This window comes from Eutrigla gurnardus (genome assembly GCF_963514095.1).
Source record: "Eutrigla gurnardus genome assembly, chromosome: 4".
NCBI classification, from domain to species: Eukaryota; Metazoa; Chordata; class Actinopteri; order Perciformes; family Triglidae; genus Eutrigla; species Eutrigla gurnardus.
In genome coordinates this window covers 12,776,719-13,065,076 of record NC_139918.1, presented here as the reverse complement: position 1 = coordinate 13,065,076, position 288,358 = coordinate 12,776,719, and the positions used below count along the sequence as shown (strand labels likewise).

The 288,358-nt window shown below is 41.5% G+C and overlaps 6 protein-coding genes and 4 long non-coding RNA genes across 20 annotated transcripts; 3 read left to right on the top strand and 7 right to left on the bottom strand.

Annotated features, from left to right (window-relative positions):
- Window positions 1-46,768: 46,768 nt before the first annotated feature.
- pitrm1 (pitrilysin metallopeptidase 1) lies at window positions 46,769-64,755 on the top strand. Its single transcript, XM_084008799.1, has 27 exons — window positions 46,769-47,003; window positions 47,773-47,878; window positions 48,134-48,240; window positions 48,598-48,749; window positions 49,074-49,188; window positions 49,341-49,437; window positions 50,300-50,460; window positions 50,757-50,883; window positions 51,064-51,152; window positions 51,278-51,406; window positions 52,951-53,064; window positions 53,403-53,499; window positions 53,903-54,037; window positions 54,308-54,446; window positions 54,783-54,899; window positions 55,029-55,158; window positions 55,504-55,624; window positions 55,901-55,977; window positions 56,113-56,278; window positions 57,113-57,213; window positions 57,404-57,524; window positions 57,647-57,697; window positions 63,234-63,346; window positions 63,479-63,601; window positions 63,755-63,900; window positions 64,204-64,306; window positions 64,421-64,755. The coding sequence occupies exons 1-27, from the start codon at window positions 46,957-46,959 to the stop codon at window positions 64,512-64,514; spliced, it is 3,078 nt and encodes a 1,025-aa protein (XP_083864925.1). The 5' UTR covers window positions 46,769-46,956; the 3' UTR covers window positions 64,515-64,755.
- A 2,534-nt stretch (window positions 64,756-67,289) lies between these two features.
- Window positions 67,290-215,917, bottom strand: LOC311012356 (ATP-dependent 6-phosphofructokinase, platelet type-like). Of its 9 annotated transcripts, none has more exons than XM_084007787.1 (23): window positions 215,704-215,917; window positions 212,143-212,216; window positions 211,513-211,590; window positions 210,894-211,083; window positions 210,295-210,460; window positions 210,086-210,130; window positions 209,709-209,817; window positions 206,465-206,560; window positions 205,745-205,837; window positions 205,435-205,560; window positions 202,940-203,004; window positions 202,600-202,669; window positions 202,357-202,392; window positions 200,492-200,638; window positions 199,070-199,140; window positions 198,647-198,734; window positions 194,888-195,040; window positions 193,366-193,530; window positions 192,327-192,388; window positions 191,538-191,649; window positions 190,964-191,063; window positions 148,172-148,277; window positions 67,290-67,447 (listed from the first exon to the last, which is right to left on the bottom strand). In XM_084007787.1, exons 1-23 carry the CDS (start codon window positions 215,804-215,806, stop codon window positions 67,291-67,293), a joined length of 2,412 nt encoding a protein of 803 aa, XP_083863913.1. In that variant the 5' UTR covers window positions 215,807-215,917; the 3' UTR covers window position 67,290. The 9 variants fall into 9 exon arrangements, with proteins under 9 accessions (XP_083863913.1, XP_083863912.1, XP_083863918.1 ...); XM_084007786.1 differs by lacking the exon at window positions 67,290-67,447 and adding an exon at window positions 146,095-147,092; XM_084007792.1 differs by lacking the exons at window positions 67,290-67,447; window positions 148,172-148,277; window positions 202,357-202,392; window positions 206,465-206,560 and adding exons at window positions 189,508-189,665; window positions 190,767-190,872; window positions 197,045-197,197; window positions 207,502-207,597 and having other exon boundaries at window positions 215,704-215,916.
- On the top strand, window positions 135,566-144,104 carry LOC311012011 (presequence protease, mitochondrial-like). Its single transcript, XM_084007274.1, has 9 exons — window positions 135,566-135,665; window positions 136,261-136,361; window positions 136,552-136,672; window positions 136,794-136,844; window positions 142,652-142,764; window positions 142,897-143,019; window positions 143,173-143,318; window positions 143,620-143,722; window positions 143,838-144,104. The coding sequence occupies exons 1-9, from the start codon at window positions 135,597-135,599 to the stop codon at window positions 143,929-143,931; spliced, it is 921 nt and encodes a 306-aa protein (XP_083863400.1). The 5' UTR covers window positions 135,566-135,596; the 3' UTR covers window positions 143,932-144,104.
- On the bottom strand, window positions 151,462-152,901 carry LOC311012358. Its single transcript, XR_014597034.1, has 3 exons — window positions 152,750-152,901; window positions 151,904-152,032; window positions 151,462-151,673 (listed from the first exon to the last, which is right to left on the bottom strand). It is a non-coding gene; the product is annotated as an uncharacterized lncRNA (long non-coding RNA).
- On the bottom strand, window positions 155,172-155,979 carry LOC311012361. Its single transcript, XR_014597037.1, has 3 exons — window positions 155,643-155,979; window positions 155,456-155,549; window positions 155,172-155,261 (listed from the first exon to the last, which is right to left on the bottom strand). It is a non-coding gene; the product is annotated as an uncharacterized lncRNA (long non-coding RNA).
- Window positions 156,513-159,459, bottom strand: LOC311012360. The gene is made up of 3 exons (XR_014597036.1): window positions 159,405-159,459; window positions 156,648-157,156; window positions 156,513-156,553 (listed from the first exon to the last, which is right to left on the bottom strand). It is a non-coding gene; the product is annotated as an uncharacterized lncRNA (long non-coding RNA).
- Window positions 168,101-169,961, bottom strand: LOC311012359. Its single transcript, XR_014597035.1, has 3 exons — window positions 169,827-169,961; window positions 169,146-169,231; window positions 168,101-168,518 (listed from the first exon to the last, which is right to left on the bottom strand). It is a non-coding gene; the product is annotated as an uncharacterized lncRNA (long non-coding RNA).
- On the top strand, window positions 175,080-177,661 carry LOC311012357 (presequence protease, mitochondrial-like). The gene is made up of 7 exons (XM_084007793.1): window positions 175,080-175,128; window positions 175,626-175,746; window positions 175,897-175,973; window positions 176,109-176,274; window positions 177,080-177,180; window positions 177,367-177,487; window positions 177,610-177,661. The coding sequence occupies exons 2-5, from the start codon at window positions 175,627-175,629 to the stop codon at window positions 177,173-177,175; spliced, it is 459 nt and encodes a 152-aa protein (XP_083863919.1). The 5' UTR covers window positions 175,080-175,128; window position 175,626; the 3' UTR covers window positions 177,176-177,180; window positions 177,367-177,487; window positions 177,610-177,661.
- A 3,913-nt stretch (window positions 215,918-219,830) lies between the features above and the next one.
- LOC311012646 (nuclear receptor coactivator 2-like) lies at window positions 219,831-271,943 on the bottom strand. 3 transcript variants are annotated; one of them, XM_084008222.1, is made up of 23 exons: window positions 271,805-271,943; window positions 261,954-262,002; window positions 248,116-248,229; window positions 245,928-246,100; window positions 242,503-242,606; window positions 240,556-240,733; window positions 239,621-239,809; window positions 238,037-238,138; window positions 237,751-237,891; window positions 236,841-236,988; window positions 233,622-234,828; window positions 230,781-231,003; window positions 230,416-230,640; window positions 230,141-230,329; window positions 229,955-230,063; window positions 229,665-229,833; window positions 229,122-229,424; window positions 227,243-227,320; window positions 226,329-226,773; window positions 225,047-225,281; window positions 224,766-224,919; window positions 224,213-224,287; window positions 219,831-223,816 (listed from the first exon to the last, which is right to left on the bottom strand). In XM_084008222.1, exons 3-23 carry the CDS (start codon window positions 248,208-248,210, stop codon window positions 223,805-223,807), a joined length of 4,554 nt encoding a protein of 1,517 aa, XP_083864348.1. In that variant the 5' UTR covers window positions 248,211-248,229; window positions 261,954-262,002; window positions 271,805-271,943; the 3' UTR covers window positions 219,831-223,804. The 3 variants fall into 3 exon arrangements, with proteins under 3 accessions (XP_083864348.1, XP_083864347.1, XP_083864349.1); XM_084008221.1 differs by lacking the exons at window positions 261,954-262,002; window positions 271,805-271,943 and adding an exon at window positions 259,487-259,706; XM_084008223.1 differs by lacking the exons at window positions 261,954-262,002; window positions 271,805-271,943 and adding an exon at window positions 259,487-259,706 and having other exon boundaries at window positions 226,515-226,773.
- Window positions 271,944-272,759: 816 nt separating this feature from the next.
- On the bottom strand, window positions 272,760-277,967 carry lactb2 (lactamase, beta 2). Its single transcript, XM_084008868.1, has 7 exons — window positions 277,759-277,967; window positions 276,551-276,711; window positions 276,251-276,371; window positions 275,955-276,133; window positions 275,422-275,570; window positions 274,316-274,403; window positions 272,760-273,865 (listed from the first exon to the last, which is right to left on the bottom strand). Exons 1-7 carry the CDS (start codon window positions 277,878-277,880, stop codon window positions 273,822-273,824), a joined length of 864 nt encoding a protein of 287 aa, XP_083864994.1. The 5' UTR covers window positions 277,881-277,967; the 3' UTR covers window positions 272,760-273,821.
- Window positions 277,968-288,358: the final 10,391 nt, after the last annotated feature.

Here is a 288,358-nt window from a genome sequence, read left to right as displayed (position 1 = left end):
GCATTCAAAATCCACCAAGCCCTCCCCCCATTCCCCAAGCCATTCTCGCCGAAACTTCTGTTTCTATTATAAGACTCTGTTTCTCACAATGAGCGAGAGGTAATCACCTATCATATTTCCTGCTTGCATTCTTCACCCCCAGTGTATTTTAAGCTGCATTGCCTGCTGCTGACTCCCTTCTCATTTCCACTTTTCCATTACCTTGTTGATGTGACTGATAAACCGAAACACTCAAACCACTTTGGAAGATGTTTTAAAAAAATTATTAAAAAAAACAAACAACAGCATTCAGGGAAATTATGTTTAATAGATGATTAGTTATGTGTTCCAAACTGCAGAAACAAGCTTCAACAGAATATCTTGTGCATGTGCCAATGAACACATATTCTCTTTTTTTATTATAATTTAACACGCCTGGGGTGTCAAAAGTACATACATTCTATTTTCAAGTAGAAGAACAGATACTTCAAAAAGACTGGTAGAAGTACTGATTCAATTTCTCTACTCAAGTAAAACTGAAACAAAAGCATGACTTTGAAGAATAAACATTTAATCAAAGTATCCCTATGAAGGACATTTCTACTGACTGCACACCGCTGATGTGCATGAGAAAGCCAGTCCCATTTTAAATGAGTGTTGTTTTACATTAGATGCTGCATGAATTAGATATCATGCTTTTACAAATAGGACATGAGAAGACGGGCTCACAGTGCCTGAGAAGATGAGGCAAAGTTTGAAGAAAAGAGAGTCTTCATCAGTAGAACTTTTATACAGCTGCAGTTGATGACTGACGAGCCGAAAAATAAGATGCAGATGTGGTTTCTGAAAACATAAAAGACAAAAGCAATTCAGCAATTTAACACTGTGAGACCGATGTACACAAGACAATAAAAGGATAAAAAAAATGTATAATATAGAATTATCAGTAGACCAGCATGAAAAACAAGATTGAAACAATAGAATAAAATATATTCTTGTTTGGTCTACAATTAAAATGCAATAACACAAGTGATAATTACAATAAAATAGGATAAAGAAAATGTCAACTTAAATCCATTAATGAATACAAGTATGTGAAGAAATGTCTTTGAACCGTTCTTAATCAAAGGCCTGGTTAAATAGGTTGGTTTTGGCTCTCAGATCATCAGGCAGACTGTTTCAGACGCTGCAGGAGCATAATAGCTCAAAGCTGATTCAGCAAAAGGTATTAATGCTGCACTTTAGAACAACTTGTGCCAGAGAACCGGAGGGGCCGTACCGCCTCGTACATCATAACTGCGTGAGACATACAAGCAGATGCAAGACCGTGAGGCGCTTTTAAAATGTTAAAATGAAGTGGATCAAGTTGATTCAAAGTGCATGAAAGTTTTGGCAGAAAGCTGCAGTGAAAATCGGGACTTCTTTCAGATTTGGCAGAAACAATTGCTTGGAGTAAAAAAAAAACACCAGCCAGCAGGTAGATCTTTGGTTGAAATAAAAACCTTCAGACTATATTGACTCTTCATGGCACAGTCGTTCCACCAGTGACTCAAGCAAAGTTGACAAATTAAATGAAGGTACTAGTCAGAAAATTTATCAAATTCCTTTTTTTGAAAGAAATATACATCTTCATGCTGAAAATGCAATCATGCACAAAAGACGATCGCTTATTAAATCAGTGTCTCTGTCTTCCCAGCGCTCCCCCCTCCCACACCTGATGAAGCTGTTGCTGCTCGCCCTAATGACCCCCAAGCCTTTTTTCGGAGCATGTTTCATGGATGAGCTCACTGGCTCTTGGTTGAGAAGGAGCCTCTTTGGGCTGTTGCGGCATGCCACCAAAGACACACATCAAATGAGAGATGCACACAATGCAGTCAACGATAAACTGAAGCCAATTATTATCTTTGTTTCTCCCGCCCCAGGGACCCCAGTGGGCCTGCTCGACCCAGGCGCTGGGGTGGGCGAGGGGTGGAAAGTGGGTATATGGTGATGTGTATGTGTTGGGAGTGCACAGCGCAGCGAATCAAACGCCCCTGGGAAAAAGCCGCCCGGCACTCCAGTCACCATAAAAACATCATGGAGCGAGGCCTTGGCTACTCTCTTTCTTTTTTTCTATTTCCATAAGAGCAAGCTGGCTATTAACTATTAAGAAGCCAATCTGCCGAGCTGACTGTTGCCATAGAAACGAGCAATAAAGGAGTCTGGGAGAATGAGTCCTCTGGGGGGGGAGTGCAAGCGAGGTTGCGCTCAAGGTCATGTTTGCGCTGACCCCCGCGGCCTTGTTACAATATATATGACCCATTTATGTCTCCATCCACTGTTGCGGCCGACCTTGGTGTTTACGAGGCCGCCGCAGTAGAAAAGGCCATCATGCAATTGGCCTGATTCATGTGACATGTCGGCTAAACAACAGGGTTGTTACCCCCGACACCCCCACCGCGCTAGCTCGTAGCGGTTGCTATATATATGCTCGCTAAGATATATTAGATCTGAGCTCAAGGCGTTATTTTGACAGGTAGATTTAGTTACCTGTTAGGATCGATACAAGCGCCTGTACCGGTTAACGGATGCAGCGCCTCTAACATGTTGGTGACATTTTCCAAAACGACATTATAGATTTTGTGGAGCCCGAGCTCCATTATGAAAGATTTTCATATCAAAAGGCTATTAAATGAATGGAAAATACCATAAATCATCCCTCACTGTTATCTGTGACCCTTTCTTTTGATGCCTGCATCTAATCTTTTCCTTTTTCGTCGGCTCTTCGGTGATAGCGGAGATGTTTTCTGTTGTATCAACCACTTCCTGTGACTTGCAGTAATCTGGCTGTGCACCAAGGAAGCAGGAGATGAAAGGCCGGTAATGCCAAATGTTCAAAACCAGTAAACATCAGCGTTGCCCTTTGTTATGGCAGATTGTCAGGGTTCCGCTCCTGCTTCCTCGACGCCTGTGGAGGTTCTGTGGATGCTGGTTACCTCAGCCTCAGGCAGGTTGACAGCTCATCAAGATGACTGACAAGTGTGGGACTAACGATACACTCCAAATCTGGAGCTGGAAAGCTTGAATTTTGTCATTTTAAGAGCAAGAGACACTTCAGACTGGTGTGGAGGAGTGACTTTGCAACGTTTTTTGGCTTAATTAAAAGAGTTGAACAGCTATGATCAACCTTTGTGCCTGGGAGAAGTAGGCGTCAGTAGGCAAATATTCATTCTCTCACTTATTAAAAATGTACTTCAAGAGAAGGCCTTTTCTTTGCACCACTGAAGCGGCACCTGTTGGAGAACGTTAGAAAGTTCCTTTGATGACATAAATTACAGAAAACAAAGGTGATTTCTGCAGAGTGGTTAAGGGTTTTGTCAATGAATCTCCAGCTAAAAACAAGAACGGCTTAGGTTCCCATGTGACTAAATATCACACCCACATCAGTTAGATTTTAAATTTGTCTGTTTGTTTGACAATTGCAGTTCAGTATATTACAATGTGGAAGTGTCAATTTCAGTTCGGTTTGATTGTATCAGATTGGTCCAATTTCTTTTTATAGATATCATTTCAGGTTTTAGATTTTTTGCATTCAATCAAGATTGTTGTTCCTCTTTACCCTGCACTGCATTCTTCAGACATCAGCTGTCAAACAGGCGGTGCGGCTGCTCCTGTGACATCTACACACTTTGTCAGATGAGCTGCAGGATAATAAGCATCAATGTCATGTGAGACTGAGAGTTTACATAAAGTTCATCGGCTCCTAAACTAAGATGGAACGGTGGACAGCATCCTTTAACCGTAAGGTTGGTGGTTCCTTCTGTCTCAAAGTGTCCTTGATCGAGACTCTGAACCCCATGTTGCTCCCCGTTCGCTTCACAGCAGCTCACTGCTCCTCAGGCCTAAGAGGTTAAATGCAGAGGTCAAGTTTCATGTACCTGTAGGCGGATGACAATTGAAACAAAGATATTTAAAAAACGTCCAATATGAGAGCAATGCTTTCCAAAATATTCAAAAAAGACATATTGATTAATTTTACTAGTTCCACCGTTATTCCAGCAACTCGGTGCCAGTTAAACTTTCTATTGCTAATAGCAATTGCTGGCCCAGAACTAAAGCAGGTAACTGATGTCATTTTATCTACTCCCTAAATCTTTAGGTAAAGTCTAGTGAAGCCATGCTGAAGTGACTTAAACTTGCATTTCCTCTACTGGCCATCAGGGGGCGACTCCTGGTTGGAAAAATGTAGTCTGATTGTATGTGAGAGAAAATTACTGCTGACTAAACTAATATTGGCATGATACAAGTGTTAATTTTTGGGTCAGGCCAAACTAATCTGTGATGTAATCACAACATAGCACAGCATGTGGTGAGCTTCTGCTTTTATAAACAATCACAAGTGTGGCATTATCAAAGTAATAGACACATTTAAATCTGCAAAATTGCTGCCTTTATCTGTAAGCTGGAGGCGTGTTGCTTGGCGTGGCGAGAATGCTCCACTTTCTCCGGTACTCGTGGCCACTTAGAGCCAGAATCTAGTTCTAGTGGTTTGCGTATTCTCTGCAACATTGCCGCAAGATGATCGACACCCACTGACTGTCAAGTGAACCTATAACAAACAGCAAGTAACTTTTTACATTTAAGCTGTAGCTTACATTCGGTATAGGCGACTACATCGTTATATGGATTTTTAAAATAACTCCTACTTATTAAACATTATCAACACTGCAAATCACTTTTCCTTTTGGGCGATGACAGAATGCTGGTGTGTCCGAGAGGCTTTCCATTGAAGGCCACTGTTGTGCTTCAGCCCAATTTCCTCTCTTGAGATGGTGAATGATGTGGGATTGAGCACAAACACAGGAGACACCAGGACCAACTGAGCTCTGGGTCATTAATTGATGTTTTAAGTCATTGTTGCTCAGACCGTACAGCTCTCCTTGACCAACAGTAACATAATAATCACTTACATTTTCTCTGACTCACTCCTTTGAGACTTAAGGTCTGAAACTTCATATTTATCCACGTGTCATTCAAAGCATTTCACTGACCATTTCATTATCTTATCAAGTTTTTGTTCATTTTGGGTTATTTTTTCTGTTGTTGAAGCTCCACTTTAACCAGCAAAAGTGCATTTTTGGTGGATATTTTGTTAGATTCAAACATTTTGAAAAACATTTTTGAATTAATTACATCTATCTTTTTTCAAGGACTGAGACAACGGCACGCACAGCAGAGGGGTTCACTGTACTCTGGGGTTTTTAATAATGAATAAACAGAATAAGCTCACAGATGATGCATTCATAAGGGAATGGAGAGGACACCATGCGGTCACTTTTCATGTCAACACACATCAACAGATGAATTTGTTTTTATCTGCCTCGGACAGATGATTTCTCATAGCGTTAGTTGTGTTCTGAAGGCTGAACCCACACTCTGCTGTCACACTGGAAACTGGACTTACCAGACCCCATGAACGTGGGGTTTCCCGATGTTACAAGCACCTGCGTCACCGGGAGAGAACCCGCACTCCTTCTGCACACCAGCACCGCTCTGTGACCCGTAGCGGTCGCCGCTCCCCGGTGGGCCGTTCCTCTCAGGCCGCTCAGAAATGTTAGTCCAGAAACATCTATAGTTTGATGATAGGGCCACTGACCAAGCATCAGTATTTGATGAATTGACGTGGAATAAACAGACCATAATACATACAACTACTATGTTCCATTCAACACTATTTAACACTAAACATATATAGATCACTTGCGGATGCGTTCTGAGGTTCATATGAACAATTTTAATATCCTCAAAAAATGATTTTAGGAGCAGAAGTATCCCCTCCAATATGAGACTCTTCATATTGGAGGAATATTTCTGCCACTGATGTGGGAAGTGTAGTTTACTGTGCTGCATTTGGTGATAAAACTGCTAGAGAAAAAAAAAAGAATTGCCCTGAACTTTGCCGTAAAGCAGTCTTCATTCAGTGTTTTCTTGACAGGTTTTAGAAGCTCCTTCCTCAGTAGCTTGGCGCATAAATTCTCTCTCCTCCATCCTTATATGTCTCTTCTTTGAACAAAAACACACACTTTCTCCCACTCGCGTCCACACACTTCCCTGACTTCATTTTCTCCATTCACATACTTTAATTTGCTTTATTTCCAATCGATTTTCTTCCATCCGTTGCTTCCTTTTGGTTTTTCTTTGTATACAGGATGCATCCGTAATTATTTACTTAATAAACCCCAAAACGAATTTCAAGATGCATCCTAATGCTAAGTCTTGACAGCTGATTTAACGCCATAAATCCCCAGTTTGCCTCTCCACCCCACCCCCCACCCCTGACCCTGCACTCCACTTTCCCAGCATTCCCCCTGAGGTTGCAGCACAGCACGGGTCCCAGCTGCATGGAAGCAAGCCTGAGTGCATCTCGCCGTTGCCATCGCAACCTCATAAGCCGAGCATGAGGATATATGTTGTGTTTACACAGAGAAAGAGCAATGGGGTGATTAAAAAAAAAGAGCCGGAAACACACACTCATATACACACGGACAGACGGCACAGAAAATGACAACGCTTCATTTGGAAATTCAAAAGCCGCATTCAGAGCAGGGAGATGTCGAGCCCGGGTGTCATTTTGTATGAATAATTCCTTTTATTTGATTATGCACTTTCAAAAGTTGGCTCTTTTGATCAAAACGGTGTCAGGCTGCTCACAGGTGTGGCTGCGTCCTTGTAGGCGCCGTATTTCAGAGGATGCTGTATTTGAAGAGTTCTGTTCCAAAATGCTTTAAATTCACTCTGGGGAAACACACAGAAAAGTTATTATTCCGTATTTTCTGAAACACAGAGAATGTAGTTTGTAGAACTCGAAAACTGTTAGGGTCATAAACATCTGGTTTGTTTTTGTTTTTCCCTTCAAGTGCCTCTAATCATTTCATCTGAGCTCATGGAAATGTGTGTGAATAGCACATTTACTAAATTTACAGCATTTTTCACGATGACACATTTTAGGCTTTTTGCAAGTCAGTTTATGCTGCTTTTCACAACGCTGGTCCAAGTATCTGATACGTCATTTGATTTTCCTTTCAGAAATGGCTATTAAAAAACAAACAGTGACTAGTTTTCATGATCCAAAAAATTGCTTTGATTTTGATTTTCTTTTGTGTAAAATTCAAATGAAAAGCGACCAAAAAAAGGCTTTTTCATATCGTGAATGTGGTCAGAAAAAGGCGCCGATACGGAAAGTATACGTGGCCAAGGAGAGAGAAAAATAAAGGCCACAATTTACTAATTTGTGTGCTCAACATATAATTTACAATTTATTTATCCCATATTTTGGTGCGCAAAAGATAAGTGTGTATAGAGGTAGCCGGCACAGCTCACCCTGCTGCAGTCTCTATCTGGAGTGATGCTGCGTGCCGTCAAGCCCCAATTCCACATGGCAGATGTGCTGGTTACATTTTGTGCAAACACTATCAGACTGCTGTAAGATAACAGAGCCCCCTGTGCTCATGTGCACATCAAACGTGTCTTTTTGGATTAATTATTCCACACGCTTCCTGCTGCTCATCAACAGGCGTGTTGGAGACTGACACATTGAAAAGAGTTCACACAGCTCGGGGTGTGAAATGGTGAAAAACTTTCAACATCTCGCTCCATTTATAACTGTTTCTTTTGCCTGTATTGTATTTTCTTATTCTTTATATTCATTTTTTGTATTTGTTTTTTCATTGTTTCATCTATTGTACTGCTTTATCTGTGTTTATATTTCACCTTGTATTTTCTTACTTTTCTTTACTTTGTTTGCTTTTATTTGGCCTCATCGTGCTTCATAAATAAAGCTATTATTATTTTTATTATTTTACCTTTACTGGTTGAAATGTAACGACAAATCAGCACACGTCAAGTGAAAAACAAACACTGTCCTCGCAAGCTGTCAAAGTGGCCTTGAGAAAAACATAGAGGAGCTGCTCATTGTCAAGCCTCATCATACTCCTGTAATTGCATGAATGTGAAGAAAAGCTTTGCTGGCCCCAAAAAACGAGCACCTTTGTGCACCTTGCAAAACTTTTTCTCAATTAAAAGTGCAATTCTACGCCTTTATTTTCTTGTCAATGGCCCGCTTTTCTTTTTGGAATTGATGCAACTCAGAGTCTCTGAATCCTTATCGACACAAACTGAAGAAAATAAGTGAAACACGCTGCAATTATCAGACGATGAACATGTTGATGATAAGCTACTTAGCAATCAGGGCCTCTTAATAAGTATTTATTGGAAGCTAATAGGCTTCAGGCTCATGACTATGCAACCATTAGCAGGTAATTGCTAATTAATTAGCTTTGCACACTCATACAATTAGCGAAATATGAGGCCATTAAGGAATAACCTATCGGTCGTTAGTGTCAAGTATGCAAATAAATGTTTGCTCATTAGGGAGAAATCTATCCGAGGAAAGTGTTGGGAGTTTTTATCCAACGAAGCGGGGTGAATGAAAGACTTGATTGCTTTCAAGCCAAAACAAAGTTGTAAGTATCCATTTCTTTAAGATTTCGCTTTCTGAATTCAAGGGTTTCAAAAGATGATTCAGGCCTCAAAGGAAATATCTTCAGAGTGAATTGTTAAATTTCCTCCTGACTTGGATATTCATCAATCTGCTTAAATTTCATATCAGTTTTTTTGTTTGTTTGTTTGTTTTTTTGTCTTGTTTTGTTTTCTTCCAGCTTTAGAAATCTTAATTTACAGCACAACTCTCCTCCTGCTCTCACAGGCAGCTGCGTGGTGGGTTTCTGTGCAACACGGCACTGAACATTTAACAAAACCTGAATAGTAAGGGCTCTTTTATTCTGCACAAAAGAGGACAAAAATACTACTGAGCGCTGGCTGCCGGAGGAGAGACAGAAGACGCAGTGAGGAAAGAGTCAAAGCAGATCTCGGTTCAGTGGAACTGTGACGAGGCGCTGGCAGAAGGAAAAAGTTCTTGTTTGAGTGAACTATACTTCCATACAGTTTTCAGGCTCTGCAGCTGCACTGTATGTCATGTTGTCTGTATTAGAAACAGGAAGAAACAGACAATTGTGTTATTTACATCCCATACTAATATAGTGCAATAAGAAAATCGCAGTGCACTGCAGTAGAATTGAATCAAATAATCAATAACATAACATTTTAGTATAGTTTGAATACAGAAGTTTAAAAAAAGGTAATTGATTTCTTGTGCGAAGGACACATCAGCCATAAACAATAGACTAATAAGTATGGATGAACTAATAGCTTTGACATGTTGCATGTAGTGATCTTCCGAAATCTGGATCTGGTTCCTTTAAACTTTGTCTTCATTTTAAATCTTTTCGTTTGATCATTTTGTTGGTTTTTCGTTGACTTTGAGTAGAAGTTGGTGTTCACGTTGAGGTTCTTCACTGCTTGCTGGTTGCGCTCATGAATGTGCAAACAGGAATGGGCAATCCGGACTGCACCAAGAGGGATTTGATAGAGGGATGAAGCAATGTGTTCTCATCTTTGCATTCTGTGTTTTCTATTGCTTGTCCAGATTATCTCAGCGTTCTCTGTGTTCAAACCCATGACATGCCAGCTTTTTTCTGCCCTTTCTAATAACTTCTATCATCCAAAACATTTTTGTGTTTTCTTTGTTCAATTATGGCTTTGGACATTTAAAAAAACCTAAAATATTCTTTACAAATACAGCCTTCTGAACCAAGTTTCAAAACAGTTTGAATTACCTTTGCTGCTGGCTCCATCCAGATCAGCAACTTCCACTCTACATTGGATATTTGTGACAACATGAACAGATCGTTGTGTTGTGTTTTAGTAGTGCCTTGCATTCTCTCTTCTGGCCACCAGGGGTAGACTATTCAGTTTGCAAAATGAAGTCTGATTTTATAGAAATATATGAGAAAATGACTTCTCACTTGATTGATTATCTCAGTATCATTGTAAACGTGAGTTTGTGGTCTCAACCTCTAGTTTCAAGTCTTCTTCAACACAACATGATGTTCATTTAGTCAATTGTGGTCCATTTAGAATCAAACCAGAAAGCAGGGGATGCTTCAGTGCAAGGCTACCTTGTGATTGACAGGTTACTACCTTGACATCGTCCAGTCTGGGAGTTCACCTTAGAATTTTAAACCTTTCATAGTGTGTTTTCACTTCATGAATGTTAATTGTAACATTTTGGTCACATGTTGGGAATTGAACATGGATTCTGAATAAATGAATGTAAATGTTTGAAGTCATCCCAATCATAACACACTTAACCAAAACCCTTTTCATTGGACAAAATGTTCTTCTTTGTGTTAGCTTTTAAAAGTTTCATTAAATTGCAAAAGGGCAGGCTCTACTGCACAGCCAGTAAAGTGATTCAAATATTGTTTATCGTATAGTTCAAGTTGAGAATTAACAATGTTGTCTCTAAATGAAGGTCAGTGAAATGGTGTGTAAAATGAATGACAATGAAAGTTTTGAGTCCCAAGGCGAAGCTCCTCATAGAAACGGTTTTACAACCGCAATTCATGTTTACACAGTTGAAAGGCAAAGGGACATTGACAGACTCTTCTAAAGAAGGCCATGTGTGTGTGTGTGTGTGTGTGTGTGTGTGTGTGTGTGTGTGTGTGTGTGTGTGTGTGTGTGTGTGTGTGTATGTGTTTGTGTGTGTGTGTGTGTGTGTGTGTGTGTGTGTGTGTGTGTGTGTCTGTGTGTGTGTGTGTGTGTGTGTGTGTGTGTGATAGAGACAGAGATTGATTTATTCACTCGTGAACATTAATTAAAATCACAGGCTGCGCAAAAAATAATAATAAGATTGTTTTTAAAAGGAGAATCCTGATTTTTAGGTTGGATAACACACGATGGTGATTGTGATCTCATTGTTTTATTCATGCCACCTTTGTGAATAAACAAATTAATATCCAGCTAAATGCTTTACATGTGACAATGATGTGAGCAAACAGGAATTAAACAAGAGTCCCAACTTAATGTCCTATCATTCACCGCTTGTGCAAGGCTGGATGTGATGAATCCTGAAGTTTGATTCTTTCTAAATTAAATTAAAATGATGAAATTGATGTAAAAAGAAAAAATATAAGTAGCGATGCCCAAGATGGTCATTAATTTAGGCTTCAGCAGTGGAATGTGTTTTAAAATCCATCAGTGCTTTGGCCAAAGAGAAAGGAAAAATGTTTTCTTTCTCATTTCTCTCAAACAGATGGATGAAGCCAGTAATGTCACGTAATCCGCATCCGAAAAGGGCTTAATTGTACTAAAGATTTCCCTCCTTTTCATTTGATGGGATTGCTAGTTGGTTAGGCAGTAATTCCCAATGAGCAGAGCAGGGATTTCCAGCCCAGTGTAACCTACTTCCAAGGTGCAAGGAGATGGGAAAAATGTGGCTGTCTGTCGGCGTACTAGTTCTGACACTCACCCAATGTGATCCGGATCTGGCCCAGTTTTTGCAAGCTTTTAGGTTTGCTTTAGCAACATTCTGACATCTAACCATCGTATTTGATTTACTTTTGGGTTAAGCCATTCTGGATAGTTTAGTATTTGCTACGGGCGCACTCAGAAGTACAAGTTGTCCTGTAGCGTTCCAAAGCACGATTGTTCTCTCCAATCAAAATCACGAAAGCATATAAAACTTCATCCCTAAACAGAAAGTCACTATTGATGTTCAGCTCCATCTGACAACTGCAGCCAGTTAAAATATCACTGACAAAAGAACAAGAGGCTGAGCTCTGATATAGAAATATATCCAGACTGATCACAGTAGTTTGCACTGAACCACGAAACACCTTCAGCAACCTGCACCTCCTTACAAAGAGAGTTTGCACCTTTAAATTAACCCCGGCAGTTCAGTGTGACCTGAAAATAAAACTTACATTTTCCCTTCAGTTTTTGGGGAGGGAAAGGAAGAATGAGAAGGAGGAATAAAGACTCTCTTGTCCCACTGCTGCAAATAAAAACCAAATAAATGTATTCTTTCATCAAAGCAATATGTAAATGACGGCACTCTCAGGATAGGGTTCCTTGAGGACTTGCTACAGTAGCACATCTCGCTGAGGGTTCGCTGTTTATTTATTTCTTTGTTTCATCACTGTCTTCACGGAGGCTCAGCTGAGGCGAACGAAACGAACGCCCCTCAGTTCTGTCGTAGAAAAGAAGCGGGAGGAGAAATTTATGCCTTTAATTAAGAAAGTTGGCTGGCCTTGGAGGGATGTTACTCCATTCGAGTCACCCCGGGAGCAAGTCGTGCTCCGGTTGTGTGTGCGCTGATGTGTGTTGGTGGTGGAGTCGAGTGCAGTCATTTGTGGTCTTGGGTGTTTTTCTGGGGGAAGGAGGCTGATAGAGAACGACAAATGTCCTAAACTGTCTTGGAAATGTTGTTTCTCAAAAGCGATGATTTCAAATCAATAAAACAAAAGTGGGAGCAAGACCAGCAGACAAGAGATATGGAAGAAAAAAATGTACAAGAAAGACAAGACAGTGTAATAGCAAGAAAAACATGTAAAGTACATGTGAATGTCCAGCCCAATGAAATAGTCACAAATGCAATCTAGTGTAGGTTTTTTGAACCCAACTATGAGTTTTTATTCCAAAACCTCACCTTCATTTTGTTGCGTAATATCGGCCAAATTGACAAAAACGTTGTGTATGCCGACCAATACTTCCAGCTTAAATCCGTTATATTTAATGCAGCAACACGGAAATAATTGATCTGTGAAATGTACACGAATATGTAAATTTAAATGTAGATACTATGTATCAGATATTAGACCTAATATGCCGAATTAAAGTAATAATATTGACACATGTAGTTCCCAGTCTCTAACTGTTACTATTCAGCCTACAGCCAGAATATATTTTTGTTGTTGGTCTAATCAGTTTATTGTTGACCAAAAATTAAATAACTCGGTTGCGTTCCAGATTCTCAGATTTCATAGTATTTTTGGCACTTCAACTCCTCCATCAACCTGGAAACACCTCATGCTGATGTGCCAAGTAGTTGGTTTGTTAATGGCTAGCAAACCGTTTCCTAGCTACCAGGGCTGTGATGGCCAATACAAGAACCCTTAAAGTGATACCGATATCAGAGTACTTCAATCAATACCCAACTGTTGTCAGAACTGTTGCCGTTTTTAGCGTTGTTTGCAATGTTAACACCGTTAGCTGCTAGCTACCAGCTCAGACATCTGTGTTTAGAGTTGTTGGTCCTGGATGATCCTGGTATGGGTTGTAGCTGCTGTGGTAGTAGGCCTATCACACGTTGCATAAAATCAAAGAACACTGACTGTGATTGGCTGCTGGCAAAACCGTACAAAAAGGTTTTTTTATTTAGGTATCTACATCCAGCAGGTGAAAAGCAATATCAAGCATTCATTGAGAGTTAAGTTTGTCTGATTATTACTAATATTTTGTCTCCGGTCTGAGCTCTGGTTGTGTTTGCAACAATGTTTAGCTGCAACCCCATCCCCGACAGAATTACATTCCCATACACCTGAACTGAATTCTGAATTACATCTGTTTTTGTCCCCCCCCCCCCCTGATTACGGTGACAGTTTGAAACACACAGCTAATGTTGTAGATTGAACCTATGAGAACGTAATTTATAGGAGACCAGGCTGTTGAGTGCCAGATCTTCTACTTGTCCATCTGCGGTTTGATGCTTGGCAGATACTGCATGGTTTGTTTTTGTGCTCTATGATCATTCTTAGTACATTCTCACTTCGTCACTGCCACTTTCACGAAGTCATTTGACATAACTGTGATTAAAAAAGTATTAATTAGCGCAGCTTTAGAAAGTATATATCTAGTCAAATGAATAATAAATCATTTGCCCTTTCTTGGGTTCCTACAACCTCACACGCTCACAAATACACAGCTGAATCATCTGCCTCAGCCTTTCCACACTGAAAAGATTTTAATTAATAAATAACAGCAAAAAAGACTCCAAGACGGTGCCTTTCATCATTGCTGTTATATTATGTTGTATCTGACATCAACGTGCAATAGAGTGGCTCTTGTAGTAAGAAAAACCCTTAAAATTTAAAGAGCTGTTTGAACTGAAGCGACATGGTGAGAATATGAGCATGAATATGCCATTTCATTATCTTTTATGTATGCGTTTTATTGTTATTTAATCATAAATGTTGTTACTTTGTTATATCTTAAAATGATGTCTGTTGTGCCAAAGAAATATTGAAAGAGAGACAAAGAGAGAAACTAAGAATATAATAAATATGATTGCTTCATTTAATTTTGGGGTTTGTTTATTATTAAATTTACGAGGCCCATTTATTTTTGCATGTGACATCTTAAGTGTTATATTACCTTTGTTCTTACAGTGATGTATGTTATGTGAAAGAAATGTGGAGAGATGGTGAGCAAGAGATGATGATCTCATCAGGAATGAGCTCATCGGTGTGTATCCGTGGAGACTCCATGTGTGTGTGTGTGTGTCAGACTGACTGGGTGACTCTTGAGGGGTGGTGGTGGGGGGGGGGGGGGGGGGGGGGGCGGTTGCCCTCGCTCTTGTCTCTCCCTCTGCAGCTCTGCCCCCCCACACTGAGCTTTTGTGTTCCACTTTGATCCGGCACTGTTGCCAACATCAAAAAGTCCTCTGTCACTGGGAGCAACGCAGCGTACAGTCAAAGAAGTGTGTGTGTGTGTGTGTGTGTGTGTGTGTGTGTGTGTGTGTGTGTGTGTGTGTGTGTGTGTTACAGCACTAGTGTTTAAAGCAGGACAGGTGGGGGTGGTACGGTTATTTCAAGCTGCAGGAATTAATGATTTGATCTTTGTAAAAATAATGAATGTGATGAATATAATAGGACAGTAAATGTATAAACAGTGTTGTGGTGCAGCGGACTAAAAAGGGGAGAGAATCCTCATTTTCACACAATGCGCTGACATGAAAAATTCAATATTTAAATCAGAAGGTGTCGACTGATACACTTACTGAAACTACTCTAAAACAGTAAGAGTGAATATGAAAATACATGGGATAAAGGATTATCCCATTTTATTACAAGTTTACAATGTTTTTAGCTGTTCTTTCATTAGTTTGCTGCTGAGATTTGGTAACGTGGCAGGGAAAGAAGACTGAACATCCAGGACAAACGACAAATGCCTAAAAGCAATGTTTATGTTCAAGTTCAAGTAGCTGAAGATATTTTGACTCTGCTTCGTGAACAAAGGAAGATATATCATGTTGTCATAGTCTCCAAAGGAAGGAGGTCAGGGTGGCTGGGTCAACATGAATGTTGAACTTTGTTACCAAACATTGGTTTCTTTTTTTTTTAAAGACCATGTACTATCCCTAACCTTCGCCAATCCAGGCAGATTTCTCCTTTCTTCTGTTTTCATTAAACTTATGAAACTGTCTCAATTTAATAGTGCCTTTACATGACCTAAAAAGGCAAATAAAACTATCAGAAGATTGGCTATTTCATCGGCGCCACCAGGTCAGAGTTCATACAGAATCAGACAAACTCACGTTGGTCATGGGCCTCTCCAACAGGATTGAACGGGGCAGACTAAAATGAATGATTTTCTAAAGGGACACTAGTGCATGGATACACTACCACTTTGTTCATGCAGACCACCAAAATCAACACGTAAAGTACTTCACAGCAATTTTTAAGTTAAATTAAAAAATTACCAAAAGCTTCCCCAGTCTCCTCAATGACTGCATGGTCTCTGTATTATTGTAACAAATTATTGTTCCATAGCTTCTTACACTGTAGTAATGAAACATACAAATAAAAAAACTGTGGAGAGACAGTAAATTTAGTTTATGAGCAAATGATTTGATCGTTTTTATTATCACCCCATAATTCTAAGATGGAAATGTGTGCGTTCCAGTGCTGATGTAGAGTAGGAGGGCAAACTCCTTTAACTAAAAAAAAAAAAAAATGTCAAGGCAGAAATGCCATAATTGCATGCTTTTATTGATTCTTCACAACACATGAGCTATAATAAAACCAAGACTTAATGGCGTGATACTGTTGTAGACACAGGAGCCAAGAAACCAAACTTCACTGAGATTGTCTAGCTTTTTAAAGCCATGAAACAATTATGAATTTATTGCCTTTACGCAATGCAATGAGACAGAATCTCCAGTCACTCATGTGATGCCAGCAGAGCCGCCAACTACGCAGAAACAATCTGTTTTTTGTTTGGAGCTGTGGTGTTAGGACGACGGTGGATGCAACTAAACAGAAGTCTCTGTTTACAAGCTCATTTTGTCATCACAAGAGAGATTCTTCGCTTGTTCTTTCCATCAATGCAGAATGGTGCAGCCAAAAAAAAAAAAAAAAATCAAGGACGTTTCTCAAAACCCTTCTTTTATTTGTATGAATAGTTGAAGCTGAATCACATCGTCACAGAAACATAAGACTCTTCAAACCTTCACGGCTGAAGAAGAAGAAGAGTGAAGGCCGATGAAATAGTGAGAAAATGAGGCGCAGCATAAACCGTTCATCATCTTGGAATTGGCTGTACTCAAATACGTGCGGGAAGGTGATCAATAGATATGATTAGAGATGTGATTATCATTTGTACAGTGGATCAAGGCTTCACATATGTCTTGATTAGTTGTTTTGCAAATGATTTATGATGTTTAACTGGTTGCCAGACATGACATGTAATGAGTGACTTTGACTCCACAAAGATGCGCTGAACAAATGAGCCTGCACCATGTCAGAAATGAACATCCATCAATAAACTGCAGTGTTAATGTCAGAGAACTGATGAGGACTATTATAAGGCACAATTTGCGCCTCAAGACCAACTAAGAGAGCTAGTAAACCTAGCTTTAGAACATTATTCAATTGAAAGCCTTCACTGATTGTTACATGTTACATGCACTGTTGTAACCTCGCTAGTAAAAACCTGTTTTAAAGTGTATTCTTAAACAGTTCAAGTCCAACTTTGAATCAAATAGAGCCTTTTAGAGTTCATAAACACTGAAGACGTATATTAATATGCACAAGCAGTTCGGCAACGGAAGTACGGTGGAGTGCAACAGCTTGTCAAGCTATGCAAGAACATTAACCAACAAAGATGGTGAATGTAAGCTTAACAGATGGTCTTACCAGATGTGTGTGCTATTCCTGGGTGGGTAGTGAATATTAGCAAGTGGTCCAATATTTAGAGGCCAGATATTTACATCAGTATGTTCACAACTATGTAATCTGTGGTCGTGTGCAGGATGTCAAATACCATGACATAAACAAGTTAGAACGGGGTCTATGAACATGAGCATTTTGTCTCAGTCGAGTGGTATTCCACACATTAATTTGATTTAACACATGACTGTGTTAAGTGGCTGGTGGCTGGCAGCTGTTGACATGAACAGAACATGAAGGTGTCCTACAATCAATTTTTAAATACATACTCATCTGCGTTTATTATCCATAACAAACATTTTTCCGTAAGTTACTTTGAGCAACAGTGGAAAACCGTTAAACCGAAACACCTGTAGCTCTGAAACGGTCCTGATCCTGTCAGAATTCTGTAGAACATCCGTCGCTGTTGGAATATCAATTCTCACAACTGACATGGAACAAGATGCATACATATTTTTGATGGCGTCTATAGAGTGCTGCAGGAATGAGTCCTGTTGACTTCTTGGGTTTGGCCGACAAAGATATGTCATCCCTGAATCATTATTATCATTTTGGATGAGGTGGTCTGCACTGCCATGTTGTTTTCTTGCTCATGCACTCTTCTAAAATTAGAAACTGAATATATTACATGGTCAAGAAATCTTGTTTCTCCAGGAAATGTATGCAAATTATGTTTCTAAAATGACTTCACATGTACAATTACCCAAACTGCTCCCTGGGCACAGTGAAGCTGCTGCCCACTGCTCCAAATACTAGGGTGGGTTAAATGCAGGTGCTAAATGTCACTGTGTACAATATAATGTGGAGTACTAATCTTTTTCCATATGAAATACTGTCACTCTGACCGTTCCATAGTCAGTTGTTTAATTCATAAGTCCACCAGTCAAAAGGATCCTAATTGACTTTCCATTGGCATTGTTTCCATGTTCAGCAACACAAAAAACTTGACCATTTGTGTCTCTGTACAGACGACAATAAATTAAATTTCATGACAATTTCATGACCTGCCATGACACTCAGCTGCAATTTCAGTGTCAGGTGTCTTTGTGTTGACATGGTGTATCTCTCATAGAATGAGTTTCCCGTGTTTCACGCAGATTTCATGTATTTCTTCATCTAGTATTTGGCAGTTCCTAAAATGATTTAAGAAATGTGGTGGCAATACTGACATCTACATCTTTCAACTTTTTTGTTATTGCCTTCTCGTGAATATATGGGATTCTTTGATTCCTAATGTGATGCTTCAAGGTGAGAAAAATATTGGTAAAAGCAAATACTGAGCCGGCCGTATATGAAGAAAAACAGCCAGAAGGCAAGTCGAGGCAGGGTACGTTTATTTGAATGGCATCTTTCAACAAGGCAATTTAAAGTGCTTTACATAAGGCATAAAAGCCATTAATGTGAGATGAAAAAGAAATACAGGAAAATGTAAAAAGACATAAATTGGATTGATATAGTAAAATGAAATTACATTGCGGTGGCGTTCAAGTTGACTGTGATCCCGACTTCTCAAGGTACTGTAAGTGTATCATTGAAAACATGACGTCACAAAAGAAGAAAAAAGTAACTTACGCAAAAGTTGTGTAAGTGACGTCTCTCTGTTAGTTAGCTATTCTAGTCAGAAAATTGTCCTAAGTTTGTTATATCATTTTGTTTTGTATCAAACCGCTCAGTGAACTACATCTCTTGTCTTGCACAATTTACATCACCAACACGGCTAACTTTAGCTTGCTCGCTAGCTAGCTTACTGAGTTGTGTTCCATCAGAAATGTGACGTTATATTACCTAATGTATTTTACCCAGTGACTCTTTTTATCAGCCGGGAAGAGAACGAATGACCCAGACCTGTTGTTAGTGTGCGTAACGTTACATCCTGGTACAAAACACAAACATCGTAGCTTCAGTGACTTTTGGTTGTGTAGTTTTTGTAATTATGCATTTTCAGACCTTTACACTTACTCACTTTCTTGCAGTGCAATATTATATTTCAAATTAACGAACATCTTGTGTAATTGATGGCACAATTCAAAATTCACCATGTACATGTTTTTTTCTGAAATAAGATCCCATGGGGAACGCTGGAAGGGGCAGGACTTAGCCACTGATAGCCAATATACTCCAACAAAAATGTTCCTGACAATCAGATCAAAAAAGGGGAATATGTCCTCCGGATTAAGTTTGCATTGCACTTTCCATGTGCTTTTTCAGTGAAACATTAGGCATTTTATATATCATTTAGGCAGTGTGGTGCACAGGGTGATGGCAGATGTATAAGAGGAAAGAAGGTGATTTGTCGGTCCAGCCATGCTTTGCAGCAGTGCATCATGGGATATGTACACAGATCTAGTATTATTAACTTATAACTGCAGAGCCTGGGAGACTGTTCCTCCTGGTGTGCACCCTCGTGTCACTTCTCATCCTAACACTTGTCTCTTTACCCCCACATGGCCTCAGGCTGGAGACTTCAGACTGAGCAGACACAGCCCTGTGTGTGTGTGTGTGTGTGTGTGTGTGTGTGTGTGTGTGTGTGTGTGTGTGTGTGTCTGCGTGTGTGTGTGTGTGTGTGTGTGTGTGTGTGTGTGTGTGTTATTAGAATAGTAAATTAGGCCAATAGTGGTGCACACCTGACCTCCCTACAGCTGAGCCTTGTATAATATCATGGTACCCTGTTCTGTTACATAATGCAGAATGACTGACTGCAGCTATTACATCAGTCCACCAGGGACATACAGGACTGCTATTTTTCTCTGGGTCTGATGTTTATTTGGTGTTTGTTGGTGACCATCATCAGAAACAAGGTGATTTTATGGACTACAAAATATTAAAATATATACGGAGCAAAATACATTCATGAAAATGGAAAGAATATATGAAAAAGTTGTACCTGCAGGCGACCTTGGAATGCAACGCATCATGAAGCTAGAGACGACTAGAAAAAACTCTCTCAAAAAAGTTACAATATTGTTGATGGAGGCATATTATTATAGTATTGATTGAAATGTTTTGGTTCTAGCTTACATAAGCGCATGTCATATTTTGTTTTACAGAAACAAAAGCTGTTTCTGTAAATTGGAAAATACAGGAGATTTGAGATATAGATACAACATAAATATTGTTAATAGGTGCACTATGATTAGGGGTGTGATCTAAAATTCTTGAAATGGAACATTATAGTTCTGCTGAACCACTGAAAGGATAATTTCGTTTTTATGTAAGAAGAGTTTTTTTTCAGTGTTGAATGTAGTAAAATGTAAAATGTAAAAAGTAAAATTAACTGCTGACATCTGGGAACATGATACCAGCAGTCATACTGCCAGATTTCTCAAACACTTTCATTTTCAGTTCAAACTGAAAGTAAGAGCACTTGAAATGTCTATAATAACCCTCATGGCACAGGAATAAGTGTGGTTTTGGCGGTATGGTGAGTACATTTGGCCAAAGTTGTAGCAGGAAGTGAGTCTGTATAGCCTACTATGATGGATGTTTCCAGTAAACAGGGGAATCATTTTACCGTAGGCTTTCATTTTCTATTCAAAATAATTCTGTCTGTCTTGATTGTGGTTTGAAATATGTCCGATCTTCTAACTGATTTGAACACAAATCTCAATTTTGTTCTCCTGCTAAGTAGCCGTGGTGCACAATACTGCAAGTCCTGATATTAATAATGTACACAGTGGATAAGGATTCAACAAATACACCTCTTCTATTATTTTCTCAAAATGGGACCCTTCATCGTATTATTGGAAACTTACTCTGAAAAAATATAAGTCACTGTTGAGCAGCAGTGGGAATTATACATCACTGATCAAATCATTTCAGTTCAGGACTAAACATAGTCATCTCTGGCTATAGAGTTTGTTTATTTTTTCTTAAAAACATCTGTTAACTGTAAACTTGTTCAAATAACTTACAAACTCAAGCTAGAATTACCAGCTTGTAGTTGTATGCCTCTACCATCCGGTCATGTTGTAGTTTAAATCCATGTCTGTCCAAAATGTCATCACTTCATCATTTTATCCTGTTTGGAATCCATATGAAATGAACATCATTAACATATGAGTTATTGAGGAATGGACTAAAATGCGACAGTGACTCTGACCTTTGACTTTAGACCACCAAATTCTAATCAGTTCTTGAGTCCTGGTGCACGTTTGTACCAAATTTGAGGAAATTCCCTCCAGTTGTTCCCGAGACATCACATTCATGAGAATGGCACGGACATGAGGTCAAAGTGATCTTTGACTTCCAAAATGTAATCAGGTCATCCTTCAGTACAAGTAGATGTTTGTGCCAGATCACTAATTAAATTCCCTCCAGGCATTCCTGAGATATTGTGTACACTCAGACAACCCAAGAACATAATGCCTGCCTGATGTAAAATATAGAAATGCATTTTAATTTCAATACAAAACCAGGCCTATAAAAGTTACAAACTCAGCAACCAATCATAGTTTCTGTGGATTCTGCTGTCCGTCAATTCGCTTTTAACTGTGATGTATAGTAACATATTCTACATCACAGCAGAGCTGAACATTGCAGTTTCTTCCTTTTTCATCCCCACTGAGAAAAACTCTAAAGCAGGAAGCTAAAGATTTGATCAGTTACACTGAAGATCCTCTGTACATTTCAGCTTAAAGGGTCAGCACTGGACACCTGTGGTGATGCTAAACTATATGTTACTTATTTTTCAAATTACTCTCCACCTATTAAGGACCTTAAACCTTGAATTTTAAAACATAGAAATGCCTTTTCCCCCCATCAGCATTCCTGCTGTGAGTCATGTCCGGCACCGTCTCTTCATCTTGCTGTTCTCGCTTGGGTCACCTTGGGTTACCAATGATGCCAACACACGATGTTGTTCATTTCTCTACACCTTTTGTGTCTGCTGACTGAATTCAAATCTGACATGAGATCAGATCACTGGAGATATCGCATCACTTTCATCTCAGGCTCAGTAAAGAGGCGATTCCCACTTGTATTCACCAACCAAGAGCCAAGTACATGTTGGGCTAATAACCCTGTGAAAGAAAGTGTGAGGAAACCCTAATTTGAAGTGAAAAAAAGTGGGGGAGGAAGGGCAGATGGACTTCAAGGCTGTCTTGGCTTCCCCATTCACTCCCGTTGGCAGCTAACAGGCTGGCGTAATTGGGATGTGGATAAGACAGTGATCAAACGAAACCTTCACACCTCCATCAAACTTAATGAAAGCTCAACAAGCAAATACAGAGCTGCCAAGTGCTTTGTAGTCCCTCGCCTGCAAGTGTATATGTGTTTGAATGTGTGTCTGAGTGTCTGAGTGTGTGGCTGTGCATATCTGCTGTGTTTTGCTTATGTTATTTTTAAGGCAATTATTTTGTTTTTTGGCCGCATCAGTCAATCCGGCATTATCCGGTTTGACACGAAGTGCATTCAGATAAGTCGTCTAATGGCACAGATATAATAAGTCAACACTGAGACAAATTTTTAGATTTCTCCCTGTGTGCTTGCTCAGTTTTCTTGTTCTTTTTTTTTCAGGCAATATAATGCCTCTGGGGTATTGAATTCAATTATCTAAAAAATTACAGAAGAAAACAAAATTCACAATGTGTGGATTTCATGGAAAAGTAATTATTTTTGTCTCTCGGGAGTGTAGACAAAGAACAGATTCCTCTGCACCGTTCTAACACTGTTACTGCTGCTGTGTGCCTGGAGAGATTGCAAGTAGATGTTGGAAATGGGGTTGAAAACGTTGTTGACAGTGGATTACCCAAGCTCCACTTTATGTCTGCCGTGTAATCATTGTTTTTACATTTGAGACATTTGTGTTGATTAGAGTTCCTTGCATGCAAGAGTCAAAATATGAGCCACTGTCTCCCCCCATTATATTGTGTAAGGTGCACTTTGACAACAGTTACAACACCAAACAGCAGACTAACATAGCAACTAGCTAACATCTAGGTACTAAGAGACAGATATTTTGAGCTAAAAACATTAAAGTCCCAGTCGGCAAGTCTGGCGGATCGAGGGCACTCTGTCACTTTTTGAATGTTTACAACTCTCACGCTCCTCCCCCACGACCACCGAGCTCCTCCCCCTTGACTCCGTGCCCTTTGAAATCCCTTAGATCACGCCACCTTTGAAACGCGGGTCCGATGTTGACTTTGTTTTTATCACGGGCACCGTCGCAATCTTTCCTTTTTCCTTTATTTTCCACCGGTGTTTTCTTTTCCATGCTTGTTTTGTACCTCCTCGTTCCGCTTTTTAACCGAGGAATTGGAAGCTTTTTGCTACTTCCCTCCGCCTCCCCCCTGTGATAATGGAACGACCCGAGGGGGGAGGTGCTCTGTGTGCACGAACACAGCCCTGCGTGCTGATTGGACAGGATGACCCGGGCTTTGTTGATATTTTGCAAAACAAACAGGCTCTACTTGCAGGTAGAGGTGCGCTTTTTTTTCTAAAACCGGATGATTTATGTTGTTCTATCGGAGCATAGTGTCGGCTCCCTGAATATGATCCAAAAAATTGTTGTCGACTGGGACTTTAAATACTGGATTGACATTCATCACAAAAAGAAAAATAATACTAATGTTTCTAGATATGTTACTGAGCCATAAAAAAAGTTATTTTGTCGGCCCCCAAAAAACGAAAAAATGAAATATTTCATTTGGTCAACAGTAAAAAGTTTTAAAGTCATTCCACAAGGTGCAACAGTATTCCATCAGCTAAAAGAAATGTGTGACATCTCCTTGCTTGTTTTGTCGAGGGCTTACTGTCAACATGTATGAAAATAGAAGGTAAAGGTGAAGGTACCATGAGGAACTTTCATGTTGTGTTGAGTTTGGTGGTCCCTGTGGACAAAAGCACCAGAATCTCTTGAGAAAACAACTAATTTTACTGCAGCAGGGTCTGATAGACTGCCCTGCTTAGTTCTGGTTCCCTGTGCCTCCCTTACCTCCAGCGGGCCAAGCAATAAGTCCTGGGCCTCCAGCAGCATGCTGGTGTTGACTCCCAGCGGGGACCGGTAGGGCAATGAGGCGAAGTTCTGCTCCTGGCTGGAGGAGGAGGTGTTTCCTTAAACTTGGACTTCAATTTAGTTTTGACAAACAGCTGCTTTTATCTGTGACTTGAATGTAAGAAACGGAAGAGGAGCAGCAAAGGGCCAGATTGTCTCTTGATCGCGTGTTTCATGCATTGTATCAGTTGACTCATTTGACCGTCGTCCCTCGACAACACAGCTCCATCAGCTCCTTCTCCTGAGGGAGTAAAGGCGGTAATAACCAGTGGGACGTTGCAGATGTCACACTGTATAAGTGTGCTTGTTTGTGTGTTTTCTGTATGTATTAATTTGGATGTTTGTCTCTGCATGCCTGATCTCACACTTGGGTGACCCGGAGAAACGCTTTCTGTCACACACAGTTCGGGCATTAAGTCTTTCCTGCTGCGCTGCACCGCCATCTGTTTCCCAACTCGCTCCCAGTGTCGACATGTGTGCAAGTGTCACATACTGTCGCGCCTGCAGTCACAATGTCTCCAACTCCCCAGTCTGTGAAGGAAGATATGACAATAATTGGATGAGTTGCTCTGAGATATCTAAAAGAAAAAAGGAAAAAAAAGTGACACCTGTTCGAATGATTGGTGGTATAAACATTTATGTTCAGTTATTTGTTTTTTTAAAGTATATATATATCATTTGTATGTATAATGTATGTAGACTATATCACAATAATCTGTTGCAATGAGGCATTCTGGACCATGTAAACACACTTGACTGGTTTATCATTTTAACTGATATGGTAGTTACCATGAATCACTGGTGACATGTTGGAGACATTCATGCCAGTAGTGCTATTGTTTCAACAACAAGACTACATTTCCCATAAGATCAATCACTTACTGTCTCCCTTCGCTCCCTAAGAGGGGGGCTGAAGTGAAAAGATGACATGTATGACTGATTTTAATTCAACAAAACGATAAATCAGCATCAGATGACAGCAGGTGGGTTCCCAGGTTGCATTTGGGCCAATGTGTTCTGCCTCTATTACTCTCGACACATACCGTTCACCTGCATTCAACCAAAGCCTGCTCAAACGTGATTGGTCAATACGACTTGGACTACAACTACGCTTCCAATACCAAAATCTTAATCCGTCGCCTCCAGATTCTGCATATGAATGCATATAAAAATGAATGCAGATTCTATTTATAGAGATGACTTTTGCAAATTTGCAGATTGCACCATGCTTTTCAATGAATGAAACGACAAGTAACGACAAATCACTGTGAACATGTATTTGATTTTTATTATGCATTAACTATGTTAAAGAAGTTTCACATTCACGAGTTGATGTTCCTCCAGCATACTGAAATGATCTGAAACCAGTGGGTGTCTGGATGGTTGTCAAAACTGGTTTTAAAAATAGAAAAAGGACAAACAAATGTTCATAACTTTGTGTAAAGCTTCTAGCATGACCACCAGTGTGGTCCCTTAAAGGAACATGCAAACATTAAAAAAAATCAGGCTGCTGTTCCGATTGTTCTACTGTACATGCAGTTTGATGCTATGGTGAAAGTGAAAGTAAAGGTGGAATAGTGAGGATGATGTGAAGGTGGTCCCCTTTAACTTAAACCAACACTAAACTATCCTGTTAAATTAATAAAGTTGGCACTTTTCACTCCTGTTTCTTATCGTTAGATAACAGAATGGGATCTACTTTTGAGTTAATGTGCAACAGCATTTCAGTCTTACTCTTCTCGATGGCGTCCAGCAAACTTTGTAATGTTAAAGTTGTCATTTTCGCGCACAGCAGTCACAGAGAGAGTTCACCGCTAAACGACTATAATGCTTAAAACTTCACAGGCTGGTCAGAGTGGATCAGATGCATAACGTTTCAATATTATCAGCTACAAGCTTTTAAACAGACAGAGCACTTGAGACATGTACTCTCACGCTGCGGCCATCTTGATGTAACAATATCGTTATTTAAAGGGAGCCATTTACTTATATACCTAAATATATTCACATTTCAGTTAACAGGTGTAACTGTTGCTTTGGTGGAATTCATGCTGAAAGCTTCACTGCATTGCCAAGAGGAACATATTGAGTGTTGGGGGGGGGGTCTCTTTTTATCCAAGTGAGTTTACAAAGAAAGAACTGGTATCTAGTAGGATGAGCTGACGGTAGAGTTTCCCCTTGATAAGATATCGGTATCACTTCCTGATAAGACGTTTGTACACTCTGTTGAAGCTGATTACCTAACAGTAGCTAATGCGGTGATATCCATCAGTTCTGCAATACATCGTACAATCAGGAAGGTTAAAACATTATAATGTTTAAGAGAGGTTTATGCAGCCATTAATGTTATGGTCATGTTGGAGCATGCCTTTTCTTGTATTGTTGGGTACAGAGGTATTGCTAATAGTTAGGCTACTCTCAATACAAATAGATATAAATAGATCAGTTAAGCCTTTTATAGAATCTTCTGTTGGGACGTCTTAAAAAGTCATTAAGTCTGTGGATACAAATGCTAATAAGTTATCAGGTATGAAGTGACAAATTGAGTGTTGTCCAGGTGTTCTGCAGCAGGCCTCCAGATGTGGACGTTCATCGGCCCATGGGAGGAGTTTTCCTCCGACAAGCAAACTGGCAACCCAAAAGTACCAGTTAATTACTTAGAAGTTGTGTAAAATGTAAGGTTAAGACGATTTAATCCCTTAAAAAACTATGAAAGATGTAGCCGGCCAGAATTCCTGCATAAAAGGTGCTTTATTAGAAAGTAGTACCAAAATATCAAATCCTTTCTAATGTAAAATGTTGAAGAAAGGACTGTACACAGGACTGATGCAGGATAAATACGTGAAGAATACGAGTGTGTGTGTGTGTGTGTGTGTGTGTGTGTGTGTGTGTGTGTGTGTGTGTGCCTCCTGGGACTTTCCCTCCCCACTCAGCAGTAATGAGCTGTGCAGGCAACATTTTGCTTATAGGCCCATAAACAACGTACTTATTAAGATGGAAGTCGCCGTGGGCAACCCAGGCTTATTCGGATACATATGCGTGGAGTGAGTGCTTTCGGAGGAGCGCGTGTGTGCGGAGGCGGGGGGGAGGGAGGCGGGGTTTAAGTCAATCAGGCTGTACACAGAGGGAGCAGGATGATGGACAGAAAAGGATGGAGAGGATTTGCGCCCTTATTCGGTGTGACTACTGAGTAAAGAGAGAGAGAGGGGAGAGATATTGAAAGGGGGGGGAGGTTTAGAGAGGGAGAGAAAGTGAGATGTTCAGAACGAAGAAAGGGAGACACAGAAGGAAAGCAACAAAAAAGAGACTGGTATGAGTCAGACTGATAGGAGGACAGAAACGGAGTGAAGGACACAGACAAACCGACCAAATTGGACATTGAGACAGAAAAAGAAAGTGAGAGAGTAGACTGGAGAGAGAGATTAAAATAGAGGGCAAGTGAGTCAGATATGGAAAGAGAGACAGAGGGAAAGACTGAGTCACAAAGACAAAGAGGAAAAAGAGTGAGGAGAAAGAGTCGTACAGAGAAGGAGAGAATAAGAAACATACTGAGGAGAGGGAGAAACGAGACATGAATCGAGAAACAGGGACTCCATTGTAGTGAGAGAGAAAGTGAAAGTGAGAGCAGGGAGGACGGGGAATGGACATGATTGTCGGGAAACCCGAGGTGAAAGAAAGACTGACGTGATTGAGTGATGTCTGGAGACAAAAGGGAGGATGTCAAAGAGGAAGAGGAGGAGGAAGAGAGGGAAACTGTGGTAAAGGAGGGAGAGTGTGGGATGTAGAGAAAATAAAAAGAGAGAAGTGATTGTGGCATAGATGGACAGGCCATTAGAAAGTGAATATTTAACATTGTATCCCGGTTGTGGCAAATCTGAATATGTTACTGTAGCTGGAGTAGCACAATAAAAACCAACCAATCAGATGGAGAACTTTCATCTGGCAGATTGGTGCAAAAAGCTAAGTTTAGGTAGCCGGAAAACCCAAAATGGATTCACCGTCGACCTGCGGATGAGACTCTGTTGGTACAGCAATGACAGATTTGGTTGAAGCAGAGGAGACAAAGACATAGAGAATGATTAGATATGAGGTTAACTAGTGCAGCGTTGTCAGGGTTCGTACCGGTCATGACGCTCAGCCATTTGGAGCCCGAACCCCTTCAGAGCAAGCCGATCATTGGATTGCTCAAGGACAAGTCAACAGATGCCTCAAACTCAACCCCAGTTTATTCAAAGATTATACATAGTGTATATGTCGTGTGTCCAAATCGGACCAAATTCAACGTAGCAGTCGATGGTGTTCCAAGCAAAACACTCACCGAGTGTGAAGTAGATCAGATGAGCCGTTCTTGAGATAAGCGAAGGACAAACACACTGACAGCCAGAGATTCCTTGCTTTATAGATAGATATTAGACAAGTGATGTAAACAAGGAGATGAATGACTCACTCATATATACAGAATATAATCAGAACCAGAATTGACTCAAAGCCGAGATGTAAATCTGCTAAATGAAAATAAGATGGAAGTGGGGAGAAAACAAAAATCCCTCTCTCTCTTTCATGGAGGGGAGAGGGACACACACACACACACACACACACACACAAAGTGAGAGTAGTGTTAAAGAGAAAGACGATAAGAGAGCGAGAGAAAAAGAGAGAAAGATGAGAGAGATGAGGTGAAAATGAAGGGACGTCACAAAGAGAGAGCAACAGAATGCCAATGAGAGTGAGAAAGCCGAAATGAAAGAATTTGAGGAAGAAAAAAACGACACGACAGGTTGTGTCTGTGTGTGCATGCATGAAGATGGAGTGGGCTTTGATAAATAATACCACCGAGATCAAAGCCAGCACAAATGGACATGTATGTAAAAGTCCTCCAACTCGCCTCAGGTTCCCATTAGCCTCTGTGTTGTTTTTTTTTTATTCTCTTTTCTTCTTTCCCTCAAGGCAGCACTCGACGGGAGTTATTAGTGTGTTAGGATGTGTGTTTGCATGTGTGCGTTGGTGGACTCTTCTAACGGCAGAGTCCAATTGGTGAAATGAAATTCTCGCTTTTTAAGCACCGAAATGTCACAGGAGGGTAATTTGCGTCTGCTGGGTGAGATAGTGCAGGATGCCGCCACCAAGCTGCTGACTGGTGACGACGCAACGCGGTGAAATGGGACTGTGTGTGTGTGTGTGTGTGTGTGTGTGTGTGTGTGTGTGTGTGTGTGTGTGTGTGTGTGTGTGTGTGTGTGTGTGTGTGGAAGGTGATCAGCAGCATTTCAGAAGAAGATCAACTGGACATCTTCGTTCCTCCTCAAGCTGGTTGTTTACTTTACTTCCTGGCTCGTTTAGCCATCACACTGCCACTACACACACACACACACACACACACACGCCTCCTATCATGCACCCAAAAAGTCATGCTCACAATTTGCGACCTTTGTCTCTCTTTCCACGCACACACACGGACAAGTCAGCAAGCAGCCACACATACTTATGTGAATAACAGTGGACAGGCAAAGTTGAACACAAACACACTCCGCTGCCGTTTTTACATTTGCTTACTTGCATAAACAGCAATCAATATGCAAATACACACAGACATACAAATGATTCAGCATCCGACCGTACACCGTGGCACGCATCAAGTGAACACATGCTCGTGTGCAGCACATGCATGACAGCGTGGCTTGTGCGGCCGCCTGCTGAACGTAGTCTCACACAGACTCAGTGACGCTGTGATGCACATAGCGCCATATGCTTTCCCTCTCTCACACACACACACACACATACACTCACAGAGTGAGAAGACAGACCTTCCTCTCTCCAACACATTCACGTGTGTGCAGTTGCCAAGCTTGTTTCCATGGAAACCGGAGGGGCAAGGTGTTAATGAAAGACTTTGTGATTGTGTAAGTGCCATGAAATGTTCACCTGTACCTGCATCCACAGCTGCACGGTGAATGCCAAAACACACGCTGTATGGAAGTAAGTGCATCAGCTGCTTCTCTCATGAGGAAGATCAACTACGGCTGAATCCGTGTTGGTGTTTAATAGATAAATCGGTATATGAGTGCTTCATAAACCGCTTCTGTGCAAATCTGGTAACGAGTTACAAACACGGGTACTCTCTTCAGGCCAGCTGCAGATCAGAACAAGTCCTTGTGATATTCTACTCAGTAGTTGGGTTTATGGTTTGGATTTGGAAAGTCAATAGTGTCTCATTAATTGAAGAAACAGGATTTATTATGATAGACGGCTGGGAGGTAAAGATTGAACTAATAGATATCACCATGAAACTTACCCTGTTGATTATGTTCAGTAAGACAATGATTTTTTGTGTTGCAAGTTTTCTTGAATTGACTTGATTTGGTTGTTGAATATGCAAATGATGCATTATCTTATGAAATATGTTCTAATTTGCGCAAATATATACTTTGAATAAAGCCAGGGGTTTAAAATTGTTGTTGGAGTCAAAGTTTTTCACAGAAAGAATGTTCTCTTTGTATCACTCCATAAACCAGAAAATACTGTTGACCGCCATTAAACAAATGTATTTTTTTGCTATATTTTTTGGAAATAAATATTATATAAATCAGGCTATGAAATATATATGAACAAATACCTCCCCAAACACCTTGAGAATATAGATGGGAATGAAACTGGAAAGTTTGATGGATGTACGTGCTACTGAAGTGGAGATTTGAGTCTGAGAAAAAACTCATGTTGAGAAAAATGTATTGTACAATTCCATACATCATAACACAGTGGGTTTCAGCTCATTGTTCATCCATCCGGCCCACAACTCTCACTGATGTCATAGTATCAGTGAAAAAAACGATTCTACACTACATGCTCAGCATCAAACAGCATTTAGTGACTAGCTGGTGAACATAATGGATCATTTAATAGCTAAAGTGTTTCCCTCGGGAGTGGGTAGGGACCAAAAACAGAGCTAAAAGAGATAAGAATATTGCATTACAGTTATCAGGTGGACACAAGCACGACTCCATAGGAATAAACATGTTGCTGTAACTGCTGGATGTGTAAATAAGCAACTGTTTGTTTTTTACCTTATCTACAACCTTTTTCTAGGTGTTTCTTTCTTACCCAAGTGTATTAGTTCCCTGACCTTGGCTAAACTGGTAGCCATGTGCAAGGTCACAAGAAATTAGTATTAAAGTGTATCTTCTGTATTTTTCAACATGAACCCTATATATATCCTTTATTTTCTGTTTCCAGGTGACTAATGGTGACAACAATTTCTGACTTTGGTCATGTTCCTTAACTATCAATGTACATCCACTAAAAACGCTTGTTTTTGCTACTTTGTTGTTATTAAGGACCATACAGAGAAATAAAACATGTTTCATTCCCTTTTCACTCTGTCTTATTCTGAAATCTTGCGCCATATCCACAATCTCGAAATCAGCTAAAATATTCAGGCATGGCATTGAAAATATTTGAGATAACATCAAGCTACACTTTCTGTACTCTAACACAACACAGGATCTCCTCTCTCCAACTCTCACTATGTTTCCACCGTTGTCTCCGGGCTACAAGTCACATGACAGAACATAAACAGAAAGCTAAAGGTAAAAAATAATCTTTATTTGTTTGTAGGGTCCTTGCCATAATGTTGTCAGACACTTCAAATAACAATCTGAGCTTTTCAGTTGCAAAAACAATCTCTTTTAGTGGACGGACATTAGCGGTGGAGAGCCATTAAATTGCAGCCTGTTTAGTGGCGACCATCTGCAGCATTCTGCCTCAATACTGGACTCCATTTAAAAGTTGTTGTCCCCATTAGTCACTAAACATGGGGAAACAGGGTCCACATTATATACAAGAATGTATATTTACAATTATTCAATCCCCATACACCAAACAAAAGTTGAATCTCCTGTTGCCAATGGCAAACAGGAAACTGAAGTAAAAAATACAGCCATGAAAACCTTTTAAAATTCCTCATTTAGGTATGTAGGAAAAAAAACACAAAAAAACGTGGTTGCCGTTTACGTTACATCATCGCTGCAAGTCAACAAGCAAGTCAACTGAACTTGAACTGGGGACTGAAACGGTTCATCCTCGGAAAAAAGGCCTTCTGCATCTTTCCTTTCAGTACTTTCTCAACAAGAGAGGGTATATATACATATATACAGTGTGTGTATATATATATATCTTGCCAGCCTTCCCTCACACCTAACACCTCTTAGTGAACAGACCTAATTCCTGATGAAATAAATCTTGAAATGGACATTTTCTTCCCAGTGTGGGTTTCAGCTCTGGAGGACGGTGCTCAATGAAGCTGCGAAACCCCTTCAGCCTCTCTTTTTTTTCTCTCCTCTTCCCTTTTTCCAGGTGAGTGAGTGTCAGGGGAGATAAGCCTGTCACCGTTTCCCTCCAGACTGAAGCACAGGGAGCACATCTCAAACAGCGGGACGACTGGCCAACAGCGATAGCCGGGCCAACATCTCCATGAGACGGGTGAGACGGGGGAGGTGGGGAGGCAGCGAGAGACGCATCAAAAACCTGGCACACTTTCACAGGAGCCGAGGCACTCGGCAGACCTATCTGTGACAGAGCCCGAGTAATTGTTTTGCTTCCAAACGAGATTCACTTTGTTGTCAGCGCACAGAGAGAAAAATCCGATGATTGATGGAACGATGGTGAATTTGAATGAGAGGTTTCAGCACAGAATGGAGGCTGAATTTCAATATTTACAAGCATTTGTACTCACTAAGGGCTTGTCACACACTGTAGTTTTCCTGTATCTCTTCACCAGCCACTCACTGGCTTCATAATAATACTAACAACATAAAAGGTAGAGTGACTTCTTTCATCTTATTCAGACACTTATCAAGCTTTATTTTGGAAGTAAATTTAGCTCATTGGATTCAATTTTATTTCAGGATATTCAGTTATATTGTTTCAAAATGTAATTATTTAATTTAATTATTATTATTAAAATTGTACTATTAGTTTAAGTGAAAACATGGACAGTAATCGACAGATTGATTTAAATTTGGTTTGTTTGTAAGTGTGGTTTCAAAGCAGTTACTTTGGTTTAGGATATGATTGGCATGCAGATTATTTATGGATATAAGGGGAAACAATTAGTGTCCAAAATGACCACCCTAATCAAAGAGATGCTGCTTTCTTTTTTCCATTTTCTCACTCTGCAAAAATGTCCACACTTTCTGAATATGTCCTCAATTTCCAGGTCTAACACTGAAATAGCTCCACAATAAAAAGGCAGTAGAAGGGCACATGCATGCCCCCTGCTTTCATTCTTACTCTCAAGCACACATCAAATGTCTCCCACACACACACAGACACACACACATAGACACGCACACACACACACAGACACACACACACAATTCCCCACACACCTCCACACTGTGAGCATGGTGCCGTCGGGGCTAATAAACATTCTCCGGGTTAATTATGCGTGCTGCCCATTAGATGGCCGTCCAGGTCACAGCCGACATGTGTAATTTCCCCGACGTTTATGAATGGAGGCCAACAGCCCACCAGAGACTCATGGGAAGCAGGTGGCTGCTGGACGTTGGCTCTCCAACAGGTAACAGGGGGCTTGTTCAGCCTCGGCAGCATTTTTTAAATGGTCAGCTGCTACGACCGGGAGTTTCATCTCCGATCAACACACCTGAAGTCTGAAAGAGAGCCGGGAACTTCCTCAAATGTGACTTTGTTGGAGGGCAAAAACGGGCAAAGTTGATTTAAAATATCAGTATTTTCTGACTTTGTGTTGTACGTTGTGAATTTTTATGACGTTTTCTCATATTACAGCTAGAAATACTGGTAACCACTTGTCATTCACATTACATTACTTTGTTCAGTAGTGTATGAACAGGGTCATTTTCTGCCTTGTATTTAAAACATGGTGTGTAATCTCCTCCTAGTTTACCCTGACCCACAGAATCCAGAAAGGGAAGAAAAGTCAGATATGTCAGTGTTGTAAATGTGAATGTTAATTGGAGTCAAACTGCAAAATTGTTCATCATTGTAGGTGATGGGATGTATGTACTACAACTCACTGCCCTAGTTCAACGTATATCTTTAGTGAAGAACAAAGTCTCGGCCTCAGAGCACTCATCAATTGTGTTTCCATCAGCAATAGGAAGCCATGTACAGCAAGCTAGCTCTGAAAAGCCAGTAGCTGCTTAAGCCAGATATTTCCCTCAAAAATAAAAAGGAGCAAAAAGGGAAACGTGTGGGGTTTTTTTTCAAATTTGTTTTTAAATTTGTCTTGTAGCCAGAAACACAACACATATTGCTCTGTGTCTGCTGGATGTGTAAATAGGCAACTGTTTGCTAACACATTAGCTAGAGCAGCTGAGGCTAATCGCCGGTGTCGGTGGAATCGGGTGTCAGCATCAAATAGGTTGGCTCTTTGTAAAGCTTTCCTTTCATCGACTGTCGCAGTAATGGAAACACGTGACCTACGCTGTTACCAAGGTCCAGGTTTTGGCAGGAAGCCCATTTTGTTCCATGGTGTGTTGTATGGTCTGGTCCACTAGCGCCTCTCCTGGCTACGTGGGAGCTCTATGTACTGAGTGTGACTCAAAACACTCATCGTGAAAACTGCAATATCTGTCCACAAGACAGAGTCCACAGCAACACAGAAACACTCGGCGTCTAGTCACAGCTCACTTAATGAAACAAAGGCTGGTACCAGCAGGTTTTGAACCACTCTGAGTCAGTAGGCCAACTCTCAGACCTAAAATCAACCAATCCCATAAACCACGGCGACTACTCAATTCTTGCCGACCGAGTGCTGCAATAATCCAATCCCATAATGCAAGGTTTTAGTGCAGTCAATGAAGCGGTGAATATGACTTTGTAATACATAAATCAACTTTATTTATATAGCACATTTAAAAACAACAGGAGCTCAGCTGCTATGAGGCTTAGAGTTGGACTGTTGGTGGGCAGAAGAGATGAGAAGCCGGTTTTATTCCATCTTCCGTTTAAGTACAGGAGGGAAGACAAACAAAAAACAAAGGGACTTTTCTTTCACATTGTCAGATCATTTGAAAGTGGACTCAGTTCTGTTTCTGATCCACTATAGCTCTGATGGGCCTCAGTCCATTTCCAGTTCACGCTATAGTTCCTACCTTTATCGCTCTGCTGGTCAATACTTTCCCTTCAATGATAGCTTTAGGGTTGCTTACACACAGAACACTGTGCCTTTTCTCATTCGTTACCTCTCTCACTCAATAACGTGTCAAAGACAATCTTCAGATCGCTTCTTTTGACTGAATCTCAGCTGATAACAATTGGCGGCTAATCAGACAGTGCATTCCTAACGGCAAGCCTAGAGGGCTAGAATGCAATGGCTAAGGGCAAAGCGAACCTGGAGCACATTGTGTTCACCATTCAAAGGTTAAGCGAACCACAACGTGGACATGAACTGTTCTCAGACCACCTCCCGATGGTGGTTTGAGTTCAGTTAAGCTCAAAGGGATCTGAGTTTGTTTGCAGTGTCCACACGTGTGAAAAAATGCTCTGAATTCATTTGGAGGGCTGGAAAGTGTGAAAACACCCAATTTTCCAACTTGTATCAAATAAGGCACAAATTAAGTGAGCCAAGAGGATCGCGTGTTCGTTCAAAGTTTATTAATATTGAATGTATCTTGTGTCCAAATGTTTACCAAACTTGACAAAGCACTCCATGGGGTCCCAAGCAAAACACACACCAGGATCAAAAGACAGTTCTCGAGATATGCTGATATGGGAAGGACCTACCCACATCTGCACACATAGGGACTGACAGACATTCCTTGCTTTATAGTTAGATGATTTATGCAGATGTGACACAGTGGGAGTCATAAATCTCTGCACCTGCACACTCAGTAACCTGTGTGTTACCTGTTGACTGAACCAGGCTAATGAATGATCTATGAGCTCAGCGGCTATGAGACCACCAGCACAATGAGCCTATATCACAACACACGACCTACTCACACACACTATTCTAAGGTGCAAATGCAAATGAGGCCGCCTGGTGTTTGGTTCTTCCCCTCACCACTCTTTTTTCATGGCCCCATTGGGGAAAGCCCCATGAGGGTTTACATCACCAGACCCAGCCTTCCTCAGTACCCCCACCAAACACCCCCACTCCCACCCTATCTTCACGTGTTTGTATTTTAACAGCTCTCCCGACGCTACTTCATTATTGAGCGCTTTCTCTGACATATTTTCTGATCGCTTCTTCTAAAAATCTGGGGACGCTGAGCTGCAATTAAAATTTTCCACAAGGGAAAGCCACAAAAACAGAGATAGAGGAAGTCTGTCTGCGTATTCCATTGTGCTATTTGATGAATATTTCTCTTCTGAGATTGAGTGTTTCAAGAGTTCAGGGGGGGAAAAGTAGTGAATAAAACCTCATGTGTGTTTTGTTTGTCACCTCTCTCTCCGAAGGGTTGTCGACAGGTTTAGAGGGAAGGGTGAAAACACACTATGGTGTGTTTAGAGACGCGACCAGACAGTACGGCTCACCCACGCATCCCTCCTTTGCACCCATCAGAAAGCAGAGATGGCAACAGTGAGGACTTGAGTGCTGTCGAGTACAAAGCGAAACCAGTGTAGGAATCTGGGAGGAGGGTGTGTGTTTGTGGTTGAGGGAAACTGTGGGCTTTGACTGTGGAAGCCATTTTTTTGGTTGTCGAACACCAGCCCAAGACTGTTTGGTCTTCCAAAGAGGTGCACAGTGGCAGAATTATTGCATATTGCCTATGACAGCGATAACGACTCGCCGCATATTGGGATTATACTGCTGTGTGAAGTCTTGGCACCCAGCCTATTAAATATGCATGAATGTTTGAAATGAATTTTGGAGGATTTTTTCCCCCCTCTTCATTGTCAAACTATATAATCATATTCCTGTCTATTAAAATTCGGATGAATAATTTAAACGTATGACAACAGCCAGGCTCTGAAAGAGAAGGTTTCTGTTCAGCAGCTGGCAGACAAGGTTGCTTTTGATGAGGGATGCATGCTAAATTGACATTGTTGTGGTGGTGGTGGTGGTGGGGGGAGAAAAGAAAGGCGAAGCAAAACAATAAAAGAAAAAACAATCTGCCAAAAATTTCACCCCTGTGAAATTTGACGCCACAACTTCAAAAGTGTGACACAGAAACATATTGAAAGATATGAAATATTCAGCAAGGTTACAGCGAGGCTGCAGCAGGTGGAAGCACACTGCTGTTTGCAAACACTTGTCAATCTGTGGTCGTTTCGTACAGTTTAATTCGAGTCAATGACTTTATCGGCATGACAGTTGTTCAGAAACCATTCCTGCCAAGTGCACAATGTAGGCTACATTTTAACAAACAGAAAAACAATTCCCAGCTTCAAACCAAACACTCACACTCGGCGTGTGCGCATGTGGAGTGACGGCAGATGAAATCATGTAGCACTGGATCAAACATGAAATTGAAAGCATCCTTGGTGTTCGTCCTCTCAGAAAACCTCACCAGAACAAAAAGGAAAATATTTCAACAAGAATAACATAAATGTAAATAAAGATAAAGAATGGAACATACACATTGAGAGTGAATGTGAAGAAAAGTGAGGGATAGAGAAAGAAAGTTGTTTCACAATAGATCTTTTTCGAGAACTGTCTATTCATTTTTAGGATGGTTTGTCGAATACATTTTGGACAAAATATTATTCCTACATGGATTGTGTTGACTATTTCAATCCTCAAATTGTTATTTTATTTGTATCATAAATTACGCTACATGCACACTACAAATCAGGAAGTTGGTTGGGGTGGGTTGTGGGTAAATGTGAAGGACTTTAAAGGGACAGTGCACCCTAAAATCAAAGATTTTCCCTTTTCCCTGTCAATCTAGATGGTTTTGGTGTGAATTGAAGAGATTTGGAAATACCGGCCAATGAGATGTCTTGAATAGGATACCTCCATACTCTTTTTACCTCTGGTAACAAGTGTATGACACGCTGCCCCAACATGTTGAATACTCAGGTTAGAGGAGAACTTATAGCTGCGAGTGAGGATGAACACCAGAGACTGTGTCCTGTGTTCCACGGGAGGTTAGCTTTAGGCAACAAAAATGTTCTCACTAAGTTTAAAGAGGTTTTGCTTTAATATTTAATTAATTGTAATATTTCCCGTTACCACGATGACAATGTGTTCTTATTACCTAAACAGAGAAAATAAAAAGGTTAATCAAGCTTCTTCTTACAAGGAGTGGACATTGTAGGTAGAGTAAACAGAAAAAGTTGTCATTGAACAATTTGTGACTGTTCCGAAAAGTTCATTAAAAATGCATGCTGTATGATAAATGTGCTTAAAATGCTAACCAAAAGAGACGAAAAACACTCAGTAGAGCTGCATAGTCGGGTGTTCATTCCTCTTGATTTTGGCACTGCCAACAATTCATTACACACATTACACATCTAATGTGATTCATTGTTATAAAAAAAAATGATCAGTGGAGCTTTAGAGAGCTTAGCCTTAAGATAGAAGCCTAATTTAATGATTTATGTCCTCTATTTCTTATAAAAAAACAACTAATTAATGATGTACCTTCGTTGAAATATAGTTGAACTAACAAGATAAAATAAAGTTGAAATACTTTCGATAAATTACTTTGCAGACTTGATATTTATTTGCTGTGAGAGCAGATGCAGAAGATAGGTTATACGTACTCCTGTGTAGGAACTGACTGAATCGTATACACACAGATATGGAGAACGAGACGGTCTGGATGTGCACACACGAAGATGTAGAGATAGACTGTATGTGTGCGAGAGACTCTGAGGGGCTGGGAGAGTGCAAGCTTGAAAGCAAATGCAGAAATTGGAGATATAGCTGTGGGTGGAGGGCAAACTAACTTTGAACATTCAATGCAGTAAAGTTATTATCTGTCCTCTCTAGAGGTCACAGCCAAGGCTGCTGGGAAGGCTTCTCAAACAGGAAAAAAAAATCCCACATATTGAACTCACAGAGCACGATATGAGTCTTCATTTATTCCCCAGACCTCAGAGAATGTCCTTTGTAACAGGTTTCCACCAAAATGAGCGGGAAAATCCGTTATTCCCATTGCCAGCAGATGTGGCACGTTTAAAGTGCCAAAAGCCGGACAACAGGTTGGTAAACATTGAAAATGTCGTTTAATCTGTTATTTATTCAGTCTCTTAAATCTGAGTTGGTGATTGTTGGGATCGTAGAAGATTACGGTACGGTTTTGATGAGCTTTATTTCCTTTCTCTGAACTTTAAATGAGTTCTGTTTCAATAATTAGCTGGAATGACTTTGTCTGACTGGAGTCTAGTGCAGAGACTTTCAACAGGGGTCCGCAGAGTTACTGTAGGGGCGCCCAAAACTATTTGATCCCAAAAATGTTTTCTTCCAAAAATTTAAATATGTCCAAAAATAAACCTTTACATGAATACAACCTATAATAAGCAAATATAATATATGTTGTGAAATTGTGATGTAAAGATGCCAAAATAGAATTGAAATCTGTCAACAATTATTATTTTAATGGCTTAGCATTGAATATATACATCATTACAAACTACTGTTATACATGGCACTAGGCACTACACATTATTATTAGCCCGGTTTAATAAGCAACACCATTTTATAAGATATGTAATAGGGGGTCCCTCCACCGTCTCACTATAAGCCACTGGGTCCTTGGCTTGGAAAACTTTGAAGACCTCTGGTCTAGTGGGATATTACAGGTTTCAGACTGTCACATTTATTGTTGGACTGTTTTTTTCTTTTCTTTTTTTTTCTTTTTCTGCTGTTGCCATCTTCACCAAAACTTCACCAACGTTGCAATTAACATTCATGAACTGGTTGAGAAAGAGAACACAGGCAACTCCCAGACTGGACAATGCCATAGTAGCAACCTGTCAATCACAAGGTAGCCCCGCCCTAAAGCACCATAATGTACTAAATGAACATCATGCTGTATTGAAGAAGGCTTGAAACTAGAGATTGAGACCATAAACTAATGTTTACAATCTCTGCTGAGCTTATAAATCAAGTGAGAAGTAGGGTCTGAATTCAAAGTATTTTAAAGTCAGAATTCGGACACATTTGGCCCTAATCCTCTTCTGTATAGGATGAATCTAAAAAAATTACCAAAAACATTTGATTAAAATAAAGGATTTCTACAGCAACGACCACTGCGATGCCTTTCCAACTATCGCACCTTTCAGTGTACAAAACCCTCTCTCTGTTGACTTTAACTTAATCATTTACATTATCCAGTAACAGCAACACGACATACTGTCTAAACTCAGTCAACACATTTTCATGATTTTGCTCTTTAAAACAATGTATTACACGGCCTGAAGCAAAATGTTGTGCTGTTATATTGAATTATTCATTTCTTTTGGGAGTAAAAAATAAATCAGACTTTTTCAACAACTCCCCAAGTTTCTTTTGTAGATAATCTGGCATCAGAATGGGAATCAATCCCATTCCAAATTAGCACGGTGGACTCCCACCCACCGAGGGGCTATTAGTAGCCAGAAAGCAGCTCAATACTGAACCCACAACACCCGGACAAGAGAATCCACAGCCAATAATGTTTGGAAGCCGGTGGCCTCACGTCTCATCGAGTCCCCCTTCCATGTAGTAACAATGCGTGGTTCATCGGTGCTCAGATGGCAACAGTGTGTGTGTGAGACTTTTTAAAAATGTGGCCACAGTCCAAAACAAAAAAGGGTGGAGCCCGAGGCTGTGTGTCAGGAGAGCCATCTGGGTCTGAGGGACGAGGGCGACCGTCCATCCGGGCGATCCGTCCAGATCAGTGTCAAACACTGGATGGACGCTCCGGAAGGAACCAGGCAGACAGGTGACTGTCTGTCTGCGGTGTGGGTGTATCGAGGGAACGTGTACGTCTAGTGAACTCATAAGCTGCTATTGCTGTGTGTATGTCTCTACTTTTTTTTACTTCTGTCTTAGCATGGACATGTTTAAGTTGTAGACCTTGAGAGTGAGGACATTTTGTCTTTCCTGAGGTACGACAGTGTCAGCGGAGCAAACATCATCGACTGAGTGAGGTGCTTTTGAAAGCTCAGAATAAGCTGGGAAGTGGACCTTGAGATTTATTTATTTTTAGCTGTTTCCGTGGTCATGAATGAACATTCAAGTCCCATTTAAACAGAAGTTAGAGCGCCTTTAGAGACTCTGATTGGACCGCTAAAAAAAATGTAACATGAATCGAATTCACAGAAGACTATGGTTCCACACACACCTCGTACATCGCTAAAAGTTGAAGGTTGATTGATGGATGTTGAGATATTATTGGTTGAAATTGCTTCTTACTAGCTTACGTAATCACACCTCATATTTTAGTTTTCATAAAGAAAAGATTACTGAATTTTGATACAAATAGAACTGGATTCTGCTGCAGGATGTTTCATGTTTTGTTCATGACTCATGGTCAGGGGAATCCATTGTAACTTTTGTGAATGTAAGTTGAATGTCGCTGCTGTATTCCAGCAGCTAAAATACAAACTTTTCCTAGTATTTAAAGCCTTTAGGAGTGTCAATAAATGCTCTTTGAAGGAGATTTTTGATTGAGGATTATTAGGATTATTATGGTTTTGCACCCATTTTGCTATACGTGTCTCTTTGAATTCACCCTTTGTGTAGTTGACTACAAGGTGCCTTGTCTTTTAGGGCACTACTGTTGTTTGAAGTAAAGGGAGTGGACAGATAGCAGATTTGTGTTTCGCTGTTAGACTGTCTGCACTGTGCATGCACTTTATTTGCATGTGCATGTGTACACCCCATGAATCAACACATTCAGCACTGACTAGTCCTCTGGAGTCTCCACTCAATAAGTTGGCAACAAATGCAGAACCTGCGCGATCAAAGAGAATATCACCCCGCTAATTCAACTTCAGATCAGAGAGAGATCTTCAAATTAAGTGCGAGGGTTTTGAAGTAAACGCTGTTTTGCCACTGCGTTTCATTTATTTTCAGCTCCAGTGCTAATTGGCCCCAGAGGTGAGGAGGAAAGTGGATGGGATGGGGGCGCAGACCCACGGCCAACTATCCATCTAAAATGTGCGCTAATGAAACGGTCTGGGGAGAAATTGACATTTCTGTGCAAAAAGAGCAAAGACGTGTCAGACCTGCTAGTGGCCAAGCAAAGAGCCCTGTGGGACATGCACTCGGAGAGCAAGTCAATATTTCATATCACACAGGTATTAATTAGACTCTGCATAACAGATCTTTATACTTTTTATCACAAAATATGTCCAGACACAGAATTTGACCTCATCCAGCCTAAGCACCGACATAAGCAACCGTGATTAGGACACATCCTGATAACCGGAGACAGGTTGGACATTTAAATTCCTCATTGCCGTTTTCTTTGTTCTTTTTCTTTACAAAAGCGACACACTCATATCTGACATCAAATGGATTCATACTTTAATTCATGTCGCCTGAAACGGCTTTGTTCCAAAACACATTTCACAAATCAAATCCAATTTCAGCGAGACTAAACTGTTGCTATAAATACTGTTCCTCAAAATTGCAGCTCATTCCATTTTAATACAAGATTTTGAATACAAACATCCCCACCCCGCTCACTTCTATTGCCCAGTGTGCAGCTATATAACACCAAATCCTTATTCAGGGAGAATGCATAGCTCTCCAAGATGGACCGGGTAAACAGCCCATGATAATATATTTTATCAAATACCCAACCTTTATTTGCCCTTTGTGAGGGGAGTGATAAAGGCCCGGCGAGGGCGTTGTATGTGATAAACCTTAGCACTGATACGGCAGGTGGCTGACCTGCGCCAGCCAAAATGCCACCACGTACGATTGTGGTTGCATTGTGTGCATCGAACGTGTTTACTGCACGACTCATGATGTCAAACAAAGACATGACTGAATGAAATATTTCAATAATAAAGCATTGAGATTCATATCAGCAAGCAGCTGACGCTGCTCTGGGTCAATAGGAGCCTCGTCGGCCGTCTGCCTGCATGAATCTATTTAAACCTTTGAATGAAAAAGTGTTGCAACTGTTGCAAATTTGCATCGCTGTCGGTATGAATAGTTTTGATGCGAAATATTTGCAAGCAAGTGTTTTGCATATTAATGTTGTTTATTCGTCACACCAACTTTGTGTAAAGGCCTCTAGTCATTTCTGGGTATCACATCCTCATCGGTTGGGTCAGCATTCACACCAAGAAATATGATCCGATAATTGAAATATATGAAATTTGGTGGTCAATACATGGAAAGAATAAGATTTGATAAGGAGTTAGAGGAAGACTAATTGAAAGAATAATTGCTTTATTAATTTAAATTTAATTAATGAAAACGAATTACTGCATTATTATTTTACACACACACACACACACGCACACACACATACACACACATATACACACACACATACACACACACGCACACACACATACACACACACACACACAGGGGATTTATAGACATACCGCTGTTGTGGAGAGAGTGATTAGGCTGCCTGTGTTCGGGCTCCCCCAGCAGTTAGGGGCCTTGCTCAGGTGAAAGGTACTTCAGCTACCAGCCCACAATCCATACTGACTGACTGGAACATGCTGGACTTGAACCAGCCATCCCCCGGTTTCCAAGCCAAGTCCCTATGGACCGGCTCAGGAAATGAATTAAGGGCTAAGATTAGACTCTACAGGCACTCATTTTAGATCCTTTATGTACTTGTTTGTATGTAGCTTTGTTCAGATGTGTCTGCCAAATAAATGAATGTTGATGTCAGCTTCAAGATGCAATGATTATTATTGTTTAAAAAAACATACACATTTTGACAATTGAAGATCCTCAACGGAATAGTGTTAGTTCTCCAGCCGCAGGTGAGTATGTCAACCATATGGACAAAACCCAGACATGTGAACGTTGACCATCTTTCATTCATCTGCTGCTGCCATAGCCAACACACTTCTGGTTTCAGGCTTCCCACCACATTGAGGTGCCTGGCTGCAGGGATATGCTCCCATTCAGACACAAGAGCATGAGTGAGGTTCAACGCTGAGTCGTGGCTCATCGTCCAATTCAACCTCAGAAATGCTGGGGTCATGGCTCTGGGACATCGGACTGGGAAAACCATCTCTTGGACCTATGGACCTGGATTTGACGGGGACACCAGAGCCACTTTCAACAAGAAAGGGACAAATGCAAAAATGTTCTTAACAAAGAAGCCAAGCTTAACTTGAAAAGCAGGGACAGTGGACAGTGTTTGTACCATTTGGTGTATATAACAGTGAGTGGTTGCTGGGGGAAGAAACATCCACACACTGCTGTCGCTGGATAGCAGAGCTGTACAAGAGAAGTGAGGAAGAGCTTGAGAAGCCAGGCTTTTGCTTTCCATCTGACACTGATTGATAACTTAATCCTGGATGAACCAGAGTCTGGACAGTCCAGACCTTTATGAAATCCTGTGGATTTACCTGGAGGAAAGAGCACCTCAACACTGACACCCACCAGTCCGTCACATCCCTGACAACACCATAAAGGAACCAATACTGTGTGATTCACTTTGCAATATTTAAGAATCTTCCAGTGTTCACATCAACTTTCTACAGGCTTTCAGATTCCTTGTTTGTATGACACAGCCTTGTTTATAGCTTAACCACCATGTATTTATTACTTTATTCAAATAAGGGATTTAAGAGCCGAGGGGTGTACGGTTTGTTCAACCTTAAAGTGGTGTATGTAATCCTTCAGTTGACCTTAAAGTCACCATGAAATGGAAAAATGACTTTTTCAAAGTTGTTTACAAATTTTTCCAAACCACCGTATACTCTTATATAAAAATAAGTGTCAAAATATGTATACGTTTTTCAAAAAACAAACAAAAAAAGAGTTCTCGGTCCTCTCCTTCCTGTAAAAACAGCAGGTGGAAGGTATGGAAATAAAACATGCAGCAAATAAATCTCTCTTTTATTTCTTTCAAATCACAAATGGAAAACTTTTGATTGATCAGCCGTGCATGATGCGCCACCATGATCCAACAGGAGCGCATCAAATTAACGAGGCACAATGCCAAGATGCTTTTTCACCCGTTGTAGAACGAAGGTATGTGGTTTGCACATGAAAAAGCATTATGTGAAGCCAGATAAAAAGTTAAATTCCACTGCAATTATGTCACAGGTTATATATATATATATATATATATATATATATATATATATATATATAAATATATTTGCAGTGTCTGTTTCCCGCTTTGTGTGATCAAGGTCTTCCCTGATAACAAACATGCAGTGGCAGACTGGAGCCAGCTACCATGTTGGAGGACGATCCTGCTCTGTCAAAAACCCTCAAGCCTCCTCACCAAGGCCGACTATTCATGCTGCTAGAAAATCTCCCACATACTGTCAGTGGAAACTCAAGGGATGACCGTGGGTGCCTCAAAGGAATATATAAAAAAGAAACAGAAAAGCAGTCTGTTGTTACTGTCAATACAGACCGAGTGATATTTGCAGGGAGAAGGAAGTTTCACACGATGCTGGGGAGTCCATAATGAGGACCAAGACAGTGTGCAGTTCCTTACAAACACGACTTATGCAGCTGAGCTTTGGTCAAAGTCTTTTAAAGTTATTTAAAATCCTTGTTGTTACTCTAAAGTTTCCAACCGCAACACATTGTCTACATTTAAATGTGAGGCAACACAATGATGCAAAAGACATGTAAATTGTTCCATTTGATTTAATAGCAGTGTAATAAATTAAGCACACATACAGGTTGTATGCATCTTATGTACTTTGGTGAAATTGTGGTACACATGAATTCTCTTTTCTTCTTATTTCTTCAGCTTAAAGACAACACATACTTGGATTAAAGAGCAAAAACTCTTAGCATGTCAATAATAGAAAGGTATTTAGACAACCCAAAAGGTTGTTATGTTGCTATAAATAAGTCTGGAAGTGGTAACAATAAAATGAAAAACTACCAATAATAATGATCAAACTAATACAAACTGTAGAAGTAAACGAAATGTTATTCAAAGTTTCAAACTACAGTAAATGCAATTAGCGATGGCATGGCATAATTAAAGTTGCTTAGCAACACATAAGTAGGCTGCATTAAGAAATGTAAATGACAAATAAGTTTTAAATAAATGTGGGGGACTATGCACCTTTTTTCCTAGCAATAAAATTGGTTCAGTTGTAGGTTTTTTTGTACTAAGTTTGCCCACTTTGTTCGTACTTTCGGACGCCACACTGGAAAAAAGTTACTCACCAAAGTAATCTGTGACTAACTGGGCTAAACTTGATCTTACATCGCCCTCTGCTGGAGGAGATACTGAAGTACAACACAATGAAACTAATAGAAGAAGAAATTCCTGAAACTGTTTTAAATAAATTCATCATTACAGATGAACTATCAAAATAAAGTGTAATGTAAGTCGTGTTGAATATCTGTTGCAATATTGCTGGCCTTTAAAAATGCCTCATCCCAGTCATGGTTTGATAATACTGGTGGTGTAACATGTAGCCAATCATATCGACTCTTCATTCCAGCTCCACCAACCGAACACAAGCATGTTTGTAGGTGGAGGTTCAGTTGGAGGGTGTCGAAACTTGCTCATTGAGTCTTTAGAGTTTCATTGCGGTTGGATAGGTACAAATGAGCTGAAAATGGCTGCGAGATCTGCGATCTGCGCAGGTGTAGCGGCTATTTTTAATGTGCGCAACGGAACCAATGTGTCAACTGTCCAACACACGGCATGAGAGGACACCGACACGGGATCCCCAACCGAAATAATGTGCAATTATTGACCACATTAAATTGAAATACTGTATTTTTACAGCCGAACACAGTGGACTCATTCGTACTTGAATCATTCAGCAGGCGACAAAGCCATGTTTCGACAAACGAAGGCGGTGCTCCAGAAACTTCGATGTCTCCGGTAAGTTAGCTAACGGTGATGTTGGAGCAAATGAGCGTGAACACACCTGGCGTTTTGCTCGTAAAGGAAATGCAACTTTTGTGTGCTGATGACTTCGTAGTGTCACGACAACCTTCACCAACCGTATGTGACCAGATACGGTGATATGGTAGAAGAAAGGGTGCTTTGACTTTGTCCTAACTGATGACAGCTGATGCAACCAAACATGAGCACGCGCATCCCTTTGGACGTATCTAACTAACGTTACTGTTTATATTGTTGTATTAACTAGTCCTTTAAAAGAGTAGTAGGTTCAGCCACGTGTGGCCTGTGGTCAGTATTGTTTGAGGTAGCGGAGAAGATAAAGGAAGAGAGAACTACTGAAGTTTGTTAGCTGTTTCCACACGAGCCTACATTAGTGTTGCACCACATGTAACCTATGTAACCCTATGTGAACTATGAATCTATGGCCTGTAGACATGTTAAAGTGTCTTAGTATTTTATGAAATAGTATTTGCATATGGTTTATAATGCATGCACACTCTGGAAAGTCATTATGTTTAATGAAAGATGATAAAATACACACAATTCTTCTTTTCTACTGCTACTGTGGTTGTGGGAGGAGAAACGTAGCATCTTTAAACCCAAGGTCCACATTGTCTTTGTCAGCGGTACCTGATGTGGGGATGTGTGAGCCGTTACACAAGATATTCAACACTGTAAAAATATTGTTTGTGCAAAAATTGGCGGATTATTCTTGGCACTACTGACTACTGTTTTCTTCTCCCAGTTTCAGTGGACCGCAGCATACATGGAAGCAGAAGAGCACTTCAGCTAAAGAGAGGGCCTGTCAGTACCAACCAGGAGAGAGAATCCATGGCTTCACAGTCAGAGAGGTACATTTAACTTGACTGAAAGTAGCACAGCATAGGGCTTGTTAAATAATGTTATATGAACAGTTGAGCTGTACATGTAAATGTGGTTGAATTTAAAAGGATGAACTGTAGTCTGATTTATGATTTTCCTCCTTTTTTTGACCTTGTTACAGTGTTTGATTTAGTGGCTGAGACCACGAGACCATTACCCTTATTGAAATTGTCTACTGCTATTAAATCAATTGTAATTTCAGTTTCCAACTCTGTTTTTCCCAGGTTGTTGTGGTTCCTGACTTGTTTCTCACAGCAGTGAAGTTGACCCATGATAAAACTGGAGCTCAGTACCTCCACGCAGCCAGAGATGACTCCAATAACCTCTTCAGGTAGGATGAAATCTGTTTCAGCAGTACTGTCTATTTATATTCCTGTTTGACAACATCACATAATAATAATAATAATAATAATAATAATAATAATAATAATAATAATAATAAATAAATAAAAGTTATATAGTGCCTTTCAAGGAACCCAAGGATGCTTTACATTATGGCATTATGGAAGGAGGGACAAACAACTAGACAGTCATACACACAGAGAACACAAAACAGTCTAGGGGCCAAAGGCCTTGGTGAAGAGAAACTGTGTGCTGTTTTGAATGTGACCAGGTGGGGGCGTTGCAGATGCTCCAGCTACAAAAAAAAGAAGCAATGAATCAGATGCCTCTTGTTTGTGTTTTTCAGTGTCCAGTTCAGAACGACCCCCATGGACAGCACAGGGGTCCCACACATCCTGGAGCACACGGTGCTTTGTGGATCTAAGAAGTATCCCTGCAGAGACCCTTTCTTCAAGATGCTCAACAGGTCCCTGTCCACCTTCATGAATGCTTTCACAGGTACAGAAAAGGCCATTTGGACATAAATGAGTGACCTCTTAGCGTGTGAGAAAGGTTGTTGTGAAAAGTGTTCTTATGTACGACAGCGTTTCATTAACCCCAAATAATTGCGATATATTCTGTTTTAATAATAATAATGAATACATTTTATTTATAGGTACTCAAATTCGCTTTACAGTTAAAATGGAATCAAACAGACAATAGATTTAAAAAAAACAGAATTAATATGTTTGGACTTCATGTTAAAGTGATGTTGAAAGTGTTGGAAGTGCGGGTTTACATGCACCAGTTCAGTACTAATTCTCCTCGCTTCCTCGTGAACAGCCAGTGACTACACCATGTATCCATTTTCAACCCAAAATGGGAAGGACTTCCAGAACCTTCTCTCTGTCTATCTGGATGCTGTGTTCTTTCCGTGTCTACGAGAGCAGGATTTCTGGTGAGTTTGGACTAATGCTGCACAATTCTTCATATTAGACTGCTCTAGCTGCTCAGTTTTATTTTGTAAACTAAGTAGCCAAATGTTATGTGATTCTGTGTGTTGATAGTCTATAACAGTCGAGTGTGATTCGGTGTGTCTTGATATTCCAGGCAGGAGGGCTGGAGGCTGGAGAATGAAAACCCCACAGATCTCAACTCCCCTCTGGTGTTTAAAGGAGTGGTGTTCAATGAAATGAAGGGAGCTTTTGTAAGTAAACACTTTCCCACTCACTAGATTTGTAGATTTATTTTTTAAATGGGACAATACATAGTATGTACATTTTCATGTAAATACATTAGATCATACCCAGGTGGCTAATTTCCATCTCTAGTCCCATCGGCAGGTTAGTGTTCAACACACAGGAAACAACATTGGAACATCAACTATCATCAACATTGTATATGCATAGCACTTACCTGTTGTATACATGCTTTTTATTTAACAAACAGGCCATTTATGTCCTTTCATGTTATAAACTCCCCAATAGTTTAAATATTTAACGCACAAATGTATTTTCCTGCTTATTATACTAATACACTGATGTATACTGTAGGGATATAACATACAAATAGTGAGCAAACATTTAGCTCAGTGCAGTTGTGCGTTTCTTGAAGTGAGGCTACACAGCAGAAAAAACATGACACCCATTGATTTAACCATGCAATAGCTTCAGAAAGGCCAAATAACACGTGCTAAGCCATTTAAATCCTAGTATTAATCGGAGCAATAAAGACATTTTTAATTCATGAATGATTCTCTGTCAAATCAGCAGTAGAAACAGCTATTTGTGTGTTTCTCTCTCACCGTCTGTCTCTCTGCAACCATGAAAAGCAAGTCACCAAACTAAGAAACTGATTGCCTTCGATTGTTCACCTCCACTCCGTTTTAGTACTACAGACAAGGCCGCACCTGCACACAACAAACAGTGCTGTCCATGGTCCTGAAACGTTGATAAACGATGCTTGTGAAAGGGTTGAAGACAAATAAATAATGCTTTTACCATAGCAGTAGTGGCAGAATCTGAAATAATAATCTACGAGTGTGTTTGTATGTTTGTGTATTCTTACAGTCAGAGAACGAGCGCGTCTATGCCCAGCACCTCCAGAACAAGCTGTATCCAGACCACACCTACTCTGTGGTGTCAGGAGGGGAGCCTCTAGCCATCCCCGACCTCACCTGGGAGCAACTCAAACAGTTCCACGCCACGCATTACCACCCCAGCAACGCCAGGTAGGGATGCATTTACACAGCCCAGTGCTTGCTTTAATCCCACAATTTACTAATTTTGGAATTTGATAGTAGTTTATATTAAGTTCCTGGTGCAGGCTAGTAGAAATTTGCATTGGCAGGACAAGTGTTTATGCTGTAAACTTCAAACATTTCAAACAAACTGTCAGTCTTGTTTGGTCGTTCTTAAAAACAAACTTGCATGTGTTGCTGTGATGGGAGAGAAATCATGCAGCTTTGTAAGTGTACAAATATGTATAACACGTTCCCTCTCAGAGTGTCTTGTGTATGTTCTTCAGGTTCTTCACCTATGGAGATCTGCCATTGGAGCAGCACCTGAAACAGATTGAGGAGGAAGCTCTGTCCATGTTTGAACCCATTAACCCCAACACGGAGGTCCCATCCCAGCCACACTGGAGCAGCCCTGTAAGTTCATAACACACATTACAGTCACCTCGAAGGGGGAAGGTTTGAGAAAACAAAAACGTAATCATCACTCATCATGTATTTAATTATCACTTTATGGTTCTGTTGTTTTATTTTTAGAAACAGAAATGCATTAGTAGTAGTCAAGTGTGATCTCACTGTGAGTCATCGGTTTCCCAGAGAGAAGACCATGTGACGTGCAGCCCTGATGCCATGGCTCCAGATCCAGCCAGACAGGACACGCTGTGTGTGAGCTACCTGCTGGGAGAGTAAGACGTCTCTTTCTACAGCCTGCTGTGTTTCACAGAGACATTTGTGCTTTAACGCATGTTAGTAGGATGGCATTTATGTTATTCAGTAACCTCTGACCTCTTGTGCTTGTTTCTCTGTGCAGCATCACTAATACGTTTGAAGGATTCACTCTCAGCCTGCTGTCGTCTCTAATGATCTCTGGACCAAACGCTCCCTTCTACAAGGCTCTCATTGAACCCAAGATAGGAACGGACTTCTCTTCTGTCGTGGGGTGTGTACATGGACTTTAGGATCACAGCAGCAAACCTGTAATGTACTAATGTGGGCTCAGTATGGTTTTACTGGTCTACCTACATATCCAGCCCATCTGTGGGATAAAACGGATCATCTTTTATGTAGATATTTAATCAGTGTTGATGGTTAAATTCCTCAGTGACTAATATATTGAGATAAGGGGTGTAACGATACATTTTTCAAATGATACAATATGTATCATTTTCTATGGTTCCGATATGATTCAAGGACGATATTTGGCTTTCTAGAACGATATGATGTGGTTCAATGAATTGAAATCGATACAGGAACTTTTTTTTTCTTCTTTTTTTTTTACAAAAATTCAACCAATGTTACTGTTACCGTTTGAAATACCTGAATGGATACTGGACAGTGCAGGTGAAGATTCCTAGAAGTATTTCTTGTCAGGGAATCAGCAGGGGTGAAATAATTATGGATATAAAACAAGTAAAAAGTGATTAATAGCAAATAAATTCACCTTTTTATTTTAAAATAATATGCTCTTTTTTATAATGAAAAAGGAGAACAGAACACCACATACCTGTCCCGGTACCTGTTGTGTTTCTGGTGCTTTTTGAAGCCCGCGGTGAACCGGAGACCAAATCCGAATCAGATGACCGGTTTTTAAAACTACGCCCGACTGGACCGCCCGGTTCGTGACACCGGCTCGGAAGGTGACACGTGAGACAGGACCTGAATCTTACGGTGTGAGGGGAGACAGGTGTTTAGGGCACAGCAACTTTCTGTACGAAAAATAAACGATAGACAGTTGTCTTCATTTCTGACGCTCACGTCACTCCGCCTGATTACTTTTCCTCACAAACATCCAGCGAAGAAGAGACTGGGGTCAGAGCCAATCAGAGACAAAGGCCCGCCCCTACTCGGCCTCTGATTGGCTCAGACCGTGGTGATTAATCTCTGTATGCTGTGGGGAAAAAACATTACGCTACACACATAAACAGACCCGCTGAATGTTTGGAGCACCGGTGCAACCAAGGAACATATTTAGTCACACTTCACTGATTTTTGGTCACATGTGCGCCCAAAATAGTCACACTCTGGAGCCCTGTTTAATATCGATACAATCAATTATTATGTTGTAAATCCATTTTATATTGATATTTGTCCCCAGTTAAGGACAACTTGCCAAGCACCTGTCGATGTAGTTGGATCGGAGAAATAAAAATCTATACATCGATATAGTAGATGAATCGTTACACCCCTAATTGAGATACATTGAGCACCTCCAAGCTGTAATTGCCTGCAGTTCTTCCTTGTGATCAACCACGACACCGTCACATCAATTGATGGCACTGGATGCAGGAAGAATGATATTTTGTGGCTGCAAACTCAGTTTTCTCTGTCTTTATAACATGCACAGAGGAAGTTAGTGCTTTAATCGACACATCTATCATGTAAACTGTGTGGTGAATTTACCCTTTCAGTATTTGACCACTTGCCTTTAATGCAGTGCTATTAAGCATCCTGGGTTTGTTAAGAGTGTGCTGAAATGTCCTGCAGATACGATGGCAGCACCAAAGAGGCGTCGTTCAGCATCGGACTGCAGGGAATGGCTGAGGAGGACACGGAGAGGGTGAAACAAATCATCAGCCAAACCATCGACGACATTATAGAGTAAGTACCACTGTCATAATGGGTCCTGTGGTTTTTATTTCACGACTTCATTTTAAATGTGCACTTCTTTATATGAGGAGTACAACTCAAAATTTGGAGACAGTATAATTTGACAGGTCAAACATGTTTTAATAAAGCCATAAAATATTTGATGAAACTGTCTTATCATTCAAGTTTGTGCTTGGTTTTATTTTTTTGGTTTAATGAAGTGGACTTTTCACATGATTTTCAAATGGAAGGTAGGAAATGCTTGATGGGAAGGAAGAATTAATTAGTTGGTAAATGAGCCAGTAGGTAGAACGTGCGTAAGATCAACTTCATTCCTTCATCGTTCACAGGGAAGGCTTCGAAGAGGAAAGAATCGAGGCTCTCCTCCATAAGATCGAGATCCAGATGAAACACCAGTCCACAAACTTTGGCTTGTCTCTGGCCTCGGTGAGTTCACCGCTGTGTGTCTGTAACCTTAATTTTGTTTCCACATTCATAAGGACACAACATGTTTTTATAAACCCCAATGAGGGACGTATGTTAGTTACCAAGGATGCTAGTTTTTGGCATGAAATCGTGTGTTTCTATTTGTTTCCCCTTTGTTACCATTAACATTTCTATACAAATCAAGATTGTCCAAAGTTATTATCCTGTGATGACCAGAGTAGTTTAGGACGTGTAACTCTAATTCTAGAAACCTTCCTTTTTGTCCAAAATGTGTAATCACCCAAAAAGTACAACGTTAACAGTAAGACCTGTACATATTAAACTATTTATCATTCGTACTTAAATGTTTTGAGCTGTTGTTTTTATGTGTTGATTTCCTTTGTCTCAACATATTGTTTGTTAGTATGTAGCATCATCGTGGAACCATGACGGCAACCCGGTGGAATTGCTGCAGATCAGCGACAGCGTTGCCAAGTTCAGACAAGCCCTGAAGGAAAACCCTCGCTTCCTGCAGGACAAAGTCAAGAGCTACTTTAAGGTGAATGAAACGGGCTCTTTCCAGTTAGTTTGCCAGTTGTTTGCAGAGGGAAAAGGGGGCAACATGTAGAAGTCTGGGTTCATATCATTTATTTGTTTAACTGGTGAAGGATTGTGTCCTAGATGCTGGACTGACTCCCAGTGGTTGGAATTTGGGAGGAGGGTGGGATTTCATAATTCAGAGAAAGCAGGAAAACATACATATTGAAATGATGTACTTTGACCAAATAGTTTCTAACATAACACCACGTCCTGTCCACCGGCCCTGCAGGAGAACACACACAGACTGACTCTGTCCATGAGCCCCGATGAGGCCTACCTGGAGAAGCAGGCCAAGGCTGAGGAGGAGAAGCTCCAGAAGAAGATCCAGGCTCTGTCTGACAGTGACAGGAAAGACATCTATGAGAACGGTAACAATAGTTTCACTGCTCAGTGAATGTGGTTGACTCTTTCTTTTTGTTTGCAAGGTCAGTTCACAGACAAGTTAATTCATTAAATTAATTAAAAAATGTTTTACAATGCTTTTTTTTTTTTTTTTAAACAAGTTACTGGATGTTGCTTGGATGAAAAATGAGACAGTGATGCCATGTGAATATACTCAGAATCCTGTTTAAGATGTTTCTTCAGGGAGATGTTGCTCAGTTTTTCCCTCAGTATGAGTAGGATTTCTGTTCCATTAAACAGAATCTGATCAAACTGTCTTGATCTTGCGTTTTGATATCACTGGTGTTTTTCTTCTTGGAAAGGTCTGGAGCTGCTGGCGGTTCAGAGTAAAACCCAGGATGCCTCCTGTCTGCCTGCACTCAAAGTGTCTGACATTGAGCCCAGGATACCCATCACTCCTGTTCAGATCAGCACTGCAGGTACAGCAACGTGTCCACGACATCACAGTGATTGCACAGTGATTGCAGCACGCTATGTTTGTCATCATCACCCAAGTCAAGAGTCTATTGAATGTCACTGTAAGGGGCTTTCCTCTCTGATCTCCACAGGAGGTGTACCAGTTCAGTACTGTGAGCAGCCCACCAATGGCTTGGTTTACCTCAGAGCCGTGTGCAGTCTCAACACCCTGCCAGAGGACCTCAGGCTCTACGTCCCTCTCTTCTGCAGTGTTATCACCAAGTGAGTTAACTGGTCAATCTATAGGATAACGGCATTTGTTCTTATGACACGTTCTGGAACATTAAAAACATCAGCAACCTGTGCAGACAGCATCACGGCACTAAATCCAGCTTGTTTTGCATTGGTAATTAGCAGCAATAATGATGAGTGATTGACATAATATTGTGTTTATTTATTAACGGAGTCGCCATGAGTGTCTGAGGTGGTCGGTGGTCGGTCGGTCGCATGAGGCCGCCGTTGTATCATCGACATGTATCTGATGCACAGCAACTTTGCTAGCGGTTGAAGAGTGAAGTGTCAATATGCAAGACGAGCAAGAGTTCACCTGTTTGTCTGTGTGATTAGGATGGGCTGTGGAGCTCTGGACTACAGGCAGCAGGCCCAGCAGATGGAGCTGAGGACAGGAGGCATGTCTGTCTCCACACATGTCACCCCTGACTCCACCCAGCTGGACATGTACGAGCAGGTCAGTGTAACTTTACATTTTCAGGTTGGTTTGACTTCCATCCCTACTAGTGCTCTGTGCGCTGATTACATGTATTGCTGCAAATCAGAAAATTAGAAATCTGCAAATCTTGCCATCAGTCCCGTTTGACTCACAGCCTAGTGCATGCTGGGATTAGCTCCAGCCCTCAGAAAAGGAATATGTGGTTGATTAAAATTCAGTCAGTGATGCCTTGATGACCAAGGATTAGTTCACTATGAGGAGGGTCTCTCACTGGCCCTGTGCTCTCTGTTTCAGGGCATCCTCCTGTCCTCCTCCTGCCTGGAGAGGAACCTTCCTCACCTGTTTCAGCTCTGGAGCGACATATTCAACAGGTATGTCCTCCAACACTTCATATCACCAGCAGCTAGAGACGATTCCTACACATGTTCAAGCCATACAAGCATAAACAAACAGCAGCTGATGTTGTTTTGTCTGAAAAGTAAACTGGCTGGTAAATGTTCATCTAGCCCCCACTTTGATGATGAGGAGCGTCTGAGAGTGCTGGTGATGATGTCGGCACAGGAGTTGGCCAATGGGATCTCCTACTCTGGTCACGTGTATGCGATGACCCGTGCAGGCCGACACCTGACTCCTGCGGGAGACCTCCATGAGACGTTTGGTGGAATGGAACAGGTACTGTTCAGGAAATGTAGTATTGAGTATCAGAAGTTGGAGCATGTTGCCATCTGCTGCTTAATGTAATTAAGCTTGTAATTGCTTAATTCCATTCCATTCCATTTTATATCTTGTCATATCACAACAGAAGTCCTCTCAGGACACTTAACACATTAAGCAGGTCTAGAATATACTCATGATTTTCAGAGTTAATACATTTTAAATCACATTTACAACAAAGTTAGTTGTTAAAGGTGCTGTTTGATACATATGAAGACGTTCAAGTGTTTGTTAAATCATTTGAACATGAATTTGATTATTTTCTGTGATTTCACACACATTTATATTATTGGGAAATGTGTCTCATTGTGATGTTGATTCTTATGGTTTGCGTTTAAACGATCAGTTGTTGTTGTCTGTTCCATTTACCCGCACAGAACTGGGAAAAAAGGCTTTTGTCTATTCTGCTCCTACCTGGAACATGCTGCAAAAAGATTGGAAATTAACTGAATTGATATCTTTGAATGCTTTTAAATCTAGGCTGAGAGCACTCGAGATGACCTCCTTTACTTGTAACTGTTTTTTATAATTTTATTTGTTGTCTGTATATTGTAACTTTGTAACTTTTGCTGCCTCTTGGCCAGGACTCCCTTGAAAAAGAGGTTTTTAATCTCAATGGGACTTTCCTGGTAAAATAAAAAAGTATTTTTTTTTAAATTTAAAAAATAGATTTGAGATGTTCTTTATGTGCAAGAGAGGTTTTAGTTTTTCCATTTTCTGTTTTACCTGCCGTTTCTCAGTGCCAACAGTTTGTGAAACAGCTGGTTTGTGTTTCGGTTGTTTGGACCTCAGGTGAAGTTTATGAAGAGGATAGCTGAGATGTCAGACCTCAGCCAAGTCATCCGAACACTACCCAGGATCAAAAAGCACCTTCTCAACCCTGACAACATGAGGTGGGTTGGTATCATGGGACACCTGCTGATTTCAGTTTTTGTGTCCAGTTTTAGGAGCATTATATTCTGTTTTGAAGCCTCTAGATTTACGCTGTTGAAATAGCAAAATTATTTTACAGTATGTTACTGTATATCATCTACTTGGCATACTTCTCTCACCTCAAATGAAATAGTCTGTTCCTTTTTACAGGTGTGCAATCAACGCAACTCCACAGAAAATGTCTGACACAGCAGCACAGTTGGAGAGTTTTATGAAGGGAGTCGCTGATAACAGAAAGTCACTCAAACCTGTCAGGAATAATATTATTGAGGTAAGAAATCAACAGGGAAAATGGACCAAATAAACCAGTCAGAACAATTTCTCATTTTGAGTTGTTGATCAAATGAAAAAACAATATTTTTGCTTTCTTCATTTTTTTTATTCCTTTATTAGAGGCCACTAGATCCCCTAGACAACCATGAACTGAGCAGGAAACTCATCTCTGTAAGTAGATTTCTTCACCATCACCATCTTTAAGTGTTATTTGACTTTTATCTCTCTCTATATATATAGAACTGCTTCATGCCTACATGTGCACACATTATAACACTTCACAACAAGACACATTGGCTTATCAGATTATTTAAAAAAAAAATACTTAATTTGTAGGAAATGAGCAAACCTTTTCAAATGTTGGATCCAGCAAATAGTCGGGTGCAAATATGACTTGACCCCGGCGAGCACTGCGTCCATTGATTTCTGGCACACTGACACAAGAAATGATATGTTGGAATGGTACCCAACAGGGGATCTGTCTTTGGTCCGATGGACCAAAAACATCACCATGTTCATCTGGACGTTCAACAATGTTTCCAATGAACCAGTCATCATCATCGATACAGGCAATGTATTTTCCTGGCTGGAAAATGTAGTTTTGTGGCTGATCTGACTGCGAGTGTTCTCCCTCCGGGTTCTGTATCCAAGTGTTCTGAATCTGATTGGTGTCCTGCATCGACATCTGTGAATATCGTATCCTGTGATATTCTTTTCATCCGTATCTTATTTTTGGAAATTGGTATAAAGCAATGATGCGATCGTGTTCCACTGATCGTTTTGGCTGAGGTGTAACGTCTCTCCAATTTGTACGTTTCCTCGTGTTTTTTAATATCTTCTGCACTAACAAAGAAGAATGTAATGTTCTTAATGTTTTCTTTTGCCCATTGAAACATCTCCATTGGTGTCAGAATATCGTTTGCATCAGTGGCCTGCAGACTTGCTCGTGCTGCAAGTCGCTTGTCACAGGTGTGTCTCTTTCATTGGGGATAAGGGGTTAATTTGTGATTTTCAGGAAATGACTGGCCATAAGTCTTAATATTTCATTGTTTGCAATCACTGAGCATAATACTAAGTTATTTCCACAATTTTCATGCTTTATCATCACTAAATTCTCACTGATCTACATTCCAGACTTCTGGAAAAAATGTCCAAAATGGTGCATTTTGACGAATAAAATTCATATGGAGCTTCATAGTCAAAGGTTTTATTACATTAGAAGAAAGAACAAATACGTATCTTTATCTGGTATGAATCCCATTAGGATCATCACGTGTCCACGTGGTCATTTGGGGGTCCAAATATGAGGTTCCAAAAGAGTCACCTCTGCCCGGGAGGGTTTTTGGACCCCCATGAAACCCCCACCAGTGGTACCATACCCTTCAAATTCATTTTGGCAAGAGCAAAGAGTATGCAGGCGTTGCCAAGCAACGTGGCTATAGCGACCCGACCGCAGTGGCAGCAGTTGATCAGTAATGGGAAGTGAGATGATGGCTTATCCTTACGTTACGTGATACAAAGTATCATTTCAGAAGGCCAGTGCACTACTTACCGCTTGTGTGTGTCCAGAGGATGATGCGAAATTTTGGTTCAAAGAATCGAAGTTCACAGATAGTTTCCTAAATCGTTTTTATGATGTGAGCCAGCACAATAATTTAGGACTGTCATCAGGCAATTTGACGGAACGTCTTTCCTAGGTGTACATTAACACTTTTTAACCTACACCCTCCAGCCAATCAGAATCGAGTATTCACCCAGACCATGGTATAAATTGAACTAACAGACCAATTTTCAGCCTCCTATCACTATTAGAGCAGAAGTTATGGGCCTCCAAAAATGCCAACAAATGAAATGCGAAATTCCAATGTGTCAAAAAGGGGTGTGGCACTTGAAATTCAAATGGACGCCGTGGGCAAACCGTTTGAGATATTGACCTGAAACTTAAGTAACATAAGGCATATTTTCACCGCTTTTCAGCAAAATCAGAGAGGTGTCATGTACATGGGTGGCTGAGTTGGCATGGATTGACCCTAATATATTTTCAAATATGTGAGGGGTGTACTCACCAGGAGAAGGAAGCAGTGGTGAGGTAGATGGATGAAGGGTGTTTTTTTTATATATACATAATATATATTTATATATTGTGGGCGAAACCTGAGCACCAGGCGAAAACCCTTTTACGTTGGAGGTGAGGAAGGACAGAGTGGAGGGAGATGGAGGTGAGGTGGAGGGTGTTTTTTTATATATATACATAATATATCTGTATATATTGTGGGCGAAACCTGAGCACCAGTAGAAAACCCTTTTATGTTGGAGGTGAGGAAGGACAGAGTGGAGGGAGATGAGGTAGATGGATGAAGGGTGTTTTTTTTTTTTATATATATACATAATATATATGTATATATTGTGGATGAAACCTGAGCACCAGGTTGGAGGTGAGGAAGGACAGAGGTGAAGTAGATGGATGAAGGGTGTTTTAGTATTCTGGTATATAGATTTCACAAGGATATACTGGAGAAAGTTGAACAATGAGAAGCCTCCAACTTTTCAAGGCTTTCATGCTTGTTTGTTCGGTGCATGAAGCTAAAGAAACCCTTTTTCTTTGGCTTCTCCTCACGTTCTTTCTCCTCCTTCTCCCGCTTGGCTTCCTCCTTCTTCTCCTTCTCATGCATCTTGTCCTTCATCTTCTGCAACTCTGCCTGCTCATCCTGGATCTCTGTCCTGAAGAAGAATTTTCCTCTCTTCTTCTTCATGTACAGACAGACCTTCTCCAGGACCCTGTTGTCCTCATAGACCCCTCGGACTCTTGTCTCACAGCTCTGTGCTTCGTTGGCCAGGGCCTTTTTGAACTTGTTCTTCAGTTCCCTTTTCTCGTCCTCCATCTGCTGGACTTTTGTCTCCAGCAGGTGGATGCTTGTCTCCGAGCTCTGCTGGGACACAGCCAGGTCCTTTTGGACCTTGTCCTCCAGTTCCCTTTTCTCGTCCTCCATCTGCTGGACTTTTGTCTCCAGCAGGTGGATGCTTGTCTCCGAGCTCTGCTGGGAAACAGCCAGGTCCTTTTGGAACTTGTCCTTCAGTTCCTTTTTCTCGTCCTCCATCTGCTGGACTTTTGTCTCCAGCAGGTGGATGCTTGTCTCCGAGCTCTGCTGGGACACAGCCAGGTCCTTTTGGACCTTGTCCTCCAGTTCTCTTTTCTCGTCCTCCATCTGCTGGACTTTTGTCTCCAGCAGGTGGATGCTTGTCTCCGAGCTCTGCTGGGAAACAGCCAGGTCCTTTTGGAACTTGTCCTTCAGTTCCTTTTTCTCGTCCTCCATCTGTTGGACTTTTGTCTCCAGCAGGCGGATGCTTGTCTCCGTGCTCTTTTGGAACTTGTCCTCCAGTTCCCTCCTCTGGTCTGTGAGCTGCTGAGAGAGATCCTCCTTGTCTTTCCTGAGTTGTAGGATTTCTTTGTCCCTCTGGTGGATCTGCGCCTCCTGCATCAGCAAATCTTTCTTCAGGCAGTCCACCTTGGACTCCTGCTTCTGCATGGTTTCATAGCTGCTCTCTGTCTTCTCCTCCTGGGTTTGAAGATGTTTATCTGGCTGGCCGAGCTTTGACTCCTGCTTCTGCATGGTTTGGGCGCTCTCCTCCTGGGTCTGAAAATGTTTCCTCACCTGGTTGACCTTGGAGTCCTCTTTCTGTATGGTTTTGTAGTTGATTGTTTCTGTATTAGATCCTATCTCTAGATTGGACTTTCCTGCAACACCTTGAATAATGGTTGTGTTTGTCCAGTACCTGCACTATATTTATAGACTCCACGGTGCTTTGATCAAAGCCACTGCTTTGATGTTACTGTGATGTCATCAGAATGGAATGGAATCACAGAAGGAAAAAAAAAAAAACAGTGATCAGTCATGAGAATGAAATGGAATCAATGAAATGGAATGCTCTCCCTAGACATCAAAGCCACCACTGTGTATTCTTTTAAAAAGGGCCTGAAAACACATCTTTATAGTCAATGGCATTTCCTGTATTCTGGTACATTTTAACATAGTTTGATACTTTTATCTGACTGTATCATGAGAAAGCAATATGGGTTCATGTTGTAAAGTGGTCGATCATACACACATATTTGATGAGACTGCAATATTCACACCTGGAAGCTGCTTATATAACCAAGTATCTGCTGTTGAGGAAGTATCATATAATCTATTGCACATCAGTAATGTTTGACAGTTATGCTGTATTAAATGTGTATCTGGGTTTTTTATGTCTGCCTCTGAAAGCACACCGTTGCTTGTTTTGATGAGGACTATATAAATATTGTCTTTGTTATGATTATTATTAATATCATCAACTACATGAGATATGTAACAGACTGAACTTTTATTGCACAACATGAGCCTAACATTCCACAACATAGCGTTAAATATTAACTCACATAGGAAATGTGCACTTTCTAATAAACGTGCTGTTTGTTGTCAAAACTAAGAGCCAATGGCTTTGGAGCCAGGTGTAACCCAGGTTACTACCATGAGAACAAAAAGAAAAAAAACAACAACCAAAAACTAAGGGTTAACTGTAGTTTTTTTAAATAGGAGCCATTAAACAAAATAGGTCACTGTGGTTCGATAAATTAGACAGAAGAGGCAACATTTTTGTGTTCATATTGTTCATTATCTCAAATCTAATGATGCAAGTGTTGTTGTTTCCATTTTGCAGACTTCCAGGTGACATTTGAGTGAAATAGCCCTTTTGTTCATGTGACATGCGCATGATAGCCAGATGATAGACCTAACCAGCCAATCAGAATTAAGCTTTGCAGCGTGACTCGGAAGAAAGTACAGTCATTTCACAAAATCATAAGTATGTGATCATGTCAGTGCAATTTAGACAAGAGCAATGGATTCATAGACACAAAAAACATGGGGTTAGATACCTAGATTACTTGACAAGGTCAAATATTGAAGGAGCTAGGCTATTTTAAGGGTTTCCTACACATCTTGGAACTATCTTGAAAATGACGCCTTTATAGTGGTCAGAATTTGGTAAACTTTTAGTATGTTATTAAGGACACCTAATACTACAAAAAAACATTTGAAAACATTTTGTTAGAATTATTTGAGGGTTAGGTGTGTTTTTTTTTTCATATATGCACCCGCCTAAAACATGATTAAGGACAAACTAGGAAACTTGCATGTAGGTTGATTGAATGTAATAGACTGTATGTATGTGGGTACTGCTGCTCCAACTTAAAATCCAGTTAATGTGCCACATGATTCAGATCCTTGGATGACAGCAGCATGTTCACAGCTGGAAGGCAGCTATTCTATGCTGCTTTCTGTACAAAATAATGCTGACATTTCAGCATTTTTCTTTTTCTCTTGTCTTTATTTGCATAGTTGGCATGCGATAATCCAACAGTAACAATAAGCAATCAAGTGACATTACTTGAATATTGTGACACTTGGATTACATTACTGACTATATGTTTTGATAGATAATTACTAATTGTATTGGAATACATTTTAAAGTAACCCTCCCAACCCTGGTTATGACGGAATATGCCATAATTGTCTATTACATATTGTATATAAATGCTAGACCCCACTTTATGTGAGCAGCTGTCCTGTGCCTGTATGGGCGAGTCTTCTTTGATGAAAGAGGAATAACCCAACTCTTATCAGAATTAAGCAGTGTGTGTTTTTATTCCCACTTCACGTTTCAGGAGCTGAATTTCCAGCCGTGTCAGATGAAAACTTTCTTCCAGATGCCCTTCCCTGTCCACTTTGTCAGTGAGAGTATTCGTACCGTACCGTTTTCCCACGAGGACAACGCCAGGTAACTACATCAGCGCACGGCAAAGATCCACGACGAAAGCTCCAGCTTGACCTGGCACTGAATCATTATTTCTAGTTGTGCTTACTTCGTCCACATTCTTACTCTCATGTCTGTATTTTCTCTCTTTGTCAGTTTGTGCATCTTGGCGAGGATGATGACGGCGAAATTTCTTCACGGAGAGATCCGGGAGAAGGGAGGAGCCTACGGAGGCGGGGCCAGGATGGGAGGAGGTCTTTTCTCATTTTACTCATACAGGTTAGAAGCAGTTCAACACACTTTTCATATTTACATGACATTAAATTGTTCTTTGGGACTTTTTGTTTTTCCAAACAATTAATTGAGAAAATAATCAATGGTAAAACATTAGACTTTCACAGTATGTTGACGTTTGTCTCATCTGTCTCTCAGGGACCCAAACTCCATGCAGACCTTGTCTGCGTTCCGTAAAGGAGTGGACTGGGCAAAGTCAGGACAGTTTACCCAGCAGGACATCGATGAAGCCAAACTGTCAGTGTTCTCAGCTGTAGACTCACCTGTGGCGCCCTCGAGCAAAGGTGAGACCTCCACTGTGTTGAATCAACAGAGTGATGCTGCAGTTACCTTTTAAAATCTGGTGTCAAACTCCTGTTAGACTGTTGTCTGTTTGAAATCACTGCAAATGAAATATCCTTTGGTTTTTGACTCTAAAGATGTCACTTTGTTTGGTTTAAAAAATGCCCACCGCTGTTGTTTGATCAAGAAAATAATACAAAGCTTTTTTGACAAGGAACATAATAGTTAGTTGCATCTGTCAATTGGATGCTTTGCCTCTAAAGTTCTGGTACTACGCCTGATATTCTTGATGTCTTTGTGTTCAGGAATGGGTCGCTTCCTCAGTGGAGTCACAGACGAGATGATGCAGAATCACAGAGAGCGACTCTTCGCTGTCACTCACAAAAGCCTGGTGGACGTGGCGGAAAGGTACGTTTTTAGAATAGTCAAGAAACACAATGGAGAGAAACTAAATCAGTAACAAGTCTGCATGTAGTAGAGTTGAAATAAAGTATAAAAGAAGTGTCTCTGGTTTTTCTGCAGATACCTCGGTGTTGGTCAGAGGACGTGTGGCGTTGCTATCCTGGGCCCAGAGAACGAGACGGTTAAAAAAGATCCCTCATGGATTGTAAAATAATCTCATAAGAGATCAACTGTACTTCCCATGTCACAATGACTGTAGTCGGAGAACCTGAGTAATGGTGTAGTCATAATCTGATTATTCCTGATCTTTTTATATATTATGTTATGTACATATTTATGAAGTATGATTATTACATTACAGTATAATACTGGAAAAACACAACTTGAGTCGGCTCTTGATTTTGTATTATTTTGTGATTATGTTTTTTCTGCAGTATAAAACAGATGATGTGGTGCCTCAGTGCTTCAGGAAATTCTTTCAACTTTTGCACAACTCTGAACAGAAGCTAAACAATACATTATTTGATGATATGATTCATGACTCAAACCCTGATATCATCCAAACTGCATGTTTTGTGATCCGATCCACCCCTGGTCTACATGGTAAATATGATATCTCATAACCTGCAACAGCCGTTACTCCTTGTTCGTTAATTTAATAGAATTCAATATTGAAAATACAATGTCAGCTCGTCTAGCTTGTTGAAACTTTAAGAGCTCTTTTTTTAAATTACCCATCCTCATCTAAAACCCCCCCAAAAGATCCCTTCTTAAAGTACCATGGCTTTACCATGCACTTAACCTTTTCAATTAAGCAATCTATGACATACTATACTATGATTTAATTATTACATGCTATATTATAACGTGTTTATGACTGTCGATACCATTACTTTTCATGAGATTCTATTGACATACTTTAGAATTGCTTTTTTCTGAGATACTATACGATTACTTTTTATGACATACCATATTATAACATTTTCATAACACGTACTATATTAAGACTTTTTTTAATTACTTTAATGACAGACTACTATGGTATTTTTATGACATAATATACCATGAGTTTTTAATTACACTTTTCTGACAAAGTGTATATAAAGCCTTTTTAATAACCTTATTACGACATTAAACATACTAGACTGACATTTTACTATGACATTTTATGAAATGTATATCATTACTGAATAATGGAATGACTTTAATGCCACTTCCTTAATATGACATTTTTATGAGATATTATACTTGGCATTAAGGGACAGAGGAGACTTTCCTTAGAGGGGACTCGGGTCTTTGGAGTACATGGAACACTCCTGAGGACCTTCTTTGACTCTGTTCTGGCGTCGGCCATCTTCTTCGGAGTCGTCTTTTGAGGCAGCAGCATCTCAACTACTGTCAGGAAGACACTTAATGGACTAAGAAGGCCACTCCTTCAAATAACAATATTAATGTGTACCGCTGTCTACCAACATTTTCAAATCTCCTGCTGTGGGACTTATAAAGGAATATCTTATGTCTCACTTTTTATGACTTTATTACACATTTTTGTAACATATATTATGACGATCTATTGCTTTTCCCTGACATTTTCTTCTATTCTTTGAGATACTGTAATATGACTTGTTTTTACATACTATACTGTGACTTATATAATCTACTATGACTTGTTATTGACTGTTGACATACTACATGACTTTTTTCAACATACTATACTATGACTTTTTTTCAACATACTGTATAATGACTTACTTTTTTACCAGATACTATACCACTACTACTACTAATGTACTGTGACTTATCTCTAAATACTATACTGTGACTTTTTATATATATATATATATATATATATATATATATATATGTCTGTGCAACAGAGCCTGGTGGTTCGGATCCAGGCTTGTTGATAGGGGTTTCCCCCCTATTTAAATCATTATGCCATGCTATCAACCTACTGCAGGTTTACCATACAGAATGGTATTAATCTTGAAAAGAAATCAATTTGTTCCCTATTTTTCAATGACATGAGCATCACAAAAAAAACATGCCACTCAAGGAAAGGAAATGTAGTACTTTCAAAGTGTAGATGAGGTGACCTCAGTCCCCTTTCTTAATGAAAAGAAGTTAGTGATCAAATCTCTTTCCACTTTCCACACAATAAATGCTTTATTACTCTGTGACAGGACACATACTTCACACTGCCAGCACATTAATTCATGTTGCGTACAAGTTTGAGACATTCTCCATTTCACTGCCAAACTACAGCAACAGCAGGACCGTACTTACAATACCACTTTAAAGATGTCCCTTACAAAGCCCAGGGTGGATACGAACGAATAAGACACCACAACACACACACACTCATGCACATTTAGCAGGTGATGGGACACACACAGCCAGCTCGGCTCACTAAACCTCCTGTAGGTCACATTTCCATTGTATCATCACTCCTGGTATATATTATCTCTTTAAAAGCAGCTTCATGGGATTACATTAATTATGGGGCTCAAAGTGCTGTAGAAAATAAAAATGACAAAATCACCCACCTCAGTCACGCTGCTTTACGCAACATGGGTGTTTGCTACAATTTCAGGACTAAAACGTGAATACTTATACAGTACATAATAAGGAGTGCTTACAGATACATTGATGTCTAGAATTGGGGATCATGAAAACACGATGTCATTTCTGCTAGCCTTTGGAAACTATGTGACGGGCCAAGCCACTTACCCTCAAATTTAACCATTAGTTATTATTTTATCTAAATTTACTGAGGTCAGTATTTAAAAAATAGAAGATTCCTTCTGCAAAGTTCCTTGACTTTACCATACAATATAACTTTTTAAAATGACCAACTATCTTTGAATATCTACTAGAATTTATTTGCAGTCAACCAGCGGTGGTTCAGTCATTGTGTGAGTGGCAGTCACTGTTCTGTGAAGCGGTCCTCTTGTTAGACCGACGCTCTCCTCTGGCATCAGTGGGACGGTTCAGATGGCCGCCGAGGTGTTGGTCTCTTTGGGTCTGATGCGGGTCACGTGTTCCAGCTGGCCGGAGTCGGACACGTCGTAGCTGGTCTTGTACTTGGCCAGGATCTTCATCAGAGGACGGAGCTTCAGCCACCACTGCTCCTTAGGAATCCTGTGACTGCAGACAAACACAAGGATGAGATGTTTTTATTAAACTGCATTCATCCTTTCTGAAATACCACACTATTACTTTATGACATTTTAGTACATATACTTATATATATTATATATTTTCTGACATACTATGTATTTTTTATGACATTACACTATGATTTTTATGATATTTTAATGACAAACTATACTAAAAAATGTTTCTTTATGAAATGTTTGTATAGCTTCCTATACTACTATTAACTTTTTATTACTTTCGATGACATACTTTACTATTACTTTTTAATGGCGATGTTGACTGTTGTTTTTATACACAGTTGGGTTGATAGGTGGCACCAGGCAACAGTTTCCTCATTTCAACTCTTTATGCTAAGCTAACAACCTGCTGCAGGTTAACCTACAATATATCATTCATAATGAACTGACATTTTATATTGTTTTTATAACCCTTTACTTTATCATTATACTTTTTAACTACTTTTTACATACTTTTTATGACATAGTGACTTTGTTAATGACACACCATGCTGACCTTTTTATGACATTGTGAGTTTAGTATGCCATTAAAAGTCATACTATGTAGTATGTTAAAGTCATAGTGCGTCTTAAAATGTCATATAACTGTCACTACTATATACATGCAGGTCCATTACTACTATGAATTTCTGTGACATTTTTAGTTTTTTTTCTTCAATTAATTACATTATTAATTCATAAATTTATTTCATTTTATTTCATAGATCAATGACATAAAAATCCATTGTAACCCCAGGTTGTCATTTTAATGTGTTTTAAATGACGTACAAAAGTAACAAAAATAAGTCATAGTCTGTCTTATTATGACGTTTTATGACACACTGTAATATGGATGTTTTTAATGACTTGTTTTGAGTTTATTTTTAATGACTCTTTCTTTCAAGATACATAAGATAAAAGTTTATAAGATTAAAGCTCATGTCACATTCAGGGACCAAACAAAATGTATCTGAGGGCCTCCAATGGTCCCTGGGCTGCATTTTCAGAAACTATGTTGTTTTCATTTTTGTTTTGTGAATCAAGGAGCTGTCTTGCTACAGAGGAAAACTGATAACTGGTCTTACACAAAGTCAGTCTCATCGAGCTCTGCGACGCATCCCTAGCAGGCAGGCGGTGTCCTCAGAGTTCGCAAACACTCGGCCTGCATTGAAGACAAGCAGCAGCCGTTATAACTGAACACATACAGTTTCCTCCAAGTTCAGACAAGCCCTGAAGGAAAACCCTCGCTTCCTGCAGGACAAAGTCAAGAGCTACTTTAAGGTGAATGAAACAGGCTCTTTCCAGTTAGTTTGCAAATTGATTGCGGAGGGAAAAAGGGGTAACATGTAGAAGTCTGGGTTCAAGTTGTTTATTTGTGTGGGGTTTTCTAAAAATAGGGTTTTCTAAAAATGTGTAAAAACATTCATTTTTATTTTACTGTTTTATAATATAAGTGATGGTAAAAATATGCAGCCTATCCCTTTATACTATTTTTCGAACGCGGAATGGAGTAGGACTTCATTTCCCAGAATCTCCTGTTTCCCGTTTTGCAATACTTTTGTTTAAATTAATACTGTTCATGTATTAACTCTGTAATTCATGTATTATATTGTTTAAAATTATTATATGGCCTTTAAAATTGATTAAGGTTTAGTTTTCCTGTTTTAGGAAAAACTATTGTTTATTTCCGCGGGAGGAAGTCTCTAGAAGTTCTCCGGGACAGAGCCGAGCGGCTGTGTTTTTTCCTCGGCAGAGAAAGAAGTCAATGTGTGGAGACTCGAACTTAATGTTGGCCCAGATATTGCACTGCCTGGAGAGACTTAATCGGTCAGAGGACTCCTTTCACATATCTCCATCGATTGTGTTTTAGTTTACACGACGGTGACGGGTTTTTCTTTTCTCGAGCCCGATAGCGTGGTCTCCGTCACTAGCTCCGACATTAGCGCTGTGCTGAGTTAGCTCGGTGGCAGAGAGCTAGCCTGCTTCACAACACGGACGCGAGGAACGACATTCGTGCGGGTCGTGAGGACGGAGTGGACGGCGGACGAGGTACAGCAGAGAACGAGGATGTGTTGCTGGGAGCCCGGGCTACGGGAGTCGTCGCGGAGCTGTCTGGACATCGCTCTACGGCCTGGCTGGCTAACGCCATATTGCATCTGCGACGGGAGGCTGCGTGAGTAGGGTAGAGCGAGTACGGTTGAGACACTTTTGGCTTTTTACACTACTGCACAAAAACTAGACACTGAAAATAAGTGATATTTGATATGCTGTTCCCTTTGATTGTATACTAAAATAGAATCAATCAATAATACCCCTAACCAATTTAATTTATTCATAATTTGCTCATATACATGAGGTGCGATTTTGTCTCAACCGTACCCACACTGTAAAAACTCTTGCATAGATCTAACTTAAAAAAAATAAGGTAACATTTTCCAATCACTTTTTGCAAGTTCAGTGAAATAATTATAGAGGCTATGAGAAACAGTCAAGAAATTCATTAAAGTGTAAGTTTGGCGGAAATTGAAAATAAAGCTATTTTCTGAATGAAAATACATCAACTAAGCCGTGGAGGAAGTAATTTTCGCTCATCACGCAGTTCAGAGCTAGCACGGGTGGGAGCTAGAGTCCAAAATCGCAAACAGTGGGTTAGCATGGGGCCAACAGCCACACGCTTTCAAAATCGCATTTTTAAACCACTAACATTGCTCAAAACAGCGCTAAACCTCGTCAGCAGCTTGCTCTGGGTGTCTACACATAAAACGAAGCACCAACAACTAGGGCTTTGTTCAAAAAATCGATCCGCGATCCGATATCGATTCACGCTCAAAAAGCACGATATCGATCCAAAAATGTCTGGATCGATCTTTTCCAGGTGACTAAAGGCACTATTTTCTTTGACGCGCAAGGCGCACTATAAAAAGCGAGTGCCGGCTAAACGAAACCGAAACTTAAGCTAGCGAGATGGCTGAAGCTAGCGAGATGGCTGAAGCTAGCGAGATGGCTGAAGCGGCACCACTAAAATCACCTTCTGGAATGAAGGCTCCGCTGACTCCGCTCCCGTGAAGCGGCGAAGTGTTTCCTCTGCGTCGGTCAAGTGCGCCGTCATTCATGCGGCGGCGGTGTTGACGCGCGGAGCCGGACTGAAGGTGCGTGTCCACAGGCAGCGGTGTTTCCCCGCGTCCCATTCATTGTCTATGTGAAAAGCTGTGCAATGCATTCTGGTAGCGTCGCGGCGAATGTCGAGAGACGGCGCGCGAGTTGGCCGCTTCTCATTTGCCTAAAGTTGAAGTCGAATCTACTTTATGCTATTCAGAGGCGCCGGGCTCGACTCGCCGCCTCGGGAACGCTCGCGAACGCTCGCAAAAAAGTGTTGTTTAAAGGAGAGCGCCTGTCAATCTTCCTCTCGTGGCAGCCTGCCAAGCGTGCAATACCGGGAAGCGGCGCGTCCACACGCGTTTAAAATCGCCCCTGTGGACACGCACCTTGAGCGGCTGCGCTCTGCCAGTCCGGGTCTAGGGACCGTCCACCAAAACTTGAGTTCAAGCGAAGAGAAAGTACCTCTCTCTCTCTCTCTCTCTCTCTCTCTCTCTCTCTCTCTCTCTCTCTCAACCTGTATGGCATTTCACAAGTCTCTGGTTGTCAAAGACTGGGTACAGGGGTTCTTGTAGTTTTCTAATATAGAGGGCCACTTAATTTTAATTTATTTATATTTTATTTGGTCATTTTTGTCTAAAATAAATACTTGATTCTTGACTCTTCTCTCTCTGTGTCCCTCTTACACGTACACAGATACAATCACAAACACATGGAGCTGTTTTGTCTATGGGACAGTATTTATTTGCATTATGTCTGTAAATAGATCGATATCGAATCGGATCGAATCGTGGATCGAATCGGATCGTGACCTTATGAATCGGAATCGGATCGATCCAGGAAATTCGGATCGATTCCCAGCCCTACCAACAACTCAGTTCATGAACCCGAAGTTTATAACAGAAGACAGTTAAGAACACTCACCAATTCTACCCCTGCCAGCTCCTCGCGAAGGATAGTCCGTAAGTGTCGATTACCGAACGCAGCTCTCGTGTTCCCGTGTGAGATCTCGCGTGACATGTATGTGCTTCAGATAAGGCTGCTGTCTTGAACTGATTGGAAGTGTATACAAACTATCCCAACGTTTTTACCCACCGTTATTAACTTATATTTGGCCAAACTGCCACTAATTTAAAAGTATACTCATTTTATTCTGGGCGAAATCTTCAGTTTCACTTTCACTTTTGCATTGCGTTCGGTAATCGACACTTACGGACTATCCTTCGCGAGGAGCTGGCAGGGGTAGAATTGGTGAGTGTTCTTAACTGTCTTCTGTTATAAACTTCGGGTTCATGAACTGAGTTGTTGGTGCTTCGTTTTATGTGTAGACACCCAGAGCAAGCTGCTGACGAGGTTTAGCGCTGTTTTGAGCAATGTTAGTGGTTTAAAAATGCGATTTTGAAAGCGTGTGGCTGTTGGCCCCATGCTAACCCACTGTTTGCGATTTTGGACTCTAGCTCCCACCCGTGCTAGCTCTGAACTGCGTGATGAGCGAGAATTACTTCCTCCACGGCTTAGTTGATGTATTTTCATTCAGAAAATAGCTTTATTTTCAATTTCCGCCAAACTTACACTTTAAATTAGTAAAATGAATGTCAAAAATGTTAGCATGTTAAACAAATCAAACTTAATTAAAATAGGTAACATCTGTGAAAAGCGCTATATAAATAAAATGTTTTATTATTATTATTTAAAAGGAAAAAATACAAATTTTGACTGTTAACTGCTTCAAATAATCAGTTACAATTACCATAAATTTAACAAATAGGGAAGCAATATCAATTTTCAAGATTTATTAAATCACTACATGAAAACATTACATGTGACATCTGACCACTCATAAAGTGCAGCTTTGCAGAACACGTTAAGAATAGTGTCTTTTTACACAATGACTTGAACACTTGTGTGTAAATAACATGAAAACAATTTACACACCAGAATTTATGCCTTGCAGCATTCTATAAAACTTTCATGGAACAAACAAGTAAAACATCATGACAAATGTGAGTGCTCAGGCTCTGATAAATGTCTAAAATTTATGAACAAACACAACAACACACAACAGCTCTTCATATGTGTAGGCATGACAGACATTTTTTAGTGCCTAGGCAAGAAGCATGTTTTTGAGAGTCATGAACCTGGAGGATGGTTTTGGACGCAGTGTGTCGAGTCCCACGAAAAAGTCTCTGAAAAACCTCAAAAGTTTTGACAAGTTTGGAAGGATACTGGAGATTAAGTGCGTATGTCAACCCGAGGAGTAGGCTGCATGCTCTGTCCAGATTGCCAAGATCAGTGAGTACTGGTATTCCCTCAAGGATGATGCCCACCCCATCTGGATCACGGCACACATAGATCCTCATAGTGTCCGTTTCCAGGTCCTCATGCACAGTGGTCTCAGCTGTTCCCTTTAAAACATACAAACACAGTAATTACTCTAAAACCAACTATATCACTTGTTGATAGGGGTGTAACGGTACACAAAAATCTCGGTTCGGTACGTACCTCGGTTTTGAGGTCACGGTTCGGTTCATTTTCGGTACAGTAAGAAAACAAAATGCAAAATATAAATGTGCTAGTTGTTTATTACTTTTGTGCTTTTAACAGTAGGAACATGCACTGGAGCTAGAATGCTGCTCAAAAATATGAATACAAGTATTTAAAATATTTATTTAAAAAATAAAAATAACAGACTGTTTCTTTAAAAAATATATTTTCTCCATCTGATGTGCAAAATTGAACAGTTGCAACACTAAACAGTTTCAAGTTGTTGCTCAGATTAAATAACATGTATAAGGCTCAGACTAAAAATAAATAAAAATAACAGACTGTTTCTTTAAAAACAAATATTTTCTCCATCTGATGGTGCAAAATTGAACAGGGCAGGGAGAGGCTGTTTAAACGCCGTGGGGAGCTATGTTTGCACTAACGTTACGCTCGTCTTTCTCCTCGTTATAGCGATGTTCACGTGGGGGTGGTGCCGTTTCAAATGCGTCAACAGGTTTGACGTGTTGCCAGAAATATACCCGACCTCACATGAACAATGTCGGCAAACCGCTTTGGTTTTATCAACCTCTCTTTGTCCCTGTTTGTATCTCACCGGGAAGCCGAAGTGTTCCCAAACGGGAGACCTTAATGTCGCGGGAGGGTCCTCCAACTCTGGCTTGTTGCCAACGCTAGCGGCATTAAGGTACGTGTCCACAGGGGCGATTTTAAACGCGAGTGGACGCGCCGCTTCCCAGTATTGCACGCTTGGCGGGCTGCCACTAGAGGATGATTGACAGGCGCTCTCCTTCAAACAACAGATTTTTGCGAGCGTTCGCGAGCGTTCCCGAGGCAGCGAGTCGAGCCCGGTGCCTCTGATTAGCATAAAGTAGCTGCATGTGCGGCTGCAGCATCCTCCACACATGCGGTCCTCTACTTAATATGTCCGTATGGAAACTCGTTCGGTACGCCTCCGTTCCGAACCGAGCACCCCGTACCGAAACGGTTCAATACAAATACATGTACCGTTACACCCCTACTTGTTGATGTAAGAAAAAAATACATTAAATAGATGTGTGATCAAATTCATATAGACAGCTTCTCTGAAAAGCTTATTTGAAAACCAGAAAATTCCAGAACAATCCTAATTTGACATCTTGTACATTAGACTTAATGGTGCATTTCTTTCCACTTCGGTATGTATATATGTTTTTTAAATGTGAGCTGCTGGACAACTGAATTTCCCTCCGGGGATAAAGTATATCCAATTAAGTCGGCGATGATTTGTGGTTATTATCGGTACAAGCAGAGCGAATCAAGACTTGAATAAGTTCGGTTCAGTTTGACATTATTGTCAGTCTGTTAGAAAAACATTTTATTTTGTTATAATCGAAAATTAATGGACTTAATTAGGCTATGACTGGCAGCAGGTGTCAAAGTCTGTTACCCCGTCAATATGTGTTCACTTACTTTAATCTGCACCCAACCTTATCCTTAACCCCAACAAGTCGTCCTTTAAGTTGCTTAACTTGACCCCAAGCTTATCTTAACCACAAACAGTTATCACTGTAAGGCTTTACCTTAAACTTGAATCCTAACCCCAACTGCAGAGGTGGTGCTTCGGAAAACACCATTCTAACATGAGGGGAACATCATTTGACAAGGGAACAGACTTCGACATAACACTGATGCTAGTGGAAAGCCCTGACATATTTTCCCCGGACAGAGGAGTTAAAAAATACCGGACTTCGGCAGATTTTACCAGTAAAAGTCCCGTAATTACCGGATAACAGAAAACCAGATCACAATATTGTTTCATCACTGCTTGTGGTCAGACTGAATACAGTTGTAGACTTCCAAACAGTGTAACGCTTGACCAGGCATGACCGCAAAACGCAGTAACTTACACTCTCACACAAAAATGAAATGCCTGCATACACATTAGACTACATTAATAACATATAGGCTAATGATTATTTTAACTCCATCTTAAATGTTTGGTTACTTGCAGGAACGGGACTTTTTCGTCTGGCCTGCTTGTCAGGCCTGTAACGTTATTGAAAAGAGCGGCAAATGTAGTAAAAATGTCGTACTCCTACACGATAAAGGGGTGACATAGTCTATGTTTATTATAAAAAGCATTAAAAATATAAACAGTAGGCCATTTAGCTAAAGTTGACGAGTGGTTTGAGATTTGAGCACATTTGGTAAGGCGTTTGTGGCGGTATGTTAAGGCCTAGTGACGCAACAGCTAAATTGGCAAATGGAGGAAAGAGAGACGTGTTTTTGCATGCAATCTTCGCTTAAAATCTAACCTTAAACAAAACAAGTAGTTACTTACATGTGTTGTAAAAAGTACCGTCACTCCTAAAATCCGTGTGTTGTCCGTTGGTCCTCTCCGTGGATGGTGTGGTCCAGAGTGAAAAGTTAACTGTTAACCGATAACGTGCCCGTAACATGCCCAGACTGGCCCAGACTCATGCTTCAAGTGCATGGGCGGGATCTTGCTCTGTTGAGTTTTACTTCTGATAGAAGCTGTTAAATTGAGTTTTGTAAAAGTCGATTTATAGTGTAGTCCAGTAAAATCAATTTTATGCTAGAAAAAAAAAATTCCCACTTTTAAGTTTCACATAACTTAGAAAACCAAAAAAAGAAGATTAATTAATTTATCGCAATAAAAATACTTTAAAAAGTAAAGTCATATGGACAGTACCACTGAAGGAGTTTTTACAGTGCATGGTGAGTACAGTTGAGACGGTACCCGGGTACAGTTGAGACACCCATTTAAACCCATTGATGGTGACTGACCAAGCATTGAAAAAACTTTATTATAAAAGAACTGGACAAAATATTTAAGCAAGAAATTCATTTATTTAATTCATTTATTTATTTACTTTATTATCTCACTCCTCACAGTGATGACAAACATACTGTTTGTCACCAGTGGTGCATTCAAAATGGGACCACAACCCACACCCGCAGCACGACACCCACTTCTCACCAGGCTTTGAGGCCGAAAACCATTCAGCACACACCAGACACTGAGTATCTGAATTTGTCTTCTTACTCCTTTTTCCTCCCTCCTTCGTTTCTATGATCTTCCGTTTTACTTTCAAAGAGGAGGCTTTCTTCTCCTCTTACTGGGGCTGCTTTTCCGGGGTGTCGGTTAAAATAGTGGAAGTCTTTTTCTTGCGTTGCTGCCGATTGGCCTTTCTCGGGGAAGCTTTCGGGTACGGCCGGACCGACTCTGGTGAAAACACTGCAGGCTCCTGGTTAAGATAAACACACAGAGATACACACACATGCACACACCCACACACACACACCCCCCCCCCCCAACCCACACACACACACACACAGAGACACACACATACCCGTTTTTACTACCCCACGGGGTCCAATGACTGGGAGCAGCCAGGTGGGATCCACCCTTTCTGAAGGGTCTAGAGACATGATTTTAACTGCTAAAATCATTATAATTTTTTGTAAACATGAAAATGACTTGAAACATCAAAAACTCCCTCAAAAATTTTAAACCTGAATTTTGCCCCCACTGGGGACCAGTCATGTTGTGTGTATTGGCAAACAATCATCTCCACTGTTAGGCACGGCACAATTCATGACAAGCATTTAAATAACTAATGTTGGATTGAAACCTTAATATTAGATTAAATAAACACTGGATTTAATGATCCAGACTGTCAGATGACAGATTTTTCTTCAAATATAGACCAGATTCTGATTCTAAAATATAATTGTTGGGCAAACACATGATTAAACAGTTGATAAACATGATGGATAATTTACCTGTCCTCTTTCAGAAATCAGGCTTGCTGCTCCACCTGGTCATATTGGTTCAATATTAAAGATGTTATCACCCCAGCACACTGTTACCCTGAACACCAATACATACTACAAACCATACTACAATTCATTGACACAACACACTACCATCCACATTTAAGATTCTTTCAATAGCCAAAAGTTGAGCAAGATGATTTCACTTATATATATTTGTTGCTCTTTGCCTTAGTATGATTGAACATGTTGAAAATTAAATAATTTAAAATTGAATACTGGTTTGTCAAATGATCTCCAACAGGTATGAAAAACAGCAGACCTGCCTTCATACTTTCATACTAGTCATACTTTTATTACCATTGCATTTATTATTGCTGCTACTATTCATTTTCCATCATTATCATTACCCTTATTATTGTTATTACTTATAGTTATTACTGTTGCTGTTATGCATGCTGTGTCTGTTTGTCTGTCTGTCTCTTTCTCTCTCTCTATCACCCCCAACCGGTCAAAGCAGACGGCCGCCCACCTAGAGCCCGGGTCTGCCCCAAGTTTCTGCCTGTTAAAAGGAAGTTTTTCCTGGCCACTGTCGCAAATGTGCTTGCTCATGGTGGGACTTGTTGGGGTCTCTGTAAATAATAATTTTATGAAGAGTTTGGTCTTTTACCTGCTCTATTTGTAAAGTGTCATGAGAGGACTTTTGTTGTGATTTGGCGCTATATAAATAAAATTGACTTGACTTGACTGCCTTACAAAAGAGGAGACAAAACATTATGACTTTCTACTGAATCTGAAATGCATCATCCAAAATGCATCTGGTGGGAAAAAACCTCGACTTACTGTACAAAAGGGAGAGACAAGGTTCTTATTTTTACAAAACTTTTATTTGGAACAGCCTTTGCATTTTTTTATAGCTGCAACGATTAATCAAATAGTTGTCAACTATGAAATTAATCTGCAACTCTCATGATGTTGTGAGAGTGATTTTAGTCCTCTATCTTTGGGTTGTGAACAAAACAAAACATTTGAGGACATCATGTTGTGCTTTGAGAAACACTGATCCACATTTTTCACCATTTTCTGGACCAAACAACTAATCAATTAATCGAGAATATAATCAACAGATTAATCGATAATGAAAATAATCGTCCCCAGTCACGTGTAAGGCTATGGTGCTGGTAAGTGCAAAGAGCATCACATGTAGCAACACAAATTGAGTAATCAAAACGTTTTAAGAACATGTAAGAAGTGCAAAGGGCATCACGTGTCAACACATTCAGTAAATTCTTCTTGCACTTTCACGCTGAATGGCAGTGATGCGATTTTTAACATAGAACTTGACCGCTGTCCAGCTTCTTTGTTTAAGTGCTCCTGGTGATGCCTTAATACAGGCAACACACTCCGACTTGCCAGGTACTTTACCAGAGTTTATGAAGTTCATTAGAGTCTTCTCAACAGCATGTACCTCCGCAAATGACCAACTCCTCCTCTTTGCGTTTTCTAAGACAGACAGAAAAAAGAAAAAGACAATCAGGGGTGTATAGCGATGTAAAAGATTATTCGGTGACCAATCAGCCTAATTAATTTGATCAAATGTGTAATTTCATCAAGCAATGTCCTGAAAGGTGATATTCTGACAAAAGTCAAAACCATTTTTTTTTTAAGAACAGTATGGTAACCTAATTTTTTTACAGCATCAGTTGTATTGACTGACCTGATATATATTTCACATTGTAGGAATAAACTGGAGATCTCAAGGATTAAAAGCTAGTGTCAAGCTGTCTACACTTAGTGGCTGGCAACAGAAAACAAATAGCACAAGCACAAGCACTGACTATATTCAGACATCACTTTAGTAACCAGGGCCCAGTATTTCAAAACTTGTAATCTGGATCAGAGTAATCCAGATAATGAAATCCTCCTTTTTCTTTAAAACAACCACAGCCGAAACAAAGTGCTGTACATAAACAGGTAAAACAACACAGAGACATTAAACAATTAAAAACAATAGATAAAATAAAATTAAATAAAACAGGTATAAGCACTAAAGTAATTGTTTTACTGTTTCTAAAACAAATTAAAAACAGTAAAACAATAACTAAAACAAACCAACCATCTCAGTCATGGATCATGGTGATCCTGCTGACTTTATCTGAGTATTTCAAAACACTGGCAGGGTGGATCACCGTGATCCCGACCTGGCCGGATACGGATTTCCAAATCTCAAGTCTCCGCCTCCGGGATCAGAAACATGGCGGACTACTTCACGAAAGGAGTAGCTGAGAGAGCGACTTTCACGTCAAAAGTGTAAGTTTACCGTCGTCTAGTGTGTAGCGGTTTTAAGACCATACGAACGCCAACCAACATATCATGCAAGCCAACTATTTGAATTGTCACCTTATTAAAACCAGGCCGTAGCGATCTCTAATTGAGCCGCGGCCGTGCTAACGGGAGCTAACCCGGCTCCATTGACTTGTGTGTTAAGCAGCTAGCGGGCTATCATTAGCGTGACGTCATTAGCGTCAGCAGACTTATAAATAGGCTACATGTGTACAGACCTGCTGCAGTACTTAGAAAATATAACGCTACACAGTATGAGTATTAACTATACGGTTTGTTCAGAAGTGTCAGAATGCTACAGTAATGCTGGTGATGATATCATGTTTTTGTGTACATAAACACAATTTGGGATTGTGGATTAAGATAAATACACCTTCTACTTTCAGAGTCCACTCACAGCCATGGACCACTCAGCTGCAACGGGGCGAGTGCTGGAAATCCTTGGAAATGCTTTAATTGTAATTGCAGATCAAACAAATTGAACTGGCAAAACGAACAAATAAAGCTGACGCTGCTTCAGCAAAGAAAAAACGGAATTGAAAATAAAGCTATTGGAGAAACAGCTCACTACTGACCTTTGAGATGGGTTAGGTCCTGTTTTAGTTCGTGGCTACATTATTTGAAATGTCTTTGTTTTGTTGAATTAAACTTTGTCTGCATTCCTGTTGTCTTTCTCTGATGTTTTGGTACATGCAAGTTACAATGTTTGGTGAACTAGAAATTGAGAAATAAGTCTGTAATTGTTACTTTTATTTACAGCAGTGTGGTCAAAAATATTTTACGATGCTTTAAATTTCTTACAATTACTTTAATTATTTGTTAAAAGTAAAACACTAACACGTTAGATTAAGTGTAATGAACATCTTGAGTAACAATATCTAGGATAAGTGGAGCTGAGACTTTGTCAATCCAAGTCAAATCCACCTCTGAGGTGGGATTCAAATGATCCTGAAATTTTGGTATCAAGTTGATCCAGATATCTGCCTTGCGTTTTGAAATACCCAAATCCAGCCTTTTATCTGGATTCAAGGGAGGATTGGATTACCAGAGCTGAATCCTGATCTTCAGGATCAGGATTCTCTGGATCTGTGTTGAAATACCCAGTTTTTAGATCAGATCTAGATTTAATCCAATCCGACCAGGATAATCCTGTCAGATCACTTTTGAAATACTGGGCCCAGGTTATCTCCTGCTGTGAGTACAGAGGTGTTATCTCTTACTGAGACTCTAAAAACCTGATGTTACCTGTAGTTAGTCAGGTTTTAGAGAGTCTCAGTCACGCCAGGTTCAGTCAGCAAACTGCTCTGCTCGTCAGCTGTTCTGTAGTCACACTTGGAGCTGTTTTTTCACCATAGGAAAGTAATTAACTGCATAAAATCACAACGCCATGTTTTCCTGCCAACTGTAAATGTATGTCCACTTCATAGTAATGAGTAGTTTTCTGTAAATCGGGGTGTTTAATTATCGAAACGTTTTATTTTGAAAATCGACAGGATTTCTTGTTGTTGCTTTGTTTGACAGTAACACATTATTCATTTAAGTCTACCCTTTTTGAAAAAACAGGCAACTAAACAATAGCAAGAAGTGCATTTAGTGTGAATTACCTGTTTTTAAGGTCTCCACTGTCAGACTCAACAGTTTCCTGTTTTCTCTTTGGTGTTGAGGGTCCTGTTAAAATAATGAATTATGAGTATATCAATAAAATAAATTGACAGCTAACAGGCAACAATTTACATATTAGCTGCTTTGTAACAGTTATTTGTATATTTATTTGAGCCAGTATGAAGACTGGTGGTGTATCATCACACTAACTACATATTTATAAAATTAAATCAAACAATTTTTAAAGTACTGCAAACATTTTTCACAAAAATTAAGTTAAACTAATGTGTACATATTCAACTGTATTTAGAAATACCTGTTTTAGGGTCACCACTGTCAGACTCAGGTCGCTGTCCTTAGATCTTGAGGATCCTGTTATAATAACAAATGATAAGTATATTAATACAATAAATTGAGAGCTAACTGGCAACACACCTTCACTGTTTGAATGAAAGCCATCTATAGCAAGACCTAAAAACAAAATCTAATCATTTTACAGTAGTGTATCATATTTTTTTATACAATTACATACATTTGGCAGTTGCTTTTATCCAAAATGACTAACACATCTGGAGGTACAATAGGCACATCTAGTGCTACTGAAGGAGGTTGGACCAGGAATCAAACCCCAGTCTCTCAGGGGGAAAGCAGAAATCTTAATCACTACACTATCACTTAATTGGGAGGGAAGCGCTGTACATCATCATCAATCGTTACATTTCTTAAAATTACTAAAAAACAATCAGTACATTTTTTATCTTGTTGGGCCATGTAGACACACAGTGTCTTTCTCAGATAATAAAAGTGATACTTAAATAAAAGCATCATATGAGGTGAGAAAGCTGCCAATCAGAGCTTGTTTTAATAGTGCCTGTTTAGCTGTTCTGTGTGAAACATGTAATAGACAAAGGCCTCAGTCTGATACCTGTGGCAGCAGGCTTAACACTGCCAGGCTCAGCAGAGGTCCGCTGTCCTCTTTTGGACCTTGGGGGTCCTATCAGAAGAATACATAGTTAATAAAATGAAAAAGACGTAGGTTGTCACTATAGAACACAAAGCAGGCCAACATGGGAAACAAGTGAAAAATGGTGATATCAATACAGTAACTGCCTAAAATATCTCGATACCGATACTGAAACAATACCACAGAGGAAAACTAAAACATCAAAAGTAATGGAATAAAATATTAGATGACAGAATGTGGAACTTAAAATGATTTATTTATTTTTATTAATTAAAACACTTAAACTTAAAAAGTCAAAATAAAAATATATATTTTTGTAAAAGCTGCTGAGCTTTATAGCTACTTAACCTGTTATAACAACAATGAAATGATTATGCAGCTGTTAAAAATAAAAAGATTTGTCACAGAACGAGGACATGAAAATCAGAACATGTTCGTTATTATCTGGACAGTTCTTTGGCCAATTTAAGGTTCTTGGCCAGGAAAACAAGCATGTAAAAAATAAAAATAAAAATATATATTTTTGTAAAAGCTGCTGAGCTTTATAGCTACTTAACCTGTTATAACAACATATATGATGCTATGATTATATTACTAGTACTGATTGACTTAAAATAGATAATTTATAAGTGGTGTTGTTGATCAGCATACTTGTGAACACCAGCGCATGTTATGGTAAAGTTCATGTTACCAGCATGAACGTTGCATTTGCATACAGAGATGTGTGGATCCACATCGGACTGTTAAACAGTTAGCTTCACCCCTGACTGCCTCGTGCAACTCTGATGGTGAAACATGTTCGCTTGTCACAAAAAAAAACTTGCTTGACTCCGGGGGGTATTTATGTTATCTATCGCTAACCTGCAGCTCTTTGAACAAGTCTGCATGTCTGTCAGCTAGATGTTTCGCCAAGTTGGACGTGTTGGCTCCCATGGTCATTCCGGATTTAAAGCATTGTTTACAGGCGGGCTTTGTGGTGTCCGTGGGCTTGCCCTTACTGTCGGCATCGTAAGTGAAATATTTCCATAGTTCGCTTCTATCTGCATCTGCTTTGTCAACAAGCCTAGGACGGTCGGCAGGAGCACTCATGCCACTGTCAGCCATGTCTGTCTCGCTCTGCTCTGTGGCTGTCTGTCACCGTGAAACCACGCCCACTCTGGCTGCAGGCAGTGAGGAAGCAGAGAGAAGCTGCACACACAGACACGCTGCCCCGCTGTCACACAAAGTTCATAAAGTACCGATACTAATAAAACGTGAAAAAGTATTGTTTTTAACAGCTGGGTACCGCGGTACCTTTCTAGTATCCGTTTACCGTGCAACACTAGTGTGTGGTCACTGTTACAAGTGTAAGTAGCAGACTTGACTCCATACTTACCAACTACCAAATGTGTGGCGCAGTTTTGATCTCAAGTGCACAATGCTGTGGGATCAATTACCTCTTCCCACAGCATTTATCTCATATATCTCATATGTCTCATATATCTTATTTTTCGGTGTTTGCATGAATTTCAGTTATCATTATAAATTAGCTTCATGCAATTATATGTTACTAATATTTTTCTGATAATGATAGTGGAATAGATTTAGAGCTGAATTTTGCTCTCTTAATTTATTCAGACACTAAGAAAATAAACAAAATTTTAAATTAGTGTTGAAAAAGCAAGATTTCAGCACTCAACACCTGAACTTAACTGCTGCACCACACATTTGGTAGTTGCTAAGTATGGAGTCCAGTCCACTACAGTCAGACATGTGTAATGGTGACCACACGTAACTAAAACCTGATCAAAGAACCACAAACCAGTAAGTAAGAATCAGTAATATATTAATTTATACTGGGAAACGTTAGATTAGCCTAAAGCTGATTTCTCAATTGATGTTTCATTCAGCCAGCTGAGGTAGAGCCCAGGTGACTGGCTCCACCCACAGATTTCTGGTTGAGGGCCGAATTTCAGTACAGTATTGTATTTATTCAATTCAAAAGCAGTTGGTGTACATTTGGTAGAATATTAGAACTACCTAGCACATTATTCTTTTAATCCCATCGTTTTTGTACAAGCAGGTAACTAACGAATAGCAAGGAGTGCATTTAGTGTGTGAATTACCTGTTTTAGGGTCATCACTGTCAGACTTTCTTCTCTTAGGTGTTGAGGATCCTGTAAAATAATGAAGAAAGACAGCATTAATCAGTAAATATATTTAAATTGAAGCTTTTCTAAAGTTTGCTAAAAGGTGAAGTTAAGACAGGTAACTTAACAAATAGCAAGGAGTGCATTTAGTGTGTGAATTACCTGTTTTAGGGTCATCACTGTCAGACTTTCTTCTCTTAGGTGTTGAGGATCCTGTAAAATAATGAAGAAAGACAGCATTAATCAGTAAATATATTTAAATTGAAGCTTCTCTAAAGTTTGCTAAAAGGTGAAGTTAAGACAGGTAACTTAACAAATAGCAAGGAGTGCATTTAGTGTGTAAAATTACTTGTTTCTGGGCCATGTGGGGTCTGTGGGATACCTATGGGTGCAATGTCATCAACAGAATCACCAGGGGTTGACTGTCTTCTTTTAGATCTTGAGGATCCTTTGACAAGAAAAAAGACAATTAATAAGTTAATAAATTGGCATATGGTTGATCTCAATGCTCTCTCAGCCTCCACGATAAGCAATGCCTATTGTGTTGGAAGTTAAAACAGTTAAACATGTAACCCACCTGATGACGAAGAGCAGAACGATGACTCTGCCTCTGTCTGTGAGAGGTCACTGTCCACAGCTTCCAGCACTTCCTCTGAAAAGCAGGGATAACAAATCCAAATATGAATATGACATGAAGAAAGACATTTACTCTGAAATATATGTGGATATATACATATATACATATACACACACATGTATATATATGTATATGTGTATTTCCTTTACCATTGGGGTCAATTTGGATTTGGTCCAGGCTCATTCCCTTGAAGTCTGACAGTCGACCTTGTTCTAGGGCAATCAGCACTTTGCTAACTTTAGCCAACTGCAGCGTTCCTTCAGGCAATCTATAGTACTGCCTATGCACCCGTATGTCATGACCAAGGAAATTTGCAAGTATGTCCATCTCATTGTCTCTCAGATTTAGGACTGTGGACAGTGTGGACACGTGTTTTCTCAATTTGGTTGAGGACAGAGTTTCAGGATGCTTGGCCCCACATTCCCTTGCAATCTGTCTGATGGCATCCGATCCCCTTAAGTGAGTCTCTGCTTCAGGTCTGGAGAAGAAGTAGGGATTTTCATCAGGCACACCACAGGCTCGCCGATGTTCAACCAAGGCTTCCATCGAGGAGAGCATGTCTGGCGTTAGAAGGATGGGAACTTTCCTGTTTCTTTTCCCTCTTATTTCAATGCGCTGAAAATGCTGGCAAAGCTTTTGCTCCATCTCAGAAAGTCCTAGTGCCAAATCTGAATGGACTCCTGAAGTGTCTCAAATTGGCCAGCTTGGACCAGTTCTTCTTATTTGGATCACTCTTAAGTCCACTTTGGTATTCTCCTCTGCATTTATCAAGATAAATGTGCATGTTCTTTACATCCTCAGTGAAAGGAAGGAGCTGAGGAGTGTTCCATGTCGCCTCTTTTAGAGTTTGTAAGGCACGTGATGACACACACACATCCCACTTTTTCTCATAAAGACCCCGGCTCCTCTCCAGATTCTTAAGAAATTCCTCATTGTCAGACTCTGCCATCTGCGCTTCACACTGAAGAATATCTGCAATCTTCTTGAGACTATGACCGAGTTTCAGAGCCAAGGATGGAGTTTTGTAGATGTTTTTGTCTTCATCAAAGCCAGCTACGTCCTTTACTGCTTTAACAACAAAGTTGAAGTTGGAAGGTACATAGAAGTCCTCAATTCGTTTCAGTCTGCCAGTCTGCCGTGCCTGTCGAATTAGTCTTCCTATTTCTCTCATTTTTTGTCTAATGTACTCATGTTTGGTCTTGTCATGTCCATGCTTTGCATACAAATGTTCTCCAAGTCTCAGGATGCTTCTCTCCTGTCTGATGATGTTTGTGACTTCATCTTGGTGCATAGCATTTACAAGCTCCCAAACTTTTCTGCTAACACCATCTGGGACGGGCTGTGCATAGGCACAGAGTGACTGGATCCGACTTTTGCCTGGTTTTGGTGCGCTGCATTTTGTTGAAAGCTTGCACCTGGACATGTGTCTCCATAATGATTTTCGTTTTAGCAAAGCCTCACAGTTTATGCAATGCATGTAGTCACTTGCTTTCACTGGTTTCCCAGCTAGCTGACTTGGGATTAGTGTTCCGCTACCAGTCTTTAGGACCTCATTATTATGAGCACGGTTTCCTTTGTTTCTAATTAGGTCAAAATGTAATTTTCTTTCCTTTGAGTTCAAAGGAAAAGAGTCTGCTTGTGCTACAGCTGTTTCACTGCTGTGTTTGCGTATTAAGTGCCTCGCCATTTTATGGCAGTGCACGGGACAGTACAGGCAATAATGCGTTTTACTGTAAACTCTGGCACCATCTTTCTTTTTTTGCAGCTTCATTACTGACACATTTCCCAGGTTTGTGTCATCAGCGTTTTCACTTTCTGCTCCCTTGTCTTCATCTGAAGTAGTACTGGACAATGTCTTTCTTTTAGAAGTCCTCTGTGATGTCTTCCGTTTCTTCACATGTCCCATGTTTGTGTTATCAGTGTTTTCACTTTCTGCTCTCCTCTTGTCTTTACCTGAAGAAGTACCGGGCCATGTCTTTCCTCGAGAAGTCCTCTGCGACGTCTTCTGTTTCTTCAGTTTCACCAATGGAACATTGCCCGTGAGATCATAAGAGCCCTCTGAACTGCTTCCACATGTTGAGTCTTTTGGCGGAGTATATTCATCATCACTGATTTCAATGCTGCTCATAGAGGATTCTGATCCATCAGACACCTTGGAGATCGATTCCAGGTATTCTTTGGTAAGCTGGAAATGAAATGTACAAGACGCTTATAACTACATTATCTGCAAGAAACATTAATGGTAACACTTAATTTAAAGGGGTGCTCATAAGACTGACATAACACTGTCATTAACATGACATGACAACTGTCATGAACATTAATGAATATTAATGATTGTTATTAAGTGTCAATCGGTCAATTATGTCACTTTCCCTTCAAAGTTGACATTGCCTGGAATGTCTTTGTTATGACAACGTGACATTAACCATTAGCTATCGTCATAAATGGTCCCTTATATCACTTTCAATTAAAGGTTGATGTTGTTTAGCATGTCAAAGTCATGACAAGTTTAGATTAGCCAAAGCAATATAACCTGACATAAGCATGACACAGCAGGCATAATAAAAAATGACTTGTTACTTGCTTGCCAGGTTTCTAATGTAACTCACCATTCTGTTATTTAAGCACTTGACAGTGTAATAACATTACATGTAAATGACCATTAATAAGTCCAATACCGTTGACAGTTTATTGTTTTCATGTTTATACATTTTACATTTCTCAAAAGGCTATATTCTTGAGTGACCCTCAATATTATTATTTTTTTTAGTGAAGACTCTTATTTTGAAGACGGCATACTGGAACCTACCAGAAACTGGGTTATTGTGTGGAATAACAAGCTGCCATTTTCTGACATTGTGTTGTTTTCATTACTTGTTTCTGCTTGTTTCACATGAGGACAAAACATCAGTTAATGCAGGTTTAATGTTGTGCGTCACTGTGCTCAGATATCAGTTGAGCTCAAATTAAAAAAGGGCTGTTTGATTGCAATCATTAGCCCCATTCACACTGCCCTGTTTCTGACGTGGAAAAGCCTCTGTCCTCCTGTCTGTCCGACCGACTCTTCATCACATTTCTGTCCGAAAAACAGCGTCTGTCCCCGGCAAAAAACTTTAACCCACCACGACAGTCAGCCCTCCACCGAGACTTCAGTGAACTTTCCCCCAGAAAACAGCCTCCCTCCCCGCAAGTGACAGAGTCAGACAGCGTCCAGTTTACTGATAGCGATTATGTAATTATGTAATTTAGAACGAAAAACGTAACTTTGTCACTTTTCAGGATGTTTGGTGGGTCAGGATCTCAATCACAACACATTATAACAGCATCATATGATTATAAACAGTCAGCGGGTAGGGTACATGTTTAGATTAACAGCTGGACACCGGGGAAACACTTTGAAAAAAACACACAAGTCATCATCATGACATGTACCGTCAGTCAAAATGAGTCCAGCTGACTTCTCTGCACTCAGCGCTGAAGCATGGAAACAGAAATAAGCTGTTTGTTTCCAATACAGCTTATTTTGCTCTCAGAGACAAGACTTTAACGTTTATAGTTGGTTATGCTGTTGTCCTGAAAACATGTGAAAGGATTCAGGTGTGTTTTCACTCAGCTGCAGCTACATGCAGGTTAAATACGGTTTGCTTAGCTTTAGCTACTAGCTGCTATCGTTACTACCTATAGGCATCCAAGTCAACCGGAGCTGCGACTTCAGTTTGTCATATTTCACCGATAAGGAGACACATTTCCCCGTTGTGGGACAATAAAGGAATTCTGATTCTGATTCTGAATTACTGAAAGACAGAGCAACAACTCCTGAGTGCTGGCATTACAAGTGTATTTAATTAAATCTGTCAAAAATCTACAAAACAGTTCAATATTGTTTGTTTTCAAGCGTCGGTTTGCAACGCAGGACAACAGCATGACAACTATTAGGGCTGTCACTTTTTATTCGAAATTAGAATATTCGTTCGAATGTGGGGGGAAAAGTTTGTATTCGAATGTAATGACCTGTTCGAATTCAATTAGAATTATTCGATTATTCGAATACATTCGAATAAATTGCGTGTCATTTCGAATTTGTTGTTATCTGAGAGCAAAACTAGCTGTATTGGGAACAAACGACTCATTTCTGTTTCCATGCTCCGGTGCTGACAGCAGAGAAGTCAGCTGGACTCATTTTGAACCAGACTGCGGTGCTGAAAGTTCAGTAAATGCAATGAAACAGTCTTTTTAAAACTTAGCTCAGCTGATATCTCTGAGCACAGTTACCCAAAACATTAAACCTGCATTAACTGATGTGAAAAAAGCAGAAACAAGTAATAAACACAACACAATGTCATTAAATGGTTATAGTAGTTGGTTATAATTTCTAAAAGCACATGGTGTTTCTTCAAATGTCATATTTTGTCTGTCCAAACAGTCCAAAATCCAAATATATTCAGTTTACTATCATGTATGACACAAAAAAAGCTTAAAATCATCATATTTGAGAAGCTGCAACAAAAACATTTTGGCATTTTTCCTTAAAAAAATATTATTAAAACGTGCGCAAACTCCTTGCACACGCAAAAAAATTTACAAACTGATTTACTAACAGTGCACAAAAAGGGTTGCGTCTGTCAAAGGTGCAAAATAGCGCGTCTGCATCCAGTTAGTACGTCTGCAGCAATGAATATGCAATATGGGGCGTTTACACGCAATTGTGCGTGTTCTGGGTGGAGAAAATGTAAATATATTAATTTAGCACACGCAAAGTTCGCCACTTTGAGGAAGAGAAAACTACACCGGACTTCTCATCAGCATGAGGGTGAGTCGATAATGACTGAATTTCGTTTTAGGGTGAACTATTCCTTTAAAAATATAGAAACATTTTATTCTGGAGCAGGCCCCTAGAGGGTCTGAGGTCCCCCCCCCAGTCTCACAAAATCCTGTGAGAAACACTGTTCAGACAAACCCAACTAAATCGCAGCACCACGCCTACATGGGTACGTTACCTGCTGACTATTTTATTTATCCAAGGATTACTTGGAATGAATGTTAAAGGATTTGGCCGGCAATTTTCTATTTTTTTTTTCTTGTCAACAAATCTCAATATGTTTTTGGACACCAACACAGGTCTAAGGCACAATAAAAGGAATAAGACATATCAACCTTTGGATACACACACACACAATACTTGTTAGTAGATCAGTTCATTGTTGGTTTGGATCCAAACATGAAGATTTGTTGAGAAGAAGAAAAATATAGAAAATCACCAGAATTATCTTTTATGTTTATTTTCTCTTGTAAAAGTTAAACTAGTTTTCATCATGCAAACTTACCCATATGCTGTCTGTTCTTCTCAGGGGTGGAACATCTGGGTCTTCAGCAACACTGGAGTGTGAACTTTCAGGGGTGCATATCTCTGTGTTGCTCTCAGAATCTTGGCTCATTTCCTATGGGGAAAACAAACAAACAGTATAAAGCACTGGCAGAAGTAGTTACTGTAATATATTGAAAAATAATATGAAACATGATTTATAACTTCCAGAGCATTTGTGGAAAGATGACCTATTTCCTACAATGCCAAATCATTCCCTACTTGCTTATGTTTTAAAGGGATAGTTCGGGTTTTTTGAAGTGGGTTGTATGAGGTACTGCAGTAGATGGCTGTCCGCACGTCTCCAGTATGAAGAAGCAGACAGTTGTACCGACTCAGACGCTGAGCGATGTACTGCTGTGGACAGGGCCTACAGCAAAACGTATTTTAGCCACCTAAATAAAGGCCCACCTAAAAAATGATATTGTAGTTTAAGTGTACGCTATATTAAGAACATTTTCACCGCTTTACTTTTCCCGTCAGACAGTCCTTTTCTTTGGCACTACATTTCTCAACTGCTGACTTTACGTATTACTACACGCACCTATGCCACGCACTGTATACGCCGCAGATCAGCTGCACTTAGTAATACATAAGTGTGTGTTGGAACAATGACAGCTTAACACACTCTGACACGAACCTGCACATTATGAAAAAGCTAAGGAGCTGCAGGCCAGAAGATATGAAGGACAGATAGAGTACATGCTTATAGTTCCAATTGCAGTAGATTTTCCTATTGGTAGCAATAGCAAAGTAAAATGTGAGGGACTGCACACTGGTAGACAGTGTTTGCCACATGTAGTTTTAGGTTTGGTGACAGCCTGCAGCTTGCACACAACAACTAATGAATTATTTTGTCTCAAACACCCACATCTCAAACATAGTGCAATCTCACTCACTACAGTAACTTCTAATTACCTGGGAGAATACTTGCATTATAACTGGCTAGTAACAATAACGGTGAAGTAAACTATTAGGGGGCATATATTCATATGGAACAACCTAAAAGTGCTTGTCTTACCAAACTCTTGGAATCTGGCAACAGCTCAGATGGAAGTTCTGGTAGCGATGAGATCTCCCCCTCTTGGTTTGGTCCTTCTGAGCGCTAAACACCACAGACAGACACATTCATTATCATTTCTCCAGAATATGAGGTTCACAAAGAGCTGAAGGGCCACAGCAGTACACTCCTACTAGCATCTTTTCTTTATTTAAAACTAAAACTTTTTTTATTTTTAAACATAATGTGTAAGAGGCCCATTTGAAAAGACAGATCAGAGTCTTTGTATAAAATCAGATTTTTGAATGTATGGATATTGAATCACATTTGAAAATCAGAGCCCCACCATCATTACCTGTGTTTGTTGTTTTTCTTGCTCCATGTGCCTGGATAAGCATTTATTGTGATGCTCCCTCAGGCGCTGTAAGCGTGCCCTCAGCCTGGTGGATCGTGCACACCGTCTACAAGAGGTTAAACACAACACAGTTATTATAAGTACCATCTGTATACCTAGAAATGCATCACTTTTAACCGTATAATAAAAATACCTATGATTTGAGGGGTGACCAGCTGCTCTACAGTTAACCTGGTTATATGTTAGTCAACAAAACAGCCAGTGTTTCTGCTATTTTGCAGCAGCAGCCAGGTTTCTCCTGCAGAACTCTGATGTGCTCACATGTGAACAGGTAACCCTGTGTCTTACATGTGAGCACGTGCAGACAACAGACAGACGGCACTGCCTGTAGAGGCAGGATGAAAGAGAGATCGTCCCAGGATTTACAATAACTGCAACCAAAGTCCGACTGAAACTAACACAAATCAGCCTGTAGAAGTCTGAATAAGTCGGTTTCCACCGCTGAATATTTGACTGTTTGTTGCATGCAGACACTTTCAGCGCTGAGAAGAAAATCTCCTCCGCTTCTGTGTCACTGCGCTGCTGCTCCGACACCCGGCACCAGATACAAACCAGTTAGGAAGCAGCAGCGTCTTTTATCATCAACATTTATAATAATTATCATAATAAAAACGAATGAGAAACCTGTTAGTGATCTGCAGCATGTACACACGGGTTTACAGTAACCGGGTTACTAAGGTGCGTGTAAACGCACTGAGAAGAACAGGAAGAGTAATTAATTATTTTCTTTGTTAAGATTTTAAAGCCTGTAGTTAAATGAAGTAATTATTCTAGTACGTTATTCAACACTGGAAGCTAACGCTAACGCTAGCTACTGTCGGCTGTAGCAGGTTAAATGCTCGTTAAACTTTCCCCTTTCCTCCCACACCCTGAATATTACAGTAACGTTAATAAAGTAAGCCAATTAAAAGTAACTTAAGTGGCAAAAAGACAAGTCCATAACTGTTAAAAGCTAGGTCATGTTAGCATTAGCAAACCATCTTAATATTGCTGCGTGTGAGCGTCTGGCTGCAAACACGTTAGCGACAATGATTAGTCTAATTAATAATTACTAAAACAGTTTCATGTACTTACTTAGTTTTCATTTGTTCTCCTTCTTCCATCCGTCGTCTCTATCGTCTCTGTCTGTCGTCTCCTTCTGTCTCCTTCTGTCTTCTGCTACTTCTGCTGTGTTTAAGTGCTGCCGACTCTTAATTGGGTTCAATTGAAGGTCAGAAATTGAAACTGCGCAATGGTCGGGGGGCGGCAGGACAGGACAGGTGGGGGATGGGCAGGTGGCTCAGGCAAAGATATTCTTTCTAAACCTTCTCTCACATAGGTATGGTGGGGTCCACAAATGTCAGGAAATGTGTTTCCTCCTTCACCTTTGATTCAGTGCAGAGATTTTATCATTGCATTGCCGAACTTGAGTTTCACCAAAATATTAGTGCATCCAACAGAAAAATATTTTAAAACTTTGTATAGATATATATTAAATTAAATTAAATTACTAGTACATGAGAATAGAACATGTATACTTGAACCAGTAATTCAAAAGCATTAATAATAATAATAATAATAATAATAATAATAATAATAATATAATATACTTACTATTTATAAAGCACCTTTCAAAACAAAGTTACAAAGTGCTTCACAAGACAAAGAGAAGATAGATAGATTTTTATTGTCATTGTACAATGTACAACGAAATTGAGATGCAACTCCATATGAGTGCAAAATATAAATAGAAAACACAAAAACATTGAACTAGGATAAAAATAAATAAAAAACATAAATACCAAGCACACACCTCACATACACCATGTCATACACATTATTGCACAGTCAGATTATTGCACAGCACCCATTCTTTTTATGTTTTGATTGCATTCAGCGACACTATTGCTCTCGGGTAAAAACTGTTCTTGAACCTGTTTGTCCGGCATTTTATTGTCCTGTATCTTCTGCCAGAGGGCAGCAGTTCAAAGAGTTTATGTCCAGGGTGTGATGGGTCCCTAATGATGTTTTGAGCTTTTTTAAGGCACCTTGCACTGTATAGTTCATCTAGGGAGGGGAGAGAGCAGCCAGTGATCTTTTTGGCAGTGTTGATGACCCTCTGGAGTGCTTTCCTCTCTGCTGCTGTGCAGCTGACACACCACACACACATGCAGTATGTCAACACACTCTATTGAGCAGCGATAAAAAGACACAAGCAGTTTTTGTGACAGGCGGTTCTTTCTGAGGAGTCTCAGAAAGTAAAGTCTCTGCTGTGCCTTCTTGATGGTCACTGAGGTGTTCGCACTCCACGACAGGTCCTCCTCAATCTGGATGCCCAGGAACCTGAAGTCAGAGACCCTCTCCACATAGTCTCGGCTGATGCACAGTGGTTGGATACTTTCCGTTTTCTTACTCCGGAAGTCCACAATCAGCTCCTTCGTCTTGGTGGTGTTAAGGACCAAATTATTTTCCCTGCACCACCCAGTCAGCTGCTCCACCTCAGTCCTGTAGGCAGACTCGTCCCCCTCAGAAATGAGTCCCACTACTGTGGTGTCGTCTGCAAACTTAATAGTGGTGTTGCTGGAGTGGGCAGGGGTGTAGTCATGAGTGTAGAGGGTGTAGAGTAGGGGGCTCAGCACACAGCCCTGTGGGGAGAAATTTGTGTCTAGTGTGAACAGAAGGGCCGTGGCTCGCTCGATAATTTCCGAGCGCGGCGCTTCGCAGCGCTTCGGTGTCCTGTCTGAACCTGGCTTTAGTGTGCGCCGCACCTCATGTTCCTCCAACATGAGGATATTGTCATGGGTTGAGGGGTGTGATGTGGCTGCATGCAGTTGCTCCGCCTCGAAGCGTCTCCGTCAGCCACTGCAAGGTTGTTGGATTTGTAGCCGGTGATATGCTGCACCCCCTGCTACACCTGCCTTGTGTTGTTGCTGCTGAGATGTTCCTCTATCCTCCTCTGGTATGCAGTCTTGGCTCAGGCTGGCTCTGGCAGCACTGTACTGTGCCCCATCACCACACCTGAAGGCCTTGTTTCTCTCCTTCAGCAGGGTCCTGACCTCTCCAGTCATCCAGGGCTTTTGATTTGGATAGACCCGGATGCGCTTCTCTGTGGTAACAGTATCCGTGCAGAACTTGATATAGCTCAGAACGGATGAAGTGTAGTCCTCCAGGTCCTGCTGTTCAAAGATGGCCCAGTTTGTTCTCTCAAAGCAATCCTGGAGCTGATGAGAGGTGTCCTCAGGCCAGATTTTTACAGTCTTAGTTGTAGGGGGAGCACTTTTCCTGAGGGGGGTGTATGCTGGGATTAACAGCAGGGACAGGTGGTCGGACTGGCCCAGGTGTGGTAGTGGCTTGGCCCTGTAGCTACTCTTGATATTAGAGTAAGCCTTGTCCAGAGTGTTTTTTCCCCTAGTTGCACACTTAATGTGCTGGTGGAATTTGGGGAGCACAGTTTTCAAATCTGCATGATTAAAGTCCCCAGCAATGATGTGCACAGCCTCAGGATACGTGCTTTGTTGACTGCTAATGGAATCATGTAACAGTCCGAGAGCCGAGCTAGCATTAGCCGCCGGTGGTATGTAAACAGCAGTTAGCATGACAACATTAAACTCCCGTGGAAGGTAGATGGGCCTGCATTTAACAGTAACGAACTCCAGGTCTAAAGAGCAGTGACTGGTAACAGTCTTGCAGAATGCAGCTGTCCCCGACGATCTTGTTTGACACAATCTGCAGCTTCAACTCGTCCAGCTTGTTGGCGAGGGATCTTGCATTTGATAGAAAAATGCTGGGAAGCGATGGTTTGAATGGCAGCCTGCGGAGCCTAGCTTAGCACGCTGGCTCTGCAGCCCTGTTTCTGCTTCCTGTCCCTGCGCCGCCTCCGCCTCCTTCCCCCGGGGAATGAAATCCACCGCGAGCCTGGCGTCCTGGCTATGTCCGCTGGTATCTCGTGTGAGCGAAGAAACTCAGCTATAACGTGCTCACTCCGTAATCCCAACTTTAGAAGTTCGGGTCGGCTGTAGATGTTATTCGCCCGGCTTAATGTGAACAAACACACATACCATACAAGCAAAAACATCAAAAACTTGCACCAAAAGAGAGAACTCTGAACCGCTGCGTCTGTGCGCGCCGCCATCTTGCTCCCGCCCTCTAGCTAAAATAATGGAGTAATGTGCTCTCTTTTTTGGTTTCAGTTAGGAGTCTGACTGCTGCATTTTGGACAAGCTGTAATTTATGTAGACTCTATCAGCTCAGATGTGTAGAGAGAGTAAGAATAGTCCAAACAAGAGGAAATAAAAGCATGTATGACAGTCTCTAGATTTCTACTGGATACAATTGAACTGATCTTGGAACAACAACACAACTGTGCTAACATGCTTTTTCAAGCTGAGGTGGTTATCAAAGGTGACACCAAGATTTTTGCAGTTTTGGGCTATATTTGAGACAGAGAGCGCAGATGTACCTCAGTCTTATCAATATTTAGCTGTGGGAAATTCTGGGACATCCAGCATTTCGAGTCAATGATGCAGTCGTTGAGTGTATTAATTTGATCAAAAAATGTTTTAAAAAAAATAATTCTTAGTAGTACTAGTACTCTAGTACAGGTATTAGCATTAGAAATAGCTATTTTCTATGAAATTTCTATTATATGCACCCACTGATTCCACTGGTTATCCTCAAAGATTTGTACAGGCTGGCACTACATACAGTCTGTGTGGTTGCTGCCAATTCTACTTCACAAAATACAATGCTACTGTGTACTGTGTCTTTGAGGAAATTAGTGGATCGTTCTTAGTTAGACCAAAACACAATCCAGATGTGCTTCTTCAGTCATTTTGGTCTACACTAACTGTAGACTCAGTTTGTATGAATATCAGACTCAGACTCAGACGACTTCAGTTTTGTCTCAGTTTAGTAGCAAAATTAAGACATGCTTGAAGTTTAGATAACTGAATGGTTTCACCTGGCTTCATTGATAAATATAATTGACAATGAAAATGTAACCCAGTAGAATCAAATATTCCTTATTTTCTATTTAGATAAATAATATAATATAAAATGTAATAATTTTATTTTCCTGCTACTTTCCGGTTCACCAAACTGTGCTTAATTGAAGTTATTTGGTTGATTTAGGTGCCTGTCAAGTTTATTTCATTGTTATTGGTCAAATCATGCAGTAATTAAGTGCTATAGGAGGGAGGAAGCAAGCCCCGCCCTCTGTCAGGTAGCAAGTGCGGTTGTACGCGCGGACGCACCGAAGCAGTGAGAGAAACACGCACATGCGAACGAGTGAGGAAGGACAGATAAGTCTCTGTTGGTTTTTATGCACACAATTTGGTTGTAACCATTTGTGTGTTTGAAAGTGATACCAGAGGTGACTGAGACGACCCGAAGCCTGTGGATGTGGGCTTTACTGTATGCAGACCGTCTTGGTGAGTCAGTGTTAGCGAAGCTAATGTTGCTAATGACGCTAACCTGTGTCGCTCCGTCATGCTGCGTAATAGTGTGTGTGTCGGCTGGGCTACATGTCAAACGTGATGGTTACTGCGTGATTTGTTAAAAGCTTTACTTTTCATTAAAGGGCTCATATTTCAGTGTTAATATGAAGGAAATTAAGTGAACCGCAGCTGTTTAAATTGTAAATGATTTGGTATTTTCGAGTACATTTAATATCTTTAATATCCTGTAAAACAAGGTTGGTTAGAAATAGAGTTTGTTAACAGTATGAGAAAAGGTTAAAATGTGTTAAAGGAGCAATAAGCGGAAATGCATTATTTAAGACTGAAGGAATTAAAAAATCGCTACATGGAGAACGAAAGGTGTAATTCCATCTGGAGTATAGGATGACGTCACACACCCGCTCTCTGTGTTGATCTCCAGCCTCATGTTTACAAGCCGGTCCGGCCGCGCGTTCATGTGCGTTCATGTGAAACTCCGCCTCCTCCCTCCTCTCCCCCTCCCTCCCTATAAAACGCGACAGCCAGTGAGTAGTGACAGCGGCAGCGGCAGCATTTTCGAACTGCAATGGCAGACAGCGGAACAAAACCTTCCAATGAAGACGAGCAGGAGCAGACTAAAAAAAAAAAGGTCATTGGCAAAGAAATTGTCCGATAAAGAAAGGGATAAAACCAGAATTAACATTGGCCTGGCGTTTCCGAGGTGGAGGGAGCTACAAGAGCTAAAGGGGCTACAGTCGGACTCGGAGCTGGCTCTTCTTCTTCTTGACAGGCAAGTAACACCATAAAGTCAAATGTCTGTTTTATTGTCTGTGTTACAGTAACTTTACACACTTGCCGCTATATTGCATGAGTATGTAGCATGGGTTAATGTCCGGAGCTGGAGTTGTTACCAGCTTGGTCCTCAGCAATGGGTCAGGCGTTACGGTTGTGTTTGGTGAGTAGCCCGACAGGCAGCTAACATTTCAATTAGCATTGTAAAATTTAGCCTGGCGGACAACCTGGGGGGCTCACGGGCTGTCACACCAGGCTGAAACATCGGTCTCACTCACGGAGAAGAGTAGGAACGTTAGCATTAGCTCCCGGTGCTAGCACTAGCCAGGATCCGGCCATGGCTCTAGCCCAATCAGCCGATAGCAGTCAGCTGCGATCGGCAACTGGAGCAACTCACAGCTATGCAGTGCTTCTACCAGCTCTAACAACTTCATCACTGAACCTCCAATCCAGCTGGGGGTTTGCTAAAAAGTCGTTGCTAAGAAGGAAATATTGTCATTGCAATATTGATCAGTGTGGGCACACTTTGTTTTGGTCTACAGGCAGTGCTCAACAGCAAACCTAGCGGTGAAATGATTTCGCTTTTTGCTCCTTTAAGGTAAAACTATGACCATAAGCAAGATTTAAAGGTTTTAGAAATGTTACAATTGAATTATATTTCGGTACATGATGTTAAAACAAGCACATAAAGAAATTCATGATTAACATTAGTAATAATAATTTCATGGTCAAAAGCTAAAAACAATTCATAATTCATATAATATGGATTAAAAACATTCCATAAAATGATGTGGGTTGAAGCTACTATTATCACAGAACTATATGATAAAGATAGTTACTACTGTGTTTTCTGACATTTTTGTGTTCTTAGATTTAAAGGAGCAAAAAGCGAAATCATTTCACCGCTAGGTTTGCTGTTGAGCACTGCCTGTAGACCAAAACAAAGTGTGCCAACACTGATCAATATTGCAATGACAATATTTCCTTCTTAGCAAACCCCCAGCTGGATTGGAGGTTCAGTGATCAAGTTGTTAGAGCTGGTAGAAGCACTGCATAGCTGTGAGTTGCTCCAGTTGCCGATCGCAGCTGACTGCTATCGGCTGATTGGGCTAGAGCCATGGCCGGATCCTGGCTAGTGCTAGCACCGGGAGCTAATGCTAACGTTCCTACTCTTCTCCGTGAGTGAGACCGATGTTTCAGCCTGGTGTGACAGCCCGTGAGCCCCCCAGGTTGTCCGCCAGGCTAAATTTTACAATGCTAATTGAAATGTTAGCTGCCTGTCGGGCTACTCACCAAACACAACCGTAACGCCTGACCCATTGCTGAGGACCGAGCTGGTAACAACTCCAGCTCCGGACATTAACCCATGCTACATACTCATGCAATATAGCGGCAAGTGTGTAAAGTTACTGTAACACAGACAATAAAACAGACATTTGACTTTATGGTGTTACTTGCCTGTCAAGAAGAAGAAGAGCCAGCTCCGAGTCCGACTGTAGCCCCTTTAGCTCTTGTAGCTCCCTCCACCTCGGAAACGCCAGGCCAATGTTAATTCTGGTTTTATCCCTTTCTTTATCGGACAATTTCTTTGCCAATTACCTTTTTTTTTTTAGTCTGCTCGTGCTCGTCTTCATTGGAAGGTTTTGTTCCGCTGTCTGCCATTGCAGTTCGAAAATGCTGCCGCTGCCGCTGTCACTACTCACTGGCTGTCGTGTTTTATAGGGAGGGAGGGGGAGAGGAGGGAGGAAGCGGAGTTTCACATGAACGCACATGAACGCGCGGCCGGACCGGCTTGTAAACATGAGGCTGGAGATCAACACAGAGAGCGGGTGTGTGACGTCATCCTATACTCCAGATGAAATTACACCTCTCGTTCTCCATGTAGCGATTTTTTAATTCCTTCAGTCTTAAATAATGCATTTCCGCTTGTTGCTCTTTTAATCTGAGATATGGCCATACGTGATTATAATTTTATAACTGTATACAATAAGAGTTTTATATTGTTATACAGGTTAGGTTTTTGATACCACTGGAAACTACCTTGGATTTTCTCCCTGACGAGGGAGATGGCGAGTTACTGGGAAATCTGACTGCTTTATCCATCAGAGAGGGGACCCATCCATTCCTGCTTCAAAGCACAAGTTCACCGGTGTGGTAGGATTTACTAGACTCAAACTGATGCTGACTTATTACAAATACGGTGCACCCAGAAGAACAAAAGACACTTACAGAAACTTTAATTGACTCTTTTACCAGGATGACTATAAGACTTGACTGAAAGACACTGCGCAGAACTATAAACTGTCTGAGTTGAAAATCGAACTTCTGTTAAAGAGAACTGATGAATGTATTAATTTTTATCCACCTTATTCCTAGCCCCCATGATGCGTTGTGTGAATTATGGGTGTGACTTCCGGTGAGAACCGGAAGTCGCATTTGTTTACATGGTAACGGTAGACGCTAATCCGGTTTTTATGAGGGTTAGAGAGATAAAATATGTGGGACCAGCTGTCATGACATGAAGAAGTGGCCTAAGATAACATACAGTTGCATTTTTAGCTACTTTCTTAACTCTGTCGCTTCGGACGGGGAGGCAATGAATAATCTGAAAAGCTCTGAGGCATATCAGTACCTGCACAGTAATAAGGTTGGTCCCGTTTTGCTGAAAGATGTTGTGGGACACAATCTTATTTACCTTAAGGCAGATGTAGAGCCCAGCCAAAGCCTTAAAGTCCCTCATCACCGAGCCTGGGTGTTAGTGTCAGCATCAGGTGAAATCCAAACAGCAGGGTGTTCATGCATTGCAGGTAAAGGCAGATCTTGCAGCCATGCTGCTGCCATCCTTTGGAAGGTAAATGTTGATTGGTCTGGCAGTTTCAACCCTCTGGGACCCTTAAAAAAACCCCAAAAACTCCCACTTGTATCCTTAGGGATGACAACGTCCAGGGGGAAACGACGGCTGTAAAAATGTATCAGATAAATATTTCTTTTTTCAACTTTTCCTGCTCAGATCTTTTCAACCTCAGTCCTTATCAAAACTACCAAATATTGTTTTGTTTTTTTTCTCTGCATTTCCTCGTGTCTGGGTAATTCCAGCGAACTGTAACAGTTTTTCAGGTGTGTTAAATGTCCTTTAAGCTCCATTACGCACGCTGCACGTCTCTCCTCCAGTGCGCTCCTGTCCTCTCCTTTCCTCTCCTCCCTCTCGAGTATCTGGCTGCTCAGCTCCGGGACCGGGACTTAGAGACGTCACTTCGAGACGTCTTCTGTCTTTGCGGCCATCCAGCTCTCTGTCCACACTCTCCATGATGGAAATGATTACCACGCATAAAACCCTCATTTAAATACTGCGGTTTGCGCGTGCTGTCATTTAGAGGGTTACTCTTAGTAGATAACCTTGTTTTCGTGCGCTAACCAAACACGCAAAATTTTACCAGGAGCACGCAATTTAGCGCCCCTTATCTGGGATCTTAGTAGATCACACGTAAAAAATCTCCGGTCTCAGTTATTATATTGAAAATCCGTCAATTTTTGTGTCAAATCAGTTACACCCTTTATGAACTTGTCATTTAAAATATTGAAATTATATATTATTAGGGCTGGGCAACAATTAAAAGTTTTAATCGCAGTTAATCACATGATTTCCCTGATTAATCACATTTGTATACGCAAAATCCAATAATGAATTCAAAAGTAGTGTATATCTCACTTTTATTTTAAATGTACTGCCATGTGAATGAAAGTGCCATAACATTTGTTGTGCAAACACACGTTTAACATCAGCATTTTTTATACGTTAGCAGTTAAATAAAACATTTAGTGTAAATCTCAACTTAAACAATGTTATCAAAGCAAATACAAAATTAAAGCGTATTGCCACTGCTATCAATGTTATCCTGTTCGTTATGAAAAATAAAAAAACTACCCACAAAATCCTGAGCCACAATCATAACATTAAAACAGGCAATTTCTGAGGTAACAGCAGAAACATTTTACTGTCATCATAACCAGTCTATGTTCAGTACCACTTTGGAGAATCTCACTCCAAAAAGAACCAGAAAACACTTTCAGTGCAGTTTGTCAATTCCTAGAACTTGACATAATGAATTCAAAAGTAGTGAATATTGCACTGTTATTTTAAATGTACTGCCATATGAACAAAAGTGCCATAACATTTGTTGTGCAAACACTTAACATCAGCTATTTTTATACAGTAGCAGTTAAATAAAATAAATATTTTGTGTAAGTCTCAACGTAAACAATGTTATCAAAACAAATACAAAACTAAAGCTTATTGCCACTGCCAGGGCATTAATGTAAGAGTGAGGTGAAGCACAAGAAGTTCACAGCTGGGATTTACTGTGCAGGGGACTAGTCTATGAAGTCCATGTTTATACTTAATTTCCTTTGGTCAAAAAAGAACCAGAAAACACTGTCGGTGCAGTTTGTAGATTCCTAAAACTTGATGTTTTTTTTTTTTTACTCCTCTGCACTTAGCCAGTTGCTAAGGCACACAAGATTGTTTACATTTTCAGATGATAAAGAAGCTCTCTTCTTCTGGACAATATGACCAGCAAAAGAAAACAACCTTTGGCCAAGTACTTCTGTGCATAGGGGGCCAGCCTGTTGTGTGAGCCTGCATGTTTGGACCACCACTCTAATGGACAGGAATCTGAACTAATGGCGGGCTCTGCTCTGTATCGACGTACACTGTTCTCAATTGAGTCTTCTTCCTGTTCAGAATCAGACTCAGATGAAGCAGCCAATAGGGTTAACCTTTTCTTTGGTGGCTCTGAGGTTTTTTCTTCTGTAGGTTTCTCTGCAATAACCCTCTGTTCCTTGACTAAGTTGGTGACTGAGGCCCACACCTCACTCCTCTCAGCTCTCGGTATACACTTGAGGTCCTTGAATCTAGGATCCAATGCAGTAGCAATCTTCAGATATGCAATGTTGGCATTTCCCTTGCGTGTCTCCAGGTCTTTTCTGAATGTAGACTTGAACTTGGCCACGTAGGCAGGGTCATCATCTGAGCTCTCCATCACCCGGGAGAGATGGCAAAAAGCAGGCAGAGCCACAGAGCACGAGAAATACCTGCAACAGAAAATCAACTCCACTTTAGTCAAAAATAAATTTAACTGTATTCACTTATACACAAAAAATATCCTCTACATATTCATGCTGCATGTACACATTTACACTATTTCTCTCTTACATGCACTCATACAGGATAGTGAGAAATATGATGTAAAACATACCTGCAAGGCTCCAGTAGCATTTCCAACCTCTGCAATTTCTCCATTTCAGCTGTAGTTGGCATGACAATCTTGGTGTTTGTGGTGAAGACGTCCCTCAGGGGCTGTTCGTTTCTGCGGATGCTTTTTATCATGTCCAGAGTTGAATTCCATCTGGTTGGAACGTCTTGCATAAGCGACTCCTTCTTCTGTCCTATTCAACTTGTTGCTCTAATTCTGCTGCACTTGCTGGATTATGTTTAAAGTGCCCCACGACTTTTCTGCACTTGGCCAGGACATTGTCAAACGCACTGTTATGCAGAGATACTGTGACAGAACTCTGGAGACTGTGCGCGAAACGGGACGTGATCAAAAGGCAGTTGTCTTGCAGCAGCGATCATATATCTGTGCTAACTGTGGTGACTTTATTTGACACATTCCACTGCTGTGCAATTTCAGTAAAGTGTCCCACACACGTTTCAGCATAATGTCTCTCGTCTGTTTTCATCACAGTAAGAGAATGGGAATGCAGAGTCCACTTTTCATCAATATAATGCACTGTAACTCCGAGGTAATTATGGTTATCGAGTGATGTCCAGTAGTCCCCAGTGAGTGCAACAGCGGGTGCACGTTGTAAAGTTGTTGCTTTTGCAGTCCTCTCCTTTTCATACAACTCGTGTATTCTTCGCGTGATGGTGCGCCTTGAGGGCATCTCATACCTGCCGTCATTAGTTGCGATTCTCAGAATGTTCCTCAGACCGATGTCTTCCACAGCACTAATCGGCCTGCAGTCTGTAGCTATCCACTTCGCTATGGCATTTGTTAGCTTCTCTAGTCTTTGTTTATCTATACTTCTCCCACACGCTGCATCTAACGTGGTCTGCCGAAGCCTCGCTCCACTGTCCGTTTCGTTGAATGATTTGCTGGTATCAACTGTGTGTTTTGCATTTAGGTGATATTTTGGACTGGAAGTACTCCGGTGATACGAAAATTCAACTTGGCAGTGGCTACAAATTACTTTGGTTCTGTCGACTCCGCTGTCTGGAAGAACTTTAAAATGAAAATGGCCATGTAAAAGTTCCGTACCCTTCTCCATGTGTGTATGTTTATCTGCCAGTTCTTTTCTTTTCCGGTTCCGCAGCAGTCAGCAACATACTTTTCCAAAATAAAAGCCTATGAGCAACAGACTTTTACAATAATAAAAGAAATAATGAAACCTGCGCTAATGCACGATAAAATAATTGTCAGCGTTAATTAATTGATTTAACGCGATAATAACGAGTTAACTTGCCCAGCAATAATATATATATATATATATATATATATATATATATATATATATAATATTTAGTAGTTTTGATAAGGACTTCAAAAGTTGATTGAAAGATCTGAGCAAAAAAAGTTGAAAAAAACATTTATCTGATACATTTTTACAGCCGTCATTTTTAAGTTTTTTCGTCTGGTTATTAGTACAACTGCGAACAGCGCAACATGTTCCCGAGCTGCGCAAGGACATTTTTAAACGCCACCCGAGCTGATCATTGTTTAGAAAAGAAAACAGTAAACTTCCAAATAAACCGCTACGGGAAACGAAAACCGCTAGCAAACAATGGCTCACTGCTACTTCTGGTGAGAACCGGAAGTTGCACCCATAATCGTTTCTACAGCAATGACCCCAGGAATAAGGTGGACAGATAGATATGCCGGCCACTAAGTTGTAAACATTTATTTTTTTTCTATGTTCTTTCTAAAAGTTATTCTAATACAAGGTGTTTAACTTAAGCTCATCTACTAGTCTGTGTTACTCCTTTCTGACTATTGCACAGCACAGCATTTGCCTCCACGAACCTAGACACTGGTCCACAGTCCAGCTAACTGATCAGATGTTACCTTGGGTCCTTAATCCTTATAGTCTGGTTAGCGAGGTTACAAAAATGTATGGAGTGTTTTGCTAATAATATTTCCTAAAGGAAGCATATATAAGGTGAATAGTATTGGTCCAAGCACAGAACCTTGTGGAACTCCTTGTCTAACTTTTGCACACATGGAGGATTCATTGTTAACATGTGCAAACTGAAATCGATCTGATAAATAGGATTTAAACCAGTTAAATGCAGTTCCTTTAATGCCAATTAAATGTTAAGACAAAAAATATGATGGTCTGATATTAGATTGTTTACTAATACAGCTTTAGATGACAAAGATCTAATGTAAACCTCTTACATTCCTGTAAAATTAGCCAGAACACCTATCCCAGGCATACCCAAAGTAAATTGAAAGCTGTTCTTGAACCATTTGGAGTACATGCATGGTTTTGGTCTCTTTTCAAAGGTAACACTGAGGGTTTTCCCTCAACAGTCAGAATCGTGTGCTTCAGGCACTGAGTAATAGAAGTTTGAACACACTGAAGTAGAAGGTTTTTATTTCAGGCTGAATATTTTTTTGCAAACGGATGCCTATAGAAGACCTTTTTCTTTCTAAGATTATGCTTAGGCATTTTCCAAAAAAAAAAGGCCATTTGGAGACTTCAAATTACCCCAGCTGCAGAGTATCTGAAGCATAGATACTTTATAATGCTTTTCCCCTTCTTGAAACTTAACTTTGTGCATATAGAGTCAAAACAGGTGATATGGTGGAAAAGTAGTCTATATAAAAAGCAACACACGGCAAACTATTTCAATTTACATATTTTCCTTGTTGTGGCTTTATAAAACCCATTGAAACTGCATATGGTCATTTTCGTAATTTCACTGGCTTTACCAAACAGCAGTCATCAGTGGGGCAGGCACTTTCTGTCAACGCAGATGCTCATTGGCCATTTTCAGGCTGTGGACAGGATATAGAAGCTCCTATTGGATCGAGTGAGGTGTCAATCGAAAGCTCAGAATGCAGTCACCATTTTCATACCAAGCTATCGCTAATGCTAACATGCTAATTGATGGAGAATATGATGGAGAATACATAGATTATGCGCATCTGCCGGCCAATTTCAAATGATGCAAAATGAGTTTGTGGGTATTTGGACTAAATATTTCACTGGATTGGATTGTCTGGACCTTTGCCAATGTAACAAGACCCTTTTTGTTGGAATATTTTTGATTAGTGGATTACTTTAAGGCTTCATAGGTGAGTTGCTTCAAATTTCCGTTTGTTTGTTTGTTGGTGGTCTGACAGAGGCGTTGACTGTACCTGCTGTTGTGATTGTATTTTGAAATGTTTTGCACTTAATAGTTGGGGAATGTAACTAAGTATATTTACTCAAGTACTGTACTTAAGTACACATTTAAGGTACTTGCACTTTACTTGAGTATTTCCATTTTATGCAACTTCTTATTTCTACTCCACTACATCTCATAGGCAAATGTTGTACTTTTTACTCCACTACATTTGTCTTTAGTTACTAGTTACTCACTCAAATTAATGTTAACATTTTTCATACACTTCCTGTCCAGTGAAATCCATGCATCTCCAAATTTGGCGATTTTGAATTTGAATTTTTCTGATAAACTGAAGGATTAAATGTTCCTCCATGGGTTGAGAAAATTGTCCTATTTCTTAAGCTAAATAAACTATTTAAAAAACACACTTGGATTAACTGGAAGATGCACTGTCACAAAGCTGAAAACAGGCCTTTTTCTGAGCTTGTTGCCTCAGGACAGCAACGCTACAAACATATGATGATCTTATAGAGTATGATACATTACTGTAGATTAAACTAACCAGCAGTATATTAAAGTAGTTAAAATTAGCACAAACTTAAATAACTACAGCAGTAAAATGCACATTAATGCAGCAGTAATATTAATCCAGAAACATCATATGTAATAGTAAAACACTGACAGGGTTAGGGTTAGGGTTTTCTGCATAGTGTGTACTTTTACTTTTGAAACGTTAAGTAAATTTAGCTGATAATACATACTTTTACTTAAGTAAGGTTTTGAATGCAAGATTTGTAGTGGAGTATTTTCACAGTGTGGTATTAGGCTAGTACACTTACTTAAGTATGGGACCTGAATACTTCTTCCACCCCTGGTACTTAGTAACAGTCCGACTGCAGTGCGGGCGTTGGAGTCCACATTTAATTCTCCTATTTTGGTGTACTATTGCGGTGGTTGTGTTGATTTGTATTAGGTTTTATGTATAACTCCTCTTCTGTTTACTTTTGATAATCTAGTAAGGAGAGAACAATGCAAGTACGTTCAGGTCTGATAGGATGTAGAGGCCAACAGGCAGTGAGAGGTAATACAGTATATATTGTGCATAGAAGCGGATAATAGTTTTTTATGACTGTATATACTTGCTATAACCTTCAGTTCCACGTGAATTGTTTTCATTGCGTAGACCAATTGACCCTCCAGTCAGTTTTTAACCTCAGCTTAAACTTGGGTTTAATGGGAATGTGTCATTCTATAACGGTGGAGTTGAGCAGGTGGACCTTAAAGCAGGAGATTGCAGGCAACAGGAACTGAACAATTAATCTTTATTTGTTCAACTCAGGAACAGGACTCAGGAGTGCAGGCAAACAGAGTAGCGCAGAACAGATGATCCAACAGGACTGAACTCAAAAACAGGACTTAAGTACAAACTGAACTAACAAGGAGATGAGGTGCAGGTGGAGAGATGGACAGGGAAACTCTGGTGGGGGGAATGTGGTGAGGAAGCAGGAGAACAGGAACTGATTGGCTGGGGAAAACACAGGGATGGGTTAACAAAGCAGATGCAGGGCAGGTCTGGAGGGAAACAGAGTAGGGACACAGAAACAAACAGAAAACACAATTCTCATCACTGAGACTAAGTATAATGTATAGGCTGTGTGAGCTTAGACCGAAGTGAAAACAAAGATTTACTACTTCTAAAGATACAACTCAAAATAAAATTTATCCCACTCAATCCAGTCTAAACAAACAGGGACAACGTCTGAGGATATCTGGTGGACTGATGGAGAAGGGCAGCCGAGGGACACTGAGCCCAGACCATGACACATTCTCCCTGAGTGGACCCATTTCCTCTTTCATAGCATTAACCCATATCTGTGATTGAGGTGCCTCCCTTAAAGGTTTGTTAGGCTTAGTATCTGATCATTGCATTCAACATTTTAAAACATAGTCATCCCAAGTACTGGGGATCTTTTGTGTCTCTTGTGGGGTTCAGTGTACCATTGCTGGCCTCTATCTGGCCATTATCTCTTCCCTCAGAAGTCTCAACTTGAAACACTTGGACTGGACTTACAGTTTACAGTTTTACAGTTTACTATGTATTAGAGCTGGGTGATATAGCAGCAAATTTTATCAATATTTTTTTTCATATCAGTCAGTATTGGTATATCATTGATATATCATTGATATATCATGTGTATATCTCACATGTTATAACAGACTTCAAATATTATTATTAATAGGAGAGCAAAAATTAAACACAAATTTACACATAGTACATACTTGGACATAGAGGTAAGATCGGGCCTAAAAAATCCAGCCCGACCCGACCCAGGCCCGCGGGATTAAAGCCCGACCCGGCCCGAACCCGAGCAATTAACTTGATTTGCAGGCCCGAGCCCGAACCAAACCCGAAATTTCCTATTTTATTTGTGAGGACTCAGAGTACGTCCTTAAGAATCTAGCGCGGCACTTTAAGAGAGAGAGAGAGAGAGAGAGAGAGAGAGAGAGAGAGAGCGCAGAGAGAGAGACGGGGAGAGGGAGAGAGAGAGAGCGCAGAGAGAGAGACGAGACGGGGAGAGGGAGAGAGAGAGAGCGCGCAGAGAGACAAAGAAGAGCAATGACGGGGTGGATAATAGACATTTAAATAGAATAATGCAAATAAATGTGAATATATATATGAAATTGTTATTTCTATAGTTTTGTTTAAACGAAATTTAAAATAAAAGCTTTAATTTTCTTTATCTTTAATTTGGTCTGAAAATGGAAAATCTAATGAAATGATCGGAAAGCAAGAACACAGAAATACAATAAATCTATAAACTAGATAATAAATGAAGAATAACATTCTTTATTTTAACGATTTGCATCAGAACACACAAAAAACAACCTGCTTTGAAGCATTGAAACAAAATAAATAGGAACATTTTCAGGAACACGCTTTTTGAATAAAAAAATCACACTAACGTGAGAACAGGCCTGCTGTAAAGAGTAATTTAACATAATATATAAATAAGCAAGCTAGATAAAATACAACGTTACGAATTTAAATAAATAAGAACAAAAATAATGTTAACTTAACCAAACAAAGTTACACATGCTTAAGATAAGCCTACAAATAATTACAAATAACTCAAACAAGAAAAACACTATCATGTTTAAATAAAAAGCAAAAGCTTAGTGAATGTATAATACAATAAATGTCAAACATGAACAAATATTCGTTACATACGTTGACAAACTGGTGACAACTCGCCTCATGTGGCCAACGAGCCATTGTTCCACCTAAAGACCTAGTTCTTCTCACTGCAAATATAGATTTCCAGGAGGAAATGGTGCTGAGTAGGAACATTCATCACGGCTCGATTAATCACTTTTTGTGTTTTGAATTACTGTCCTTTTTTTATCCGTCGTATCTGTACAATAATATCGACCATTGCAAAGTTGTTGCTTTAACCCTCATAACCTTTAAAGATCTCCATGCACATTGGCCCAAGCAGGCTGTTGTGGTCTCGTGTGTGACGTCCTGCTCTTTATTCCTGTGAAATAAGGGAAATAATTAAAGCCTCAGACAATAATTAAAATGGCGATTTGAACAGTAGGATATTACTTACGTTGTTTATATTTTGTGGTCGTCATGCAGGAACAAGATCGCGTCCACTGTGCCAGGTTTCAGTGAAGTTCTCCGCTGATCTATTGTGCGGCCAGCTGCGCTAAAAACTCGCTCACTGCTGCTGCTGCTTGCGGGTATGCACAACACGGATCTTGCCAACTTGGCAAGCTTCGGGTATATATTGGAGTTTATTCTCCACCAGCCAAGCAAATCTCGGTCATCAGCCATGGCATGTCTTTGACTAATGTACAGGTTAACCTCGTCTTGAACAGGAACATCATCGCCATCATCTGCGTTTTCCCACTCAGCGAAAAAAGAACTCCTTTTTCGTTTTGCTGCAGTGGCAGGTGGAGAAAGGGTGCTGGTGTGCGCCTCCGCCTCCTCCTCCTCCTCGTTTTCAAAAGTTGAAGTGGTGGCTTCTTCTCCTCCTTTATCTTCTTCTTCCAGGAGTGTGCGGACATGTGCATGCACCTCTGAAACCTCTGTTGGTGTCATCATTTTGAGTTTGTTGAAGATAGGCCACAGGAACAGTGCAGCTTTGTGCAACATCTGTATTTTGATCTTTTGATCCAAAAACTCAGAATGCCTGTGGCGCACAAACGCCTGCTGATGATTATCCGCAGAACTGGGTTGGCAGTGCTTTTTTAGCTTCTCATTCCAGAGGCAAACTAGATTCAGTGTGGTATATTTGTCTCCTTCCAGTTCTCGTTGTGCTGCATAGAAAGGCTCTAGAAAGGAGATCAAAAAATCTAACAGATCTGGCGCAATGTTGTCCATGCGCCCCTCCTCTCCGCGTGACTCCAGCTTTTCACACAACTCGTTATATATCTCGTGCACAGACTTGAGCGTCAAGTAAACGGTGCTGAATCTGGTTTCACCCATCTGAAGCACTGTTTTTGATAGTTGTGCTGCCAAACCAGATTGCTTGATGAAACGGACAACACTCTTGGCTGCACTAATGGTTTCTCCAATGTCTGGTGCGTTTGCAGACAGTGCGTTCTTGTCCAGCCCATGGTACAGTGTTGATCAAATGGTCAAGGCAGGAGAGGCGCTTGTAAGGCTCCAAAGCTTTCACAATGTTACTGCCCTGATCTGTAACCCACACTATTCTGGATAAAGATGAAGGTTCCAAACCAAATCTATTCACCAGAAGCCGGACCAGTTCTCTTCTTATATTCTTCCCCGTTTTGGCGTCTTCTGCTGGAAATACAGCAGTGGTGAGGGTTTTTCCAACCAAGTTGAAGTCCGTTTCAGTAAAGTGACAAGTTATTGCAATATAACTCATCTTCCTGTAATCATCCGTCCACATATCAGTGCTCATGGCGACGTCACATCCACTTGCTAGAGCTGTCTTAACCCGCTCAATGAACACGCTCCTTTTTTCCTCAGCCTTCTCGGTGCAGGCCTTTGATATTGTGGTGTAGTGGGGCAGGACTGAGTCCACAGGTACGCGGCCAAAAGTTGACCCAACATTAATCAGTTCTTGGGCCAGACCTTTGAAACCTTCACCATTAACTACAGAAAATGGTCTAAGGTCCTGACAACAAAAATCCATGCACTTGTCCGTGATGGCCTGCTTAGCGCGTAGAGGGGCGGTCTTTTGGACAAATGATAACATAGATTTTTGACTATCATCACTTACACCTTTACCAGCACAGTTGTTTAAATGCCTGCTCAGCGCCGAGGTGCCAGTCTTTTTGCTCTCGTATGAAAGCAAAGCGCCACATTGACTACATTCAGCGAAGCCAACGCAAGTATCTGTAGCATTGTCAACAATCAATTTGAAGCTTTTCCAAACGTCACTCTTACCGGTGCGTGTTTGCCTTTTGAGTTCCCCTGTCTGTAGTTTGTCCTTGACTTCTTTCTGGCGCTGCTCCATATTGGTGATACATTACACCAGGACAGGTCAATTGCGGACTTGTCTTGCGGAGGCCAGGAAAGATTATTGAGAGGGCCGTGTTCACGTGCGCAAAGCATGCACCAGTGGCTCTGTCTGTGCTGCGGCTCCTGTCCCGTTTAGTTAAATAGCAATTACAGCGCCCTCTCTGTTTTTTTTTCCCTAATTATTTATTTTATAACAAGTATTCCTCAGTTTAGTATCTTATTCTCCACACATCGTTTATACATTTCTATAAACATATATTAAAAATAAATAAATAAATAAATAAAAAAAAATTAAAAAAATTAAAAAAAAAAGTCAGCGAGAGAGAAGCCCGGCCCGACCCGACCCGAACGTAATGATTGACATTTTATACCCGACCCGACCCGAAATTCGGGTCGGGTCGGGCTCGAGCTCGGGCTCGGGCTTAAGATCTTACCTCTACTTGGACACCAGTAGTATCAATTATAACAGAAAAAACCTTAACTAAATAAAATCAAGAACTAAAAACAAATCTAGTCCAAAATCAAGTTTATGGTGGTTGTGGCTGAAATCTCTGTAGTACTGATGCATTCCTCACATTTCTTCTTTCCTCCTTAGTATTTTGACTCTTGTTAATTATTACTTTAGGCCAGTTTTACCAATACATAAATAGACCTTTTACTTACTTACAAACAATTATTTATAGTTATTCATTTATATTTTTTGTGTACTTCAGGCCAACAAATATGTCATCATCAGTTTCTTCCAAAGAATAAAACCACTTTGAAAGGAAGTTTAATGATTAAATGGGTTCCCGCATTGATTTTAGGAAATTTAATTTGATAATATAAAATTCTGGTCACATTAAAATGCACAGACTGTAATAATATTCATAAAATGTGAAGTTTACATGATATACACAGTAACACACTTTGTCAGGAAAATGACCCCACAGGTGCAACTCACACACCGCAATACCATCTATGACCACTGGGGCACACACAAAGTTGTGAAAGTCAACCCCATGAGGTCCTTTTTTTTTTTCAAGAAAACTGCACCAGGCTTATCAGCAGGCTGTTTTCTATTGATTGCAATGCTCGTGCCCGTGGGGACCAGTGCTCGGTCCCCACGAGAAAAATTGGTCCCCATGGCGTGAGTGATATGTCAGGTCATGGACCCCACCAGGATAGAAAAACAAACACACACACACTCATGAATATTTTACTTTCAGAATGTGGCAGTCAATACATTACCAAAAAAAAAATATATATATAGTAAATATATTTTTTCTTACTTGGGTAGAAACGACTTCCTCTTCTAAAGATATAGGAACCAGGGTCAGAGTGACTTCTGGGACACCATCAGAGCTGACAGAAAAAATATGTTTGGGAAGCTCAGTAGGGATAGGGAAAAGAGGTGAAAGGTCACCCTCTGTGAGGGACCACTGAGATGCACTAGTGGCAAGCATGGATGGCCCGGCTGTAGTGAGGGCAGTAGGGGACAACCCAGGTGGAAGGGTGGCCAGCGTGGATGGCCCGGCTGTAGTGAGGGCAGGAGGGGACAACCCAGGTGGAAGGGTGGCCAGCGTGGATGGCCCGGCTGTAGTGAGGGCAGGAGGGGACAACCCAGGTGGAAGGGGTGGCCAGCGTGGATGGCCCGGCTGTAGTGAGGGCAGGAGGGGACAACCCAGGTGGAAGGGTGGCCAGCGTGGATGGCCCGGCTGTAGTGAGGGCAGCCTGGCTTTCTGGGTTCGGCCTGTCAGTTACTAAAGCAGGGGCAAAGTCAGCTTCCTTAAAGACATCTGGATTGTATGGCCAGATGCCAGTGGAAGAGAAGCCAGCCTGAACATTCTGTGGCGATGCTCCACGCAGCAAGATATTATTCAGGAGACTTGGAAGGTCATAGATGGTGATTGACTTGCCTGGGTTCTGACGGTGCCACCTGTCCATCTCCCCATTAAGATACCTCTTCAGAGGCCCATACACAGCCTTGTCCAGGGGTTGAAGGTGGTGCGTACAATGTGGTGGGAAGGATAGCATGACCACACCACTTGCACGGCAAAGGTCAATGGCTTTCATTGAGATATGGGAGGAGTGATTATCGAGAAGTAAAAGGACCTTCTTTTCCTCAGTGGGCCTGGTGTGGTTGATGAAGTGCTTTAGGAACTCCAGGAAATCATCCTCCTGCATCCAACCACTGCCATTTGCTGTTCCTATTGACCCCTCTGGACCGCCAGCGATGAAGTGTGGCAGGAACCTCTTGCGGGGAAAGACGAAATGGGGGGGGATGATGTTCCCCAGGGCATTACCTGCCAGTGCCATGGTGACCAGGGTTCCTCTCTCCCCAGAGGTGACTGCCCCCACTCTTCTCACTCCCTTGGAGGCCACCATGAAGCCCGGCTTTTGGACTGTGACCAGCCCGGTCTCATCCATGTTCCACACATCCTTAGCCTGTAGGAAGTGCCTGGTGTACACACTGGCCAGCTTCTTGAAAAATTAGTCCACATTGATTCTGTTGAAATTCGAATTCCGATGCAAACTCGTGGCCTGAGGCTTCCGGATTGAAAGGCTTTGATGCCTTCGCATGAAGTTAGTGAACCAACTCTTTCCGGCCATGCGACTGTCCCCCCACTTCTTTGGAAAAGCCAGGCCATAAAAGCAAGCGACTTCAAAGGCCAATTTGCGAATCTGAAACAATAATCAAAAAATGTAATATATATATATATATATACTTTAACTATGCCAAATTGTGTTGTTCTTTTTCTCATGGACAGCACACAGTGACCTCCAACAATAAGGCTATCAATCTACACTGGATTTCCCCTTTAAGCTCAAAATACATACATTTACAGAAAACTGATGTACAACAAAACTAGTTTATTTCTCACTATATAGGCTAGGGCTGCACGATTATGGCCAAAATGATAATCACGATTATTTTGATCAATATTGTAATCACGATTATTAATCACGATTATTCATTATGTTCGGTAAAACATGTCTTTTTATTGCACTTTTTTTAAGAAACATTATGTGGACAAATCTTCACAATTGAAACTTAAAATAATCATAAATAATAAAATAAAATTTACCCAAGATAAAGGGCAAAAATTAAATACGCCATTGCAAAGTGCAATCATAAAGTGCAAACAAATGGAAAAAATTAAGCCTATGCAGAAAAGGCACATACTACAAGGAACAGGAACATACTACTGTAGTACAGGCCTACAGATTTTTGGCCAGAAACACCAGCCTGTCAACACTTTCTGGTTTCAGAGACGACCGAAGGCAGGTCACTATGTTTCCCCCAGTGCTGAAGACCTTCTCGGAAGGGGCACTTGTTGCAGGTATGCTCAAATATTTTTTGGCCAGCTTTGACAGTCGGGGGTAGACTCGCTGATGTTCCCTCCACCAGTCCAGTGGGTTCTCCTCACTATCAAGGTCAGCAAACTGCAGGTAGGACTGAAGCTCAGAGGCTACAGCTTGGTGAGGAGGATGAGCTGGGCTGGCTCTCTCAGTGACCTTGAAGAAGCTCCCCAAGGTCTTCTTTTTCTTGGATGTGCTGGGTGTATCCTCTGCCCTGTCTGCAGTCCCACCATCACTTGGGCCCTGCTCCTTGAAAAGTGCATGGTAAATAAAATATGAATAACAAATTCAAATGAAATTGACATCCACATTCAGAATGTAGATTACAACACATTAATTACTTTTTAGCACATTTCAATCCACTTAGTTTCTTGAATTTATAATAAATAGTGTATTTATGACTAGTATCTACAATTATTACTTACCATGCTCACAGATGCAGCCATCTCAGACACAAGTCTGGCTTGGATTGGTTCTACCCTGTCCTCACTTGCGTATCGCAGCTTGAAACGGGGATCCAGAGCAGAAGCCATGTCGAGCAGCTTTTGTGTCTCGAGATCCTTGTATTTTTCCTCCAGGTAAGTTAGGATTTTTTTCCTGATGGTGTTTGTGAGCTCTGAATCATCATCGTTCACTTTGAGGATGGAGGAACTGAAGAGATGGAGGACTGGCTTCACAAAGGAAACACTGACATACTTCTCACTGGACAGTGCATCTGTAAACTCAGTCAAAGGGTGGAGGGATTTGTGGATGGCTTCGAGGATCTCAGTGTCCTGCCATGATGGGATGAGATGTCTGGACTTTCTGTCAGAAGACAAGACTTGAGAGATGGCCCTCTGCTGCTCCAGGACTCTTTCTATCATTCCCTGTCTTGACCCCCACCTTGTGGGGCATTCTGTCTTCAGCCCATGTTCTGGAAGCTTCAGCTCCTTTTGAGCCCGTGCTAGCTCCTTTTTACGCCTCCAGCTGTAGGAGAAACTGCTCACAAGTTTTTTGCAGATCCCTACTGCACGGTCAATCCGAGGATCTTTCATTGCATTCTCTGTAAAAGAAAATGAGATTCATAATTAAAACAAAACAAAACCTTGCATACATTTTCCTTTTAAATCTTTTATTTTCATGTGTTGTTTTAAGATTGGATTGAATTGAATTGAACTTTATTGATCCCAGAGGAGGGAAATTAGTTTGTCCCAACATCACATGAAATAAAAGGCTAAAAACTGTACATAAATAGATACAAATCACCTTAACACACACACAATAAAATTTTGGTCAGTTAAGATACAGATGTTTTATTTCAATCACTTGTTTATTTATTTATTTATTTATATATGTGTCTGTTATTTTATCTGGTAAAGCAATATAAAATGCCTACACATTTGATGACCAAACTCCATCATATTAGCACAGTACCATTCAATTACCGTAGATGACCATTTAGTAGCCCGGGTGTTTAATACGCTAAATCGACTTGGACCCCAGGCGTTTATAAGAACCAGGCGGGTATTTGCACCAGGCTACAATTTATTTTTGCAATGAGCAGCACCAGACCATTACTTACAAAGAACATATGAGATCACCGTAGTACCACTGGAACTAAAATTGTACACACTGTACACAACACAACTGTGTTACCATTAGGGATGTAACGATACACTCAACTCACGATTCGATATGGTTCACGATTTTTTGTTCACGATACGATTTTCCCACGATTTTCTTTTTTAATCAAAATGAGCTACTGACAAATTATGACCACATAAAATGATCTTTTATTTCTCGGAAAACAATCTTAGAGGTGCTTTTTTTACAGAAATGTACAGAAACTGTAACACAGTTTTTGTCATGTTATAAAAAGTGCAACTTAAATGGTCATGGTGTAACTGGTGTAATTCAATATCTTAAATAAGAAAAGAATATACAATCTTGACCAAGAAAAGAGGTCCTTTCTTTACAGAAACACTGTTAAACACTGTTTTTGTGTCTTATAAAAAAAAGTGCAACTGAAGTAGTTATTCACTTAAATAACAAAGAATAACTGGATTTTTAAAAACAAATCCCACATCAAAATAATAATATCAAAACATAAAATCTCTTCAAATAAACTAAGACTAGCTTGTGTTCATCACTTAGCACGGTGGAGACCTCGGCATCACAGATGTCCTAGTTGTCCAGTGTGTCGATTTCACGAGCGTTACGACGCACTTCTGGGCTAAGCAGAGCAGCAGCCACAGCCGGTTGCAGGTCGAGATATCGTTCCAACATGTCCAGGCTGCTATTCCAGCGTGTGGTAACGTCCACAATTAGCTTGTGCTTGTCCGCCGGGCCGAGCAGTAGTTTTTGCTTCGCAGCCAACACAGCTGTGGCTGTCGGGCTCCTGTGGAAAAAGTTCACAATCCGTCGGATCCGACCCAGCAAGCGCGCGACGCGCGGCACACTCAAACTAGCCTGAGTGGCTAAATTTAAAGTGTGGGCGAAACACTTGATGTGCGGTGCCAGCCCGGTTTCCCTCACTGCCACATCCATGTTTCTTGCATTGTCGGTGACTACAGCGATACCTTGTTGTTGCCTTCCCAGCTGCCATTCTGCCACCGCCTGCTTTAGCACGTCAGCTATGTTAGCCCCAGTATGTGACTCCAAAAGAGGTCGCGTCTGAAGCCACTTGGTGCATCCACTATTTTTCAAAGTTGTTGCCTACCGTCGCCATGTCTTCCCTCGTTCTGTGCCCCGTACCTACGTAGTGACGTAAGTTAGGTGACTTGACGTCGAACAAATAAATCACCAACCAGTGACTTTTTTTTTAAGATAACGTAACCTATTTCTAAAAATAGCATTCGCGATTCATTTTTTTCTGTCAACCGGTGCGCATCGTTACGCATTTGTACCGATTTTTGATCGTGTCACGATGCATCGTTACATCCCTAGTTACCATACAAATTGTAACACAACTTAACTACCAGGTAAGCATGAGCAACTCCACCACCACCATCCAAACAACAAATTGTAAAATACAAGTACTGTAGGTCAAAAGTGCACCAGCAACAATTGAAATAAAACACAATACACTGGTAATAAAAATAAATCAGGCACTCTACCTTTGAAATAAAACAAAGTTAATGCTTTTGGTAAATAAAACAGTGCAAATACAATTAATTATGGTACCAGTAAAAAACAACCTCATCACCATCAAAACAGCACAGCAATAGGCCTACCGGTAACTCCACTCATCATCATCCTCATCCTCCACCACCTCCTCTTCCCCCCCTTCCTCCTCCTGCTCCAACCCCTCCTCTTCATCCCCCTCATAATCATCGTCCTCACTCACAAGCTCATTGAGGAACTGCTGATCCTCATCGCTCTCCTCCTCTTCCTCAGCTGCCACAGCAGCCTGCTCTCTGGCCCTCACTAGTAGCTCTCTCCCTGGCTGGCATGGCTGTCCCTCCCTCAAGCAATGAATCGCATCATCTTCACTTCCATCAGCCGCCACCGTCAGCCCACACACCTGGGATACCAATAAACAGCAATCAGCACACAATCAACACACACACACCTGGACGCACCGAGACACACACACACGCGCATTACCTTGAATGAGTTGATCAAAGTGTCCTTATCCAGAGCGTCCCAGGCTCTCAGGACCCAGTCAACCAGAAGGCGGCGAGAGGGGGCTCTGAGGTTCCCTGACTTGGTGTAGGTCTTGTCGCTATCACCTGCCATCCAGCTGTCATAGAAGTCGCGGAGGTGCGCTTTGAAGGGGGCGTTCCATACCACGTCAGGGGCCTGAATGTACTTAGTGCAACCTCCTGGTATTACTGCCATGGTAAGATTGTACCCTCTCAGCGCTGTCTTCGTGGCCACGCTGATATGGCAGCGGTATGAATCCCATGCCAGCAGCCTTGGTCCGAAGCTGAATTTACCCACCACCTTCTGGAGCCATTCAGCTGTCAGGTCGTCATTGAACCACCCATTCTTGGAGGAAGTTATGACGGCTCCGGGGATATTTTGCATGGCCTTTACATCGCGGATGGCTCCTTTGAACACGATGAAAGGCTTAAGCTTTGTCCCATCTGCTTTGGCTGCCAGGGCCACCGTGACGCGCGCCTTTTCGTGTCCGGTGGTCTTCAGCGTGACAGTGCGAGCCCCTCTCTCATTTATTGTACTGCTGCCCACCATGTCAAACCACACAGCTGTCTCGTCCATGGCGATGATATTCTTAGTTTGTATCTTCTTGCTCTGTGTCTGGCGAGTGGTGAAAACAATAAAGTTGACCAGCTTTTGGACGGGAGCGTCCTTCTGAGCGACAGTTGTTCTCCTCCTGAGAGTAAAATTATTACGTTTGAGGAACCGACGAAGCCATCCGGTCGTTGCTTTGAACACATCCCCATCTGTCCTATCAGTCGCGGACGCATACAACTCCTTGGCTTTGACACGGATCATCTTGCGGGAGACTCGCAGGTCTCGTCCACGAGTGTGGTGTATCCACCGACACAGGTTAGCCTCAAGTTCCTCACTAATTTTCTTCCTCCCTCCACCTGACAAGCGAGCCCGCTTGCCATCAACCACCGCTTGCGCAGCCAGCTCACTTTTTTTTTGTCTCCATTCACAGGCACGTTTTGGATCCACATCAAATTTTCTGGCCGCCGCCTCTCCAGAATTCTGCTCTGCATATTTCACAACTGCTAACTTGAATTTCATGTCAAATTGTCTCTTTTTCTTCTTTCTAACATTTCCCCCCCTCTCCTCTTGTCTCTCCTCTAACTCCTGCTCGTTTTGCTCCATGTTCTTGTGTTGATCTTTGGCTCGCGTGCACTTTCCCTCCTTTCGTATGTTTTCCGCAGCCTCTCTCTTCTTCTTTGTTTACGTACCGGTACTTTATTCCCGCGTCTACTTCCCCACCACATCTTTATTGACAATATACCGTATACAAAGACAGTTTGTCTGTGTAACGGCGACACACGGAGCTGATCAGAGCAGTATGAACGATACTGTACACAATACAATGCAAATACAGTGTTATTACCGGTAGTCGCCCGGGCGTTTAATTGAACCGGCGTTTATTATGCAAAATGAGGTCGGACCCCCGGCGGCTATTAGAGCACAGGCGCGTATTTGCACGCGGGCGATTATTTGGTCATCTACGGTATGTGTACTTTTTTTAAATTGTCGTTTTTATTCCTACTCACCAATTGCTAAATGGAGCCTATGGCCAAAGCACTGAAGCCTCATCCATTTATTTAGAGAATCTGCCTTGACGACGATAGATCCATTATCTGTGGTGATGCAGACTTGTCTCTCCTCTTGCAGGCTCCATGAGGCCAGTGCTTCCCGCAGTCCCTCGGCTATAGCTTCTCCTGTATGATCTTGTGGGAAAAATGACGTCTGCAAGCACCGACTCTTCATTGTAAAATCATCGTCAATATAGTGAATTGTCAGGGACAGGTACGGCTCCATTGTTCTGCTGGACCATAGGTCAGTCGTAGTTGCAAAATACTCGACGGCTGTTATTTCCCTCTCTATTTCCCCCCAACGTTTTTCATACAGTGCAGGTAATGCCACTTTGGAAAAATAATTGCGCGAGGGGATCGCATACTTCTTGTCCAGTGTTTTGACCATGCTTTTGAAGCCTTCGTTGTTCACTGTGTTTATTGGACACATGACTTTGGCCAAATAAAACGTTATGGCATCCGTTATTTCTGCATGTCTTTGAGAGGTGGAGGCGACGCCGGTGACGTCAGGGTTGCCGTTATTGTTGCCGTTATTGTTGCCTGGGCTGGCGTTGAACACTGACGGGGATTTTGTGGGCCAGCGTTAGCTTTGGCCTTCATGCATTCATCATATTTGGGTTTGTGGTGTTTTTTCAGGTGATTGAACAAGTTTGTTGTATTGCCCTGTGGCGCAGACACAACTCTGCGGCACTCTTTGCACAGTACCGCCTTCTGGTCAGCATCACTTTCCGCGAAACCAAAAAACCTCCACACAATGGAAGTGGAGCCCTTACGAGGCACAAGCTGCTCCTCACCTCCAGATGCTGCTCCCGACATCGCGTCTCACACTCTCATGCGTCTCACACCCGCTCTCACACTGTTATATCATTTGAGGCTGCCGCTGCAAGGGATGCAAACAGCTCACTTTTTAAGTGAGACTCACTTTTTTGACGGCCAAATGGGTCACTTGTGTGGTTCATGCAGATCCGAGGAGGGGGGGGGGGGGGGGGGTCTAATTTGCGCCGGAACTCCTCATTCCCGTAACTAACCGTTTCTGCTATCTAGATCATTCAAAAACTATCAAGCGGAGAAATAGAGCTTGCGCCCGTATATTAATCATTACGGTAGCCCACACCACTTCTGCAGAACTACCGTCCAATCACAGAGACAAGAAAGATTCACCAGCACCTGAAGTATTTGTAACGTGAGCTTCTATGTACCGTTACCCCTGAATGGCTCGGGAATTTCAACATTTTCGACCGGTTTCTGAAAGTAAACAATGAGAGCTTAAGGTAAGGTTGCAGTCTTTTGCTGAAAGTTTAACATGAATATTAATTGTCTTGGAAGTATCCATGATGGAGTGACCAGACGTCCCCGGTTTCAGGGGACAGTCGCAGCTTTTGGTTGCCTGTCCCCGGGAAAATAAAATGAAAACTCTGTCCCCGTTTTTTAAATAAATACATAAATAAAGATAAAAAATTAAGGAAGGCCGATATCAATCAAACTGATGGCCACACAGGAAATCTCCCCGTTTCTCTCCGCCTTTTCGGGATTTATGTCCTGGTATTGAACATCGGACAACTGGTCATTTTCATCCATGCTAACGTGTTAAGATGCTAAGATGCTTAGCTAACGTGTTAACGTGCTAAGATGTTAACTGATATTATCAGTTAACTTGAGCTGATGTTAGCTAGGGCATAGACCTGCATAGTTAGAGATAACACTAGCCGCGTTTACATGGCACATCTGATCCGCATAGATTTCTATGCGGCATAGATCTGTTCCGAATGTACTGTATACATGGCAGTAACAAAAGTGTCCGTAATGTCTCTCGCGCACACCTGACACATCTCTGGACCGGCGGCGACATAATGGATGGATGGTCTTGTCACTATCGGGGATTTTAAATTTGATTTTAATGAAAGCCAAGCAGGAGAGAGCTTTTCTCTGCCTGCTCCTTCAATTAAGAAGGAGCAGGACAGCGCAGCAACGTCAATTTCTCGTCAGATCTTTATATTTACCCTAAGCTCTAAGCTTATATATAGTATATTATATACTACATATAATAGTATATAATATAATATAATTGTATTTATAATATCACGGCCAAAAGCTCTGTGCACCTCCGGATGGCCATAGCGCGGGGAGCTCACAGGGATTGGGGTTTGTTTACCGGCGTTGCTATGGTTTCCGGTCTTGCGCCTTTCAAGACACCCAAGGTCAATGATGAATGAAACAGGCGGTCGAAACTGTTGTGCATTAAGCTTTATTGTTTAGTGACTCTTTGGGTCAGATTCCATCTAATGTAGGTAAAGTAAAAACCATTCAGGTAGTAAATGTTGAATGAAATTAACTAGGACTTAAAATTTGCAATTTGGTTCACCATGGACTAGGCCCACATGTTTCAGACCTTATCAATAATTTATAATTATATATAAGTAAAAGTAATGTTACAATTCAAATGGTATGATGTTTTTTTGTTTCCTCTTCTGTTATTTTCAGAATGAGGGAATTAAATGAGGATGAGGCTTTGTCTGTGAAGCAGGTGGATTTAGGGTGCAAGTGCAGCTGGAACTGGAACTGGCTGAAGTTGGAAATCTCAACCACTATTGAAACAAAGACACACATTTTCCCATTGTCTCATTGTATCAAAAAAATTGACAAGAAAGGCCATGGCAGGTGTACACTATGCATGAGGGAGATCAATTATTCGAACAGAGGGTCCCAAGCACTAGTGGCACACTGCAAGACTGAATGCCATGTTCGAAAATTACGTGACATTATCACAACACGTAGTGTGGCACCGGTCCTTACAGAAGAAAGGCCAGCACCAGCACAAGGACCTGAAAGGATAAGGGAGCAGATTCTGACCCCTGTGCCCACATCTGATCGCATAGCTAACGCAGAGGTAGGCAAGGTTGTTAAGGAAGCATAAAGGGAAAGTGTTGTAGGCCTATGCAAAAGTGTAGAAGACAACTTTTAAGTATATTATTTTCTTGAAGCAAAAGCGTATTGGTCTCTGAGAATGTGTTTAGTGTAATTTACTCCATTGTTTCCCTTTTTAGGCTATGGTTCTGGGAGTCATTGCAGAGCAGTCCCTTCCATTATCAATTGCTCCCGTCCTTGTTAATTTGGCCCAGACTCTTGCACTTGACAAGATGGCTTTGGCACAGTTAAAACTGTCACGCACAGCAGCCACATACAAAATGGTTAATGGCCTTGCACGTACTTTCTCTGAAAGGACAGTTTATCAGCTAAATAGATGTCCCTTTTCTCTTAACATAGATGAAAGCACCTGTAACAGCAACAAGAAAGTACTTGCAATGTTGGTTAGCTACTACCATGAGGATAAGGAGAAGGTGGTCGTAGAGCGTCTTGGCTCTCTTGAAGTCCAGAAAGTGACTGCTGCCAGCTTGGAAAAGTCTCTCACTGACTTCTTCATTGAAATTGGCATTCCATGGCAAAATGTGGTGAGCATCATGATGGATTCGTGCAGTGTCATGCGAGGGAGCAAGTCAGGTCTGGAGACCAGGATCCGCCATTCACTCTGCCCAACTTTGCTGGACATAGATGGGGACAGTTGCCATCACATCCACAATGCAGCCAAAAAATTTGCGGAGCCTTTTAACCTCTTCCTTGAGAAGCTATTTTCAGATCTGCACACAGATCATCAGTGGTCTCCAGATCAGGGCCCTCATTTATAAAGCTTGCGTACGCACAAAACGGGGCTGGAAACGTGCGTACGCCACTTTCCACGCAAATGTTGTGATCTATAAAAACCAAACTTGACGGGAAAGTGTGCGTACCCGTAAGCAAACTCTGAGGCATGCGTACTGGTACGCACATTCTGGAGACTGGAAGGGAATCAGCAGTAAACGTGAGAAGAACTATATATTTTTGATGACTCGCACACATTTAATTACACTCCATATCATACGTTAGATCTGCGTTATCATGATGAACTCCAGCAATGTTTTTGACGCTTTTAATGAGTGATAGTTTTTTTTCATGTTAACACCTTCTTTTAAAATCTGACTTGTATCTTAAATCAAAATAATTTTGAAATATTGAATCAGCGCTGTCACCGCAGGAGGAGGAGACGGCCCAATTGCATGTAATACCTTCCATTAGATCACTGTAGAACACAGCGGGAATAACTAAATATTCTCCTTATTTATGTGCATATATCATCAACACACATACATACAGCCATTAAGCCATCGTATAATTGTTACACTTTATCCTCGTTTTTAAACCACCAGAGCGCAGAGGAAATGCGCTATAATGAGTGGCACGCTCGTGCGCGCTCAGTCGTGGAGCGTGGAGAGCGCAACTTTACCGAACTTCAGGAGGCAGAATCTACCACCCGGCAAAGGTGGTAGAGACCCCAGCATGATGAGCCCGAGCCACGGCCCCCTGCCCGACTGGAGGGGTATCAACAGGGCGCAAGAATCCGTGAGGATGTCATGCTGCGTTTGTAAGATAAGGAAGACAACAATCAATGTTCATTGTAAACGTATTATTTTATTAATCACAGTGCGCGTTTGCCGTAGCTCATCTGCAACGTTGTTGATGGCGGTGATTGTGTCTCGCTGAAGTTGCAGGACGGCATCAGTGAGCACCCGACCGCTTGATGTGCCATGCGCCCGGGTGCGCTGCTGCTTTGCGCCGGACCCGGACGCTGTGCCGAGGGCCCGTCACCTTCACCCTCCTCACCGTCACCCTCCTCTGAGCCCAACGCTGCAGACTCTGGAAGGACAGAAACGATTTAACGTTTTGTTTTATATACAATAAAAGTTTAAAATCTATTCACCCTTATACCTCTGGTCTCAGTCGCGTCTGTTTCTCCCTCCTTTTCAGACACAATCCCCGTCAAAGTCACATCAAAATCAAACTTCCTCAAATACTCTAGCAATACATTAAATCCATGTTAGGAGCAGAAAGATGTAATTTACCTTCAGATCACCGTCCGCTCCGTCCAGCTGACGCCGTTGACTGCAGCAGCAATGTGTTGTCACTCGCACTGCGTCTTTTTCTTCGTGATCCCGCTGCTGTGGCCACTAAATTAAATTATTGTCCGGGCCTCCACCTCCCCAACAAGTGTCTCTTTCTCCGTTTCTGAAAAGTTACGTTTCTTCGCTTTTTCCTGACCTGTCGCCGTGATTCACCACACGGAAACGATTGCATGCCGGCTCATTAACATAGTAAAATGTGGGCGTGTACAGGGCGGGACTCAGGTACGCACACTTGTAGGTGATCCTGTGATTTATAAAGGAAACATTGCGTACAGCATTGGCGCACGCAAACTTTGGCTTTTTGCCGTACGTACACTTTTAGTAAGGATCCTACGCACAGTTTTATAAATGAGGGCCCAGGTATGCATTTTGTAGTTGTACAGGCGATGTACACATTGTAGTTGTACAGGCGAGTCATTTTTTATTTTTAACTTTCGTAGGTGATGTACCTCAAGGAAGTGTGTCAGTTCATGCATATCCCTGCCACCAATCCTCAGAGGTTTGTGCAGCATCGCTGGCTCTCTGCATATAATGTGAGCATCGCCACAAAGAGAATGCTGCCTGCATATAAGGTGCTATATTATGGCTTCCTGAGTGCAGAGGACAAGGCGCTTTACAGGGACCCTCTGGAGGCGCTCTTCAGACAACACAACGCAAGCGAGAAGGCACAACAGCGGATCTTTTCTCTGCATGGGGACCTTAACAAGAAAGGTAGGGTTCTCCTGAGCATGCATTAGTTTGAACACATTGGAAAAGTACTTTTAATTCAATTTATCTGAATTGTGAAACTATAGTTTCTCCATGGTCTTGGAAGGAAAATGAAGGTATAAACTGTTGAATGTGAAAGATACAATATTAGGTAGAAACACTATGGGCCCTATCTTGCATCCGGCGCAAGTGACTTAGTCACTGGCGCATGTGTCGTTGCTAGTTTACAACTGGCGCAGAGCGTTCTTTTGCCACCAGCGCCACTCGCCGCTAAATTAGGGAATGATCTTGCGCCCCAAGGGGCGGTTCGGCGGAAGGAGGAGGCGTGTTCTGGCGCAAACGGTATTTTGACGTTTCTAAAAACCATTGCGCTACTGGCCAGGAAATACCTGGTTTAAAGTCAGTGGCGCGTTGTTCAGATGCTATTTTAAGGGCGCATGCATACATGCGCATGCGATGCATACGGATTGCTTGTGCACCTCGCGCATACACTTTGCTTCTCTCATCTACACGGACAGCAGTTCCCATTTTTGCAAACCATACATAATTACAAGGACAATAAAATATTACCACACAAGGAAAATCATTGTGGTGTCCATAAAGATAAAATAAATAGGCATAATTATTGACATTAATGAGGATAGATTAGAGGACTTAATGAGACGTGATGCTGAACTGCATGTGCCGATGCCATTACGTCCAAATGCCCCTGCAGCAGCACGGGAGAGGAGAGCTCATCTGTCAGAGGAGCTGCATCGTATATAGTGAGGTAAGCAAACTAATGACATCTCCGCTCTATTGTTTAGCATTGTACAAATATTACCATGCATTCATAACCTTGTGAGTCAGAGAAAGTGAGCCCAAAACATCGGAAAGTATAGTATGTCCTTGAGACATTTTTTATTCGGCTTGTCCAAATATTAGGCGTAAATGAAAAAAAATAATACAAAACGAAAAATGAAAAGTTGCAAAGATTTGAAGGGAAAAAAAATTATTTTCTCCCTCTGTAAGGCCTTTTACGCGGCCTGCCTCGGCGGGATCCAACCAATGAGGGTCCGGGAGTGGCGACGCTGGATGTGCTCCTGCAGGAGCGGGTGGACCGAGATGGAATGGGGGGAGGAAGGGGCACAACAGGGGGAGGAAGGGGCACAACAGGGGGAGGAGGTGGGTCGTTTGGGGGCCATGCACGTTCCATTGCTGTCGCAATCCGGTCCAAACTTGAGGCGATGCGCCCGAGAGGCCGCAGCAACATCGCCACCCGGTCCAGACGGGTGTTGGTGCTTCGCCGCATCCCGGCCAGCTCCCGCTCCAGCATGTCGAACCCGGTTTGCTGGAACGGGTGGTCCTGCGGCCTCATGCTGCTGCTGCTGCCACGGCGTCGTGCTTGAGGGCGCCGCGCGGCTCCCTCAGCTGCCCCGTGCGCGCTGGTCCCGAGGCCAGGGTCTTCTTCCTGAGAAGCTACGTGACATTGTTTTGATTTATTTTATGGCTGTGTTACATTTAATAAATGTCATCAAAAATGATTAAAAAGATTTTCACGACATCTCTATTTATGTGAACTTTATTTATGTACCTTGGGGTTGGACAGCTGGTGCATCGGGTTGGGTGCCGACCTCTAAGCCCCCAAAACCCTCAACACTTTCAGCGGTCAGTGTTGACGCAGCGATATCCTCTGCTGGCGTGAGGTCCTGGTAACTGCCAGATCCTCCTCCAGTCTTTTGACGCGCTTTCAAGTTGGCCGCAAGCTTGGCCTTTCCTCTTCTCCTGACGTCGTTGTATCGCTTACGGCAATGGAGAGATGTCCTATTTTGTCCAGCTGCTGAGACAATTACGGCGATTTCCTCCCAAGCCGCTTTCACTGAAGCAATTTTGGGTGGGTTTCTCCCATCCCCATATAAAACCAACTCACGTTCTTTGACTGCTCTGACAAGCACATCCGTATCTTCTTTGGTGAACCTATCATTGCGTGCGCCTGGCAAACCCGCCATCATAATAGCAATCCGCCATGGAACATGCGCCGATCGTTCTTAAAGGGGATGCGAGAAAACGCTCTGATTGGTTCATTGCACGTTACGCCCAAACCACACCTACGGGTAATTAGGCTGCTTCAGACCAACCCTTTTGACACTTGCGCCGCGGCGGAAGTGTCATTTATCCGCCTGTAAAATAGCGATAGCGCCGTAGAACCGCCCACAAAGCTACTTGCGCAATGCGCTTTCCCACTTCCGTTTCAGACCGTTAAAATAGGGCCCTATGTGTAATCAATCAATCTATAAGTATCAAGTATGTTAACATGTCATAAAACAGTCCTCCTGTACAGTATTGCTGACACATCTTGACATTTTTAATTGGATTTGTGCCAAAAGCTAATTTTACTTTACCATTTTACCTATTCTATTCTCTTTTAGCTATGACACAATTAGGGAAAGACAGAAAGACAAGGGTGAACTCTAAGATTTGGTTTGAGGACACAAAAACTGAGCTACAGCTGAGTGTGTATCAGGGTGTGCTCGCCATCCTGAAGGAGTATGTCATGGTTTTCCAGGTTGGTATTGGTAGCATTTGGTCAAACTAATATAAATAGCTGCTCTAAAGTCAGAGAAATTAAAGTAATCCTTTCCAGTCTACATGTTGTAAGCACATACAGTGTGTTATGTAGGCGTGCCAAGTAATGGTGACCAACACTGAAATATGTTTAGAATAAATTCATAGATTTAAGAAGCCCAGAATTTGTGTGTCTCTACATGTCCACATGTCAGTGTATTTTAGGCCTACTTGGGATATCTGCATAACATACTGGCAAAAGACAATATTAACACTGTTTCAAAAAGTGGTTATTCTTGTCTGGGGTTCACTTGCTTTGGAACAGGACAGCATGACTGAAAGCCACATTTAGCTTTTTGAAATATCAGGGGAGCAAAATGTTGGCGCATAACCTAACATGATATTTGTTGAAATATTTTCCAGGGGAGCCAAACCTTGGTGCACAAGCTTCACGATAGGCAGCTAGAGTTGTTCAAACTCTTCATGAGTTGTTTTATCAGAGCTGAGCACCTAAAGGATGCAACTCCTAAAGAGATGGCAAACCTCGTGATTGAGGGAAAGATGCTCCCTTTCGCCCAGCTTTATGTTGGAAGAGAGGCGGATTCATTCAGAACCAAGAGTCCTCGACATCCTGTTAGTATACTCTCAAAATGACCTCTTACATTGCATTAACAACAGTTCGGACATGATATTGGCCTATTCTTTCAATATATGGTCAATGTTAATGCATTGGTTTTGTTCACTTTAGCTCCTCAAGACATTCCTGGAGTCGGTCTCGCAGGCCTACATCACAACTGGCCTATATCTACAAAAGAAACTACCTTTGGAGAACCCCATCCTACAATCCCTCTCTGCTGTAGACCCCATCCTCAGAGGTCACTCGCAAGCTGTGATCCATTTGAAGAAGCTGGCCACCAACCTTCAACACTTCACAGACCCTGAAAGTGATGTCCACCTAGAAATAATGGGGTTAAGTGTGTCTCCAGATTTGGCCTCATTCAGTGAGGGAGAGGACATGGTCACTTGGTGGGCCAAGGTCTTCAATTCTCAAAAGTTCCCTGCATTGAGCAAAGTCGTGAAAGCCGCCCTCTCCATCTTTCATGGCCCATTGGTGGAGGCCTCCTTCAACCTTATGGGGGACATTATTGACCCAAAGAGCAGCAACATGGCTATCCCTACATTTAATGCATTCGAAACTGTTAAATACACACTAAAATCAGGCAACATGTCCGCCACTCAAATTTTTAAGAGGGACGATCCCAAATATGGGAAATTGGATCAAAGGCTGTGTCAAAACATCAAGTCTGCTGGGGCAAGGGATGCGGCTAGACGCCAAAAGAACCGGATTTCAGCAATGGAGAGGGCTAAAGAATATGGGTACGAGAAAGCACAAACTGCTGAGGACAGTAAAAGGGCTGCACTTGAAGCCGAAAAGAGGGCAAGAATGAAGCATGCGGCCAAACAAAGGCGTCGGGCACTCGAGATCCTGGTGGCAAAAAAAAAGAAGTAATTCTGTCAAAATGACAATGAAAATGTTCTTTTGTTTGTTGTATTAATCCGTTACTCTAGCTATTGCTAATATGTTTACAATTCAATAAAGAATGGAATAGAAATCTTTGGCACTTTTCATCATTGCGCCCCTTCCATGGTCTCACGTGGGATCGGCGCACGCACCCAACAAGTCGCCGGTATGTACTCACTTTTTTGACCCTTCACCTGTTTGCATCCCTGGCTGCTGCAGGGTTCGCTCGCTTGCAGTTTAGGCAGCTTAATCAAGCCCTAACCTTTCGGTCGCCCCCTGGTGGTCGGCTGACTATTGGGTTGAGAAAATCGCCGACGATCATCTTAATTTAATCGTGGCAGCCAAAATCGTGATCGTGATTAAAATTCGATTAATTGTGCAGCCCTAATATAGGCCTACTGTATATCCTGGTCTCTCCCTATAGGTGTTTTTGGTGCATTCCTACCTCTTTTGGGGGCAGCCCATAATACAAGGCTGCTGCTTTCCTCACATACAGCTCCAACCTGCCTTCCTGATCATCATTAAAAACTGTATTGCAGCTTTTGTATCCTACTGAGGGCAAAAGGTTTGAGCCATTCTCCTCCAACTCACGCTTCCTTTTCGCGTAGCGGCCAAGTGAAGCTACAGGAACCCTAAATTCCTCTGCCACACTCCTAATGGACCTCCCTTGCAGCACTGCATTGGATGCTCTCTCTAACTCCTGCGCTGATACACCCCTATCTGTGGTTCTTACTCTGTTACGAGGCATCCTGCAACAGGCATAGAAGAAACATAAATCTATAGGCTACAAAACATTGCCAGCAAACACTCACACATATACACATACACCTATACATATACACACACTGCATGTCTTTTTCATTTCTACTATGAGGTAGCATAGGCTCTATCACAATCAAGCTGTCTCAACTGTACCCGATCTCCCACCTTGCTTATTTAGACCCCAAGATAAATAATTCTTACTATTTTCATGTTTGAAAGGACATCCATTAATAAAGAACAGTTCGAATATCCAAAATATCAAATTTTATTTTAATTTGTTTGTTTTGTTGTCCAACTTTGACTTCTAACCTGCTGTCGTTAAACTGCACAACGTAACTCCATGTTATGTAATGGTATGCGATCGCGGGTACAGTTGAGACATTGTGTCTCAACTGTACCCGTCCGACCACCTCACGCTTTTCGCTAGATTATGCAGTGACCTTGATTGACATGATAGCATGAATTATGTATATTTATAGTGCACAGAATAACGTTTGTAATGATGTAAATTGCGTTTGTTGATCACCTATGGTTAATAACATATTCATTGTAGAAGGGACATGTAAAATCAAGATCTTACCTTGCTAAAAAAAACTTTCGCCGATATCTTCGTAGCGGAGCTGAGTATGTTGCTCAAATTTCCCGGGGTAGAAGAGGATGTTAGTACGCATGTGCAAACTAAAAATCACGGCTCAGGATCATTGCGCACGCAAGTTATGTAGGGTGTCTCAACTGTACTCATGTCTCAACCGTACTCACTCTACCCTACTTGACATTGGAACGGAACCGAGGGACGGGACTGTTTTAAAGCAGACTGTGAACTGTCCTGGTTTCCAAGTGTAATGTCTTGTGACCGGACAAAACTTCATGTGCACCAACGCCACGAATGGGCCCCAACGGTTAGGAAAAATTATCCAAGCGCTTGGGTTAGTTTTGTGGGTGGTAGCAGGGGCGTGTCTAGAATTTTTTTCTTGGGGGGGCAAGCTAGGGGCACAGACTGTGGAAGGGTGGCACACTGAAATTACATTTTTTTTAAATGCCCAAAGTCTTACAACATAATAAACAGTAGGCTGAGGTATGTGTTTCACTGGTATCTAAGCCTACCTCTTTGTTAACTTACAGAGACAGAAACCACCAGTTGTGTGTAGTTATGAATGACTTTATTGCAACTCTAACAACATGTTAGAAAACTATAGATTATCTGAGCCTTTGGTCTTGATCTTAGACACAAACACAAATAATACAAATACACTTAAACAAACCAGTCTCACTAAACACCAAAGCACTAGTCTGCCTGTACATGTGCCATTAATGTGAGAATTAAATCAAAGTTATATTATTTACAGTATTATGACAGCTGAATACGCCTGTTTTGGTGTTGATGGGCGAAGCGTTCAACAAAAGCATCCAAGTTCAACGACCTTGCCCTCCTCCTCTCAATACTAAGCAGTCCAATATTGCTAAGCCTGTCATCATTCATTGTTGTTCTCAAATGATTTTTTATCAGCTTAAGCGCTGAGAAGCTGCGCTCGCAACTGGCACTGCTAACAGGCAAAGCTAAAGCTATCCGACACAAGTGAAAAAGCTGATGAAAAACCTCTTTGTATGGTTCAAGGAAAGATGTGAAATCCAGGATACTGGATAGTTCAGTCCCACACTGTGCCTTTCTCTGAATGACCTTCTTTGCCTGATACAGCTCATGTTTTAGGTCCTCAACATCACAGTCAAAAAGACAGCCAAGACGTAAAACTGTTTTCTCTTCTAAAAAGCTTTCACCCTTGGGCTTAAGTGCCTGTATGCCCCTCATTATGTCACAGTTGTTTTTGCTGAATCGTCTCTGAAGTTCTGCATTCAAACAATCCAGGATGGGGTAAAATACACCAGTCCTGAATTTATCTTTGTCCCCTTCCTTGGATCTACGTTGACCAACAGTGGATTCTACAAGATACTCAGTAAGTCTGGAGTTCCCTCTTTGTGTCCTTTTCTCAACAGCCTCAACTGCAACATTACATTTATTTGCAGTCTCCACACCTTGCTGCCAAAGATCATCAAAACAAGATCCAGCTCTACAGTCCTCTAAAGTCTCCTGCAGGGCATGGATTAAGTCCACAGCCCTTGCAAGGTCAAGCGATGGTGCTTGAAGCATGTCAGAGGCACACTTAGCATCACCGAGAATCTTTCTGAATACTGCCAGTGTTGCAATGAACGTCAAGTCTATCTGGATGAGGAGACCCCGTGCTTCCACAGATCTCTCACCACTGTTCTCTACGTCTATCTCATGCAGAACACGCAAGACAGCTGGCAGTCTGTCCATGAGATTTTTGCAGGCATTGTACCGACATGCCCACCTCGTGTCACTCAGTCTCTGTAGCTCTCTTGGTGCATCTTTATACATGTCCCTCTGAACTGAGAACCACTTTTCATGAACATAAGATCCGGACATATACACATACAATTTTTGCAGCAATGCAAAAAAACAATCAACTTCAGGCACTGCTTTCACTGAATCAACAATAACGAGGTTGAGGCAATGTGCGTTGCAGTGAACGTAAAAGGCATGTTTAGCCTCTGCTTTGATCCTTGCTGCAACCCCATTGCATCTCCCTGACATCACTGCTGCCCCATCATAACCTTGACCTACAAGATTAGACTTGTAATCAAGGCCATATCTTTCCAGACACTATTATTTTCTTACTGAGTCCTGCTGCATCTAATTCACTGGCTCTCTGGAAATCTATGAAGCTCTCGTGAACTGCACCATTATAATAGTACCTCAGTACTAACGACAGTTGTTCACTTTTCTTAAGATCTTTTGTTTCATCTGCAATAACAGAAAAAAACTCACTCTCCTTCACTTCCTGTATTATGGATTCCCGGACCATATCTGACAGGCATTCCAAAATTTCATTCTGGATTGTGTTACTGAGATACTTGGCATTGCCTGATGCATTCATTTTTTTTGCAATCAGTGGATTGTGTCTTGCAATCAACTCAATCAGTTCAAGGAAATTTCCTTTGTTTTGTGAGCCTTCAGTTTCAATGTGTCCCCTTTGAGCAATGTTCTGCATGGCTGTAAGACGAAGCACTTCAACAATTGTTTTTATGTACGTCCGGTTTTCCTCAACTTTTTTTTTGTAGGCTTGGTCCAAAGCGTCTCGTATAGAAGAATCTGTGAGAATATTTTTTTTGAATTCACTCCAAGCAAACATTGCATTTACATGCCCTTCTGATTTCTCATGCCATTTAAACCCCCATCTTTGTACATGGCCTTTTTCCAATTGGAGTAACCTCCCTGTGCTGTAAAGGGTGTTTCAGGGGTGTTGGGCAAGCTAAAGTGTCTACATGCAAAGCAATAGGCAGAGTCATGATTTTGTGAGTACTCCAACCATGTGAAGTGCGTAAACCATGAATTGTTGAAGGCTCTCTTTCTATCCCCCTGCACAGTCCGTGGATACACCCTCAGGAAAGGCTGTGTTGGACCTTCTGCTGGACACCGGGATATGTCTTGGAAAGAAGGGGAACAAGAAATACATTTTTAGACTATGCATAATACATGACTTTTCATTTATAATACACAATGTAGAATTCAGTGATACTGAATTCAATAACAATCTTGTGAACAAAAGCTGGGTCTCCTGTTGGAGTAATGCACTAGACTTGATCATCATTGATAAATTATTTGTATAAGTTTTCTGAAATCTTAAAGCAAAAGAGATCAAATACCCTGTTGGTGGGATGGTGTGGGGCATGAAGCATGGGGGGCCTCTTCAGTGTCACTGCAGCTTTGACTATGAGACTCCTGTTGGCTCGCATCTTCGTGATCCAACTGATCACTAGGGGAGGTGTCTGATCACACAAAGAAATATTCAATTATTGCATCAAGAAGTTATTTAAACACACTTTTTTATTGAATTGCTTAGGGTTATCCATTATGACTTCAATATTTAGCCTACCTGCAGAATGCTCAATTGCAGATGATGGGCCCTCAACCTCATCATTATGCAAAGTTCCTGGGAAATGTTGTATCAGTTACTCAAAATGTCAATACAAGTATAACATCAACTGAACTTTTAATACTTATTCAAATGTGATCAATTTTAAAGACATCCTGCTGCCTTTCTTGACATTGTGGACATATCCTGTTCAGTTCATTTAAACTTCTTATGCTATAGGCTACTAGTCTATTCCTTCCTATTTGATTGATAGACAGATAGATAGATTCAACTTAGCTCATAAAAACAACAACCATACTTCCTCTCATCAACAATAAAGAGTATTAAAAGACGTAAAGTAATAAAACAGAATTAAAATAATAATTCTGATTAAATTAAAATTGCCCATTCCACAGTCCAGCCCAATTGTGGCAGAGGTGGTATGTGAGTCTGAGTGTGACTGATTCAGGATGCAGTGACTGATACCTTGATCACCGTTATCTGCAGCCTTTTTTTTCTTTATTATGAAAAAGGTCTCAATATTTTGAGTCCTTTTCATCCTGCTGTTTTCTCTCTCCCTATCACTGTCTGCCCCTGAAGAAATCACGCATAATGTTTGGTTAGAAATAATATTGTTAAGTCAGAAAATCACTTTCCTTAAACTGAAACACACAGCATAGGTATCATGCAATTAAAATCCACACATGTCACCCCTGACTCCACCCGGCTGGACATGTACGAGCAGGTCAGTGTAACTTTACATTTTCAGGTTGGTTTGACTTCCATCCCTACTAGTGCTCTGTGCGCTGATTACATTCAGTCAGTGATGCCTTGATGACCAAGGATTAGTTCACTATGAGGAGGGTCTCTCATTGGTTCTGTGCTCTCTGTTTCAGGGCATCCTCCTGTCCTCCTCCTGCCTGGAGAGGAACCTTCCTCACCTCTTTCAGCTCTGGAGCGACATATTCAACGGGTATGTCCTCCAACGCTTCATATCACCAGCAGCTAGAGACGATTCCTACACATGTTCAAGCTATACAAACATAAACAAACAGCAGCTGATGTTGTTTTGTCTGAAAAGTAAACTGGCTGGTAAATGTTCATCTAGCCCCCACTTTGATGATGAGGAGCGTCTGAGAGTGCTGGTGATGATGTCGGCCAATGGGATCTCCTACTCTGGTCACGTGTATGCGATGACCCGTGCAGGCCGACACCTGACTCCTGCGGGAGACCTCCATGAGACGTTTGGTGGAATGGAACAGGTACTGTTCAGGAAATGTAGTATTGAGTATCAGAAGTTGGAGCATGTTGCCATCTGCTGCTTGTAATCACCTTGTAACCTGTTCAGTTTAATTCCATTCCATTTTATATCTAGTGTCAAATCACAACAGAAGTCCTCTCAGGACACATTAAGCAGGTCTAGAATATACTCATGATTTTCAGAGTTAATACGTTGTTTATCACATTTAATCAAATTGTGATGATGATATGAGCATAATGTTGCCATTTAGAATAGTCTGCTAATTCAAATTATTAATCATTTAAGAAAATTGTACTTAATAAGTGACAAAGTTAGTTGTTAAAGGTGCTGTTTGATACATATGAAGACTTTCAAGTGTTTGTTAAATCATTTGAACATGAATTTGATTATTTTCTGTGATTTCACATACATTTCTATTATTGGGAAATGTGTCTCATTGTGATGTTGATTTAAACCATATGGTCCAGCTCTAGATATGAGATGTTCTTTATGTGCAAGAGAGGTTTTAGTTTTTCCATTTTCTGTTTTACCTGCCGTTTCTCAGTGCCAACAGTTTGTGAAACAGCTGGTTTGTGTTTTGGTTGTTTGGACCTCAGGTGAAGTTTATGAAGAGGATAGCTGAGATGTCAGACCTCAGCCAAGTCATCCGAACACTACCCAGGATCAAAAAGCACCTTCTCAACCCTGACAACATGAGGTGGGTTGGTATCACGGGACACCTGCTGATTTCAGTTTTTGTGTCCAGTTTTAGGAGCATTATATTCTGTTTTGAAGCCTCTAGATTTACGCTGTTGAAATAGCAAAATAATTTTACAGTATGTTACTGTATATCATCTACTTGGCATACTTCTCTCACCTCAAATGAAATAGTCTGTTCCTTTTTACAGGTGTGCAATCAACGCAACTCCACAGAAAATGTCTGACACAGCAGCACAGTTGGAGAGTTTTATGAAGGGAGTCGCTGATAACAGAAAGTCACTCAAATCTGTCAGGAATAATATTATTGAGGTAAGAAATCAACAGGGAAAATGGACCAAATAAACCAATCAGAACAATTTCTCATTTTGAGTTGTTGATCAAATGAAAAACCAATATTTTTGCTTTCTTCATTTTTTTATTCCTTTATTAGAGGCCACTAGATCCCCTAGACAACCATGAACTGAGCAGGAAACTCATCTCTGTAAGTAGATTTCTTCACCATCACCATCTTTAAGTGTTATTTGACTGTTATCTCTCTCTCTATATATAGAACTGCTTCATGCCTACATGTGCACACATTATAACACTTCACAACAAGACACATTGGCTTATCAGATTATTTAAAAAAAAAAAACTTAATTTGTAGGAAATGAGCAAACCTTTTCAAATGTTGGATCCAGCAAATAGTCAGGTGCAAATATGACTTGACCCCGGCGAGCACTGCGTCCATAGATGGCACACTGACACAAGAAATGATATGTTGGAATGGTACCCAACAGGGGATCTGTCTTTGGTCCGATGGCCATGTGAGGATGTTGTTGACGCGCTTCATGAATATCACAAAAACATCACCATGTTCATCTGGACGTTCAACAATGTTTCCAATGAACCAGTCATCATCATAGATGCAGGTAATGTATTTTCCTGGCTGGAAAATGTAGTTTTGTGGCTGATCTGACTGCGAGTGTTCTCCCTCCGGGTTCTATATCCAAGTGTTCTGAATCTGATTGCTGTCCTGCATCGACATCTGTGAATATTGTATCCTGTGATATTCTTTTCATCCGTATCTTATCTTTGGAAATTGGTATAAAGCAATGATGCGATCGTGTTCCACTGATCGTTTTGGCTGAGGTGTAACGTCTCTCCAATTTGTACGTTTCCTCGTGTTTTTTAATATCTTCTGCACTAACAAAGAAGAATGTAATGTTCTTAATGTTTTCTTTTGCCCATTGAAACATCTCCATTGGTGTCAGAATATCGTTTGCATCAGTGGCCTGCAGACTTGCTTGTGCTGCAAGTCGCTTGTCGCAGGTGTGTCTCTTTCATTGGGGATAAGGGGTTAATTTGTGATTTTCAGGAAATGACTGGCCATAAGTCTTAATATTTCATTGTTTGCCATCACTGAGCATAATACTAAGTTATTTCCACTATTTTCATGCTTTATCATCACTAAATTCTCACTGATCTACATTCCAGACTTCTGGAAAAAATGTCCAAAATGGTGCATTTTGACGAATAAAATTCATATGGAGTTTCATAGTCAAAGGTTTTATTACATTAGAAGAAAGAACAAATACGTATCTTTATCTGGTATGAATCCCATTAGGATCATCACGTGTCCACGTGGTCATTTGGGGGTCCAAATATGAGGTTCCAAAAGAGTCACCTTTGCCCGGGAGGGTTTTTGGACCCCCATGAAACCCCCACCAGTGGTACCATACCCTTCAAATTCATTTTGGCAAGAGCAAAGAGTATGCAGGCGTTGCCAAGCAACGACCCGACCGCAGTGGCAGCAGTTGATCAGTAATGGGAAGTGAGATGATGGCTTATCCTTACGTTACGTGATACAAAGTATCATTTCAGAAGGCCAGTGCACTACTTACCGCTTGTGTGTCCAGAGGATGATGCGAAATTTTGGTTCAAAGAATCGAAGTTCACAGATAGTTTCCTAAATCGTTTTTATGATGTGAGCCAGCACAATAATTTAGAACTGTCATCAGGCAATTTGACGGAACGTCTTTCCTAGGTGTACATTAACACTTTTTAACCTACACCCTCCAGCCAATCAGAATTGACATTCACCCAGACCATGGTATAAATTGAACTAACAGACCAATTTTCAGCCTCCTATCACTATTAGAACAGAAGTTATGGGCCTCCAAAAATGCCAACAAATGAAATGCGAAATTCCAATGTGTCAAAAAGGGGTGTGGCACTTGAAATTCAAATGGACACCGCGGGCAAACCGTTTGAGATATTGACCGGAAACTTAAGTAACATAAGGCATATTTTCACCGCTTTTCAGCAAAATCTGAGAGGTGTCATGTACATGGGTGGCTGAGTTGGCATGGATTGACCCTAATATATTTTCAAATATGTGAGGGGTGTACTCACCAGGAGAAGGAAGCAGTGGTGAGGTAGATGGATGAAGGGTGTTTTTTTTATATATACATAATATATATTTATATATTGTGGGCGAAACCTGAGCACCAGGCGAAAACCCTTTTACGTTGGAGGTGAGGAAGGACAGAGTGGAGGGAGATGGAGGTGAGGTTGATGGATGAAGGGTGTTTTTTTTATATATATATATATACATAATATATATGTATATATTGTGGGCGAAACCTGAGCACCAGTAGAAAACCCTTTTATGTTGGAGGTGAGGAAGGACAGAGTGGAGGGAGATGGAGGTGAGGTAGATGGTGGAGGGTGTTTTTTTATATATATACATAATATATCTGTATATATTGTGGGCGAAACCTGAGCACCAGTAGAAAACCCTTTTATGTTGGAGGTGAGGAAGGACAGAGTGGAGGGAGGTGAGGTAGATGGATGAAGGGTGTTTTTTTATATATAATAAATGTATATATTGTGGGCGAAACCTGAGCACCAGGTTGGAGGTGAGGAAGGACAGAGGTGAAGTAGATGGATGAAGGGTGTTTTAGTATTCTGGTATATAGATTTCACAAGGATATACTGGAGAAAGTTGAACAATCAGAAGCCTCCAACTTTTCAAGGCAGGCAGAAGTCAGATGCTTGTTTGTTCGGTGCATGAAGCTAAAGAAACCCTTTTTCTTTGGCTTCTCCTCACGTTCTTTCTCCTCCTTCTCCCGCTTGGCTTCCTCCTTCTTCTCCTTCTCATGCATCTTGTCCTTCATCTTCTGCAGCTCTGCCTGCTCATCCTGGATCTCTGTCCTGAAGAAGAATTTTCCTCTCTTCTTCTTCATGTACAGACAGACCTTCTCCAGGACCCTGTTGTCCTCATAGACCCCTCGGACTCTTGTCTCACAGCTCTGTGCTTCGTTGGCCAGGGCCTTTTGGAACTTGTTCTTCAGTTGCCTTTTCTCGTCCTCCATCTGCTGGACTTTTGTCTCCAGCAGGTGGATGCTTGTCTCCGAGCTCTGCTGGGACACGGCCAGGTCCTTTTGGAACTTGTCCTCCAGTTCCCTTTTCTCGTCCTCCATCTGCTGGACTTTTGTCTCCAGCAGGTGGATGCTTGTCTCCGAGCTCTGCTGGGACACAGCCAGGTCCTTTTGGACCTTGTCCTCCAGTTCCCTTTTCTCGTCCTCCATCTGCTGGACTTTTGTCTCCAGCAGGTGGATGCTTGTCTCCGAGCTCTGCTGGGACACGGCCAGGTCCTTTTGGAACTTGTCCTCCAGTTGCCTTTTCTCGTCCTCCATCTGCTGGACTTTTGTCTCCAGCAGGTGGATGCTTGTCTCCGAGCTCTGCTGGGACACAGCCAGGTCCTTTTGGAACTTGTCCTCCAGTTCCCTTTTCTCGTCCTCCATCTGCTGGACTTTTGTCTCCAGCAGGTGGATGCTTGTCTCCGAGCTCTGCTGGGAAACAGCCAGGTCCTTTTGGAACTTGTCCTCCAGTTCCCTTTTCTCGTCCTCCATCTGTTGGACTTTTGTCTCCAGCAGGCGGATGCTTGTCTCCGTGCTCTTTTGGAACTTGTCTTCCAGTTCCCTCCTCTGGTCTGTGAGCTGCTGAGAGAGATCCTCCTTGTCTTTCCTGAGTTGTAGGATTTCTTTGTCCCTCTGGTGGATCTGCGCCTCCTGCATCAGCAAATCTTTCTTCAGGCAGTCCACCTTGGACTCCTGCTTCTGCATGGTTTCATAGCTGCTCTCTGTCTTCTCCTCCTGGGTTTGAAGATGTTTCTCTGGCTGGCCAAGCTTCGACTCCTGCTTCTGCATGGTTTGGGCGCTCTCCTCCTGGGTCTGAAAATGTTTCCTCACCTGGTTGACCTTGGAGTCCTCTTTCTGTATGGTTGTGTAGTTGATTGTTTCTGTATTAGATCCTATCTCTAGATTGGACTTTCCTGCAACACCTTGAATAAAGGTTGTGTTTGACCAGTACCTGCACTATATTTATAGACTCCACGGTGCTTTGATCAAAGCCACTGCTTTGATGTTACTGTGATGTCATCAGAATGGAATGGAATCACAGAAGGAAAAGAAAAAAAAACAGTGATCAGTCATGAGAATGAAATGGAATCAATGAAATGGAATGCTCTCCCTAAACATCAAAGCCACCACTGTGTATTCTTTTAAAAAGGGCCTGAAAACACATCTTTATAGTCAATGGCATTTCCTGTATTCTGGTACATTTTAACATAGTTTGATACTTTTATCTGACTGTATCATGAGAAAGCAATATGGGTTCATGTTGTAAAGTGGTCGATCATACACACATATTTGATGAGACTGCAATATTCACACCTGGAAGCTGCTTATATAACCAAGTATCTGCTGTTGAGGAAGTATCATATAATCTATTGCACATTAGTAATGTTTGACAGTTATGCTGTATTAAATGTGTATCTGGGTTTTTTATGTCTGCCTCTGAAAGCACACCGTTGCTTGTTTTGATGAGGACTATATAAATATTGTCTTTGTTATGATTATTATTAATATCATCAACTACATGAGATATGTAACAGACTGAACTTTTATTGCACAACATGAGCCTAACATTCCACAACATAGCGTTAAATATTAACTCACATAGGAAATGTGCACTTTCTACTAAACGTGCTGTTTGTTGTCAAAACTAAGAGCCAATGGCTTTGGAGCCAGGTGTAACCCAGGTTACTACCATGAGAACAAAAAGAAAATAAAAAAACAACTAAGGGTTAACTGTAGTTTTTTAAATAGGAGCCATTAAACAAAATAGGTCACTGTGGTTCGATAAATAAGACAGAAGAGGCAACATTTTTGTGTTCATATTGTTCATTATCTCAAATCTAATGATGCAAGTGTTGTTGTTTCCATTTTGCAGACTTCCAGGTGACATTTGAGTGAAATAGCCCTTTTGTTCATGTGACATGCGCATGATAGCCAGATGATAGACCTAACCAGCCAATCAGAATTAAGCTTTGCTGCGTGACTCGGAAGAAAGTACAGTCATTTCACAAAATCATAAGTATGTGATCATGTCAGTGCAATTTAGACGAGACCAATGGATTCTTAGACACAGAAAACATGGGGTTAGATACCTAGATTACTTGACAAGGTCAAATATTGAAGGAGCTAGGCTATTTTAAGGGTTTCCTACACATCTTGGAACTATCTTGAAAATGACGCCTTTATAGTGGTCAGAATTTGGTAAACTTTTAGTATGTTATTAAGGACACCTAATACTACAAAAAAACATTTGAAAACATTTTGTTAGAATTATTTGAGGGTTAGGTGTGGTTTTTTTTTTTCATATATGCACCCGCCTAAAACATGATTAAGGACAAACTAGGAAACTTGCATGTAGGTTGATTGAATGTAATAGACTGTATGTATGTGGGTACTGCTGCTGCTCCAACTTAAAATCCAGTTAATGTGCCACATGATTCAGATCCTTGGATGACAGCAGCATGTTCACAGCTGGAAGGCAGCTATTCTATGCTGCTTTATGTACAAAATAATGCTGACATTTCAGCATTTTTCTTTTTCTCTTGTCTTTATTTGCATAGCTGGCATGCGATAATCCAACAGTAACAATAAGCAATCAAGTGACATTACTTGAATATTGTGACACTTGGATTAAATTACTGACTATATGTTTTGATAGATAATTACTAATTGTATTGGAATACATTTTAAAGTAACCCTCCCAACCCTGGTTATGAGGGAATATGCCATAATTGTCTATTACATATTGTATATAAATGCTAGACCCCACTTTATGTGAGCAGCTGTCCTGTGCACGTATGGGCGAGTCTTGTTTGATGAAAGAGGAATAACCCAACTCTTATCAGAATTAAGCAGTGTGTCTTTTTATTCCCACTTCACGTTTCAGGAGCTGAATTTCCAGCCGTGTCAGATGAAAACTTTCTTCCAGATGCCCTTCCCTGTCCACTTCGTCAGTGAGAGTATTCGTACAGTACCGTTCTCCCACGAGGACAACGCCAGGTAACTACATCAGCGCACGGCAAAGATCCACGACGAAAGCTCCAGCTTGACGTGGCACTGAATCTTTATTTCTAGTTGTGCTTACTTCGTCCACATTCTTACTCTCGTGTCTGTATTTTCTCTCTTTGTCAGTTTGTGCATCTTGGCGAGGATGATGACGGCGAAATTTCTTCACGGAGAGATCCGGGAGAAGGGAAGAGCCTACGGAGGCGGGGCGAGGATGGGAGGAGGTCTTTTCTCATTTTACTCATACAGGTTAGAAGCAGTTCAACACACTTTTCATATTTACATGACATTAAATTGTTCTTTGGGATTTTTGTTTTTCCAAACAATTAATTGAGAAAATAATCAATGGTAAACATTAGACTTTCACAGTATGTTGACGTTTATGTCTCATCTGTCTCTCAGGGACCCAAACTCCATGCAGACCTTGTCTGCGTTCCGTAAAGGAGTGGACTGGGCAAAGTCGGGACAGTTTACCCAGCAGGACATCGATGAAGCCAAACTGTCAGTGTTCTCAGCTGTAGACTCACCTGTGGCGCCCTCGAGCAAAGGTGAGACCTCCACTGTGTTGAATCAACCGAGTGATGCTGCAGTTACCTTTTAAAATCTGGTGTCAAACTCCTGTTAGACTGTTGTCTGTTTGAAATCGGCAAATGAAATATCCTTTGGTTTTTGACTCTAAAGATGTCACTTTGTTTGGTTTAAAAAATGCCCACCGCTGTTGTTTGATCAAGAAAATAATACAAAGCTTTTTTGACAAGGAACATAATAGTTAGTTGCATCTGTCAATTGGATGCTTTGCCTCTTAAGTTCTGGTACTACGCCTGACATTCTTGATGTCTTTGTGTTCAGGAATGGGTCGCTTCCTCAGTGGAGTCACAGACGAGATGATGCAGAATCACAGAGAGCGACTCTTCGCTGTCACTCACAAAAGCCTGGTGGACGTGGCGGAAAGGTACATTTTTAGAATAGTCAAGAAACACAAATGGAGAGAAACTAAATAAGTAACAAGTCTGCATGTAGTAGAGTTGAAATAAAGTATAAAAGAAGTGTCTCTGGTTTTTCTGCAGATACCTCGGTGTTGGTCAGAGGACGTGTGGCGTTGCTATCCTGGGCCCAGAGAACGAGACGGTTAAAAAAGATCCCTCATGGATTGTAAAATAATCTCATAAGAGATCAACTGTACTTCCCATGTCACAATGACTGTAGTCGGAGAACCTGAGTAATGGTGTAGTCATAATCTGATTATTCCTGATCTTTTTATATATTATGTTATGTACATATTTATGAAGTATGATTATTACATTACAGTATAATACTGGAAAAACACAACTTGAGTCGGCTCTTTATCTTGTATTATTTTGTGATTATGTTATAGTATAGAACAGATGATGTGGTGCCTCAGTGCTTCAGGAAATTCTTTCAACTTTTGCACAACTCCGAACAGAAGCTAAACAATACATTATTTGATGATATGATTCATTATTCAAACCCTGATATCATCCAAACTGCATGTTTTGTGATCCGTTCCACCCCTGGTCTACATGGTAAATATGATATCTCATAATCTGCAACAGCCGTTACTCCTTATTCCTTAATTTCATAGAATTCAATATTGAAAATACAATGTCAGCTCGTCTAGCTTGTTGAAACTTTAAGAGCTCTTTTTTTTAATTACCCATCCTCATCTAAAAACCCCCCAAAAGATCCCTTCTTAAAGTGCCATGGCTTTACCATGCAATAAACCTTTTCAATTAAGCAATCTATGACATACTATACTATGATTTAATTATTACATGCTATATTATAACGTGTTTGTGACTGTCGATACCATTACTTTTCATGAGATTCTATTGACATAATTTAGAATAGCTTTTTTCTGAGATACTATACGATTACTTTTTATGACATACCATATTATAACATTTTCATAACACGTACTATATTAAGACTTTTTTAAATTACTTTTATGACAGACTATACTATGGTATTTTTATGACATAATATACCATGATTTTTAATGACACTTTTCTGACAAAGTGTATATAAAGCCTTTTTAATAACCTTATTATGACTTTTAACATCTGTTGAGGGGACTCGGGTCTTTGGAGTACATGGAACACTCCTGAGGACCTTCTTTGACTCTGTTCTGGCGTCGGCCATCTTCTTCGGAGTCGTCTTTTAAGGCAGCAGCATCTCAACTACTGTCAGGAAGACACTTAATGGACTAAGAAGGCCACTCCTTCAAATAACAATATTAATGTGTACCACTGTCTACCAACATTTTCAAATCCCCTGCTGTGGAACTTATAAAGGAATATCTTGTGTCTCACTTTTTATGACTTTATTACACATTTTTGTAACATATTATATTATGACGATCCATTGCTTTTCCCTGAAATGTTCTTCTATTTTAATGACTGTCTTTGAGATACTGTAATATGACTTGTTTTTACATACTATGCTGTGACTTTTTTATATAATTACTGACTTTTTATTGACTGTTGACATACTACATGACTTTTTTCAACATACTATACTATGAATTTTTTTCAACATACTATATAATGACTTACTTTTTTCCAGATACTATACCACTACTACTACTAATGTACTGTGACCTATCTCCAAATACTATACTGTTACTTTTTTTATATATAATTTTTGTGTACTTACTATGACTTTAAAAAAAAAAGTAATTAAGGCTTTTTCTGACTGTTTTGGACTCACTACACACAGACTTGGCTTGACATACAATACAAGGGATTTTTATGAGTTTTAATCACTTTTTGACTTTTTTTGGACATGCAATACTATGACTTGTTTTACATGCAATACTATGACTTTTTTCCACTTTTTTCAACATGCTATACTATTTTTCAATATGCTATACTATGACTTTTTTTCAACATGCTATATACTATGACTTTTTTTCGACATACTATAGTATGACGATTTTTCCCTTTTTTCGACATGCTTGACATTTTCTTTTTACATCCTATACTCGGGTGGCTGTGGTTAGGGAAAGAGGTAAAGCAAGTCGCTCTCCAATCGGAAGATCAGAGGTTCGAATCCAGGCTTGTTTATAGGGGTTTTCCCACTATTTAAATCATAATGCCAAGCTATCAACCTACTGCAGGTTTACCATACAGAATGGTATTAATCTTGAAAAGAAATCAATTTGTTCCCTATTTTTCAATGACATGAGCATCACAAAAATAAACATGCCACGCAAGGAAAGGAAATGTAGTACTTTCAAAGTGTAGATGAGGTGACCTCAGTCCCCTTTCTTAATGAAAAGAAGTTAGTGATCAAATCTCTTTCCACTTTCCACACAATAAATGCTTTATTACTCTGTGACAGGACACATACTTCACACTGCCAGCACATAAATTCATGTTGCGTACAAGTTTGAGACATTCTCCATTTCACTGCCAAACTACAGCAACAGCAGAACCGTACTTACAATACCACTTTAAAGATGTCCCTTACAAAGCCCAGGGTGGATACGAACGAATAAGACAACACCACAACACACACACTCGTACACATTTAGCAGGTGATGGGACACACACAGCCAGCTCGGCTCACTAAACCTCCTGTAGGTCACATTTCCATTTTATCATCACTCCTGGTATATATTATCTCTTTAAAAGCAGCTTCATGGGATTACATTAATTATGGGGCTCAAAGTGCTGTAGAAAATAAAAATGACAAAATTACCCACCTCAGTCACGCTGCTTTACGCAACATGGGTGTTTGCTACAATTTCAGGACTAAAACGTGAATACTTATACAGTACATAATAAGGAGTGCTTACAGATACATTGATGTCTAGAATTGGGGATCATGAAAACACGATGTCAGTCAGATGCTAGCCTTTGGAAACTGTGACGAGCCAAGCCACTTACCCTCAAATTTAACCATTAGTTATTATTTTATCTAAATTTACTGAGGTCAGTATTTAAAAAATAGAAGATTCCTTCTGCAAAGTGCCATGACATTACCATACAATATAACTTTTTAAAATGACCAACTATCTTTGAATATCTACTAGAATTTATTTGCAGTCAACCGGCGGTGGTTCAGTCATTGTGTGAGTGGCAGTCACTGTTCTGTAAAGCGGTCTTCTTGTTAGACCGACGCTCTCTGGCATCAGTGGGACGGTTCAGATGGCCGCCGAGGTGTTGGTCTCTTTGGGTCTGATGCGGGTCACGTGTTCCAGCTGGCCGGAGTCGGACACGTCGTAGCTGGTCTTGTACTTGGCAAGGATCTTCATCAGAGGACGAAGCTTCAGCCACCACTGCTCCTTAGGAATCCTGTGACTGCAGACAAACACGAGGATGAGATGTTTTTATTAAACTGCATTCATCCTTTCTGAAATACCACACTATTACTTTATGACATTTTAGTACATATACTTATATATATTATATATTTTCTGACATACTATGTATTTTTTATGACATTACACTATGATTTTTATGATATTTTAATGACAAACTATACAAAAAAATGTTTCTTTATGAAATGTTTGTATAGCTTCCTGCTTTCGATGACATACTTTACTATTACTTTTTAATGGCGATGTTGACTGTTGTTTTTATACACAGTTTGGTTGGTAGGTGGCACCAGGCAACAGTTTCCTCATTTCAACTCTTTATGCTAAGCTAACAACCTGCTGCAGGTTAACCTACAATATATCATTCATAATGAACTGACATTTTATATTGTTTTTATAACCCTTTACTTTACCAAATTTACTTTTTAACTACTTTTTACATACTTTTTATGACATATTGACTTTGTTAATGACACACCATGCTGACCTTTTTATGACATTGTGAGTTTAGTATGCCATTAAAAGTCATACTGTATGTTAAAGTCATAGTGCGTCTTAAAATATCATATAACTGTCACTACTATATACATGCAGGTCCATTACTACTATGAATTTCTGTGACATTTTTAGGTCTTTTAAGAATGTTTTTTTCTTCAATTAATTACATTATTAATTCATAAATTTATTTCGTTTTATTTAATAGATCAATGACATAAAAATCCATTGTAACCCCAGGTTGTCATTTTAATGTGTTTTAAATGACGTACAAAAGTAACAAAAATAAGTCATAGTCTGTCTATATGACGTTTTATGACACACTGTAATATGGATGTTTTTAATGACTTGTTTTGAGTTCATTTTTAATGATTCTTTCTTTTAAGATACAATAAGATAAAAGTTTATAAGATAAAAGCTCATGTCACATTCAGGGACCAAACAAAATGTATCTGAGGGACTCCAATGGTCCCTGGGCTGCATTTTCAGAAACTATGATGTTTTCATTTTTGTTTTGTGAATCAAGGAGCTGTATTGCTACAGAGGAAAACTGATAACTGATCTTACACAAAGTCAGTCTCATCGCGGAGGTTTGACACAGGCTGAAACACCAGAGCTCTGCGACGCATCCCCAGCAGGCAGGCGGTGTCCTCAGAGTTCGCAAACACTCGGCCTGCATTGAAGACAAGCAGCAGCCGTTATAAGCGAACACATACGGTTTCCTCCAAGTTCAGACAAGCCCTGAAGGAAAACCCTCGCTTTCTGCAGGACAAAGTCAAGAGCTACTTTAAGGTGAATGAAACAGGCTCTTTCCAGTTAGTTTGCAAGTTGATTGCAGAGGGAAAAGGGGTAACATGTAGAAGTCTGGGTTCAAATTGTTTATTTGTGTAGGGTTTTCTAAAAATAGGGTTTTCTAAAAATGTGTAAAAACATTCATTTTTATTTTACTGTTTTATAATATAAGTGATGGTAAAAATATGCAGCCTATCCCTTTATAATGTTTTTCGAACACGGAATGGAGTAGGACTTCATTTCCCAGAATCCCCTGTTTCCCGTTTTGCAATACTTTTGTTTAAATTAATACTGTTCATGTATTAACTCTGTAATTCATGTATTATATTGTTTAAAAATATTCTATGGCCTTTAAAATTGATTAAGGTTTAGTTTTCCTGTTTTAGGAAAAACTATTGTTTATTTCCGCGGGAGGAAGTCTCTAGAAGTTCTCCGGGACAGAGCCGAGCGGCTGTGTTTTTTCCTCGGCAGAGAAAGAAGTCAATGTGTGGAGACTCGAACTTAATGTTGGCCCAGATATTGCACTGCCTGGAGAGACTTAATCGGTCAGAGGACTCCTTTCACACATCTCCATCGATTGTGTTTTAGTTTACGACGGTGACGCGTTTTTCTTTTCTCGAGCCCGATAGCGTGGTCTCCGTCACTAGCTCCGACATTAGCGCTGTGGTGAGTTAGCTCGGTGGCAGAGAGCTAGCCTGCTTCACAAAACGGACGCGAGGAACGACATTCGTGCGGGTCGTGAGGACGGAGCGGACGGCGGACGAGGTACAGCAGAGAACGAGGATGTGTTGCTGGTAGCCCGGGCTACGGGAGTCGTCGCGGAGCTGTCTGGACATCGCTCTACGGCCTGGCTGGCTAACGCCATATTGCATCTGCGACGGGAGGCTGCGTGAGTACTTGACATTGGAACGGAACCGAGGGACGGGACTGTTTTAAAGCAGACTGTGTGAACTGTCCTGGTTTCCAAGTTTAATGTCTTGTGACCGGATAAAACTTCATGTGCACCAACGCTACGAATGGGCCCCAATGGTTAGGAAAAATTATCCAAGCGCTTGGGTTAGTTTTGTGGGTGGTAGCATTATCATTTCTTTTCTATTTCTGTGTGAACATACTCTGGTCAGAGCATGACACGTCCCATCCCACTCCCAGAGAAAAAATCCCATCCCATCCCAATCCCGGGCCAGAGTAAAAAAAAAAAATCCCATCCCGTCCTACTCCTGTAGAATGACTCCCGCTCCCATCCCGCTCCCACTCAAAATTACTCCCACTCCCATCCCACGCCGTTTTTATTTTATTTTATTTTTTATAATTAATAAGTTAGTCATTAGGAAAGTCGATGGATTTTGTGTTTTTGTTAGAGTAATGTTTTTGTTTTTGTCCATTTATGTCCATCTTAGTTGAATGATGAACCCAAACATGTTGCAAAAATGTTGCATTTTTATTTGGTTTTCTTTAAAGCAACAAGTACAGTATGTTTACCCTAGAGTCCTTAAGAGAGAGAGTGGCGACAACGGAAGTTCAAAACGCCGGCCGATCACGTGGTCCATGTAGCCTCCAAAAGTTCCCGGAAGTGCTTGGCGGGCAATTGAAAAACACTAGGAAAACCACGACGATCGGTAAATAATGGTCAATAAATGCTTTGCGTTGCAACATGTATATTCTTGTGTTAATTGATTTGAACTCCGTTAAGTTTATCAACTTAAAGGGACTTAGGGCAGGATCAAGAAATAAGACTCAACAGTGACACGACGGCCGTTAGGGTAACTGCAGCCATCTGCCAAGCCGGCGTGGGAGCGCGCATGAACTCTTCAGTGCAGCTGATGCTGTGACACGGTTATTTATTTACTCGCTGTTCACGTGACTGTTTACTACAAGACCTCCGCACATGCCTCCGCGGAACTACGTTGGTAGCATACATCTGCGAACAGCATCATGTCAAGCGACGAAGTAAGTAAACAAGTGTTTATTTTAGTGTAACTTTAGGATGTTTCTTTGACAACATTAGCGCATTCATTCAGCAAAATGACAGTTGTAATGTAAAGTACGTTTACCTTACACTGGCCAAATGGTTACTAAAGTTCAAACTTCACCAGCCACGGTGAATAACGAGCTAGCGATAACCATTGTTTTGTGACTGGTGAGTGAAGCTAATGTGCCTGCCACCAACGTTATGGTATTTGAAGAGCATTTGGCTTTGTGGCTGCAGCTAATTTCTGACTGTGGTAATTACCAACATAGCTAATATTTATAACATTGGATAAAGCTTGCTAGCAAGCTGACATAAGTGTACAGTCATTATCATGTAACAGCAGTAGTATGATTCAATGTCTCAAGCCAAGTGTTATGTGCCAGTGTCACTGAGATAATTTGTGAAACCATTTCCATTATAAGACAATATAAATGGTATGAATAGCACTGATGAAAACAAAGTAAATACAAGAAAAACAGAAATGCCAATATGTCATAACTGGTATTATACTAAGTTGAATCAGAATAAAAATAACATCAAATAAAATCATAACATCCCTTTGAGGATTACTAAAGTTATTATTATTATTGTTCTCAATGTTTTTGTTTCAGGATTTGGAATTGACTCTGGAAGGAGTGGCACACATGTTCCAGATAGAGGGCAGCCTGCTTGGTGCACCTGCCTGAACTGCCGACGCATGCCAACCCAAATGGAGAACTTGTGCTGTCGGCAGGCTCCGGACCAGTGTCTGAGCAGGAGTGCCCATCTGGAGATGTACTTCCTGGATGAGGGTACACTGCGTCTGGTCAGGATGACGTGGAACGACATCTTCGCTCTGGAGGACAGCCAAGATGTGGGCAGCGATAACAGAGAGTTTCGGTTTGCTGCCTACCGGCAATTTACGATATGGCAGAATGGGCGTCTGGGAAGAGGGAACCGGAGGCCGATACCGAGCTGCTATGTTATTCGCATCCGGGCCAAATTCCCTGACCCTTTTGCGAATTACACAGGTTACAAGGAAGCTCCATTTAGGGTGCCGGACTGACAATTTCTACAATACCTCAACAAATAACATTTTTCGGCCAAAGATTTCATCCAAAAATAAAAACCATTTATGTACAGTCTATATTTTTATATTTATTTTCAAAGTTTACAGAAAAACAAAGTATTTTTCAAATTTGCAGTATGTACATAGTTTTATTTTGTATTTATTTTTTATATGTTTATAATAAAATAAATGTCTGGTAAACAAGACGGTCTTGTCTTCTCTCTTCTCTTGCTCACATCTCTGGATCATGTAGCTGAGGCCTTTATGGAGAGAAGAGAACAGTAGCGTTAGAACACATACCAATGCTCCAACTCCAGCCATTAGAATATCTTCCCTGTCAAGATAATGTCACCAGTGTAATCAGTGGTGTGTGTGTAGTTGGGAAGTGTGGCTAAATACATGTCAGCACTTCATGTTATTTTATATTATAATATTTTTCAATGTTTTGTCTATATTCTGAAAAGATTGAAATTCCTGAAAACATACTAACCCCTCAGACACTGGTTCGATTGGTGATAATCGATGAGAGATTTTAGCAGCTGTCCGCTTGCTGGGTGTTGATGTTCTCATCTCCTTACTTCCCTGAGTAGCTGCTTCAGGAGTTTGCTTCTTCTGGTAGCTGGAAAACAGCAATATTTTAAAAAGTTACAGTCTGAGTCAGCAAGCTGGCTGTGACTTTGCTACCTTGGTGTCTTTTCTCTTTGGCCAGAACAACTATGGCCATACAATGTTTGCCTGCAACAATAATAATATGAAAATACGCGTCTCAGTCGTTCGGTAATATTGTGCGCTTCACTTTTACAAACAATTTCTTCTGCTTTACATACAACGCAATGTATAATGTCTGGAGCAATCTTGTGTGGAAGGTACAACACAAGTCAAAAAAAATAAATGTACCCCCTAAATACTGTATTTCCCGGGGACGGGAACGAGACGGGAGCCGGTGCTGTGTGTATGATATAGCTTTATCCCCTACACTCACGAAGCAGCCGGGGAGCCGGCTCGCTGTGTGTAGCTAGCGGCTAATATGACTACACAGACACGAACAAATCGTTAGCCTGTTGCTACAGCCAGCTGCTAACGTCACCTCCAGGATAACAGTTGGGCTTTCGGTCCCATATATAAAGGGACATATTTATAACTATTCGGTTTCAGACTAAAGGACCGTGGACAATGCGCAGTCTGTAATTATTCAGTGTTACACAGCGTTGGACTAAGTTACATGTTAGCAGCTAACGCTACTTTGCACTTTAGCTCATTCCGAGTCCTCGGTGATCTCATAAGATTTTCAAATCAAGCCGTAAACATGACCTGTAATGTATTCTTACCTGGTTACTAGCCATGTCAGCATCTGTTTTCAGTCCGAGTTCAAATTGAAGCAGCCTCCATGAGTCGAACGCATATCCAATGTTTATCCGGGTGCCAGCCCGGCTTTGGTCATAACTTCGTTTGGACTCCCGACTTGCCGCTGATAAAACCTTCGTTTTCTTCTTGGTATTACTTTTTAGTGGACTTTGTGTGGTGGTGGGTCATTTTCCGGCCGAAGCAGAGTCCATTACTACACATACAGTACTTGAATCCACCGCGCTTGTCTTCTTCCGGTCTCCAAGCCGTCGAGTACGCGCATTCACCGTCATTTGACGTCACGTCCGCCGGACTGCTCGGGAAATTCGGACCACGAATTGCAGTACATCATGCAGCACACAGCCTGTTCAAGGCAATGGGGAGATATGTGTGTGGTCTCATTCTTTTTGGTTTTGAACGCTTCATCACCCATTAGCATTAAAAGACTTAAAGTGAATGTTTATTTTTTCACAAATCCTGCCCTAAGTCCCTTTAACTTTACTGTACAGTCGTTGAAAAGTCGTAATATTTTCTCTTTTTCTTAACTTTCAGATTTGAGTGAGGAGAAAGGTGACTAACAAAGATTTGCCCATTGACTGCACATTAGGTCTGGACTCGTAACAACATTATGATAACTGTATTCTAATATGAAATCCATGGCAAATAAATTACACTTTGATTTGAATTCACTATAAATCACTATTTCTATCACTATGTGTTAACTATTCTTCCTCATCTCAAACTTACTCTACTCAGTGATGCACAATAAATCAGTAGCACAATAAATCACAGTCTTGTTTTTCCCAAAAGCACTTAATACCACAATAAATTCCTTAAAACAGTATGTAAAGAAGTGAAACAGATCAGCATGTTAAGCTGTTTGTGTCCTTTTCACTATGTAGTCCTTGACAGTCTTCACGATGGTGTGCTGTGCTGCGTGGGGATGCTCCAATCGCTCTGAGAGGGGTGTCCGCATGTATGGCTTCCCCAAAGACAGGGACAGGCGAAAAGCATGGGTGGTTAAAGTTGGAAGGAGCCATTTAACCACCTACAAAGACACTACTAACAAAAAAATATGCGAGGTAATCATATTCAAACAATGCATTTGCACTTTCGCACACTTTCAAATACCACACCACTGGGAAGTTTAAGATGTTTTTAATTAAAAACAGAACAGAGAACAGGAAAAACAATGCAAAAACCAAGGGAAGTTACGTTGTAAATATAACGGGGAAGAAAAAGAAAATGACAGGAAAAAACACTTGAAGGCCATCTTGGAAACAAGACCCAAACCAAGAAGGTGAACATCGGGCAACCCAAGAACAGCTGAAGGTGCTTCAGGACAGTGCTTGACAAGGGTAGAGCTGAGCACAGAGACAACAAAAAATATTTTAGCTCCTAAAAGAAGTCCCACTTCAAATTCTCTCTTTTTCTGTGTCTGCACTCTGCCTTCCTCCTGCAACCTGGGAGGGTGCAGTCTAGTGCAGGAAATGCAAGGCAGAGGGACCTCATACAACAACCCAATCACTTTCAGTTATAGAGATTCACATTTTCTAATCATCAACAGCTTTTCCTGCTCATGGTTAATTAAGTATAATCAGCCACTGATGTGTTACACATTTTGTCAAGTTGCCTCAGGAACTGGATGTGTTTTATGTGTGCAAAGATTTGAAACATATCTACTAAGTGTAATGTGCCATCTGATAGTGTGTATTCAACCACTATGGGATATATGCTAGACATGTTCATAGTGCCGGATACAAGTGAGTTGTTGAGTGTGAGAACTAAGGTAAAGTCACTCTGCAGGCACATTTTGAGGCTGACCAGTTTTTGAAGACCAGCAAGGGCAAGACTAGGCTGAGAGAAGATGCGATACCCACCATCTTTGTGCATCGGCCAGTAGTCAGAAAGAGGAGGGCCCCTACTCCACGATGCCCCCCTTCACCTGCAAAGACAGGGTTCTTAGCTGCAGATCACAGCTACTGTATTTTAAGTGACACAGGTAAAATGTATATCAAATCTTGATAAATATACCAATATTTCTTATTTAAAGTGAAACTCTCGCTAAATGCAACCTAGGCTTTTTTGTGAATGTATACGAGTCAAACCTTTGTGTAAAAGCATAATTACGATGAAAGAGGCCCTTTTAAGATTTACCGTATTTTCGTTTTTGGTTCAAACTCATTTTCAATGGGAGTGCTACAGACACTTTCACACTAGCATCAAATCGCTATTTTTAAAAAACACGCAACACTTTCGCCGTAATTATGCTTTTGCACGAAGGTTTGACTCAAATTATACATTCACAATTCAATATTTGAAAATAAACAGTTAAATGGCTTCTACTTACACCAGATTCCAAGACTGAGGAAAGAAAGGATGAGCAGAGTGAGAGAAGGGAAAGTGAGATGGAGGAAAGAGAGGACATGGCAGATGAGGAGAGACAGGGAGAGCACACATCAGCCATGCAGAGCAGGACGCCACCGCTGACAGAATCACAGCTCCTAAAACAATTGAAACGACAAGAAAATCTAATTAAAAAAACCAGCGCAGCACTGAGAAAATTAAAGAAGGAAAATGCAGTTCTGAAGAGGACAATGAAAATTAGGGACAAAAACATCAAGAACATTTTAACAAAAGATCAAATTGGAGCATTAAGCAGGCCAACCACAAGAGGGATGAAATGGAGCAACGATACCGTCAAGAAGGCGTTAAAACTTAGGTTTGCTGCTGGTTCCTCTGGCTACAAGGCCTTGCAGGACTTGCAGATTCCCCTGCCAGGAATTAGGACCCTGCAGAGAAGGATGCAGTCAGTTAGGTTTGAGCCTGGTATTTTGACAGAGGTGTTTGACTTCCTCAAACTGAAGGCAGATGGCTTTACAGACCTGGAGAGGGAGTGTGTGTTGACCCTGGATGAAATGGCGATAACACCAAGTGTGGAGTTACACATGCTGTCAGGAAAGCTGTATGGGGATGTGACCTTGCCGGGTCACACAGGGGTAGCAACACATGCGTGTGTGTTCATGTTGGCTGGAAACACAACACGCTGGAAGCAAGTTGTTGCATACCATTTCAGTGGCAATTCTACCAAGGGAGCAGTATACAGGCCAATCATTACTGAAATAATTCAGAGGGCAGCATCCATTGGGCTACATGTCATGAATGTCACCACTGACATGGGTAGCCCTAACCAGGCCATGTGGAAAGCCTTTGGGGTCGACCACAATAAAACATCTGTGACACATCCAGCAACACCAGACAGGCAGCTCTTCTTCATGCCTGATGTCCCACATCTGGTGAAAAATCTTAAAAGTGCCCTTATCCGTGGACAGGTGTTTTCCCTTCCTCTAACGAGGTTTCTGTGCTCCCAATTAAGGACTTGATTCAATTTCAGGAAGGAATGGCATTGAAACTCGCTCCTCAGCTGACAGTTGCAGCCATTGGACCAAGTCATTTTGACAAAATGAAGGTTGGGCCAGCTCTGCGTGTTTTCAGTAGGGCAACAAGTGCTGGGCTGAAATACATGGTGCAGCAAGAAAACCGCCCTGTATCCTACATGACCACAGCATGGTTCCTGGAACAAATTGACAAGTGGTTTGCTCTAATGTCATCTAGGCATCCAATTACAGCCTTGAGCAAGCTCAAGATTGATGAATATGACAGGGCCATTACCTTCCTCCAGGACACTGTCCATTTGTTCCGGGGCATGAAGATTGGGCCAAAGGGATGGTGGAAGCCTGTTCAGTCAGGGGTTATCATGGCAACCACATCAATTCTGGCCATACAGGAGGAGATGCTAGCAAGAGGACACAGGTTTGTGTTAACGTCAAGGTTCACTCAAGACTGCCTTGAAAATACATTTAGCTGTGTTAGATCAAAGAATCCTGTACCAACTCCGGTGGAATTCCACCATGCCCTCAGGCTCATATCCGTGGGGCAGTTCCTCACAACCATCAAGTCAGGCAGCTACCAGGAGGATGACAGTAGCTTCTTGGCAGACTTCCTGGACCAAGTGGAGCAAAAGGTCACTCCGTCAGTTAGAGTGGAACAACTGACAGTGGTGGACAGAGCAGCACCTGACCTTACAAAGAGTGAAAAAAGTATACTCTTCCATCTTACAGGCTACATTGTCCGAAAGATCATCAAGTTTGCCAGCATCTGTGAAAACTGCAACACAGCACAGTGATGACAATCCTGTGGGAGAAAACAGCATGTTGTTGAACTTTAAAGAGTTCAAGTCAGGTGCCCTCTGCCACCCTTCCCAAGAAGCCTATGATGTCATTCACCACATCGAGGAACTGTTCAGGACGAAGACTGGTTCCTCCCTCATGGAGCTTCCAAACGCAGTGGGTGTGTTGGAGAAGGAAGCTCTGGCATTCTCCAGCAGGCTTCCATCATGCTGTGAAATAAAAGAAAAGATAATCCGGCGATTTATTAGGTTGAGGTTGCGGATTGAAGCAAAAAAAATACAAAATGACAGGAAAAAACAACACTTAAAAGATGGCCATCTTGGAAGCAAGAGCCAAACCAAGAAAGTGAAAAAGAACAGTGGCCTAGGTTCAACATCAGCCAACCCCGGAAAAGCTGACAGTGTTTCGGGACAAAGCCAGCATCACTGCCCCTCCACCAACATAACCCCAGCCACCCTCAGTAATCCCCCACCTAACTTCACCCAACCAACAACACTAATCCTCTTCCTACCAGCACCCAATCCACATCACTCCTCCCTTACTATCCAGAACCCAGACAGCACCAGTAATGCTCCACCTACAAGCACCCAACAATCACTGCTCCTCCACCCACCAGAACAAAGCCAAGATAATTAACACTCCATTTGACTGCATCCACCTAGGCTTACAAATCCTCCACCTACCTGTACCCAGAAAATATAACTGCCCCTCCACCAACTACTAGCCCCTGCTATATCACTGCTCCTCCCCAGCCAACATCACGAATCCTCCACCTCCCTGTATCCAGCAAACACCACTGCTCTACCAACTACCAGCCCCTGCTTTATCACTGCTCCTCCCCAGCCAACATCACGAATCCTCCACCTCCCTGTATCCAGTAAACACCACTGCTCTACCAACTACCAGCCCCTGCTATATCACTGCTCCTCCCCAGCCAACATCACAAATTCTCCACCTCCCTGTATCTGGTAAACATCACTGTTCCACCAAGTACAAATCATTAACAAGAGATATGTAATATTATAATTGCATGTAATAGTAATAGTAATAGTAATAGTAATATTACTAACATGTAATAGTAATATTGCAAGGCAATACCCATCTAGTATAATTTATAATGCCTGACTATTGTGTTTTCAGTCTCACTGTGGTCCACTCAGTACTCCTGGCCTGCAGCATCACTGACGCTCCACTACAAAGTGCTCCTACTGTAGGTTCCCAAATATACGCAAGATGATATCACCTGTTAGGGACATTTGTTTAGTATGACTGCTTGAAAAACATCGCATTATGTCTTTTCAGTCTCACCACTGTCTGCTCAGCACTCCTGGCCTGCAGCATGCAAAATTAAGTTATGAAGAGGCATCACTGCTTCTTGACCACACAGCACCAAGTGCAGGTAACTGATATACACTGATATAGTAGATATATCGACATACACATACATGTATGAAGAGACTGCTATGGTGATCATTCGCTGTGCATGCAGGCCCCCCCCACACCCCTGGCAAATAAATAGTGGGGGTTACTTTTCCAAAATGTGTACACACAGGTCAAAATCAACTGGAACCTAACTAAATAAACTGGTAAACAGTGGCTACTTGTAGTTTATTCTTACCTTAACTCCAAACGCTTAATTTCTCCTCGCTTTTCCCTTTGCCTTTTCCTCTGCTCGACTGCTCTGAACTAATTAATCAATTAGGGACAGCTGCAGCTAATCGTGGCGAAGGATTGAGTGGAGAGGAAAGCTGCGTGCACAATGAATGATCACGTCAGGAGTCAACATAATACAGTCTCCACAATATTCACAAGGAGAATTAGTAACATGATACATATGCATGAAAAATATAACCATGCCGGTATAAACCCAGTTTGTGTTCTGACCGTCCAAAATCACAACAGTAGACACACCAGCTTTATAATATACACTATACTCCTATCAGCTTTTTGAAAAAAAAAAAAAAATCAAGTTGCCCAATACACACACGGTAATTATATTAACACAACCAGAATCACCCCGGTTTTTTTTATATTATTATTATTTGCAAGAAAGTTTACCACCATCAGGATCGGCGGATGCAGCTCAGTTTGAATTTAATATTCAAATGTGAACTTTTTCACCCCGCACTCAAACCTATATATATATATATAGCCTCAATTATATTAAATTGATGTTTATCTACAATCACACTCCCTGCACATTAAGCTGGCTATTGGTATAAATTGACAGTGTTCGATTAAGTTATATTTAGTGAACAGAATTTACATGCGTCCGCCTGTTGCATGTGTTGCTATCGTTATCCAGCGTGCTAGCTTAAACTTTTATCCGTTAATATTCTCTAATCTTCTAATCTAGACGGGGACAATCCGCCAACATATTTAATATAGCTTATTACTCATGTCAATTTAATTCCAATGAACTACTGATGTGAAAATGTCATTCTTTAAACATTTTACCTTGATCAAGTGTTGCTCCGACCGTGTGCTCCATAAGAATTACGTTGGGCGGAAGTTAAACTTTTGAGGGTCTCCATGCTCCGCCATTGCTGTGAAAAAAATTAACCATTGCAGTAAACGTAGGTGGCGCCACTCTCTCTCTTAAGGACTCTAGTTTACCCTGACTGCACTATGCAAGTCAAGGTTCTCAATCAACTTGCATATAAAAAAGGCAACATATGTAAAAGGCATGTCTTCAAAAATGTACATATCTCAAAGTTCTTAAGATTATACAAATAATGAATAAAAAAAATACTGACACATCAGTCTCTCCAGAAACTTAGGCTTAGTGCATATAAAAAAGCATTACCTTTAAATTCAAATTTCACACACACTCACAATACCTTACAATTTGGTGTAAACAAATAAAAAGTGCATATAGGTTTAAAGTAACCTTTCTTGTTGAGGGAATATAGGATGACAACAGCAGAACTGGCAGATTTTCAACCTATTTAAGATTATGCAAATAAACAAAAACACAACCCTCTTCAGCATGTGTGAATATTTGCCCATTTGCAAGAAAACAATGAAACTTAGGCCTAACTGGGATAACTCCTCAAAGGAGGCATAAACTTATTACATGTTGCTATGTAGGAACAAAAGTGCATTCACATTGGCCATTTCTCAATACCCAGTACGCCAAGTTCGAACTCGTGAACTCCGGGAGTCTAGACTTGCGGAGTTCAGTTGGAAGAACGAACTCCCGGGGTACGGGAGGACGGGAGAACGGTGTTTTTTCTGCATTTGGAACAGGAACGTACTTGATGACGTCATCGTTTTTGCCGGTTGACGGCGTTCAACTTCCGGTTATTTTCACTGGTTAAAATAAAATAAACACTATAAAAAAACAACTCCGTTTCATTTGTATATTTTATTATATATTATATGAGGATATAATATGATGTTTTCTTTTTATACAAATATGAATATACATTTTCAGAAAATTGCCTATATAAAGGGCGAGTGGCGGGAAAATGTTGTGGGTTTTATTGTTGTAGTGGACAGAGCAGTTACGCAGCGGAAATTTAGCTAATTATCTATTTATATTGTTATTGTTGTTGTCAGGTGTCAGTTGTTGTCAAATTGACGACATATGGCGCAGTTGGCCGCTACTTTTATCGCCGGGGCGATGTACGTCGACGCGGAAGAGGAAGCGGAGCGTTTGAGGAGGAGCATCCGCCGGAGGAGAGCCGCCATTCGGCGACGGACGGAGAGGAGGCGTGCCATCCTGGCATGTCTCTCTGGATTGGTTAGTTTGTGTAATCATATTTTATTTAGTCCTAATTTAAAAAAATGACATGACCTTTTTAAATTGCTGTCATGTTTAACTACAACACCTAGGCTATAGGTTTATTCACTTAACTATATAATGCATACAATTTCTAGTCCAACAGTTTATTGTATGTGGTCCCTGTCAAATTAACTCAACTACTTTTACTACTTAATAACCCTCAGCCTAGGCCCTACACACTTACCTGTCCTCTGTCTTAGCACTCAAACATGAAGATGTTGATATTCAGTCTGAAAGATCTTGTACAGCTTTTTGTAATGGTTTTCAAACGGGAAATAAAGCAACTGAATATGGAGTTAAGCAAACTTCATGTAAGTGTCTATAAATGATTGACATTTGGCATTCAATACAATTTAATAAATACATATTCAATAAATATTAAATACAAAACCATAATAACAAATAGATTAAATACAGAATTCATAATAAATAGATGATTAAAAAAGGGAATTCATTATAATAAATGCATGATTAAAAACAGACTTCATAATAATAAATAGATGATTACATACAATACATACAATATCATAATAAATAACTAATAAATCGAATATTTCCTCCTCAGGACCCGCAAGGCCCTGTTCGTATGTATGCACAGGTGAATGACCAGGTGCCTATCCTGGCCACCTTCTTCTCCGGGGCTGAGGTGAAGCCGGCATTCAGGCTCTCCAGGGACAGCATCACCATGCTGCTCCAGATGTTGCCCCGGGAGAAGAGCCATGGATGGAGCCATGAGCTGGAGGTGCTGGTGACGCTCTACTGGCTCGCCTGTGGAGCGTCGTACCGGGTCACCTCCGACGTCTTCTCTGTACCTCTGGCCACTGTGTGCAGGATTGTGCACAGGGTTGTGGATGACATGATGACCATCCTGCCCAGAGTCATCCACTTCCCCAGGGCTGAGCAGATGGCTGAGGTGGGAGCTGGCTTCGCGCTGCTTGCCGGGCATGAGGCTTTTCGGGCTGCTGCTGGTGCCATCGACGGGTGCCATGTGAGGATTGTTCCTCCTGCAGAGCCACAAAAAAGGAGCTATATTAATAGAAAGCTCTTCCCCTCCATTATCCTCCAGGGAATGTGCGATGCAAAAGGCTCTTTCCTGGACATTTATGTAGGTCAGCCAGGGTCAGTGCACGATGCACTGGTCCTCAGGAGGTCGCCCATGTACCACCAGGCCCTCTATCCACCAGCTGGGTACTTTCTGCTGGGGGATGGAGGGTATCCATGCCTGCAGCGCCCCGTGGCCATCATGACCCCATATCGCCAGCCTGTAGCGATTAAGAAAACACACACAGATAATTTGGTGAGTTTGAAATACACTATACATTTTCACATTTTACATTTAAATATTTCTTTCTAACCTTGAATAGCCCAAGTTGAAGCCCGCTACAACAGGCACCACGCAAGGGCAAGGAACGTGGTGGAGCGCACCTTTGGGGTCCTCAAAACCAGGTGGTGCTCAATTTTTCTGAGGGCCCTGGAGATCCGGCCGGTGTTTGCCCCAAAGGTGGTGGGTGCCTGCTGCATCCTCCACAACATTTGTGTGGCCATCCTGGAGCCGTTATAGGCAGGCCAGAAGTTGAAACAAAGTCCCTGGACAATAATACACAAATACATTTGAGGACATAGCCTAATCCTTCCAAAATATATTAAAGGTTGAATATGGATAATATGTATGTAAAGCTAGATTTTTTCAAAAAAATAATACGTCCACAGTGCGTTTAGAGGGGTCTGTGACACCGCCCGGGTCAGAGGCTCTGATCTTATTTATTTTTTTATTTTATTGGTTTAGTTCAGGGACATTGCACACTAATCAACATTCAAAATGTAAGTGAGCCAGAGTTAGCCTGAGAGGCTAGTTTTCGTCTGTTGTCCCCTGCCAGATATTCAAAAGGCAACCTAAAATTACAGAAATAAAATGCATATAAACAAAGATTAAAAAACAACATAGTAGTAAGAATGAATTGACAGACAATGGCAAACCAACAATAAAATAAGCAGACAATAAAACACAGTGTACATTAAACATTATACGAAAGTGCACAAAACAGTAGATTAGAGCAGGACAAATGCACCTACAATAAAAACACATTCAGCAGCATAGAACACAAACATGCAGAACAAACATATATAGCAGCATAAAGCACAAACATGCAGCACAGACATACATCAGCCTAAAGCATAAACATGCAGCACAAACATATACAGCAGCATAAAAAACACAAACATGCAGCACAATTAACTTAGAACATGACCTGCACAGGGCAGGAGCACACAAGAGACAAGCAAGCAGGACACAGCATTTACCAAGAAGTCGGCAGGAGAAGCAATTGCAGTCCTAGTGTGTACATAATTGGTGACCATTAAGCCATATTTTCAGCTGTCCTGAAAAGGGACGGTAAGAACTAATTTCTCTAATATGAGATGGTAGTGAGTTCCATTCCTGCGACGCTGTAACTGAGAACGCTGAGTGGCTAAAGGCACTTTTTCTTAAGGGTACTACACAGTCTCCCCGGGACGAGCCTCTGGTTGTCCGGTTTGTATTTGACCTCTGAGTGATACACTGTTGAAGTGGTGGGGGGGCTTTGTTGTGCAAAATTTTAAAAATAAGGCAAAGATTTGCATACTTTATTAGGTTTTCCCAGCTCAGAAGTTTATACTTTCTTAAAATTAGACAATGGTGGTAGGTGTTTGACTTCCGGTCCAGGACTTTCAGGGTTCGTTTATACCGTGTTTCAAGTGGTTTAAGTGCTGTCTTATTGGCTTGTGCGAAGCTGGTCAAACAGTATGTGAAATGTGACATTATCATGGCATGCATATAAATCTTTGCTGCATCAGTTGTCATTGAATTTCTAATAAAGCGAAAATTCGATAAGTTAAACTTAACCCTGTGACCAACTTTTTTTACATGAGATTTGAATGACAGTTGAGAGTCGATTAGGAGGCCAAGGTACTTGAACTCAGAGACAACTTGTAATTTTACTCCTGACAGCATTATGGCTGGGTCTGGAGTGCTACATTGCTTTTTGGAAAAAAACATGCAGACTGTTTTTGATGTATTTAGCTGAAGGCATGATTGAATTAGCCAAGTTGAGATGCGGTTCAATGCATTGGTGAGTGTTGCTGCAGCCTGAAGTTTATTGCTGCCATGTGTAAAAATCACAGCGTCATCAGCATAAAGCTGAATCTCTACATCAGAGCACACAGAGGGCAAGTCATTTATATAAAGACTGAACAGAAGTGGACCTAGTATTGACCCTTGTGGGACACCAGTTAGTGTATCCAGCGCAGAAGATTTTTGATTGCTGACATTCACACACTGGATTCTGTTCATTAAATATGATTCTGACCACTTGAGGGCGTTATTGGAGAAATTGAATGAGGAGAGTTTGGAAATGAGTACGTTGTGATTTACTGTGTCAAAAGCTTTTCTAAGGTCTAAGAATACAGCCCCAACAGTACCTCCCTTGTCCATCATAGACTTAACCTTTTCAATTAAGAGGCAGTTGGCAGTGTCTGTAGAATGATTGGCTCTAAAACCAAATTGCATGGGATGCAGTGAAAAGGGGCTGTTGTTTAAATGGGAAATGAGTTGTTCTGCTACCCACTTCTCTGCGACCTTGGACACCACGGGCAAGATGCTGATTGGCCTGTAATTACAAATAGCCTGAGAATCGCCTGACTTAAAAATAGGTGATACAACGGCTGTCTTCCAAACCTTTGGGAATACCCCTTGTGAGATTGACAGATTGATGATCTGTGTAATGGGGGGTGCCAATACATCTTTAAGATGTTTGAGCATGGCTGAGTCCATACCATAAACATCTTTTGTTGTGGAGGGTTTGAGGGAATTTACGAGCATTTGAACTTTACTGTCTGTGATGCAATTGATGTTAAAAACGGGCAAAGTAATATTAATTGGTATGAGATTCACACAAGTGTGAGGGAAACATTGTGTAATCTCAGCGACAGAATCAATAAAGTATTCATTGAATACTTTAGCCAAATCTGCTGGATCTTGCAACAGGTTACCATTGTCTTTTAGTTCTAATTGCCTGCTGCGCCTTCGATTATCCGACCCCATGAGCTTCTGGATCTGGGTCCAAATTAATTTTGTATTGCCTTTCGCCTCATTAATGATACTTATAAAGAAATTTGCTTTGGCTTTCCTCATCTCTTTAGTGGACTTATTCCGTAAAGTAACAAATATGCGTTTGTCATTCACCCGATTTGACATTAACGACCTTTTGAGCGCAAGATCCCTATCCTTCATTAATTTCAGTACTTCAGAATTCAAACATGGTAGCAACCTCTTTTGATTTTTTTTGCCTTTGACTTTTTTTGTGAAATGATGTACTATGCTCTCAATTTCATTTGTGAATATACTACAATCTTCTTCCACATTTAGCCCTGGCATTAAGTTAGTCCAATTAGTTTGATGTACAGCACTTTTAAAATTATCTAGCTCATTTTTAGGGATCCTGAATTGCTCAAATCGTGTACCACCACTTTGGAACCGTTTCTTTGTGAGTTTTCTAGATATTAGGGTAAGATTGTGGTCCGAGAGTCCAGTAATGAAGTTAAATGACTTAATTACTCTTTCAGGTCTGTTACAAAAGATAAGGTCAATCTGGGTTTTCGAAGAAGTTGTTATTCTGGTAGGCCCTTTAACCAATGGCGTTAGATCAAAATGGTCTGTAGTTTGTTTGAGGGCCTTCCTATTTTTCTTATCTTCCCAGTTGATATTGAAATCACCCATCAGTATGAGCTCTTTCCTTGAATCACATTCTTTTAGCAAGATTTTCAGATGTTCATAGAATCCAGTGTTGGAGGAGGGTGGGCGGTACAAAGCAACAAGGACAAAGGACATTTGAGGTGAAAGAGTTACAGTTACACCAATGCACTAATCAGCAGGCTTAGTTAGTTACAACTCATTCATCTACCATCACAATTAATCTGAATCTGTTTAATGACGGTAAAAATAAAACACAAGGTAAATATCCTGCATAGTTCTTCTCTGTGCTACTCTGATCAGAGCAGCGTCCCAAGCAACTTCCTGCTGGAATTATTTTTCTGTTCTCCTATCTCTGATCAATAGGTAGTCTTTTTCTGCTCAATCTCCATGTTCAACCTTAAACCAGCATGGATTAAAACCGCAAAATGTAACCCTGCTCCAGACATCCAGGCAATGACAAACAAACTAATATACTCACTCCCATCCTGACTTGGCGGAGTTCCTCCGCCCGGTGAAGAGGGCCTCATTCGCCCCCCTCCACTGGATCAGGGCCCGGGTCTCTTCAGCTGTCCCTTGAACAAAATATAGCTCGTCAGCTGTGATGCATAATACCTTCATTTTCTACACGTGGGTTTAAGTAACTGATAACTGATACGGGAACAACCGGGAATACGGGCGGATTACGTAAACACGACAAAACGCTTTAGTATAACGTTATAGTTGTATAAAAATATAAAAACCCTCCCTTAAAACGGACCGATTAGTCCGATATCACAGCCTAAAGTGTTTCGTTCAGAGACCAAAGTCTGCCTTTTAGACGCACAGAAAACAGCATTGCTTTACCACACTACAATCATACAAGACCAGCGTCAGATTTCAGAGGGTCACGCCGGGACAAGGCAGTCATCAGCGGGGTAGCAGTAATGCTAAGTGCCCGGGCCAACTTGCTAGCGGCTAGCGAGGTAGCTAGCCGTGATAGCCGTTAGCGGCGAAAACGTCGGAATAAAAACTACGTGCTACAGTAATAAATCACCCACAGCACCGATTTGAAGTTGTAAAAATGACATTCCCGCAAAAATACATAAAAACATTTATTCACCCCAAAACAGTAGAATTTCAAAACTTCTAACGTTAACTTACAATTGTGCGTCTTCTCCTCCGCCATTGCTTTATTGAAATGCATTCTGGGATACGCAACTGCCCAAAGTCCACACAAGTCTCCTTCGATGCATCCTCGGTGAAATGGGCGGGGCAAGAACACATCCGGGGTATTTGACCGTACTTGGCCAGATGCGAACTTTGAATTGGAACAGTACTCGGTCCGACGCTGATGACGTTTCTCAAGTCCACAAGAACAGAAGTACAGAGAAGAACGCATATTGAGAAACGGCCATTGTCTGGATCAAGGGAGGTACGCCTCTCTTCAATCAGTCTCCCAGCAACACTGAAAGAACGTTCGGAGGGAGTACTAGTTGCTGGGATTGCCAGCAGCTTCTTGGCAACTGGCACTAGCCCACTTGACATCTCCTGCCAGACACAGAGTAGAGACTTGAGTGCGGGTCATCTTAGGGTTGTTCTGTAGCATGTACTGTAGCACCAACTGTCTGCCCGATGCCATCTCTTCTTCACCACCACTCTCCTCCCTCTCCTCTTCAACACAACTTGCAAAGAAGTTGTGAATGTGAACCTCTGTGGTCCCTGTTGGTCCTGCCTCTGGTGGTGTACCTGAAGGGAAAAAAAAAGACAGATTGTTATAGAACAATGCCATGTGTGAGTGTGTGTGAGAGAGAGTGAAAGAAAAACATTTTGTAATAATGTTAAGAATGTTCAGTGAGTGCTGCTTTGCTGGTGCTAGCGCTATTCACCCTCTTCCTCCTCCTCACGGACTCTGACTCTGGCTGTGTTCGAAATGCCGTACTAACGTACTGCCTACTACATACTCAACGTGTATGTACTGCATACTGCCTACTAAATGAACGTTTGAGTATGCTGTTACCCTCAGACTGTTCACACCGAAGTATACACATCTCATACTACATTTTTTTGTTTTTTTTTAACTTTATTGACATCTCGTCCTCATCTACCCTCACGTAACCGAATCGATTATGTTAGCGGTTCTAGCATCCGTTTAATATTAATTACTTATCAAAATATAAAGCATGATTATTATTACAGTTAATTTAATATTTCTAAATATTTTAAAGTCAAATTACAACTGTCAAATGTTTTCTACAGTTTATTATATATGCGCGCTCTCACGCTTTCCCTCTTTCTTCCTCTTACCTGAGTAGCTTCTTCACTCGCCATCGATCGCGACTATTAAGCAGCTTTTATCCATCATTAATCGTCCGTTCATAGATCGTATTATACCTCTGACCACGGAACACCAGCAACCTTCACCACGGAGACGACGCAGGCAATCTGCCCGTCGGAGGAGCTACATTATTCACATGTACGGGATTTCCCTCTGAAGTAAGTAATATGACTTATCTGGTTTAAATACGTTCCTTTATTATTTGATTATCAATAGATGTGCATATGCAAAATGTAGGCTACATGTAGGCTAATATAAGTGGTTTTAATAATATCATGCATGAGTTTGGTGTGATAAAAATAAACAAGTACAAACAAGTGGGATATTAGTGAATAATTTATTAGACAAATAATCCATGTTATATATACAGGTTGCAATACGTGTATGATAAGAAGGAATAAGTAGTTTATCAACAAATTAATAGGAAAACATTCTGAATAAATGTAATATCTGATGTTTTCTGTTACAGGTTGGTGCCAGACGGCCGTACTGCAGGTCAATCCTCATGTTCCCCCGCTGGGACTCTACTTCGGGAAGGGGATTTAAGGAAGGACTTCTGTCTTTCAAGGTGTTCCACGGAGAACCTCGTCCACTGCTTACTAACAGAACAGATGGGTTCCATGTCCATAGTTCCACGGTGGTGATGGGGGTGACAGCGACGAAGTCAACGAGCCACTCCAGCAGTCCTGGGACATCCTCAGAGGCTCGTAGCTGCAGTGTCTGCTCCAAATGTCCAGATCCCTGTGTTGCAGGAACATGATTATTGTTGAGGTTTTATTTGTGTTTATCAGTAGTGCAGTTTATAAGTAATACCACATAGTAGAAGTTGTTACAGACAAATGTTTCCTGTTAAATGTTTTACGATTATTGGGTTGTGTACAAATCTAAATAATAAATATCTGAATATATATATGATTGTTGACTCATGTTTTAGGCCTGCAGGTCTATTTACCTCCTGCTCTGCAGGAGAGATCCTGCTGCAGTGGTTGGCATCATGGCTGAGGAGATGGGGTGTAGTGGGGTAATAGCAGGTCTTTGCTCCATCACCTCATCCATGACAACAAACACTTCCAGTGTGCAGCAGTGACCTCTCCTGCCTCAGTGCTGACATCTTCAGTTCATACAAACAACACTTCTCATAATCATTGTTTAGATCAACTATTCACCACTAGTCATATATTATAATATGTACTGTAATACTGTTCCACATGGGATAAACTTAATGGACTCTGATGTTTTAACACATTGTAGATATTATCCAGCACTGACTTTGCCTGGTTATTAATAAGAAAGACAACATCATCTTGCTTATTTTATGCTTCACATCAAGCATGTAGAGTTCAATACTTTAAACTGCTTCCAACTCACCTTGTATTTCTGCTTCATGTTCTCCCACTTCTTCTTAGCTCATCCGGCTCCACCTTCCCTCCATCTAATGTTCTTCAATAAACATCCTATATGAAGAACAGCACGTAGAAAAGTGTTACAGTTCATTGATGATTTCTTGCTGTTCAACAGAACGTTTCAGGTAGATATCTCAGGAGAGCAGTACATCTCCCGTCTATATACGCTGGTGTTCAACCTTATATCATTGAGAAGCTAAATATGCACCAGTAGTAGTTAAGCCCTGCATATGAGAATTATAACATTTAAACCACATTTTCTTAGGTGAAGCCTCTCAGAGCAGCATCCCTCTTGCCGGTGAACTTCTCCTCATCGTTCCCTCCACTGAATGAGGCGCCCGGTGTTTTCATCCGTCCCTTTAACGGACAACGGTGCACCGCGTTATTAACCACCGTTAGTAAATATATTATCACGTTTTCACATAAGCACCATCTTCTTAGATAACGTCGGTAAAAACGGCACATTTGCTGCTTCGCTTACGCTCGCTAACCTCTATGGTAAATTAGCGTCAGTAGGCTAGCCGGCTAGCAGGACCTTCGATTCGTAACGTTAACGTACAATGCCAACAACAATAAAGTAACGTTCATTATCAATACGATTTAAAAGTCAGCTGGAAACATAAAAATTGTGTTACAGTATACTTACATGTGTACGCGGTTTGTGTCGGGCTGTCGCCAGAATCACCGCTGTCGTCCGCCATTATCCAAAACTTTTCAGAAGTCAGACGAGCCGCAATGCATTTTGGGGAAGTTGAGTAGATTTAGCAAGGTCCGCTGTATACTCAGAAATTCTTGCCAATGCAGTATACATCCGGGAATTTCTCGCGTACACAAATCCACATACTATTGTATCTGAACGCACTACGTACTCAAATTTACGTCACGATTGAGTACGAGTAGGACGTTAGTATGGCATTTCGAACACAGCCTCTCTCTTCTGGCCCTGTTGTCATGAGTGCTGCCAGGGTGTTGATTACCTCCTCATACTCCTGAGTGTTGAGAGTTTTCCTCAGAAAACTCCTCAGGCAAGGAGAGAGAGCTGTGGCTACCTTATGATACAGGTGGATTTTGAATTTCAGCTCCACTGCCTGGGCTAACTTTACTTTCAGCTGGGGGGGGAGTGAAATCACATAATGATAAATGCAATGGTGTCATAATGATATATGCAATATCATTATTGCAGGGCATAGACATTCTCAGGAAGACAGTAGGGGTGTAACGGTACACAAAAATCTCGGTTCGGTACGTACCTCGGTTTTGAGGTCACGGTTCGGTTCATTTTCGGTACAGTAAGAAAACAAAATGCAAAATATAAATGTGCTAGTTGTTTATTACTTTTGTACTTTTAACAGTAGGAACATGCACTGGAGCTAGAATGCTGCTCAAAAATATAAATACAAGTATTTAAAATATTTATTTAAAAAATAAAAATAAATAAAAATAACAGACTGTTTCTTTAAAAAAAATATTTTCTCCATCTGATGTGCAAAATTGAACAGTTGCAACACTAAACAGTTTCAAGTTGTTGCTCAGATTAAATAACATGAATAAGGCTCAGACTATTTTTTTAAAAACAAATCTTTTCTCCATCTGATGTGCAAAATTGAACAGGGCAGGGAGAGGCTGTTTAAATGCGGTGGGGAGCTGTGTTTGCACTAACGTTACGCTCGTCTTTCTCCTCGTTGTAGCAATGTTCACGTGGGGGTGGTGCCGTTTCAAATGCGTCAACAGGTTTGACGTGTTGCCAGAAACATACCCGACCTCACATGAACAATGTCGGCAAACCGCTTTTCCGAAGTGTTCCCAAACGGGAGACCTTAATGTGCGGGAGGGTCCTCCAACTCTGGCGTGTTGCCAACGCTAGCGGCATTAGCCATGACGTCCGCTACTACTGCTGTTTATTGTGTCGCGGTGTGCGCAACTGCGCATGTGCGGCTGCAGCATGCTCCACACATGCAGTCCTCTACTTAATATGTCCGTATGGAAACTCGTTCGGTACGCCTCCGTTCCGAACCGAGCACCCTGTACCGAAACGGTTCAATACATGTACCATTACACCCCTAGAAGACCGGTATCGTGTGGTTTATTATGATTTTTAAGATGCTTTCCTGGTTATAATGGGTTAAGCCCTGTTATTGGATGGGACCAAGCTCCTGTTAATACCTGCTACTTGAATGACCTCCAACTACAGTAAAAATCAGCACCGCACAAATTTATATATTACCTCTTTTACAATCGTACTGTCCTCATCCTGGATCAACAGCCCCCTCAGGAGGGTTGCCTTGGACGCAGTGTTGCCAGGTGTACGATAATTATCGTATTTGTACGACAATTTTGCCCTCTGTACGATGTACGATCAATAATCCCAAAAAAGACCAGAAATACGATAATTTCACCATTCCGTGAATGTGTGGTTGTAATTGGTTGTAACCAGCCTGTCGCAACTGTCTGTCGGAGTTTTTTTGTGAATCTGAAGGCATCTGTTTCACTGTTTGCTTTTCTAAATGTGAGCTACGAGTGACGTGTATGCGTTTGCCTCAGATCAACGGCCATGATTGGCTGAATAGTCCGCTGCGCCCGCCCCATGAGTGAGGAAAAGAAATTAAGAAGAAGCAGAGCCAGTCTGGAAGAAGAAGCACTGAAAATGAGTGAACATGTTAGACGCTATTCAACACTAGAGTGACTATAGCGCATCAATAGACTTGTTATTTTGGTTATAACGGGTGTACAATCATTTCCTTCAAAATACGATAATTTTATGTCTCTGGTACGATAATCCTACATTTCTCACCTGGCAACACTGCTTGGACGGGAGGACGAGGTGAAGGGTAGGTGTCTTGTCAGTGGAGAGGTGCCTGGTAGCCTCATCAAAAGGATTCAGGAGTTGGATGAGGTCCTCCAGAAGTTCAGAATCTATGTTGTTGAGGAAGCGGAGCTCTCTTCGGTGAAGAAGGATCTTGTGTAGCTTACCAGACTTCAGAGCATTGTTTATAGATTGAAGCATTAGAAGTCTGGAATTCCACATTGTCTCTACTGCTTGCTTCAGTGTGTGGTCCAGCTCCTTTTGTAATCTGAAATACATTAAAAAGAGACATAAGAGACATAGAAACATAAGGCTACAGTGATTACAAATACCACTTTTTGAAATAATAATTCAGTAAAAAGGAATATAGAATTGCTGAAATTAAGCTGTAAATTGCAGCAGCTAATTTTTTATTGCTGATTTCACTTATACTTTAAATTTATTTTAAACAGCCAAAGAAGCAGGCCAAACATGACAGGATGTTGTGTCATCTTATCTTACCCTGCTTTTTTAAAGTGTGACACAAGGGTCTTGCAGTCCTTTAACAGCTTGATGACTCCGCTGTGCATTGGTTTGTCCTCTTCCAAGTGGTCAAATACATATTTGAGGACCAAGTTTAAGTTATGGCCGGCACAGGACAGTCGGACGTAATCTTTGAATGCTGCCACTACATTTGAGCCATTGTCCGTGACAAATACATTGTTCATGCTCTGAATACCAAATTCCTATGTTAGGTCAAAGAAAAGAGGTAGGGGAGGGGGGGTGGGGGGCAGACAAACACAAAGGCTTAGCAAATAGTAGCCCAGACATAAAGATAATATTAAAACATCATAATGATTAACAATAATTTAATCTCACTTTAAGTCAGAGCACTAATTTCACTTAATCAGAGCACTTAATAAAAAATAAATAGCAATTAGGACAATAAATACAGTGTTACACATACAGTATGCTTTGCTTAATACATACATAAACACGGGATAATACCAAGATAAGAGAGATACCTGAAGGATTTCTTCCACAGTTGTCCTGATGTGGTCCCCAGATTTTACCCCCACCATCTCCCTTGTGGCCAGGATCCTGTTTACAATCTCCCAATTGTGTATGTAATGGACTGTAATGGTGATGTAGTGTGTGTTGGTCTTCTCCTCTGTCCACAGGTCGGTGGTTATGGCATGGTCTCTGCACTAAATTAATTAAGTAGGCTACATTAATGATGAGACCCCCAAAATACTTCATTTAAAAACAGATGACCAAGTTCAGATAAAGCAATTTAAAATAAATAAGATGGTGTTAGTAATATATAGTAGGCCTATAGAATATAGATTAAAGATCAACTATATTTTTATTCATACTGTATGAGAGCAACGTGCATATTATATTACAAAATTGTGCAACGTAACGTACCTGTTTGAGCTCTTCCACAACGAGTGCCTTTAATTTCTCGTACTCCTCTTCCACGTGCCGAGAGACGGTGCGAGCGGACGGTAGTAAGTCCTCTGCCAGAATCGTGCCTCCATATTTGGATCCAATATCCAGCAGCTCCTGAGCAACAGTCATAAATCCTCGTCCCTCTACTATCGCAAAAGGTCTCAAGTCTTGACTGCACATCCGCGCAATTTTGTTTGTGATAAGGGTCTTGACACCCGACAGGCAATTTACGTTTAACAAATGAAGTCATTTTTGCCTGGTTCTCAGTGGGCTTTGCTTGACATGCGTGTCTCTTGAGACCACTCGTCCCCGAGTCACATGAGTATTTCACCAGTACTGCGCAGGATTTACAAGCAGCATAGACGGTGTTGGCACCATCACATTCGACTCGCATAAATCTATGCAACATTTGCGACTTCCCGATAAGTTCACTTAATCTCACCGACGGGTCGTTTTGTCGGACTTTAGTCTGCAGCTCTCGCTTCCCAGCTTCATCGCCTCTACCTCCCTCCATTGTTGTTGTTGTGTGTCTCCCGCCCCCGAGTCCCGCGCAATTAACTTCCGGTAGTGGCCGGCCCGGCCGGAAGTCAAAGCACTGTTAACGCAAGTCAAAATAGTTTTAGCTCACTGAAAGATGACTACAAAAATGGACGTGTCTGTCCTTTTGGTTGTTTAACACGGCTGAAAATCATCATCTATTAATGGCGTTCCCGCTCCTGCCCGCTCCCGTTGATTTTTATTCCCATCCCGTCCCAATCACGGGATTAATAAAACTTTGACTGGGAATTCCCGAAAAATGTCATGCTCTAACTCTGGTACAGGAAATGTTGTTGTTTGTTGGTTTCTACATATTTATCCATGTCTGAAGCATTCTCCAGGTATCATTCCAAAGGTTTAAAAAGGTTTACAGCAAATAAATGTTTGTGTCTTACCTTTACATATTGTTCGTTAACATTCTCTCAGAGTAAACTGGATTTACTTGATTTCTGAGGGCTTACATAATTTTATGCTACGGCATAGCATAGTGAGTTTTCAGTGGAGGCACCGCGCTAGTTACATGACACCTTCTTTTGTTTCTCACTCAAGTGATAAAGTCCCTTGTTTAATTTGGTAGAGAAGAACCACAGCAAATTCACCATCTTTAGCTGAGAACCGGACCTGTTTTATTCTTATTGGGTGTGACCTCAGTGTAGATTTTAAACACTAAGGAAAAAGGGGTTACATTTGTTTAACTGGTGAAGGATTATATCCTAGATGCACAACTGACTCCCAGTGGTTGGAATTTGGGAGGAGGGTGGGATTTCATAATTCAGAGAAAGCAGGAAAACATACATACTGAAATGATGTACTTTGACCAAATAGTTTCTAACATAACACCACGTCCTGTCCACCAGCCCTGCAGGAGAACACACACAGACTGACTCTGTCCATGAGCCCCGATGAGGCCTACCTGGAGAAGCAGGCCAAGGCTGAGGAGGAGAAGCTCCAGAAGAAGATCCAGGTCTGACAGTGACAGGAAAGACATCTATGAGAACGGTAACAATAGTTTCACTGCTCAGTGAATGTGGTTGACTCTTTCTTTTGGTTTGCAAGGTCAGTTCACAGAGACTTAGTCCAAGACCAAACAACAGCACTTTTGCCTATGAATTTCCAGAAACACCCTGCCAGAGGACCTCAGGCTCTACATCCCTCTCTTCTGCAGTGTTATCACCAAGTGAGTTAACTGGTCAATCTATAGGATAACGGCATTTGTTCTTATGACACGTTCTGGAACATTAAAAACATCAGCAACCTGTGCAGACAGCATCACGTTGGTAAATCCAGCTTGTTTTGCATTGGTAATTAGCAGCAATAAGGATGAGTGATTAACATAATATTGTGTTTATTTATAAACGGACTAACGGAGCTGCCGTGAGTGTCTGAGGTGGTCGGTGTGCAAAGTGTGGCCGCCCCGCCAGCATGACAGAGCTCACATTTCAGTAGAAGTGGGAGGGGGAAAGCAGTACCTTGTTTGTTCACTTAGACGCACCACCACATTTATCGAGCTAAGAACGTCGATCCGGAGAAGATAAAAAGCCGGTAGTTGCTCGCATGAGGCCGCCGTTGTATCATCGACATGTATTTGATGCACAGCAACTTTGCTTGCGGTTGAAGAGTGAAGTGTCAATATGCAAGACGAGCAAGAGTTCACCTGTTTGTCTGTGTGATTAGGATGGGCTGTGGAGCTCTGGACTACAGGCAGCAGGCCCAGCAGATGGAGCTGAGGACAGGAGGCATGTCTGTCTCCACACATGTCACCCCTGACTCCACCCGGCTGGACATGTACGAGCAGGTCAGTGTAACTCTACATTTTCAGGTTGGTTTGACTTCCATCCCTACTAGTGCTTGGTGCGCTGATTACTTCAATCAGTGATGCCTTGATGACCAAGGATTAGTTCACTATGAGGAGGGTCTCTCACTGGCCCTGTGCTCTCTGTTTCAGGGCATCCTCCTGTCCTCCTCCTGCCTGGAGAGGAACCTTCCTCACCTGTTTCAGCTCTGGAGCGACATATTCAACAGGTATGTCCTCCAACGCTTCATATCACCAGCAGCTAGAGACGATTCCTACACATGTTCAAGCTATACAAACATAAAGAAACAGCAGCTGATGTTGTTTTGTCTGAAAAGTAAACTGGCTGGTAAATGTTCATCTAGCCCCCACTTTGATGATGAGGAGCGTCTGAGAGTGCTGGTGATGATGTCGGCACAGGAGTTGGCCAATGGGATCTCCTACTCTGGTCACGTGTATGCGATGACCCGTGCAGGCCGACACCTGACTCCTGCGGGAGACCTCCATGAGACGTTTGGTGGAATGGAACAGGTACTGTTCAGGAAATGTAGTATTGAGTATCAGAAGTTGGAGCATGTTGCCATCTGCTGCTTAATCCATTTTATATCTTGTCATATCACAACAGAAGTCCTCTCAGGACACTTAACACATTAAGCAGGTCTAGAATATACTCATGATTTCAGAGTGAATACATTTTAAATCACATTTACAACAAAGTTAGTTGTTAAAGGTGCTGTTTGATACATATGAAGACTTTCAAGTGTTTGTTAAATCATTTGAACATGAATTTGATTATTTTCTGTGATTTCACACACATTTATATTATTGGGAAATGTGTCTCATTGTGATGTTGATTCTTATGGTTTGCGTTTAAACGATCAGTTGTTGTTGTCTGTTCCATTTACCCGCACAGAACTGGGGAAAAAAGGCTTTTGTCTATTCTGCTCCTACCTGGAACATGCTGCAAAAAGATTGGAAATTAACTGAATTGATATCTTTGAATGCTTTTAAATCCAGGCTGAGCGCACTCGAGACGACCTCCTTTACTTGTAACTGTTTTTTATAATTTTATTTGTTGTCTGTATATTGTAACTTTGTAACTTTTGCTGCCTCTTGGCCAGGACTCCCTTGAAAAAGAGGTTTTTAATCTCAATGGGACTTTCCTGGTAAAATAAAGGTTAAAAAAAAAAAAAAACATATGGTCCAGCTCTAGATATGAGATGTTCTTTATGTGCAAGAGAGGTTTTAGTTTTTCCATTTTCTGTTTTACCTGCCGTTTCTCAGTGTCAACAGTTTGTGAAACAGCTGGTTTGTGTTTTGGTTGTTTGGACCTCAGGTGAAGTTTATGAAGAGGATAGCTGAGATGTCAGACCTCAGCCAAGTCATCCGAACACTACCCAGGATCAAAAAGCACCTTCTCAACCCAACATGAGGTGGGTTGGTATCACGGGACACCTGCTGATTTCAGTTTTTGTGTCCAGTTTTAGGAGCATTATATTCTGTTTTGAAGCCTCTAGATTTACGCTGTTGAAATAGCAAAATTATTTTACAGTATGTTACTGTATATCATCTACTTGGCATACTTCTCTCACCTCAAATGAAATAGCCTGTTCCTTTTTATAGGTGTGCAATCAACGCAACTCCACAGAAAATGTCTGACACAGCAGCACAGTTGGAGAGTTTTATGAAGGGAGTCGCTGATAACAGAAAGTCACTCAAACCTGTCAGGAATAATATTATTGAGGTAAGAAATCAACAGGCAAACTGGACCAAATAAACCAGTCAGAACAATTTCTCATTTTGAGTTGTTGATCAAATGAAAAAACAATATTTTTGCTTTCTTCATTTTTTTTATTCCTTTATTAGAGGCCACTAGATCCCCTAGACAACCATGAACTGAGCAGGAAACTCATCTCTGTAAGTAGATTTCTTCACCATCACCATCTTTAAGTGTTATTTGACTGTTATCTCTCTCTCTCTATATATAGAACTGCTTCATGCCTACATGTGCACACATTATAACACTTCACAACAAGACACATTGGCTTATCAGATTATTTAAAAAAAAAATACTTCATTTGTAGGAAATGAGCAAACCTTTTCAAATGTTGGATCCAGCAAATAGTCAGGTGCAAATATGACTTGACCCCGGCGAGCACTGCGTCCATAGATTTCTGGCACACTGACACAAGAAATTATATGTTGGAATGGTACCCAACAGGGGATCTGTCTTTGGTCCGATGGCCATGTGAGGATGTTGTTGACGCGCTTCATGAATATCACAAAAACATCACCATGTTCATCTGGACGTTCAACAATGTTTCCAATGAACCAGTCATCATCATAGATACAGGCAATGTATTTTCCTGGCTGGAAAATGTAGTTTTGTGGCTGATCTGACTGCGAGTGTTCTCCCTCCGGGTTCTGTATCCAAGTGTTCTGAATCCGATTGTTGTCCTGCATCGACATCTGTGAATATTGTATCCTGTGATATTCTTTTCATCCGTATCTTATTTTTGGAAATTGGTATAAAGCAATGATGCGATCGTGTTCCACTGATCGTTTTGGCCGAGGCGTAACGTCTCTACAATTTGTACGTTTCCTCCTGTTTTTTAATATCTTCTGCACTAACAAAGAAGAATGTAATGTTCTTAATGTTTTCTTTTGCCCATTGAAACATCTCCATTGGTGTCAGAATATGGTTTGCATCAGTGGCCTGCAGACTTGCTTGTGCTGCAAGTCGCTTGTCGCAGGTGTGTCTCTTTCATTGGGGATAAGGGGTTAATTTGTGATTTTCAGGAAATGACTGGCCAGCAGTCTTAATATTTCATTGTTTGCCATCACTGACCATAATACTAAGTTTTTTTCACTATTTTCATGCTTTATCATCACTAAATTCTCACTGATCTACATTCCAGACTTCTGGAAAAAATGTCCGAAATGGTGCATTTTGACGAATAAAAGTCATATGGAGCTTCATAGTCAAAGGTTTTATTACATTAGAAGAAAGAACAAATACGTATCTTTATCTGGTATGAATCCCATTAGGATCATCACGTGTCCATGTGGTCATTTGGGGGTCCAAATATGAGGTTCCAAAAGAGTCACCTCTGCCCGGGAGGGTTTTTGGACCCCCATGAAACCCCCACCAGTGGTACCATACCCTTCAAATTCATTTTGGCAAGAGCAAAGAGTATGCAGGCGTTGCCAAGCAACGTGGCTATAGGGACCCGACCGCAGTGGCAGCAGTTGATCAGTAATGGGAAGTGAGATGATGGCTTATCCTTACGTTACGTGATACAAAGTATCATTTCAGAAGGCCAGTGCACTACTTACCGCTTGTGTGTGTCCAGAGGATGATGCGAAATTTTGGTTCAAAGAATCGAAGTTCACAGATAGTTTCCTAAATCGTTTTTATGATGTGAGCCAGCACAATAATTTAGAACTCTTATCAGGCAATTTGACGGAACGTCTTTCCTAGGTGTACATTAACACTTTTTAACCTACACCCTCCAGCCAATCAGAATCGACATTCACCCAGACCATGGTATAAATTGAACTAACAGACCAATTTTCAGCCTCCTATCACTATTAGAACAGAGGTTCTCTTTCATAGCATTCGTTTCGTGTCTCACTATGGGTAACGCCCCCTGCGTCCCCTCAACAGAAGCTCTTTATTACATTACGCCAGCCCATAGGCTGGCCCTGATGACGTGACGTCGTAGGGCGCCCCGCCCTTCCCTATTTAATGGGCCGACGTGCCGTCATTCGTCATTCAAAAACCTCTTCTCGCTTCACAGAAGCCAAAGCCCACAACGGAGCAGCTTCATCGGAGTCTAGCTTAACTGTTCATAGACGCGAGCAACCAACTCGGTCGCCGAACGCTCGGCTCTTGGTCGCTGTTCTGTCTGTAGGGCAGCTCATACAGGGCAGCCATCTAGAAGCAATTCTAGTTAACTGCCCCGAGCTAGCTGTTGAGTAGAAATACTCGGCGCTAGCAAAAGAGCTACGGAGAGTAGCAATACTCCCGATAGGCTAGGTAGCGATACCCAAGTCTTTTAAGCATTAGCCCACGGAGTAGCGATACTCCCCAAGGCTAACGTTTACACAAACCACACGGAGCAACATCACTGTTTCCCCGTAATAAAGAGGAAAATAGAAATATTTTTCACACATTCGCCAGTCTAACAGTAGCAATACTGCACTTTATACCACACCCCTGCTTCACAGCTAAGGTACAAGTATAAAGCTGATGGACACAGCCGCCCGCAGCTGTTTACGCGACTCGGCGAACGAAGCTACTAGCTAGCGCACCGGCAGGTAGCTAACTATGGCTTCGGAAGAAATGCCGTCGGCTCCCGCTACGGAGGGCAGTACGCGGCAGACGCGAGTCTGTCCGTGCGGTAATAACATTTCACAGTGGGACACTCATCCGATGTGTGCAACCTGCCTGGGTGTGCAACACGCTCAAGCAGCTCTAGCCTCACCGGGCGAGTGCATCCACTGTGTGCGTTTTTCCCTCAAGCTGCTACGGCGACGGCTAGCGCGTCAGGTTAACCTTTCGGGGGAAGACCCTCTCTTGGGAACGGCGGAAACGCCACAAGAGCGACCAAGGCCAGCCGCAGAAGCGGGAACAAGCTGGGGGGACATGCTTGATAAGCTTCGCCCTCTGCCTGAAGAACCGATGGACGCCAGCCTCACGGCAGACGATATACGGAGGAGCCGCCCGAGCCGGTGTACGTGCCGGAGCTGCTTCTGAATGTTTTGGACAGCGGATCCGAGGGCGACTCGGAGCTGTTAATCTCCGATGACGACGAGGAGGACGACTCCTTGTTAGCGCCATCGTGCCGGGCTGCAAAGCCCACGGCTGTAGAGGGGACAGTTCCGCCGCCAACTTCACTGGACTTGGACATGCAGGAGGTGTGTAAACGCGCGGCTGCAAAGCTGAACATCCCATGGCCAGCAGTGCAAGCGGAGGCGACCAAGTCTCGCTATGACGGAAAAAGACTGCCCAAGATGAAGAAAATGGGAAAACAGCTGCTTCCTGTCTTCCCAGAACTCCTGGATGAGCTGGCCGCTACATGGAGAGCCAAGCCATACAGAGACAAGCATCCTATCCCGGGAGGCTCTCTTCTGGACTGCGAAGGGATGGATGCACACGGGCTGCGTCAGATACCGCAGGTGGAGCAGGTGGTGGCGTCTCATCTTCACCCCACCGCCTCGGTGTCGGCATCAGGGGCCTCCCTGCCCTCAAAAGCCGACCGCTTTCAGTCCGGTCTGACGGACAAGAGTTACAAGGCGGCGGCCCTCACTGTCCGAGCCATGAACGCATCGTCGCTCCTTATGGCCTATCAGGCAGAGCTGGAGGAAGAAATGACGGCAAAGCCGGATGCGAAGCTGTGGGAGGAGATCTGCGTAGTCACCGACCACTGCCTTCACCTCCATAAAGTTGCGGTCCAGGCCACGGGCAGAGCAATGGGCTTGATGGTCTTACAAGAGAGAGCCAGGTGGTTAAACCTCACCAATCTCGCCACGAGAGATAAGGAGGACCTCCTTGACACACCGGTTGTCCCGCAGGGTCTCTTTGGCTCAGCCGTAGCCTCGATGCAGAAGAGATGCGAGGACAAGAAAAGGGAGAATGAAGCCCTAAAGCTCTGTCTGCCCAGGAAAGCTCAGCCGAGCACCGCCGCATCCCCCCGCCAGACATATGCGCAGGCGGCTACGCGCCCCACGCCCGGCTTCAGGATCCCAAAGCTCGCCAGAGCGCAGCCTGCACTGCAGACCGCCCCAGAGCTCCACAGGTGAAGACCCCGTGGGTGAGGAGGCCAGCAAACCAGGAAGTCGCCCAGGATGGCCAGCGACCCCCTCCACCCGCTCAGGGTGTGCGGAGGAGGAAGAGACCAACCTGACGCACCGTTGGAAAAAGAGGAGCAGGCAGGCACCGCTCTTCTTGCCCCAACTGTTCAAATCCCCCCTCCGTTTCAGTTCGAGGCGGCGTTCGGTGGGACCAGTTTGCAGCTGCGTTCACAGCAGGGACCAGATCCGACCGAGACAGAGTCCCCAGTGAGAAAATGGGACGGAGTTATGTTCGTGTTTCCACACATATGTCTCACAAGCACACTCAGTGGTCACACTACAATAAAGTGTTCCCGACTGTCGCAACCAGGCATAATGCCGAGGGCGCAGTTAAGGTTAAAAACAAAAACAAAAAGAAAATTACCGACGGTCACTGCCTCCCACATAAACCCGGTGGGGAGAGCGCTTGCTCCCCGGGTCGGAGGCGAAAGTGTGACGGCGCAGCGGGCAACGCCGCAGGTAGACGCCGACACACGGACAGTGAGTCGGCGTCTACCTGCCGCGTGTATTTGTAAAATGCACAGAGGCCGCGTTATGCACCGTGAGAGAGAGGGGCATACGCGTGGCGACGTACATAGACGACTGGCTAATAGCAGCGTCCTCACGGCAGGAGACAGCGGCTCACACTCGAATACTTGCAGACCACGTTGCGAAACTGGGTTTCAGAATAAATGTGGAAAAGAGTGTACTGTCCCCAACGCGCAGGATCACGTTCATAGGATTACACCTAGACTCAAGCCGGGCGAGAGCGACGCTCACGCTGGAGAGAGTGACGTCACTCACAGCGTGTCTGAGCCATTTTCGCAGAGGGGAGTCCGTCTCACTAAAACTGTGTCAGAGGCTGCTGGGGCTGATGGCGTCGGCGCTAGCGGTCGTCCCACTTGGCCGTCTATATATGAGGGGAATCCAACGTTGGGTGGCCTCACATGGGATGGATCCGCGGCGTCACGGGCACCGCAGACTCAGAGTGTCTGTGGCGTGCGCTGCAGCATTACGTCATTGGAAGAGCCCGGGTTTTCTGACTCGGGGAGCGCCAATGGGAGTAATACCAGCCAGGAGAGTGGTCTCAACAGACGCATCCCTGACAGGCTGGGGGGGGACCTACGAGGGCAGGTCAGTGAATGGCAGGTGGAACATCCCACCACATTCGATTCACATAAACTTCCTGGAACTAATGGCTGTAGATCTGGTCCTCCGACATTTTCTTCCATGTCTGAAGGGCCACCATGTTTTAGTCCGGTCAGACAACACTACGGTGGTGGCATACATCAACAAACAGGGGGGCCTCAGGTCCACCAAACTAAACACACTGGCACACAGACTGATTATATGGAGCAGGGCTGAACGATTTTAGGAAAATATCTAATTGCGATTTTTCTGACAGATATTGCGATTTCGATTTGATTCACGATTTCCTTCAAATCAAGCTTCAGTGCAATATTCACAATGTACAGTAACATTAAAACATTGAATGCTATTACTCTAATGCAAGGACTAAAGTTAAAAATTGCTTCCAAATGAATTTATTAACAAGAAACATGTATGTTCATTCTTTAAAGTCCTTGACCAATTACAAATGAACTAAAAGAGCCATCTTTGACTGTCTTAACTTGAATGTGCAAAAATCCTTAACTGTAATAATTTATTTGTAAATCAAATACAAAAACTGTTATTGAAATAAAATGACCATTCTAAAAAATATGTCAGACATTAAAATAGGTGGGTCATTCATTTATTGGTTGCCACTTTTTCTTTACACTCCGCGTATAGCTGTGGGATACGCGTTAGAAGTCGGTGCAGGAGGGAATCGTATATCTGTCCAGCGTGCGGAGGAGGTTTTAAATCCGTCTTTCCGGTGTCTTCCTCTGCTCTTATCGTACGGAGTTACACCGGCAAAAGATGCTGTAATTGTAGTCTGTTTGCTACAGTGGGCCTGATCATCATTGTCACCGGACTTTTCACCGGACTTTTTACCGGACTTTTTCGTCATGCACGCGTCATGCAAATGTCTGTGGTGATTTTTCAAGTGCCGGTGTTGTGCCGTAATCAGCGCCCCTGCCGTGAAATGCACCCTCTCGCGGGAGATTATATCACCGGTATATATTGGTTGTGTTTCCGCTGGATGTTGCAACTTTAGCGCGACAGGTTTTGCACAGTACCTGTTTCATGTGCACGTCTGCAGCCTCAAACCCGAAATACTCCCAAATGACGGACGTGCTGTTTTTCTTGGCGATTAAATCCCCTAACTCCGCTTCTGGTCCAGTTGAAGTAATTTCTGACTAATTACAAATACGGAGCAGGTTAATACTGATTGGTTAGCGTGACCTGTTAACGAGTAGTCTGATTGGTGAGCTTGGCAGGATGGTCGGAGGACGGCATGTATGTGTAAAATAGTTGACAACAGATCCTGGGTGAGTCAGGAGCGCTGCAAAAACCGCAGCTTTGGCGATCACATGATCGCGTTGTCTGAAATTGCAATTTCGGTCAGAAAACGATAAATCGTTCAGCCCTAATATGGAGCTATGCCCATTTTCAGTCTCTAAGAGCGACTCACGTGCCAGGGGTGTCAAACCACGGGGCGGATTTGCTCTCAAGGGGCGACCCACTTTATGCAGAGTGGAAGTTGCACCCAGAGGTGATAAAACTAATCTGGGAGAGTTACGGTCAGGCGGAGATAGACCTCTTTGCGTCTCTGGAGAACACTCAGTGCTCCAGGTTTTTCTCTCTCCACGATCAGACAGCTCCTCTAGGAGTGGACGCATTGGCACACAAGTGGCCACGGGTTCTACTATATGCATTTCCCCCAATTGCATTGATAGTTCCGACTCTGGCGAGAGTCCGAGAGGAGGGCCTATCACTTCTCCTGATAGCCCCGTGGTGGACAGGGAAGCACTGGCTGGCGGACATAATACAGCTCCTGGACGGCCAGCCGACTCCTCTACCACTCCGCAGAGATCTGTTGACACAGGTGCGTGGAGAAGTGTTCCACCCTTACCCAGAGAGACTGGCTCTTTGGGTTTGGCCCCTGAGAGGTCCAATCTGACAGCAGTAGGGCTTCCTCAGAATTTAATTGACACAATCCAGAGTGCAAGGGCCCCGTCCACTAGGTCTCTCTATGACTGCAAGTGGCGGGTGTTTGAGGATTGGTGCAGGCTTGAGAATGTCATTCCTTTTCAGTGCTCTGTATCGACGATCTTGTCGTTTTTGCAGAGTCTGCTAGAAAGGGGTAGAGCGTTTTCCACCATAAAGGTGTACTTGGCAGCTATTACCGCTTGCCATGTGGGTTTTGACGGTCACACAGTGGGACAACACCCACTGGTGTGTCGCTTTATGAAGGGGGCACGGAGAAAATTACCCTCATTGAGGTCTATGACACCATCATGGGATCTGCCAACAGTCCTAGAGGCTATCTCAAAGGCACCCTTTGAACCCCTGGGACAGGTGGACATGAAAATGGTGTCCTTAAAGACTGCATTACTGATGGCCCTGACCTCTGCTAAGAGGGTGGGGGAAATGCACGCTTTGTCAGTGAATGATGCCTGCATGAAAATTGCACCCGATGGTTTAGGTGTGCAACTCCGTCCTAACCCAGCTTTCATTCCTAAAGTGATGGGTCCCTGCACGCCTATAGAGCTGAAAGCTTTCAACCCTCCACCTTTTACTTCTGCAGAGCATGAATGGCTACACGCCTTGTGTCCGGTCCGGGCTCTGCGGGTATATGTGGACAGGACAGCAAACTTTAGAAGATCGGATAAGATGTTTGTGTCCTGGGCTAAACCGCATAAAGGGAAACCAGTCTCAAAACAGAGGCTGTCCCAGTGGATAGTGGGGGCCATCGCACTGGCTTACACTAGTGGTGGCTCGCAGCCTCCAGCAGGTCTGCGTGCACACTCTACTAGGGGATTGGCATCATCCTTGGCCCTTTTCAGAGGAGTCTCAATTCAGGATATTTGTGCTGCCGCCAGCTGGTCCTCATCTCTGACTTTTGCTCGTTTCTACAGCCTGGACGTTACGGCACCTTCCTTAGCTCACGCAGTGCTGAGCGTAGGGGTGTCGGCTGATGGTGGTTATTCACAGGAATAAATCCACTATTAGTGCGGGTTGTGGTCATGGATTCTCGAGCAATCCGGGAGTCAGTATATCCCATAGTGAGACACGAAACGAATGCTATGAAAGAGAACTTTAGGTTATTTGCATAACCCCGGTTCTCTAAGTAGCATGAGTGAGTGTCTCACCAGACCACCCTCCTTGCTGGTGTGAAGCGAGGAAGAGGTGGGCTCAATATTTTGAATGACGAATGACGGCACGTCGGCCCATTAAATAGGGAAGGGCGGGGCGCCCTACGACGTCACGTTGATGACGTGACGTGGGCTGGCGTAATGTAATAAAGAGCTTCTGTTGAGGGCACGCAGGGGGCGTTACCCATAGTGAGACACTCACTCATGCTACTTAGAGAACCGGGGTTATGCAAATAACCTAAAGTTATGGGCCTCCAAAAATGCCAACAAATGAAATGCGAAATTCCAATGTGTCAAAAAGGGGTGTGGCACTTGAAATTCAAATGGACGCCGCGGGCAAACCGTTTGAGATATTGACCGGAAACGTAAGTAACATAAGGCATATTTTCACCGCTTTTCAGCAAAATCTGAGAGGTGTCATGTACATGGGTGGCTGAGTTGGCATGGATTGACCCTAATATATTTTCAAATATGTGAGGGGTGTACTCACCAGGAGAAGGAAGCAGTGGTGAGGTAGATGGATGTAGGGTGTTTTTTTATATATATACATAATATATATTTATATATTGTGGGCGAAACCTGAGCACCAGTAGAAAACCCTTTTACGTTGGAGGTGAGGAAGGACAGAGTGGAGGGAGATGGAGGTGAGGTCGATGGATGAAGGGTGTTTTTTTTATATATACATAATATATATTTATATATTGTGGGCGAAACCTGAGCACCAGTAGAAAACCCTTTTACGTTGGAGGTGAGGAAGGACAGAGTGGAGGGAGATGGAGGTGAGGTAGATGGTGGAGAGTGTTTTTTTATATATATACATAATATATCTATATTGTGGGCGAAACCTGAGCACCAGTAGAAAACCCTTTTATGTTGGAGGTGAGGAAGGACAGAGTTTACAAACACAAACCAGAGAACAGCGGTTTAATCACAAACGTGTCCACGACGCTGCGAACACAGATGTTATGTTACGTTGGTAGTTGGTAACGTTTAGTGAGCCAACGGCAGTCAGAAAGTGGCATGCTAACGTTGTTGTTAGCAATATCACGCTAGCTGGCTAGCTAGCCGGTCAACTTACATTACCCGAGGAAGCAAAGCCACTAGTTGCTGCTGTTACGAACGTAATCACTAGCTTGGTAAACTAAACAGAAATCTGTCGTTAGTTTGCAACGAGGTGAAACATTTTAAAAGTGAAACTTACCGGGAACAGTAACGTTAGTAAAACTCCGCAGTGGCGTATTTTCCCCCGTTGCCTCGAGCGTCAACCCCGCCCCCAGCCCCTAACGTAAGCCGGGCCCAGTTCCAGCCCAGCAAGGAGTTGGGGCCGCTCGGGAGCTAGTTTTCCAGGCCGAGAGCCGGCTCTTTGTCTGTGGAAACAGGAAGAACTGGTTCGCGATTGGGCACCGGCTCCGAACCGGCCCTCAAAATGCCTCGGTGGAAAAGGGGTAACAGTACACCGCGCAGCCGCGGATGTGACGTAGTACGCGCGTCATCCACACAGGTCCTTGCAGATCATAAAAAAGGTCCTAGCAGATGCTCACTCAGAGCGCTGGGAGAACTACCAGGAATCGAAATAAAGAATCGAAATGCGCATTTTTAAACGATTCTCGAATCTTCGGTTTTCGGTTCCGGTTCCAAAATGGGAACCGGCCCTACTTATCTCTAAATACTATACTGTTACTTTTTTTATAGATATATATATCATTTTTGTCTACTAAGTATGACTTTTTTTTAAATGTAACTAAGGCTTTTTATGACTGTTTTGGACTCACTATACACAGACTTTGCTTGAGATACAATACAAGGGATTTTTATGAGTTTTTAATCACTTTTTTAACTTTTTTCAACATGCTATACTATGATTTTTTCAACAAGCTATACGATGATTTTTTTTCAACATGCTATACTATTTTTCAACATGCTATACTATGACTTTTTTCAACAAGCTATACTATGATTTTTTCTACAAGCTATACTATGATTTTTTCAACAAGCTATACTATGATTTTTTCTACAAGCTATACTATGATTTTTTTTCAACATGCTACACTATGACTATTTTTAACTTTTTTCAACATGCTATACTATGATTTTTTCAACATGCTATACTATGATTTTTTTTCAACATGCTACACTATGACTATTTTTAACTTTTTTCAACATGCTATACTATGATTTTTTAAACAAGCTAGACTATGATTTTTTCTACAAGCTATACTATGATTTTTTTAAACATCCTATACTGATTTTTTTCAACATGCTATACTATGATTTTTTTCAACATGCTACACTATGACTATTTTAAACTTTTTTCAACATGCTATACTATGATTTTTTCAACAAGCTATACTATGATTTTTTCTACAAGCTATACTATGATTTTTTAAACATCCTATACTATGATTTTTTTCAACATGCTATACTATGATTTTTTTTCAACATGCTACACTATGACTATTTTTCACTTTTTTCGACATGCTTGACATTTTCTTTTTATATCCTATACTCGGGTGGCTGTGGCTATGGAAAGAGGTAAAGCAAGTCGCTCTCCAATCAGAAGATTGGTGGTTCAAATCCAGGCTTGTTTATAGGGGTTTTCCCCCTATTTAAATCATAATGCCAAGCTATCAACCTACTGCAGGTTTTCCATACAGAATGGTATTAATCTTGAAAAGAAATCAATTTGTTCCCTATTTTTCAATGACATGAGCATCACAAAAAAAACATGCCACTCAAGGAAAGGAAATGTAGTACTTTCAAAGTGTAGATGAGGTGACCTCAGTCCTCTTTCTTAATGAAAAGAAGTTAGTGATCAAATCTTTTTCCACTTTCCACACAATAAATGCTTTATTACTCTGTGACAGGACACATACTTCATACTGCCAGCACATTAATTCATGTTGCGTACAAGTTTGAGACATTCTCCATTTCACTGCCAAACTACAGCAACAGCAGGACCGTACTTACAATACCACTTTAAAGATGTCCCTTACAAAGCCCAGGGTGGATACGGACGGATAAGACAACACCACAACACACACACTCGTACACATTTAGCAGGTGATAGGACACACACAGCCAGCTCGGCTCACTAAACCTCCTGTAGGTCACATTTCCATTTTATCATCACTCCTGGTATATATTATCTCTTTAAAAGCAGCTTCATGGGATTACATTAATTATGGGGCTCAAAGTGCTGTAGAAAATAAAAATGACAAAATCACCCACCTCAGTCACGCTGCTTTACGCAACATGGGTGTTTGCTACAATTTCAGGACTAAAACGTGAATACTTATACAGTACATAATAAGGAGTGCTTACAGATACATTGATGTCTAGAATTGGGGATCATGAAAACACGATGTCAGTCAGATGCTAGCCTTTGGAAACTATGTGACGGGCCAAGCCACTTACCCTCAAATGTAACCATTAGTTATTATTTTATCTAAATTTACTGAGGTCAGTATTTAAAAAATAGAAGATTCCTTCTGCAAAGTGCCATGACTTTACCATACAATATAACTTTTTAAAATGACCAACTATCTTTGAATATCTACTAGAATTTATTTGCAGTCAACCAGCGGTGGTTCAGTCATTGTGTGAGTGGCAGTCACTGTTCTGTGAAGCGGTCTTGTTAGACCGACGCTCTCCTCTGGCAGCAGTGGGACGGTTCAGATGGCCGCCGAGGTGTTGGTCTCTTTGGGTCTGATGCGGGTCACGTGTTCCAGCTGGCCGGAGTCGGACACGTCGTAGCTGGTCTTGTACTTGGCCAGGATCTTCATCAGAGGACGGAGCTTCAGCCACCACTGCTCCTTAGGAATCCTGTGACTGCAGACAAACACGAGGATGAGATGTTTTTATTAAACTGCATTCATCCTTTCTGAAATACCACACTATTACTTTATGACATTTTAGTACATATACTTATATATATTATATATTTTCTGACATACTATGTATTTTTTATGACATTATACTATGATTTTTAGGATATTTTAATGACAAACTATACTAAAAAATGTTTCTTTATGAAATGTTTGTATAGCTTCCTATACTACTATTAACTTTTTATTACTTTCGATGACATACTTTACTATTACTTTTTAATGGCGATGTTGACTGTTGTTTTTATACACAGTTTGGTTGGTAGGTGGCACCAGGCAACAGTTTCCTCATTTCAACTCTTTATGCTAAGCTAACAACCTGCTGCAGGTTAACCTACAATATATCATTCATAATGAACTGACATTTTATATTGTTTTTATAACCCTTTACTTTACCATGATACTTTTTAACTACTTTTTACATACTTTTTATGACATAGTGACTTTGTTAATGACACACCATGCTGACCTTTTTATGACATTGTGAGTTTAGTATGCCATTAAAAGTCATACTATGTAGTATGTTAAAGTCATAGTGCGTCTTAAAATGTCATATAACTGTCACTACTATATACATGCAGGTCCATTACTACTATGAATTTCTGTGACATTTTTAGGTCTTTACAGAATTTTTTTTTCTTCAATTAATTACATTATTGATTCATAAAATAATTTCATTTCATTTCATAGATCAATGAAATAAAATCCATTGTAACCCCAGGTTGTCATTTTAATGTGTTTTAAATGACGTACAAAAGTAACAAAAATAAGTCATAGTCTGTCTTACTATGATGTTTTATGACACACTGTAATATGGATGTTTTTAATGACTTGTTTTGAGTTTATTTTTAATGACTCTTTCTTTTAAGATGCAATAAGATAAAAGTTTATAAGATTAAAGCTCATGTCACATTCAGGGACCAAACAAAATGTATCTGAGGGCCTCCAATGGTCCCTGGGCTGCATTTTCAGAAACTATGATGTTTTCATTTTTGTGATTCAAGGAGCTGTCTTGCTACAGAGGAAAACTGATAACTGATCTTACACAAAGTCAGTCTCATCGCGGAGCTTTGACACAGGCTGAAACACCAGAGCTCTGCGACGCATCCCTAGCAGGCAGGCGGTGTCCTCAGAGTTCGCAAACACTCGGCCTGCATTGAAGACAAGCAGCAGCCGTTATAAGCGAACACATACACTGATACGGACACAAACTGGATGAATAGCTAATGAGTTCTGTTTTACCTCCTTTGTAAGAATCATTGAGCGTCTGGGTGATCCACTGTATGGCTTTGGCTGCAATTTTGGTGCCAAAGTTCCGATCAAATGGTGACGGAGCTCCTCCCTGTGAAGGAGAGAAACCGGGACATATAATATCACAATATTTTAAAAAGGATACTTGTATCATAAATGTAACATGATCACAATGATGATTAATGCAACAAAATGTGCATTGTGATGCATCATATAATACACACAACTCTAATTCTCAGTTATTGATTACAATTGGATGAAAATCATTCGTTTGGACAACAATTCTGTCAAACAATAATTCAGTAACTTTTCATGAAAACAGTATTATTCATTTATCACCCAGCCCCACTTTATAGTAGGTAATAGACCAATAGACTTGATGCACCCCATCTTTCTCCCAGTGCATGCTGGGAAAGGCTGCAGCTCTCTAGATGGATATTTTATGGACTCTCTCAATTTCAGGATAACATGACTCTCTGTGTCACTTCAACTGGTGAAAATGATGCATGTTAAATAAAGCGTGTATTTGTGTGTGTTTGTGAGTGTGTGTGTGTGTGTGTCCGACCTGCTGCATGTGCCCGAGGATGTTCTTCCGACAGTCAAACACTCCTCGTCCCTCCTCCGTGTACAGCTGGTAGATGAAGTCGGTGGTGAAGTTCTCATTGGAGTTCTCATTCCTAAAAGCAGACAGACACACACAATTAGGCAACAGGTTAGTTTGAGGGATCGGTTCCCCGTCACAACAAAAACACTTTCAAAACGACTGTCTACTCGACTTTCTGTTGGTTGTCTGCTGTAACAGGACACACACACACAGTCTGAAGTTACACGGTGCTGTCCGTGTTTGTAATTTGGGTGAACTAGCCCTTTAAGCTGACTAACTAACGAGCAGCCTCAAGCTGTTGGTTCTCTGTATCCGCAGTGCTCAGGTGCCCTTGAGCCAGGGCATCAGTCTGACGTCCGCCACCTCGTGATGCACCAAGCTTGAGTGCTTCTCGTCATAATGGAATGATGCAGGTGTAAACCTCAGCACAGACACACAATGTCACCCACACACGCTCCAAAATATGACATGTCCTATTTGCACAGACCTCCATCCTGCTGGGAGCCATTCATACAGCGTGATGGTGCGGTCGACTTAAAATAGCCACAAAAGATAACATGAAGTAAAATGTGTGAGACCGATTAGCTGTCAAAAATCATTTAAGAACAAATCCTTATTTTAAATAAGACAATACACACACACACACACACACACACACACACACACACACAAGGTAATACCAAGAAAACAGCAGCGTAAATGTACATTTAGAAAAGGAAGGAGTTGGCAGTAACGGGTACCGAGGCTCACCTGAGCACTAAGCCTCTCTGGATGCTCGTCTTCATCTTCTGCGTCAGATGCTCCACGTTGGCCTGAAAACAAAGAGCGAAGCCTCCAGTTAAACAGGAGCGACCTGCTACGAGCAGCCGATCCAACCCTCTCATCACACTCCACAGAATGGAGAGGCTGCAGGTCGGCATTGACACCAACAGGGGGAGCTATATCTGCTGTTTCTACCCTTCTGATGAAGCCAAGTGAGGTTTTAATTCAAAATGAAAGGTTTGTTTGAGTGTTATGGGGCCCCTTTCACCTTTAGTATTCACTTTTTGTTTTTCATTCCGCATTTATTTTCAGATTTCAGATTTTCAGAAGTGTGACAACTGTATAGAGTAGTTAAAAATGTTTTCTGCCATTAATTTACTCGCAGTAAGGTTTTTTTATATCTTGGTTAGTGTTTTTTGAATTTGGAACTATTAATAATGTAAATTATTAATATCAAATGAATCATCATTTTACTAAAAAACAAATTAAAACAATATGTATATCTTCTGTGGCGACTTAATGGTTTATTTGTTTATTAATTTGTAGAATACAAAGTGTCTCACGCAATAAAAAGACATACAACTTTACTAGATTTAAAGTCAAATAAAAGAAGATTACAAACAACCTTTAGGAATGTTAACATTAACTTGAAATGTTAATATACATTTGAACTTTTTTCATTAGCACTGTGGCATAGTGTAAGTGTGACAGCAGCACCATAAACACAGTGACAGCAGCGACACCTCTACTTACTGTGACCTGCTCTGTGTCGATGAGATCTGACTGACATGGAATGAGTGATGCAGTTCAGAGGTTATTAATAAGTATGCACTGCTATAATCTGGGTCACCTGCACCCTCCTGAAACCCCCAGGCAGAGGCAGTGATGGGCTGATGGAACTTTAAAAAGACATGAATGTGCACTAAGGAGGCTAAATGAAGGCAATGAATTACAAAGACATTCCCGTTGATGAAGTCGCCCTTTTAAACAGCTTTTCTATACACTTCAATAAGACAGTATCTCTGACCTGCACGTCCCGGATGTTAAACGGCTCCTCGTAGATGTAGACGGTGTCAGCGCCCGCGGCCAGACCGCCCACGGTGGCCAGGTAGCCGCAGTAGCCCCCCATGGTCTCGATGATGAAGACCCGCCGCTTGGTGCCGCTGGCCGACTGCTTGATGCGATCACACGTCTAAATGCCACGCACGGAGGAAACCGTTAAAGACAAGCAGGAATGTTTGATTTGTTCACCAAAGTAGAGCCGGAATGATCATCCATTATTCAATCACAAGAAACCAGATCCCGAATTATTTATATGATGGATTCACTAAGTGAAAATACTGAACATTTGCTGTAACAGATTCTCAAATGTGGGGATTTGCTGTTGTTATCAATTTTTAATTCCAATAAATACTTCAGGCTTTTTGGTTTGTGGCCTGTCTCAGTCTCTAGAGAGTACACAACTCATCAAAACACTTATCAGGAACTTAACCGATGAGAATGATCAGCTGCAGCTCTACTTGAGTGGATAAAACAGAGTTTTTATACATGCATTAATCTTTTACAGCCCAGAAAAAAACATCTCCAAGTCTCCGTGATGCACAGGTTTACTCCTTATTGATCTACAATCTAAGTTTAGCCCAATCTATGCTTTATATACCTTTATGGGTTCTTAGTATAACTTAAAATGTAAGAAACGACCCTATTTACCTTCACTACTGCTCATTTACTGGAACATTAAATAACATTTGAATAATAATGTCATTTGAAAAGATTCTTTGACTTGCTTTGGACACACTTTATAAACTTCTATGAGACAATAAAAGGTTAAACATACTGATATTTGTCATTATTAAGGTATTAACTTAATATTTCCTTTGCAAAGTAAGCAGGAATTCTTAAGATTCACGGTAAGATTTTTCATAAAGCATCTTATTTCTGTACTTTGAGCTAGTTGGATCTAGTTGCTCACCGTCGTATACAACAGTTGGTTTCTGGAGACACAGCGAGGTTAAGATTCCCATATTGAGAAGAATCCCTGAGTTGGGATGGTTAGTGACTCCATGAGTCGACCTGTGCATCCTGAGCCTCGATTCTAATCAGATGAGTGGAGTCCACCATCTGGATCACAGATATCGGGGTCGTAACCCGACTCCTTTTGTGTAATATTTTGACCATACTATTGTTCTCATGGTGGACTTCACTCATCAACAGTACAGCAGAAGTTAAAACAAAAGTGGGAAACATATCAGAGTGATGCACTCCTCGAACACACCACAGACTTTACTAGCAGGCTTTACCACATAACTGCTTCCAAAATAACCATCAGCAATACAACATAACAGCAGCCAACATGCAATGCATTATGGGCATCAGGATTCTGTATTTTACAGCAGGGAAATGTGTACTCACAGATTGCAGTTGTACTTCTGTTCTCACAGCTTTTCTATAAACATTTCTGAGATGAACTGAGATAATAATTTAACCTCTAGGACTGTTTCTGTTATGGAGTCTAGCTGTGATGTTCCTGATGTTTTCATCGTCCTTACCTCCACGATGGTGTTGAGGGACGTGTCAGCGCCGATACTGAGGTCAGTGCCGCACACATTGTTACTAATGGTAGCAGGCAGCATGCACATCGGGATGCAAAACGCCTCGTAGTCGGCCCGGGCCTCGTACAGCTCCAGCAGGGACTCAAAGGCCTGATGGTGGTGGCCGCAATACAGGGTTAGACCAGCAGGGGGCACACTATGAGACCCTGTCAGTGTGCCCTTGTGTAGGAGACTACAGTATTTGTACTGCTTCATGGTGCACAGCGGCTCCCTTGGCTTGTATCCTTCATTGGCTTGTAACTGAAGCTCCGTCCCATTCAACCGTAAATATATGTACATGTATATATAATTATTTACAGTATGTCATTATTATCATATGCTATTTTTGCAGGTGCAAAGCAAGAAATAATCATTTGTTTCAGGGGTATTTCTGGAGCTTAAAGATTTGAAAGATTATCTCAGGGTGAACCATTTATGTTTGGACACAACTGATGGTGGATTAAATATCTAAGTTCAAAAAGGGTTAAATGTTGATATTGCCAATATAGGAGCATTTTTGTAAGATATTGTCAGAATTCTGTCTCAAAGATTTGTTTGCATGAACTGGACACCTCTAGTCCTAATGACTGAAGTTGAAGGACACAAGCAAAGGGAGTGCTTAGGATTGAACTGAGACCATAAAGAAGCAGATCTGTGTGTGTGTGTGTGTGTGTGTGTGTGTGTGTGTGTGTGTGTGTGGTGTGCTGGCTCTCTCCAGGTGAACCGGGGCTCTGGCTTCCCATTGGCTGAGAGGAGGTGGGGTGGGGTAGTTGCGGGGAGGTCACCCTGGCTGACACATAGCGGTGTTGACGCGACAAGATAAATATTGGGGTGGGTCTCCAGAGGCTGTTCCCTTTTAAGAGCATGAATGTAAAGAGGGCCTGGCCCTGGTTCAAAACAGGAACAGGACTTAAGTCCAGAGTGCATTCAGCTGGATGCTGGACTCGTACAGGTCTACACAGCAAGCGGACTAACTCTGTCCCATCCGGATGCAAGCAGAGGCGTTGAACCGAAGCGCCATCCATTCATCTGCTGTTTCCCAAACAAACAGAGCGGGCCACACCAACACGCCAGGGCCATGCACCAAAAACATGCCACAACACGTCACTGCATGCCCACGCACTTACCTGGGACCTCCGCTGACCAGCTCGCATCCACAACAACCAGGGCTTTCCTGCTGTATGTGTCCCCATGCAGTGTGCCTGGGTCCTGTTTCTGTGGTGATTGTGTCTACTGGTGTAGGGATGTACCCGTCCTGATATCAGGCTGATGCTGACAGCTGGATTGGGTATCGGTGACGATGGGTCCGATCTATTTAATTAAAGTCTGTGTTTACGTCTGGCACACCTTCGCTGAAGGAGCCAAAAGCAAACACGTCAGCTGTTTGGAGGGATTTTAATATATAATTATGTGGCTTCTTGCAATATTTGGAAAGCCGATCTGATTGCTTATAATTTGTTTTGCAGTATTGAAGTCCAGCCAGATGTTGCCTTACACAGGAAAGTCACTTTCACACAGTGAAGCATTCAGCTTATTAATGAATCACTGATATCGGATCGGTACTCAGTAATCGGCCGATACCCAAAGCCCAGGTGTCGGTATCGTCATCAGTGTGTGTGTCTGCAGAGACTCCCTTAAACTTGCTAACTAAATCAGGCTTTAAACCAAGGATGTATTTATTTTAATGCCTTGCCATTAGCCATTCATTTCCTGTAGCATTTAGTTCTGAGGATGTGTCGCCAGTCTGAATTGTGTTTTTGTCTGTACTTCTAATGTGCCTCGTCCTCTACCATTATCATGTGGTTTTGTTTATGTGAAAGCAGAGGGTCGAGTGTGTACGTTCCGTTTAGGTGGAAGAAAACTCAGGCTGCCCGTGTTTACACACAAAACATTGCAGCTCACTGACACTTCACAGCAGTGAGATTGACAAAAGATTTTCTTTTGTCAATCTCATGTGGCCCTTTGATGAACGGTCTTAACTTAAATAAATCCACCCTCTGATTGTTAGTGCGAGGATGCGAGCCGTCGATCAGCGAAGCCCCAAACGCTGACCGGCTGGATGGTGTGTGTTAAAATACCAAACACACGTGTACGATCAAATCCAGCCACACTTACATCAGTAATGGCATTCAGAGCGGTGTCTGAGCCAATGCTGAGGTCTGACCCAGGTATATTGTTGGAGACTGTGGCGGGGACCATAACCATGGGCACACAGAACTCGTTATATTGGTCCCGTGCAGCAGAAAGTTCCAGTAATCCCACGTAGGCCTGCAGCGGTGAGAGCCAGTGACTTAGTGACAAAGGGGATGAGGTGTGGGAGAAGGAAGAGGCCTAATGCCGACGTCTCCACCACTACACTGGACAAGAGGACATAGGAGGAGTTTTAACAGAGTCCAGGTGGTTGAAGTTAAGCTAACTTTGCATTCTGACATCTTTGAGAATCACGTTGATCTTTTCCAGTAAGGACACACTAGATGTTGAGGGACATGTAGGCAAGACATAGACTGGTGGCGGATGGGGCTGGGAGAGAAGAGGGAGGTTGGGCCTGCTGGTGATGCAGTAGGAAGATGAGAGACAGCAATGGCGGGTGGGACAGGCAAAGAGATCCTGGGAGGATTGTGTCAGTGGGAGGAGCCAAGGGGAGAGAGCCAGGCGTATGAGGGAGTCACACAGAGGAGGTAGGGAGACGGTGTTCATTTTCTGGCCAAGCTGCACAAGTCAAACAACGCAAAATGTAGTTTTATTCTTAATTTATCTTCATAATTTAATTGACTTTTTGGGGCTGCACGGTGGTGTACTTTTTAAAATGTATTTAAAAATGTGTTTCAATTAGTTCCTTCTTTTGGGCCAAAAATGTTAAAATCTGGGATGTTCCACAAAATGTTTGTTTTTTTCATTCTGCTGCTGAAGTTGCTGTTATAGACTTCCCTTTATGGATCTCTGCAAGCAGGACGTGAATATAGGACAGATATGAGACAGGAAGTTTAGCCTTATATAGTATTATTGGGATGTTAATTATGTTAATATACAATTCTAATGAATGCATGCCCATTTACACACAGTTGGCTTTCACCATGTTTACGCTGGTCATATACACATTTATCTGAAGTGAGGAGTGTTTGCTGAATCTGATGCGACGCATTCGTAGGAGCCCACCGTACGGAAAACAGTAGAAAGTTAAAATAACGATGTGACACTGTTCTTTCATTCCCTTTAACATCGATACAAACTTTCTTTCGGTTAAGGTCATTGGCTCTGCAGCTTGGCCATGAATGAATGAACGTATGGACACACAAGGAGAGAGCCTATAACATTAAATGTGTCTTCATTGTTTTCTGAATTGTCATGGTAACACAGAAGTCGAGACGTGTTTTGCAAGTTAAAATGTCCTATAAGGCAAATCAGTGAAATCAGCTGTTAAACAATACAATACATAATGCACTTAAAATACTGGAAAGAGATAGTGAACAGAGAGATAATGCTGTATGGCAGGTACAATAAAGTACTCAAGAATATACAATTATCAGTAACTTTTCTGAATTATTCAGATACATACAATCCATAATTAAACATTTAACTAATATACAAAAGGAGATTGAGTACATTTTTTTTCCTTTCTTTCTAAGTGGTAAAACAAATAGATATTATAGATATAAATATTGTGAAAATATAATAAAACACTGCCATTGTGCTTAATAATCAGGAAAAGCTACAGACCTCAAATCCTCCAATGACCAGCAGGGCATTGATGTTATGGATCTTAATCTGCTCAGCGATCTTCTCCAGATGTTTTCCTGGAAGAGTTCTAGCATAAAGAAACAACAGAATTGGATCGCGTCGTGGAGCTGTTGACAGAGCCATGTATTGAAATTGAAGCCAAATCAAGGGATGATTGGAGAAAAGTGGGCAAGAAAATGGGAGAATGGTATACATTATGTGCAATGTGAAGAAAAACATATAAATATACAGATTTTAAGTCACTAACCATATCTGCACTAGTACAATCATCATTACTAATATCCATCCATCCATCCATTTTCTACCGCTTATCCTGTATTTAGGGTCACGGGGGGGCTGGAGCCGATCCCAGCTATATCATTACTAATATCATACCTTAAATTAGTTTTCACTCCAACTCACCGTTTGGTCCCGAGCAGGGAGCCTCCTTGGCCGGTCCAACCACCGACATCGCCCCATTTGATCTCCTTGATCTGATTTTAGAAAACAAGAAGATGTCATTATCATTGACAGTCATTACTTTTAGATGAAACTACTTCACTTTGCGTGTACTAAAGAGTTGGATGATGTTCGGGAGATGAGTCACAGATCTACAGACTTCATTGTAAGCAGATTTTAGTAGAGCTACTTCCTACAGGAGACAGTCTGTTGACAGTGTGTTCTGTGGATTATCCAGACTAACAGGGAAACTGATTCCAGTGGCTAAAAGTACATTCTTTTAATGTAATTGTCCACTGCCTTGAGGACCACTTATAAAAAACATTATTCAAATACATTGAATTCGGGTGGAGTCAGAAATCCCAAACTATCTGCATGGCTGATATGCTTTGGTCTATTAGGGCCATTGTTAAGTCATCTTAGAGAATAGACATTTTCTCCATAAATGTATGACTTTTAGCAGTAAAACATGGGAAACTTCCACTGTGATGCTTTAAAGCAACTTCACCAGGGGAGTCGCAGACGTGAGTTTCCCATCCTCTTTCTGTGATTGGGATTCATTCTATGCTATTGTACTCTATTGCAGCTCTATTGCAGCTCAGAGTAATTGGCTTACACTAAATAGCGCTGTTTATCTGGACACATTTAGTCTTCTTACTGGAGCCGTGCAGCAGGAAGCGACTGCACCTCCACTTTACTGCTGCCTTCGATTGGTCAGCTTAACCCTATTGTTTAATAATGAGTGCTAGTAGTTTTAAGTCAGTTTACAGTTGCATTCACAGGCTGATGGCAGAACTTGCTCCTGGATCACAATGTAGGGGCCGAGGTCTCAGGATCCAGATATCAGATGAAATGAAAACCATGTGTGTGAGAATATCTTAAGTGAGGAAATGAGCCACATGTCAGCAGGGTCGAGTTCAGGTGAATACGTCTCTGCAACCCAGAGCTACAGTGTACACAGCGAGGCTGCAATATGTATTTAGGTTGAATAAACTTCTCTTGCACTTGAGTTTCAACAATACTGACATCATCATTGAGCAACTTACATATTTCAGTATTGTATTATGTTGCAAGTTTAAGATTTTTAAAAGTTAGCTGAAGAAATGCTGACAATAGCATTTCTTGCACTATTGTTCTGATGAATGGATGAATGCTGCAGGGCAAAGGTCACGGGCATCAAGAATGTAATCAGCACATGCACCACCAACATCTATTTTTAGCTCTTAGGGCATGTGATGCAGATATTTATACAACAGAGGTACGATTTTAAATAGTGAGCTGGATCGGGATACTACTGACACTAATGAATGAATTGAATAAATGTATTACCTGATGCAGCCTCAGACATTGTAATAACTGTATGTCTATGTATAGTTGGGCTCTTACCTGCCCCTTGTAGAATCCCTCGAAGCCGTCGCTGACCGCGAACATTTTGTGGCCTTCGGTGATTCCAACTCTGACGGCGGAACGCACGGCGGCGTTCATACCTGCCGCCGGGGCGCCGACGTTCAGCACGGCAACGTTAAAGGAGCTCTGTGGATGAGGAGAGAGAAGCAGTCACACACACATAGTGCACTCAGAAAGACACAAAGCATATAGGGACTTGTAGACAGTATGGCCGTATGTTATAACGCCCCCAAGCTTTGTCTCATTCTAAAACATCATCATCTCATGTATGATGCTCGGGTTGAAGAAGATGGTATATCAGTAACTGTTAGAGGCAATGAAGACAAGCAGTAGTTTCTGTAGCAGACATGGAGTAAGCAAATTAAACAAAACTCACTGCAGGTGACGATTATCACCACAGGACAACTTTAGCAAATGAAGAGGAATTGTTCCCCATGCCTGATAGGACGGCTGTCCGTCTCCACTGCCTGATAATCACCATCCATGTCTCATTAACTGCTGAGGGAACACTCGGAGCAGAACAGCAGCAGGCAAAGATTACCTCGCATGCAAGAAGCCACATGCTGCTAAAAGACGCAGCGAAGCAGCAGCTGCTCTCTTTCAAAAATGCCAGCGTTCATTGACTTTCCAAACTCACGTCATCCAGAGAGCTGGGACCACTAGTTGCCTCCTATACAATGTTTTAGCACTTAGCATCGCTGCACAGTAGCTTTCAGCACCAAAATATGTGAGTGCAACCTTTCAGGTGAAGCCCATGAAGCTGTGTGTCCATGACCCAAGCCTCATAAACTCAGCCACGAAGGCCTCGTTGGTATTTAGTGTTCTGGGACTACATTTAGATTCGACCTTGGAAGTTTCCCTCCAGATAATTAAGGACAAGAAGACGATGTGGAGAAGCTCAAAGTGGACAGGCGACCGAGTCTTTTACATCATTTGTCAATATTTATACAACAGTTGTGTATTGAAAGTTCGGTCTTGTATACCATTTATTTGATCAAATATTGCCTCCTTCTTCTCCTTAACACCAATGTACTGAGAGATCTAGCATGTCTTCTTCAGACATGGAGTCATGAAAATACTGTCAGCATGACAAACAATATTTAACATCTTTGCAGAGTTAACAACATCAAATGTGATGGAAATCATCTACTTCTTAAACTAGTGTTAAACATCATCATCGGTGTGTAGTTTTTCCACACGATCATTATTGTCTGCTGCACCTTCACTTCACTAAACCTGGTGTCATATGACGACATCAGGTGAATCGGCGGTTTGATTCCCTAAACTAGAGACTCTCACATGATATTTGACGCTCCTGAAAGCCGAGCTTTCATGACCACAGCCACCGTGACCATGATTGAACACGGAGAGCTCATGCCTGTCCAGTTTGAGTTCTGAATAAGCAAACCGTTTGGCCACCGTCTCCACAGACGTGACATCAAACAGTAAGGAGGGCTACTTCAGGTTCACTTGAAGCAGATCACAGCCCACGCTGTGATGGTCCTTAACAGGGAGGTCGGTGGGACGACTTCACTGAAGCACTGATGTCTACACTTCATCCTCCAAGCAGAGCCATGAAGGAATAAGCAATGACTGAAGAGCGACAGATATGAGCACAGTCATTTTGTGGCACCGTGTCACCAAATGTAAGTCATTCTCTAGAAGTTTATTCCTAGTAAAATCATGTTTGTTCATTATATTTTGTCAGCACAGAGGAATTAGAAGCCAAAGTGAATAAGGGGGATCAGCAAAAAGGTCTAGTTGCTAAAAAGCTGGTCTGCTCTGTGGACTACGTCTGCTGAAGGTGACCTAGAGCCCGCTCAGCCTCATTACTCATCACATACATCAGGCTGCTCTTCATCCCCTGCTTCCTCCTCTCCCTCAGACAGCCACAGAAAAACAGACTCTGTTAGTGTCACAAAAAGACTGCAGCGCCCACGAGGCACCTGGCCAGGAAGTACCTTATGCTACCGTACATATCTCAGAGCCGCTGGTGGAAAGATACATTAAAACAATTAAAATTGTGATCACATTGTGAGTGATTTAATCATTTATTATTATTTTTATTTGGTTGTAAGGATACTTACATTGGGAAGCTCAGAATCTGCTTTCCGGTAGGAGAGGAGTCTGTAGGTGGTCAGATTGTTTTCAAAGCTACTGTAGATCACATACATGGAAACAGAGTTAGCCAACGTAGAAAATACACGATGGATGTTCAGCTCTGTTGCCGCTATAGAGAAGTCTTGAGAGTTAAATGAAAGTCAATGCAAACACAGTTAAACCAGCAAACATACTTCTGAACAGACAGGAGAACCTGTACTATCAATAAAATACATCTTGTATGCAGGACCTCTGATGGAACAGGTGATTGGAGGCTAAGTCATCCAATATTTGATCATATCGGAAGTAGTTGAAGTAAAGAAATACCTGCCACGCAGTCTCACTGCCTCTTCAAATTTCTTCTCATCCATGGCCTTCTGTACCTCTTGGGTCTGATGAGAAAACATTATATCATAACACATGAAAAAGGCTTTTTTTATTCTCTTTTTTTTACCGAGACAGGCTTCTGGGTCTGTTTGAGTTTGTGTGCTGTTATCCTAACTGTCTCGCAGCTAAATGGTGGGCAGGGTTTTGCCGAACTGGGAGCACCTGGACCATGATCCTGATCACTACTCCACCTCGTTCCTCTTAAACCACATGCAGACGACAAGACTTTGGTTGCAGTCGAATAGTCAAAAAAAATCAGTCCCAAGTTAACTCCTATTCCTTGACCTCTGGGAAAACGTCACAGGGTTAAGGAAAGGTGATAGGAGAACTCTTTAGGAAATTTTTTAGGAAAAGTCGACCGCGGTGCTCAGAGAATCCGACCGGACTTTCACTAAGCTACGTCATTATAACGCGGCCGCTGATGATTGACAGCTAGTGATCGGCACCGGCGATTGACGTGCGTCTGCGCTGGAGAAACTACAATAATGGACTACAAAAAGCACGTCGTCCACTTCTCCACATGTTGGTTTTATAAACAGCTGGTTCACTGACCGGCTTCAGGTCCAGCAGCTCCTCCTTTCTGTTTGACCGTTTGCTGTTTTTACATTTAATTTGTGGTTTTAGTTTCGTTTTTGTCAAACATTTGTAACATGATTGAAATAAATAAAAATATCATTAAATTATTATCACTGTCCACACACATTTATTATCACTATTCCAATTACTATATGTCTGCATGAAAGGAATTGTTAAATATGCAAATGCACATATCATTTGTTTTCATTAACGGCCGAGGTGTGCAGCACTTTAAATGTTGCTCTCGCAAAGAATTGTGGGTCGGCGTAATCTCCTTTCCTATGGCATAGGAAGGTCCGTTGCATCCTATGCTAAAGGAGCTCTGAAAGGAAGCATTGGAGCTCCTTTCCTATGCATTTAGAGAATTTAAACGGCTCTTATCATGGCGGCCACTTGTTTACTTCTGGGTCACGTCTTCAGTTAGGAACCTTCCTAAGCAAAAAAGACTATTCGACTGCAGCCACTGAGTATCTCTTGAGTGGCTGTGCTGCACACAGCACAAGACATGGCTCGCCTGGAAAGTAGACAAGAGCAAGCAGTGGCAGAAGGAAGCCGTGACAAAACGCTGTGGTCCAGTCAGACAACTTCCAGCAGCCTTTTACATCATTTACAGAAATAATTCCAGGTTTAGGTACGATCTGTAGTTTGTCAACCACATGCCAATGTATTGTCTGGACCGTAGAGCCAATAACTGGCTCTGTGGCTGAGTAAGTGAGTGAGTAAGTAGCCCCGGTGACTGACTGATCTGGGTCAGGCTGCTCAATGGGCCTCTCATTTTGGAGCTGGCCAATCAGCTTCCAGCTCTGGTGGCACCTGGCTTCAGTTGTTGTTGTTCAGCTGTTTGTTTTGAGTCATGTGAGGTACAGTATGTGGTGGGAGTTGGGCAACAGGTGAGTTTGGGATGCCCTTTACATTTTACCTCACACAGTTAGCAGGTTGATGCCACTGTGTTGTTTTGAAGCTCTTTTTTAGATAACATTCTGTTTGCATTTTAGTTTTAGAGAGAGAAGTTAGCTCAGGCCTAGTTTGTTCTATTTTGTTCTTTTGTTTGGCACAACCACTTGCCACGCCTCTACCACATTTGAGCACGTTTTTGTGTACTTTGACCAGTTTTTAAAATAAAATGGTTTCCTTTCGCTTACTTATTTTTTCTTTAAGGGGATGTAACAGTATTCTATCCTTTGTCTGCCTCATAAAGCACCTTGTAAGTGCTCGTTGTAAAAATGACTAATTAAACATACTTGCAAAACGTGAGACTAATAGCCCACAGTCTAGTGTTAAATATTAGAATAACCAAAAATAATTGTGTTTGCCACTAAATGTAGTGATTGTTGTCAAAAGTAAGCTTGTTGATCTGGCGACAGCCAGGAGTTTCCCATCATGCCCTGGGTTCTGCAGTCGGTGGAGAGCAATTGCAGAGCGCCTTGATCACATGATTTTATCAAAGCCTACGTGTGAATGAAGTCGGAGCAAGTCTTGGTGCATTCACTTTATTGTTTGCTAACAGAACTACCAGTACACACAGCATGATGAGCTAGATTTTGTTTTTGGCAAGATTGTATGATGTGTCTTTGAGCCGATTTCCTGCATACATCAACACTTGTTTGTGTTTTCTGATGCTTTTTGTTTTCTGATGCATTTGTGCCAACTGTGGGTCGTATTCATTCAATCCCACAGCAGTGGTTGTCGTAGACACCTAGTGGAGATCTGCACTCGACTGAGTGCACCTTTCCCTTTCCCACAGATATTACTTTGAATGAAAGTTTAAATGTCATGTTAAAAAAATAAATTCTCCATGTAATGGAGACACTTGGTCTCAGCGTGACCTCTGCCTCTCCAACACACACTCTCAGTCTTACCATCTGCACACACTCCATAAGTGGAAGTCGAACAGCCTGGTTGCCAACCAGAGACACAACACAGGCCGGGGTGGTGGCAGAAGCTTCCAGTAACGCCAGCACTGCCTCCACGCCCATACGACTGGCCTGCAAGGGTCGAAGGTCAAGTAAAGGTTAATACTGAGCAGCAGGAGGTTGCCATGTTAGTAAATCATCACATTAAGGGGGTTTCAAGGCATTTTTACTTGCCTCAATTTATTGTCGCACAACTGGAGAGAATTACAGATGAAATGTTTTCCATTGAAAGACTATTAATGGTCATGTGACTTACCAGGATCCTGTCAAAGGCAGAGGGGGTCCCACCTCTCTGCACGTGGCCCAAGATGGTGACCCTGGTGTCAAAACCCAGGCAGCGCACTACCAGCTGGATATAGAGGGAGAGTGAAGTGAGACGATAACATATAGTGAGGATAAAGCACTCAGTACAGAAACTCAATATAATATATAATATGTCCTCTCTAATCTACTATTCAAGAAATATCTTATATTAATTCAGAACAAAAGAGCTGTAACATGAATTTAACAGGGTTTACTAAACACATACAGACGGACACAGTTCAGTTACCTGATAAAACATTCATTATTTGTAAGATTCACAAACAAAAAAGGAACCATTCAAGTTTCAAGCAAAAAAACAGAAGGAGAAATCATGCAAAACGCATACTGTCATGCTTAAAAGTGCCAAATACTATGCATGCACAAGTAACGTGTAGAATGGTTGCAAAGGGACAATGGATGGGATTCTAAATGCATGAAGGATTTATGGAGTGAAGAACTAGAACGGAAGTGGGGATTTATATAAAAACAAGCTTGAAACAAGGAAAACATTTGAAAAGTCAAACCAACAATGACAAACAGGGCATTGAACTTCATGTAGCGTTAGCGCTTTGACTGAAACCAACAGAAAACACCAAAGAAGAAGAAGAGAAAGCCATGCTTCTGAGGGAGTTTGTGGGTCCGTGACTCCACCAGGCTTCCCAACTGTACTTACATCCTTGATATTATCAGGAGTTATTGCCTTGTTGTGGCAATCTATGGCACCCTCAGCTACAATAATAATGTTCAGCCTTTTCTTATCAGCGCGGTTCTAGAGGGATATAAAAGAAGCAAAAGCATTTGAAAACATGACAGAAACGGTTTTGCATTGCCAAAAGCTGGATCCGGCAGTGGAGGATCATCTCAGATCAGTGACTGATAAGCCTTCATGTCTTTAAACAACAGGGACATGTTTGACATTGAGTTGGCTGGTTTCTCCAGCAGACACTTGCCACATTGTGGGAAAAAGTTTATACAGCTAACTTGGTCAATTTGTCAATTCAAGTCAAGAATGCTAGCAATGCAGTGAAACTGAGAAGAATTTACCTAAAATGTGACCGATAATTATTATCAGACGGGTTAGCTTAAAGTTTCCATGTGGGGTTTTCTTTTGACCAAACAGTTGAGTTTATATGGAGGGTTTCCTTTTCAATAATTGCAGGATTGTAATTTCCACCCATAAAGTAGGCCACTATGACACCATCACTGTCGACGCCTCGGTGAAACAAATCCTCCTCGTGTTCTGCACCAGCTAGTGAGCCTTGTGCAAACCGGATTCATGTTGTACCCCGACGATGTGACGTTATGCTTTCAAGCAATCTAGCAATCTTCTTCTTTGCCTTTTCATAGCAAAGTTACAGATGACTGAGACACTCATTACTGCCAACGACTGTCAGACTTTGGAACTGCATGAAACTGAGAATCACATCACCCCAATTTTAATTTTGGCAGCAACATGTCAACATAATTCGAAATGAATGGCTTGAAAATATCACCAATCAGCTGTGTCTTGACACATGGTCTTACAGATATCGTCCAGTATGATTGTTGACAGAACAATCATACAGAATAGAAACCTTCTCTCTGATTGTGGCAAGCGTCTGAACAAAGAAAACAACCGAACACTGTGACCTCTCAGACATTCTGCTATCCACCAGTTGGTCCAGCTTCTGGGTTCCCCTCTGCTTCAGTCTGAAACTGAGCACTACTCACATCCTTCACAAACTCAGAGGTGATGGGTCGTCCTTCTCTGTCAATGGCTCCTTCAGCGACTATGATAATGTTCAACCTGGAACCTCGAGATCGACTCTGGATGTTAACAAACACACTCACCACTTCAATCGACTGGAAACTGTGGGACTTTTAATCACACACCTGAGTTGCAATTCAAAGGTTGTGGGTTCTCCTCCCACCATAGTTGCTGCTTTTTATAAAGAGGGAGTCAAATCTCTATATCCCTGTCCAGTAATCTTCTAGATTACAGATTCCTACAGCTACTGACTCAAAAAGACAAAAACAAGCTCCTTTAGCTGCTGAAGTAGAGATGGGAGAAGATTCACTCACCCACTCGACTCACCCGGATCCTTTAACTGATCCGGGTGAGTCGAGTCTGCTGTCTCCATTCACCTGGGTCACTTGCCGCTAATGCTAAAATATACTCATTCAAACGATTGACTGTGTGACTCGCTACTCTCTTTAAAACCTGTAAAATCACATTTTAACATTACATCGTCCATCAGTTTACCCTAGTAAGTGGCTGCTCGAAGTAACAAGATAAGTTAACATGGACTAGAGAGTTAATCACTGTAACTACGGCCGTAGCTCAGTGGAGGTTTTGTTACTGTGGATCACTCCGCTGTTTGTATGGATGTTTGTATGGATGTGAGAATAAATACAATTTAATTCAATTCAATTCAAATTAAACTATTAGCCTAAGTTTAAATGTACATATTTGTAGTTGGAGACGGTGGGCTCGCGGTTTATGGATAGGATTTCTATGCTCTGGGTGATACCGACCGGATCAGTTTGAGAACTCAGAGATAAGTGAGTCTGCACCCTGACTTTACCACCTCTATGCTGAAGTGGATGGATAGCACATCTGACTTCTAGCCAGACATTAGAGATGCAATTCAAAGGTTGTGGGTTTGAGTCCCACCAGAGAATTCAAATTTGATTGAGCCTTCATTACATAGGAATGCTTTTTAGATAAAGGGTTAAGTATTTACAACAAAGGGTTTAGTTGAGATGAGTTAAAGACACAAACTGTGCATTGCAAGTTCCTACTTGACATTTGACCTACGGTGGCAAGGTCCTGCTGATATCTTTAAAACACACAACAGACTGGGCAAAGGATAGCAACTGACCTCCAGGCTTCTGACAAACGGGCTGCTTGATTGATGGGAATTCACAACAACTTGTTTGCTTTGGTCTGACTTCCCTTAAAGACCAATTCGGCTTTAAACATGTTATTTTTGAATGTATCTATTTATTCCCATATTTATTTAAACATCCCTTTATTCTTGTATTCAATCATGCATTAATTTAATTCAACATGTATTTATTATTTTTATTATATATATATATATATATATAATATATATTATATATATAAATATTTACATATTTTACATTTTGTATAGCATCTCATTTAATTAATTTCATTATTTTTTGTTAAAACATGACCAAGCTGCTGGCCTGTTCTCTAATTTCTTTGTGGAAATGTTATTAATGCTACCTATCAGTAAGTATTTACAATCAAAGTTGAGATGAGTTAAAGACACAAGTTTGTGTGAATCATCCTGATCCTCCTGTAGACAAAACTTAATTTTCTATTCCCATTTAAAGTTCCTACTTGGGATTTGTTTGAGCTGCCGTCTAGTGGGGGTTGTGTTTACAGTGTAAATGAGAGAGGTCAAGTCATAAAACCCACTGTTGAGCTCTGGGTTATAAATGGCTCTGTGGCGCAATGGATAGCGCGTTGGACTTCTAGTATGCTTTGGAGAGGCAATTCAAAGGTTGTGGGTTCGAGTCCCACCAGAGTCGGACTTTTGGAATGTTAAAAACATGGACATAAAAAGTTAACTCCCACTGGGCTGTGTGTTTAAAGTGGAAATGAGAAAATTCAGTTAAACAAACATCTGATGTGGTAACCTTTTTCAGAAAGGTAAGGTAGCAGCTTACTATAACACAGTGGATAGTGTTGAACTTCCAGTCAATCACTTGAAGTTGTGGGTTCAAGTCCCACCAGAATTGTTGGTTTACATGTGAATCTGCTGCATCAACAAGTTTTATAGTGTCTGGTCTGCACTTCAAATCCCTACTTGGAAAAATAACGTTATATATAATCATTTTTATGAGGGCGTGTGTGTGTGTGTGTGTGTGTGTGTGTGTGTGTGTGTGTGTGTGTGTGTGCTTGTTACCTCAGACAGTTTCTGACACATGCTGTCCTCCCAGCCGTCCTCAGGAGGCATTTCTGGGATAAAAACCCAGTCGGCTCCGCAGGCCAGGGCACTGACCATGGCCAGGTATCTGCACACACGTTTTAATAAATGTTTTGAATCTTTACTTCCCCGTTACAGACAGCTGTTGTTAAAGAATTCATCTACACAGCCTCAACAGAATATTGCCTAAAACACACATGCAGCAAGTGTTCTTACTGAGCCATGACTGTTTAGTAAATGAGACTTGGTGTGTGCAGTAGCACACTTAACTTATAGACACTATAGCACACATTTGTTTGTACACATGTTGTCTATGGTGTTTTTATCTCCCTGTGAATACGAGGTGAAGAGCCTACCCGCAGTGCCTGCCCATGACTTCCAGAACAAATGTCCTCTGGTGGCTGGAAAAACAGGGAAAAACAAGACGGATGTAAGAAACAAGCAAAAGCTCATATCAGTAAAACCCAGCGGGCTGATCTGCTCAAACAGGTATTTTGTTTATATTTATTTATCGTGGTCATGCTTATGTCTCGTCACATCTCTACTCGTCTCAGGATCTGTTCACCTCTGAGCGGTGGTCATGATGGCGTCCACCACCTCGATGATCCTGTGCAGTGCCGAGTCGGTGCCGATGGTCATGTCGGTGCCGCAGAAATCGTTGTCGATGGAGCCGACCATGCCGACGATGTGGAGCACCGAGTTACTGTGGGCTGCCTCTTTATCGATCAGACCTGGAAGACACGAGTCAGACCCTTTTCAACGGAAGGAACTTTCCACGGGGACCAGGAACCTTCTGAGGAACTCACTGTGAGGCCAGACCAGGGTCTACATATAGTTCTAGAGACATTTTAACCCCCAGAAGACGCTGGTCGGGGGTAGTACAGTAAAGTACAGTAGCTTCCTGTTTGGTGTTTGCAAGGGATGGCTGTTGCTGGTTGGTCTGCAAGTTGTTGCAGTGACAAAACCTACGATTTTTTTCATGCACTCTGACCTGCAGGCTGCAGAATGTGTTTACCACCCGCAGCCCTCACCCCCTCTCATGTTGCTTTCCATACATCAGCTGACTAATGAGCCTAATCTTCCCAGATCTTTACACCGCTGTGAAATCGCAGACAACAACAGGCCGGAGCAACAATGTGTATGTAGAGGCCACTGAGCAGTCACCTTGTTGGACCAGCTCCTCCAGCAGACCGCTCCACTCCTCCCTGAACAGGTTGGCTCCGGTCAGGCTGCCGTCTCCACCGATCACACACAGGTTGGTGATGCTGCGCAGCACGAGGTTGTGTGCGGCTTTCAAGCGGCCCTCGTGGGTACGAAACTCCTTGCAGCGGGCGCTGCCGATGACCGTGCCACCCTGAGGGAAACATGAATTACAATCTGAAATCACACGAGTCTCTTATATCATGACATTGAGTGTGGCTCCTTATCTATCTGTCTAGCTTGTTTATGCTGAGTTACAAGACTCATCGTTTTTCATTAATGCGCTGGATATAATCCACTTTAAACAATGACTGTCTGACTCCAGCAAACAGTGAAGAGGTCTAATTCAATCACAGCCTCATTTGGCTCAAAGCTAAAATACTTGTTGCTGAGTCACTTCCAATGATCATCACAGAAGTCCTCCAACACAGCAGATATTCCTCCGTGTGCACACACTGCTGCCCCTCTGTCATCATCGCTGTGCTCAAACACACAGCGATGATGATGACATTATCACAGGATGAAGTCTTTGATGACAGCCTCATGCGTTTGACCTGATCAGCAGCAGAAAAGCTCGACTCACCACTTGCAACATGCTGGAGACGCTTTCCCATGATGCCTCTTTAATGTTGTCTCCTCCGTCCACCATCCCCTGGTACCCCTGAGACCACAAAACAGTAATAAATAAGTAAATAAACAGTAAATAAACAGTAATTGTGATCATGGGCCACTTTATTTGGGGCTTTTTTTAAATGCTATTTTCATTTTCAATTAATCTATCCTTTCTTTTAATTATGTAATGAATTATTAGATATATAAATTACACAAGTAGTAAAAGAAATCCCACAAAATCATAATTCAGACAAAACCTAGTGCTTTTTCGGTCCCGCTGTTTTTTTTAGTCACAATGGGCACTCAGCTGTCGTTACTAAAGCCCGGTGGTTCCTGGAGGCTGATGGTGATGACAGTGCAACCAGTGAAGGATGAAGTCTGCCTCCGGTCATTCAATTACATCCACACTGAGACCAGATCATCTCTATCAGCCATCGGTGGCAGCACAATACTGCACATATATTCTCAGACGGTCGATATGCAACCACTCTTTAGATATTAAAGACAGTGATTGATCGTTGTTATAATTAAGCTCACTCAACAGTGGCAGAGTCTACAGACTGCCAGACGTCTGGAGCCTGACGTACGAGTCCTGCCTCACCTCGTGGATGAAGTAGACCTTCGCTCCCACGTAGATGCCCATCCGGACGACGGCCCGGACCGCCGCATTCATGCCTGTGAATTTCAAAATGTTTGGGAATATTTGATATAGACTGGACATTTTTTTTTAAATAGATAAATATATTTCAGAATCAAATCATTTCAATCCCTAATGTACTTGAATGTATCTTTGAAAAGGAAAAGCTTCCCTTTTCCACTCAAGTTTGGAGACATCGCTATTTATGAGGTCAAAACTGACACAGAGAGAAAAATAGAATTAACAAGAGGTAGCAGGAGCCAGACAGACCAGCCGACAAGAGGAGAAGTAAAGAGGTCAAAAAAGAGAGAGACAGAGAGAGACAGAGAGAGAGAGACAGAGAGAGAGAGAGAGAGTGAGAGAGAGCTAGAGGGGTGACACTTAAAAAAAAACACTTAGCCGAATTAGAAGCAGGACAGACAGTAAATCTCACACTGAGTCTGATATCAACACACTGATTGTACACTGAAGGTATCCATTAATTAAATTAAAGTATTTGATGTACAACTGGCTGAGAGGTTGTATCTTCTAGCAATGCATGCAGTCAGTCAGCTGTGATTAAACTTAACTTAATGATCCTGATGGAGGAATAGGAAATGATCGGCAACAACAAAAGGTCACAGGGAAGGAAAACAGACAACACATGACGATTACAGCTGCAACTCATGATTCTTTTCATAATCTGTCATGTTTTCTTTTCTAATAACTGATTCATTGTTAAAGGTATAATGTCCTTTTTCCAACTAGACCTATGTTATTTTTTATATATTATATTATTATGTTATTCATCATCCCAAACCTAGAGAATATTAAGCCTTAATCAACGGTGTTGTCTGCAGAAGCTCTGTCAGAAATTTACTTTTTATCAATGATAATTCAAATGTTTATGATGGTGGTTTTCTTTTGAAATGAACAGGAGATTTGAATTACTACCCAACGTTGTAGGTGATCTAGTGAAGCATATCGCTGGTTTTATCAAAACCGTCCACGGAAACCTCTCATCCTGCATATTACCCAAGACTTCCCTTATACGACACAACAGATAAGAAATGATGCCTCTTATCGAGGCAGGAGGCCCAGAATGGGTGAAGCCAAGTACAGAGCACAGCAGGCACAAGCTGCCCCACAACCAACGGGCCTATCTCTGCCAAATGTCCTCCTACAACACATGCTTTAAACAACCCTCCCATTCACCGGCCCTTGTCTGCAGAATGTGCACATGGGACGTGACTACTTGTTGGATGACAATGTCATGGTTTAGCCTCTGTTCAGACACTTGTTAGTGTTAGTGCAACAGACACAGCTGATGTGTGTGGCTGCACTGAACTAGGGCTGCAACGTACACATATTTCCAAAACCAATAAACCTGCAATTTATTTTCAACGCATGCAGCAAATCCTCACACGTGTGAAGCTGTAACTCCGGATTAGTTGGCAGTTTTTATTTTAAACCTGAAACTGCCACCAACTGTGCTTGTCAACAGTTAAAAAAGGTTAAAGCCGTCACGTGATGGGGGCTTTTTTCTTGCGATTATATATATATATATATGAATTACATTTTTGGATGGAATGAGGTTCATTTTTCTGTGCTTTCGCAACATGAATACAGCCATCAACTCATCACGTTGTGTGGAATGGGTCGAGTTAACATACTGTGTCTCTGTGTGTGTGTGTGTGTGTGTGTGTGTGTGTGTGTGTGTGTGTGTGTGTGTGTGTGTCATTTTCCAGCTGAGCTCTCAGAATTACTGACTATTCCCTCCGGCCTGACTAAAAATCTCTAGTTGTGTGTGTGTGTGTGTGTGTGTGTGTGTGTGTGTGTGTGTGTGCCTGTATGTGTAAAAAATGTGCCCTGGTAATCACTTTTCATCTTGATGTTGAGATAGGTGCTCCTGGGACACCGGTAACCCACGCTGCCAGGAGGAACGTGCCGTTTCATGTTAGCACTACAAAGGTTGGGTGTATGGGAGCTGATGTGCTGCAGCCTTTAGCCTCACAGTGTTATGTAACTGCTAACATTAGCTGTGGTTAGCCTGCAGCAGCACTGTGTGGATGCTAAAGATGACAGAGCACCATATAGATGAACCGTAGGAGAGTTTATTAAGAGTAAGATTACATGTTCTGATGACGTTTCAGGAACATTAAAATAACAAAACAAATTCGCATGAGTGACACAAATACACAAAAATGTGTTATGAGATCAGCATTGAAGCTCGAAAGCTACTCAACACATCCCAGTGGAGATATCCCTCCCATGATTATTAATTAACGATATCAACAATGACGTCACCGAAAGCTAATTGATTCATGTTGTTAATGTTAATTACTTTGCATTCATTTAATTCCCCTTCTTATTCTCACGTCACTGCATAGCCTACTCGCTGCTCCTCACGTAGGCGGCAAACCCCCACCGCGACAGGGTGGGTGAAGTTACGAGCACGTTAACAGGAAGTCGATACATTCTGCCTTCAGAATAAAAGCGCCGCAGCGCAAACTGGAGCACGCGACATTTACTGTGAAAGGTTCGCTCGGAAGTGGTTGTGCTGAGTCTGTGTAGCTTCACAATGGTCCTCTCACGACTCCGGGATGCAAGAAGACACGTGTTTCCACACATCTACTGTGATGTACGAGGGTTGTTTATTCCTGTTTAAGAGTTGGTTTAGTCTCTTATGATGTGTCAACTTTCCAAACAAAGGATTCTTAATACAACAGGAAACCTAAACACTGCAGGCAGTCTTCGGTCAGTAAGACGTGCAGTAAATATACAATCCTTTTATGTGGACCCGGGGCCTCACGATGATAACCGTGCAGAAATATCAAGATTATTTAATAGTAATGATAGGTCCTGGTGCACTGGGGCCGTGAGGGGGGCTCAGCGGTTAATGGTGATACGGAGAGAAACACAGGCAGATGTTTCTCTTCACTTGTTGATATCAGTGCTGCTTTCTAAATGATCCGACAGCACCTCTTCGAAACCCGGGTTAGATTTCAGCAGACCTGGATTATTAATCTGCTCTAATATGGTGAATTGTAACATTATAGCATCCATGCAGAAATGTCTTATACGGGAGCGTCAGCTGTTGCATAACCGCGCATCCTATAGAAACCCCGAGGGAAGCACGATTATAAATACCTTTACATATTGATTAAAACATCGTTCCCTCTTTGATGCACGGGAGCCTTTTTAAACCGCACCTTCACGGAGGAGAATGTAACGTACCGGTTCCTTGATCGGACAAGTCTGCGCGCGGCTACGCGTCCATTATCGGACAGGGCTTTCGCGTTCCTGTCGTTTCTTCAATTGAACACAGACGACTTTTATTGCAACCCTCCACCGAAACAACGTGACAGACGGAAATACTATACGTATCTTGCCAACGTTAACGCGTGAAGAAAACGAGCACAATTACTAAAAAAAACGAGTTATTTGCTCAATGTCAGCACTTTGCGGTGTCAGTCATTAATGGGGTTGGAGTCGGCAGAAGCCAGCAACGTGTCCGATAACGGAACTCAAGCTCCGCGACATTACCTTGGGCATCTCCTCCGCTGGTCAGCACTGCGATGGATTTACCAGCGCCGGTCAGGTTCTCGAAGAATTTCCGGGTGTCCTGTCGCTTCGGTGCCACCGCCATGCCTGCCTTCCCGGTCCCTGTCAGCCCAAAACAGAAATGTACTATTCGACGACACGTACTGCGGCGGAAAGTAACGCTGTCCTCAGCCTCCGAGACGGGGAGATACTGTAGTAGGACCGCAGTGGTTACCGCCCTCCTGCTTCACGTGCACGCCCCTAGCTTCACGTGCACGCCCCTCTGACCAGAGATCGCACAACGAGCAAGAGGAGTCACTCCATGCTCTACGACAATCACGAGCATGCGTAAAGGGTCCAAAATATACAGAAATTACCAACAAAATATGTATTTATATAATTGTGAGCCGTCAGTTATCTAGAGCATACTTAGCTCACTTCTTTGAAATTACAAATGTGGATGCCCAAACAGATGGGTAATTACGTTTTTGCCACACGCTTACAGAATACAGTTGTTTTTTCAGACTACCGGTATGTAACTTCTATAATGTAATAATAATGATAATAAAGTTACCGTATCAAGCCTAAAAGTTGAATTAATAATCAATACGATTTGAGTCCTATTCAACACACATCGGTTCTACTTATGCCGACTAATATTAGCAAACTTTAGCTAGGTAGGCTATTGTGGCTTAGCAATGTCACCAATTAACATTTTAAATACTTTTGTCTCCAAATTAAACAAAAGGAAGCTTTAAAGTCATCAGAGGAGATTTTTGTTGTGGTTGTTTTTAGCTTGTGGTTCTATTCCACTCACTCTCTGTTAGCTTGCATAATCACGACAAGATGCAATTACAGAATAACGGCACATTGATTCTGAAAAAACAAACAGATTTACCTCAAAGTTTTATACAGTTTATAAATTGAAAGGCTGTGTTATCAGAAAATGATTCCTTCACTAAATAATTATGATCCGGTGCAAATTGCATCTATTGACGTCTTTGCTCAAACTCATATTTACAATGTTTACTGAGATAGTACATCAAGTGAGAAGTAGAGTGATTTTATCATATACTTTCATGCAATCTGCCGTCTTTCTGCAACCAGAGGAGTCGCCCCCTGATGGCCAACAGAGAGAATGCAAGTGGATGCCTTGGCTTAATTTAAGAACCACAGGTTGCTGCCTGGATGTAACTTACAACAAGTGCATGAATCATGTAATTATATTTTTGACAAAGCGACGGAGCAAATTCTTACAAGTTTTAGTAGTATAATAATAGTAGCGTATAGGCTTTCAGAAAATGTAAGTATTTTTGTAAAAGCAAAGAAATTGATTTTTTATTCTGGCTTTAACCAGTTGATATACTTTTTATTCACTTAAATTCCATTAGTAGCTCATAATGTATTGAGAAAGTAGAGGTATCCAGGCCATGTTTTCTCATTTGTATCCAGCTCACAGTTTGCGGTCTGGAAATCAAACGGGAGTGAGAGGTCCTCACTATTTCTTTCTTCCTTTGGCTCTCAGAGCAGGCCTGCTGAGCCAGAACAGGAGAGCCAATGGCAGGTGTTGTCGTGACTGACAGGTGAAGCATCCAATAGGCGTCCACAACACGTACTGAATACATTCCAACCCATTGCCACCCAGACTGTGGTCGTTCATACTACACAATACTACACTTCCATTAACAATTCATAACTTTCTCTGTAATACAAACACGAAAAGGGAGTGTTGTAACTTGACATAATGACACACAAAGAACATTGATAACGAGATGCATTATGTAATGGCGGTAACAAAGAATGAATACAGATACAGAAATCTCAGATACTCCTGAAATATTTTCATGGCCCTCAGTATTTCTTTATGTACATTCTAAAGTTATGAAATCTGTATGAAGCCAATCATCACGTTTACCTTTTATGAAGTTTATGACCTTGAGCAATCGTTTCCATGCTGCCAGCTCAATCTCAATGATGGTATCTTTCCGAGTGCAATATGGCATCTCAGGCGTGGCGCCAGCCAACAGTTTGTTATATTTCATAATAACATATTCACGACAAAAAGCTTTATTTGAGAGTGAGTTGGAACATGTTCCATATCTCCCCTGGCAGACAGTGGAGCTGCTGTGTGATTAGATTTGAAGGGGCCATGCAGAGGACACCAGGTACCGGACCAATGTCAAGTTCATTGTGTATGCCTGCCTTCTTATTAGTGAAGCTCAAATGTGCCCTTCTATTCTATATGGTAGGTCATCCATAAGGTCTCCTAAAGTGAGCTAAGCATTCAAAATAAGCAACTTCTTGAGGGCCACATGTATGTGAGTGTGTCATTAAGCAGAGTCAAATAATGTTTCTTTTTAACATTCAAGATTCCTTTCAATATGTGAAGATAAATGCAGGGGAATATGCATAGAATAATGAAAAAAAAAGTATTTTTACCTCGTTAATACAACTATCATAGCTGTGAATATTAATGTGATTAGTATAAGCTTCAATAAAGGACTGAAACCACTACACTTCCCAGAATGCAACTGAGTGCCATATCATTATGACAGCCTTCCTGCCTGGTACATTTGAACATCTTTCAATCATCATATCCCCAATTTGTAACACAGGCCTTCTTTTAACAGAGATAACCCTGATAAACAGCCTTAAATTGGTGGATTGTCCCTCAAAGTTCACCAAGTTTAGAAAGTTGCAGGAACGTGTCAGAAGTCCCCCGTGGCCTTCACCTAAAACATGTAACTGAAAGAGACACGAACCAACCAGGAAGAGACTCAATGTGACCACAAAGAAACAAGAAGACTTAAAAGGGGGCAATACAACCACAACGAGACACAACATGATCACAGAGACACAACATGACCTCAAACAGACACATAACTACCATAAATATAGACCAGACTATACAGACCCCAGGAGGATTTCATGTTTTTAGAGAATCAAACGTGTATAGGCAGAGGCTGTATTGCCTGAACATCGCAATGAATGACCATTTGGCTTTCAATGCTTTCAATTGGTTAAAAAACCCCCCCCAAAAAAAACAGATGTGTGTCACAAAGAGCACATCTAGAGCTACTCAGGCCCAACAAGCCTGAGTAGTTTATGGGGGCGGGACTAAATAAGCTTTGGCTTCTCCCGCTTTCCCTTTCGGCCATGTGTATTGTATCATTTTAACAAAGATGAAGTGTGATGATGACGATTTAATTGACATGCCCGAAATAAACAAATAAATAAACAAGCCACTGGGGGCGATGCCAGATTGGCCACTTGTACACGTCATCACATCGTAATACGACACACGCATGGCTTTATGTTGTTTTTGCGTCTCAAAGTCATCACGAGAGAACAACACAGAGGACATGACTGAAACACGTCTGCACATATAGAGTAATAATAGTAAAATGGGTTAATGCATCTTAACTTGAATAAACCCAAGTGACAAGATTTTTTAATAACCCTACATTTGGCATGCTATTTATAAAATAGGAGGAATATTCAGGAGGGAAGTGATGGGAACTCTAGGGAATAATTAAGCCAATACATTCATTGAAAAATTTCCCAGGGTGCTTCACAGCAGCCCACTGCTCCTAAATGCTTTGGGTTGGTTAAATATAGTTTTATCTTTATTTTTTTTAGTGTGACCATGTTTACCTCAAATTCCTTGAGAAGGTCGCCCCCTGCTGCTGTAAAGGGACAATTGCACGCACAGGGATTTGACCAGATAACAGTGATGAACAAACAAAACTCTGAGGTACATGTACCCTGTAAATATATTCTTTAAGTCCAAATAACATAACTGAATTAATTTCGGTACGCTTGTTGTTCAGAAGTATTTTTTTTTCGTTAGTTCAATTAAGAAATAATGTGTATATTTTTGCTTTTAACTAACATAATAAAATTACATGGAACCTGTTAACACAATGCATTTAATTACATTCAATGTTTCAGTTTTTTCAGCCATTTGATTTCAGCCAATGAAGTATACTTCATTTGATTGGCAGTCAGTGTCAGGTCTGCAGTCCATTATAGCTCATGTAAGTATAGAAGAACAAGTGTAATGCAGCACACCAGAGTCAGAGGACATCTGCTTCCCAGTGGATGGAATTAAAAAGACGGAGGCAGTCCCACTCAATAAAAATAATTTATTTACAGTGGCATGAATCATAAATTAACGAGCAGCATTGGCAAAAGCAACATGAGAGTCAACAGCTTGCATAAAGTGGTGTGAACGTCCGGACTTTTGCATAATAAAACACTCACACTCTGAAAGATCTGTACGTACTGGATTGTGTCACCGCTGAGATATTTAATATGAACATCAGGGCAGAGAAAGGATAAACCTCTTGAACTGCAAACGGTGATCTTTGAACCCCCTCTGTGACATCCCATTGTACGGTGAAACACGTTCAGTTTCAAGATGTCAACTTGCAGCCGATCCCAAAGAAATACAGGAGCAAACAAAAGGGGCAATAATTATGTTTTCTACTGAATCAGAGGACAATGAAAATGAATATATGTTTCCGTTGCCCAGTAGTTTACTTCATGATTATTTCAACACTTTCTGTCATTTAACATCTAAACCATTAGATCTATAAAACAATTAATCCACACTGGTGTATAATGAAACATTTCAATAACCACCTATATCGTCACCCTGTCAACCTATTTTTTGCTTGTGTTGTTGCAGAGCAGTACCGGTAGCGTGATGTTTAAGGTGCCAGACTCGAGCTTGGGAGCATTTTGGTTGCCTAACAACACACACAGAGGGAGACATTACTCCGCTACATCTTTACAAAGCCAATAGCTGTTTGCTGCAATATTAATGCTCTGAATGTCGGGTATCGCTCCTTTAAAGCCCCTATGTGTAGATTAGAACATTTAGACTTTGGCGCCATCTGGTGGTAGAATCACAAAATACACCTGATGAAAAAACGTTTGTCATGAGAATAATTTAGAGATATAATTATCACAAAATAAACAATTTGACACATTGGTGGTTTAAATGTGGGGGGGAATCTAAATGACAGAAAAATAAAAGTAAAATGTGAACAGCAGGCTATGGACAAAAATAATCCTCTATGTCTCCATAGGTTTTACATTCCTTAGTATATTATTTAAATTTATTTTATAGGTACAATCAGTTTAAGACCGTAGACTGTACAGAACGTGGACAGTCTGTGTGCCGTCACCCGTAGGTGCTGAGGCGGCTCCGGCCGTCGCCATCTTAGCAGTGACGACACAGCCTGAGTTTAACCGTTCATCGGCGCTGAGGCGACCCAGTGACGCAGCAGAGGAGATAGCTAGCAGCTAGTGACCTGAGACAAAGCAGCCATGTCCTTAATGATGGATATCTTTAAGCCTTAATATAACTTTAATGGGGGAGTTTTATAAAAATCCTGTACAGCTTTCATGAACATTACATTATCAAGACCAAAACCATAATTTGTTTGTTTCTGGTGAAATGTTGGGCATTTAAACATTGAGGTTGATGGGGGTTGACTGGTTTTTGGAACCAGCCTTAAGTGGCTAACAGATTTTGTGTTTTTTGGACAATGTTTCTTAATTGTATTAGTAGTGTGGTCCTGCATTGGAGTTGGATTATTACTTGCATTTCTGTGACCAAAGCCATAAAAAAAGACACCGATGTTGCTGCAGTCACCAACAGAGATCAGCAAAGGTCAAAGATGACTTGACACCCCATTAAAAACACTGTGTTGATGCATTGTGTACTTACAAGATGCAACAATACAGTTTAACTACAAACGAAATCATTTTCAATCTTTCCGCCAAGACATTATTATTGTCATTTCCTTGAGTTATGCAGGTTAAAACAGCTTGTTCTGTGTCACATCTTGGGGGAAAGATTTTAAAAACTTGGTCGTCTAATTATTACCCCAACAGTATACAAAGTGGTAAAACACTCGCTCAGCAGTATGTGACATGTAATACACCAGACAGAGAATCACAGATCTAAGGCATTATGCTTCGTCTTTAGCATCTTAAGGTACTTACAGTATTTTGCAAATCGATAAAATATTCATCTATGAACCAAGAAAAATCTTCATATATATGCAGAAAGTTTGACATTCAAGACATTTCCATTGTTTTCACGTTATCTCTTAGATGTTTTCCTGTAAAATCTTTTGGATTTTACAATATGCTAGCACACATGAGTATGATTTACCTTGTTTTTCATTCAGTTTCAATTTTCACATTATTCTTTGGGGAGGAAACATTTTTACAGTATGTGCTTCACAGATTTCTGGACCATCTGAAGTAAAGAAAGAGGGATTCATGAAATCCACGCTGCCAGTTAAGAGTCAGTTTTGTTCTTAATTGCAAGGAGCTCATGAATAGCTAGACCACCTTTCAAATGGACTTGATGAATCTATGTCTAAAGTGTCTGGGGGTCCAGTCTGTAAAAAGTCATATCACTTTGGATGGTTAGAGTTCTGGTTTACCTGATCTTCTTTGTGAAATACAAAAGTTTAATATGGCTAACATTAATGGGTTTATAGGACCTAGGTCAGACTTTATCCTTGGCTAAAAACCTACATCCTTCTGAGCCGGTCTATTATGCATTCATGTCCAGTATTTGAGTGTGTCACGACCGTCTTGTTATCCAAAGATCAGCTCCACCCACAGAAAGACCCAACGCAACAAACTCCATGCTTTTTAAATCGTCCTTCAGCATGACAGGGAGCTTCAGCTCGACGTCTGTGGACTCTTGCAGGCCAGTACACAACCATGAAGTGTAATTTTAAAATAAATCACAAGAGCATGGAGTTTTATTAGGTGTACACAGATTTCTTTTAGAGCCAAAGCTGCTTTGGAGGCAGAAGTCATTTGATTGGTGAAATCTCCGTGGGCGACGGTATCATGTTTACGACTCTGGCCAGCTAGTTTAGCATGTTAGCATGCTAACATTTACTTGTGGGCACTAAACAGTACAGCAACAGAGTCCAGTGGGGAAATGAACTATGTACATGTATTCATGTAAAACACTGATTGTTGCTCTGTTTTGTCTTATTTCGTTTCTTTTGGTTTGTTTGTTTGTTTCTGTAAAGGGTCTTTGTGTTCGGAAAAGAGCTAAACAAATACAATTTATTCATATTATTATTTTCACCCCTCCTCATAAACCGGCCAGAAAGGTGCCTGATTTTGAATGAATGCAGCCCAAGGCAGCTTCAACCTGCTGTGGCCTGCCTGCTCTCTGCGTGGGTGTGTGTCAGGCCTGTGAGCCTCGGTACACTGAGGGGCTCCACAAAGTGACAGCAGACTGCACACCCTGCTTATTCGCTGGGTGCTACCCACGTGGGGTCCTTATGCTCAAAAGAGTCCCGAACACAGAACATTTAAAGTTAAATACAGGCAGAGAGCAGGGTCTCTGTGGATACAGACACCAGCACACACTTACAGTAATTAGTAATTATAGGATTATTTTAGTATCAATCTAACCATTTATTGTTGTTTATTACGCCTCGTTATTTCCGCCCACTGAGGTTTCATTTAACCAATGAAATGTTTCTGCTCTCTGTTTGTTGGACTAAAACTCCAAGCTGCTGTTTTACAATACCACATAGAGGAAAAGGGGTATTTTAAATCTAAGTATGTACACTATCTATAGACATTTACCTTCATTCAAAAATCCATTAACTAGGGATACGGTTCCCCTGTAACTACAGCAGTTGAAATATATTAATTTTAAAATTGACATCAAAATGTACCATTTTGAGAGATTCTCTTAAAAGAAAGATACCCTTGATTTTTTGTGTCATACAAAAAACTCTCTAAAACTTCTTCAAAACTATAAATACCTGTAAAATATTTGTCATAAACCTTCTGATTTGACGCTTTGAGTCAGCTCTAAAATAGAACCATAAAAGATAAAAATCCACAGGTTCCTTTTATACTGATCAACCATTCACCCTCCAGTGTCAAACTGTTTCAGTTTCACACACTGATGTACTCTCTCATATACAGTATATGTGGTTGTCCTCACTCCATCGAGGGAGCAGCGTCTCCATCACGCTCCTCGGGGAGCTGAGCTGAGGAGGCGCCAGTGTTTTTGCACGTTATTTTGTCTCAACCACAGCTGGGGTCAGCAGAAATTCTACAAAAAAACAGAAAATCTCATTTATCATTGAGGGAAATAAAAAAACAATCAGTCTAAAAATGATGGTAATAATAGAAAACACACATGCATGGTGGTTGGTGAACAGGAACTTGAAGGGAGCAAAATGGAATCATATTTAAAATAATAGTAAAAATGTAAAAAAACAGCAACTTTGTGGTGATAGTTAAACGTGCTGAAATGTTGAAAGAAGCTGTTTTAAGGAGTTTCATAGTGCTGATGTGTGAGCTGTTCTATTTTGATGACTGTTGAAACTGGTAAACTAGTATTAAGAATTCAATTATTCCAATAAAAAGTGGTGTTTACCGTATAATTCTGTTTCCATTTGTCTTGTGTTTAAAAGAATACTTAGAAGTGTCCAAATCTTTAACTTACAGAATTGGCGTCACCCTCTTGTGTCAACATGTCCATTTCTGCAAGTTGCTCCAGGATCAGGCTGCCGTCCCTCACCTGCATCAGAAAAATGACAACAAACATGATCGCTTCAGTTCCTCAAGACAAAGGAGAAAAGTTGGGCTAAAAATCTATTATGAAGGAAATATCTTAGCAAGAGTTAATTTTTCCCTCTTTTGTCAGACTCATTGACAGAAATCACGCTGAAAAGGCCAAAGAGTGAAAACTCATGATGAAAAATGTATTTGTGCAAATGATAAATGTCTTTGTGTAATAGATTGAAAAACGAAGCATAGAGATTTAATTTTGGAATAACATAAATACATGAACATGAATGATAAACACAATCATCCATCACGATCGCTGATAAGGGTCGCGGGGGGATGGAGCCGATCCCAGCTTACAGTGGGCGAAGGCAGCTCGCCAGACTATCACAGGGCTCTAACACAATCACTACCAATCAAATGATCAGTACGAACATTAATCATACATTTGTACATTGACAGTAAATCATCTGAAATGATGCATCCCTCACCTGCTCTGTATTCATGGAGCTCATCTGTCCCGACATCTGGTTCATGTTGCCACCATTGCTGGCCATGACTCCCATGTTCATGCTGTTGCTGCTGTTGAACATCCCTCCGTTGGCCTGTGTGGAGTACTGGGACTGGGACTGTTGGGGGTAAACACTGGAAGGATGCAAACTGGAATCAGTATGTCAAATATTCAGAAAAACACTCAAATCACGGTGAAAAAAAAACATATTAGTGAATTATGTTAAATCATGTTCGCATGGAACCGTTGAACTGGTCTTACCTGTTGCTGGTGGAGATGTTGGCAGGTTGGGGCCACCCTGGGCTCGGCTGGTAGCTCGGTGGTCCCCTCTGGTTCGGACCCTGGGGCTGGGTTTGGGGTTGGCCCTGGTTCTGCTGCAGCATGGGACTTTGACCCTGCCCCATCCTGGGGGACAGCAGGGGGCTCTGCGGGGTCGTGGCCCCGCATGGAAACCCTGACACGGGATCCTGATGTTGCTGCTGCTGCTGGCTCATTCCTACAGATTGGAGCAGATAAAAGCTCATAAGCTGCTTGGACGAGTACAATAACACAGTCTACTGACATAAGGACAATAATATCTACTCTATTTATAGTTAATAAGTTGCTCTACTGCTACTCTAGTTTTAGATCATTAAACAAAAAATTGAACATTATTTGCAAAACAACACAGACAAGACAAATAGGAATGATCTAAGAAGAAATATGGAGAAATAATGTCAGTGCTGACATAAAAAAAACTCTTTAAAATACTTAAAGGCGAAATGAAAAATAATAATGCCTCTCAATGATCACTTATGACCCACTAGAAGTGTGTAGCGGTGTCAGTTATCTGCCCTCTGTATGCATTTTCTTATGTTGCTGTGTTTGGATGTTTCTGGGCATCAGCGTCTATAAAAACATAGCAACCAGGAGCCAGATTTTAACGTCCAAGAGGAAGCTCCAACAATGACGGACACTGGACCAGAGCGAGAGTGAATCTGCGGTTGGCGAGCATCAACACATCCTACTCATACTGCCTTTAACATCCAGTTCTGGGTTTAGGTGACTCTACAAGTGATAGACCAAACAATAACCTGAAGATAAGAAGTTCAATGTCCAAAATTAACTATTTCTTGGCTAATGAGTTTAGGAGTGCATTCACAGCAACCTTTAATACACTGACTGAAGACACATGAAGTCAATAAATGAAAGATCTATGATTCCCAGTGTCACCACTAGAGTTATTTCCCTATAAAAGCCCCACACGTAGGGTCCTGGATGGTTTATGACAGGGTTCAAATCACAGACAGAGAAGTGTTAAACTGAGTGAAAAAGCAGAAAATCTTACGCAACATTGTTGATTAGAACATAAAACAAATCCAGCACGAGAACAAATTGTAATCATGCAACCTCACCACATCCAATCAACTTGAAAAAGGACAAACAACAGTCTGAACAAACATGATTATATGATTGCCACCACAACAAATAAAGCGACTATGACGCCCGTGAAGCACACAGACGACTGCGGCGGTGCTGATGCTGCTGTGCTCTAATTATATACCTGAACTGCTGAACTGGTAGGCACTGTGCTGTGATGGAGGACTCATTACCCCGCTGTACTGCCCACCTACATTTCCCATCATGCCCTGGCTAGCCAGATGATGGCTGGGGGAGAGAGGGGAGGAGAAGGGGCTGGAGGAACCGGGATGAGGAGGAGGAGGTGGAGGAGGAGAGGGCAGGCCGGTACCGTAGCTGGAAGCCGGGTAGGGGAACTGCGGCGGGTTGCCCTGCGGGAGCCGCGGGTTGGTGCCGCCTATGGGCATCGGTGTGGGAGCGGCGCCGCCGTTGGGCATGGTGGGCGGCATGTTGAGGCCCTGAGTCCGCATCATCATGGCACGCTGCTGGTGCACGTGCTGCTGCTGCTGCTGCTGCTGCTGGCGTTGGCGTAGGTGGTTGCTGAGGTACTCGCGTTGACGCTGGGCCAGCATCTGGGCGTTGAGGGTTCCCTGCAGGCAGAAACACAGGGAGGTGACCGTTACAATACATGGAACGGGCTGAAAACAAGACGTTGAGCCTCTGTACATGGGGCGGCTGCCCTAACCACTGCCCCACCGCCATTTCCATTGTGACATTTTAAGAATAGCTTTGCTAAAGCAATACACCTGTTAATATTCCATCTTATTATAATAAATATTATTAGATTATAATTTGACAGTGAACCAGGAAGTTGTTCCAATCTGCACACATTTTGATGGTTAGCTTCCAGATTCTTTTAACAATGGCCGATGATTTCTTTGATTCTTCAAATGTTGGATCTTTGTCTCTCTCAGTCCTTTCAATTGTCAGTCATGTCAGTCAAACACACACACACACACACACACACACACACACACACACACACACACACACACACACACACACACACACACACACACACACACACACACACGTATGTACATACATACATAGACTGACCTGGTTTGGTACATTAGACCTTAGAGGTAGATTCATATTGGACACTCCACTCATCTGGTTCACCATTGGCTGGCGGTTCTACATGGAGGACAAACACACTGCTTTATTCATCTCATTGGAAAATCCAGCAACAACCACTCAGACATACAGCAATAGCAATAATAATAATAATAATAATAATAATAATAATAATAATAATAATAATAATAATAATAATAATAATAATAATATGATCTGGCAGGTTTCTCTAATGAACAGAACAATCAATGTAATACTTGATCACATCCATAAATTTAAAGTGTACGAATAAAATGCATGCAAAACAAAACACAGATCAATTTTGATATTGTGGGTTATTTTGCCTCCATAACATGGAAGTCTAGTCTTTTTTCACCAAAATCAAATTACCACCAAATTATATAATGCCTCATTCATTTGCATCTTTTAATATATAAATTGAATGTATTCACCTGTAGTGTCTTAATATATATATATATATATATATATATATATTTTTTTTTACAAATATTTAAATAAAATATAATATAATAAAAATAACAATATTTTTAAAGGAAATTTTCATAACCAGAAATCTCCACTTCAGTAGCGCTGACATAGGAAACATTCCAGTTTAATTCCTATGTAATTAAATCGAAGGTTGTTACAGTGGTTTGGTCATATTTAATACATGCAACATTTTAAAAACTCTTAAAAAGTAAAACATTTCGTGTCTCAAATCTGAACTCGCTCCTAAATCATCAGTGCCATTTTAGCTGTTATCAACAAAGTTGTTGATATACACAAGCTGTTTTTTCTCAACTCTCCACCAGGTGGCAGTCTACACATAATTATGGCGTAAGAATGAAATCCCTTGTGGTGAATTATTATATTTCGAAATTTAGTAATAAACCCCTTAAAAAGGGACTATCTTGTTTTTTCAGTGGCCCTGAGACACATGACTATAAAATCTAAATAAAACCAAGAACTGTAAAATATACTTAATTCAAATATACATGCAGACAAATATAGCACAAGAGCATAAAGGTCCTGTATATACAATCACAAAGAGCAACATTATGGGGGAATGGGGTCACTCACAAAGGGTGCAGTCTCTGCATGCAATCATCTTTATGAGGGAGTGTATGAATATTGTGTGTACATGTCATTCATTGTTAAGCGTCTCAGCAGCAGCGAGTTGCTGATGAAGGCAGAAAGCTGCAGCATGTTTGTTCCTTTCTGGCTGCTGCTGTTTAACTCGGTGAACAACGCATGACATGCGAGAGGAAAAAAAAAAGAGCAAAAGAAGACGACATCGTTTTGAATTCCTCTCGTTTTTTTTCATGGAAGTGGTGCAGGTGAGACGTATGTTGGCGGTTCCCTTGACAATGTGATTTTTTTGTATTATTATTGAAGAAAATAAGCTCTCCGGCATAAAAACATTTATTTTATATACACGTAATCTTCAGCAAGGTAATCTTCACAAGTGAACACTATTTTCAAGATACTGAAGCATAAATGCAATCGGGCATGAAAATTACAAACTACACGACGAGTTATGACCTCTGCAGGATTCAGCGAGTGGAAAATGCACACAAACTATCACATAAGCTGTGTTGAAACTCATGAAACCCTCCTTTGCTGGATGAGAAGCAACACAAAGAGTAATATCCTCTTTCCATTTTCCACGAGGGATACTAGTCACAACTATTAGTAGTTACTGTACGACCAAGAAGTCCCTTTGACACAAAGCATCCAACATCACCTATAGTATTATAGTATAAGTAATATATTTTTTGTCTTGTTTTTCAGGGAGCAAATGCAACGTCTGAATTTTGTTGTGCATCCTTGAAGAATGACATAAATATCCGGTGCCACCTACCAGCTGGGCCTGGAGTCGGTGCTGCAGCTGGAGCCTCAGGTTGTTGGGCTGAGGTTGCACTCCTGGATTAGGCCCCCCTGGCCTCATCCCGAGAGGCCTGGGCCCCGCACTCACAGGCATCCTCATCATGGGGGGGTAACCGGCTGGGGGCATCCTCTGCGGCCCCATGTGGCTGCTCATAGACGGGCTGTGGAACCCACCGTCGGGAGGCATGCCGCCATAACTTGGTGGACCACCGTAGTGTTGGCTGTACAGGAGAGGCTTCATGTTGGCCGCTGGGTCCGAGGAGCCGAGGTACTGGTCCTGGTCGTGCATAGGATCAGGCAGGTGTGAGTGAGAGGAATCAATGGTTTTCTGTGTACATTTCCACTACTAACTCCCTTCTCATATGTTATGCATATTAAAAAAGTAGGCACTAAAAACAAAACAAGCTATTAAGATTTTATAAAATACACTAAGAATGTACAGAACATGTTAAAGTGAGTGATTTGTTATTGGTCCACAGACCACAGGGGGTCCTTAGGTCAGTTTGAAGGGCCTCACCTGTCCGGCCAGCGTCGGGATCCCGAGCATCTTGTCGATCTCCTCCAGACCCTCGTAGTCCTTCAACACCGAGCACAGCTGGCTCAGCAGGGCTCCTTCATCTGGTTGGCCCTCAGGCCCGGTCCCGCAACACCGCATCCCGTCCTCCTGGTGGATGCCGTACGGTTGCCTGGAAGGTGTATTGGTATTATTGTCATACCACACTCAAGGGTTGCCCATCTGAACCCTGGAAATCCTGCTAAAGGCTTGATTTTATTATTTTCTTTTATGCTTTGGGATGAATGCCATACCTGCTTTGGTGTCCATAGTGATCCAGAGCGACCATTTGGTTTGGCCATGGTGCAGTCTGATTGGGTGGGACTTGTTGCTGAGGGTAGCCTGGGGCTGCCATCTCCATCTCTGCAGGGAAGATAAAAAAGAAACCGTCAGTTTGAGAGTTGATGTCAGTTTGTGCCTTTCTTGCTTCGTCTTCTCACCGTTGCTCATCATCTGCATGTTGACCATGGCTCTGGATCCAGGCGGGCCTCTCGCAGCATTCATGCTGGACACCATACGATTTGGTCCAATGCCTTGGCCCATCATCGGCCCCGTGGCACCTCCTATGGGCCCCTGGGGACCCCAGCCCTGCTGCATGGAGCCCCGCATTGACCCATTACTCAGCATACCTGATTTGGGGGAACAGATCAGATGTTGAGGATATGACATTACATACGTCATTTTAGATGATGAAACATTATTTTTCCTGACTTACCTGGATTGGCCATCACAGCCTGGTTGACCATGCCTGCGTGTGTTCCCATCATGCTTTGCTGCTGCTGCTGCTGCTGCTGCATTAAAGAGTAGGGGGGGTTGTTTCTGTGCTGAGGAGGGAATGGCCTGCCAGCATTTGGGTTGGGGCCCATATTGCTGTCCAAAGACGTGCTCCTGACTGGAGGAGCACATCGACCTGGTGGGCCTGGCCTGGCACTGTTAAAGCCTGTTGGGAGGAAGACGAGTTATATACAGTGTTGCACATATCCTGAGACAAAGACATGATGGTGGTATCCATATTCTCATTGAGATTTGTTTGAATCTAAACATCTTTAAGAGCTAGAAACCATCAATAAACAGACGTACTTGCAGGGCTAATGAGAGGTACGCCTCTGTGCTGGCTGCTGCTGCTGTCGGTCATCTGCAGGATGTCACTGATGATGCTCTGTTTGTCCACAGAGGAACCAGGTGGCGCAGAGGAAGAGGAGGACAAAGAGGAGGCTGGTCTTCTGGCCGGCGGCTGGCCCGCAAACAGCTGCTGCTGGCCGCCGCTCTGCAGGTCCTCCAGCAGGTCCTCCAACTCACTGGTCTGAGAGCAGCCACGGGAAACAACAGGATCAGAGGACATTTAAGGACTTGTCTGCTGAGGTTCAAGGACTGAAATGTCCACATTTCACAGAAAGACATTCGCTGCATTTTGTTTTGTTTTGTGAAAATGTAGATTTAGATTATTGATCCAGGCATAACGCTGAATTTGTTCTACAATTTCAACACCTTTTATAAACCTATGCATGCAATCCTTAATTTCAAGCTACTATGAGGAGCTTTCATTTTGCATGACTTCATCAGAACTGATGAGAAGCATTAATAAAACTAATCACAATAATAATCATGTCTTAACCAGTTAAAAGTTCCTCACAGTAACGTTAAAGCAGATACAGGATCATCATGATAATGACTTTTACATTTTACTGCTTTTGAAGAAGTTTTTGAAGGGGGAATTAGATGAAGGCTCTCTTACATGCAGGTGATGAAACTGATTTTGGCAACAAAGAACATGGGAAGCTTCCAGTTCACGTACAAACCTCAAAAACTAGACTTTGAAGGTCTCAGGTACTTCAAAGAATTTGCTACACTGAACTTCCTAACATAATATCATATCAAATATGCATTAAAATCAGAATAAGGTAATCCTAGTTTTGTTGTTGAATAGAAAGGCAGCCATATATATATATATATATATATATATATATATATATATATATATATATATATATATATATATATATATATATATATATATATAAAGGGAAAAAAAGGACAAAAATGTGAAAAAAACTGTCATATAAAGAAAATCAGAAATCTGATACTGAAGCCCCTTCTCTGTATAACAGTGTAACTAAACACACACACACACACACACACACACACACACACACACACACACACACACACACACACACACACACACACACACACACACACACACACACACACACACACACACACACACACACACACACACACACACGGCACGGTTTCCTCCGGTCATTTGGCTGATGAATAGAGGAGGAGCTAAAAATAAACTGCAACCACTAATGAGGTCATGTGTGATGTACAGTGAGACACAGTCACTGCTCTGTGTGTGTACATGCACAAACGCACACGCACAGTGAACACAACATGGACACACATCAAGGGCATCCTCTCAATGGGAAACTTTTCAAAAACCCAGTTTCTGTTGAACAGGTGAAGAACGTGCAGTGTTGTTTTATGCAGCATATCAAGCAGGCGTGCCGCAGTCACTGTTTGACAAATGCCCAATGGTTCTTGCTTTTCACATGGCTGTAACATCAAATACACAGATTAAACTTTATTATTGGCACACTAACTCTACTCCTACCTTAGCTGTAACTTTAGTACGCCCACATTGTGCAGACAAAGGTCATTATTATCAGATGGTTGAACACTCCCTCTGTGGAGACCTGTCCGTCAGCTATTTTGTTCTTTACTTTGAATTTCGGTTTCTTTTTTCTGCAACAGCCTCAACCTCAGAGGAAAAAGCACGCTCCTTGCCCCATCACGACCGGCACAACAAAGCAGCAACTTATTCTACGAAGTACAACACCGAGCCGACCAGGGTGGGAGCCCTTACATGGCTGCTTCACCTCCAGCAGAAACCTCCGCTGTCCGGAGGCACAAGGGTTGTAAGGAGCGTCGGACTTTCAATAAGCACTGCAGCTCTCTGCACCGGCTACAATCTGCTAGTGAGGCAGTGCTACTGAAACCAAGAGTTTTACATCATCTTGCACTCTTTTTTGTTGTACTAGGGATGGGAATATATAGGATTTTGTCACAGATGGCGATAAAAAAATGTCTCACAATATGTTGATCGTGGACAATTTCCATTATCAGGATAAAGTCTTTTTTCATTAAAAAGGATGTGCACTAAAAACTTATCAGTGATACAATAAAAACACTTCTTTTGTTTTCAACAAAATGTAAAATGATTCAAGCATGTTTAAGTGCCATTTTAAGAGTTTTAAACACATTTTGATTATCAGGATAATATTGTGAATCACAATTATTTAGGCCAGGATAGTTTGTACACACAACGTACACACAGCATTCCTCTGCTATTTCTGCGAGAGGATCTTATGTCTCAAATACAGCTGCACACATCACCTCTGTGGAGTTTTTGAATTGTCATTCAGCTTCCTTTTTTTCTCACGCACACAAGCAAAACGTTTAAACAGCCTCCCTGCCAGAGCATCTTGTGTTACAGGCAGAGTACAAACTCCTGACAGCCTGCCATCAGCTGCATAAAAGAGGAAGTCAACACACATACGACAGAATCAAACACCCAGCGTCGGCTCACTGTGCTTCCCACTTGAAGATGATAAGCTGTTAAAAAAATTCATATGTCATTTTTTTAAGTGGACAGATTGCTTCATTCTATTTTTTTTTTTACTTCTAACAGATTGCTATCTTCACGTGTGAATGAGATAAGGGGATTCTGACTGTGAACATTCTCCACATGGTTATTGTCTATTGTTGAAAATGTTGTGTTAAGAACAAAAATTCAATGAAAATTGATTCCCAACTATACCAGAAATATATTAACAGAATAAGCACATTTTGATATTATAAAATGAATGATATAATTATCAAAATAAACAGTAAATTAGTAATGACTGTCACACTGACCTGGTCCGCCATGTTGAACCCTGCTTCCTGTGTCTCTGTCTTGACGTTGGACAGCTGGGGTCCGTCTCCAGGTTCCATCTTGATGGCTTTATCCAGGATGCCGTTATCATCCCTGTCCAGCAGATAGCGCAGCAACGCATTATCCTTCTTTTTCGGGCTCCCCAGCTCCTGTTTTGTGCAGAGTTCACCTAGGGTGGCCATGTTGTCCCCTGAAGCCGACTCTGGCCCAATGGGGTCTTTCCCGGTCGCCTCAGCCGTTAGCTTGGCCAACTCCACGGGTGAGGTGCTGTTCTGCAGCAACCGGTGGAGAATTTTGTGTTTCTCCTTTAGCGAGGAGGAGTGGTTGTTATGCCCAGACCCTCCCACACCCCCAATCCCGCTCAGCTGGTCTTTACAGTTCTGGTCGTCCCCCAGAGGGGGTGATGAGCAAGGATCAGAGGGCTCCAGTTTGGTGGTGAGGAGTTGGAGTAGCTTAGTGTGCCCTTTTGTGTTCAGAAGGCGATTTGAGGCGTCGCTGAGTTCCACTAAGCTTCCATTACCATCAAAGCTGTCAAGGCCACCATCTCTCTCCTGCTCACCCTCCTGGTTTGGGGACAACAAGTCCTGCTGCTCCCCAAAAGTTCCCAATAAGTCAGCCTCTGAACTGGGATTGTTCTTGGCTTGTTGGCTGCTGCTGCTGCTGTGAAGAGGGCTCTGAAGGCCAATTGGCTTTCGGTCAGATGAGTCTGGATGCTGCCCCTCCACGAGTCCCTGGGAAACCCTGTGGCCCTGGCTTAGGGCCTGCAGTGCACTAAGGGAGTTGAACCCTTGGCTATTTCCTGTGCTGCTGCATACGGATGCTGGCGAATGGATTCCGGCGACAGGAGAGAAAGACCCAGGGGGATGTTGGAGGTGAGGGCTACCACAGCTGCTGGTTGCCGCCATGCTGGGGCTCTGGCGATGACGAGGAGACAGCATGGCACCCTGGACTCCTGACGTGACGCTGGGGCTCCCTTGGGCTGAAGGGCTGCCGAGCTTGAGCATCTGAGGTGTGGGCGCCCGACTCGATGCGGCCCCGAAGCCACGTCCAGTTGCACTGGGGGCCATGGTGGGGTGGTGTGTGTTGCTGGTGACACTGGCGTCAGGGGAAGGGGAGGGACCACTCCCACTGGATGGGGTCACGGGCTTGGCCATGCCCTGGTCTGCGGGCATGCTACCCATGTTCTCCCTGGAAGGAAAAGAAAATGAGAATCAGACCTGCTCCAGGGAACGCTGGTTGTTCAGTCAGATCGTATGTGAGAATATGCATAGATGTATGAATTTTAGGAAGGATGTTAGTAGCCTGAAATTGACAAATGTGTGTAATTCATCATACAATCCCAATTCCAAATAATTTGTCTCTCGCCAAATTTTCCGGAATAAGGTTCCATGTCAAACAACAAAAGTGGCGGGACTTTGTCTCTTTGTCTCTAAAATTGGAAATTGAGAAGAAAATAAATTGTTGGCCAACCAGATTTGATAGCGTGGCTCAATGGCCATATGTATATACATTACTTTGTTTGTTTGTTACTCAGGCTTTTATAACAGAACATTTGACTTCAAAGTCAAAAAACAGTCTTTAGTTTTGGTCAAACTAGAATTCCCTAGGTCAAGAATGTTTACGTTATATCCTTAAACTTAATTAAATAACCAATATAAAACTGTTAAATTACAAAGTTTTGATATCTGTCCCTTCAAAAATGATATTAAAACAATAGTATTAAAACAAACATTCCAACACGTCATCCTCAGTAAATGTAGTGGATAGCATTTTGTATGGAGTAAGAAAGTCCACCATAGAGAGGTTAAGCAACTCATACAGTAGAACAGGGAGCAGCTCTGAAACAGTGTACACTACTGAGAAAACACCGTTGTAACGAGGCCTGAAGCTGCAACAGAAAGAGAGCTTTAAACAAGGATCGGCTTCAGATCAAACACACAAAGCTCTCATTGTGCCGAGTGCTGGAGCGATAATTTCCAATGTGAAACTTGTGGAAGTAAAAAGGCCAAGTTCTCGCTATTGATGCCCGAAAGCTCCAGGAAACAGTCCTGGCATTGTTTTCTGACCGCTGTCCAATTCCTGACTCTGAATGGTCATACGAAAAAGGCTGGATGCTGGATCGAGTCGCAGTGGCTTGTGGTGGTGGGAGGGGGGATGGAGATACTGTATAGTGGGCTAGCTGGTAGCGCTTGTGTCTGTTGTGTTCTATACATATGGCAGCGGTTCTGAATAAGAGCCTCTTTGTTCTTGCATTGCCCTTTGTCCAAATCAAGACGACACCGTGATGAACACACAGACGGACAGGGGAAGAAAGGCAAGGAGATGTGCTGCAAATAACATTTATCTTCTTGCATAAGTAAAGTCATTAGGTCTTAAAGCAAATGTGAAAGGTCACCAAGTTTGAGAATTTTAAAGCGGTACAGAGAAACGTTGCTCTTAAGGAAACCTAAGTGGCAGCTACAGGACCAAAATGGAGATTCACAATCAAGAAATCATTTCACTTGACTTTTTATTGAGCTTTTTATTGCGTCTACTGATTAATGGAGACGTAAAAAGCTTTCTCTGGACGGACTCACTGCAGGCTTAACAGAGAGTCCTTTAATGTCACTTTTCAGTTCTTGTTGGCCGAGATGATTTATTGCCTCTGACCACAAACTCACTCTCTGTTCTCTGTCAGAGCATCAATTTGAGTTTTCAGGCTGAATGAGTGAAATTTTTGTTTGAAAGTTTTACTGTTTGGGGAAAAAAAAAAGTCTGTACGACTCTTACTAAGCAAGACTACTAAATTATAAGAGTAACTTTCAGGGGACTAAATGGTTGTTTCTATGCTGGGATTGGCAGAGTTTAAGTTCTAAAAATGCTAAATCTTCTCTTGAAAGAAAAGAGTCTCTTATCCAGGGAGGCTCTTACTATTAAAACTTGGGCACAATTGGAAAGAATTACACCCAAAAAGACTTCAGAAAAAAAGGTTCTAAACCAGCAGGTGTAGAAAACAAGGAACACTTTGATGCAGCCTTTTCAATAATATACAAAAACATCTTAATTAGCCTGCGGTTGCTTCTTTTCTGTTGAATCTAAGGAGCGTCTTAATTGACAAACTGAATTACATTCTGAATTAAAGTATCATTTACAATAGATACAGTGTTTACGACAGACAGACACTTTGCCATAGAGGAAGGGGAGAGACAGACGGCTGGTACCTCTGCAGGATGTGGAGGGACATGTAGAGCTGTGGTTCGTTGGTGGCTGGAGATCGGACCAGCTTGCTCTTGGTGTGAGCCGAGACGATGGTGCCGTCAGCCAGTGAAAATCTGTACAGAGGGCTGAGCGCATGGCCGATCCTCAACACTGCAAAGAGACAGACAGAAAATTACACTTAAACAGCATAACGCGTGACTGACAGCCACTGAACGAGACAAGATACGATATGCAAGTGGTTTCACCGATGCTATGACAGTTTGTCGATGTATTTATGAGTTGATCATGGAGAGAAAATAAGCCCAGAAGGCTACAGGTGTACTTAAAGGGATAGTTTGGATTTTCTGAAGTGAGGTTGTATGAGGTACTGATCCACAGTCAGTGTATCACCTACAGTAGATGGGGGGAGTACCGACACCCAAAAGAGCAAAGAAAGTACTGCTGCGGTCAAGCAAACTGATATTTTAGTCAATATCAGCTTAAGTGTGCTCTATATTTAGGATCTTTTTGCCCCTTTACTTTGCCATCAAACAGCCCTTACTGATGGGGAACTGAAGATGCTATCTATGCTCTCAAAGGCACCATACTCCATTGAGAAAAACAGTAATTTTACCTCTCAGGGCATGGGAGTTGCTGGTCTACTGCTGCCTCCATCAGATAGTTTGTTAGTGTCACAGTGTGACTTTGATCAATCTGAACTAACCCTTTAAAACACTAAAGTCATACAATGATATGAACAAACTAAGTCACTGTTTTTGTCAAAGATGTCCAGCTGCTTTGATTAGATGAATAAAGTGGCTTCAGTTCCCCAGGCTGTCTGCCTACGAGGTGACCAACAGAAAGTAATATGCAGAAGATTTTATAGTCTCCATTAGCTGATCTGCTGCAGGCTGAGCTCTATATCTTACTCACCGTCCTGCTGGTGTTTCTTCGCGAAGGACATCTCCCCGTCATTCTGCAGGTGAAACCTCTGAATGCAACGGCGAACCAGGTCCTCCCAGCCCGGCTTCATGGACGCACGGAGCAGACTGGTGTCCAGAGAGGTGATCTTACCTGGACAGGTAGAAGAACTCATGTTAACAACATCCATATCAAACATGATGTGGAGAGCATGTAACATCTAGCACGGTACTATACTATCGCTATAGTGATTGATCAGACGACATGATCACAGTAGAGCCTCCCCGTCCAGTCCTACCTTGAAGATCCTGTCGTGTGGTGAAGCTCTCGTACGAGGGCATCACGGGTCTCTCTTTGACGGGGACTCTTCTTGCCACACAGATGAGACACGACTGGAAATCTGCATGTTTGGAAAAGCATGGGTGGAAATAATCACCAATCACCAAAATGCAATGAGATATAACATGTATATAAGAATATAGGTAGGGTGGAGGAATGTTGGGCTGCTACAGCAACACGATTTAAAGTATGAGACAATGGGCCCTTTTTGTGTGTGTCTTTGTAGTGTGTAGTGTGTCTATGTGGTTTTGTGTCTTTTTTGGGCCATTTTGAGTGTCTTTGTAGTTTTGTTTCTGTGTAATTGATTTGGTCTTTCAGTAGGATTGTTACATCTCTCTGCAGTTTGTGTCCCTTTGAGGTTGTTTCACGTTTATTTGTAGTCGTTTCGTGTGTCTTTGTAATCCTGTTGTGTCTCGTTGTGGTCTTTTTGTGTTTCTTGTAGAAATTCTGAGTCTTTTTCATGTCTTTTTGTAGCTGAAGACCAGAGAGACCTCTGACACTTTGGACCCCTGTGCTCTGTAGGCCCACTCAGTAATCCATCCATGCATGGGATTTAAAACCCTAAAGTTGACCCACTATGTGAGTGTCTAAATGTATGTGTTGGTAGGTACACTGCACTATAAATATTATAACCCCTTCCATTAATAACGGCTTAACTTAAATTATCAACTTAAACAACTAATTCATTCTCAACCTCATTTTCAACTACTGCTACACCTTTACCATACTGCGGGATAAAAAATCAAACTCAGCAAGAGCCTAAACCTCAATCTGTCCAATAGACATCCTTCACCTATAGGGGGAGAGATCAAAACCATATCTGGCTGTCAGACATCTAAAATTAGCATGCCAGACAGATTCTTCTCCCTAGTGTGTATGTGAGTGATAAGATTAGATGGGAAGATGACAATGTGCCACGCGCTAATTAGTCTCTCCCTGTGGATGGGAGAAAAGTAGAGAGGAGTGTTGATGAAAGGAGGACAGGACACAGGAGACTGCAGTAAGAAGGGAAGGAGAAAGTGATGAAAATGACAGAACGTCAAGACAGAGATGGAAAGAAAGAGAAAGAAGGCAATAACAGCAAGTTATAACATGTAGGAATGGAAGACTTGGGCTGTGAGTTTACCAGTAGACTAAAACATACTTGCTTATCTATCTTCATTGTATCCACATACAATGACGTTGGAAAGCACTATATTTTGCATCATAATTAGTATGAATAGTATGCAATTTCAAACACAGCCAGAGAAACAAATAGACAGATATTGAAATAACACACGAGGGATTGAAGCGCACAAGAGAGTCAAAAAGAGAAGCAACAAAGCAGATAGAGGGAAAAATGGAAAATAATTCAAATTTCTTTGAAATCTTAATCCAAAACCAGAGGAGTAGTGATAGAGACAAAGATAAATAACCAAATAAAATAAATAACTCATTAAAGAAAGAGAGAGAACAACCTTGCAATAAACCTTTAAATAATAAATAAAAACAACGATGTGGTAAAACAGTAAAGGCAAGTGAGACAAAGTGGAAATACCCTTACCTTCCCCCTCTTCTTTGATAGACTTTGGTTCAGAGACGGCGAAACACTGCATGGTCTCGTACTTCTGCTGCGATGCGTCCTGCTGGTCAGACGCCGCCCGGGCTTCACCGTCGGCGTGAGAGTTGACCAACATGCGGCAGTTGAACGTGTGGCTGTTCCTGTTGGACGATTCACTGCTGCGGTGATTGACTGGAAGATAACGAGACAAAGACCAGGTGGTCAACATACGCATGTCATAATAAAAAAGGAAGAGCCATCTAAAGATACACATGGCAACACCAAACCTGTATCGTACAAAACTCTGATCTAAGCCTTCATCAATAAAATCTGTAAAAAAATAAATAATGAGATGCTGAAGATTGTTAATACTAATTCATCCATGGGCTGGGATCTCTGTAACATGATATCATTGGTTTGTAGTGGAACAAAATGTCCATATCTTCAGACCTCTGTGAACACAAGACTAAGATAATACTAATATTATTTGCTTTGCTAAACAATCCTACTGGTTGGACTGGTTTGGTTTGAGTGGTTTAGAGCAAAGATCTGAAGAACACATGTCTCTTTAAACCCCCCTCCTGAAAAAAGCCCAGTCTGCTCTGATTGGCTTGTGAGGAAAACTACAGTGCATCTTTGCAAAGGTAGTTCTCAAGCTGTGGGTGGAGATACCCAGATGAGGGGACTGTATATTCTAATGAGCCTGCATGTGACATAGGAAGGAGTCAAATCTGATTGGCTTGTTGAATCACATGTTTTCCGATCTAGACGGCCCACAAAGAACTGACTGGGTTGTCTGATTTCAGAGTTTGTGGGCTGGTAGGCACTCTAGATGCTTGAAAGTGCTTGATATGTCTCCTTTAGGGATGTCCAACATGGTGGCCAGGGAACATCTCCTCCACCAGACCACATCCCAGTAAACTCTCGCTGGTTCTTACCCAGGCTCTTGGGCAGGAGGTTCTTGACGAACTCTGCGTGATCTCCAACATGCAGCACGCTGTAGACGCTGGTGTTCATCAGCTCCTCCTGCTGGCAGCGCAAATACTGGCTGACGTTCTCCGAGACGAACACTATGTTGCCCTCCATGTTGACCACGAAAAAGAAGCCGTCCAGGGCCTGAGGGGAGAGGAAGAGGAGACGATGGGAGGGAATGAGGAGGAGAAGATGAAGGCAGAGGAGAAAGATGGTTGGATGGACAGAAGGAGAAAGGAGACATGTTAATGTATCAGGCAAGCAGGACGTAAAGAAAAACATTAAAAGATAAAGGACAGGTAGGAGGGATAAAGAGGTGAGGTTGGATGTTAATTAAAGTTCATCGCAACTTTCCACCAAAAGCTAATTAGACTCGGTTAATGGAAGTGAATGTGTCACCTTCAAATTCGTCATAATTCAAAGTTTAACACTTAATAGTGATTTTATAGGAGCAAATCTGGCACTTTATCAGCATGATCTTTTTGTCTTCACGTTTCATGACCTGAAGCGTTCTGTTGTGTTTGCAAACTTCTTTCAGGAATTGCAGATACAACAATTTTGGATGTTCATGTTTGTGTCTGGAAATAATTCACTGCTCTCCACTCACTATCAAGGGAGTTCTATATATAGGACTCTACAGTGAGGTCAGTGGTAATGTGAAAAAAAAAACAACCTTCGGACACTAATCGGGTCATGTTCTCTCCACTGTTAATTACATCACTGTCACATGATTACAATGTGCCAGATCAACGGCGGCTGGTGGACCATCTATGACAAATACACGATTCGTCTCAACCGCGCTGCCCTCTCATCCCTCGTCATTTTTACTTCAGCGCAATGCATGATGGGCACTAACCATCGGATGTACACAACTTTTCAAGGTGAATGGTACATATACATTAGGACAGGACTACAACATAGTCCCTGATATAGTGAGTGATTTCAGACACCGCCCAAATAGCGTTAATATTGTCTGCTTATGTTAAAATAAAATAAAAAATAATGGGTGTTTATTCTCGTGAACATTGATAAGCAATTCAAAACAAAAGCTTCTTGATTATGTCACAATATAAACTTAGCAGTATCCTGCAGTGTGCTCTTATAAATCAAGTATAAGGTAAGGTAAGGTAAGGCACCGTGTGTGTGTGCGTGCATTTATCCATTCTTTCATTCTTGTCAACTCAGCATTTTCCACTCGTCCTTTAGCCTGCCACATGTCTATACACGCCTCCAACTGTGCGTCTGCCTGCTTATCACCCTAACATTGCTGTAGAACAGAATATAACAGAATAGAAAGGGTCCATGCCAGAATGATATTCATCTCCACACAGACTCCGTTGCGGTTGGTGGAAGCTAAATATAGCCTGTGTGTGGAGGGGGGGTGAGGTGGTCAAACTCCACCCCTCCTTTTCTAATCTGGATTTTCAGGAAGGTATTTATACCTCATTAGGTACCATGTTATACGTCACCACGCACACACACACACACACACTTGATGGTGCCGTTGCTCCTAGACAGAGGAACTCTTATCTCTCTGCGTCACACTAAGTAAAGTGCAACGCCATTTAAAGTCAGAAAGGCACTCGGCCAGCTCTAAATGTTTCAGACTACAACATGCAGTCATGGTGTGGTGCTGCATTTTGAAACACAAGATCATTTTATTCAAACGTCTTCCCGTCTGTTGTGTCAAGCGTGACTACTACTTAAGCAGGCCACTGTTGTTTATAGAACCTTGTTTAAATAATTCAAGGATAATGTATTGTCATTGCATTCCTGCAGTGCATTTTTTTGAATTTGCGTCTGGAGGAATGCAAACACTGGTGTCCCTGTTTTTGTGTCACTATCTCTTTGACCTTTAACTCTTTTCTTCCGAGCATGATAAGGGAGGCAGAGTAAAGTCTTTGTGAATCTACCTCCAGCATCATGGGCCCGAGGGCGTCTTTATCAATGACAGCCTGTCCTGTGGAGGAGACGTCGGCTTTCTGCACCTCCTCAGCATCAGCCACCGGAGCCTTTTCTGTAAAAGACGGCGAGAAACAGAGGGGTGTTAAAACACTTGAGCTGTATCAGGTTTCAGAGTTTGCAAATGTTCATTGGCCACAGTGAAAAACTATTTCTTCGTATGACAAGAATTAACATAACCTTAATTAAATAAAAACTATTGAAAGTTAAAAAGGACTTTTTTTGTATCGTTTGTTTTTTTTAAATCAAAGATAAAAAAAATATATGGCGTATTCTTGTCACATTCATCTGCTTGTAAACATTAGCTTACTAACAGGTAACTTCATCATCTTAAGCAACATCCATCACAAATTTAACTATCAACTGCACACATGGTAGTCATAGGGTGCTAAAATAGCATGCTGAAAGCTAGCTACAGGCACTTTATTAGCATTTAGCCCGCTTCCAGTTGGCGTGGTTTTCATAGCATTGTGTTCTGTCTCTATATGGCATGTAAAAAGTTAAAGTTACACTCCCGGAGATCTCAGTTACATTCTTTTTAACGGTAGCACGATAATTGGTCGTTGAAGTTGTGCTTTTTGGTTTTCACTTGCCAGAAAGAGCTGCTTTGCAAATTTTCCCCCATGAATGACGCCACCCTGACCGAGTTTGATTGACTGAACAGACATTTATTTAAAGGGACGGTGTGTAGGATTTGGTGCCTTTCCAAATCTCCTGTAACCTGAGCCATCGAGTGCAGTAGCATGGTTTTTCACAAGCATGTCAGATAACTACGGTGGCCTTCAGGTAGTGTCAAAATGTGAAATACTCTACTGTAGAAAAATGGTGTTGCAAAATGGCAGACATGAAGATGTAAGGAGCGGTCCTTATTAAGATATGAAAAGGTCATTCTAAGTCACCAAAGACAGGATACTTAGATGCAGTAATTTATACATGAATGAAAACATAGTAATAAAGATTCTATTCAATGTCTGCTCATAGATCCCCTCAAATGCTACACTGGCCCTCAAGGCACAACATTAAAAGCAAGGCTGATACCGAATACAGTACTTGAATGTATGATCACTACACATTAGTCAGAATTACGCTGGTTTTGTTTGAATTCTTCCTCTTAGTGGGTATTGTCCGCATTGTTTTTGTGATGTTTAACTGATTATATTAATTGACAGGTCCGTTGTTTAATCTAAGTTGCAAATTCTTTAACCAATGTGATGCCATAGCCAAAAGATTTGAGTGCCTAGAATGTCATGGAGAGCAGGTATCACTACACTAATGTGCAGTACATTACACACATTTATAGTCATATTAGAGGCCAGTCTCCACTCTCCTCCCTGGCTGTACCACTGGACTGTTAAGCCTCCCATGGCCCCATTAGGCCACATAGCTGACATTCCTGTTGTGGGACCAGAGCTGTACAGAGTCATCAGCCCTTAAACCCTGTCACTGTAGAGCCTGCTGTGCTCATGGAGGTTGGAGGGTTTGAAACTTGCAATACAAGTTGTTCTTTTAGGTAGATTTATCAGCTTGCGGTGCCGCCGCAAACCAGTCTGGCTGCAGTGTACATTCATGTCTGTTCAAATATCTTCACTTCATTATTTTATCCCATTAGATATCTGTGTGAAATTGACTTGATTAGTACATACATGATTGGCAATTTTTTATGTTATGGCCAAAACCTGTTTTGTGAGGTCACAGTGACATCTGACCACCAAAATCTAATCAGTTCATCCTTGAGTGCCGGGGGACGTTTGTGCCTAATTTGAGGCAAACTCGTTCAAGGCGTTCCTGAGATATCACGAGAATGGGACGGACGTGAGGTCACAGTGACCTTTTACCTCCAAAATCCAATCAGGTCATCCTAGAGTCCAAGTGGACGCTTGTACCAAATTTGAAGATGATATCTCAATAATGCCTGTTCATAAGAATGGACCGGACCGAAAACATAATGCCTGTCGCCGCTGTGGAGGCTTAAAAACATCAGAAACCTCAGTCTGCCAGTTCAGGTAAAGAACTCGTTGAAAAGTTATACAGGCAGCATCATCGTGGAGCCTCAACGTGCTTCAAAACAAGTTTCCATTTCACCTTCATTTGGCTACTATTTTATCGGAGTACAGTTTTCCTCATAAAGCTTGTGTAACACGTTGCTATGCTACATGCGATACACGTACTCCTAACATTTGGTAACCAAATGTAAGTAACCTTTCCAGCTACACACAAACACAAGAACACCATACCATTTGATTTGTCTGTGTGTGTGTGTGTGTGTGTGTGTGTGTGTGTGTGTGTGTGTGTGTGTGTGTGAGTGTTTTTTTTATACATGGTGACCTTTTTGCTGCACAAGAAAAATGTTAGTGGCTCCTTTACATCTACTATCTATTAAGTTGTAGTGATTTAAATGTTCCTGCTGCTTTAATTCGATGCGTGCCTTCTATTGTTAAGTTATTTCTGGACGACTTTCGTTTAATATCAACACATTTTGTGTCACGTCCACGGCATTAGTGAGAGACTGCAGCGACACAGCTGTGTGACTTGTGTATTATATGCGTGTATGAGTGTGTGCTTATTCAGCTGTTGTTTTCAGACACAAACGCGTGGACACCAACTGGCTGACCGCAGGAATAAAAGGAAGAGGGGGGGGGGGGGGGGGGGGGGTGGAGAGAGGGGAGAAAGGAGGGAAAGAAAGAAGAGGGAGAGGAGATAGAGGAAGGAAAGGGGAAATGAACGGAGAGAGGAAAGATAGAAGACCTGAGGAAAAGAAGAGAGGCAATGAAAGGAAAGGAAAAGTACAAACGTGATTAAGGAAGTATGTAACATGGATAGAAAAAGAAGAAAGAGGAAAGGATTTGGTGGGAAATGAAAGGAAAGAAAAAACACAAAGATGCTTAAGGAAGGACGAAGTGTGGATAGGAAAAGGGAAAGAGGAAAGAAACAAAAGGAGAGATAAGAGGAAAAGAAAGAAAAGGAATTGGGTAAAGGGTGAGAGAAGGGTAGGAAAAGTAGAGGGGAGAAAAGAGAGAAAGAGAGAAGAGGGAGAGGAAGAACAGAAGGAGGAGAGAGGAGGTAGAGCGAGCACGGGAAAGGAAAGAAAGGAAATGTCTGATTGTTGATGGATGGATGGACACACACACACACACACACACACACACACACACACAGCCCTAAAGGTGATTCCAATATCATCTCATTTGTTGCCCAATCAAAGTGATCTCAGCGTTTTTCTTGATAAAGACAAGATTTCGAGTCTTCACTCCCAACAACGGCCACAGTCTCCTCCAACACCTGCTCCACACTCTCTTCCATCATGTTTAAGGTTACTCGCTAAAAGTGTAATTGACATTAGCGAGAGGACAGTGTGAAGTGTGGTGTGGATCCTCACCCTGCTCCTTGATCTGCCTGATCTGCTTCACAGTCTCTTTGAGGATGGCACATTTGTCCGGCTTGACGTTGAGGTCGTCCATGTCGTTGATGTTGGCGAAGATCAGCTCGGCCAGCTCCTCGATGTACTTGTTCTCCTGCTCCCGGTTCCTCCTCTCGGTGCTCCTCTTAGGGCTGCATGGACGGGGGACACAGACACGTCAAAAATGAACTCACAATGAAAAGGAGGAGACGAATATGCATAGTTCACCATCACTTATATGGATTTCAAATGTAGCGGGTAAAGGGCAACTTCAGTATTGTTGAACCTGGACTGTTTTTCCCATGTTCTTCTGTCAAACCCACGAATGGGGACAAGACATTTTGAAATTGCTCCGGTACGTGCCACTGACAGAATTTTGCTTGATCTAGTTTGTTATTGTTTTCTTGTGAAATCTCGTGTCGCATCCACTTTGTGGAAATCAGCTCCATAGAGTGGTGCAGGGATAACGTCGTTTTGTAGGACCAACCCAAAAAGTGAGCATCAAAATGGTTGTGAAACAGAAGATAAGCTCTGTAGCACATTAACATTCATGATACTTACACATTTTGTTCAGCAAGATAATCTTCACAAAACACATCGAGTGTGAGAGGAGGGAGGATGCTGACTCATTTCTGGGTTTTAGGACTCAGTGACTTTCTATATATTCAGTCATGTCATTGGCTGATAATCATTAAGAAAACACTAAGCTACGCCTTCTGTACCCTGACCCGACCAACTCTGATAACACCAGCATTCCTCTCTATACCTCACGTTTCCACTGAAGACAACATGACAAGTCACATGACTGTAGAGTCATTTCCATAATGATGGCAGATACTTGTAACAACAAGTGGCAAAAACAAGCACTTAAGACGGTGAGGAGTTGCCCTGAGCGTTTACACTGAGCCCTTTCAGAGGCGGCCATCTGCAGCATTCCCCTCAATACTGGACCAGTTTTAAAAATGATCATCTACATTCGTCACTTAGACTCAAAAACACGGGAAAATTAAGAATTTTGTAGCTTTTCACAATCACAATGTTTTCTGATCTGCACTTCAAGTTGGATGACCTAGTGTTAGCACATTTGATGGCATCATGACTACAAGCGGGGTCTGAAAATGCTCACTAACAGCAAGTGGACTTACAGACAATGTCACAACAACCTGAGCCGCAGCATCCGCATGTTCTCATTATGTCCACAGTGCGGTGCAACTCAGTACATCGTCACTACAACCTTCATACATCCTCTCAGACACTGGAAGCACAATGACTTGTTAGCCCTTAAATAAACTGTCATCTGTAAAAATGCTGCAGCAGCATTTTTCTTCTTCGGCCTGTGAGAGCCTCGACTGATTTCCCCGACCTCTCTCTCTCTCTCTCTCTCTCTCCCGCTTTTGGTCTCACTCACTGAACAGAATTTTTGCGTTTTATTTCACCTGTTTATGAAAAAAGACTCATCTTCTGAAAACAAAAGCATAATTATCACATTTTTACACTTTTATGTCTCTTTTCATACTCAAAGTGATTCAAAAATAGAAATAAATAAGGATAAAATAATAATAATTTCATGTCATTTTTTAAAATTTGAAGCTTCTATTAGGGATTTCGAATTAAACATTAAACATTGAATGTCTTTAGTAACATTTTATGGCATCATCATGGGGGGGGGAATGGTGACTGACCAGACAAACATTTTTAAAATTAATATAACTTGTCAGTGCTGCCTCCCTTTGTGTGTGTCAAGCGGGAGAGCACATTGTTTTTTGACTGTGGTGAAAATGTTATTTTTGAAATGCTAAACGCCAACAATGGAGACTGTAGAATAACTTGTTTGATAATGTTGCACATTTTGGACATTTTTAATACAAGTGTATCCTGATCTTTATCCACGACTGTGCAGAAAAACTGGCCTAAAACAAAATGAATAATGTGAAGGAAAATAAAGCTGCAGCAATGTTAATGTAGAACGTCAATTTTATGGATGCAACTATTCGGTACAGCCTTATAATAATAAGCTAATATGTACCGTGTGAGGTTGTGTGGCTTCCTGAATGTAACATAAGGTATTGGTTCCATTGCGGCTATAGCACGGAAGCATGTGATAATGTTACAGCCAGGATTTAGTGGTGTTATATAGTGAAGGCGGACTCAGGATTAAGGTGCTCACCTCGGCCCCAGCAGGAGGTCTGACTGACAGTCCTTCCTCTTCAGAGACTCTCCCCCTCTGGGGGGCTCCGGGGTGTTTCCCCCCCCACTACTCATCTTCAGCAAATATCAGCACCTAGAGAGAGAGAAGATGAAAGAGACAGTCAGAACTCATATAAATTAATCACGACTGTGGTCACTTTTAAAAAATATATATATTTTTTTTTATGATAACAGAACAGGTGAAGACAAGTACAGGGACACCAAATGATGCAACGGTTCTGGTGGAGGATCCAGGACAGATCCATCAAAGGAGGGGGGCCAAAGCACAGGTATCAGAACGGCTCATCAGGGGAACTGGAATCTTCACAACCTCCTGTGCAGATCCCATTAAATAATCCCTTTTGTTTGTGCCCCTTCTATTATCATGTGCTATCTTTGAATTGTTCCTTTGGGGTTTAAGTAGAAGCTGAGATGAAGGAGGGATATTAGGATAAGGATATTTATAATGTTGTATTATTCTGAAACATCAAACACATGTTGAAACGGTCACCTTTAAAAGGAATTATAAGCAACAGTAACAACTGTGTGCTGACATGTTTGAACAGTGCAAATGATGAGTTACCAGATCAGAAGATGAGTGCCAGACACACCCTCTAAAAGTCATTTTCAACAGAAGTCGGTGACATGAAGCCACAAAATGACGACACTTGTTTTTCTCAGCGCTGTCATGACGCTGTATAACTAATGATATGTTTTTGTTCCACGCTGTTAGCCAGTTCACAATGCTTCACAAGCACTGAAGCAACACTTCGACAGCAACTCGCCCGTGGTGTGAACGCAGCGTAACTGCTAAAGCACAGTAAAAACAACACTCTCTGGATATTTTAAGGTAATGCTCTCAAGACTATGAATTGTTAAACTTTTCATGCATCTACATCTGCCTCGTGTGTGATGTGCAAAATAGTACAGCCTGTGCCATTATGAGGATGCTTTTAATTTAGATTCACTAATTCCATGCAGCACAAGTGCAACCCAGCACTATGGAAATTAAAAACCTCGTCACCGCCGACAATGGAAAGTGCTCTCCTCTCTACTCTTCACAACATCATTAACCACAGAATTGTCAACAGACAATAATTAATGCGCTGAAGTTGCACACAACCTATTTGAATGGTGCTCATGACTCATGAAAACAATGCATCGTTGTAATGTGCCTGTAGGCAACATGTAGGAGGCCCAGTGGGAATACAGTAGGTGTCAATAATTACTTCAGTTAGAAATAGCTCATGTAGGCATTCACATTGTTCTTACAATGTGAATGCAATTAAATAGAGACTCTATTATTAAGGTAATTTAGCTCTCCCCAATATGTTGTCTTTTCATTTGTTCCTTTTAGTATTGTTTCAGGATAAAAAGATAGAAAAATAGAAACAAGAATAAAAGACACTTTGGCAAGGAGACGTTACGCCACATGGTCAACTCTTGCTGCCAGACCTTCTACCAAACACTGATGGCGGCGCTCATCTTGTTGGCAAGACACCCATCTCATCTCTGTGGGATTTTAGGAATCCACTTTCTAAAGTTGCAAATATTATCTAGTATTTGAATTTTAACAGCCGATACTTGAATACTTTTTTAAAATTTAAACAGCACTGAATTCATAGGATTTAAATATTTTACTTTTGAAACCATGCATTTTTTTTTATTAATTTCCCCTGAATTCACCAAAATATGAAATTTAATTTCAAAAGCATGTCTGCAAGTCTCATTCTTAACATTATGACTATAAGAGATAGAAAAAAAAGTTACGTTTTTAATGTACCAGGTCTCAAACCTAACTTTATAAAGTGGTCAGATACTTCGCCTCCCAAGACTTCACAAATGTCCTTTTTGTTTTCTTTCAGTTTCATCTGGTTCTTTGTCAATAGGTGCTTTACTTCGGGCCAGGTTTTGAACTGGTTGCCAATTTCTTAAAAAAGTTGCCACAGGCAACTTGGCAACTGTCACTGCCGAGCCCTGTGTGCTGGTAACGCCTTTTCTGTGTTAGTGTGATCAGGTTTTGACACCTGGAGACTTCAAAGTGCTTATTCACAGGATTGTCCTCTACTTTTCAAATGGATGTTGGAAGAAGAATTATTTTTCTATTTCTGAAACTTTCTCTTACTTTCATGATTTAATGGCATTTTTAACCGGTGGCATTGCACTTATGTACTGGAGAATTGGAATTCACTTCAATATCTGTGTGGCAGTCAGTTATGGTTAGTTTAATAATAATAATAACTTTGGGTTAAGGCCCTTCAAAAAGTTTACATATACTTTTTGTAATTTCTACCTGATGAAATGACTTCCTCTCAACTAAGCTGGTTACTAAACAGGTTTAGGAAACCAAAAAGACAGATTATCTTCTAACAAGATGACAAACTGAAACAGAAATCTTTACTTAAGCACACAATCACACACACCATGATGAACATGGCTAGCATGGGAGAGGCAGTATCTGTCAGGACACTAGGCCTTTAAGGCCCTCCAACAGGCCAACTCATCACCTGACTGTTACATAACAGCCGGTCTGTGGGGCTGACACTGAGCAGATGAAGGCAGGAAAGAGGGATAAGGCAGAGAGAAAAACAACAGGGAGGGAGAGGGGGGGAAGATGAGGGAGAGACAACGAGTGAGGATGAACGAAAGAGAAACGCTAGAGCCAAACGGGCAAGTGTTAGGGAAATGTAAAGAGGAGAAGATTCAAACGGATGAACAATAGGTTTATTGGTGCATACGTACAGCAGAGTGCAAATGCTGCAAAGTAAGCCAAGTGGGTGTGGATGGAGGGCGACAAAAGGAAGAAAATGGGAAATGGGGGCGTCTGTTGCTCTCAATAATAAGGCCTGAGGAAGAAGAGCAGAGGAGAGATGGATGGGGAGGGGGAAATGGCCAATCAGGTCATCAGTCAGCTAGTTAGTATCACTATCACCCAATGTTGAGCCACGCTAGCAGCCTGGCTCTAGGGATAGCAATGTCGGTCAGTCTGTGGAACTGTCACTTAGTTCACCACCTTAGTTCAGAGAGAAATATCTCAGCAAATACTGGATGGATTGCCATGAAATTCAGTCCAGATATTCAAGGTCTTGAAAGGATACTTTTTCGCAACTGATGATCATTTAGCATGCTGGCACACTTAACTTAGACGGTAAACATTTACATATTTTGAAAAGACTCTTGGAATAGTTTAAGCATTTTATTCATACTACGTCTCTTGCTCGGCCCACAATGCAGCGGGTCGTTGCGTCACATACTCACAAGCTAAATGAGTGTCTTCCGAGCGAAAAACACGTAAGACTCAAAAATCCAAAATGCAGTCATCACTTTTGGTGGACAGCAGGTTATGTGAGGTGACATCATGTCGACTTAAAATATTATCATCATCATCATCATCATCCTCATCATGAGGCCAACTGGGTGACCTCAGAAGTTGATGAAAGCCTCAGAGAGGTACACACACACACACACACACACACACACACACACAGTTACTGAACACACAACCTGGATGATTTAAACATTTCAATCGATGTCTGAAGTAAGTAGAGTCACACTCACAAACACACTCATACAGAGAGACACACAAATACACGATGAATTAACACTAATATGGCCTGATCAGCCCGGTACTAATGCAATCAGAGGAGCCAAGAGCTTCACAAAGTGAAGCCATTTGAAAACAATTTGAGCCGGCCAGAAGAGACGAGGCCAGAGGGTCAAACCGGCCATTAAGGAATTACTGCTCAGGATCGATCACAGCCTGCTTAAGTGGACTCTGTTACCAATAGAAACCGTCGCTCATCAGCTTCTTTGTTTTGGGTTCCTGAAAAACCACTAGTGACAGCCAGGGTGAGGCTTACACCGGTAGGTTTTGATTCCGTTTACTTGTTAAAGGCACCACATTGGGCATTTTCATGTGATAGTGGTTTCATTTTGAAAAGCTGGTCTTGGAAATGGAGAATGAGAAACCCTGCCACCAGTGACGCCTCTGCAATCATATAGAATCTATCATACAGACCATCTTTTACAGCAATCATATTAAAGTGTCATTTTGATGTGAACACTGAGAATTATTTTGGCTTAAAAACTCTTTGCTTAAAAATAAAAATGCATTAGTTAATTGTGTTTTGCCCTCATGTCTGCAGGCAGTACATAGGACAGTGGCGCCAATATGGGTTCAGCAGTTATTTAACTATGAACTGTCTTTCTGGTTTGTTCAGCTTTTAAGGAATATCGCTGTCTACTTCCTGGTTTGTTACAGGTGACAGGAAGCCAGTAGGTGTCAGGTTACGTCCAGATGGAGGTCATGTTGGAGGAAGGAGATGGAAATAAAGTAGTGCAACATATTGAGCAGTAAATATGAGTGGCTGTTTAAATAATAATAATAATAATAATAATAATACAAGTTTATAACAAGTTAGCACACAAAGTGCATGAAAGTAAGAATATTTCAAGAAACACTGCACAATGGGTAATGGCTGGTAAGCTGAGTACATGGTTGGGAGTCATGAGACAAATGATAGTTGTCATGGAAGTAAAGCTATGGGTTGTTATTACAGTAATGAGTCATCCTCGGGCCCCATGTTGCAGAACAAGTGAGTTTTTGAGCATGTTAATAAAATAACACTGACCACACTGTCTTATGTAACTGACTGACAGCACACAATTAAGGCGAATGTATTTCTGCAGGGATAGTGGAAAGTATCTGAATCTTAAGTAATTTACGCAAAGTTAGTGACCATGTTTTGTTTTTTTTGACAAATGTTTTTGTCTTTTTTAGTGACCATGTTGAAAACACCAGAGCAAGCACTACCCACCAGCCGGAGCAAACATTCTCACTTTACAGCTAAATATGTTTCTAAACACATTAATTAATTTTAAATCAGAGAAATAGAAAGAAAGTGTGTGAGCAGATTCTAAATAACCAGTAGTGTGCTTTTGTTTCACGATTTATGTTGTCCTTGTTTTTAAGAATTCATGTGTTTTATGAGATGTGTGTGATGTAAGTGCTTATTCCTTAATGTCTATTAATGTGCACTCTCTCTGCAACTTTAACATGTAAAAATAAATAATTAAAAATAGAAATATATAATGCAGAAACCGAATCTTGAGTCGTATTAGATCCGATCACCGGTTTGACAGGTTGATACGTAGTTCACCAGCTTCACGAGCAGTGATTGACAGCTGTGTTAGAGAATCCTCTGCTCTGATTGGTCATTAAAAACACTAAAAGGAGGCAAACTATCAACGAGATAATTCCACCTGCAGCTTTAATAGAAAACAGTGGACCAAAGCAAGAGAAGTAGATGCACTTGTAGATGTAACCATGACAGCGGTGGGTTTGACAAAAGTGGCGAGAGGTAGGACCCTCCTCCCTTTGATGCCTAAGCTTCTCTCAAGGCTGCAGTAAAGGCCTTAAGCCAGCAAACCCTCCCGTCACATACAAACATAAAGCAGATTTAATACCCTGCTGCAGCTGGATTAAGAACCCTGGCTTCTCCCACACTGAGGACCTGCTGCATCATGTGTGTATCTGTGTGTGTGGTTGCGTGTGTGTGTCCGTGCATGTCTGTGCGTCGGTGTGTCCGCATCAATATGTCCAATCTCTTTATGTACACCTCTGCTGTTTGGTGCCACGGTGATGCTGCTCTGAGCTGGTGGCTTACCGCCTGTTTCTAGGGACAACAAGCATTTTGTTGATCTGTCCGGTTTTATATCTCTGGATCACATCAGAGGCAACAACATCTATGCTGCTACAAGGTAAGTTCAACTTTTAAAGACATACTTCATAGTTCTACAAAGAGCACTGTCACAAAACACATATGAAAATGCAAACAGAAAAATTGTTATGCTGCTTTTTTGGCACCACGAGGTTCATTAGAGTTCAGGTTACTTTATTGTCTCCTATTAGAAAAAAAACAGTCGAGGATTCAGGGACTAAACTAAACTAACCACTTAGGCTGCAGAGTAGAAGGCACTCCTTCACCCATCCCTGCTGACAACCAGGAAACAAGGTGAAAACTAGTATCTGACTATGTGTGGTCAATGTACTTAATTGCAGATAATCTTCTCAACCTCATGATCATCTTCTTAAACACAAAATAAAATCAATTGCTCTCTCGACCTGTCAGTCAGTCACCACGCGACATGTTGTTGATGACGCGGGCGGATCACGTGATTTCCTTACTGTTTTGTTAATGTGGTGTTAGCAGCACCACTGCGTTAGCACCTCTATATGTCATACTGTGATATTTCCCCATTAATGGTCTGTAATTTACCAATACTGGTTGCATAGTCAGGTGTTGGACATACTAATAAATGTCACACAGTGTTGTGGATACTAAATATCATGTTGGTGAGGAGTTTCAGGTGCAGCCAGTGGCTGAGTGTTGGCTATTGCTAGTAAAAATGTGAAGCCAACTAAGACTGTTATCACAGCCCAGTTATCTCCAACAACGTATCCAGCGAGCTTATTAATCATGTAATCTCGTTGATGAAGTTTGCAATGCTTCACTCAGTGTTTTGCTGTCTATTAAGGGTAAAGTTAGATTGTTTGTACACTGGCTGCAGGCGTGCTAATGGTAGCTACAGCTGCTGTGCTAAAGTTAGCTAACGCTAGCTACGACTGCTGTGGAGGATTTAGCTTTCAGGCTGTGATAAACGGTGAACTCTTTAGCTGTTAGCTCCACCGTATTCTGCATTGGCCTAATAATTCAAATCTGGTGAATGGTTGTGAAGGCAACTCTTGCAGCCTCCACCTCATTATGTTATGTTTATGTCTGATCTGTCCACTCTTGTGGCTTGGACCCCGGCGCTCGTCCAGCCCAGCGGTTCTGGAGGATGTGCTACCTCCGTCTTCTCGAGGTGTTGTACACGCTTTACAGTAGAATTGTCCGCCCAGCTCAAGGATGCTGGGATACTTAGGCTCCCAAGACTTCACAAATTTACTTTCCTTGTTTTCGTTCAGGTTTCTCTGGTTATTTTGTCAGTTGAATCAATTTACACATTTGTTTGTGATGTTGAAGGTTTAGTCGAACTTTCAGGCAAACAGTCAAACAACTTTATTTGCTTTGCGAGTAAACAAACCAACGAATGTGTAGCATTTTCCAGTTGCGGTATTTGCTTCAGGGTTTCACATTTTGCTATTTGCTGTCCCCGTTTGCTATATGTTAAAAAGTGGTTGCCACCGATGGCAACCAAAGCCCAAGAATCGATTGCCAATTTCTCAGAATGGTTATGGCATACCCTTCTGTCCAGCCCTGCTAACACACATTTATGAGAAACGAGTTGTATTTTGTGATTTTACCAGGCAAAATTGTTATATGAATACAGTTATAAGTAACAAATTCAAATTTGAATAACTTTCAATAACTAAATTTGCTTCTGTGCCTCCATCAACCATTCAAGTTGCAGTTAACATATATATCTTTACGAATTCAGTCATAATGTTGTCCTATTAGACATTTGTGTGAAATTGTGGACGTTTGTGCCAAATTTGGAGATATCACATTCACCAAAGTGTGACAAACGGATGCAAAACCCGAAACCATGAAGCCTCCAGCCACGGGTTTTTTAAAAAGTGAATACTTTTTCTGTAAAAGTGTGTATACACTGATATCAAATATTTTAGCTGAATAGTGATTCGGTGTTTGGTCACTAAACATTGAAATTCAAATTTCACTCTAATATTTGAAACCGGGAGTTTGTCAGTCACTCAACCAATTCATTTCTAAAATCTAAAGGTCTGTCATCATGACAACAAAGCAGTCGCCATCTCTCGCCACCTGGCAGTCTGGCCCTTTTTTAATTTAATTGCTGTCAAAGCTTCCAATGACTCCTGCCACCATTGTGCTGGAATGGAAAGCAAACGCCTTTTCTGTGTGCTGTGAAGTGAGAGTCGCCGTAAAATTCAAGCTGTACACATTGACCTATTTCAGCCCATTCCCTTTATTAGCTAACCAGCCTCCCCCACCCCACCAGTCACAGTCACAACAAACACAGACTAACTGGTATTTGAATAACACTACAGGTCAACTTTTGAATGATTTAGTGTCACATGGACTTTTGGAAGTCTTCACTTTTAAATCTTGTTATCATATTAGCATTAGCTGGAGCCACAGCTAAATGAGGAACATGCAAACTCAGTAGAAAATATCCATATTATGTGAATGATGATTTCAACTGCTTACTGATAAATCACCTCGAGCTTTCATTCATATAATTCCCTTGCAAAATAAGGGAAGAGAACAAAAAGAGTGCCACATAAAGAAACTCACACTGCATCAACAGAAAGACGAAAAAAAATCAGCTGTTTGATTAAAAGCTGATCTCCGACAAGTGCAGCGATGAAACGCCAGAGCAATGGGTCATAGCATCAAAAGGTAAAGAACAGATACAGATTTTATGACTTAATATAAACTGTTTATAGATGGCTTGTTTGCAGGCCAGTTGAAGCCAGCAGCTGCATGTGCAGCTTCATGTAATGTGAGAGCCCCGATCGATTATAGCCTGGAATCAATAACATTGAGCATGGCTGCCTAGATGCTAACTCAATTATGAATACACGCGCCGAGGCACATTAACAGAAACACATCACCAATGCTCTTCCATATGAAAAACACACACCAAACGCAATTTAATGTGCACCAATCTCCAACACCCATTATCTCGCTTCTCATTGAAAATGAAACTGACAGAATAATAAAACCACCAAGAACTGTGTTCATCTCACAGAGTTCAAGGAACTTTACGACAAACATAGCCCGTATATCCTGATCCAACACGACAGGATCACATGTAGTGAGGGGAAAAAAACAGTAGTAGAACATTTATGTTCAAACTGGGTCCAGAGGTTAAACTCTGGACTCTTGAACGTGTAAAATCCAGGCCAGTTAGACAGTGAAGCTTGTACCGAGAGAGATAGAGGGGGCGTTGCTTATTATCAGTGACACCCTCCCGTCATGCTCTGTGTAGCGGCTGAAGTGGTGTGCTACATACAACATTCAGTGGCCCAATCTGGAAACAAATCCCTGAGCATGAAGCCTCACGACTTTCTCAAATCAAGCTTCTCAGTACGATTTCATGTAAAAGGACAGCGATGGAAATAAAGGGGTTCCACCTTTTTCTGCACATAATGCAGTAAGCTTACTAATCGGGTCAATGGGCAAGACAGGATTCATGGTTCGTTTCACTCGTGACACTTTGAGCAACGTGCGACTGTAAATAACTCCGATAGACGAGGATTCTTTGTGATATTAAGACATATTAACCACAAAACTAAATGGACATTTAGATTCCCCTCTTAACACCAGAGGCCCAGAGAACACGACTGTGTGGGACATTTTTCACACCCAACGTTTCCGGAAATTTCCTTGCTGATGATAAATGATGCTGAATCCTGTAATACACTGACAAGTTGGATATCAACACAGCTTGCATCTGATGCCATGACTCAACCGACGAGAGATTAATTAACTGATAGGGCGAGTCACAAAGCGAAAGCAAAAACACTGCCGGAGTTCCACATTGTTCTACTGGCCTCTCGGTCAAACTCCCTCTTCAACTCCCTGATCGACTTATCTGCATGAAAATTAACATACAGTCACAGCCCAGCGACTTGATGCCTGTAACATACAGTCCACCACTGGTTTTTGAAGATTCTGAGCAATGTTGTCAGCCATCATTTGGTCAACCACAAAGCCACATTGTGCAATAATCATGAAATGGTAGTGATGGGGATCGTCAACTCACGATCTCGATGTATCTCTATTTCAGATTGAAGTATGTGGTTCATTTTTACCCATTAATACAAACAATCAGGTGAATTAAAACCATTCTGTAACAAGTAAATCACACAATGAACTGCCCCTTTAAAATCGGTTACCAACGTCAAATCTTTAGTGAGTTAGTTGTGGCTGTTTTACGTGGCTTTTGTTTGGAGCACACATGACTGTAGCTTCCAGTCGTCACTGATATAATGGCGGTTCCAGTTACATCGGAGTCTGTTGGTACGAGGTGCACGGATCGCAGGTTATTGCCACTCGACGCGCATTTCTCAGTGACTCCCTTACTTTAGTTTGGTGTCACTGTAAAAAGCTCCAGGGTGTACAGGAGAAAACGAGAGCTTCATTTTCCACTGTGGAGTAAGGACACAAATCCCTAACAATACAAGTTGCCACAGACTTGATCATCTTTTTGGCTCTGTTAGAGTTCGGTACCAGCTTGGAAACAAGTTTAGTAGTTTTCTGGTTGCTGTTATTTCCCCGTTAACGTTAGTTTGGGGTGGAATGTAAACACTGTGTGTGAATTTTACGTAGCAGTATCTCTGGAAGTTAGGCAGTCTGTTGTATTAATAATCGATTACACTTCAAATGAAGAATCCTTCAACAAAGCATTGCGATGCATCATAGAATCAACTATTTGTCCCGCCTCTACAAAGTGGCAGCGGAGCATGCGTTTGTGTAACAATGTGAGTCATGCGTTTCATACGTTGGATAGCTACAACAACATTCTGATGTATTATCCTGTGTCAATACAAATTCAAACCGTTATTAACACACAGCTAACACCTCATTAATGTCGGCATTAAAAGCTGTGACCCAAACTGTGAACTGATCATGAAACTCAAACCGAGTTTGTAAAACTGTGAACAATGTTGTTCTCTCGACTGGAGAAGCGGCAACATTTAGCAAACCTGCTGCTTTCTGAATGAGTGCTAACAACAGTTGTTATTGAAGCCGAGCAAACTGAGTAAACAGTTGGCTGGTTAGACCTCAGGTGACAGAGCAGCTCCAGGCCTGCTGACTGTGCACTCTGTCTGTGTGTGTGTGTGTGTGTGACCAGTCATTCATAACCACTCCCCCACAACACACACACACACACACACACACACACACACTCTAAGTCAAAACCACAATAATACATGACAGCTCAAAGTCCAAGTCTGACTGAGTCTCGCATACTGTGAGCATCAAACTCATCTTAATAATAAATAGTTGGACATAATCATAATAATGACTTAAACTAAGCTGTTTTGTGGTTTACAATAATTGAGATATTTGTTTGTAATTACATAATAAGAAATGAGTCAGAAGAGCATTACATGTTATAACAATTCAGAATTAAAATGTGTCACGTGGGTGGAACCTTATATGACTCCCAAAGTGACTGACAGGTGCTTCAACACCGTGACTCAACTTCAGTTGTTAAGGGTTTGTTCAGTTTTGTTAGTAAACAGTGTAACACGCACATTTCCATCTAACAAACTCATTTTAAACACTTCAGCCATGAATATTAATATAGCTTAAACATCTCCCGTCAAAACCTGAGAATAAAGGCTGAGAGTCACTTACCTCTGCCTTGGTTAAACCAGTCCATAACCAGTCCAGAGCCGGCCGACCATCCCGTGCCGGCCAGGCGGACGCACTGGTTTTCACACCATGCACACACACGCACACACACATACACACACGCACACACACGGTAAACACAGCAGTTCACAACACACACCCTCTTTTCCGCTCTTTTCTCTGCTAGATTACCTTCATGTGTGTCATCTGCGCCTAATGACAGCTGAGAAACTACATGCCACAAATCCTCTCTCTCTCTCTCTCTCTCTCTGTCCCCTCCCCCCGTCATTACAAACACACACACACACACTCCTCCCTTTCTCCTCCCACAACACACACTCACACACACACACTCCTCCCTCCTATTAGCCAATGTGCAGGAAAAGAAAGAAACTCCCTCTAGATACTGAATGATTTATATGACCGGCTATTCTTAAATGTTGGACTTGTATTACATATAGTGACAGTATTGTTTCATGTCAGCGTTATACAGATATTATTGCTTACACTCCAAATTGTGCTGCAATACTGAAGGCAATAAAATAAGTGGAATATTTTTGAAAATGTACACATTTATTACACGCGTCCGTATTCGTTAAGCACTAAAATTGCTTATATGGGGACATTTGAAAAAAAGTTTTTCTAGATTGGTATGGTTCGCCACCGACCTCGAAGAGTTTAGGATCGGTCATTGAGCAGCGAATCCCGCCGGGGTTGTGTGGGTAACCATCCAGACATGACCCGTATTTTGTGGTTGAACGGTGCCAACGGTCACACATTATGCAGAGTGTTAAGAGCGGGGCTGCGTGATATTGACAAAAGATGTACTTTGAAATTGATCATTGTATGGTAATTTGTGACTGAACAACAATAACACACACTATATGGCCAAAGGCATGTGGATACCCGACTATAATACCCATATGCTATGTGCGGTATTAATCTGGTGAGATAACAGCCTCCAATCTTCTGGGAGTCTTTCCAAAAAAAAAACATGTATTTGCAGGGATTTACTCCACTTCCTGCTCCAGTTCATCCCAAAGGTGTTGGGTGGCGCTCGAGGTCAGGGCTCAAGTTCTTCGACACCGAAGAGGGAAAACTACTTCTTTATGAACCTGTCTCGGGCGATGTCACGTTGAAACAAGAGAAGGTCTTTCACAAACTGTAGGCAATAAGTTGGAAGCACACGGTTGTCGAAAAGTATGTAGCATTATGATTTCCCTTCACTTGAGCCTTGAAAACCTCTGACCAAAGACATACTTTTATACCATATCACACAACTACACCAACACAATAGACTGTATACACGTAGTAACGCAGTTACCAGGATGTCACTCATTGTTTGTGGACACTGGTATGGAAGCCACCAGTTCTGCATTTTGGCCGAAACCATCTCTTTTGGTCGTCGCCATCTTGGTTTTTTTGCAACCAGAAGGGAGGGGGTGGAGCTAAGTACAACTGTTCGCTATATAAGACATTGTAGGGGAACTAAATGGGACCATAATTTACTAAATAAACATCATGATGTATTGAAGAAGACTTGAAACTAGCGATTGAGACCATGAACTCATGTTTACTGAGATAATCAATCAAGTGAGAAGTAGGGACATATTCTCATTGACTTCCATACAATCTTATACTTCTATTTGCAACCACAGGAGTCACCCCCTGATGGCCATTCCAAAAAAAAAATTTCAAAATCAGCAGCAGCTTGAGTCCTCACGCATCTTTTGCTTGATTATATTGTTGAGAATATGAAGAAAATACATGCAAAGCACTATCAGAGACAACCATTGTTTTTCAGTCAGCAGACTTTCAAAAGGAAAGCTGATGGAAGGCCATCACAAACAGAGGAGCCAGTGAGTTACTGCTACACACACACACACACACACACACACACACACACACACACACACACACACACACACACCTACACACCTACACCTTTCCCCGTTGACACAGTTTGATTTTGGGTCTGTTGCAGTTTTAAAGCTCAACAACCTTTTTATCCGGCTGTGGTCAAATCAAGTTCTCATACCACAACCTCTTTTTCCACTGATGATCATATTTTTAGGGGGTGATCATAACAATTTTGAGTTCTTAACCTCAGATCATCAGTTTGATGCTCTGGCAAGAGCAAATTATTTTATATAGCACTGCTCATATCCTAAAGGCAACCCAAAGTGCTTTACAGATTACACATGAAACAAATCATTTAAAAATAAATAAATAAATAAAAATGATGAAAGCATCCAGTAAGTTGTCATCCAGTATGTTTTCATGTAAGTTGGCATATTAATCTTAATGTTGCTTTTTATATTCTACTTTAAAAACATTTGAAGGGAGATCTAAACAGATCCTTAGAAATGAATGATGGATTTCAAACCCATAAATGTGTGTGAATTTATCATAAATACATCAAAGACACAACCTGCAAACATTTACGCAAACAAATAAACAAATCACTCACCTCATATGGAAAGCATCCTGGGTAAACATTCATCATCATTTAGTCCTCTCTATAACACACATAAAAACAATATATTAAAAAAGCAATATGACTATATAGTCTTGCGCTTTTTGAGAAACATTTAAAAAAAATAATAAATTAAAAAATGGTTCAAATCAATGCCGCAGAGTCATGACTTTTCTTGCTAGCTCTAAAAAACACCGGGGTCATAAAGGATTTTCATCAGAAGAAGTAAACATGAAGATGTTTTCAAATTGTACGTCTCCCATCAAATACGGACACTTGGCTAGTGGTGCTACACTTCAAACTATGACACTCTAGTTTCCCCTCCAGCGGCAGTTTCAGCTCGTTACATGTCCTTACAAAATAAACTTACAACATAGATGAACTTTTTAGGTTTACATATGCAACAAAACTGGGTTAAGTTGAGGAAAATATTGTTGTTTGTTACATAACTGGTGTTAGTAAAGTACTTAGAATATGTAAGAAAACTATGGTCAAATAATCAATGTTGTCTTGGTGTCACACATTCATGAACAAGTCCTGTGTTTGTTTCACCATTCCAGCTCCCCCTCCCACCCGGCCTGGTGTGGGACATACGTCAGTTGCTCTGTGTGTCTAATAATGATGTGGATGCGTTTGCATTGGAGTTTCTTGAAAGCCGTAAGTGTGTCTAATCCGTTTACCGTGAACATTTTTGACCGGTTACGGGAATTCATCTTCATAATTTAGTGTTTGGCATGTTTTATAGCTGAGTTTTATTTCGTCACTGATGACGTCCCTGTGGTTACGTTGTCACTAAGAGTTCATTGATTGAAACTGGTGAACTTTCCCTTTAATACTGAATGGGTTATTGCGTTTAGTTGATTCATCATAATGGATCATGAAGTACAGCTAGGGACTGGATATGTGTGTTTGGTAATATGCTCTTGATTCTTCATAGTGTAAAATAATTGAGCAGGTTTTGAGGTGAAACCTCACCCACTGGTTATGCTGGAGGTCTCACTCTTGCCCACAATAACAAGAGAACCTGCAGTGTTTCCCAGACACTGACCCTGCCTGGGAGGATGATTCAGAGATTCTGAGGCCTTTTTCACACTGTGATGCTGACCTGGACCAGTATGGTGCTGGTCCAGGTTCATCGAGTTCCCACTGACTTTGGCTCACGTTCACAAACATCCTATTTTACCGGGGGAAAAAAACTTGTCTCACTTTACTTGAACAGCTGAGCTGATTGAGAAATCTGCTCGAGTCTCTCTCACATATTGAATCATATTGAAGTCAACTTTCATATTCATGTTGCAGACAAACTGTGTCTCCAGGGACCGCTCACATCACGTGTCCTGTTGTACACTGAAAGAGTCTACCTGCTCACTCTGCGTTGCCCCGCCTTATCTTTTGTAAATTGGGAGAAAACATCTTTTCGTGAAACACGTGGTCACATGCTGTCCTCGGTGAATCACATCCTCTCTCCCACCTCTTCTTCTTCTCTTAATGTCACAAACATGTTTTCTGGAAAAGGTTACTCTGACTTTGACCCTACCTATTTCTATTTCTGGTTAGTAATTTAATGCAGCTTGGTGGATTTGTTGTGAATTAGTCAGATCCTGAAATCTATAAATTTATATTTAATATATGAAGGGCGTTCCTTCCCACTCAGTTCAAATAACCAGAAATGGGTACCACACTCATTTCTAGGATCTACTGTCAATTATGTTCCTATTGAGTAACTATGTTTAACTAGACTCAGTGTCATGTCTCAAGATCCACACCAAAACTTAGTCAGAGCTTCAAGGCAGGTTATTTATGAGACATTTCGTAGGTGATGCCTGTCAGGGGCCTCTGACACTTTGGGCCCCTGGACCTGTGTCTGCCTGCTCAGTAATCCATCCATGACCTTGAGATGCTTGCATTTCCACCAGATTTAATATTCATGTTTTCAGGGAGGGACACAAAACAAAACAATAATGGCAACACTTTTTTCCCCACGCATTCAACATCTTATGCAGCTTGTGGCTTCCATGAAGTGGTAAAAACTGCAGCTTTGAGCTGCAGCTATGACTTGGCAAGTCAGTCTTTAATGTAATAGTTAGCACAGCGAGCGAGCGAGAGAGAGGGAGAGAGAGAGAGAGTGTGTTTGTGTGTGTGTGTGTTGGGTTACTGTAACTGAGACGACAAAATGAAAAGTAGTAAAAAGAAGAAGTGAGTTTTTTGGTCAGCGGCCAAATTGGAGACATCTGCTGGCTCTTCCCCCTGGTGTGTGTGTATGTGTGTGCTGTTTCTCTCTCTCTCTCTGTGTGTGTGTGTGTGTGTGTGTGTGTGTGTGTGTGTGTGTGTGTGTGTGTGTGTGTGTGTGTGCGTGCGTGCGTGTTCACGGGTGAAACAGACAGCCGTCCTCTCAGTCAGTTGGACACAGTGGAATCAAACCACGAGACACTTCATGCACCTGCCACCACCAGTGGAGATAGCTGCATATGTGTAGGCTACATCATGTGTGTGAGTGTGTGTGTGTGTGTGTGTGTGTGTGTGTGTGTGTGTGTGTGTGTGTGTGTGTGTGTGTGTGCAGGAGGGATGGACAGCTGATCTCTACACAACTGCTTTGTGAATTGTGCAAGCACACATGCGAGTTTGAACGTTTTTTCCCTGCACACACAATGACAGAAAGACTCGGTGGCTGTGAATAAGCTCAGTTTGTGCATATTTAAAAGTTGTGTATGGCCGTGATTTGTTGACTTTTTATTCAACAATCCCAGGTGTAAGAAACGAATTCTTAAAATAAAAAAGTTTTTTCTCCATTTGGATATTACTCAACGAAAAGCCATGGCTATGTAATCTTTACAGCTGTGACAGAAACATGAGGAAGTACATTCTTAAATAAGAACGACAGACTGTATCCAAGTATTAAAAACGCATACAAACACATTTAGTTTAGGAAATAAAATATCCTTAGTCGACATCGAGGTGTAAAAACACACACGCACAAATTCAAAGCCATGCTAATGGTCCAATGTTTGAAATCATATTTTGTTGTTAGTGATGGAGAGTTTCTCTGTTAATTATTTGCATGAGGCATTGTGGTAGACTTTGGTATGCACACACACACACACACACACACACACACACACACACACACACACACACACACACACACACACACACACACACACACACACACACACACACACACACACACACACACACACACACACACACACGAGTCTCTGTAACTCACAGAGAGAGGGAAGACTAAGAGAGCCACAGAAAGTCAATGAGAGACACGCAGAGACGGGCGACTTCCTGCCTGAGATTAATTTGCGTCACTAAGCAGCTCTATGGTAACACACACATCCACGGCTACTTTGAGCTCACAGCTGGTTCACTGTACAGAAGTTGATCACGGTCTCATAATCCCGGCCCGAGTCAAGAAGTTTGTCACCAATTAAAAACCACACAGCACTCTTTGGGATGCTCTATCAACACATGCGTTTCAGTGCCAGTGCATTTACTGTACATTTGGTAGAGAATATGAATGGAAGTCCCATACGCCCAGATTGCAACTCATTGTACTGTGAAAACCACGCCCACCGGAGTGGAAACTAATATATGCAACCAAGGCCTGAAACGCAGACAGAATGCCTGCAGCTTTAGCTAAAAATCAGATTTCAGCATGTCAATGGGTTATTTTAGCACCCTATAGCTACCGGGGGTAACCTGACCAACCGGACGCTTTGTTAAACAGAATCCGTCATTGGATACTGTTTGCAAAAGGGCAGGCATTTTACAAAGTTTGGAGAGAAAACGCCGACAAAAGCCTTCAGTGCCGTTCTTTGCTCTTCTTTCAACTGAGAAAAACTCATGCTCATTCTTTCCCACAGTGTGTTGGTTCAACCAATCTGCCCACAGGTCTGCACTGCGTGTTGCTGTGATTTGGAAGGTGTCCGCTATGTCTTTAGACTCAAGGGCAGCTTTTTCTCTCACAACTCTCTTCTAGCCTCAAAGGCCTCACAGCGTGCAGCTTCCTGCCACAGATGTGTGACGCTGAATCAAAACACAACAAACACGCTGGCGTAAGCCTCACAGAGCTTTGAATGTGGGAAAAGAGAGCTAGTCTGCAGACTGAAGTCCCCGATGCAACAGGTTTAAAGAATTACGATGAAACATCTCTAACTTGTCTGACTACGGTGTGAAATCAAGCTGAGAATTGGATTATCAAAATTAAGAATCACCATGACTTTTGGCAGCGATGGTCACAAAAATCCTTCTCTGACTGCACGGTCTCCTCAGTGTCGTCTTAGCAACAACGCCCTGCTGCCAAAAAGCGGTGATGAACATCAAAATTAGCTTTGGCCGCGGCCTACGTTTGTTCTGCAAAAGCTTGTTAAGCTATTAGCTTGCATTATCCGGCTGCAGGCCCGTGGACTCGCTCTAACTCAGCTCTGCTGTCACAGTGCTGGAGAATTACAGCCGCCGTCAGCTCCAGCTAACCAAATTAGCACTTGTTACGCAACCTGTTACACTTGGCTCTCAGGTTTGCTGCTTCCACCCTGTAAGGCTTTCATTACAGTCTGCACATTGGAAGGTTCCGCAGACTGCTGCGCATGTTGTTGTTGTTTTTTTTCACTTATTAAAGCATGTGAATGTGAAAGTGTGATATGCAACAAAATTTGATATTGTGCTGCCTTTCAGGGAATTTGTCAAACTCAGGAACTTCCTGTAGTTTAAGTGAGCTTAACTTTGACCGTGCAACCCTGTCTCCTGCCAAATGACATTCCAATCGTACAAATAAACTGCATTCTCAATTACGCTATCTATCTATGAGACTACGGTCGCAGTTTTGAACATGCTGGTGATTGCTCAAAATAAAACAACAAAACTACTTTGTTGTTATGTTATTTAAGTTACTGACGTAACATTAAGAAATAAGTCAACGTTTTTTTTTTTTATTTCACGCGGGACAATGCTGGGTGAAAGTCCTGTGTCGAATAGTTAGGGCTAGTGATTTTGCCTGGAAAACAGCAATGGTTACAAACTGTATAAAAATCTGTATAAAAAGTCTTTGTTTTTTAGAGTGATTAGAAAGCATTACTTGTGACGACCGATAAGATGATGCACTTAACCTGAAGTACAGTAACAACCAGCTGGTACATGTGTGTACATGTACCCTGACACGCCAATCTCTTATGGAATATTCATGACCTAATGTGTACAGTTTACTCGGGATGCAACGATACAGTTAGCCCACGGTTCAATACATACCTCGGTTCTTGGGTTACGGTTTCGGTTCTGTTTCGGTACACATTTTGTGCGCAAGGAGAAAAAAAATTGCTAACTCTCTGTTAGGTCCAACTACCCGTGGTCAGTGCTCGACTCTGTTCTTCAGCCAGTTCCACGTTGATGTCTTTCCGCGTTCTTTTAAAGAAGTTGGGAATTACTTTAGGGCTGAAAAATGTGCCTGATGGCAGCGTAGCGAGGATTGAGCGTCTTGATTAGGCGACGGAAGCACGCATCACTACAGGAAGGGGCTGCAAATATTTTGCAATAAATGTCCCCACTGCACATAGCGATTTGATGTTCACTCGGCACACATGCTGTGTTCAAATGCTCCTCAAAAGCTCCGCCAATTAAGAGAGAAATACAAGCATGGAAACATGACATTTTTTGCAAAACCAAAAATACCTCAAGTGCATATTGAACCGTGCATGGCGTACCGTAGGGTTCAATATTGCATCCCTAGTGTTTATGGGGAACCGTTGCCTCCCTAGTGTTTATGGGGTCTCCCTGCTAGACTTTAGTGATCAGTCGGCTCTGGTCTGCTTCGTGTTTCCAGATCTTAACCTGGTGAAACAGCTTTTAGCCACTATACGGCACTGAACTCTTGGTGCAACGCATGCTACTTTCAATTCTAGACTTTACAATGCTTTTGGTCTAAATTAAGGCTGTAATCAAGAGAAACGCCCTGCACTTCTGATCAAAGTGCTTCTGATATATCTGAAGCGAGTGCATACACCTTTCAAGGTAGCTACGTCTCCGCTGCATCACCTTGCCTACCATGTGAGCAGCGATGCCAATGCTGCTGCTGTTTTTGAAGTGTGAGAGCACTTCGCCTCCTCTGACTGGCTTTGAAGAACCAAACAACATTGGTAAGATGAAATAAAACCTCTGTGCTTTGTTCGCCCCCTCCCGTGTGTTTTAAATTACGACTGGAGATCGACAAACAGCTTTGTCTGAATGGCACGGAAGCCTCTAAGGAAGCCAACGCAAACCACACAGTCCACTGCAATATGTGGCTGCCGTGATCAAAAATGTGGAGTGTGGGATCAAACTATTCAAATGTTGTTGTGAGGTTAGTCAGCACCAAGTTGAACCTCAAGACTCTGAGTTGATGATTACATTTGAGTTACAGAAACAACGTTCTTAGAATTAAATGTAATTCTAACTCACATGCATTCACATACACACACAGTATTCACATTCTAATGTTGATTTGATGTTGTTTCAATGTTCTATTATTTATTATTATTCTATTGTATCTGTATGTGTGTGTGTGTATGCTATGTGCATGCATGCATCTATGTGTATATACAGTATATATATGTGTGTGTGTATGTGTGTGTGTGTACACGCACACACTTTATATTGTGTCTTTGTTTGTTTGTTGGGTTATTTGCTACTACAGCTATAGCTAGCTACTGTTGTTGGTTCTGCAGATATGTTTTCATTGTTGTTATGATTGCTGTCATCACCGTTGGTTCTCCCGCTGTTTCTCTCTCCTCTTGTCCTCGCAACCCCTTTCTGTTTTCTTTGCACTCTTCACTTTACCCTCCTTGTGTGGTCCGGTTGCCTCACACAATAATAAATTCAATTTGAAGTATGCAACAGGAGGAGTATTTTAAATCCATACACGGGATGAAATGACTTTCTCTGAACCTTTAGCAAGCCACAAACAGTTAGCTAGCTACTGGTAAGAATTTTGGTGAGGGAATATTACAGTAATTATGGTATTCAGTCACTACGGGAGGCTTTCAGAGGAGTCATGGCATGGCATGGCTGTGTGTGTGTGTGTGTGTGTGTGTGTGTGTGTGTGTGTGTGTGTGTGTGTGTGTGGTGCTGGATAATTAGAGCACTTGGTCTCAGGAGGATCAGACCTGGAAGACGACTGTCTCTGCTACGTGACAGAGAGCCAGGTGGCAGTGTGTGTGTGTGTGTGTGTGTGTGTGTGTGTAAGAGAGTGTTTGAGTGTGGGAGTGTGTGTGTGTGTGTGTGTGTGTGTGATAAATTGGTGGCAGTGAGAAGAGCCAGACACAAACCAACACAGCACCAACCCACACACACCCTACACACCTTGGTAAATCCCAATAAATGTGAGTTTGCAGATTAACCATGAAAATGGAGATCGCGAATCAATCAATATTTATTTATTTATGTATTTATTTATTCATTATATTTGACTCAATTAATCCACAAAATGGGACCAGGAATAAGAATATATCAGAGCAGAAATGTGATGATCATGAAATGAAAATGAGCATAGGTGTTTCTTTAGCTGAGGATAAGACCTGGTAGAAAACCTGCCATAAAGAACTGCACAGTCAAGCCTCTGCCCTTCCTCCTCCTCCTGCTGCTGCTGTTGTCATTGGTCAGGGCATTATTTGAGCCCATCACGTGGTTAAGTGAATTCAAGCCACTAAGGATCCCTCACTGGGCAAGCTGCCAATCTCTTGTTAAGATCTTGGTCTTAAGTACATTCCTTCACTCTTGCTGCAGCACTAAAAGGTAGTTTTGGCATTGAAACGGTATTGAAGCATACCGATATCGCCCTGGTGCATTAAAGCAGAGTTAACTAAATGATAATAAAGTATAAACAAATCCACAATAGCAGCAAATCCAAGTAGATCCTCGAACAAAAGGAAACAACAAGCATGCACAATGTACGTATCATGTTACTGAACTGTGCAGTTGCATTAACAGCATGAAAACACCCTTAATCCTTTCAGAAAACACAAGGCAAAACAGGCAGAAATTATCTCTCAGAGACTGGGGATAAACAAAGAACCTGGCAACCTGGCCTGTACATGTTGCAGTCCTTTTCAAAGTTCACTTTAGGGTGCACGGTAAGAGCAAACAAGCTTAAAATAAAGAGCAAAAAAAAAAGATAACATATCCAGAAGAGTCAGATGGCACCTGTCACGTAGGCAAACTTACAGGTTCCTTACAGTAACATACCAGCACAACAGCAAACACAGACAAACCGGCACAACAGCAAATAAGGACGCATTCCTGAACCTGCACTGGGAAATGCCTACTGTAAGACACACAGTTTATCCTGCACTGTATTTCTATATTATAAACATGTGCAGCACAGTAAGACACAGCCCCGCAGCTCAACCCATGCCGCATTGCTTTCAAGTCCAAACAGATTCGTCATACGTGCACCTGTTGTTGTCCAACCACATATTTGCAGTGTATGTTTTTTCTCAGCATACTGTGTTCATTCAGTTATCAATCCGGAATTAACATTTTTTAAATAGTTTTAACTTTTGTTCCATGACTGTTTTTTTATTGGACATTTACAACTTCTTTTTTTAACACATTTCTTTTCCAGTTAAGTATCTTGTGCGCCTTTTCCCATCACTGAGCGATAAACTGTCAAGTTCACAATAGTGAACAGAAAAATAACCGGAAGCTGGTCAATCAACTCTTCAAAATACAAGCAATAACAAAAAACAGCTACAAGAATAATAACACAGTTATAATAAATGTTGGTATTACACATACCGGTTGTTTGTCCAAAACTACAACCTATATGACTAGCCTATATGTACTTCTGCGAATGGGCTACCTCAATAAACAGTGCTGTGATACATTTGATTTGGAAATGACTAATTGACAACTTCAACACAATGAAACTACGCGTCTTAAACTATCTATCAACAAACGGTGTGACATAACGCATTAGCAAATTTAAGGGATTAATACGCAAATCCAACGGGTGTTTTATTTTGAAACTAACAAATGGGATTATATTTATTCCACTTGACGCTCGAGTTGGTTGAGGAAGTCCGAGCAATATCACCCGAGGATAAATCATATATTCGACCGTGAAACTCCTGTGTGTTTACCCGAGTCACATAAACACCTCTTAATCCGCCGAGGCTTCAAATGTGGGCCATTGAAGCTGTACTTTATTACAGCCAAAGACGAGCACGGCTGTGGCCAACGTCCGCGGTTCCCATAAACCGGCAGTTGTCGCTTCTGTTAATCAGGAAGGGCTTTAAACGGCTAACTGTTAAAAGTTAAACAGCAAAGTCCCGTTTGGGGTATTTGTGCAGCTATCTCACACGCAATGTTTGAACACGTTAAACAAACACCAGCATGTGAGCGTTTACTTTTTCTTATTTTGTTTTTCCACCAACAGACTTCGAGACCTGGCAGCGTATTTGGCCGGATTACCGTTGTAAAGTAGCCTTTTTTTATCCGTCTAGCTAGCCGTAATTTCGTCTAAAACACGGTTCGCTGCTGATAGCTATCTGTCGGTCAGTTCAGCCGACAAGTATGGACGTGTGCACTCGCTTACAGGTCACCGAAGAGGCGACAACACCGGGAAAATAACCTGCACAATAAATAGCGGTTCGTTATTTCCCGGAGTGAACTAGTTCAGCCCTTTTCCCAAACGACACATGTCATAACGGTAATGTAGCGTCGCTATACTGAGGAAGTGTGCACCACCAAGTATGATAACCTCAGTATGAACTGGCACGGACACTTTACACCCGCCCGCCCTCAGGAAGCATTGTTTTTTGGGGGGGAGGGATTGAATGAAATGGGGGGAGGGGGGGCGACAGGAAACTTACCTGAGAGTTGAGAGGCCGTCGGTGCGCGCGGTGCGGGATGTGTCGCTCGGCGAGGCGTCGGTCTGCGGGACGGAGCGGCTGTTACGTCCAGGGCCGGAGCCGCCATGTTCCTCTGGCTCAGAGGCTCCTCGGCTGTTTATCTTTACCAGTAGACCCCCTCCCTCCCTCTCTCTCCCTCTCCATCACCACCACCTCCACTCATCTCGTTACCACACTGCAGAGCTGGGTGTCTCTCTACCACCCTCTCTCTCTCCACACCACCACACACACATAACAAATAACTCACCTAACCTAAAATAATGTTGGTTTGTTTTTTTTAATTGACCTTTGGAGGAAATAAATTGATATAAAATCATTTAGAGATGATTCTGGAACATATTTTCATTTGTTTTTGACTGTTATGAAAGTTTTAAGGTGGTATATGGTGTATTATGTCTAAGAGCCTTACAAAAAAAACAAATGTTTTAATCTTTTTGTTAATACAATATTCCTAGAGTGACGTATAGTATGCATGTTGTTTTTATTTCAGTGTAACATATCAGCAGTAACATAGGAAATAGCCCAGGAAATGGCATTTTTAATGCAAATGTTCCCGCTTGAATTGCCCATTCAAGATTCAAGATGAATTGCCCAACAAAATCCAGTAAAATACCATATTCTTTCCTACAAGGCTGACCTACCACCCTAGAAATCATATAATGTGATTTACACAGTGTCTGTGCCGAATGATTCATGCGCTGCACTTCTTTAGTGTAAGTGGCAAAGTTGCTTTCAGTTTAGACGCCTCTCAGCTCCAAAACATGCAGTTTATGCAGAACAGCCTACAGAGACGACAGGAAAAGCTCTTCCTGTAAATAAAAAAATCCCAATTAGTCAGATTGCAACGGAACCGTTAGTCAATATGAAAACAGACAAGCATCATCACAGAGGAGTCGACCACAGGTCAAATGTTCATGCAGTAGATCTCATTATTACTCATATGTATAGTGGGTCAACATGAGGATTTAGATGAGATCATGTTCAGCTGTTTTTATTTGGTGAACTCACTCCAGCAGTCATGGGTTTATATGTAATATATAACTAAAGGTCATCCCACAGGATGATATAATAATGATCACAAATGCACAAAATTCTCATTCATGTCCATACAAATTCAACTCACAGTGGAATACTGTGGATCTTTTAATATTTTCAACGATCTTTTCCATCAAACAGTCTTCACATTTTTTAACAAAATATATTTCTAAGGTTCGCCATATGTTGACAAAGTGTATATGATCATTATTTACTGTTTCAAGTTTTGACCCAATAAAATGAACTAGCAGAGACTGCCACCTAGTGACCGACTGTGTACTTGTGCAGCATCTCTGGAACAAGCGCTTACATAATCAGGACTGAAAAGACAAAAACAACGTTTTAATAAAGGTGACAGATGGGAAGGACTCTAAATGTTGATCTGAATAGAAATATACATGATGTAAAAGCATTGCAGTCTCTGAGAGCACACAAGGTTTATATTCAAATTCATTTTTGAACTTTACTCTGGATTTCTTCATCCTACTGACCTTATTTAACCCACACACAAACACAGAGGCCTTGTTCCCTGAATTAAATAATACACTTTAGCATGTAAGCAAATCTTCTGCCAAACAGCTCCTTTTAAAATCTATTTTATACAGAGGTGAAGTGTCTTTTGAGGTAAATAACTCAAAGAAGGAGGTGTATCACAGCTGTATTTATCTGCTTCTAATTTAAGCAAAGGCAGCCAGATTTGTTTGAAATCAACAAAACTGATGACAGAGTCGCGAAAGAAAACATCCAAGGCAACAAGTGTGACCGCCATCCCTGATTATCTGAACTGTATCCATCAATCGGCAGCTCTAAGGAATCAAGCATAAACATTTTGCTGAATGGAGATCATTTTTCGACCAAAACAATTAACTGTCGACCAGATGGATTTTCGTCCTCCTTGCCAAATGGTCAACTCCAGTGCATTTCTTCACAGTCTCTGTGGACATCACAGCACACTCTTCCATTTCATGTTCTTTGAAGAGATGTTCACTGTTGGAAAAGTATTAGTGTTTAAGCTCACATTCACCGAGTGCAAAGCCTCATTGTCTAAATCACCAACAACATTTGCAATCAATCATCTTAATCTGGTGGTTTGACATGAGCAGACGAAACCTATGAGGAACTTTATTTTAGTGTTGATTTTGGCGCCCCCTGTGGACAAACTCGGTGCTGTATCCAAGTACCCTACACTAAATTAATGCAACATTCTTATTATTCAAGTCATATAAACATATTAATACAATATGAGTTTATACTGCTTTCTTTATTGTTTATGTTTTGGAAATTAATCAACTAAATCTAAAGCGTATCTTATACCAGAACTATCTGCATTGCCAGATACATCCATTTTGGTTGAATTGACCCGTCTGTTAATAGTGGCTGGCCGAGCTGCTGCTCTAAACCCTCAGTATGTTATGCATTGGTCATCAGAGAACGTACCCAGCATGATCTTGCCATCTTTCTCCAGTTTCTTGAGGTGATGGACCAGGTTCACATTAGCCGCAGGGTGCAGATATTCAGGAGTGTCCTGGGGAGAAGCAGTGAGTCTGTCATTTTGCTTTGAATGAAAAACAAGCATCGTCTATGGCCACCTTCATGACTACGGACGGGTAAACTTGTGTGATTGCTTGCAGACTGCGTATTTTCAAGTCACTTCCATAGACTTGTCCTTGCTTTACTCTGTATTTTGAGGAACTTTCTCGATCAGAAACTCACAACAGTCCAAATTTGTCTACGTTTTGTTTACGGGTGGATTATGAGACAACGGGCCCCTGGGTACAGAAATGCTGAAGGGCCCTTCATCTCTCCTACATAGAGGCAAGACACACAGACAGAACACAGCTGCAAAAACACTCCAAATGAAACCATGTAATGTCTATTTGTAACTGTTTGTAGTCATTGTGTGTCTCTGAAGTTGTTTTGCTCCTTTTTTATTGTCTCTTTGTAGTTGTTTTGCGTTGCTTTATAATTGTTTTGGTCTTTATGTAGTTATTTCTTGTGTGGTTGTTTTTTCCCTCTTTTTGAAGTCGTTTTTAGTTTCTTTGTAGTTGCTTTTTGTCTATTTGTACTCATGTTGTGTCTCTTTTCGAGGTTGTTGTGCCCCTTTTCATCATCGTTGTGAGTCTCTTTGTGTCTTCTTTTTCAGCTGTTTTGAATCATTTAGTTGTTGCTTTGAATCTCTTTGTAGAGAATATGCAATTCTCTGGGAGTTCTCTTTAGTCTCTGTCGTTCCTTTCTGTCTTTGTGTCTCTTTGAGGTTGCTTTGCCCATTTTTTGATCATCAATGAGGTCTCTTTGCAGCTATTTTGCATCTTTTGTAGTTGGTTTGTAGTCCTTTGTAGTCCTTTGTAGTAATGTTATGTTTCTTTGTGGTAATCAGACTCTTCCTGGTTGGTACACATCTTTTTGAGCGACATGTCTAGGTGTAATTGAGGCCACTGTTCCTGTACCCGGCAGGACCGCTCAGGGGTTGAACTGTACTGCTGGTCTTAGCTTCTAGACTAAAGGGTGGAAACACCAGCAGTAACAGATGGTTGAGTCCTGACCTTGTAGACGATCTTGACGAGCTCCATTGAGGAGAAAGCCTTTCCTGCTCCATCCTGAATGGCTGCCAGGATCTGCTGCTCTCTCTGGTCCCGGTGGCTGATGTAGTGTCTGATCTTTGAGCCAGCATCCTGAACCACAGGGCCGTGACCTGCACAGAGAACAGCAGCAGGGTTTTTGTCCAAATATCTGAATGACTTCACAACATCTTTAATTCTGGCGAATGCCTGTAAAGTACAGACAACTGAACGGATGAAAAACATGAAATAAGTGAATAATTGTGTGACTTGAAGGTCTCTGGTTCGATTCCCGGACTGATTAAATAAATCTGAAAGATGATTAAATGGAAAATGGTTGTCCTCAGCAGCTTCCAGGTGTAAAATGTGTATAAGGTTGAGAGGCCCCTCTAAAAAAATCAGGACATTACCCTGAGAGAAGCTCCCCTGAATAAATAAATGTTTTAATAAAAGATTATTGAGAGAGCTTCTAAAGAAATAAAAGTGTGCACCATACATACTAATTGGCGCTCACTCACCAGGGTAGATGACTTCAGCCTGAGAGTCCAGCAGGATCTTCAGAGAATGCATGTAGCTGTAGAGATCCTCGAACACGGCCGTGCCTTCTCCCAGGATACAGTCCCCAGAGAAGAGCACCTGCTCCTCCTCCAGCAGCAGGGCCATGTGGTCGTCAGTGTGGCCCGGGGTGAACAGCACTCTGGGAAAAAGACATGGAAAACTAATAGTCAACATACTTGTATAACACTGTTAATAACAATATTTTAGTGTGCTTTTTTTTTTAATCATGTGCCTCTTGCACATGAATCATACTGACTTGAGCGTGGCCCCCTCTGTCCGGACAACATCTCCATCTTTTAGATAAGTCAAGCTTTTGTTTCCGGCCATCTCTTTGACTTGGCTGGAGCGAGGCAGCTTGCTCACTTGGACCTCAGAACCTGCAGGAAGGACAACACACAAATATTGGTCTGCCAAACAAACGATATGATTAAATATGTTTATTTTTCATTCTGCAACTTCACCTCTACTATTAATGTCTGTAAACTATAAATCCAGGGCGGTTAGAGTTTGGATTTAATATTCAGACTGATTTCCAATTCAATAACATGGTCCTTACCAGTGATGTCCCTGCAGATGTCTTCGACTCCGCCTATGTGGTCGTGATGCCAGTGTGTGACGAGGATCTCCTGGATGCTGGTGTTGAACTGCCCTAGTGCCTGTTTCAGACAGCTGATGTATTCAGGGACAGCAGGGTCTCCGGTGTCTATTAGCACCCGCCTGGATAATAATCACACACTTTAGATTCTGTGCATATTCAAGGCTTTAAAAAGCAGCTGTATTCATATACACAAATTCTCTCTGTATTTTATCATTTTCCATTTATCTATTTTTTCTTAATCTATAAAGACGAAACATCTTTTTGCTTCCACCCTATATTTCATTCCTTTTCACTGTGAATTCACATCATCTTGGTACGTGCTTGCTAGGTACACATATTTGTACCTGAAATGTTTGGTACTGGCCACTGGGTTCAGTATGAGACATCCTTTTAGTCTGTTGTGTTCAAGTTACAGCCCAGTGCAGGAATTAACAGGTGTGTTAATCAGAGTTTTATGATGCAGTATTATACAATTAGAAGATGTATTGTTTCATTGCTGGGAATAGTCACATTTACAGCACGGGGATTCTAGGATTTCTTTTTGTTTTTAATGTTTCTATACAATATGCTAGTATTTGTCATAAATGTTGAAACAATAATTATGGCCAAGAAGCAAATGTTAAATATTTATACTTTTCAAAATAAAGGAAAACTTTTCTTTTTTTTCGCTTCACATTTCTCACATTCCCGGTGCAAGCCAATGTCTCTGTGGCTCTTCACCTCTTTCTGTGAGTTACAGAGCCTGTGTGTGTGTGTGTGTGTGTGTGTGTGTGTGTGTGTGTGTGTGTGTGTGTGTGTGTGTGTGTGTGTGTGTGTGCGTGTGTGTGTGTGTGTCTAGTTTGATTAATATCTGTCATATTGAGTATAAGCCGAAATAACCCGTGGAACATGGCAATTGCGTACATTTTCAGTTTCGGTCTACACGCTATGCATTTTGGCCTAAAGGCAAGCAAACACTGGGTTTAGAAACATTTGAACGGAATTTGGCGTGACGTCCTTTACCACGCGTTAACTTACTTTAGGAGTATCTCAGAAGATACAACGTTTACGTACGAATACAAGGACATTGAGACCAAAATACAAATGTTCTTGAATAGAAAACATAATACTACAGTAAGCTTTACTAAGCGAACATAGTAAATGGTGACATAAGTGCCCAGTGTTACCTTTGCCCAGTGCCGACCAGGTACGTGTTGGTCCCCTGCAGGGTCATCGGTCCCGGGTTACAGCCCAACACCCGAACCACTCTGGCAGAGAGCTGCTCTATGCGAGGGATAACAGCACTCATCGCTGGAGGCGAAGTCACCTCAACGTCAACTGCTAAGTAGAATGAGAACCAAACATTACGCAGGTACAACTCAAACAGGATATAAAACGGAAGCCGTCCGTTTGTGAGCAATATTTACTTCCTGTATGTATCACCAAAGCCTTCAAAATAAAAGTCGCGCTTAAACGTACTTTAGATGTCGTAGTAGATATTAGTTAACTGTTTTCATACTGTACATACTTCTATACTGTATTGTTAATTATAATGTCACACATATACGTAGTACAATGTGACAGCAATGCGCCACCTTAGGGCTCAGCCTTTTGACCTCTCCTGTCATCTGTATGTGATGGTATATATATATATATATAAATTAAAATGTATTTATCTATGTATTGTTATTGGTTGCTATGGCCAAGCGCTCTTCATTTGCTTCCACTATTTACCTTCCTTCCTTATTATTGGCAAATAAAGTCCATTTACAAATGCTTACTTGCAATAACATAAATATATGCATTCATGGAGCAGGGCTCTCAAGTTTTTAACTTCAGAGTGAGAGTTCAGAGTGAGATTTTGGCTGAGGCTGCGGCGGCAGCTCAAAGCAAAGCGGAGATGAAGGACAGATTGTAGTCAGGGGGCCAAAACTGATATTAAAACTTTGTCGGACACTTTTTGGTACAAGCATACAACCTATCAAGTATTAATATTTAACCCCTCAACATGTGTTCTAGCCAGGTTGTCAGCTTACAAAATGTATTTAGAAGCAGATTTTTTTGCTTCTAAGTGCTTCTATTTTCGTCCATGTTACCTACTGTAATTCTGGGCAAATGTGCAATATAAACCAATTTATGTGATAGCATGATCATTAAAAAATAATAATCAATCAAATCAAATAATAACCACAAGAGTATCACACCACAAGGGGCACTGTTTTGTCAGCACAGCTGTGATTTGGCATGAGGCAGCAGATCCAGTAAAGATGATCACAGTGTCAACAGTCTGAACAAAACTTTATGAAGGAGTGAATCACACAATCACGCAACAGATGAACTTGGTCTATTTGTCACAAACATTTGCCTCAAGATTCTACCATCAAATGTTGCCAGGAACAGGTAAGCTGAAATGTTTCTATACTTCCCAGGCAGAGCTAGCAGACAGCTAGGCTAATTTACTTTCAGAATTGCTAGCTTACTTACTAATAGGTCAATTAAGTTTTGTGCAGATGTGTAATGGAAATATTATGTTTAAAATTGATTTGCTGCACAGCAGCCTATTTTACAGTCTGCTAGCTAAAAATGTTGACCAGTTTGTTGGATAGCCAAGCCCTCAGCTAATGTCAGATGATATTAACCAGTCAGAAACCAATCAGACTAGTGTAGTGAAACATTTTTGCCTTTCAGATGAGATAACATGGATTCAGAGGGAGCTGTAAGCCTAGCGTCCAAAGAAAAACAAATAGGAAGAGATATTGACTGGGGAAAAATATTTCATTTGTCAAGACAAATATGGAAAATACAGCCAAGATAAAGCCCTAAGAAATCCTTCTGAGAATGGGCTAAAGTGTATTAGATTGAGAATGAACGGGCGAAATACCAAGACGTGGAGTATGCTGATGCCCTGGAGAGAATTGAGGAGTTTCTGGACACAGAAACTGAAAAGATAAAATGGCACAAAACATGCTATGCAGCTTTTACAAATGTGATTTTTATTTCCCGCCTGAAAAAAACGCTCTGAAAATGAAAAGAAGTCACTAAATCTTGCAAGCAACTGCCAGCCGATCACCACTAGAAGTTCGATGCTTTCAGTTTGTTAGGTTTGCCGCATATGATCACACCCACCACACAAGATGGGGTGCTGTATTCATAGCAGACATGGAACATCGGGCACAGACGGCACCACGGGTCTACCAGGGCTTCCTAGATGGTGATTTTGATGCTGACGGCAGCAAGTGGCGACGGCAGCTGGGATCGATGTTTCCCACCTATGGGCTGCACACGAAGAAGCAGATACCTATACATCCTGTTGATGCCACAACCAAAGGGTCTGAGAGGCTCATCATTCAGTGCAGACACAGATGCACTGTTGTTGCTTCTTGTGTTTGCACACCTGCTGAGCCCAGAAATGTGGATGAAAGCAGGAACTGCCAAGAAACCACGCTACAAGTGAATGATATTAAAATGTCAAATGAGATTCTGAATGGTCTGTTGGCATTTCATGCCATCACTGGATGTAACTCAGTTCACTGGAATAGGAAAAAGGACTGCATGGAAAGTGTTCCAGCAGTGCCCTCATCTTCTCCACAAGAAGTGAGAGAGCAGTTATGTTAGGATGGAATTAATGAGTGATATGTCAATTAAATATCATTTGTGTTACAACCTGGTACATTAATGAAGTCAAGTGCCATAGACCACCATCTAGAGTTCTACATTTCCGCCTGGACATTAAAGTATTATAACTTGTGCAGCATTGCACTGTCTCTGCCAACAAGCCTAAAACGTGGCATGACTCATTCCCGTAGGGGTACTGATTGATAGAGGTTTTGGGATACTATGTTATGTTTCCAAGCTGATATTCACCTTGAAAACTGGTTCTGGTTTCTCTTCAACTGTACAAAAATGTTTATTCTGAGTTCATTCACTTCAGCAGACATCCCATGAGTGTTAGCTTTCATTTGATACCATTTTTTATGTATATGGCCCTTGTGGTTGTGGAGATATTCAACATTTATTGTTGGCATGTCGTGTTGAGCAGGAAACCAAAAAATTGTCCTGAAATTGCTTGTACAAGTCACAAAAATTAAATTTCAGCTTGACAACCACCCTAATATCTTACCTATGGGTGTCTTCTAACTAAAAAATAGGGTGACAGCTTGTACCAAAACATGTCCACAAAAGTTTTTGCCCCCCTGACTATTGCGGTGAGTGATCACCAAGCAGGTTGGGATCGGGGATCGTACTGCAGCCTGTTCAGGATCCTGAGGGTTGAAATGCGTCACGATGCTTGAGCAGTGGCGTGTTCAGGGAGTGGCCTAGGGTGGCACGGGCCACCCCTGAAATCTGATTGGCCACCCCAAGTGCCACCCCAATATTCACGGCACTGAATGTAAACTGGAAGCTTGTTTAGAGTTGCAGTTCCTTCTCAAACCTGAGAGGCAGCAGAGATGCGCTAAAGTAGTATGTAGCCTGCAAAAAAAAAAGTCCCGAAGAAGAAGAAGTTTGAGCAAACCTACACGTGAAACAAACTGTCTATGGAAGCAACACGTTTCTGGAGCGTCGTCGAGAAAGATGTGAGAAACCTACATTTCACTACACTTACTGTGCCTGTAGTTAAAAGCTGTAACGGTAATAAGCTAAACGTTTATCCTGTCTTGTTAGGTGTGGGTGTGCATACGTGAGTGTATATGTCTGCGCAGGCGCTCCTGCTCACACTTCATGCCACCCCTGCATATGTCAGTGCCCCACTGGTGCCACCCCTATCAAAAATGTCTGGACACGCCACTGTGCTTGAGCCCTGATGTAGTGCTCCAACAAACAGCAAATGCAGCCCCAACGAGGCTGGTGACAAGCGAACAGGCCATTACAGGACATTTACTATATATCTGTCACAATAAATGTCATCTGACCACACAAAAATAGCAGTAGCATAAAGTGAACACTAGGCGGGGCCATTGTCCAGTGTGATCACGACTGAGTTACTTTTCACCTCATAAACTCCACGGAGGCACTTAAAAAGAAAATATGAAAAGGTCCTGTATTATCAGCGTTTCACAGACTGAACATTTTATGACTTGGCAGTGATAATGATGCTTGCCAACTCCTCACAGTTCAGCCTCAAATATCAGAGCTATCTGGCTTAATGGCGGTTGTTATTGTCCTCGTTAATCCTGGAAGTTGAAATGGGTGTTTTTTTTATTACGAACCGAACAGAGAGGAAACAAAATCATTAAAAGCTGTTTAAGCACATAAAAGCATCAACTGAATGGCTGCTGCTCTGTATCTGATCCTGAACTTTGACACCTCCATATGAAATATGCCATAATTTTAGAAAAAATCATTTGAGAATTAATTTAAGGAAGATTTGAGGGATGTCTTCAGGGAGTCTTACACTCGTGACTGACTTCAGGACTGATGAAAATGCCAACACTGTGAATACAATACGACAATATGCCTGCAGTTATCTTTAATTACCATCCCAGCCTCGCAATTTACATATTGCAGGCTGAGCAGCCTCCTTTTAAGGATATTGGACAGTATGTATCAGGAACCAATTAGCTCCCCTGTATGCCACCAGCATATTGGCTTATTTACATTGTCTGTAAATTCATTTAAAAGTTTTGGACGGATACGTTTGGGACTGGAACTGACGATCTGGCTGTGTGGCTGTGTGCATTATTGAATATAAACCCTTCATTTAAGTGCAACAAACAGTGGAGGACCCTCTAATGTACGCTAACAGTGATTATGACTTCCAGTGACATGAATCCTCTTTAAAGTGATGTTTAATACGTTTGGAAAGATTCTCCATGCTTGGAAGTAGTTGAAGCTGTGTCAGAACTATCTGCCCTGCATCCACTCAAAAATGTATCTCTTTAGTCCTCCTTTTTTAGTCTTTTAAGCCTGGCAAAGAAGAACACTTGATTATACAGTTATATAGGTGCATTTTTAAAAGTCACCATGCAGTTGATTTTTTAATTGATTTTGCTGCTCTGTGCCCATAAATGCCAAAAAACAAGAAAAAGCATCTTTTAGTTAGAGATAGTTTCCTGCTTTTCATTTCCCTCATTTAACCAGGTCCCTATTTCTAAGTGTCTATCAGGCTTCTCAACACTGAAACAATCAAGGTAGAAGTCCAGGAAACTGCTGGACCGTACAGCTAAACTATACAAAGGATTTAAGGCTTTGCACAGTGCATGAGTCTGTTTTTTTCATCCAAAATTGTTGCACGTTAAATATAAATACGACCTCACGTTGTGCCAAAACTGAATCTTCGTCCCTCAAAAATGTTTTCAGTTGGTTTAGAGTTGTTTGTCCACTCAGAGCCACCGTAGAGCCGACAAACATCTAAAATGTCAACTGATGAGCTTGTCCACCGCGTCGCTTAGTCTAAAGACGATTGCTGAGCAGTTTGGGATCAGGGGCCAGTCGCTGGTCTTTAACGTGAACAGGGAGGGGATGAGAACACTGCCCTGGGGGGCTCCGGTGTTCAACACCACAGTGGAGGTGGTGTTGCTGCCAATCTGAACTGCCTGGGGTCTGTTTGTGAGGAAATCTAATAACCAGGTTCAGAGTGAGGTACTCAAGCAATTGTGTTTAATTCTGAGCTGAAATCAACAACATTCTGATGTAGGTGTTGTTTTTTTCAAGACGTGTGAGGGTTGAGTGGAGACGGTGTCCCCTGTGGACCTGTTGGCTCTGTATGCAAACTGGTCAGGATCCAGGCTGGTTGGGATGTTGTTTTTGATGTGCTGGGGAAACATGGTTCTCACTTGATTAGGATGGGGGTGAGTACCACGGGGTGGTGCAGATGGAGTTAAGACATGAATTTAAAGGAGTGATGAAACAGTGTTGATTGGTGTCAGGGGTTGTTCATACAGCGGATACTCATTTGCTGAAATTCTATATATTATTTGGGAGACGTCTGGCTAGGTATGATTGAACCAGTGCTTTGTAGGCAACTTAATGACAACGTATTCATTCAAATCAGGAGCGTGTTCAAGTGAAGTGTCCTGAGATCACTTTTTGTTATGATATAACTCTATAGATAAAATAGACTTGAATATTATATTTGCATGGGCAGATGAGGAGACAATGGGCCATAGACATGCAAAAGGACCCACAACCTCTCCTACATAGGAGCAAGACACAACAACTTTATACTATACTCTTTGTCATCATTACACACATCTTTGTGGTTCGGTGTCTCTTTGTTGTCAATCTGTGTTTCTTTGTGGTGATTCTGAGTCTCTTGGTTGGTGTCTTTTTAATTAACATTTTGTAGGTGAAGGCCAGGGTGGGCACCTGACACATTCCCCCCTGGACCTGTTTCTGCGAGGCACGTTCAGTAATCCTCCCATGAATATTCGTGATCACCCTCACCTGGAAAAGCTTGTAAGATGTGATTGAAGGGTCTTGTGGCTCCGCTATAATTAAGGGTCCACAAGATGTTTGGACTGTGAGTGCAAAAGTAAAGCAATGACAGCAAACAGAGCCGACACGGTCGCAGTTTATCACTTTAAAATCTCAATTAAAACAGAATTTCAAGAGCGTCTTGCTCTCTTACGTGACAGGCGGACTTATACACTAAGTGGCAGCCTCCTCTTCATTTTCTTTAATGAGCACTGAATCTCTACATAGACACATGACGGGATCACGCATTGGAGAGAACTATGGCTGGCACAACCTGTTAGCTATAGAAAACACACCATGACAAACAATTATACCTGAGATTTGTTTTGCTTTTAGAATAATGTAAATTGCAGCCAGCTTTTCAAAATGCAGTTCTACGACACAGTTGCTGTACTGATATTTTTCAGTTGTGAACATACATTTAAAGACAAAATGAACAGTACATTCAGACACATCCGTCCTAGCTGTACCTTTAATTCAATGTATTTTTTGTTTTTCATTCCTTTATGCTTTGTTAAATCACATGCAAAGAAACAACAATTTCTGAGTCATATTTGTGTTGAAATCAAATGATCATCCAGGCAACTCTGCAATACTTCACTCCACATTTTAAAATCTTGTCAAAAAGCGCAAAATGGTCTGTTTATACTGCTTCAGTCTGGTCTCCTAAAAATGATCTGCATTATGAATTACATTTTGAGTGGAACGTATTTTTTTGGTAGATTAAATTTGCTCTTGATGCCACGCAAATTTGTTTCAAATGAGTCTGTGGTTGTCCACGTAGGGGGGAGGTTGCTGTGGTCGACGGGTCAAAAAACACAGGACTTTAATCAGGAGATTGCTGTTTGTGTCCCATTTGAACAAAGTTGTTTTATTGCCTAAACATAACCAAGTACGTAGCATTTTTGTTTCATTTCATTTTTCGTAAACATTTAAAGGTTGAGTAGGTGATTCTTTTCAGAAACACTTTCTGTTATATTACTTGAAATCCTCGTACCATACTGATAGCAAAGATACATTAAATTCTCTGACATAAAAACATTTAAAAAATGTTATCTGCCTGTCTGTCAACGCTTACTTCCTGATTGCACTCAGCACTCATTTGGCGTTCCGAGGGAGCAGCTTTGAAGAGGTCTGAATGAAGGGGCGGGACTTTTTCAGTTTGGCGATGCATTCAAAGTCAAAGTCTCTGTGGTTTTTCCAAATGACTCCGTGTTTAAAGCCAAATCATGATGTTTTCTTTACTAACCCTAATCAAGTGGTTTTGCCTTAACCTAACTGTTGTATGGTAGCATGTTTTGTTTTGATTGTTTCATGTTTCAAACAGTTTCAAATTGCAACCGTTCGGTCCAGAAAGAAATCCATTTCCCTGGAAAGGTAATTAAGAATGGTACGTATGACGACAGTTGCCGGGGAGGCACTGTTTAATAATTTGTCTTATTGGTTGGCTTTTATGCCTTTAGAAATGTGTAAAAATGATTTTACAGGAATAATAATTTGTAATTTCATTGTGACTACATATTTGATTTGTCGTCTATGTAATTTCCTTTTAATCTACCAACTGGCTCTTCTACTCCTATAATACAGCAATAACGAGTCTAAAATCTGTCAACTACAGTACTTTAGCAGAGGAAACACAAGGGCTGATCTTTTCCAACGGGCTTTACATTATGTCGAACCAATTAGTTCTCTTCCTGAGTGCATGTCCAGTAATCCTACATGCATTACGACACCAGATCGATGCAGTCAAATGAAGCCATAAAGTCGAACACGACGCCTGATGGGGACCCACATATCCTCCTTATAACGCCTTGTTTGATATTTATCTCCAATAAATTGTGACCCGTAAAATGGGTGTAAAAAGGTGTAATTCAGCTCTCTATAATATTTACAGGTGGAATAGGTGGAAGGGGGGAAGCATTATTTCCCTAAATGAAATAGATCCTGACATCTGGGCGTCCAAGGACCCCATCCTCCTCTCTCTCTCTCTCTCTCTCTCTCTCTCTCTCTTTGTAATTACACGACATAATGGTGGTGCAGTCAGCTCGTAATCTCCCATTATAATCAGTCTCGGCTGCCTCCACTAGCTCTCCACCACGGATTCTAATTCAATATAAATGTAAATGACTGGGGGAGAGAAAGAGGGGGGGGGGGGGGGGGGGGGTCACGAACAGTATGGTGTGTAATTGTTGAGTCTGATCTCCACTCAAATCCGTACTTATATTTACCAAAAGTTGTAAACGTCTTAATAGTAATGTGTAGAAATTAAACGTGGAATGTGAGGACTGTTGGCAGGATGTTGTCATTACACATTAAATTGTCAGCATGAAGAGCAAAACCAGGGTGGACTGTCAACTAAAACTTTAAAAAATATATTTATCTTTCTTCCATAATGGATTCTATCAATGTAGACAAGTCTGGTTTTATTTGTCCAGACTTAGAGATATTTCTCTCAGAGATTTTTCCACCTCCACCTAAATCCACTGGAGGCGAATAGGGAATATAATTTAAATCTCGAACCAGTTTAATTTTGTAGGTCAATCCCTAATGTGAGCATCACACTGGTTCCCTCAACCAAATGCCAATGGTATTTTTCGATAGGATTCTGGTTACTTGCAGAGAATTATGATACATACATTTCTACAGCAAGATGAAATGAAATGACGTGAATGACACAAATGTTTTATTTGCTTAAATTTAAATATTTCAACTTTCAAATTCCATCGCGAATATTTGCGTGTGATTCTGTCATTTCCAAAATTATTTGCTAAACAAATGATGACTTCTGACTTTTTATTAGTCGTTGTCATTATGTCGTTACTTCTGCATCATTTTTATCCATTAAAATGGATCACTCAGTTTGACATCCTGGATATTTCCTCCAAATGTATATTGTCGAACCGTCTGTCTGCTTCACTCTTTGTCATTTGAAAAATTCAACAGCAAGTCTCTTGTATATTTACCCAGCATAACATTACAATGATAATTGCAATTTGTTGTTCATTCTTACTGTGAATTTAATATTATAATGTGTAAAACAAAGTTTGCTCGGTCTCTATCATGTGAAGTCTAGTAAACCTTTTTCAATTTTAGTCCCTGGTGGACTGTATTATTGTGAGAAATAACCTGTTCCCTTATAGTAAATGCCATTAAAATCATATTATGGCATCCTGCAAAGTGAGAAATAAAGACATTTTTTCTACCATAATTAATTCATTGAATATTGCTTTTTGGAATGAAGCCCTTCTTCTGTCATGTGGGCTTCAACAAAAGATGATATCAAGTTAATATAAAATTCAACTCCTATAAAAGATTCCAGTGAACATGGCACCTTTGATACTTGCAAAGTAACTGTGAAAGATCTCATCACAGTTTCAGTCTGCGGTAAGGAATGAGGCAATATGTTGCCAAACTGTATCACAATTCATAATTCAAAATGCTGCGTAATTAACTTTCTTCTCCGGAGCCATAATGTGATACCAAATTAAATAAGTGAAGAGAGACGGAGAGGGAGAAGCAGGGAAATATCCATTTAGAGGATGAGGGCGTAAGAGTCAAAGTAAGAAAGTAGTAGGAGACAGCGTTCAGTGGTGGAAAATTAAGGCAAAGTAGAAACGTGGGTTTTTTTCATAGTACAATATTAACTTTTTTGTTGTTGTTATCAATTCCTACAGGATATAACAAAGCATTTAAGGTAAAAAGAATGTTTGGTAGGAAATGTGGTCGGCCATGCCTCGAGGCAAAGGTGTTTATGTCCAACCCCGTCTGCTACAAAATTACAACTAACTGCATTCTCGGTTAAGCTTGTGAGGTTTTTGCACCCAGATTATAGTTGCAGTACATTGTTAACGTTAGAAATTCAAACAAAACAAAACTTTTGATTTCACCCTGGAAACAAACAGTGGTCTCCTGGGTGAAAGTCCTGTGTTTGTTTCATTTCCCTTTCAACCTGAGACTTCTCCCTTGGTGGACCAAAAACTCATTCAAAAAACTCATCGACTTTGAGGCAAGAGAGCCGGAAGTGCAAAAATGCTGACTCATTGGAGAGTTTTAGGACTGATTCCTACAGCGCTCTATTCCTTTGCTTTTCCTGGAATTTCCACAGTGTGTGTGTCTTTTTTTTTTATTCGAAAGCATGAAACAAGTGAGATATAACTTATTAATTAGTGAGCATTGGAGGTGCTAGATGGTGGTTCGTCTTACTTTTGGACAGAGCCAGGTTCCGTGTGCTCAAAATGTCAAAGAATTGCTGGTATTGTACATGCACTGAACAACAGGGGTATGACCACTTTTGCATGCAAGTGTGTGTGTGTGTATGTGCTTGCATTTACATGAGTGTGTTCAGGTGCAATGCACCCTGAAGAGAATATTCAG

Bases quoted from the DNA above. Each gene is read 5' to 3' on its own strand.
- pitrm1 (XM_084008799.1), top strand. From the start codon at position 46,957: ATGTTTCGACAAACGAAGGCGGTGCTCCAGAAACTTCGATGTCTCCG. The intron at 51,153-51,277 runs GTAAGACGTCTC...TTCTCTGTGCAG, and splicing joins GTGAGCTACCTGCTGGGAGA to CATCACTAATACGTTTGAAG. The intron at 63,602-63,754 runs GTTAGAAGCAGT...TCTGTCTCTCAG, and splicing joins TTCTCATTTTACTCATACAG to GGACCCAAACTCCATGCAGA.
- lactb2 (XM_084008868.1), bottom strand. From the start codon at position 277,880: ATGAGTGCTGTTATCCCTCGCATAGAGCAGCTCTCTGCCAGAGTGGTT. The intron at 276,712-277,758 runs GTAACACTGGGC...ATTATTATCCAG, and splicing joins CTGGTCGGCACTGGGCAAAG to GCGGGTGCTAATAGACACCG. The intron at 273,866-274,315 runs GTACGTTCTCTG...CTTTTCCAACAG, and splicing joins AGATGGCAAGATCATGCTGG to TGAACATCTCTTCAAAGAAC.
- LOC311012356 (XM_084007792.1), bottom strand. From the start codon at position 215,806: ATGGCGGTGGCACCGAAGCGACAGGACACCCGGAAATTCTTCGAGAAC. The intron at 200,639-202,599 runs GTAAGTATCCTT...CCTCATCCACAG, and splicing joins CAGATTCTGAGCTTCCCAAT to AGCTCCTTTAACGTTGCCGT. The intron at 195,041-197,044 runs GTAAGTGTGGCT...CACCACCATCAG, and splicing joins CTCTGAATGCCATTACTGAT to GCCTTTGAGTCCCTGCTGGA.
- LOC311012011 (XM_084007274.1), top strand. From the start codon at position 135,597: ATGACCCGTGCAGGCCGACACCTGACTCCTGCGGGAGACCTCCATGAG. The intron at 136,362-136,551 runs GTGGGTTGGTAT...TCCTTTTTACAG, and splicing joins CTCAACCCTGACAACATGAG to GTGTGCAATCAACGCAACTC. The intron at 136,845-142,651 runs GTAAGTAGATTT...TTCACGTTTCAG, and splicing joins TGAGCAGGAAACTCATCTCT to GAGCTGAATTTCCAGCCGTG.
- LOC311012357 (XM_084007793.1), top strand. From the start codon at position 175,627: ATGGGCTGTGGAGCTCTGGACTACAGGCAGCAGGCCCAGCAGATGGAG. The intron at 175,974-176,108 runs GTATGTCCTCCA...ATGTTCATCTAG, and splicing joins TGGAGCGACATATTCAACAG to CCCCCACTTTGATGATGAGG. The intron at 176,275-177,079 runs GTACTGTTCAGG...TTTGGACCTCAG, and splicing joins CGTTTGGTGGAATGGAACAG to GTGAAGTTTATGAAGAGGAT.
- LOC311012646 (XM_084008222.1), bottom strand. From the start codon at position 248,210: ATGAGTAGTGGGGGGGGAAACACCCCGGAGCCCCCCAGAGGGGGAGAG. The intron at 246,101-248,115 runs GTGAGCACCTTA...CCGTCCATGCAG, and splicing joins GACCTCCTGCTGGGGCCGAG to CCCTAAGAGGAGCACCGAGA. The intron at 239,810-240,555 runs GTAAGAACCAGC...GTTATCTTCCAG, and splicing joins CCTCCTGCCCAAGAGCCTGG to TCAATCACCGCAGCAGTGAA.